This window comes from Pseudonaja textilis, chromosome 2 (genome assembly GCF_049901715.1).
Source record: "Pseudonaja textilis isolate UNSWEBS1 chromosome 2, rPseTex1.2, whole genome shotgun sequence".
In the NCBI taxonomy this organism is placed as follows: domain Eukaryota; kingdom Metazoa; phylum Chordata; class Lepidosauria; order Squamata; family Elapidae; genus Pseudonaja; species Pseudonaja textilis.
The window spans coordinates 23034030-23316279 of NC_141991.1; the positions used below are offsets into that span (position 1 = coordinate 23034030).

The following is a 282250-nucleotide window of genomic DNA, read 5'->3' on the forward strand; positions in this document are numbered from 1 at the left end:
GACATACCTTTTCCACAGTAATGTCAAACAGTTGCTATGCAGCCAGCCATTAAATGAGGTGTCAACCCTGAAGCGAGCCAGGCTGAGGCCAAATTGGAGGCTTCAGGGTTGCCACAAGGATGAAGAAGGGACGGTGGGGGGGACACTTTTACTTTTTAATTAGGTGAAAACCGCGGGAACCTTCAGAGTCGGTATTCACCAGTTGTGCCAATATGAAGTATCCAATAAATCGTTCCTTGAGGAATCTACCTGCCTCAGAGTTCTGCTTTCGTTAGGTACATTACTTGGAACGCCGACATGAGGATGACTTGAAGGAGCCGATGACAAAGAGAATCAACAGCCTAGACTCAAAGCGAAACAAAGCTCTATACTTTGTACATGGGGGCCATAGGACCAGTGCAGATTGTCCTGCTATACATTTACAGGGAGAGACCACTTATTTCTACCTGGTTTCTGGATCCATCTTGATGAGTTTGTGCTTATTCTTCTTGTAGTCCCAATGCTCATCTAAGCGATGCGATGCCACGTGAACCAGCTGAGAGGCTACACAGCTGCTGGAACCCGGCTTAGGGCTGAGCGCTAATCTATAACACTCGATCTGGGCTCGTCCCCCTGCAGAAAAAAGCATAGCGGAGATCCTTTCCCTCTCAGGCTGACTCACGCCGTTCTGGACCACAGTCAGAGCTCTTATACTGGAGATGTGGTCGCCGAGGGCAGCGAGCTGGGTCACTCTGCGAGTCTGCACATTAAAAGCGAGGATGTTCACCGTGTTGTCCTCACTTCCTGTAGCAAAAACACTGATCCTCTCTCGCTCAGAGGCTTCCAGGGTACCGATGTGACACACACATGTCACCCCTCTGCCGTGCAGAGCAGCTTTCAGGATTCGCTGCTCACTGGAGGCTCCTTTACTTTGGTACAGCCACACTTCCCCAGATTTGATATACGCAAAGGTCTCCATGGAAAGGCAGTGGGTGTAGCTCCAGGAGCGGTGGCCACCTCCACAGGGAAGGCAGAGGAGCCGCTCACTGCTGCTGGCACTCCAAATTACAAAGTGGGTAGCATGGAAGCCGAGCACCCTCAGGCTCCCATCGGGGCCGAAGCGTAGCTCTTCCAGCCACTCTAGGTCTTTGCACGGCTTTTGCTTCCTCAGCACTTGGAGCTGCCGATCCTTCACTTGCAGCTGGTGGTAGCGGCCATCCCTTCCCGTGCTGTAAATAAAGCCCCCGTGGCAGGTTACAGAGGTCACCCCCTGTTTTCCATGAAGCCCAAAGAGCAGAGAAACGGGCCTCTCAGCATGGGGCTCTCTGCTTCCAACAGGGAAGGAAAATCCAGGCAAGGCACAGGCAGCCCCTGAAGTCAAACTGCCGGGTTCCCTTCCCGCTTGTGCTTTTTCCACTCCCGGGCTTGGCTTGCAGGCAAACATCATAAGAGAGCCCCTGCGGTCGCCACAAAGCAGAAATTCTCCCTGGGGCAAACAAAAAGCAACGCAGGTGTGCCATCGCTGCTTGCAGACTGGCAGGAGAAAAGATTGCTTTAGCACCACTGTTGCTCCCCCAAGTGGGCGCCAAGAGACTTCTAGCCACAGCAAAGCCCCCGCTGGGCCAGAAGCAAAGAGGCTGCAGGTACCGGTCTCCCGGTTTGGATCCGTGGCCCAAGTCAAAGTGTGCACTTTCCCTTCAAAGAGGTTTAACGCCTTGCTTTGTGCGGGACTGCTGAGCGGAAATACTTTCACTTGCCCTGACAAGTTGCCCATGGCACAGAGAAAGTCTCCACTGGCAAGCTGGGATACGTCTAAGAGACCGTAAGACTGATAAGCAGCATCCTCCAGGAGCAACGCCCAAGCTTTGGAAGCCAAGTCACAGGAATAAACAGCCCCGGCATCAGTCATCACCAGCAGGTGGTTTTCATCCACCAGTTTTACAGCCCTGGGGGATCCTTTTCTGCAAGCAGAAGGAAAATCCAGCTGCCAGAGCCTGTTTCCAGTGGTGCTTCTTCCCTTGAGGCACCAGTGTCTGATGCCCGAATCGGCTCCCCCCGTAAATACCCAGCCTCGCTCCTCATCCACAGCCACAGCCCGGAGTCCTTGGCCCTTGTGTCCTTTGAAGCTGTAGACAATCGTGCCCTGATAGTTCCACACAAGACAGGCTGAATCCTCGCCAATGCTGATGATGTAGTCCCTCAGCAGTCTTACTGACCAGACTCTGGACTGGTGCCCGTAGCACACCAGCAAGCACGGGACCAGAGCAGAAGGTGTTCTGAGGTCACCGATGCTCCAGAGCCGAACACTCCTGTCATCAGAGGCGGAGGCCAGGATGCCCTTGCTCTCCAAGAAGCAAATGCTGAAGATGACACCGCTGTGCCCCCTGATCCTGCTGCGGGGCTGCACTCTTCCGGTGTCATCTGTCTGGTCAGCCACGCCCCAGACCACCAACTGATGAAAGACGGTGCCAGCCACCAGAACCAACGTCTCCCAGCAGCTCCCCACCAAGTGGGCAGAATAGAGGATGCACTTCTCTTGGCAGTGCACTTCTTGGAGAACCCTTTGGCCAATGCAGTCATATAGTGCCACTGAATTGTGTCCAAAGGCCACAGCCACACAGCTGGGCATCTCAGTCCTGCTTTCCATCCACTGCAGGTCCCAGATCCAGTCGTGCAGCTCGCAGAAAGGAAAGACTTCACGGAGTTCCGCTGAGCTGTTCTGGAAGCTGAGCTCTACAACCACAAAGCTTTTACCTCCAAAGACAGCCAGGGTTGAGGACTGGTTATCTCTAGGACTCAAACTCTGCTGCTCTTTAATACCATGGACGGTATAGTTCTGAAGAACCTGCTTGGAGCATCTTGCTGACAGGCGGGCATTAGGCTCCAAACTATATAGGCCTATATAGGGTCCTTCTCCTAAAGGAAGAGGAACATCGGAATGCAAGTCAGCGTATTTCATATGCTATCAAAATAAGTACCAGTCTCTTTCCCCAGAATTGCCCATCCACATATATTTCATTGCCAAATTCCTATGAACTCCATTCACGTATTTCATAGATTATTGATCCTAAGCAGGATTCCTATTTGCTGCCCCTTTTCTTCTAGGCATTCATCACAGGCCATTATATTCTGCCAGCTTCTGCTTAGTGTAGGGAGTGATCTTGGTTTAGCTTGGCAGAAAACTGACTTTAAAACTAACCTATAGCAAAACCATTACTAACCTTGAACTGGCAAGCTTCGTATCTGGCCCGTGTGACAATGCCCCCTATCCGCAGGAAATGGGGAAAAAAAACAGGGATTCTGGTCTCCCACTGTAGAAGAAGGAAGATATTCACCTGCTATAAGATGATCTCCCACCATCTCCAGAGCTGTTATAGGAGCCAACAGTAGTTCTGTTTCCATGACTTTTCAAGGATGGGAGGTGAAAGCCCCTCCTGATTTTCTCTCCCTTTTATATATGGATATGCAGACCCTGAAGAAAGAAGGAAAATGATCAGATTAGAATGATTAAACTATAGATCTGCATCTGCTCAAATAGGAAAATATGGAAACAGGCTACCTTTTGATGTACAACAGAGGAATCATGAAGAGCTAAGGAAGATGCTTCCAAGCAGAATCAACATACCTGGTTATGAAAGACAGCTGCCAAGTTAAGTTTTGGATAACCAGATAAATCTTTTCATTTTAAATGGAAAATATTTTTTGAATGGGGTCTCAGAAAATTAAGTCTGTAGAGGAGCATTAGGCAATTAACATGTAGGGAACTAAAAATAAAATATCATCAGATAGCCCTGATATGCAAAAACTAGACTTTGTGACACTTAATTAATGTAAACACAGTTTTTACAAAGCAAGGTCTATTTTGACTTAGTTGTTGTCTTAAGTCTGTTTGCTAAAAAGAGGACCCACTTATGCCCTTGGGGAGTTAGAAAAGCCTATTTCGAAGAATCAATGCAGAATTTTCTCTTGAAGTAACAAATAATCATGTTCAAACTAGTGTACTTTAGTGTGTGGGGACTCAGCTCTCTGGAAGAGCCCTTAACACATGGAATAAGGGAACAGAATAACAGAGTGGGAAGGGACCTTAGGAGGTCTTCTAGTCCAACCCCCTGGTTCAGGCAGGAAACCCTACTACACCATTTCAGACAACTGGTTGTCCATTCTCTTCTTAAAAACTTCCAGTGTTGGGAGCATTCACAACTTCTGGAGGCAAGGTCGTTCCACTGATTAAAGTTGGAAGGTAATCACCAGCAACAAGGCGAAATCCACCCCTGGGAGACCTAAAAGCCGAAGAAGGATCGTCTGGACCTTTCGGGATCACGGAGAACTGAGAACGACTCCATAGGGGACTGAATGAAGAATGCAAGACAGGCAGACATTCTGATGCAAAATCTTCCTAGAATCAGGTTTATCCCCAGGTTCTGGCTCTGCTGACTAAGGAGGATGGAATCCGAATTCATTTCTGCTGTAAAATGTTGCAAATACCACTTGAGCTTTATTTTGAAGAGCCGAGCACATTTCTCCACGTTGCGGGGATCTACAGAGCAGGAAGCCTAAAGAGGCGCCTCTATAACCAGGAAGTAGGCAGGCCAGGCTGAGGCCATCAAATACAACATCGGAAGGTGCGGAACTCTTCTGCTTCTCCCGGGCAAGAGAAGAGCAGGGCAGGCGGAAAAAGGTAGAAAACAGCGGAGGAGGAAAGGACGTAAACGCGGTGGAACCTTCGCGCAAGCATCTCGCGAGTTAAGAAGTCTTTAGAATTCTTACCTCTCCTACACGCGTCGTCACCGATTGGATAAGGCTCGGGAGGCTCGTTCCCGCTTCCCTTGCGCCGAGGGACGCCATTGGCCAGCAGTTGCTAAGGGGGGGTTCTCTTTTTCTGGGAGAGAGTCGATTCGGGACGGAACGTTTTCTTAAAGGCGCAGCGATCCGAATAGTTGCCCATCGAAACGTGGGTTTGCAGGCCTTAGGAATGTAATTCCGGAACGGAACGAAACAGCCGGACCGCGAGATCGGAGCGAGCGTGGCTGAAAAGGGACGCGCGGGAGCAACTTTACAAGCAACGTCATAGCAGGGACTTGGGGGAGGAGGACCACTTGGGGGAGGAGGACCAATCTGGGTCCTCATTTTACCCACCTTGGAAGGATGGAAGGCGGAGTCCACCTTGAGCCTGGTGGGATTTGAACTGCCAAAATTGCAAGCAGCTGGCAGAAGCGGCCTGCACCACCAATGCTGCAATATCAATCTTTTGGCCATAATTAGGGTATGGAGATTTAAAAAAAAACTTTACAAGCAATTACTTGTCCAGTTCTCTAATTCCATGCATTAAGCATGTTATTCAAGAGAATATTATCCTCTGAAAATGTTAGCTTTTGTCAAACAGTTATATTTATACAATCCACTACTGTCTTTAAAATTTATTAGACTTTATTTGGTCAAATATAATGAAATACTGTATGGAACTCATTTGTGCAGAATACATAAGGTGAAAAAGAATGATAATTATGTGTGTAAGAAATATACACACACACACACAACCTTTCGGCAGAATCTCATCTGCCATCATCACTATACAGAAGCCTGATGATGGCAGATGAGATTCTGCCGAAACGTTGCTACAACTTTAAAAGCACCACTATAATGATGTGGGAAAATACCCGAACAAAGTTGAATACCATATATATATTTTATGTTTGGACTTCAGTTCCCAGAATTGCCCAGCCAGCAAAGCAAAGCTGGCTGGGAATTGAGGTCCACACACCTTAAAGTTGCCAACGTTGAGAAGCAGTGTAGTTGCATTGTTCTGGACTGCTTTGGGGCAGAGGTCTTCCCTTGGTCCCACCGTGTCTGATATAATAGGGTTATAATTATCTGAACAATCAAAATCCAGATAGCCAGTCAGTGGTGCGTTTCAAAATAGTTTACCACTGTTTTGGTGGGCATGGCTTGGTGGGGCGCTTTGTGCGTGTGCACACACTTTGCACGCTTGCGCCAAATGCACACTTTGCACACGTGCAGCGGCTTTCCAATTCATCTCCTGCAATCCTGCACTCTGTCGTTTCAGCAGCTGACGCGCGGCAATCTGCTCTGCTGCGCAACACAGCTGGGCTTCAAAAGCAGGAAATAAAGGTCAGTATGGGAACCCCGGTGGGCAGGCCAGCGGGCCCAACAGCAGAACATTGGAGAGAACCGGTTCGTTCTCCGCTGATCTTTGGCACGACCGGTACACCAGAACTGGGCCGAACCAGTAGAATAGCACCACTGCAGCAGTATAAGGCACCAATGTTTTTTTTAAAAAATGTTTGCTGCTGCCTAGGGTCCTTTGGATTTTGGCAGCCCAATTTGGTGAAATGGTCTGTGGAAAGGCAGGCAGACCACCGGCTCTGCACCCCGGAGAGAACTGCACTCATCTGCTCTGATGGTCCAGCCAACAGAAGAGGCTGTGCCGTGCCTACCACCCAGCTCTCAGCTGAGTTCCTGGCTTTGCTGGCACAATGAAGCTATCTCTTCCCTTCCCTGCTTTGTTCAGTGGCCTTTGCAATTGAGAGGCAGAGATGGGCTCCATCAGAGCTATTGCAGTACGTAACATAAGCAACCTATTGACCTGGGCCTTCCCATTAAGCTAAGCTCCAAGCAGTTAGGTTCTCCATTTGGTTCCCTCCAGATCTGTTTGATTATAGCTCTCGTGTTCTCCAGCCAGAAGAGCCAGGACAAGGGGAGCTGTAGGCCCCAGTTCCTACTATAGCTGGAAAGCGTGACAATGTGGTATCCCAGGAAAGACTGTTATGCAGCTAGAAGAGCTGGATGCCGTGGTCTAAACTAGCATCTTGCAGAGAGGGCAAAAGAGTAAGATGCTGACACCTCCGCTAATTCCTTTCCTCCCTTCTTCCAAACATTCAGATTGTCAGAAGGTTGATTCAATTGCTTATGGGCATCTAGAAGAATTTAAAAAGTCATTTGAAATTTTTTTGAGTTTTCAGAGAGAGAGGAAAAAAAATCAAACTATTGGTTCATAAATAAAATAGGATAGACTTTTATTCCTGGGTATTTTTTTCTCTGAATATGGATCAGTTTTCAGATTCTGTGTACAGTTCCTATTTATATCTTCTGTACTTTAATAGCACTTAGATTTATATACCGCTTCCATGTGCTTTACAGCCCTCTCTAAGCAGTTTAGTCAGCATATTGTCCCCAATAATCTGGGTCCTCATTTTACCAACCTCAGAAAGAGGGAAGGCTGAATCAACCTTGACCGAATTCCTGGCAGTCAGCAGAATTACCCTCCAGTACTGCACTCTAACCACCGTACCACCAAGGCGTATTGTTAATTTTAACAATATTCATTTTATCTAGAGATTTAAAACAATTTTTTTAATGAAGGATTTTTACTGTTATGGAAACGGTCTGAAGGTTGTAAAAATACCACCATTTTCTTGACCTTAATTGTTCTATAATAAGAAGTAAATTTTAAATGCTTTTGAAACAGGAAAGTAAAGTATTTTTTATAGAATATTAAACCTTTTCATGTGTGAACAGGATACTAATGTATTTAGTTTCAAAAAGATTAATTTTACTAACAATCATTTTCCGTTTATTTTTGTTAACAGATTAATAATCTCTATGCCGTTCTGTCATTTTCCTTTTATTTTCCTCAGTGTAAGATGATCTCTACATTCATCTTAGATACTGCATTACATTGATTTTCTGCCTATAGCATTACCGGTTTGTATGTGTAAAAAAATAAAAATAAAAAATAAAAAAGCAAGTGTAACTGCTAATTTAAAGATAAATTGTGATATAAATGTTAATATTACAGGAAAACAATCATTGCACCAGATAGAAGAAATTGCTTATAAGTTGAGGAATGTCCACATTAATAGGGCTATTTTTATTGATCCTCTTTAGAGAATAAAATATTTTATATATGTGGAGACTGTTACACGTATGATTAAAAACAGAACATCCAAAGAACATGGGTTTCAAATATTTATTTGCAGGACTGACAGCCTGACATCAGTCCATGGGACACAATAAATTAAATAAATATTAAATAAGGGAAAAAAGTATCCAAAATGCAGAATTGTAGGAAACACACACAAATAAAAATAGAAGACTCAGTATTCACCAGTTACCTACAAATACGGAACTGGCAAAACCACATCACTCAAAAACTAGCTATAATTACTGAGACATTCAAGTCTTTCTATGGATACTAGACAATCCTTTGGATAATTAAAAAAAACATGATTCAATAACACAAACCAGTGTTGTAATGCCACTCACTTCACTGCATGTGGTTGAGCCCCAACAAACCCTATACATTCCTGAAAGCTAGAGAACCAGGCTATTCTCAAGCCATGCAGTTTAAAGCATTCACACATTTCTGGCAGGAGTTTTTGTTTTTGTAGGCTGTAGTCACAAAGTGCCATCATATCCAACCTTACTGATGGCTCTTAACATAACATATCTACACTTTTTTTCTGGGATAGTCTCTGCTAATTGAAAAAAGCCCCAGGCAGAGGTATGGTCCCTCTCAAAACTCTCACATATGACATTAGATCCCAAAGACCACATACAAAAATCAAATGGGGAAGCTGGTGGTGTCCATTTTGGATTCAACCTATTCACATTTCAAAAGTATGTCGTGAAAACAGGACCCATGAATGAATGCTAGGTTGATGCCATTAAAACGGGCCTTAAAAAGGAATTAAAATGTTTCAATTACTTATTAAACTATCTGTTCAGTGACATTTCTTGAATCAAGGCCACATCTAAAAACCCAAGAAGGTTCAGGGTACAAGTTACTAAGCAGCTAATTTTTTCCCAGATGAAAAATGGCAACAGCATTATAATACAGTAAAGCTGCAATCATAAACATTTTTAATGGAAATAATTTGCGCTGAAATTCATTACATTTGAAATACACTACTGAGGGTTGGAGTGAACTTTTCACTGTTTTTTAAATTGATCCTTCAGGTATCATCTGGGGAAATTCTGCAATTTGTTCACCTGATCACAAACACACTAACAGAACAGGAGAGCTACATAACTAGTTTTCCACCAAGTGACACTAAGCACCCAGGGTTTGGGTTTTGTCTGCTTGGGACTACAAAAATTGACTAGCAAGAGTGCTGTCAAAGGTATGCCAAATTACATAACATGATGGGTTGGGCTATGTTTGGCTTAGGAGACATGCTATGCAACTCTCTAAGGCAACACTGAAGAGCTCCAATAAAATTAGAGGTGGTTACTTCTAATTGCTTGGAATGAAATACACTGGAAGAAACACAAATTGATTCCCTATGCAACAATCACAATAACAGAGTCTCGCCTCAGTGAGGCTGTAGGTAGGAAGGGCAAGTCTTGAAGCATGCAAATGTCCTCCCCACTTAATGCCGTTCCTATTGCAATGGAGGCACCAGAGCAAAATAGCAATCACGACATTGAGTCTTAAAATATGTTCTTCCAGTCACCAAATAGAAGTTTTGTCAAAATGTAACAGGAGATAGGAAACACGCTTCGTTTTCTCAGCAGGCTAAAAGGCCCATTACAATATCACTTTTCTCCAGTCAAAATCAACCTTTGCTCTGTTGAACTGGACAAGAGAGAAATTTGCTCATTGTGATTTAAATGTGAACGACTAGGCCAAAGCAAAAGCATTCCTGTTCTCTGCAGCAAGCTACTAATAATGTCTATTACCAAAGCCTGCAGTTGATATCCAAGATATCCAAATTCCTCTAAGAATTCTACAAGTGGAAATCCTTTTTCAGTCTCCCCAGTGAGTAAGAGGGAAAAATGGAAATTAATTCCAGCCTTTGTACAAAAAAAAAAAAAGAAAACATTTGCCAAAACCGGTACTCCTATGGTGTAATACAGTGCAACAGAAATTCCACCTTCTCCTGGTTTAATGCCATTTCTTTTTACTATTGACACTTAAATATCAGTATAGATAATCCTCGACTTACAAACAGTTCATTTACTGGCCATTTGAAGTTACAATGGCACTGAAAAAAGTGACATGATCGTTTTTCACACAACCGTTGCAGCATCCGCATGGTCATGTGATCCAAATTCAGGTGCATGGCAACTGATTCATATTTATGACGGTTGCAGAGTCCTGGGAATGTTAGGCTCAATTGTGGTTGTAAGTCGAAGACTACCTGTACTCAAGGCAATAAATGAGGAAGTGGAGAATGGCAGCTCACGGGTTTCGACTGAGACTGCTTAGTCTTACCCCATCCTCCGCCCCAATTTATTTTACAGTTAGGAAAAGTGCATAAAAGGGCCATCAAGGGATAAGATGTGGAAAGAACCTTTGTTATGGCAAAAGGATTACAGGTAGTCCTTGTTCAGCCATCTCAACTGGACCAGCAACTTAACTGTTAGGCAAAGCGGTCACTAAGTGAAATCTCAATTGTTTGCATGGTCTTCCTTCAGCTTTCCATTGCTTCACAGACCTGCAAAGGCTGTAAATGAGAAGATTGATCATTACTTTTTCATCAAACGATTGCTAAAAGGGCCAGTTGCTAAATGAGGACTGCCTGTATTTTATTTGGGGGCTCTTTGTCAGAACAAAAAATTAGGAAGTATATTCCAGACAATGTGGCTCACTGTCCAAGGTGTTGCTTAGCAAGACAACTTATTGGACAGATTTAAAATGGAGCTAAATTCATTTTGGATTGGTCTACCAGATATTCTTACCCTTGACTGCTATATCCAGCCCCTCATTCACAGACAGTATCTCACTGACTTCAGAGGAACAGTGGGAAAGTGCTATTCGTTTCATAAGAAACAATATAATTAGGCCTAAGGTACGTGATCTGCATATACCTTAAACCTAATCCTGCAGAACACTTTTTTTTATTCATAACTGAGAACCTTGCAGGTTCCACACTGCATATCTAAATACATATTTATCTTCTAAGAGGAGTATTACTCTTACTAGGAGGAATATTATGCCACTATGCAAACTAAACAGAACAAAAGGCTTCTCGTAGGTAAACAGCTTCTCAACACACAAATAAAATGGCTGAAATAACAACTGCAAACACATACAACACACGTTCCAATTGCACATATTAACTATTCCATTACTTCCCTGATAATTATTGGTATAAATATTTCCGAATAGTAATTCAGAACTATATCCAACCCTGAGAAAAATTTCCATCATGAGCATACACCATCCCATGGAAGGCCTCTAGTACTTTTAATCCCTGCGTGTTCTTTGAACATAAACATGCCCAAGACCCCTTTGCATAAGTCTGGATTTAAGCCTGCAATCGGATACACTTTCACTTGGGAGTTTGCTTACTTCTGAATACATATACTTTGCACTGTCAAATGGTACTGGTTAGAATTATTCCCCCCACTTGTACAAAAGCCCAAGTCCAATCTCTCTTCATTTTATCCCCACAATAGCCACCCATAGAGGGAGGTTGGGCTGAGAGAAATTGATCCAAAATCACCCAATGAACTTCCAAGGCAGAGCGTGAACCTGAACTTGAGTTTCCTTAGTCTTCATCCAACCTCTTAACCTCTATACCACTTTACTGATCTGTTCCCATACAGGCTAAGAGTGACCATTTCACTCTCTACAGAGCAACCTAGAATATGCAGCAATCGTTTTGTTGATGTGGGTTTTACTGGCCTTATGTAAGATGTGTCCGTTGCCTGAAAAGACCAAGAATCTGGGACAGACGGAAAGGATGGCAGATTACAAGATTATAGTTACAAAGCCAGCTAGAGGAAAACGGCATCCAGCAGAACAATTCAGGAGGATAAGGAACCTTGAAGGTAGAGTGCATATGTCACGGGGAAGATTCACGGACAGACTCAAAATCTCCTTAAGGAAAGCCAGCCATTAAATCAAAATATGCCCTCAGCTACGGTCCCTTCCCGCCAAATAATCCCTTTTCCCTCAGACTGCATTAGGTGCCCCGCTTTTCCTTTCCCCAATCTACCTAGATAGGCAACCCTACATTCTCTGAAGAAACATAATCATTGGGAAACGTGGGAGAATAGAAGAGCTGCAAATGGCTAGTGCAAAAAAGGTGCTTTCAAGTCGACCAAGAGGCATCTCCAAACATTACAGCTCTACATGCACATTGCTGTAGGATTTGTCCACGGTCCATTCGCTTTGGTCCTCATTTTCACTGTTGATATATCGAGCCATTTCCTCCTGGAACTGGAGCTGTCGCCTCTTATTGGGATCAACATTAATCCAATTGTTGGCAATCCACTTGGTTCCTTCAGTGACCAAACAGCCTCCGTGTAAGGAGTATTCGTCAATATCACCAACCCAGCCTGCCAAGAAACAAGATTCCAGGGTTCAGCTCCACACAAATGCAGCTGTCTTTTCTACAGCTCTAAGCTTTCCAAAATAGCCAGCCAAAGATAAATAAAAGCCACTCAGTGTCACCTTGTAGGGGAGATGGGCGGGATAACAATCTAATAAATAAATAAAATTAATAAAAATACAAAGATTGCTAGCTGGTTGCCCCAGGGAGAAACTTACCTTCCCCATCAGGCAAGTAATTATACCAGAAAACAGCAGTGCCTTGCAGAGGTTTTACACGTAGATTTCCCTTATCGCAGTGCTTTCGAGTATCACGTAGATCAACGTCATTCTGGATTAGAGACTGAAGAAAGGATGTTCATTAGGGAATGTATAAAAGGATCTCTTCAATTACCATTATTCATTCTCTCCTATATAGAGTTCTCCCATTAAAACAGCTCTATATCTATGAAACCAGCAATAAACAACTCATGATATTTTAACTAAGTCCATGGTGTTGAATTAGCAACTAAATAAAAAAGGTCCTAATTTATTGGCCAGCAGCTTTTTTTCTTATTACAAGTAATATATGCTAAGCCCCTTGCTATAGAACACGCCCAAATAAAATTTAAATAGCTGACATCCATCATCCTATTTTGCATGGTTATTCAGAGTAAACACCTCCACTATCCAGTGGAGAATTCCTGGTATCTACTAGAATTGCAAATTAACGTCAGTTTAGAGTTCTATTTTTTTTTTTTTTGTTCGATTTTAGTCTGTTGTAAACTGTTCTGGGACAATACTTATGGGTAAAATGTTCCCTCTTGCTGAAGAAGCAATAGGAGGCTGAAAACCCTTTTTTAATCTGGGAAGTAATGTGAATCATTTTTTAGGAAAAGTGACTGGGAAAAAACCTCACATGTATCCGAATAATATATATTATCTACTGTATTTCAATTGTGCTTCTGGTTGGGATATGTAGTCTTGACTTGATAAAACTGCCTTGACTTGATAATTCTGGAAACTTGATGCGAGGGTATAGACCTCTCTTGAGTATTGCACCAGCTTTCAATATCACCAATCATGTTACCCTTCTGTGGGATTACAGACTGTTGACATAGTATTACAGTGGTTCTATTCCTTTCTATTAGGCCATGTTCTAAAATTGGTGCTATGGATCTCTCAACTGACCTAGGCTACCTGACTGGGTTCCATCTTGTTTCCATGCCACTTTCTATCTATATGAAGCTGCTCAATTGCATTGTCTTTGAAAGCACAAGTCTGTCCCAGGAGTGATTCCTCATCCTCAACTGATGACTGAGAGAAATGGATCTATATAATTATGGTGGTGGTCCATCTGCTACTGTTCCTTAGCCAACTGACCTGGCAGCTTTGAGCTATCTCATCTTTTGCAATATTCTCCTCAAAGGATTAACCCTTAAAAAGCATCTGCCAGTTGCATTGACTATAAAATAGTGTAGCTTGTTAGGAATATGAGTCACCTAACAGCTATTTGGGTTAGAAATATATAAACCAGGATGAACATTTTAAAACTGTAACTTTAAGAAAATGAAAAACTGTAATTGGGTGTGGTTTCTCAAACGGCCATAAGATGGAGCCAGAAACCTGGTTTGTTTAGTCTTAGTCTCAGAAGAGAGTCTGAGTGAGTATCTCTGTTTCCTTCTGTAGGAAAGTATTGCAGTTGCTCCATTTCTTCTAATTGACTGATATTACTGGATTTAATGTAAGTCTGATACTGAATTGTTTTTGACACTGGACTTTGTTACTGAAGTATCCCTGGATTGAAAAACTGACTGATTTACCTGTGAATGACTTTGGACTGCCTATTTTGGACTTTGCTTAACGTTTCTGGAAGTAAAACCCTACATTTACTGTTTCTGGAAGTAAAACCCTACATTTACTGTACAGTGTATCTGTGTACTGTGTGTGTATTATTCAAACACTCCTCTCAAATACGTCTCCCTGTATGTGCTCATTCTCCTAACGGGGAATTACCTCAACATAGCTGGTCTGCTATTTTTATACTGAAAGATGTGCAATGGCAAAGTGTCATTTATAGCTATGGCATTCACTTTTAAAGCACTAAAGTGCTTAGAACTTGATTATCTAGGGAGCACCTTTCCCATTACCAATCTGTCCGACTTCTATGTTTTACAGAAGAGGCTTTTCTGTACCTATCTGGAACAGAAAAAGAATGGCTTGGATGTTAATTAATATCATCAAGCAATTGTTTTGAGTTTTCTTTATTCTGCAAGTTGAATTTTTCTGTCATTTTTTTTCTTGGGGAACTTATATGAGATATAAGCCAAATGAATAATTAACATTTTATAGACGTAGCCAGTACATACTGCGCAGGAAGGACAAACTTACTAGCTCTTCATAAGTCCTGTTATCTGCAATAGGAAAAGTGGTTTCACCTCCTCCCGTCACGTTATTTAGGTAGAACAGTACTGTCACATAGCTGTAAGAAAGAGAACAATACTTGCTATCCTAAAAGCAACAGGTGAAAACTGTTATAAGATAGCCAAGAAATCCATTCTATCTTCAGTTTCTAGGCTTACCGGCAAGATGTCTCAAAGGGAGCACTTTCATTGGCAATCAGTTTGGTGTGACTACAGGCAGTTTCAGGAAACACTGGTCCACTATCCATATGAGCATGGTAATGCCCTCCCTGGTCATAGCGGACTACCTGCATCGGTTCGCTGTGCTCCACAATCTCTGGTGGCAGATGGGTTAAGTTAATTACCCTAAAGGCAGACAAGCAGAGAGGCATACCGATGGAAAGAAAATGTAAACAGGTTCCTACAAACATTTTCATCAAGCCACTGAGATTCCCTAACCAGTATCAGACCATCAAGGTTATTTAGAACATTTGTAAAGGGCTTTTTAAATAGTTAATTGAAAAGGGTCATACTGGTGGAGGCAGAGTTGTTTCAAAAAACACTCTGTTCACAATGCTGGCCCTGATCATCTGCATCCATTCCCATACAAAAAAATCTTGCTCAAGACACAAATGGAAGATAGAAACTCATGAAGAAATAAGGAAGCATTTAAAACTATTCAGAAAGAATCATGGGGAAAAAATAATACAGAGGGAGGTGCATTCATGTTGCAATTCTAAACACACCAGCTAAAATCTTCTCCATAAACATGCTTAACACCATCCAACCATTCCATAAGGATATTAAGACAAACAGTCTGAAACAAAGAGGATTGGCAGTAGAGCTATAGCAAGAATATTTTCTGGCAAAGTGATTTTAATTCACCACACAATTGTTATTTTTAAGTAAGAGCAAATCATGCTGAACATATGCAGGTCTTTCTAGCTTGGCATTTTAAGATTTTGTTACATTTTTTGTCGTATGATGCTGGTGGGGGAAATCAGGCACCCAAGGAGGATGTGAGTCAGTGAGTGTTAACATAAATTTGTTTTTAAATATTTTTTACATGTATCTTCAAAAGAGCAAAGTATAAACATCAGCTTGTAAGCTGTATGCCCCTGCTGAATTATTTTATGTGGCCTGTGATAAAAATTTAAGGCAATGCTGGAGCCTGTCCTGCCTCGTTGTCTTATCTTATTCAAGGACACTGCACTTTATGTGATGGCCCTGAATGGATGCAGAAGGATCAATACTGGTGATATCACCATTTGACATCACGCTAGTTGGTAACAACAGGGTGTACACAGAACAACAAAACAGTATGATAAGGGACAAGAGATGGGTTGGAGATTAGACCCACGAATATAATACATATGAGGTGAGCAGCTATACAAATCTGATAATCAATAATAAAATAATACCGATTTACAGTAGGAAACATATTTTTGCTTTTATCAACTTTTAATAAAGTCAAGTAATTTATATTATTATAAATTGTAAGTTTTATATTAATTTAGTCATGCATTTTATTAACATTAACATTTAATATTTGTTGCATTTCGTCACACTACTTTCCACACTTTACATGGCCTAATATTCATTTGGGTTTGAGACACCTGGTGTAAAGATATTAGATTTAAATGAAAATATCCAAACCATCTAAAACTCATTTAATTCAAGAGCTGTAAACTCTAATCAATCTCTTTCTCCGTTTCATCTGAATAAGTATGGATCACTCTTTCCAAAGCTTTTTTTTTAGCTCAAATATTCAAAATAAAGATAAAATAAATGTAAAAAAAAAAGAAATTTATCAAAATGCAGGAAGATGTGTATAAGTGGGTATTTGTGTGCATGTGCGTGTGTGTGTATGTATTTCACTGAATATATATGCAATGAAAAGAAATATACACATCCTTTGTAACCATATTCAACATGGTTACCCAGAAAGGCATTTTATGTAGCACAATCTATTAGGGAAAACTGTTTATAAACATAGTGACCAGATTTAATTAAAAAAATGTTCTTTTGAAATTCTACCCTCTATGCTGTAATTTCAGGTTTTTAGCAAGTACAATTTCTCATATTTTATATAACATTAACCAACAAAATGCCATTTCTAGTGCTTTATAATAATACATTTGGCATCTAATAAAAGTAGCTGCATTACGTGCACTGGTTTATACATTTTGGCCAAACTGATCAGCAAACCAACAGCAAGGCTAATTGGTAAAAACTGCTGAGTGAGATAAATTTACCTTTGTCGTATGGAGCGCATGACCTGATGTGCCCCCTCACCTTGGTACAGCCATGTATGTTGGCTGTTCCGCACCAGATCGCTCATTTTCACTTTTCGGCTACCCATGTACTTGTGGAAGTCTCGAATGTTCAATTGTTTAAATTCTTCCAAACTCAGAACACCTGAGTAAAATGAAGGAAAAGAACATACATGCCCATGTCAGGCCAGAGACTGATCAGTGTAAACATGCTGCCAGCAGGTATGCCACATCAGAACCACAGGAACCAACCATCCTCTGGTGATCCCAATAAGTTAACTGGGCAGCTCTAACATAGATGGAGGGGAAAGTCTATTAAATAGTAGGAATGTTTATCTAATGTTTGTCTTAGCAAACAAAAAGTTGCGGGGGTAGGAGAGCAGAAATTAAAAGAAGAGAATGCAAGTAAAAATCCAAAATTTGAAGTTAAAGTATCACAGAGAATGATTATTCTCTGCCTTTTAAACAGGTGTCAGTGCCTAGAACCAGAGATATCATTTGGGGCTGAACTGTTTAAAAAGTAAAGTGGTGATTGGTGATTGTCACTGTCTGATTGGCCATAAAATTAAATATAAGTTGCTTCATACTTTTTAATTGTTACAACTTTGGCTGTTTTTGTTAACCCTTGATTTGATTCTAATATTAATACTTAACTGTGATATGACTTTTTTATATTTGTTCCAATCTAATATGACAGAATAATGGGGAAGGGAACAATGCTACAGAGTACATTAAAAAGCACCATCCATTCTGTCTTACCATTGCCATCTGGGTCTGCTTTGACTGCATCATACATCTCCCGGATGCTCTCAGGTGTCATCCACCTGCCATTTCCTAGGCGGGTATGTGTCAGCACCTGCAAATGAAACACAGTGCACAGATGAGCTTACTATTACAGATGAGTTATGCATTTAATCAAGAAGCATTAGCAGAATCTACTAATTCAAAAATTGGTAAATGCTATTAGCAGATCATTGATGAAGCATCTATATTTCTGATTGCGCTCGATCCCAGCATATTTAAAGGGCCACAATTTTTGTAGACAGAAACAATTTTTTTCTAGTACCCTGTTTCCCCGAAAATACGACCTACCCTGAAAGTAATAAATAGCAGTCAGCACGAGTTTGTTAAGAACAGATCATGCAAAACCAATCTTATTTCATTCTTCAACACAGTCACTAAATTAGTAGACCAGCAAAATAATGTAAACATAATATATTTAGATTTCAGCAAGGCATTCGACAAAGTAGACCACAACCTACTTCTTCGTAAGCTAGAAAAAAGGGGAATAGATAGCACCACCACTAGATGGACTCGCAACTGGCTGGCAAACCAAAGAGTAGTCCTTAATGGGTCTAAGTCTACATGGAGGGAAGTAAGCAGTGGGGTGCCACAAGGTTCCGTCTTAGGCCCAGTACTCTTCAATATCTTCATTAACGACTTAGATGAGGGGACAGAAGGGGAACTTACCAAATTTGCAGATGATACTAAGCTGGCAGGAATAGCTAACACCCAAGAAGATATGCTCAAGATCCAGATGGATCTTGACAGACTAGAACACTGGGCCATATCTAATAAAATGAAATTCAATGTAGAGAAAAGTAAAGTCATACACTTAGGCAAGAAAAACCAAAAGTACACGTATAGACTGGGTGAAACCAGGCTCAATAGCAGTAACTATGAGAGGGATCTTGGAGTCTTAGTGGACAACCAGCTAAATATGAGCCAGCAGTGTGCAGCAGCAGCCAAAAAAGCTAATGCAATCCTAAGTTGCATTAACAGAGGGATACAATCAAGATCAAGTGAGGTACTAATACCACTCTATAAAACCTTAGTAAGACTACACCTAGAGTACTGCATCCAGTTTTGGTCACCACATTATAAAAAAGATGTTGAGACTCTAGAAAAAGTACAGAAAAGAGCAACCAGGATGATTAGGGGACTGGAGACTAAAACATGTGAAGAATGGTTACAGGAACTGGGCTTGGCTAGTCTAGTAAAGAAAAGGACCAGGGGAGACATGATAGCAGTGTTCCAATATTTGAGGGGCTGCCACAGAGAAGAAGGGGTCAAGCTATTTTCTAAAGTGCCTGTAGGCCAGACAAGGAATAATGGATGGAAACTGAACAAGGAAAGATTTAACCTGGAAGTAAGAAGAAACTTTCTGACAGTGAGAACAATCAACCAATGGAACAGCTTTGCCCTTGGAAGTTGTGGGAGCGCCATCACTTGAGACCTTCAAGAAGAGAATGGACTGCCATTTGTCAGAAAGGGTGTAGGGTCTCCTGCTTGGGTGGGGGGTTGGACTTGATGACCTATAAGGTCCCTTCCAACTCTGATTATCTGTTATCCGTTAAGTCCTAGCTTGATTTTTACACACTTCCAATATAAGCCCTACCCCCAAAATAAGCCCTAATTAAGATCCTGCCTAGTCCAGAGTGCATGGTAAAAATTAAGCTGGGGTGGGGATGGGGGGCTGGAGCTGCTCTACTACTTACGTTTGGACAGTTGTAACCAGGGCTCGCACACCCCAACACCTGCCTTGCCGGCCCATTTCTTCTGCAGTCGGCAAGGCTGCTAAGGCTTTCCTGAAGGCCTCTGTAGCTGATAACAAAGCTCCGGATCAATCTGGAGCTCTGTTATCGGCTGCAGAAAATCCCTTGCCAGCTGCAGAAGAAGTCCCTGAAGGCCTCTGACAGCAAAAAGGAGGCTGGGGGTGATGCGCACAAAGTGAGATTAGTCAGTGGATGACCTCCCCTGAAAATATGACCCTGGTGCCCTTTTTGGTGGCAAAAAAAATTATAAGACAGGGGCTTATTTTTGGGAAAACATGGTATTTGTTTTATTTGGAGATTTGTCCTCATATATTTGTCAATGACACGACATGAAGAATTGTACCAGGATGTTAAAACACCATTAAAGATAGTTAAGGCTTCATACTTCAAAATGCTCAATATTCACACAGTATGACTTCATTCAGATACAATACTAACTCACAAATGCAAGCCCCAGGATCTTGTACCCAGGTTTATACCTGAGTGAGGTTGATATTTCCCACTTAATAGCCAATCATTCCATTCTGAGTACCTCCTTAAGTTGCAGCTGTCCATCCTGGTTGTGATCTAGCAGATTGAAGATATCCATCTGGCTGATATCTATCATTTCCATAGCTTCTTCATAATCTTCTGTGGGCAAAATCTGGCTTTTCTGTAGTCCTTTCAGCTGAGCCAAATGTACAATTAATTTACATTCATCTTCACTCAGGAAATTTGGGATTTCTAACATGGAAGAAAGGCAGAAGAAAATGATTTTCCCATCCAAAGGTGAACATTCAAAAACCCAAAGTTCCTCAAATGCCAATATTGATGTTTAAGATGATTTATAAAGGCAGGAAATAGTTGAGTCCAAATGTTCCAGTTATGAGTCAAGGAACTAATATCTCAGTATACCTCCCAAAGTTTTCAATCCTAAAAAAAGGTACTTTGCCTAAATATCTGTGAACAAATCAGGAAAACAGATCACACTAAACCATAAACTATGATTTATGATACAAGTTTAGGCTCAGCTTTTCCTTTGAGCCAGCAGAGGTCAGAAACTGTTACCTACTCCGTAAGAAATAAAAATAGCAAAGAGTACAGTTGAAGAAAGCAACTTCTCTTAGAGGAGCATTGTCCTTAACTTTCCTGCCATCTATTGATTAAATAAATTGTAATGAGGAAAACAATCGTTTTAAGAGGCTTTCACTGAACTGCAGAGAGAGGGCAATGTTTTCAATAAAGACCAGGGATAAAATTCACAGAAATTAATTTCATACCAAAATAAGATATATACCACTATCCACAATTACTTTTCTGCTTCATACTTAAAATAGAAATCTTGCAAATTCCATCCTGTAAGCAAATAAAACTTCCCGAGTTTACACCCAAACTCTGCTAACTAGTTCACAAAGGTCTGGCAATCAAAACTCCAACACTTCTTTAACAATTGATCCAGCTAACAAATGTCTCTAAATTAATATTGTTTTTCCCCTAAACAAAGAGAGAGGAAAACAGTTTTTAAAAAATGATTAATCTCTAAGCAGGCAGACAACACAAGGACTCAACCAGTAAGGTATTCAGGTGGGCATCATTCAAGATAATTTGATAGGCCTCATTTCAATACTTGTTAAGTCTAGCCTACCTATGAAGCAAGATTGCCAATAATCTCCATCAGGAAATGGTCTAGAATTATCTAAGGCAGGAGTGTCAAACTTGGGGATGTGTCACACTGGCCACGGCCATCCATTTTAGCGAAGGGAGGAAAGTCATGATGTCATGTGACAATGTGATGCTGCATGTTTGGCACCCCTGATCTAAGGGAAACAGAATTTAATTCACTTTCACTGAGGAGGGCATTCAAGGAATCAATGAAAACGACGTATCTCCAATATCTGAGAAAATGCCAGCAAGTTTGATCTCAACTGGCAGGGTCTAGGAATAGGGCCTTCTTTGCTGTAGCCCCTGCATTGTGATTCACCCTGCCCTCAGAGGTGAGAAAGTCCCCAATCTCTTGTCCTTCCACAAAGGGATCAAAACTTGGCTCTGCAGCCAGCATGGGGGGTTACAGAGGCTCACACAACCATAGGGCTGGCTGGCTCCATGAGAACTGCCCCCCCCCCCCCAATTAACAACTGCTTACATTCCAACTTGGAATGTTTTACCTTTTGTTATTTTATAATGTTGCTTTTATAATTTTAAAACTTTTTAATATTAAATTAATTCTGATTTTAAAGATAATTTTATTGATCATATTGTACACCGCTCAGAATCCTTCTCTGAGAGAGATATTAAGAGTTATTGTTAAGAAATATAAAATATACATAAATATTCATGGGTTATTTGCACATTTGGGACACTCTCAGTGGTTTTCCTCACTACTGAATTTCTTCCAGATTCCTAAACTGCTCAGTCATGAAATCAGAACTGAAATCTACAAACGGTTGTTTGGTAACGGAAACATGACAAACGTTGGGCCTAAATTACTTAGTAGGAACCACTTAATGAATCTCTTTTTCCTTGGCATCATCTACTTCTCAAACTTCTACCTTTAGAAAACAATTAATTTTGTTTTGCTCGAATATTATTTTATAGTTACATGAAGAGACTCATGTTCATATACACAAAAGGAAATCTTTCTGGAATTCATAAATTACAAATATTATGCATTTAGAATCCAATGCCAACAGTGTGCATGTGCTTTAAAAAAATTATTTTAAAATAAACAAGACTGCTTAGTTCCTCTTTATATTTTCCATTTTAATAAACCTGGGGGAATGAATTTAGCAATATGTAGAGATGTTAAAATAAGCTGAAAAAACAAATAAAGGCAATGCCATCAGTCACTTATTCAAAAAAGATGTGGCTGATGCTTTCTGGAAAAAAAAACCTGCAGATTTTCAAGGTAGCATAAAACTGTAGTGATGGGACACTTTAATTATTCAGCTGAAATTGGACAAACTTGTAGTTGATTACCTAAATAGACCCTTTCCTGCACAGTAATGAGAGCTTTTGGGTATTAAAAGACTCTGTAATTCACTTTTGAGGAAATCAAGACAGGATTAATCCTTAGACAGGATTAAGGAAATCATGTTTTAGAAATCTTTGGAGAAGAATTTTAAAAAAATAAGACTTTAATCTGTTTTTAACTGTGCATGCGAGTCTAGATACAAGATTGCACAGGACAATTTTTAATTTTTATTAAACTTTATGGAAGTCTGAGGAGAAAGACATACCAATTATACTGTTTCTTCACAATATCTTGGCCCTATGTGTATGAGAGAAAGTAGAAAGGAATGTGTCAAGCAAGCCATTATGGCAGCTCACAATCTAGACAGCAAGTTTCTCAAAAGATTCAGAGTACATATTGCAAGAAGCAAGGGGCTATGTTGGAGAATCTTGGAAACTGGCTGTATAGTATTATCTTATGGTTATTACTGTTACTCCTGTTATTAATGAGCATGTTGAAGCAACACCTCTCTGTTGCTTTTAAACTTTTTTTTCTTATGGAATCTTTAACAGTAAGGATGCTTATTACAAAATACCAGTTTTTGCAATAATTTCCAAAGTATTAGCAGGATCAATGAATTCTACCATAGGATATAAATGATGGCAAAATTAAATTTGTTCATTAGAAAGAGAAAAGTAATCTAACTGCATTCAAAGGTTATTTTAGTATATTGGCCACTAGCTCCTATTTGCCACCAGCTCCATCTAGATTATATTGCTTCCAGTTCTTTTACTGAAACCATTGTTGAGGTATTGTTTTAATTCAATAAAACAATGATCTACAATTGATGTAACTGGATCAGAGTTCAAGAAAAGTGGATCTTTTTTTCCCTTTCTTTTCTTTCTTATTGATAGGGATTAAGTAATGAAAAAGAACAATATTCCAGTATGTAAAAGAAGGTCAGCAATTGCTCCTAACCTTCTTACACATAAAGAAGTTAAAATGTTACAGAAAACAGAGTCTTTGTCTTTGCTTCAGAATTTCAAAAACCTGGCAGGCGACATTTAAAACACAAGCTGGAAGTTGCTGCAGTACAAAGAGGCTGGGAAATATAAACATATATACATATTTTTTAAAAAAGCGATTATCAGCTATAGTCACTTTGAAGACCTCAGTTGATTCTATGACCAAGAGAAACAAAAGATAACCATGTGCTGGTTTTACCAAGATAACACTATTTATAAATATGCCAGACCGAAAAATGGATTGCTCCTGGAACTTAGAATAGGATTTTAAACATCTTCTATTTCTTACCAAAAAGAAGTGGTTTCAAGCTGAGAGTTTTCATAACATGGATTTTGTTAGGAACCAGTTGCAACTTCTGTTTATGGCCCACCTTTAAAAGACAGTAAAGTAATGAATTAACTGATTTAAATCTTTATATAGAATTATGTCACACACATGTTAAAAGAGTTATGGTTGTGATTTGGTCAAAAACTTTCACGTCATCAGAAAACTTTAAGCTTTTCAGACAGGACACAATTGAGCATTAGCATGTTTAATTAAACTATAAAAAAGATACACAAACACCAGCATGCCTAAAAATAAGCATAAATTTAAACTCTTTTCACTGGATATGAACAATGTATGAATTTGATAAAATATTCCTGATGTAAAAGTTTGTTAAGTACTGCCGGGAATGAAGATGGAAATGAAATAAACAATACTGATAGTTTGTTTATGCACACAACATACTTTCCGTGCTGATTAAGACCCCATGTTGAAACATTTGCAAAGAATCTTTGGAGAATGCCAGAATAGTGGAGCTGTTCGTGGCAGCTTATAACACAAACGATGCTTCTTTTAGCCAGTAGGAAAACAAGTTTAGAACCGTTGTAAGTCGAGGACTCCCTGCACTATGATCACAATGTGAGATAGCAAATGGATGACTATAGGAAATATGCTAGGAGGCTTTCTCCAAACAGACACCTTTCAAATGCTATAGTTTTAAGACTGCCTCTCTCACTGGGGTGACTGGGGAACATGATAGCCCAGGATGGAGGGGATACAGACTTCAAAAGACAAGCGGCCACAGTCACCTGACGGAGGAAAGCTTGGACTCAGTCCTGCTCCTCTGAGGTGAGGGACTGGCTTCTCCCCACTTAAAAAAACCTTTACTTTGAGCAAAAACTGACAAAAGGTGGCGCAGCGGTTACAGTGCAGTACTGCAGGTTACTTCTGCTGATTTCCCGCTGCCTGCAATTTGGCAGTTCAAATCTCACCAGGCTCAAGGTTGACTCAGCCTTCCATCCTTCCAAGTTCGGTAAAATGAGGACCCAGAGCGTTGGGGGAAATAGGCTGACTCTGTAAACCGCTTAGAGGGGGGCTGTAAAAAGCACTGTGAAGCGGTATGTAAGCGATTATAAGGTAACAGGTATAAGTATAAACATAGTTATGAATACATGAAATGGATACATATAAGGAAAAAAAAAAGAGTAGAACAGGGACGGTAGGCACGTTGGTGCGCTTATGTACTATTGCTATTGCTAAAAAGAGTCCCTGCAAAAGCAGCCACGACCCCCACTCCCTTCCTCGCCTCCCCTCCCCTCCCGAAACCCAGCGGAAAAGCGCTTGCCTTAATGCCCTGCAGGCGAGGCAGAGCCTGAGGGTCCAAGTTGCCCGCAGAAACGGGTAGGACGGGGGGCGCATCCTGGACGGGGCCAGGCTGAGCCTCTTTCCTCGGCTCCGGCTCCCCACCATCGTCGGAGCTGATATGCACGAAGAGCAGCAAGCCCAGCACGTTGATCACGTAGAGATGCGCGAACACCATCAGCACGACGAAGTAGGGTCGGGAGCAGACGGCCCGTCGTCCCACGGGAGGGCCTGGCAAGAGAGGCCCGTCGTCCGGCTCGGCCGTCGCCGCCGCCACCGCTGCCCCCGCCGCCGCAGCCATCCTAGGCCGAGGCTCGATGAAGCGTTACCACGGCAACCACGCGCGAGCGCGGCTGGGAAACTCTTCTCCGAACATCACGCTACGGCGTGAAGTCACCACGCACAGGAAGCGAGAGTGGCTGCGGCTCTCCGGTCCAACCGGCCGAGATTGAAGGAGATGTGGTCCGACCCGCGGTGCGAGACGAACTCGGACAGGAAGAGGCTGCCGTGCCTTGAAGGCTGAGATTTTATCCGCCTAGAAACAGCCATTTTAGCGCCAATAACTCGACAGTCGATCTCGTTCCTTCATTACCCGTAGCATAGCAAGCCATTTTTGAATAGGGTGTCCTCGGTTTCATGCTCAGAATCGGGAACCATTTTTAGTAAGGGCAAAAGGCCTCCGGCGTTATCTTTCAATCTCTAAAGCAAACTTCTGGCAAAAACGGCAAAAACTTAAACTAATCTCTAGTGTGCTTTTGAAGAGTTTGTTCATCATAAAATGTCAAAATGGTAATTTTTAAGACTCAGTCTGTGCTTACAATATCTGGGCTGGCAGAATCTTTTTAAGTTACTGCTGTTTACATTGCATCTGATTTCTTCTTGCTAACTAGTACCGTGTCACTGACTGCAATATTTATTAGATTTTTATCCTGCCTATATAAGTAACACTAGGAATTAATAATACAGGTAGTCCTCGACTTACAACCACAATTGAGCCCAGAATTTGTGATACTGAGAGTTTTGCCCCATTTCACTATCTTTCTTGCCACAGTTGTTAAGTTAGCATTGCAGTTAAGTTAGTAACATGATTGTTTAATGAATCTGGTTGTCCCAATTACTTTGTCAGGTTGCAAAAGGTGAAAATGTGACCATGGGACACTCATAAATTCATGCCAGTTGCCAAGCATCCAAATTTTGATCATATGACCAGGCTGCAATAGTCATACGTGTGGAAAATAGAAATTATATTTTATAGTGAATTATTTTTTATAGTGTCCCTACATGAATGGTTGCAAGTTGAAGACAACCTGTATTCCTTCTCATTTTCCCCAGAACCATCCCCTCTATGGCAACTTGGCCTGTGAGTGAGTGACTGGTCAAAAGGCACACAACTGGTTTTCATGCGTAATTTCACATTTAAACCCCGCTTATACACTGCTCAAAAAAATAAAGTGAACACTTAAACAACACAATGTAACTCCAAGTCAATCACACTTCTGTGAAATCAAACTGTCCACTTAGGTAGCAACACTGACTGACAATCCATTTCACATGCTGTTGTGCAAATGGAATAGACAACAGGTGGAAAGCACAGGCAGTTAGCAAGAGATCCCCAATAAAGGAGTGGTTCTGCAGGTGGTGACCACAGACCACTTCTCAGTTCCTATGCTTTCTGGCTGATGGCTTGGTCACTTTTGAATGCTGGCGGTACTTTCACTCTAGTGGTAGCATGAGACGGAGTCTACAACCCACACAAGTGGCTCAGGTAGTGCAGCTCATCCAGGATGGCACATCAATGCAAGCTGTGGCAAGGTTTGCTGTGTCTGTCAGCATAGTGTCCAGAGCATGAAGGCACTACCAGGAGACAGGCCAGTATATCAGGAGACGTGGAGGAGGCCATAGGAGGGCAACAACCCAGCATCAGGACCGCTACCTCCGCCTTTGTGCAAGGAGGGGCAGGAGGAGCACTGCCAGAGCCCTGCAAAATGACCTCCAGCGGGCCACAAATGTGCATGTGGCTGCTCAAACGGTCAGAAACAGACTCCATGAGGGTGGTATGAGGGCCCAACGTCCACAGGTGGGGGTTGTGCCTACAGCCCAACACCATGCAGGACATTTGGCATTTACCAGAGAACACCAAGATTGGCAAATTCGCCACTGGCGCCCTGTGCTTTTCACAGATGAAAGCAGGTTCACACTGAGCACATGTGCGTGACAGGGACTGGAGACACCGTGGAGAACATTCTGCTGCCTGCAACATCCTCCAGCATGACCGGTTTGGCAGTGGGTCAGTAATGGTGTGGGGTGGCATTTCTTTAGGGGGCCGCACAGCCTTCCACGTGCTCGCCAGAGATAGCTTGACTGCCATTAGGTACCGAGATGAGATCCTCAGACCCCTTGTGAGACCATATGCTGATGCAGTTGGCCCTGGGTTCCTCCTAATGCAAGACAATGCTAGACCTCATGTGGCTGGAGTGTGTCAGCAGTTCCTGCAAGATGAAGGCATTGATGCTATGGACTGGCCCACCCGTTCTCCAGACCTGAATCCAACTGAGCACATCTGGAACATCATGTCTCGCTCCATCCACCAACCCCACATTGCACCAGACTGTCCAGGAGTTGGGGGATGCTTTAGTCCAAGTGTGGGAGGAGATCCCTCAGGAGACCACCTACCACCTCATCAGGAGCATGCCCAGGCATTGTAGGGAGGTCATACAGGCACGTGGAGGCCACACACCCTACTGAACCTCATTTTGACTTGTTTTAAGGACATTACATCAAAGTTGGATCAGCCTGTAGTGCTTTTTTCCACTTTAATTTTGAGTGTAACTCCAAATCCAGACCTCCGTGGGTTGCTAAATTTAATTTCCATTGATAATTTTGTGTGATTTTGTTGTTAGCACATTCAACTATGTAATGAACAAAGTATTTAATAAGAATATTTCATTCATTTTTGCTGATTAGATAGGATTGCTGTTATAGAAATGGCTAGCATATATTATATAAAAGTAAAAAGTTGAGGTTCTATGTATATTACCTTAGCTACTGTGCTAAAAGGAGTCAGAAATCAATGCTTCTGTTTCTTTTCCCCTCTACCCTCTTCTCTTTTTCCTCCATTTTCATTTTCTTTTATTTCTGTATTTTATATTTTGATAAACTAATACAAATACTTGACTGAAAAATAATAATTTTCTTTCCACCTAAGGAATCTCAAACTTTTTAGCCTGTTCTCATAGGGAAAATATTCAAGCTACTTGAACATTTTTTAATTGCCCGATTCTTTTTCCTGCTCTATTAATGTCATTTTGTTTCAAACATGGAGATCACATAAATATGAAAACATAACCAGAGTAAACACCACAGAACACTTAATTAAAATTAGAAATTCACAATTTATTTCAAATAAAACAATTTCAGGAGGGGAACATTTAAAGGGCTCTTTCTCCTCTGCCCTTTTCCCCTCCTAATGCCGGAAAAGTGTTGGCAGTTTCTTGAGATTGCTTTCCCCCAAATCTCAGTGAGGGACAGAGCAAAGGCAGCCATGATAATGTAGCACTCTGCGTAATAAAAAAAAAGCTTCCATAGCAGAAGCTACTACCTGAAAATTTGGAACAGTCCAGACTTGAGCGAGCACATAAGAAGTTTGTTTTTTTTACAAAAAGTTACTAAAGTGTGAAGTTGAATTTTGAAAAACAGAAACACAAGTTTAAATGGATCAAGACAGTACAATAACAAAAAGTCTTCAGTTCTTTCTGTAACACTAGCATGGCATTAGGTGTTAAAAGAAAATTTGTAATTTTACTGCTACAGAATGAATGCTAGAAGAGTACAAGCATAAAACTGGTTACAGAATCTCTCCTTTATCTGCACAGCCTCTACCACTGTCTGTATTGAAAGCTTTTGACCTGTACAGAATTCTACTGGACAGGAGAATTGATACTACCTGTGTACTTCAATGTTTTACTATCAGGTGGTGGTTATTTGCCTTAGCTTTCTGTACCTCTCTTTTAGAAAGGAGGAAGGCAGGTTGTGAGAGGGAATTTTAAAAAGTAAACCAAACTAAGTGAAATAAACATTGTGATCAAGGGTAAGCCAAGCCAACAATCTCAACATGCAGAGTGAAGGATGAAAATAGCTGCCAGGTTGGCTTAGGCTAAGCCTGATAGAACAAGAGGAAGACGAAAACTCCTAGTATAGGATGTGAACCTGCCGTGAGGGAAATGTAGTGCCTTCCCTTTGGCTTAGATGCCCTTTAGTTACAGTCCGTTCCAACACCAAGTGAAATTTTCTAACAAGTTTTTTTTTTTTATTGTAGGCTCACTTTGAAAAATGCTACAGAGTGAAGAGAATACATTTCTAGAGGAAGGACTGTTTTCTACCAATGATAAAAACTTTTAGATAGCACCCAATCATTGTGCTGTTCTAGAACAGGGAAGATAAGAAAAAGAGGTAGGGAATCCACTGATCTTTAAACTCTGGGATGAATCTAGTGATTCCAAACTTAGGAGCAGCTATGTGGTAACAACTAATTGTATTTGTCACCCATCAGCTGAGTAGATTCCTCCTCTCTGTGCAGCCATCTCTCCCGAAACCCTGGAGGGCACAGAGGGCTGACAGAGACCAAAAGGCGAGAGTATTCTCCTAAGCGAGCAGAAGCCTGTCTTCAATATGTTGCATTATGTAATGTGACAATTGTATATACTACATCTTAGTACACCATGTGAGATTGGAGCTAAGCATCTGAATAATATAATATGCACAGAAAATTTTGCCATTGCAAGTCGTGATAGTGCTACTGTAAATTCAACCTATCGCAGGTATTTGCCAGCTACAGCAAGTAACACCACTCTTTTGCATTGGAGAATTCTGAACAAGAAACATGTATGCTTTATCTTAGTTAATTTCATGAGCAGAACAGCTCAGTCTGAACTTTAAAGTTCCAAGAGAAAAAGATGCTCACCTCCCTCAAAATCTGAACTTTGTGTAAGCAAGCAAGCAAGATAAGGACAGCATTACTGAGGAAGTTAGGAAGCCAGCAGTTTTCCCTATCAAGATGCCAATAGTTTTGTGCTAACACTGAACAGAATTAACACAAACAAATATCGTAGTAAGCAGTGCCTGACACACACACTGAACATTTTGCATTTGATAAAAGGTTTTGCTTGCTTCTAAGTTTCAAAAGCCCAGCAGTGGTTTTCATGCAGAGAAATTAAAACATTTAAGCCAGAAAAACAAGCATGATCTCTGTTTTTGACAAAGATATGGATTAAAAGAGCAAACCTGCTGAGGTCATCATACCACATATGCTACCAGGGTTCAGTGGAATGGGCAAAGAGAAAGAGCAGGGTGAATCTGGGTAAATTTAACTTTCTCTCTACGTACCCAACAAGCTTTTTACTTCTTCCACCCACTGGCTTAATCTGAAGTTAACTGGGAATGGAGAAGTCATATTAGGACTTAGGGTCTAGGAAACAAACTTATCGTTTTTCTTGGAGTGCCTGAGGTAGTAGTGGCAGCAGTAGCAGCTGAATGGAAGATGATGGCTTGGTTGATGACCTCCAAAAGCTAGGACAAAATCTAAAATGCTAATAAAATAACTTTCACCAAAAGGCTAGGAAAACGGGTGTCATAAGCAGAAAATGATTCTTGTAAAGCTTTCTAATCCCAATCCCAATGGTCACAAGCAATGCACACAGAAAATCTCAGTGCAACATGCTCTTGTAAACATGGATGCAAGGAAATTCTTGTTTCAAGACATCGATTGGAGCAGCTTCAGGAAATGGCAGCTCCATCTTCCATTTCTAGACAGATCTATCAGCAGAACCAAATTATGTGTTTTATACAGCTACTTTTATACATTTTAAAAGCTGGCCTCTAAATGGGAACTGTTGACATTAAACACATTTCAAGAGTTAACAAACCTCTGCCAGTAAGCAGCCACCTATGAACCTTAATAGTAATTATGGACTATTCCCAATGTTTTTTTGCTGGTTACTTTTCAGCTAGCAGCAGAACAGTTTTGAAAACAGTGGTGGCTGTTTAGCAGATTCTGACGTATGCTGGTGTGTCTTCTTTTTTTTCTTTTAGTAATGAATTTAACTTTTCCTTGGTATAGTAGGAAAGTCTGATTTTGTTAGGGTAGCAGAGATCAACTCTGATGAATCACCTTATAGCCACCTGAAGAATCAGACTGCGCAGGACTGAGCTGCAGAGAGATATGCAAGTTATGGCCCAAACATGGCTGGGTCTACTGCCCTAAACAAAACTAATGTTCACTCTTATGCTGCCAAGAAGCAAGGTTATGCTCCCTGAACGCCTCTAAGTATTTTAAATCTGGCAGTAGGTAGCAGTCCAGGGAAACAAAACAAAGCAATAAATCCATGCAGGAGATCAACTTCGTGTTGATAGACTAGAACTGTCCCATGCTGCCTTGAGCTTTGCCCTATTGCTCCAGCCCGGTCAAAGGAGAAGAACCTTTAAACAATTATGCTGTCCTTTGGCAACTGCTGATTCGGCTTGGCCCAGGCCCTGTTCATTTCATGCACTCCCAGGACAAGCGAGAAAGTGCCCAGAAAGGGGGGAAACAACTATTTCATAACCTTCATAACCTAAAGTGAGTTTGGGGATGTGGAAAGAGAAGTAAGCCATTAAGTTTACAAACTGCTTATTGAAAGAAAAAAAAAAAGGAAACACTCTCCAGTCCCAATTTATTTTTAAAAAGGGGTCTGTGTTATTCTAGAGTTCACTTTGTATCAACCACTGTTGTATCACTGTACAACTGTCGAAAAATTACAGAAGTTTATAATGATCTAATACTATTAACAGCCATTCAGGAGGGGGCAGGGGAAATAAAACTCCCCTCTAAAACAATTCAAGAACTGGGGAATAACATGTCCCAGGAAAAAAAATCCCAACTGAATTTCAACCTCTACCTGCCAAAAATGAAAAAGCAGAAAACAGAAGAAAAATAGAAGACCAAGCGGTGGTGCTAGCTCATGTCTGGTTTGCAAGGGGAAGGTGCAGTGATGTCCTCAGCCCTGTTTTATGGAAAGGCGGTGGCCAGTTCCTCTGATCGCTTCCCTCGTTGCTTGCACCGCCATCTTGCTACTTTGCTCTCAGCTCTGTGCCCTGGTAGCTCCCGCGGCCTTATGTGTCATGGAAATCTTTCAGCAGAGTCCGCCTCCTCTGCTCAGCAATGTGCATCTGATTCTCCAAATCCTGAGTGGGAATAAAAGGAATAAAAAGGGGGTCATTTCTGTAAACTCTGACTCTGTAAACCGCTTAGAGAAGGGCTGTAAAGCACTCTGAAGCAGTATATAAGTCTAAGGGCTCTTGCTATTGTTTCTATTGGCTGGCAGAAAATTGGTCAACACTAAAGAGGAATTCTAGAAAGAGGAAACAAAAACATACTCTTTTATTGAAACAGGAGGTGACTCCCAGCAATTTTCACCATAACGTGAAAATCATCAAACAATAGCTAGCAGTCGCTATCCAAAGAACTTCCAAAACGGCTATGTCTGGAGTTTAATTTCATTAATTTTCAGTATGCCAAAAAAAAAAAAAAAGAGGGTATGATCAACTGCATAGAGGGAAGCTATTTTGTAATATGGGGGTTGCTACCAAAAACATCTCTATGGGCTACAGATCACTTCACTTCCCTGAAATGGTCATTAAAAGATATTGCTTACAAACCCATACTTCATGGGCTGGCATCATATTCCTCTTACAAATATACAAACAGATACTCCTTGGCTTACAACATTTTGTTTAACAACAGTTCAAAATTACAGTGTCTTCAGAAAAAGTGACTTACTCCCTGGACTCACACTTAACGAATGTTGCACTATCCCTGTAGCCATGTGATCACAACTCAGGTATCTGGCAATTGCAATTTGCAAGCTTTCCTGCCAATTTCTGGCAAAACCCCCCACTCTATTGGGGAAGATGTACTTATTTAAAATAACCGCATAAAATGTAAAATAGCCCAAATAATAACATTGCCGTGCACAACCTTCTGGATCCTAAATGCTCAAAGAAAACATTTTGAATTGGACCTAGTTGCCATCAGCAATCAGTGCAATGCCTCAACAACAAGAATAATACTGTCTTAGTGACAATCACTCACCAAAACCTTGGTTACCAGAGTTTACCATTTCTTTGCACTAGATCTGGAAAATGATGTTTGAAGGATTTTGCTCTAGGAATAAGATTTCCACTTCTGGTAATATTTAATTTCTTTTTTAATTATGAAAACATTTAGGTTTTGTTTTAATGATAATGGGTTATATGAAATTATTTCCTGTATTCTAAATGTATTTGATTAACTTCAAAATGGTTATGTTACTAATTCTTCATTTAGTTTCTTAGTGACTTTTTTTGATTGATGAGATTTGGGGATTTAAGAAGAGTTAAACAGATATAAATGTAAAGGAAGGAAACTGAGCGAGTTTATTAGATTAAGTTTATAACAAATATATAGTTATTTCTGGTAACTCTTAACAGACTTGCTGATTAGGATGGAAGATGACATTTTATAGATATGTTTAGAGAATGAGGTGACATGTGGGGTGAATAATTTATTTGTTGTATTTTAAGGGATGGTGATAAATTATGGAAGGTGTATGAATGCTGGAAATTGTATTTTTTCCACTTTTTTTACATTTTATTTTTTGTAGTCTATCAGTTTTATCTGTATACTCTTAATTTCTAATAAAAATATTTTTTTAAAAAAACAAAAGGCACAGTAGTAGTTTCGATCCATTATTGATACCAATTTCTCTTGAGATTTCTGAGTAAAAAATGAGCTCACAACTGGTTCTACTTAGTTTATTACTCACTCCTCTGTCGTAACTATCTGCTCTTTCCACCTTCCATGAGAGATTTTCAATCTCTGCTTCAAGTTGAGCCTGTTGGTATTCAAACTGAAAATCAAACAAAACATTATGGAAAAAAACCCAGGATTAATATAGGAAAAGCCAAATTTGCTGCACAGATGAATAATACATTGGTACCACTATTTGCATCTATAGCAGAAGCATTTCAAAGTAAGGAAACATGGCAGCCAATTCAATGACTGCAAGCAGTCATAACAACTTGAGCAACATAAAAGAATATGAAATTTAAGGATGGATAAATCCTTGTTTGTAACTAATTAGACTTGGACATGTTTGTTCTTTATTATCCTAGACCATATTTCTAGTACTAATATTCATTAAGGCTTGTAAGAATTTTCAATTTTTGAAAATGGTTAAAAACTAGAAGAGTTACGATGTACTAGTGACAAATATTTAATGTTTTCTTCAATACTCATCATAGTTATGAAAGGTCATTTGCCCATTAACATGCTATTTAAGGCATACACATAGATATGCCAAGACCCAAAACAAAATCCCTTTATTTATTAGAACTGTATTCTTTCTTCCCCTTTAAAGCTTGCAATATTTTATCTGTGGCTTCCAAGGGCCTACCCTCCCATCACCTCCAAAGAATCAAAAGGCTCAACTTCAGTAAATGGAAGCTACCATGTGGTTTTAGGCAATTCTTAGATATGGATTTGTATAAGTTCCAACTTAGGAGGGTTTTTTTTTTTGCCATTCTTTAACAATTTTAGTTATCATTCAATATGCAGATTGTCTTACCAATTTCTTCCTGGGACCAGATTCCATGTAGTAGGCATATGGATAGGTGTACTGTAGTGTATAACGACACTGCAATTTTTTAAAAAAGAAGTAAGATTAGCAGGTTGTATTCATGAGTTAGGCCAGTTGAGCTATCTGCTGTTTTTCTCCAAATTTATTATGTATTATGATATGAAAAAGCAGCCCCTATTAGCAGTTGCATCTATTTACACAGGACACAATAGGAACTTGCAGTAATAGCAATAGCATTTAGATATATATGCTGCTTCACAGTGCTTTACAGCTCTAAGAGGTTTACAGAGCCCCCAACAATCTGGGTCCTCATTTTACCAACCTCGGAAGGTTGGAAAGCTGAGTCAATCTTGAGCCAGTTAGAATCAAACAGCCAAACTGCAGTCAGCCAGCAGTCAGCAGAAGTAGCCTGCAATACTGCATTCTAACCACTGCGCCACCATAGCTCATAAGTAAACTGTGTTCATGAAAGCAGGAGACAGCAGAGCTCCTCTTTTCCTAGGTTTGTGGTAGTAATAATAGCAGCAGCAGCATCAAGAACTCCAAAACTATAGAATGTACTCTTACATCTCAACCAATCCCAAGTAAACTTAGTCTAGTTTTCAGCTGTAGGTTCAGTTCAGAATACTGAACAACACACAGCAACTCTTTTGATAATATACACTGCACCTAGTTGTTGTTTAAAATCTGAGTTAGTGTTCCATAGCTATATAACCCACCAACCAGTGGTGATATTCGACTGGTTTGGCCCGGTTCTGGCAAGCTGGTAGGAACGATGAGCAGCGGAGACCAAACCAGTTCTCTCCGCCACTCTGCTGTTGGGCCCACCCACCTGCCCGGGCTCCCATACTCACCTTTATCCTCTGAATTTGAAGCGCAACTGTTTTGCGCGGCACAGAATAGTGCTGCGTGGCAGCTGCTGAAGCGACCAGGATCGTGCAGGCTTGCAGGAGGCAAGTTAGAATGCCTCTATGCCTGCGCCAACGCCTCTGCACCTGAGCAAAGTGCGTGTTTGGCATGCGCATGCCCGCAAAGTGTGTGCATGCGTGCAAAATGCACCCACCAAGCAACACCCACAAAACCAGTGGCCACAATATTTGAATCCCACCACTGCCACGAACACAGAAATATAGCTAACCTACCCCCCAACCCCACCCCAGGTATTTGGCAAAGCTGAGTTACAGATTGAATTACCTTGGCTAGGAGTTTTGCTGCATTCTGTAAATACTGCCAGTCTATCCATGTTCCCAAGTTGTTCATGACTCTTTCTTGGATTTTTTCTTGAATTCTCTGGTATGTCTGTGCCTCCAACTGTAAACTCTTGTTGTGGTTTTCCCACTTCACATGGAGAAAAGGAATAAAAATGAACTTGTTTATTGGAAAAGCAAGCAAAAAACCCCAAGCTGGGATCCAGCAGAAAGGGATAGCTTTCCATATTAAGCACTTCCTAGTATCAAAAAGATGTGTTATGATAGGAGGGGAAAAGCCTACCTATCATCTTTTAAAGCAAGCTGCTTTTTGTCAGTGGGCTCTAAAAAAAGGCAAGGCAATTCCTTTATCCTAGCATTCCCACTTGGTATGTGGTATAATTGGCTAGTTCAATTACAGAGCTGGAAAGTAAAGGTCAGCCCAGACAGGAAGCACACAGCTATAAATGGCAGCTCTCCTCCAATATTCCAGTTCCTTCTTTCACTGCTCCAGATCCTCTTATATGACACTCATCTTCCCATCCACACCTGCAAACCTCAAGCTACATACCTGTTATGGTGTAATTATTGCATATACCTATAGCTGAGGAATGTGGAAGACCTCAGATTGACAAGAGTAGCTCCCTTTCTCCTAAACTTCTGGAAAGCTCTTAAAAACCCGGCTTTGGTCCTGGGCCTGAGATTGATATATTAATGTACAACTGTATTTGGGTAGCGGAGGGGGCTGTTCTGTGTTGTTTGTAAGATTTAGTCTAGACTGTTTGGTTTAATGTTTTATCTGTTTTATGGATTTTCCAGTTATATATGCTGCCCACAGATAGCTAGCAAATTTGAATAAAATAAATAGTTGTGCAATGTATTGAATACTATTTTGTAAGAGCACTGTCATCTTTAAAAGATTATCTCAAATATTGTTTAACTATATCTGGAATATCTGGTTAGCTACGTAATTGTCCTTGGTGCCCTCTGAGTTTGGTTGTTTGCTTGACCCAACTAGGTAATATCATCAGTGAATGTGGGTTTTGCTCCTTGTTTACATACACTATATTGCTCTGCCAGTTTTGGTAAGGGTGTGGTTCTCTCCTTGGTAGTTCCTTGAGTAGGGTATCGCTTAACTGTTTGATATTAATCCCTGCTTATCTGTGTGGAGTGCTGAAAAGGATATGCTTTAATCATTAGGGAATTCCTGGATGCCTGGCATTCAGACAAATCAGCCATTAATGGACACATAGGGATAAACTACATTTACACTGCATTCAAAAGAAACTGTAAGAAAAAGCTAAGAAGGAAACAAAAGGAACAGACTGATTTTGGGGGGTGGGGGTGGGGATACCGATAAGGTTATTTCTATTGACAGAACAAAGTGAGAAATTATCCAATTGGCTCTTGAAGTTTATCTCTGTCCTCAGAAGTGCCTTCAGAGAGGTTGCCCCCCCCACCCACCCCCACAATTTTGGGGAGTAATTGGAAGGCATCCACAAGTAATAAAAAATAGTAACAATCAGCTCACATAGCACCTGCTACATTTCATCCATATATCTTATTTCTAAGAGCAGAAACTAGAAATTCACCTTTTTAAAATTGGTTACACACAGAAAATGGTTTAAGCATATCTGGGGCAAGGAATACAAATATAATGTAAGACAGGCAAATGTACTTTTATGAGAGGCAACATTTGAAAAGAAGCAGTCCAAATACAAAAGTGTAGCACTATTTCTGCTGGATCCCATAAAGAAAGAGTCTTGTTACAAGAATTATCTAGGAAGACATTTATGCCTTGAAAAATAAACTTAATGATTCACTTAATGATTTTGTTTTGTGGTCATCCCGTTATCACAGAATGTAATGTTTATCACATAGACCCGTTAACATTAATCCTTGTGCCTCTGCCCAAGGCAGGAGGCCCTGAAAAGTTTATAGTTAGCTTTGGCTAAGTAGACACTTCCTACCCTCTCAAAATAGAACAAGTACTTCTTGAGGGCCTCCCGGGCCTGTGCTTGCTGACTCTGATTTACAATATCAGGATTCTCTTTGTACCGACTGCATTCATAGTATTCGCTGCCATGAGTCTTCCAGTCGCCTAGACACATCCAGCAAAAGTCTGCAAGAGATAAGAAGGCAAAAGCAAGTTAATAGAAAAACATCCATGTTATGGAAACCCACAGCAATCTAAGGGCTGTGCTGAGCAGGCTGTTGAACGAGCCCTTACAATAGTAACCAAAGGGCCACAAATGCTTTAATGGATCAGCAGGATAATATTTAAAGCAAAGAACGGGAAAATATTTTCCCAGTTGTTACCCACTTACCATGCTTGCATTTGGAACATTGCTGGAGGAAACAGAGATAAAAAAAGAAGTTGTTAACAGCAAAGCATGAAGTTTTAATCTAAAATCATCTAAAAATTTAAGGTGATTCTTAATTATTTAGAAACTGCTCACCATGTGATTGCAGCCACCATTCTTTTCAATACAGATATTGCACTTGGGACACTGAGAAGAAAATAAGAGAATAACATGAATTATAACAAAAGTTTCTCCCATGTTCATATGCCTTCCAAGTTTCCCCTACATTTGGCCTCCATTTGCTTTCTGTAATTGTAGAGTTTTCATTCTGCTTTTCATAGGAACACAGAAATTTGCTTTGTAAAGCAAACCACTAATCTATCAAGTTATATGAAACAGAAGCCTTTCCTAGCACCACCTGGAAGTTCCAACACTGAATGTGGGCCTTCTTCCATACAGAAAATTTGCTCTGTGATTAAGGGCCTCCTTTTCATTTCTTTCGATTATATCTCCTTAATGCAATATATATATAATTTTAGGGCCATATTTTAATAAAGAATGGAAACTTTTCACTTGGAAGCTACAGGGTTTTGAACCGGCCATTTTAACAGATGAGGACAAAACAAAACAAAACAAAAAGTCTTGTGTTTCTCTTCATGCTTCATGCCTATCCTAACCAATCTAATACTATTGCAATGTTCCTCTTTCGGTTGACTTATACTGTCTTTATTAATATTACCATCCAAATCCTTTTAGGTTTTTTTTTAATGTAATGTCCACTCTTTCTCTCCATAAAATGTTGGTAAGCTATTTGTAGGCTTTTTAAAAATTTTCCTCAAGAAAATGAATTTAGCCTGTCACAAAATTTCTCATTCTTTCAGTTTGCATCTTAGATCAGGGTGTCAAACTGGCGGCCTGGGGACCAAGTGCATCATGCACAGGCCACACCCACCCCAGCTCCGCAAAGGCAAAAAACTTCATGATACGTCATGTAACGTCACATGACGCAATCAGGTTTGACACCCGTATTTTAGATGATTCCTCTAATCTTATATTCTGCTCAGAATAACAATTCTCTTATTACCTTGGGAAGGGAGAAACATATGATCTAATCTTTTCTTTTGGGAGATGCAATACATTTGAGTAAATGTATAATCAAGCAACTTGATTATATGCCATCATGTCAGTGTTGACTATTAGCAACAACACAAATTTTCTACAAGAGCATTTGTTCCTAAGCTGGTCTTCCAATGTGTAGTTGTAACTGTTGTAACTGAGTCCATTCATATTACTTCTGGTTGGAACTCACAGTATCGTTTCTTCTCTTCAACCTCTTTCCATTTTGGCTTTTGTTTATTTGGGAGATAGGTGGCAAATGGCAAGATAAGCGGGGAAAGAGGGGATGCAAAGAAGAAAGACTTAAGATATAGGACGTATAATTCAATGACCAACCCCTCCATTGATAACCAGAGATTTTTTTGAAACTACGAATATAAAAAGCCTCCCCTCCCCAATACACTTACATCTTTAGTGTGAGCACTGATGTAGTTAGCTGTTTCAGAGTCATCTGCACACTTAGTGAGCCATTTCCGGATAGTAGCACAATCTGTAGGAGCGTGGTACATCTGCCGACATTTGAAACTTAAGCAAAAACAAATGTATGTCCAGTTTAAAGAAAATCTATTACTTGTAAGCAAATACTATTTGCAAATGACAATGGCACCCATATGCAAAGCTTGCATTCCTAATATTTCTGCATAAAAACTGAGTGGAGTTATATGTATCTGACTCAATAGCGGAATTTGACAGTAGAAAGTAGAGTACAGTATCCTGAGGAATATTATCACAGTATAAACACAAATAAATCCAGTGCAGGCTGGCAGCCTCTTCGCTGAAGGTTATGGACTGTTATCTATCACACTGCCCTAGAGTGGGTTTGGTAGATAAGGTATTTTTGGATTTCCCCATCTAGGATGGAGAGTGAGTGAGAATGCTTGGCTGAAAGTCACCTGGCTAGCTCCTATGTCTAAGGAAGGACTAGAGACTCCTAGTCCAGCATCTTAAATCCCACACCACACTGATAATTCCCTATTCCATTTTTTATTTCACTTGGAAAAAAGCCAAAATAGCACAAACCCTCTACAGATGCTGGTGTTTAAATTAGCATGGGACAGTTTCCATTTTTTTTGTGCAGACCATATATACCACTAGATTTTAGAAACAGCAGTGAAATAGTGGGATCATCTAAAGAAGGGTATACAATCCATAGGCTATATATCATATTTACAACTAGCAAATGCTACTTTTACTACCCTTATCCCATCACATTCAATCTCCTTTATTTTAGAAGCTGGCATTTGCAGAATGGAGTTGATTTGCATAACTGCTGCTCATTCCTTGTAAATTACTCAGAGGTTGATTAATTCTTGTTGTCCACTTGTTCTCACAACTCAATAATACAGCAATTCACCTATTCACAGGTTAATCTTCAAAACAGTTAATCTTCTGCCTGCTTCTTCAAGCTACACCAGACTCTCAAACCTATCTATACCCAAGCAGCTGGATGGCACTCCATCCATTCAACAGTCACTTCTGTCATTGCTGCATTTGTTTAGGCGGTTGCTATTTTCCATTCTTCCCATCTCTACGCCCATCAAATGCACAATGTCACTTCCTTACCAAAAAACTTCATTACAGCGATTGCACTGCACTCGGCGGGCTTTGGGCTCCTGTACTTGTATGACCATAGGACAGTCAGCGCCAGGACAGAGCTGCAGCTGGAAATGGCTCTGTGGGACAAACATTGTAAGTCCACTTTAGAAATTCTTTTAGAGAACTCAATCAAAACGAATCTGTATATGGTTTTAAGTGAAGCGGGTTTTATTTTTGGAGGACCAATTGTTTTTTTCCGTTGGAAAACCTTTAAGGAAGCCTTCCCAGAAAAAGTTATTTTTGAAATAAATGTAAGGAAAGCATGGGAGTAGGCTACTCTGCTACCAAAACGAAGGGCTTCCTGAGCACAACTTCCCCAAAGCGGGGAATCAGGAACTGTTTTATCTGGAAGGAGCTAACAGCTAGAGCTAATTCTGATTATAGCAAGCAGTTTTACGGCTAAAAACTACAAACAGTCCTTGACTTACAACAGTTCATTTAGAGTCACAACAGCGCTGAAAAAAGTGACTGATGAGCATTTTTCACACTTACGACCCTTGCAGCATCCTCATGGTCACATAATCAGAATTCAGACGCTTGGCAACTGGTTCATATTTATGACCGTTGCTGGGCCCTGGGATCATGTGATCCCTTTCTGTCGAGCAAAATCAATGGGGAAGCCAGATTCACTTAACAACCATGTTACTAACCTAACAAATGCAATGATTCGCTTAACAACTGTGGCAAGAGAAGTCATAAAACGGGGCAAACTCACTTAACAAACGTTTCACTCAGCAAAATAAATTTTGGGGTCAATTGTGATCGTAACTTGACTTACCTGCACAGAGTTTTAAAGTCACTGGCATATCTCCAGAAGTCAACTGGTGGCCATGGCAAAGGCCTGATGATAGGTGTAACATGCTCCCAGCCATCAGGCGACAGTCAACATATATGGCCTATGTATTCTGGAACTTATTGTAGCTTTGAGCAGCCTTTAAAGGCAGCCCCATGTAGAATGCATTGCAGTATTTTACAATGGGACTGACACCGAATTTCAGAATTGGGGGTGTATTTTGGTTTGCGAGGATAACTGACACAGAAAACAAGGCAGCTGAGGTTTTATGCCTTTTTTAAAAACTATAAGTGAAGTTATTTACAATCGGTAGATACAACACAATCCTGATGATAGGTGTAACATGCTCCCAGCCATCAGGAATCCCAGGGTCGGGTTTCCTCCTAAGTCTCTCTCCCAAAGACTACTCACTCCCACTTAACTCTTCTGCTAACTGCTTTATTTCCTCTTCATTTTTGGTCTTATCAAGAGAATGTAAACAAAGGAACGGGCTGGATTTTCCGCTAGTATATGCTCCACCACAACTGGGGCCAGAATTTGAGTCGCTAAGCAATGCAATTGTCAAATACGTCGCCACATGACTGGACCTGATTTTTATGACCATTGTTACTGGTGTCATAGGTGAATTATTTGGCCATTGTGAATCACATGGTTAAGCAAATCCCGTTTTCACAATTCCCTTGGCCTGTTAGAAGCCAGCCAGGAAGGTTTCAAATCACAATCGTCTGACAGCAAGACACTGCAACCCTTATAAAAGTGAGCCTGTTGCCAAACACCTAATTTACAATCACTGTGACCATGGGAGTGGTGCAACAGTGATAACTTTAAGGAAGGGTCATAAATCACTTTTTCTGAGGACACTTTTAACTTGGAACCACCGTTAAACAAATGGCTATCAATTGAGGATTACCTGTATCAGATAATCACTCCCAGCAAGTACATGAAGGATAGGGAAAAAGGACCAACTCCTGAAACACTCCACGTGACAGGGGCCACCAAGAGGACCTGTATTCCCCCTCCACCTCCCTGACTTGATCCACTTGTGGAGGGAAAAGCAAAGCTATCGCAAAGCAGGCTTCCAATTCCCAATGCTAGAATTACAGCCCTTCAAACAGAACAGAACTTTCTAAAAGCAAATAAAACTTTTGAAGGAATTGCATGATGCAGTCTTAAGCTTACAGGTAACAACTTACAGACACATTCACAGAAACTGATCTGGGGTTATTTCTTTAATGCATAGATAGAACAGAGAGCGTTGAACACAAAATTACAAATGATACCTCAATATAGTCCCTGAAGAGGTAGCGTCTGTATTTATCTTTCAGCTCCTCACTAGGTAGCAGTGGAAACACAAAATCTTCTGGGGTCCGAAGCAAACAATCCTGAGCCATGCAGGAGACACCTGGGGGAGGGAGGAGCCAAAAGGCTATTGTCAAAAACAGAGGCTTGAATGACATCAGAGGGCATTATTCGTTTTAAAAAAGATCTTCAAATACTATCCAATTTCCCAGAATTTCTGGAAAGTTGGCTCTGAAACGACTATTGTCAGAAGTATTCAACAATGGAAAACATAATCCCTCTTGATCAGAGGCAGCTGAAAAAGAATTCAGTGGGAACAGTCCATTCTGAAAGGATGTAGGTTATAAATCTCTGGGAGACAACCCAAAGGGGCCATGAGACATTTATTGACAATCCCACACCCCAAGGTAAGATCTGCTGCTATCAAAAGAAGACTTAAAAAGAATGCAAGGCGTTCCCCTTGAACTGCTCCATTTCTGAGATTATGAGAAGATTTACCAGCAGCAGAAAGCAGTATGTAGAGATATCAGTGTACCCCCAAAAGAGCCAAATGACCCACTGCTTTGCACTTACCAACTCCCACTCCATCTTTGACAAGTACAGTACAATGCTGCTCCCAACAGCTGCGGCAAAACTGATGCTGACAGGCTAGAGATAATAGGTTTTCCTTTCGAACCAACTGCATGCAAACTGCACAGTGCTGGGAGGAATGTACCATGGCCTGTTTGAGAGAGAGAGAGAGAGAGAGACAGAGACAGAGAGACATTGAAATTATTGGTAAACAAGTCGAATTAAAATGGCCTGTTTAAATAAAGTAAATGCCTTTAAATGTCAACAGATTGGTTAAAAAACCTGTGACCTATTGCGATATTTCAAATTCAGTTCTGTTTTATGTTCAGGAATAAGCAGTTCCTTCCTTGTGTTACATGCATACCACAACAGCTACACAAAGGACATTAAAGTGCCTACTCCCCTCATCCGCTTAATTTCAAACTGGGCAACTCCCACTGAAGAAGAAACTGCAACATATAGAGACCAGGAAGGCAGCTCCACAACTTTACCAAATCGAGATAAAGTTAATGACACTTCCATTAACTTTACAAAGATTACCTGTAAATATATATCGCTCACATGTAACAAAGCATAGTACATAAAGCTGTATTATGCTAAACCAGTTTTACAAAACAAGAGAAACAATGTTTGGGGTTGGGGGCTTCCAACTTTCCAAAGAACAGCATGAGGCCCTCCAATTGGTAACATCACATGCAAGGGATGGCATTCTTTTTTCCCCAAGAGGTCTTTTTCAGAGCTGAAATTATGGGGATGGGAACAGATGACCTATAAACCAGTTCGATTTATACCCTTAAAACATCCTCAAATTCTAAGAACAACCCAAAATTTCATTATTTAGTTAGTTAGTTTGGGGATGGTGGGTGGGTAAGAATAGAAATAAAGTCTCACTTCTAGAAACTCATGTTCTTTTGCATCCCAATCTTAGTTTTGAATATTAAACAAATAAAACATCACCAAAGCTTGGCCATTTTGCCACTAAATTCTAACAGTCAACTCAGGGTGCTGAGTGGGAGGGCACATGCCACCTGAAGGCTGCCTATCCTTCTTCTAGGAACTGTGTTAATCAAAGCAGTGGTGGGTTTCAAAATAGTTTACCACCAGTTTGGTGGGTGTGGCTTGGTGGGCGTGCTTTGCACATGCGCGCAAATACTTTGTGCGCATACGCCAAATGTGCACTTTGCACAGTTGCAGAGGCTTTCTGACTCCACTCCTGCAATCCTGCACTCTCTCTATCGCTTCAGCAGCTGATGTGTTGCAATCTGCTCTGCCGTGCAAAGCAGCTGCGCTCCAAAAGCAGGACATAAAGGTCAGTATGGGAGCCCGGGCAGGCGGGTGGGCCCAACAGCAGCTCCTCAAAGAGAATCGGCTCGGTCTCCACTGGACTTTGGTGCTACCGGTACGCCACAACAGGGCCGAACTGGTAGAATACCATCACTGAATCAAACCCTAGAAAATTACTATATTCAATGAGAGGTGCGGTTATAGTTCATGTTACGTATCGCATATAAACATATTTATAAGTTACAGGTAGTCCTTGGGATTGCTGTCACCAAGTGCCATGGTTGTAAAACACAACATCAGGTGATCATGCCACTTAATGATGGAGGTTCAGGCAGTCCTAGTTGTTAAGCAAGAACCTCAAATGACTGCAGTGTCTGACTTCCTGCCAATTTCCCCATTGACTTTGCTTGTGGGAGGCAGGGAATATATGAAATTGAGATCACATGACCATGGCTTGCTGCTAGATTGTAATCACAAGCTGAGGATGCTGTGATAAAGAATTTCAATCCACTGTTCATTCTGCATCATTGTACGTTTGAATGAGTGATCATTAAACATGGATGACCTATATACAATATATAATAGATACAATGGTGAGGAGCTAATTTACAATCAGTAGTGACACCTACACACATTCAAAGCTCTATTAAAAATAATAATTCCAGCCATAACAAGCAAAATCATTTTATGAGATGAAACACTATTACTTTGTAATACTGGCATATTATTATAACTATGGCAATTATTTTGTCCTATTTCAAAAACTTCGAAAATAGTCTTTCAAGTTGCACAATTCTATTTAGAATACAACAGAAATACAAAGATGCTTTGAGCAGAAACTATCCTAGCACTATAACCAATCTTATTTGGAATAAAGAATAATGCTTAGCATGTTTGAATTACATGTATTCAAAATATTTATTTATTTAATAAATGTACATGCTACCTACCTCACTAACCAGAATGACTCTTGGCAGCTTATAAATATTGTTTTTAATACCAAGCACTTTAGAAAATCTATTTACTCACATGTTTGAATGAGGCAGGCTGAACCCTTGCTTCCACTAGTAATTGAACTGAATTAGATGTGTGCCTGAGAGCCAGAAAAAAATTAAACTTTAGACAGACATAGGACCACTCCTGAGAAATTAATGAATTCATTAGGTCATAATCTTAAATCATAATCTTAAATAATCAACTTTTTGTGACAAAACCAGCCCATGGATGTTAACAAAAATATTACTAATAATAAAATCTAATGCAAAATAACCAATATCATAAAGCAATTTATACTAGTAAATTTTAAAAAAACACATAAAAACATAGACATTGGCATAAAATGCTGTTGATAAACATTACAAAAACTAAAATGGAGGAAATTTTCAGCTGAACAACTACATTTCTGGGTTACTGTTACATTTAGTCAGAGAAGCAGGTTGAGAAAGAAATTCCCAAATTCCAAATTGTAGCTTTTGGAATATACCATATAAGGGACAATTATTCATTTAAATGAGTCTCAACTATATGGAGATGTATGCCTTGAATCTAACTTGGAAACCTATGGAAAACTAATGCAAGTAAGAGCAGGACAGTGTCACTTGCTTTCATCTGAAGCACGGGACAAAAAATTGTGGTCTCTGCATTCTATAACCAACTGCAATTTCTGGGTTTCCCTCTAATGTGCTGCTAACCAGCAAATATATCAATTCTTAAAAATCCATTTAATCCATGGATTGGACATTTGTAAAAATGAGATCAATTGAAGAATCAAATGAAACTGGAAATAATCTGAAACACAAGTTCAACCGTAAAAGCATTTTAAGAGGTAGTGAAGAATTATCAAGCGAAAAGCTGTGCAACAAAGGCAGTAATAATCTTTTCAGCTGAGATCATATTCAATGTTGTATGGCTAACATTCCAAAAATGGGTACAGAAGTACAAAAAGATAGGGACATAGCAAAAACAATAGTTCTGTTACAGGAGAGTTGTGAGTCAGGGAGAGAGAGAGAGATACACAAGCACATTTTTTGAGTTTATGCCATTCTAAATATTTTTCAACGCTAAGTATTTTCCAATTCCAATCTTACCAGTACTATTCCCAAACCCAACTTGCTACAAAATGCAGCTGTGTGATTTGCTACCCAATTCTGATGGCTGATAAAGAGAGAGCTTCCCATCAAAAGCTCAGAATGGTGGAATGTGTAGCCAGAGATATCACATTCCCCTTCCATATAGGGTCAGATGACTTTAATGCCCTTTAGCTATTATGTCTCTTTATAGTAAGTAGCCAGAGTCCTTGCTTGCTGACCACCATTCAGTAACCGTTCAAAGTTGCAACAGTGCTGAAACAGGTAGTTTACCACGGGTCCTCAAAGTTGTAGTTGTTGCGGTATCCCTGCAATCACCTGATTACAATTTGGAAGTCTGGCAACTCGCATGCATTAGAATAGAATAGAATTACAGAGTTGGAAAGCACCTTGGAGGTCTTCTAATCCAACCCCGTACTTAGGCAGGAAACCCTAGTCCAGACCATTTCAGACAAATGGTTATCCATCGCATTTACAATGGTCACAGTGTCTTGCAGTCACACGATCGTCATTTGCGACTTTCACAGCCAGCTTCCAACAAGCAAGATCAAGGGGGAAATTGGCAGGAAGTTGCAATTAGCAGACAAGTAAAGTTGTACCTGTGATGATTCACATCACGACCACAGCTGGAACTGACGCCGTATAAGTTGGCATGGTCACATTTCACTTGATGACCATATCACTTAGCGACAAAATTCCCAGTCTCAATTATGGTCAGTGAGGATACATTAACTGTATTAATTTTTCAAAATCTTAAACACAAGGCAATAAAATAAGTCCTTGTCATTTTTTCCTCACTCATTTCATTTCTGGGAATAACCCACATTATAGATTACACTACGTCAACCTTACAAGCAAATCCATAAAGTGAGGAGAACAGAGAGAGGTATTTTATCATGTTCTGACCCAAACATACAGTGGGGTTTTTTTAAAATATTTTTTTACAAGAGTCTAATACAAGGAGCAATATTTTGTGTCTGCTTTCATAGTAAAGCATCAAAGGCAATTTGCACATATCTACCGATTGATCATATGCTTACCTTTCCAAAATTTCTGAGATTTGCCAATGAAAGCTAACTAATACAAGTTTAGCTACTGCATGAGATACCTAAGGGAAGAAAGAAAACAAATGAATTGATGAATAGCAGAATTACAAAACACGCAAGCCCTGCAACTACAATTATGTTTCAAAATTTGAACAATATTTTGAGGAAAGTTGAGAGTCCCTTTCCGTTTATTGTTTTTCTACTATGCACTATGCCAGGGGTCCCCAAACTTGGCAACTTTAAGACTTGTGGACTTCAACTCCCAGAATTCTCCAGCCAGCATAGTTAAAATTCAAACACTCAGCACTAAAAGAAAGTCCAAAGTCTGCATTCTGCAAAGTTATAGAGCATATGAATATTGTTCTTTTGTTTTTCCTATTTAGGATTTTCCTATTTAGAGATAAGCAGCAGGTGACTCACCATAATCAGTATATTTGGACTTCAGTTCTTTTTAGACCTGCCCAGCTGGAATAACAATAAAGAAGGATGGAAGTTCCACTGAATAACATTTGTGCTGTCCTATGCTTTGAACCTTTTATCTATTAATAACTGGGAGAGAAGATTCACCAGGCTTTCCTATCTCAGTCAAACTGCAACGCAGTCCAGCTGTTCATGGATAGCATTAACAGTAAGCAATATAACAGAATAGCAGAACAGAATAACAAGAGTTGGAAGGGACCTTGAAGGTCTTCTAGTCCAACCCCCTGCTCAGGCAAGAAACCCTATACCTTTTCAGACAAATGGTTGTCCAATGTCTTCTTTAAAAACTTTAAGTATTGGAGCATTTACAACTTCTGGAGGCAAGTTGTTCCACTGATTAAGGGCAAGTTGTCCCAAAGGTGCTTTTTCAAGAACCATGACGTAGATGACTGAGAATCTCCTATCATATCATAGACATTAAGGGCAAGTTGTTCCTCTGATTAAAGGCAAGTTGTTCCACTGATTAAGAAAATGTAGCTTTGCTTGGCTTAACGAAGTATGGAATCCTGTCACTGTGCTTTGTAAATCATGGTTTATGGCTCAGTGAATATCAAACTGGAAATCATGGATTTTGTATGGTTAAGCAACTCCAATCTGTTCCCAATCAAAGCAAATATATCTAGCACATATGCCATCTTAGCTCCTCCACAAATGGCCAATATCCAGCACAATGTCATTTTTTTCATTGTTCTTCACTATGTTGTCTCTTTGACTTTAATTGTATTCTGAGTACTTATTATTGTAGAATAGAGTTAATGCAAAAAAATCTATGGCAGATACAAAATGCAAAATAGCCATCCATAAAATGCAAAATTTGCAAAAATGACATGACTCAATGCCATGACTTAAGATAGAATAAACTACTGTGTTTCCCGGAAAATAAGACCCTGCCTTATATATATTTTTTGCCACCAAAAAAGGCACCAAGTCTTATTTTCAGGAGAAGTCACCCACTGACTAACCTCACTTGCATGTGTCGCCTCCAGCCTCCTTTTCACTGTCAAGAGGCCCTCAGGAATTTCTGTGGCCGGCAAGGCTTTCCTGAAGGCCTCTGCGTCAATCCAGAGTTTTGTTATCAGCTCCAGAGGCCTTCAGGAAAGCCTTGCCAGCCTTGTGGGCTACAAAAGAAATGGGCCGGCAAGGCAGTTGTCAGGGTGTGCGAGGCCTCGCTACAACTGTCCCCAGGTAAGTGGTAGGGCAGCTTCACGCCCCCCCATTCCCACCCTAGCTTAATTTTACCCATGCACTCTGGATGGGCAGGATCTTAATTAGGGCTTATTTTGGAGGGTAGGGCTTATATTGGAAGCACATGTAAAAAAATCAAGCTAGGGCTTACTTTCACGGTAGGTTGTATTTTCAGGGAAACAGAAGAATTAGAAGAACAGGGTAAAGAACTGAGTACAGAATCACTGCACCAGATCACTAGAAGCAACTATTAGTTATCTAGTAACCTGGCCACCTTTAAGGGAAGTGCTAACAATTTGTATTTCTCAAAAGCTAGGGAAATTGTACTTAAACAGTTGAATAAAGGGGAAAATAACAGAAATTATGTTTTATGATTAATATCAGAGTTCAAAAAAATATTTACACTATCATATTGTATCTATATGAAATTGAAAACGTGTTTAGTATATATAAGATCTGAAACACATAGATTATGAAAGAACAGCATCTGACACTCTAAAAATCACTTTCCAACAAGCATTTTGTCCTCTGAGCTGCAATGGAAAGTTTAATGAGTACCAAGCAGTCCTGTAACTCTTTAGGGATTACCACAGAGGTTTCTCCTTTATCCCCCACTATTCTGAATTTTTAAAAAAGCTTCAAAAAAAGCTTCAAAAAAATTATGCATGCAAAAGAATACAAACTGAAGCAAGTCATGTATTTCATATTATCCCCAGAAATTAAGGCTGCCCCTGTTAAGCAACTATCCAAATAGATAATGTGACTTATTAAAACAAATGACTGACAGGCAAATATGCATTTATTATAAAATAAGTCATTTATCATCTGAAAATACAGATAGGCCTTAACTTATTATTACAATTGGAACAGGAATATCCATGAGGCTGTTAAATGAGTTGTGCTTGATGTTATGACCTTTTTTGCTGCAGTTGTTAAGCTAATCATATGGTTGTTAAGTGAATCCGGCTTCCTTCATTGACTCTGCTTGTCAGAGGAACACTAGGAAGATTTCAAATGGCAAACACATGACCCAGGGATGAGGCAAGTATAATCAATACTTATTAATTATCAAGTGCCTGAATTTTGATCATGGGGGTGCTGTAATGGTTGTAAGTGCAAGGACTGGTCATTTTTCCAGTGCCATCATAACTCAGAGCAGTAGTTAAACAAAAAGTTGTAAGTGGAGGATGATCTGTACAACTGAATCCATACAAAATGATTTGTATCACAGAATACCTACAGATGGCATGGGTAGTCCAGATCACCTATCTTCTGGCAGATGATAGCCAAACTGATTAACAAAAAACACTTAAGAACTGATATCATCTTGATTTACAGCCAGATGGCAATAAATGATGATTGGATGATTACCTTTATCTCCAAACCTAATATTTCCATTTTTATTTTTTATTTTTTTGCCTCACAGGCCTGATGTCCATAATAAACGCAGTAAGGGTCCACTAAGCTTAATTGCAAAATAGAGAATCTATGCTGCTCTTTTTCTAGCCATTTAACTACGTATTTATGTATTGCTTTTTGTGCTCAATTCCAAAGCTGTTTTTAAAGATTACAGTAATTACAGCGCATCATAAAAGAAGCCATTTAAACTTGTAGTTATCTGAAAATTTTCAATGAAATGAACATCTAATATATATAGAGGAGAAACTAAACAAAGAGAAAAATATTAAGATGGTTTTAAAAGAGTTTAAAAGGGTGACGTCCTAAATAACTAAAAGATCACAGTAATAGAAGCTTTGTAGTAATAAATACCACAGATCAGGAAAGGTGATACTGAGGATAGGAAGTCCTAAGTAAAAAGGAAGCCAATATAGATGTTCTCAAGAGATTGGAAACATTGCCTAATACACAAAAACTACAACAATAAAGGCCTGCCTTTAAAGAAATATTTGGAAATAACAATTTCAAAATGCTAAAAAATGATATGCAATTAGACAATCACTAACATGAATTTAAAAACAGACAAATAGGAAAATAAGAACAAATTTGTTGGATGACAGTGACTTTAAAAGCTCCAAAGCTGAAAAAGACTGCAAAAAAACCAGAATTGTTTCTGTTTTCCCGACAATAGATATAAAGAAGATGTTGGTGAGTTTCCTTGCATGAACTGCAGGCTTCAGGTCTGTGCACATTTCTGAAGGATTAATAAGATCAGGATGTTGACTTGGTCATTAATGTAAAACACTAATTTTCTTCTGTTTTAATCACCATTTCACTGTACAACTTCTGTGTTTTGTGTCATTGTCTTGATGTATAACCTACTTTCTCTCTTGAGCTTTTCTCTGATGCTCTGTAAAAAGTGTGCCGCTTGTTCTTAAAATTGGCCATTTGTTTTTCCTAAAAACTAATTGTATTTCCACCGTAGACTAATTCAGGGACCATTTAACCATGTTTGCTGAAGAAGCTAGAAATGATTTTGCAAATGAGCAAAATAATTATGACTTATCTAGTCAATTCCTGGTTTGCAATTGTTTAAAGAGTTCAACATAGAGGTAAAACAAGGAAAAAACTAGAACTGATGTATCCCAGAATGCACATCATATTAGATCATCATTAAGCCATAAAAGTTTCAAGATGACATCAATGCTGAATTATTAGGGTTTAGGTGCCTATTTTTTCTTTTATTTCAGATCTAGAACCCTCTGAGGAAAGAGGGAATTAAGTGTACTTGGTTATGAATAGGCAAAGATTAAGTTGCTATAACAAACATGATGAAGCAGGGATAGAGAAAGGACAAGGAAAGACGTACTAGCGAAGCTCTTGCTCTTTTTCAATAAAAGTATATACGTCACATCTAATATCCAGGAAACACTGGAAGATCACATTCCTGCAGACGTTAATGATGGGTAGCAATATCTGGCCACAAATGTAAATTAGATCTAGAACTCTGCTGTGGCCCAACTGATCGAAAGAGTGATCTGTTGAGTGACCACTGGCTGAGTGAGAATAATCAATGAGAAGGATCCCAGATTGTAAAAAAGAGTTAGAAAGGCACGCATAGAAATGTCCTTGTAATAATGGTGGGATTTTACTTATCTTGGTGCAGACTGGGCCTATCTATGCACAATAAATATCTAAATTACTGATTTCACAAAACACCAGGACAGTCTTGGAATCAGCCAGAGAGAGAGCAGGCAACCAAAGAGATGACCATAATTTAGACTGAAATGTAAGCATTGTAAAATAGGAAAGTACCTGTAATATTGTAACATTTAAAATAGATGCAAATCAGAAGCTTCCAGATGGAACCCACGTGTTTAAATTTATTTACCTTAGGAAAAACACCTAAAAATTAGGAGACTGATTAAACAGAAAACAAGAAATCCACATCTTTTTATAGTGCCTAGAGATTATCTAAAGCGATAATTGCATTTAGAATTTATCACATAATGTAAAAGGATCAATCTAGTTCAGGAAAAGGTCAGAATGTCTTTCTAGTAGCATCCATGAAGTTGCACAATTTAAGATGATTCCTTCAAGCAATGGAATACAATGAAACAATGAAAAGAACTAAAAGAAACACAAACCTTAATACCTTAATAGAAAAAGTATGTGGTCAATCATAATTTTGAGTGCATGATGAAAACATCAATGGAAACTATAAGAACTCTTTAATAAAAATTTCAAATAGCAAATCTACTAAAAATACATTAGGTGTGTAAATAAAACAGAAGTTAAAGGGATGTTCAAGGAAGATATGGAATACTTGTTTTAATCTCCTGTCCTCTTTCAATCAGAAATTTACACATTTAACTAATCCTTCAGTAATTCCTGTGGGGGTTTTAAAATCTAAAATTGGGTAAAGATAATTGCATTCTTCCAATTGCCAATCACAAATGCAATTTCATATCCATACAATTTTAATTGGTACATTTCCCATCCCAAGATTATGGGTGATTTACATGACATCTATTTAAAATTCTCCTTAAGGATTTATGGTAAGACTAATAGGCTTATTTTATGAAAATTGGGACTTGATGAAGGGATTGGAATAGAGTGATTCCCCACAATTTCAAGAGAGCACAACTATTTTTCTGAAAGACATATTCTTTTCAAGAATAGACATAATTTGGATTTCAAAATAAAACTTGGTACTGAAGTTTCCTTGGTAGAGATATTACCAAGAAAAGATTTTGGATTCTAATCCTGTGAATTCCATTTATGAAAGAAAATCTAGTTCTTGTAGATGGAGATTAAATGAAAAAGCCACCTTTGATCTTCTTCTTATTGGTTGTAAGCATCTGGCTGTTACTGTAAATAGCAATAGCAATATCACTTAGACTTATATACAGCTTCACAGTGCTTTATAGCTCTCTGTAAGTAGTTTACAGAGTCGGCATATTGCCCCCAATAATCTGGGTCCACAAAGTAGCCTGCAGTACTGCACTCTAACCACTGTGCCACCACCGCTCTATAAATACGAACTATTAGGATTTGATTTAATACAGAAAAGTTCTTTCCTTCCTATTTTTTTAAATTAAACCTTTTTGTTAATTTTTCAATAATTCTGATTTTCATTTGGAGGCTACATCTATGTTGTACAGTATTTACAAAGTTTACTCCATCCGTATGGCAATATGCCTACCAACTTTAAAACTACTGCCCTGAAGATATAAATATAAATATAAGCAAACCACAATAAATACATGTATTGTAATGCAATACCTTAATACATAACTGTGATGTGAATTCTGGCATTAAACCTCTGAGACTGAAAATGAAATCTAACAGAAGCAGAATAAGGGAATTGTTTTAATACATTAAAATCCAATATTGGCCCTTTACTCTTTTGATAGTTTTTACTCGCCTTAAATGCTTAAACACAGACTTTTAACCATTTGCTAAGATGCTTTTAAGAATAGCTGACAGACTACCACAATCTTCTTGCAGAAATATTGACAAGTTATTCAAATAATTCTCTTCTTCATGCACTACTAACATCAACAGCTGCAAAATGAGTTTTCAGCAAAGCCTAAAAGCAGAACCTTGAAGGGATCTATAAATTAGAGCAAAAACAAAGAAAATAACATTTTGTGCATGGCTGATTTCCTCATTCCAGTGAAGAAATTGCACCACATTTGAATGGATTTTCCTTCAAATCTGTGAGAGTTTGTATATGGCTGACCAATGAAAGAGCTTAGGTCCTTCTGGTGGAATTATACCAACACCTGTCAACAAACCAACCTAGACATCCCAATGCTTTACTATTTAACTTTATTTTATGAAAGGTGACACAGCATATCACATAGCAAGCTTGAGACTTATAAATATAAAAAATGCTTTGAAAGTCAGTGGAATAGTTGTCTAGCTTAGGCCTTATACAAGATCTTGTCTTGAAACTAGACTATCTGATCTATGGGGACTCCCAAAGCTGAATCAGTGAATTCCAGGGTTTCTAGTAGGCTGCTTAGAAGAGATTATCTCAAAAACAATTTAACAGAAGTAGATTATTATTGACTTTGAAAACATCTTTTCCAGATAATAGAAATAGCAAACAGCATGCTAAAATAATTCTCTAATTGCTTAAACTTCCTCAGACTGAATTTCTTTTAGTTTTCACAAGACATTTATCATCCTAGTTCCTGCTGAGGTGAGCATATTAATAACTCAATGATGGACAAGAACAACTTTGAAACTGTCTTGTACAGAATATCAACTGTTCCAAAACAGCAGGGAGAACTGGTAAACAGAGACACAACTGCTGATAGGCAAATAAACTAAGAGTAGCAACATGAATCTTGAGAGGAAAATTATCACCGCAGTTAAGCCAACATCAGAGTACATTCACAAACCTACCCTTTCCAGAAAGTGACACACATGTGCACTTAGGGAACCACACATATTATTTCTTGATTAATTTTTCAGCATTTGGTGAAGCAGAATTGCATTTAGTCCATTTAATTTAATGATATTTTAAGTTCAGATTTATTTAATAATAATTAGAGATGTAACAAAACTATTTTCTACAATACAAAACTGAAAGATAAGAAATTCAGCTATTGGTGTCTTTAAATGTTGATGGCAATCATCACAATGTGTTAAGATGCCAGATTTATCAGCAGTACTGCTAAACAGAGGCAGCAATTTATAAATGTAATAATTTTGATGCTTGCTGAAACAGACATAATTTATTCATTAATCAAGTTCTTACATATTCATAAATACTTATAGACTATGGCTATTTTCAGTTTAGTTTGCCAAAATTATCTTTTTTCTTAGAGAACAATTAGTCATCAGCAGGAGACAGCTGTGACTATCTCTAAGCAATCCATTTATGAGAGTAATTATAAGGTTATGTAGTCAGTTTGCTTTGTTTAAAAAATACCATTATTACTTCTTAAAACAAATAATAAAATATCTTATTGAGAGATTGGAGCTCCTAATGTTTATGCATTTTATTTCCCCATATGATCCATGTGACTCTGGATCCATTTTACCTTGATAAAATTTGCATAGCATTTTGAATTTCTTTTTATATAATTTTCTATAATTTCTAGAGATCAAGATGGAGATAGGTGTTATTAAGCATCTTAACTAAGACTTACAATAGTGCTAGTTACATAAAGGCCTCTTTGGTAATGCAAAACACAAATCAAAAGGATGAATTCCTATTTATACAAGTTGGAATGGAATATTTATTTCTTAATCCCTTTCCCTTCTAGCACTGATGATGTTACCTAGTTGGGTAATGAAACATCTGTAAGAAAACAACCAATCTCAGAGAACATCAAGGACTTTTCCATTGGTGTATCTTTCTTATTCTACATTTAAATTCTGGATTCAGCATAAAGAATAAATCTATGTAACCAGTATTCAAACCTAAAAAACTAACTGTCCTTTGTCAATTTTCCCAATGTCCCTATTAATTAATCATAATCTTATTACATACAGCATGATAAACATGACAGCCTGATTCAAAATAATTTCATAGGAGGCAAGACAGAAAAAGGAATACTTCCCTTTATTCTTTCAAGCAGCTTCCTCTTTTGTTATTTTAGAGATCCCAATCAATTAAGAAGGGAAGAGAATGTTACCAGTTTACCAGATTTTTGCTAGTTGCAAAGGACAATTGTAACATTTTAATAAGCAAACCAATGGAAGGAAGCAATAGAAAAAGAGGATATTTATTTGTTGCTGATTTTTTTAAGAAAAAGAAAAGATCAGAGTACGACAAGGAAGAGAAAATCATAATTACATTTGAACATAAGCCTTCAGCAAACAACCCTGTAAAATGACAAGGCATTTCTGATGTTACTTCAAAAGCAGCCTTTCTACTTGCAAAGTTAAATTTTCTTTTCTTTAATCTTAAAATCTGTCTTAAATGAGCCTCAATCTTGTAGAACAATTTGGGGGGGATAGATGAATCACACACTCCTTTCTCTATAACAAAGCTTCCCAGTCAACAAAAGAACTGGACACAGCCCATGCACTTTTATCTGGAACAATAAAGGACGACAATTATAATTTAATAATTCTATGCAGGAAGATTAAGTAAACAGATGAACAATAAATTCACCTACATATACATACATACATACACCTATATACAGGTACGTATATTGCATAGGTATATATATTGCAGAGATACAACAGATATATAGATATGTAACATTGTTGCTCTGTAAGTGTAAATCTGATCTACAATTAAAGAGCAGCAATACTTGAAATCAGTGGAATGCAAAACTTTCATCCTGAACCACTTTTAAGCAGAAAGTGAAGCAAAACATCCTGCTGTTCAAGTAAGAAACTGCTGCTTTATGCGTGAAAACCCAAATAAAACTTTATTAAAAAAACAAACAAAACTGCTGCTTTAAACCTCTTGGAAGTGTCCTAAGCTCAGAGTATCAGCCCTGTATACAAGACAGGACATACTGCGACATTTCTCACTTGAAATAGTTAGAGATGAATTGTATGCACATCCCTGTTGGTAAAAACAGCGATTCTAAGTCTACGACAATGTTGGTTAATTATCATAAACCAGCTAAGTGATTCACATGCAGCTTGCCTGTTCTGAGGCTTTAAAAGAGCCCCTTTCATCCAAATATTGCAGAGCGCCTTACCTTTAACGCAGAAGCCAAGCGGACCATGTGCTCATTCAGGGTACTCTCCGACTCCTTGTAAGTCAGACAGGTAAACTGATATTCCTCCGGATCAAAGGAATCGGCTCCTTGCTGCTCCACGTCATTTGCAACCCCTTCGTAGTAACCCTCAATGTCCCCGGGATCTTCATCTTCTTCCTCATCACAGTTTGGATCATAGTCCTCCTCATTGCTGTCAGAACCTTGGCTGTTCATGTCCACAGACATCTTAATGCTCTGCCAAACCACCAGGCAAGTCACCTATGACAGTTTCTGGCTTTACAATACTGTACTATCGTTCTTTGGACTTCATCTGACTCTTCTGCCACCTAAATTGAACATACCAGGAAGAAGGGAGTGGGAACAAATGTTTGCAAGTTTTATTAATAAAGAATCTAACAATTCTTATGGGGAATTCAATTTAAAAGAATCAGTATTTACATCTGACATATATCATCATTTATCTTTAAAAAAAACTAGCTGCACCTATATTATTTCTGCATCCAAAAAAGGATCCTTAATCAAGGTCCTGTTCATTTACTAATCACCCTTTTAACAGTGGTAATTTATTTTGCCTTTTGTTATTTTTTTTTGTCCTTCATTAAATCCATTACTGAGTTACTGAAAATGTTGGGGGAACAGTACTTACAGTACTGAAATAAAATGCATACTGTTGTGTGATGCAGTGACTCAGTTCCTCATTCTCTGAATAATTTAGGCTGCTTTCTAATTATTAGGTAAGTATCCTGCTTCCTAGTAAAACCATAAAAACCATCAGGTCAAAAAGCATACATACACCATAAAATTCCTTAACTGAAACTATCAACATACACAGTATGTTTATAATGTTGTCACCTATACAAGCCAGTACCAGTTACACGTGTAACAAGAAAAAGCTTTCTAAGCAGTTTCCACAACTTTTTAAGAAACATTTTTATGGCTTGCCAGAAGGAAGGCAGTCTCTACTGAGAAGCCATCTTGGATGTCACATAACAGAATCTGATAGAAGCAATGCCCTTAAAGTCTACTTGGATAAGCTTAAAGGTAGAAAATATTAAAGAAAGCATTCCTTCTAACATGTACTGTAAAGCTAAAGGATTAAGGTTGTCACTTCAAAAACAGTTTCAAGTATTTCTTTATGCAAGGATCTGTACTACATTCATCTTTGCTATATCTCCTGAGTTTGACCATTCGAAGCCAGAGAACTGTACTTTCCAAATTAAAGGAAAGCCCAACGAACTATATCCTCAGTAATGTAAAATAGAAGCGATATAAACTACAACTTTCTATAGGATACAGAAGTGGGTATATTGGCAATTTTGAACAGGGCTATAAATATATTTCTGCCACAAGATTACCAAATAATAATCCAGAAGCACCATGAGGCTGCAAAACACTCTCCCTCAAAGTAGACACCATGTCCAAATGAAAGTATGATTTACCAAGAATTGACCTTGTCGTAGACAGAACTGCTTGTATCATTCTAAGTAGCATGGTCTACCCACCAAGACAGGCAATATGTACAGTTAATTAATTCTGGATATACCATTATCCTCATTGGTAGTATCAATATTTTTCAAGATATCCCTCATAAATGCTTATTCATACATTAATCCTAAAGTTGTTGCATCTAGTCACAATTATAGATTACGGGGGGTGGGGGGGACGACACACGACGACACGAATATGCAGTGAATAGATAACTGAAACCTATGTCATCTATTCATTGTGTCGTTTGCCTTTTTCCCCAACTCGGTGTTATAAAAGGATTAGAATATAGCACATTTACTTTTTAATTTTATTTAATACATTTAAATGTGTATTAAACACATGTATGACTTTTAGTGGCCAATAAGAAACCAGGCAAAATTCAGACATAAAATGAAAAAATAGTGAGAACAGCTGACATCCCGAATTAACGTAACCATTAAAAAAAACACAGGCCCACCCATACTATGCTATTCTGAGGGGAAATTGTAATATGCTATACAAGTTGATCCCTCAGAGATGTTGATTTTACATTTCCATATATATAACTGTATGTGTGATGAAATGTAGGGTAAGAAAATCTCAGCATATCATTATACTCCTTCATTAAGTAACTGAAGACTGTCATACAAAATACTTTATACCAACCACACTGAAAGTATTCAAGGCTTAAAAACCTGTCAAACTCTACATTTTCACTCTTACAGGTTATCTCTTGTCTTCACATATACAGAAGCTGAAGGAACTTACACTGGGCCTGGCAATGGAGATTAAGCAATAACCCCAAGTAGAAGGGACAACAGCATAACATTCACTTGTAACTTCTAAAACATAGGATTCTGTTGCAAAAACATAATTTAAGAAAAGGTGATATTTTACATATTACATTAACTGTGAACATTACTTTCTCTCCTGACAGTGTGTATTCCTCTGAAACTATAAGCAATTAATAAATTTTAATTTTGTTAATTATCACTGATTATGTATGATGGGCCCAGAGTTCTCAACACATCTAGGGATCTAGCATGCACACAGGTTATCTTCTAAACGATATTTCCTAAACTATATTTTACTAAGTTAAATTAAAAAGTTGAAAAAAGCACTAACTTCATTCCATAGTATTCAACAAAACCTGAATGCCTAAAATTATAGTTAAATACAATCTATAAATCTAAAATAGGCTTGAAACAATATAATAGGATAATAAAATGTTTTGCAGTTTTCAATAATGGTAAAAAGAGTATGTATAAATCACTGCAATTCAGTTTTTGAATAACAGATTAAACCTAGACCATTATTCAGTTTTGCATCTCTGCTAAGGAATAAATAGTTCAAAGATTGAGATTGAACAAATTTCATTAAAGCAATTTTTACCGTCCGGTATGCTCCTTTCAACAATGATCTATGAAAAAATCAGGGCCCATGCAATTATAAATTACATTGTTTGAATTGCTGGCATTTTCTTCAAAATATTCCCTTACTCATTTAATGCATGACCTTTGAACATTCCTATCTATATACAGGGTACAGTCCATATAATCACTTTTACTACAACCCAAGCATAATATTCAAAGCCCTTCAAATCTGGGAATATAATTTAATAATATATTAACATATTCAAATTTTTACTTCCTCCTACCACTTGGATAGTAATAATATTGAGCCTGAAACAACTACCCTACTGGTGGACACAACTAGGTTACATGCACTAATGCATGATGGGTGAAAGTCTGTGTGTTTTTAAGTATATGGCATGATACACTATAATCAGTGTACACGTTGAAAATAAAGTTCAGGCAGGTTTTTGGGGAAAAAATGAGAAACAAGCAATATTGTTTATGCAAACTCTGAGTAAGAAAAAATAGTAAAAAAGATAAAAAAAACAAAACCCAAGTTCAACATTTTCTTCATTAATTGCAGTTGTTGGCAGTTACTATCCGCCCATTGGCATCCTGTAACTTACCAATTTGAGATTGGCATCTCCATCAGATCTTTTGAAAGTCCTTTTTTGTTTTTCCCCATGTCTATTTCCACCGTCTACTACATTACAGATATTCTGTCTTAATATACATGTACAACTGAAATATTTTAAAATTCTTTTGCTGAAATCTTTAATCTCTTGGCTTTGACTTCTCAAAATTTCTCATTTTTATTTTCTGACTTTTTCTGTTGTTTCTTTGTTTTTGGCAATCGCTTTTTTAATAGTCATCCCTAATGATTTTTTTGACTTCATTCCATAGTTCCTTATCAATGAGGTACAGGACTTCAAAGCGATTCCTGATGTTCTCATTGAAAATTGTGGCGATATACTCAAAATCATATTGTAACAAGTGCCTGGCTTTCTTTTTCCACTATAATTTGATGTGGAATTCGCACAATTTTTTGTATGATTGTCAGCTTCTGTCCACGCCTTTGTTATTACAATTGTACCCTTCTACTTTTTTCTACCAATAATATAGTCAATACAAAGTGCATCTACTCCATCTGGTGATATCCACATCTATTGGATTGTTTCACTTGCTTGAAGACTTTTCAAAATAACTACCAGTATTGTATGTATCTCATAATTTGATGGTGGTAGTTTACTTCACGTTGTCATTGCACCTCATACAACAAAATCAAACACCATCTTCAGTGCACATCATGACCATGAAAATAACCACAAACATCCTTTACACTCCACACATTGAATTGAAAACCCCCAACACCATACCAACACTGCACTATACAGTAGAATGCATCAGAGCTACTGCCTTGGGATAGAAGCTGTTTTTCAGCCTATTTGTCCTTGTTTTTATTATTCTGTACCGTCTGCCAGATGGTAATAGTTCAAAAAAAGGGTTCCCAGGATGAGATGGATCTTTGAGAATGTTTTGAACTTTTTTAAGGCAGTGGGAGCAATAAAGCTCTTCCAAAGAGGGGAGAGGGCAACCAATGATCTTCTGGGCAATGGCGTTAACCCTCTGGAGTGCTTTCCTATCTGCCCCTGTGCAATTGGCAAACCATACAGAGGTGCAGTGTGTTAAAATGCTCTTTATGGTACAGCAGTAGAAGGTCACCAGCAGTTTTTCATTCAGTTGTTGTTTTCTGAGAAGTCTCAGGTAGTATAATCTCTGCTGGGCCCTTTTGACCAGGGCTGCAATGTGAGCACCCCAGGTCAGGTCCTCTTTTAGGGTAACACCCAGAAACTTAAAACTGGCCACTTGCTCCACTCGGTCTCCATTGACAAGCAAGGGCTGGATGTCTGATCTGTTCCTTCTATAGACCACTATGAGCTCCTTGGTCTTATTGGTGTTAAGGACCAAGTTATGTCCCCACACCACAAAAGCAACCGGTCCACTTCATCTTGATAGGCAGACTGACCCCCCCCGCCGGAGATGAGTCCCACCATTGTTGTATCATCTGCAAATTTAGTATTAGTATTACTAGCATGAGTGGGAATGCAGTCACGCTCATAAAGAGTATAGAGTAAGGGACTCAACACGCAACCTTGTGGTGTACCAGTGTTAAGAATAAGGGCTGAACGGGTATGATTACCTAATCTGACCCTCTGTGAGTGGCTAGATAGGCAATCCATAATCCAAAGGCAGACTGAATAAGAAAGTCCAAGGTCCAGAAGTTTAGACACTAGTCTATGTGGAAGAATTGTGTTAAATGCAGAACTAAAATCTACAAAAAGCATCTTCACTGATCAGCACAGTCTTTAAGCACTCAGCCAGAGATACCGTCAGGACCAGCAGCCTTTCTAGGGTCCACAGCCCTCAGAATGCTCCTCACCTCCTGTTCCTCCACAATGAGGTGGGGGCTACAATTGGCTGGTGGTTGTATTTTATCTGTCTCTGATGTCTCCACTTCAAAGCGAGCAAAGAAATGATTCAGTTCCTCTGCCAATGAAGCATCCCCCTCAGCAGGGAGGACATAGGGGCTCTTTTGAAGGATTCCTTATGCATGGATAACAAAACAGAAGTCCTTACGTTTTGTTTGTACTTATGCCTACCTCATGTAACCCAGGGGCCTTTCTAGATCTCATTTGTTTCAGTAATGTCTAAAATGTATTGCAATGATGGTATATTTACCATCCACTGAACAGGGACTCTGTAGATGTATTGCACTTTTCAAAAAAATCTTCTGCTCCCTGCCCACTTCTACAGCCACACAATACCAAAATGCCATAAATTGAGAATTTCATTGTAAATTACTGTGAAGTATTCTCAAATAATCTCACTTGTCAAATCTCAAACAAGGAGGCAATAGTTTATCATGTTTATTTTCCTGTTTCTACTGCATCTGTTCGATCAAACTTTGAATTCCAAAGAAGTTTAAAGAAATTCTTCCATCTTGAAACATGCCATATAGGGCTGATAAAAAGTTTAATCCTACTTATTGGGATTTAATTGTATCTATATAGTCCCAGATAAAATTCTCAGTTGTTTCCATGAAGAACATTCCAGTGCTGGCAGCTAGTCTTTTTTCGCCTTAAAATATTATTCCAATCAAAATTAAATTAAAATCTCCAGGTAGACTTTTCTAGGCTACTTGTAAACTCAAAAGATTTACAGAATCTAAAATAATCCTCAATTCATGTTTAGTTGAACCACAAAAATGCATTTCAGCCATTTAACAGTCCCCATTACTAACTACTTATAGAATACCCATTGGTATTCAAAATATCTTCTTTAAACACATAGCTGGAAGATTTCCCTCTACTATTGTCCTTGCAGTTTTTGAATGTCTATTAGTATCTGCCAGTTTTTTTTCCAACTTTATACTCAAACTATATTGTTAATCTATAAAATAAGGGAGCATGCTGCAAAGTACTCCTCTTCATCATCATTCCTTCCCCCAGATATATTTAAGCTGCCTTTGAACCCAGGAAGTACCATGAAAGTTTTTGAAATATTAAATTTGTTCATTTCAAGCATCACAAGATTCTTGCTTTTGCTGAGTGTTACAGTAACACTGAACTTTCCTTGGAAGGATGGATATACTTTCTGGTAAAAGCAAATGCTAAAAGCAAATTAAATGCACCATAGTGCATTTAATCAGCATTTGCTTTTACTTTAAAATATCTTGCAGAAAAAGAAAAGTGTAATTTTGTGTGCTCACAAATATTTACACAATGAAATCCCGTAGCCCTAGCCTTTTTTGTCCGAAGAACAACAGGAAATGCTGTTAATAATTAAATTTCTTTGGCTAGCACCAATTTGGATCAACTTCATTTAAAACTATAGTTGTGTTACCAAAAATTCCTATAATAGATAATGTAGTATTAATCAAAAAATGTTGTCCAGAAACATTAAATTTTGAAATAACTTGCTTTTAAACGCATAAAGCCAAGGCTAATTTTAAAATGCTCAGATTGAAATTTTTCAACAAACTTAACTAATAGCCTGCTGCATTCAAATTAAATCAAGAACTTTTCTATTGTAGCAGTTCTAACTATAGACAATCATATTTTTATTCATTCAATGTTTTTCTACCAGCACATTCTTTAAAGACAATTATAAAAGTAACACCATTTAGCTGCAACAAGAAAGCTCACAAAAGCAATCTTGGCACAAAATTTGGAGCATTCTGAACTAGGTTTTTTGCCAAGTCAAAGTTCACCTGGAAGAAGAAAAATTCTTATTAGAAGCCTCCATTGTCCCCCCACAATTGTGCTAGTGCAGAAAAATGGTGGATAAAAGTTAAGAACACTCTTGCTATTATACATGTTCAAATTAATTTAACTTTTCCCCATTGCATTTATTGTCTAGCCTGCACTTTAAGCAGCAGTTGCATTTGCACTTCATTTTTAAAGCAAGTTACATTGATATATCCCAGGAACTGTACTTTGTAGTAGTAGACAAAGCAGTTAAAAAATGATAGGGTCATTTTTTAACTCTTATTTAGTTTACATTGTTAAATGTCACTCGGACAACAATAGAAGTGATGGAATCTTTCCTGGGTAAAGAGAATAACCGCATGATTATTAAAAACAACAACAACACCCTGCTATATCCTACACCTGTTTTCCACCACCACCATCGCCCCCTCCCCAATATCCTTTTTTTAAAAAGTCGAAAAGCTCCCTGAAAAGTCTGTTTAATTTGGATACGTTGACAATCAACGACTCGTCCCAGCCTCCCCCCACTCCACCCCACAACCCGAATTGCTACCCGGCTTTTCCCCAACTCCTTTTCTTCGGCCTCCAAGTCCGGGGAACCGAGGCAGGGAGGAATTAGGGCCGCCCTCAGCACGGCAATCAGCCCGCCTGCCCTTCCACGAGAGCCGCCGCCGCCGCCCCAGGAAAGGCAGAGCTTCCCTCTCCATCCCCCCTCCCTCCAAGTAAACAAGGCCCGACTCCCCTTCTCTACGCTCACCCAAAGCGGGGAGAAGGCCCGGCGGAACTGGACGTCGCTCCCCAGAGAGATTAGAGAGAGAGAGAGAGAGAGAGAGAGACTCGGCCGCTGCAACGGCAGACTCGGCGAGTGTAACCCAGAGCGAGGGGAAAAGGAGAGAGGGAGAGAGAGAGAGAGAGACAGACAGACAGACAAGGGGAAAAAAAAAATCACCTTCCCCCAAGCTTCTCCATCTCTAGCCGGCCCACTATGGCTTGAGCACCGGAAGCTCCAGTCCCTGGCGGAGCGTCGCTTCCGCCGCTAGAAATGGCAGGAGGAGAAAGAGGCAAAGAAGTCCCAGAGCGTCAAAGAAGCCCTCCCGCGGTGGGGTGAGGGGGTGCGCTCAAGTGTTTAGAAGGATTGGAAAGGCAACACTGGCCGGAGCGAAGAAGGGTGTTGGGTTGAACCGCTGGCAATCAACCTGCTATTTTTCATCAGCTTCAAAGCGATCGGCTTGAAAAAAGAAACTTATGGTGCCGCGCATGAATAAAACGAAATGGGACAGGGGCTATTAACAAGAGCCCGGCCCTTAAGGGGTGTTTTCCTAAACTGTTTGGAAACTGTTCAGGTCCTTAATGGGGTGTTTTACTAAACTCCCCAAAAATCACAGGAATGGAAAAGTCTCAATAGGAGACTAAAGTCACGTGTTCGCATTGGAAGAGTGTTTAAGCTTTGCTTTCAACCTAGATTTGGCAGAGATTCTTCCTTGCTCGTGCACGCTTAAGCTGGCTGTTGAATAGTTTGCACAACACACTGAACTTTTCACCGAATGGGCTAGGTTTGCAAAACACTGCTAAGCCAGAGGAAACATAACCAAGGATCGTTAACTTAGCTACTAAGCATAGTGGGTGAACTAAAACCTTGATTCCCCCACCCTCATCTTCCATATGTATTGGACTATGGGTACACTTCCCAAAGTCTTAGCCGTCATATCCAAAGATACTCGTGTAGGTGCTGTTTCAGAGTGGCAGATTTTGGGAACACCAATTAACCAAATAAAAAGTGGTTTTAACTACACTTATTTGCATGATAACTTGAGCTATAAACTAGCTAAACACGATTCAGCGTAGCATCTGATGCAATTTCAGCCAATGCAATCAGTTTATGGTGATCAGTCAATCAACTAGGTCATGCAAATCCAGAAAATGAGAATAATGGTTACATGAACTGTTGTAGAGCGGCGGAATAACCTGAGGCGAACACGGAGCAAACTTCAGCTTTACTTTATTGTAACAATAAAGGGTTGCTGCGGCTGCCGCGCTAACAAGGCAGCCAGCTGGCGGACAACAGCTGATGCCGTTTGACAGCTCCATTTTATAGCCAGCTGTCAAACGGCATCAGCCAATAAACACTGGCGACGAGGGCGGGATACATATAAGAGGCAATTGGGCAAAGAATCGCTAAGCGAAGTCACTACAAAAAAGAGCCGAAGTCACTACCGAGCTGAATGTCACTTTAAGAGCTTACTGTCAGTATTCGCAAGCGCGATTTTCAACTTTCCTCAGAAAATCTGGCACCGATGAGTCGACATGACTTTGAACCCTGCATTCCCGCCTTTCAGACCAACAGCAGAAACAGGGGAATCCTACAGAAACCGATTTGACTGTTTCCTAGATGCCATAGACCTCACTGACATTTTCGACCATAGGGAAAGTCTTACTTTTTAAGTTTTTGCGGAGCCACAGTGTTTGACACTGCTACGGCGTTATTGGCTCCATGTTCAATTAAGACTGTTCCATGGGAAGAATTGCAGGAAATTCTTTCCAACCACTATTCCCCTAAGCCATCCCGAATTGCCAGGCGTCATGCTTTTAGGAGACGGATTCAGGCTGAGGGAGAAACTATTAGTGGATACATGGCTGCCCTACAAACAGCTGCCTTGCATTGTGGGTTTAGAGACTATCTGGAAGACATGTTATTAGACCAACTAGTTTGTGGAGTCAGGGATTTAAGGCTACAAAGGCGTCTATTGGCTAAAGGGGATTTAACCCTTAAATTAGCAATTGAAGAGTCTCAAGCTGCTGAACTATCAGCACTTTCAGCAGCAGAAATTCAGGGAAATCCAATTAGCCAGAGCAGCTCAGCCATCCATTACGATGAAGCCTCCACAGAAGGCTATGAAGAGGCTAATGATGTAAATCGCCTCAGGCAGCAAAAAAAACAATCAAAGGGAGAGCAGGCCAAACCCCAATTTAGCCTCAGCCCATTTGTCTAAGCTGTGGGGGAAACCACCTCAGGGCATCCTGCAAGTTCAGGAATGCCATTTGTCTAAAATGCCAGAGGAAGGGTCATTTAGCCAGGATCTGTTCAAGCAGGAAATACTTTTGCCCAAAAGCCTCAGACAACCCAACATTTCCAAAAACAAGTTGAAGACTGTTTTACCTGCTATCAAGCCAAGCTGACTAACAAAGGCTCTAACAAAATCAGTGTTTTTGTTTCTATAGAAGGGAAACCTTGCAGGATGGAGGTTGACACAGGCTCAGCACTGTCCATCATCTCATGGAACACCTTGAAACAACTACTTCCCAGAATGGCTAAGAAGAAGCTTCACGGCTGCCAGTTCTACCAAGGCAGAACCATCCCAGTCATCAGAAAGGCAATTTTTGTTCAATTTCAAAATTTTAAAAGTCATTTGCCTGTAGTGGTAGTGGATGGTGCCCTCCCTAGCCTGTTGGGGTTAGACTGGTTCCCTGCCCTTGGCCTCCATATAAGAGGAATCCACTCTATTACAAATGCTGGACACCTTGTTTAATGACTATGCTGATATGTTCAGCAAGGGGCTGGGTTGTTATTCAGGAACCCCAATATCTTTCAACTTGGACCCTCAGGCAGTACCAATACATTTAAAGCCTCGAAGGGTACCTTTTGCAATCCGCCCCAAATTAGACATGGAGCTTGACAAATTAATTAAACAGGGTGTATTAGAGCCTGTGGACTTCGCAAAATGGGAAACCCCAATAGTGACACCCCTGAAGAAAGATGGTAGCGTAAGAATCTGCGCAGATTACAAGACATCATTGAACAAATATTTACAAATCAGCGCTTATCCAGTCCCTGTTATCCAGCACCTACTACATTCTTTTGAGCCAGGAACCATTTTCGCAAAATTAGACCTGTCACAGGCCTATCAACAGTTCCCTGTTGATGACACAGCGGCTGAACTACAAACTATTGTAACGCACAGGAGTGCTTTTAAATGTAGGCGCCTCCAATTTGGCATAAGTATGGCCCCAGGGATTTTCCAATCTTTAATGGAAAGACTTCTTCAAGGATTACCAGGTGTAATTCCGTATTTTGATGACATTTTAATATCTGCCCCTGACAAGTCTCAATTACTGCAAAGAGTCAGAGGCGTCCTCGATCGTTTCAGGAAGCATGGTCTTAAGCTAAAAAAAGAGAAGTGCACTATTGCCATCCCACAGGTAGAATTTTTGGGATACAGAATTGACGCCTCTGGTATTCACCCAATCGAATCCAAAGTAAGAGCTATTCACGAGGCACCCACGCCAACTAACAAAACTGAGCTCCAGGCCTTTTTAGGACTTCTTAACTTTTACGCTTCATTTTTGCCACATAAAGCTTCCGTTGCAGAGCCTCTGCACAGACTCTTGGATAAGCAATCCCCCTGGCACTGGGGACCTAAGGAAGCCCATGCTTTCCGTGCAGTCAAATCATTGCTCACATCCGATGCTGTTCTGATCCAATTTAATGAGAATTTACCCTTTAGTTTTCATAGCAGATGCTTCTCCTTTTGGTATAGGTGCCATTTTAAGTCATAGACTGCCTAACGGTTCTGAGGCACCCATTGCCTTTTCCTCCAGAACTTTTTCCCCAACTGAGCGCAACTACAGCCAAATTGACAAGGAGGCTTTGGCTGCAGTTGCTTCTGTCAAAAAATTCCATGAGTTTCTATATGGACACTATTTCGAGTTGGTCACGGATCACAAGCCTCTGTTAGGGCTTCTGTCTGGCGAAAGACAAACTCCTCAAGGTGGACTTCTTTTCTGGCTGCCTATTCCTATACACTGGTTCATCGAGCTGGCAAGAGTCTCTGCCACGCTGATGCTCTTAGTCGCTGCCCCCTGCCTGTTCTTGTGGAGAATCCTGCACCAACTAATGCTGTGTTCCTGATCAACAATCTCAAACTTCCCATCACTGCCCTTGATATCGCTGCCCACTCTGCCAGGGATGAGGTAATCACCCAAGTCCTTGACTGGGTGGGAAGGGGGTGGCCTGCAATTCCTTATGCCCCCGAATTTGTGCCTTTCAAAACTCGCCAGCAAGAACTGTCTTCTTTGCAAGGCTGTTTACTTTGGGGAACTAGGGTAGTTATTCCTTCCAAGTTGCAAGCCTCAGTTTTAAAGGTCCTGCATGAAGAGCATCCCGGCATTGTCAGAATGAAAGCCCTAGCTCACAGTTATGTATGGTGGCCGGGCATGGATGCTCAGATTACAAGTTGGGTGAATGCTTGTCAGCCATGCCAAGTTACCAGACCTGCTCCACCCACATCCACTGCAGGCAGGTGGGAAGATTCTGTGGCCCCTTGGTCCTGGGTGCATATTGATCTGGCTGGCCCCTTTCATGGGCGTACATTCCTGGTGATGGTTGATTCTTTTTCTAAATGGGTAGAACTGACCTTGATGACCACCACAACTTCAGAAGCAGTCACTAAGGCTCTATCAAGGATATTTGCTACGCATGGGCTCCCTGACACTATCGTGTCTGATAACAGCCCCCAGTTTACTTCCTGTGAGTTTGAGGTCTTCCTAGCTAACCTGGGAATCAGGCACGCACTTACAGCTCCTTTTCATCCTGCCAGTAATGGCCTGGCTGAAAGAGCAATCAGATCTGCTAAGGAGGTCCTGGAAAGGCTTGGCCCCATAGATTGGCACTCTAGGCTTGCTAAGTATCTTCTAACCCAGCACATGACTCCCTGTGCCACCACTAATAGGTCCCCAGCTGAACTTCTCATGGGTAGATGTCTGAGGACTACTTTAGACAGACTCCATCCATATTATGCCCCAGTCATGCCCCTAGGATCAAATAGCCAGGCAAGGGAGTTCGCTGAAAATGACCAGGTCTATGCCCGGAATTATGTGGGACACCCTTTGTGGATGCCTGGGAAGATTGTGGTGGTAACCGGTCCTAAGTCTTACAGGGTCCAACTGCAAGACGGGCGCATCTGGCGCCGCCATATTGATCAACTTAGAAGGCGTTGGAGTTCATCTGCAGATGGCCCTCAAGACGTTCCTGCAACAGAGAAACCGCCGGTGCCTGAACAAACTTCCCACAAATCTGACAGGAACGCAAGCCTACCTGAGCAGCCATCTGTCCCTCGCCCAGAGACGCCTGAACCCGAGATGCCAGCTTCGTTGGCACCAGAAGTTGCCCAACAAGCAGAAAAGTTCCTTCGAGCAGCAGCTTTGTCACAACCTAGAAGATCTGGCCGCCTGCGCAAGCGCCCAAGTTATCTGAAGGACTACGCATGCTCCGTTCTGGGGGAAAGGAGTGTGGCGTTCAGCAAAGACTAAGCTGAAGTCTTCACTCCGATCCCTGTTTCCAGCAGGAACACGGACCAGAGTGAAGACTTCAGCTCAGTCTTTTCCGAACGCCACATGAACTGTCAGTACACTACGTGAACTCGCCAACTGTGTTCTGTGATCTCAGCCAATGTGATTTCTAAGGTATGGCTTATGTTGAATGTATTCCATAAACTCAGTCATGTTTATTCAATAATTTTGAGGGACACAATTGGGGCCATTCAAATGTTTAAATTTGAAGTCTTAAATTCCAGTTGCTGGCACAGTGGCACTCCAAGGCAAGAAGAACACAGCTGCCTCCCTAGTTAGGATAAGCAGAAGTCAGAGCATCGCTTAGATGAAGGACATTCCTTCAAAGACATTTCTTGAAATAGTTCCAGGACAGGGAGCAGTAAATAACTTCTACATTTTTATTTAGAAGCCTGTGTAAATTCTGCCCAATTTACACATACCAGAGCTGTGAAAAACATTTGAATGAGAATCTTGTCCTTGAGCAAGAGTGAAGGCCCCCTCTTCAAAGCACGGGGACAACTATCTCCTTCATACGCCCAAGCATGGCTATTTTGAGAGCCTTCTAGGACAATGTTGCATGCATGCACTTACATGGCCATTTTTTCCCCTTCAGTTCCCAAGGGAGACTTGGGACTACACATGTACACATATAAATGGCCTGGGGAGGTCTGTGAAGTGTCCGGTTTTGGTCACCACAATACAGAAAAAGATGTTGACACTAGACAGGATGCATAAAAAGAGCAATATCAATTGAAATGGATATTTAACCTATAGTGATGCAAAGTAGTTGCTCTTGTCACAATCTCCCCCCACCCCTTTTTTTCCCAATCCAACTCTCAACCACAGTGAAACAGGGAAGCAAGATAGTGAAAGGAGGCTGTTTTTCTCCATCCTATCCATGGAGTTTCCACAAACTTTGGATGTTCACTTTGTGGTGTTATCCAATATGGAATTGGTGGACAAGTTGGTTACTCACACAGTAAATGTATTTATGATAACCCAGGCATGGTGCAAAGGCAACACAGAAAGATAATAAGTAAGAGGCCCTTTATTAGCTCCAACTTTGCCTCCAATGTCCTGGTTACCTTCTGGCTGGAGAAAAACTCTCCCAGGAACAGCCTTTGACTGCAGAGAATCAAGTCCAAAAGGTAGTCAACAAAAACTGTAACTATAAGTCCAATCAAGGCAAAATGAGGTAATTAATCTGACAGGACAGGAGCAAGAATTCCAGACATGAAGGCACGGCAATAACTCAACATGGTTGGGAAGATGCCAGAAACACAGATAAGCAGGATAAAGTCACGTTTGCTCCCAGCAGCTGCCGCACTCAGCATGCATTTCTTTTACTCTTCCCAGGTGTGGCTAATGAAGGGAATTGGGGCCCTTTCGTTCCCCTAAGCCACACAACCCATGTTGCTCTCTTCTCCATTCCTCCCTGTATGCCCTAGGATGAAGAAGGGGTGGGCCTGGGTCTTCCCCTGAACTCCCTCTCCCTTGTTATACCTCTCCCCTGCCTTGCCCTGCCGGAATTTCCCCTTCCCCGGTTTCCTCCACAGCCAATGGAGCAGGGGTGGGATTCAAATTTTTTAACAATCAGTTCTGTGGGCGTGACTAGGTGGGCATGGCCATGTGACTGGCAGGCGTATGTTCTTTTTACAGCAAATCCCCCCCTTTTGGGGCCTTCTGGACCTCAAGGAAGCCTCCTGGGGAGGGGCATTTTTACTCTCATTTTACCCTGTGACTCAGGAAGCCAAAAAAATGGACCCGGAGGGGTGCTATGCCCCCCTCCATTTTTTGCCTTCCTGGGTGTCAGGGAAGCCTCCTGGGCGAAGCAGTAAGTAAGCGAGGGGAATACTGGCCCAGCTGATCATAGGAACAGCTGATCGTCGGGAGGGGGGGAAAAAAGAAATACCTTAAGGAGTGACTGGGCAGGAAAGAAAGCAGTCAGCAATGTCAGGCGTGCATGCGATGTTGCGCATGCGCGATAAGGACTGACTGGGAGGGGAGGGACAGGTCGAGAGGGGCGGGGCCAGCCAGGGGCACAATTTGCTGGTTCTTCGAACTGCGCAGAATCATAACAACCGGTTCTATAGAACTGGTCCAAACTGGTAGAATCCCACCCCTGCAATGGAGCTACAGTCCCACTCCCTGTCAGCTGTTAATCTTCCTCCTCGGATTCACACTCTGACAAGGACATGACAGTATTTATGGTACCAAATTGGCTATCTCAACTTCATTCATTCATGTCCTGCCATCTCCATTTGTATATCTCTATACTATGTTAGCTCTCAATTGTAATCCTTAGTCCAGTATTTCTCAACCTTAGCAAACACTGGCTAGGGAATTTTGGTAATTGAAGTCCAGATATCCTAAAGTTGTCAAGATTGAGAAAACACTGCCTTTGATTGTTGGCTACTAAGGATTTGGTCTGACTGCTCTTCGGGGAGCAATGCAGCCATCTGTTATTGAATATGACAGGTGTGCTGCTTTGGACAAATAATTTGCAGCTGCAAAACCTGACATCATTAGCACAGAAAATGCAAATTTCTTCTATCTTCAATTCGCCTGTTAAACAACCTACTTATAAAGCTTGCCATTAGGTGGCAAAAGAGTTCTCGCTTTATCATTCTTTCCAAGGGGAACAAATGCCATGTGCTATTCTAGATTTAATCCTTAAAGCAGATTGGACATAGTCAGCAGCTGTTGTTTTATTTGAAAAGCAGAGCCAATTCATGTCAGCACAACTACTTCATATATTGTATTTCTAACTCCCTGGCACGGATACTAACATACTTAGAATGCCATCTAAGAGAGTATAGTGTTCATATTGTTTAACATTACCAGATTCCTTGCAGATACCATTCGAATATCACTTCGAAAATAATAACATCCGTAACATACAAACTTGGCTTATTTTGTGTGTACCAATAAAGCATATTTGTAGCTCAGTGTAGAAATGAAGGGTCCTTGGGTGCTCTCTGAGCTTGATGCTGATGATATTACCTAGTTTGTGCAATGAAACATCTGCAAGTAAACAACTAAGCTCAAAGAACACCAACGACCTCCCCCCCATGTGTATAATTTAGCTTGAAATACATTATGAAATTGAGCAATATATGAATTCTACATGTATGTCTCTCTGTCCCTTGCTCCCCTGATGCTTCCCCCTTTTTTTTTCCTTGTGACAAGGAAAGGCTGCATGGGTACAACATTTATTAGAGGGATAACAAAAAGAAATTTTGAGGGAAGTTTTTCACCGATATGCTTGCATGCATAACTAGCCATCAGCTTATTCATTTTTATGGTAAATAATGTTTTTTAGTGTGGAGAAAAAAATAGCAAACCAAGCAAATTGTAAGCATGGACATATTATGTCAATACCATTCACTAGTATGCATTGGTACATCTTTCTAGCCTTCCAAATTATATTTGCCTCGTCCATACGCAACTTCATACATTGCCTGTGGTTCTTTAAACTTCGCACCTGCTTTCGGTTTGCCCTTTTTCTTGGTCCATTCACTCTTCACATATTTTAGTTTGTGATTTGATCCTCATTTGTTTTCACTATGACTAAGCCCCTCCATCTAGACAAAAAGAAGTCCTACACAATGTACAAAATGAATCATCAGCTGTAAGCATCTCTGTTCAGTGCTTGGAAGGAAACCATTGTCTGTCTGAAGGGATACCCCTCCAGATTGTGTAATGAAACAATATCTGCTGCTTGGAGCAACAGTTGCCGGAATCTACCCAAAGCAGAGGAAGCAGATGGGTCTTGCCCATGCTCAAATTTCTTTGTTACAGGCATCGTTGCAACAGGGATTTTAAAAAAAGGTATATGATTAACACTTCTAGGATAGATTTGGCTTTGGAAGCACAGACGGAAGTGTCTTTAATCTTCTGACATTTCTCAACCAGGAAGGGTAGCACAAAAAGACTATGAGTATACACAAACCAAATTTCCTTTGCTACTAGTCACTGCAGGTTTCTATCATTAGAGTACACTACAGAGATTCCAGTTCTAATTTGTGCATTGTATAGGCAGTTACCATATTCAGGCTGCAAATGTCAGGATGCCCACTAGTTAGCAGCAAAGAGACCTAAGAGATCTAATGTTGGCATGTGTTTTAAGTGAACAAGCCCTCAAATAGGCCTTGACTACTGGTGCACATCTGTGCAGTTATCTTTGCAACATCTGATGTTTTCTGATGTTTTCTGGACCTCCCAATCTAGCCTTCCACCTAGGAATCCCCAACTCACAACATTTTGCTCCAACAGTAATTCCAGAACATGGCTTTACATTGGCCTTGTTTGCATAACGTCCTTGCTACCAGTGGCCTTGTTTGCATAACATCCTTGCCTAATACATGGGGTGCAAGCTAGCATCCAGCCTATTGTTCCCATAGAAGTTAGATTTAACCACAGTTTTGGAGGTTAACACAATCCCTGTAATGGTTGTATCATGAAAACTGCTGTCCTGAGGATTAACCGATATTTATTTATATTGAGACTAAAAGGACATGCTATAAAGGCACTGCAAAAAGTGAACTTTTTGTGAATCTTTTCCCCCGCTGTGATTCCAAATTCTCCCTCTTTATGGCTATACGTCAGCCTTGAAAGTCAAGAAAAGAGAAGGGGTGTGCTCCGTCCCACATTTGGGCAGACAGGTTGCCCTGATAGACCGGTCTCACCAGAAAAACACTCAAGACTAGAGGAAGCATGCCCAGCAGAACTAGCTCCACTTTTTTGTAGGGATACATCAACAGAATCTTGCAAGACAAGTGTGAAAGTATATCTGTCCCCCCTCACCTTTGCAGCCCAAGACATTAGACTATACACAGCGAGGCCATGAAAAATGGGGAATATCTTTCTGCGAGGCCTACCCATAGTGGTGCTGGACTCAGCTGCTCCAACCCTAATCCCATCATTATGTTTGCTCTTTTTAATTTGGTCTCTGATTAAATCGATATATGGGGTGTGAGAAAAATGTGGGTTCCTCTCTCTCTGTTCTGACTAGGAGGAATGTAAAAATGGCCAGGTCATAAAATCCAATTCTTACATGTTATGTAAGAAAGCTGAATCAACCGATGAAGGCTTTGTCATTTGTACTGTAGAGAGAACCAGTATATTACAAATTTTGCCCTTTCAGCCTCTGCAGATTTCCAATATTCCCAGTATTTGCCTTTAGGAAAAAAAGGGCAGGTCAGAACTTTGATCAAGGAGGAAAAAAGTGGATTATCAGATAAATTGCACGTAGTGATTGTGTGCAAATACAGTAGCATCCTAAACATTAATCACAGAGAAGGGACTAGTCAAGAAACTTCTTAGCATTGGCTTTATCCTCCTATCCAGTCAATGTTATGAACCCCAGCCATCTAGTACTTCCTGGGTTTTTGCTATTATTACTTGTCTGTGTCATCAGGGTCACCTGAATAGTGCAAATGGTTGTAGAGCCTTCTTGGAACTGTTGAATAAACTGTGTCGTAGACTGGAGATACATAATATCATATCCCTCCCCAGAGGTCTTCTCTGTCCAAAATGTGGACTTTGCTGTCTTCAAAACAGTGGGCTTTGTCTTTTAAATGCAGATGGACTGTTGAATTTTTCTCCTATGTTGTGCTATGTGTTTATGAAGTTGTTGTTTTGTTTCCCCAATATATAGATCTGCATAGGTCTCACTGCATTGTATTGCGTATACCACATCGCTCAGTTTGTGTCTGGGTGTTTTACTTTGCGGTGGATAAGTTTCTGCCCAATTGTATTCTTGGGTTTGAAATGTGCATGTGAGTTGTATTGGCTGAAGACCCTCCTGAGTTTTTCCCATGTTCCTGCAATGTATAGAATAATAATGTTGCTTCCTGTTTGTACTGTTATAAGAGTTTCCAGATTCTTCAGTTGATTCAAAATGCAGGAGCCTGCGTAGTTTTGCACAGGTCTAAGTTTGCGTGTGTGGGATTATGGTTATTTGAAGGACTAACTATCCCCTGTTATATCTACCCAGTCCAAAGGATCAGGAAGACAAGATAGAGGAGAAGACAAGCAGAGCCAGTTTTAGGAAGTAGAAGTCCTTGAGTTATGACCACAATTGAGGCCTAAATTTCTGTTGCTGAGTGAGACATTTGTTAAGTGAATTTTGCCCCATTTCACAACCTTTCTTGTCACAGTTGTTAAGTTAGTAGCATTATAGTTAAGTGAATATAGCTTCCCCATTGACTTTGCTTGTCAGAAGGTTGCAAAAGGTGAGCACATGACCCCTGGACCCAGCAATCATCATAAACATGAACCAGTTGCCAAACATACGAATTTTGATCATATGACCATGGGGATGTTGCAACAGTTGTAAGTGTGAAAAATGATCATAAATCACTTTTTTAGTGCCATTGTAACTTTGGCCACTAAATAAGCTGTTGTAACTCAAGGACTACCTGTAGTCAAGGCACCAGGCTATAAACCAGGAGACTGTGAGTTCTAGTCCTATCTTAGGCATGAAAACTGACTGGGTGATCTTGGGCCATTAACTCTCTCTCTCTGTTAAATCCACATCAAAGGATTGTTGTTGTGAGGAAAATAGGAGGAATGAGTGCTGTTTGTATGTGTCACCATATCTCTAGTTATTATTATAAAATTAAAAGTTGGCTATAAATAAGTATGTTGTGGGTGCCATACATTAGAGAAGTACCTCTAATGGGATTGAGAAGAAATGGCCTTCTCTGTGGTGGCTCCCTCTCTATGGAATAACTTTCCCCAGAGATAAGATTATCCTCCACCTTGGTACATTTCTAGATAGTGCTGAAGATGTGGTTCTGTTGGCCTGGGGGTCCTAGGATGATACAGAGCTGATCAAGTGATTGGTGTGATAGTGTTTGTTGTTGCCAAAGGAGGTGGATGCTATGGGTTATTGTAATGTGAATGTTTAATTTTGCAAGCTGCTTAAGTCATCACGTGCATGAGTTAGGTAATCATGCAAATTTGTTTAATAAATAAATAGTAATTGTAATATTCTGTAATACAAGCACAGCTGGCTTCCCTGTGACAGAAATGAGAAAGCAAAATACTCCCTGGAGATAATTTATGCAATCAGCTCTACAGAGGAACAAGCTATAGAATCTTGGAAGAAGAAGAACATACTTTCTGGTGTTTAGAATGTGCTAAATGAGGCATTTGAGCCCCTGAGGAAGAATGCGCTACTAATCTCTTTTGCCTCTTGTCAACAACATTTCTTGTTGTTCCTACTACCTATTTTTTGTTTCTTCTAAGTAAGGGAACTGTTAAAGGAGCAGAAGAATGGCTTATTTTCAAATTGGTAATAGAATTAAGAAGCTGACCAACTCAAGGATGTTACCCTACAATAATTCATTCATTCAATTCAGAATTCTTTGCTGATCTTATATTGATTGGCGCAGTTAGTGTCAATCTCCAGGAAACAAACCCTGGTTCAGGATTCTGGGAAATGTAAACCAACTTTGTTGGCAAAGCTCTGCAAGGGGGCGGAGGAATTCCAAAAAATCAAGATATTGCCTGTAACTGGGTGATCAAAGATAAAAAAAATCTGGGCTTTCTTTTAATGTGTTGCATGAATGGTGCAGATCAAAAAAGAGGCAGAGCTTCACTTGTGTAGTTGCAGCCACTATCTTGACTTGAATCCTCTCATGGGTGCAAGCAGTTGACTTAAACTGAATGGCAGTGTCCCTCCAGCCTTTCTAATGGAGAACATTCCCAACTCTAGGGAAAACTGTTGGACCTTAAAAATTAGACATTTCACATTAAAAGTATGAGTCAAGTGTGTAGCTTTCCAAAGATAGTTCTGCTGGTACAGAAAAGGGTAACTACGTAATGTGGAAACATATATTCTGGTAATTATTTAAAAGTTTAGTATTATTTAGAATTCAGATACATATGTGGAGAGAGACATATATGAGCTAGAGTTATTTTTCATTAAAAAAAATCACACATTCAAAGCTCCCATTATATGACAGTAGAGACACATTTTAATGAAACAAAAACAAAATTTGGAGAGAAGGTTCATGCAGAGATTAGTCTTCTAATATTCTGGCCAAAGTGGTCACAATAGAGTGGGGGACAGGGCAGAGATTCATATATTTATCTGCAATGGTTTCTAAGGATCAATAATGGCAAGGACAAAACACCATGTTTAATTGACACCAACTGCTTAAATACGAAGGGGTGAATGGCTGGCTATCTTTACTGAAAATTTCAACTTTAAACCATGCTTTGATGAAACCAATATACTTATCAGCTATACACAATATAAGCCCATATCCCATAATGTGTTTTTTGTATGTAAGAAAAATACATATATTTAACAGGGAACAATAGAAACTGCAAAAACACCAGCAACTTCTTCTGAAATAACTTGCGCTAATACAATAACTCTCTCCAGGGTAGGTATAGATCGCGGGTTGGCGGAAGCAGGAACAATAGCAGCCTCTCTAGGCATCTCGGAGGTCCTCCCTTTTTTCCGCCTGGTTGGGAAAGGAAAAGCAGGGTAAAGGTTGCTTCGAGAGGCGAAGCACAAAACTGGGAGAGTTGTGTTGAGCGATCTCGCTTCCGAAGCAGCCATGGCGGAACAACCTAAGTCCCCTCAGGCACCTATTAGCCCCGTAAAAAACTTTTTCGCGGGTGGCTTCGGAGGCGTCTGCTTGGTCTTCGTGGGACACCCTCTGGATACTATCAAGGTGAGCGGGGGAGGAAAGACTACAGCCCCCGATAGACACTGCGCGAGTGGGGAGGAGAGGCAATACTTTAAAACAAGGGCCAACGAACTACCATTCCCAGAATGCACTTTGTGGCAGGAGCCTCAGAATTATTTTTCTCATGGAAAAAGAATTAGCGCGTTATTCCTGCGCAGGGACAGACTTGACATCAGTTTGAATGTGTGAAAGAGCAGAGTTTTTTTTTAAAATGTTTATTTACATGTCAGATTTATAACACACCTTTCCTACAAGATCTCAAGATATATGTATACAGTGGTATTTCGTTCTCCAATTTTTTTTTATCTACAGCAGCAACAGTTGATGGAAGGGTGTATGTTTGGGTGATGGTCCCAAGGTACTCTGATCTTCTGTAGCTGAAAATATATTTTCCAATATAAGTTTCAACTTTACTACTTTATTAATTGATCACACTGGCTCTGGACCCTTGGATCATACTCTTCTTCGTAATCCTATGTACATGCAACAAACCTATGGAACAGTGAGCTATAATTTGTTGAACAAGCTTAATTGCTCGGATTGGACCAATGCGACGAATTGAAACTAAACTACGCTGGCTGTGATCACAAACACACTGTGCTTTGTTGTAGTTGTGAAGTCATGCCCGACCCAGGCCTTCCTGTCTTCTACTATCTTCTGGAGTCCATTTAAGCTCACACCTACTGCTTCAGTGACTCCATCCAGCCACCTCATTTTGAGCTACAAAGTAGCTAACCCATTTTAGTCTCATGATAGGCATGCCAATTCAATTGTTGGGATAATGCATGCAACAGAGTCTCTAGGTCAGGAACAATGGCTGGGCACAGTGGTTTACAGGGCATAATTGGAGATGTTGCAGTTGACTTTTAAAGCCTCAAACTGTTGTGGGTCCTGCTATCTAAGAGACCACCTTTGTCCTTAGAGGCCTGCTGAGCTGACAAGATCTGCAGGAGACACCCTTTTGCCTTCTGACATGTAAGAGATTGTCTTCTGTTGATTATTAATCTTTTAATATTGCAATCCTCCTTGAGAGAGCCAGTTTGATTAAAGCATCAACTAGAAACCAGGAGACTTGTGAGTTTTAATCTCACTTTGGGCATGAAGCCAGTGGAATGGCCTTGGGCCAGTCACTTTCTCTCAGCCCTCAGAAGCAGGCAGTGGCAAACCACTTCTAAAAACCTTGCCAAGAAAACTGCAGGGACTTGTTGAGGCAGGCTCTGAGAATTAAACAGAATTAAACACAAAAGGGGGGGGGGGAATTACCCCTGAGCATTTGCCAGAATAGAAAAATGAGGCATGAACTAAATAAAAAGGTGAAAGGTGATTTTGTTTTGTTTTTTAAAAGCAGAAATAAAAGCAGAGAAATCTGGCATTCTTAGATGCTCTGCTATTCCAAATTAACACAGATCAACTGATTCTTTTCTGTATGTAAATCACAGTTACCAACCCCTGTATCGGACCGTTGCCTGTTAGGATTCTAAAATGATACAACCGTTCAATAAACAATATTCATTTATATGTCAAATTTAAATCAATAAAAGTCAGGAGATAAGTACACTCTGACCACACTGAAGTTTTCGCATGCATCTTTGCAAAGATTTGTCAGTCAGTCTTCAGGTACCTTCCAGATATGCCATAATGTTCTCTTTATTGTCTTATACATATTAGCAAATGGGTGAGATAAAAGATACTTGACAATATAATCTCTAAATACCAAGGCAAAGATTTATAGCTGGAAGTTGCAATTTTGCTGTGGGATAGGTAATGAGTTTGTGGGTACCTTCTTTGGCATCAAGCAGCACTTCTGAATATGTTGCTAAGAAAACTTCAGGGACATTGTTGATTTATTGATCAAAAATCAAGACTGATTTCCAAGCACCAAAACAACAGCAACAACAACAAAAACTAGGTTGTCCCAAAGGTACTTTTTTTTTCTATAGGCAACTAGAGTTTCTGGTTTTCCTTCTCATCCAAGAAGCTTCTTCAGCTCTTACTGGATGGTGGGGAGTCAGAGCTGAAGAAGCTTCTTGGATGAGAAGCGAAACGTCTTCAAAGAAAAATGAAAAAGTCCAGTTGCCTCTAGGAAAAAAAAAACACTTTTGGGACAACCATGACCTGGATGACTGAGAATCTCCATAGACAACAGAAACTAGGGTTGATAGAGGGTGAGAATTTAGAGAATGTTATTATTTGGTAATAGGTTATGCCCCCAGGGCAATAATTCATTTAATTCAATTTATTCAACCTATGGCGGAACTGCTTGACTCCAATCTGATTCTGGGTAGAGTATATAAAACCAAACAAAAAAGAAAATGTAATAAAATTATGAAAGAAAACAAGAACTTACAGTGTGTCCAGATAAAAACACATACACCCCCTCCAAAAAAATCCAACAGATTGAACAGGGATCCAAGTGCTCAAGCCCCAGGCTGGAATGTCAAGCTCATAACTGTCCATGCCTCTTCATCTAGAAGCAAAGCTACTGGCATTCTCTATTTTCTATTTCTTCTGCATTTTAGGAGATGCCATAAAGATAGTCCTCAATTTACAATCACAATTAAGCCCAAAATTTCTGTGGTTAAGTGAGTTTTGCCCGACATTGTTAAATGAGTTTTGCCCCATTTTACTATTTTTCTTGCCACAGTTGTTAAGTGGATCAGAATAGAGCTGGAAGGGACCTTGGAGGTCTTCTAGTTGAGCCCCCCTGCCCCAAGCAGGAGACGCGATACCATTTCGGACAAGTGACTGTCCAGGCTCTTCTTAAAGACTTCCAGTGATGAAGCCCCTACAACTTCTGATGGCAAGCTGTAAGGTGTGGCCTCACTAAGGCTTTATAAGGCGGTATTAATACTTCACGATTTTGATTCTATGCCTCTGTTTATATCACTACAGACGTTAAGTTAGTAATAAGGTGGTTAAGTGAATCTAGCTTCCTCATTGAGTTTGCTTGTCAGAAGGTGACAAAAAGACACTGTGACCAGAGGTGGTATTCAGCAGGTTCTGATCACTTCTGGAGAACCGGTGGCAGAAATTTTGAGTAGTTCAGAGAACCAGCAAATACCACCTCTTGACTGTCCCCGCCCCAATCTATGCTCTGCCTCCCGAGTCCCAGCTGATTGGCTGGGTCTTCTTTTGTTGCCCTGCATAGGAGAACGGATCTGGAAAGCAGGTTAGTGGGATGGGGAGAGAATGGGGATTTTACAGTAACCTTCTCCCAGGAGTGGGAAGGGAATGGAGATTTTGCAGTATCCTTCTCCTGCCACACCTACCAAGCCATGCCCACCAAGCACAAAACTGGTAATAAGATTTTTTGAATCCCACCACTGACTGTGACCATCATAAATATGAGTCAGTTGCCAAGAGTCTGAATTTTGATCATGTGAAGATGGAGATGCCGCAATGATCTTGTGAAAAACAGTCATAAGTCACTTTTTTCAGTGCCGATATAACTTTGAACGGTCACTAAAATGAACTGTTGTAAACTGAGGACTACTGTATTTAGGCTTTGTACTTTGTGTTAACCCTAGTAGAAAAAAACAAACACTTGTTTACTTCTTAGATCTCGAGATCTTCTCATTGACCTGAATGCCTATTGATAACAACTGTTTCCCGGATGAACTGTGTCTTCCTCCCTTCCTCTTCCCATCCTCCTTTCATTAAAAAGTAAAAAGAATTGGGAATGGGAAAACTGTCAATGGTAGAGTATATTTCAAAAGTCTTGGGTTCGACTATATAAGGTGGAAAACACACACACAGCCTACTTACCCAAGCTTTTTGAAGCTGCTGCTGACCATTGTTGGATATGCTGAGATGGACAGGCTAATAGTCTGTCTTTTTACAAGGTGGATGGATATTTTCACTAAGTAACACAAGGATCTCTTTTTTAAAAAAAAGAAATTTATTTATTCAACATTTTGACAATTAAAAACAAATTTCCACACTTTACACTATTACTACAGCAGTGTTTACATTTGTAAGTACCTCCTATTAACATGTTATACATCTCTGTATTTGCTTCTTCATCATTCTAGGCATTTTATACATATATACATTTGTATTTACATTTATTTACACGTAAATCTTATTGTTTTATGGGATTACATTATCATTTGATGCCTTTGCATCTTTTTCTTATCCATTCGTACAAGACATCCCATATTTTATAATATTCTCTTTCTTCCTTATCCTTTAATAACTTCGTCAGTCTATCGATCTCTGCGCATTCGTATACCTTATTAATTATTGTGGCTTCTGGTGGGGCGTCATAGCCTGTTTCCAATTTTGGGCAAAGGAGATTCTGGCAGCTGTTATGATATGTAGCATTAAATATTGGTGTTTTCTATTCATGTTAGGCTTTAACATGCCTAATAAAAAGGTTTCTGGTTTAAATTTCATTCTCTGTTTTGTTATTTCCTCTAACCATTATTTGATTATTTGCCAGTGTCTCAGTGCATGGGGGCAAGTCCACCACATGTGGAAGTATGTCCCCTGGTTATGGTTACATCTCCAACATTTAACTATCATATTTGGGAACATTTTGGCTATTCTTGCTGGGGTAACACAAGCACCTCTTTTCTATTCCTTCCATGTTCCTTATATTTTGTAGGTCAGACTACAAACTCAGCCCAAGCCTTTGCCAGGACAGGCTCTTCTTTATGCTGGGACCTTTGACTGTTTCAGAAAGACTCTTGTGAAAGAGGTATTTTGCCAGCCCACTTGCAGTGCCCGCCAGAGATGTCATATTCTTATGTACATTATTGCAATGAATTTGTGTGGGAATGATACTTGAGACTATAGTAGATTCTTGGGAGTACAGGCTTGATCTTTTTTCAATGAGAAAAACTAACTAATGGTGAGACGGAAGGAAGCTGTCCAGTTTTTAGGGATAAGTATTTAAAAAGTAAGAATTCTTTGTTCTTAATCAATCACCATTTATTCTGATGTGGCCAAGCCAGAGTTTGCCTTGGGTTCATGCGTCTTGATCTTTTAAACCACCACAGTCATGGCTGTCAATGGTTTATAAAAACACCTGTCATAAAATAAAATAGTAATAATAAAAATAGTAATAAAAATTTAAAGACAGGGAGTCCTTAACTTACGGAGCCCAAAATTTATGTTGCTAAGTGAAACATTTAAGTGAGTTGATAAGTGAACCACTACAGTTGTTAAGTTATGAAGTGTTATGAAGTGAACCTGGTGTCCCCATTGGCTTTGCTTGTCAGGAGGTTGCAAAAGGTGATCATGTGACCCTGCAACCGTCATAAATGTGAGTCAATTGCCAAGCATCCCAATTTTGATCATGTGTCCATGGAAATGCTACAATGATCGTGTGAAAAACAGTCATAAGTCACTTTTTTCAGTGCCGATATAACTTCGAACAGTCACTAAAATGAACTGTTGTAAGTCAACGACTACCTGTATTTCAGCTGGGACATCTGGACAATTCCTAACCTGCAATCTTCACTAGCTAAAACAATCCTCCCAAAGAGGATTTTGTTTCTCCAGATCCTGAAAGGACTGAACTGAGCTGCACTAGTGAGTCTCGGAGGCTGTGATAGAGAAGCGTCTCTCCTTCTCACCTTGGTCCTTCTAATCACTAAGTAAAGGGAGAAGAGTAAAAATTGTTATTTTATTTAGAAAATTTATATTGCCGCCTACTCGCACATGGCAACTCAAAGCGGCTCATAGGATATAAAAACAAAAGAAATAATATAACAATATAAAAGAAATAATAATAATAAAATAATAACCCCCTCACCTTGACGGCAACACACATCCATACCAGGCATTTAATGGGCTCCATCCCTCTCTGGTTCCCCCAGGCCCCCTGGCAGAACCACGTCTTCAGGACTTTCCGAAAGCATGTTGGAATGGGGGCCCCAGTCTAATTTCTGGAGGGATGATATTCCAGAGGAAGGGAGCCACCATAGGGAAGGTCCTTCTTCTAGGTCCCACCAGATATATCTCCTTAGGGAACGGGACCCGCAACATTCTTTGCCTCGCCGCTTTAGTGGGTCAGGTAGATGTGTCCAGCAAGAGATGGTCCCTCAGATAACTTGGTCCCAAGCCATGAAGGGCTTTAAATGTTGTTGGTATCAGATGGGTGGGTTTGGGTTGAAGAAGGCAGCCTTGGAGATACCTGGCATCCAGCTATATAAAGATCTGTAAGTGAAAAACAGAACTTTAAACTGCATCCACCTTGGCAACTAAGGCAGGTTCTGCAGCATAGGAGTAATATGTTTATGGCATCTAATGCCAGTGGAGGAGGACGCTGCATTTCATACCAGCTGCAGTTTCCAAATGCCTTTAGAGGCGATCCCATGTATTGCTGTAGCTAAACTGGATTACCCTAAACAGCCACCCTCTGTAAGTGGGATTTTGGAAAAAGGTGATTGAAGAATTGAGATCCCTTTGAACTGGGCAGAAACTTGAAGTAATCCTTGACGTTGTGTAGGTTGGTTGCTCGGCTGCTATTTACAGTATATGATTCATACAGTAATTCTGTTTTATTGCTTGTGCTTGAGATGAGCAACCAACTAAATTTAACAAGTAAAGAATCCACCGACCTACTATTTCTTACAGGGCTTCCGGGGCTTGTATAAGGGGATGGCAGCCCCCATTGTGGGAGTGACTCCCATGTTTGCTGTGTGCTTCTTTGGATTTGGCTTGGGCAAAAAGCTGCAACAGAAGACCCCAGACGAAATCTTGACGTGAGTCATGAAATTGTTCAGACTAATTCGGGGATGCGTTCTTGAAGTTTTCCAATCTGCTCTTATTTTTCAAAAATTACGCATTCCATCATTGCAGCCAAAAATGAAGTTTTATTTTTCTCGGTTATAAATAGAGGGTTTTTTTAAAAAATTTAAAAAAATTAAATCTGGCAAATTTTAAAGTTCCTAAAAACGTGGGACTGATTACACTAGCTATAAACAGACATCATGGGGTTGTTTTTGTGTAATTCTCTTCCCAGGCAAAACAGATGTCTGTTTAGGAGGTTTTTATTTCAGTATGGCGTGTGACATCCTAAAAGGCTTGTAACACTTTCTCTTAATTGTGATTCAGAGAACGTTTAGTCTTCATGTAACAACGGTAATTGGAGTTGGAATTTCTGTCGCTAAGCAACATGGTCATAAATGTAATGTCACATAACTATGCTGATTAGCAATGGAAATTCTGGGACTTCCAGTTGCTGTCATTAAGCAAATCGTTGTGGGTCATTAAGTAAGGATATCATGGGGTCACATGCCAGTTTCTTTATTAAATTTGCTTGTAGGAAGTACAAAGAAGGTTGCAAATGGTGATCACATGACTGTGAGGAATGCTGTGACCATCATAATGTGATGACTCGGGGTGTGGCCCAAAAGCAACACAGTCAGATAATAAGAGTCCCTTTATTAGTTCCAACTCTGCTCCCAATGTTCAGGTTACCCTCTGGCTGGAGAAAAAAACTCCCAGGAACAGCCTTTGACTGCAGAGAATTAAGTCTAAAACATGGTCAACACAAACTGTAACTATAAATTCAATCAAGCCAAACTGAGGTAATTAGTTTGGCAGGGCAGGAGCAAGAATTCCAGACGTGAAGGCACGACAAAACTCACACAGTTGGGAAGATGCCAGGAACACAGATATGCAAAGACAACACAGGATAAAGACACGTTTGCTACCAGCAGGTGCTGCAGTCAGCATTCAGTTCTTTTAAACTTTCATTCCCAGGTGTGGCTAATGAAGGGAATCAGGGCCCTTTCCTCCCACATAAGCCATGCAACCCACGTTGCTCTCTTCTCCATTCCTCCTTGCATGCCCTAGGATGAAGATGGGGTGGGCCTGAGTCTTCCTCTGAACTCCCTCTCCCTTGTTCTATCTCTCCCCTGCTCTGCCCAGCCGGACTTTGCCTTCTCCACAGCCAACAGAGGCACATGCCCACTCCCTGTCAGCTGTTCGTTTTCCTTCTCAAATTCAGACTCTGACAGGGGCATGACAATAAGTATGAGGCCACTCATTCAGCACAGAATGGGACAACTCTCTCTGGCCAACTCGCTATGGGATAACTTGCTGCGGGACAACTTGCTGCAGGGCATTTCAACAAATAAAAAAGTTAACTTAATTTCAATTGAACCGTGGCCAATAATAATAAAGAAACTCAATCCAGTTGGTTTACAAATTATTTTGCGCATCCATTTCGTAGTCTTCAATTACAGTTACATTACATAAAAGCTCATATCATCAATCAAAAATTAAATACCCTAGTATCATTATTAATCAATCATTTGACTATAGTTTTATTCATTCTTTTTTTACGAGATAACCATAATTTACTTAATTTACTTTATAACCATTCATATTATCCTCCCAAATCTATCCTAAATACATTTTGTAGATATAATAAAAAAAAGAAGTACATCTTTATATATTTATTATTTTCTAAAAATCTACATATTTCATTACTGTATTTTATTATCTAACCATTGATAGAAAAGGTCCCAAATTTTATAAAACTGTTTATCCTCTTGTTCTCTAATTTCAAATGTCAATCTACTCATTTCAGCACATTCCACTATTTTCTTAATGATTTCCTCCTGCGATGGTATTTTTCTCAACATCCAAGTCATAAGGAATTACCAGATTTTGCAAAAACTCATTCTGCTTTGTCTACACTTCCTTGCATATTTACTTGAATGTTAAGATTTTTTTAAAAAGAGATACTGTACTACCACACAAACATGTAGAGTCCTGGTTACCTGGCTGTAGTTTTTAGACAATTGAAAAGGCCTTGTAAAATGAGCAGGACTTAATTCTGAATGAACATGGTTGTAGAAACCACACTGTTATCTGTGAAAATGGCATTATTGTATAGCTGAAGTTTGATTAAGAAAGTTTATAAAAGTTTATAAAGTTTATAAAAACGAAGAGATAAAAGTTATCTCCCATCTAGATTTAAGAACTCTAGTTGAGGAGAAGCAAGATACTGTCCCGAGGCATCAAGGCATTATATTTCTCATAATATTGGGATGCTTTAGCTTACTACAAAGCATCGATTACTACCATCTTATTTATTTGCAGCAATATTTTTCAATACTGTAAAATTGCAATAGGAAACATAGGCAGCAGTCTGGAGGGCTAACTCATCCTCCAGTCAACACAATACCACATATTTCTTAATAACTTACCAGGCACTTCATGGTAGACATTTGAATGCACTCCCCATGTTATCTACAGAGGTGCCTTTAGCTAAAATAGATTGCCAACAGAGGCTTTAGAAAATAAAACACACTCATATTTGTATTACTTTCTGGAACAACATTTGCAGTATGCAGCATATGGTGTTTCAGTTTTCATAGTCATGTATTCATCAGCATATTCAAGAAGCATGTAAAACATTGAGATTACAATGAAGCTTTCAGACACTGTTACATGTATTTAGCCAGATTCACTGCCTAAACCCCACAGATTAGGATTTGCAACACTGTCTAAATTCTTTTTTTCATTTGTATTTGACATACAAGTTCTGATTGTGACCAAATTTCTGTTGTTTAAAAATAAACTGAATCTTGTTGGAGATCTCTATAGGTTCTATCTGTCTTGCTAATCCTGTTCTGAGTGGGAAACTCAAAGGAAAGCACGGTGATTCGATTAACAGTTAAAGAAAAAAGCAACGTGACTTTTATTAAGTAGCTTTAAATAATTTTATAAATAGCTTCGTTTGACTCCCCAGGGTATCTATAGTAAGTCAGTACTTACCTACTCTGGCAGTAAATACGTTCTTAGTCCTAGGTACCTGTCAGATAAGATTTTAGATTTTCACACCTGCTCTTCCACCTTCATTCCTCAAATCCTTCCACTGCTTTCATCATTCTAGAATATAAATCTGAATGAGGGGCCTTGTATTGCCATGCTTAAGATAGACTTCTCATATCCAATCGCCAATGTATTATAGTACCATATACAGGTAGTTCCTCTATTTAGGGCCAGTTGCTTAGCAACTGAGGTTATGACAGACCTCTCTGGGGGGGATACTTATAACTCAGATTCGAAATTCTTTTGCTCTCCACCCCATTGCATAGCTGTACTTTTGGTGCTTGGCTACTGGACCACATTTATAACTGTCTGCAGCATCCTGCAGCCACATGACCGCATTTTACAATGGTTTTGCTGAAAACCAGCATTTACTTCTAGTTTTCAGCAGTATGTGACTCATAGCAAACCATTGGTTGACTTAATGACAGTGGCATTCTCATAATGACTGCCCCAAAAAAGATAATAAAAGTATTATATAGTAGCAACCTACACAATTAGAAAATATGTCAGTGGGAGTGAACACCAATACTGAAATGCTGCAATGAGTGGAAGTGTGTTTTTATGATGAAAATATGATTAATAAAATGTATTTTTAAAACAAAAAATATATATAATAAAATTGGGTTGGTCACAGGGATGACCCAATTTATGATTGTCACAAGTTATGACTGTGATGGACTTATGGTTGTAATTCAAGGACTATTTTTAATGACATATCCCATTTACTTCTTTCTCTCCAACCACTTAATATATCTATATCTTTCTCCCTTTCTAGTCTAATAGCCATAAATGAGATAGATAGATAGATAGATAGATAGATAGATAGATAGATAGATAGATAGATAGATAGATAGAACAATAGCAACACTTAGACTTATATACTGTACTACTTCATAGTGCTTTACAGCCCTCTCTAAGCAGTTTACAAAGTCAACATATTGCCCCCAACAATCTGAGTCTTCATTTGATTGACTTTGGAAGGATGGAAAGCTTAGTAAATCTTGAGCCAGTCACAGTCGAACTTCTGGCAGTGGGCAGAGTCAGCCTACAATACTGCATTCTAATCACTGTGCCACCATGGCTTCTAGATAGGTAGGCGGTGTTTGATGCTGGATTGAATCATAATGCCAAGCCACTATTTCTAAAATAAACAATACTTGACAGTTCATAGATTACATAAATGAATTTTTAAGTCATTGTGGCTTGAGTCACACAACGTATGAATGCATATATATTCAGCGGTATGAATTAACTTGGAACATGAATTATTTTCTTCTTTTTTTCCTCAGTTTTATAAACTAGAGTGCAATGTATAAACAATAATATCATTCTCTTTAATTAAAGATCCATCACTAATGGATGGACCTTTCCAGTCTTTACTTTTATTTAGAAAACAGTTTTTTTAAAAATAATTGTTTTTATATCAAACATTAGATTTATTTTGCAAATGATTCTACCTTGTTGGCTGCATTTGCCTGGATATGTCATATTGATACTTGAGGCAAAAATCTTGAGCCATAATATTTATTTGACCCCATGTCTGTTTTGGCTGAATTTGACCAGCTGGAGGAAATTAGAGCTCCGAATACCTCTCCTTGGCTCTTTCTAAGGCATCTGTTGGGATATATATGGAAAAAATATGGCATAATTAAACATTGTTGAGAACATTGGTTTTCATGGCACGTAATTGGCATTTTCGACTGTCTTTATATTCAATTATTAGATAACTGTCAGTTGGGTTTTTTTATTGCTAGAAAACCAAATCTTTGGAAGGAGAAATTATTCTTAAACTGTATCTAATGTAGCCTAGTGCCTTTCTTATTTTTATTTTATATCCCACAATGTAATGTTTACTCTGCATAGATATCCTCAGCTGTTTGCAGCAGGAATGTTATCAGGGGTGTTTACCACTGCAATTATGGCACCAGGAGAAAGGATCAAGTGCCTACTACAGGTAAGAAATGAAGCTTTCCATGCTCCATCCCACAACTGAACAACATCTTGCTATTCACATTATTTATCTTTCTTTAGGATAAGTTAGCATATTTATAATCTTGTTGACAACATGATTTTCTAAATATGCTCATGTCAGTATCTGCATGTATGACGAACAGAGAGAGGGGGAAGGGAGACAGGGAGGGAGGGAGAATGTATGCAAACATTTAGATAATGTACAGCATTATATGTCTAGGAGACAAAAATGCTCATATTTCGGAACACGTCTTGTCTCCTGTAACTATCAGCATTCCAATTTCCTTAGCATTGTTTCATTGTGATATTAGATTTCTCTGATGGCTAAAACTAGAGCACAGAAATAATTAGAAAAGCAAGATAGGCAAAGTTGGAAATCTTGTTGTCTGGTTAGAGATTTAATCAATTCTGTCCTGAGCAACATAATCCCATTAATATTGAAAATCCTGGCATATCTATCCACATTGTATCACCCCTCAATTCTGATGATTTCACGGAGAAGCGCAAACCAATGCAGTTTTTCTGGAAATAATGTAAATGTGATTGATCGCTCCCTTCTTCTGGTAGGTCTCTCAGGGGTCCAGTCTAACTTGTCCTGATATTACTGGGAAGTGTCTCATGCAAGTACAAACCAGCCCTGACCTTAGCTTTTCAGTTTAGGGAGCTACACCCAAGCATGCTGCTTGCTGGGACGTATATATAACAGTTGGATGAATATTATGGCTGGGTTCATACTATGTCAAAAAATAGATAGTCCTGATGTTATGACTGTAATTGAACCTCACAATTATCTCCATGATGGTCATAAAGTGACTTATCACCAGGTGACCAGACCCAATTTTTTGTAATTGTAATTAAGCAAACATCTTGGTTGTAAAGTGACCAGGACAGCTGTAAAGCAAATTCATTTCTTTCTTTCTTTCTTTCTTTCTTCCTTATTTATTAACTTACTTATTTATATCCCACCTTTATTTTCATAAATAACTCAAGGCAGCGAACATATCCAACACATTTTCCTCCTTCTATTTTCCCCACAACCATCAACCTGGGAAGTGAATTGGGCTGAAAGAGAGCAACTGGCACAAAGTCACCCACCTGGCTTTCATGGCTAAAGCAGGACATGAACTCACAGTCTCTTGTTTTCTAACCTGGTGCCTTAACTATTAGACCCAACTGGCTCTCAGTTCACAGCAGTCGCTAAGCGAACCCACTGTTTGCGATGAAGTTTTTCCCCACCAGAAACCAGACGAAATACTACTTTCTGGAAAAAGTCACGTGACTGCAGGGCACTGCAAACAGCCATAAGTGCAAACTCAAAGTACTGAGTGCCCAAAATGTGTTCACATGACCATGGAGTAGCCCGGCTGTTGCAACCGGGTCATAAGTAGCCTTTGGGAAAAGAATGTTGTAACTTTGAGCAGTCACTAAACAACTGCTCATAAGAAAAAGTCTACCAGTAAATTTTTTAAAATATTCATTTATTATTTTGTGGGAATCCAGCCAACTGCACTTTATTCAGCAATTTAAGGTTAAGCAAACTATGGCTTAGCAAGACATATGAACCCAAGTTAACATACCAGTGAAACATGTCCCATTTTATATCTAGCTGTAATGTTGTCTTTGGGTTTTTAAAACTGGTCTGTTCCTTACAGTCAAGGCAGGGTTGATTCAATAGACCAGAAGAATCTCTTCTCTTGTTCCCTTCCTTCAAAACCTTTTCTGTGGGAATAAAAAAAGAAACTTCTCCACCATGAAGAAAAATAAGTAGCTCGGACTACAGTTGTTCCATTTCATTTAAAAGTTCTTCTCTAAAGCAGCCCAAACTTCTGTTATCTTAGAGCAAGGGTCCTCAAACTTGTGGATTTCAACTCCCAGAATTCCTGTGCTAACATGACTGGAAGAGGAATTCTGGGAGTTGAAGTCCACAAGTCTTAAAACTGTCCAATTTGAAGACCCCTGTCTTAGAGTTTTGTCTGTCACAACTCCTTGTTATTCTGCTCCTTGTCCTTTTAACATCTTATCTCTTTATTTTCAGATATATTTTGAAAGTTTTTAAAGACGAAGTCCCAGTTACAATTATGGATAATATTCTTCACAGAAGTTTCTATTGAGGCTTCTTGAATGGGTAGAGCTATTAGAAGCCTGCTCTGGATGCTTAAACAGCTAGAAAAACTTTCTGACAGAGATGGCAGCTATGGGTTTATTTATTTTTATTTTTCATTTTTTACCATTTTGGTGTATAATCCATGCATCCCTGATTGAATCTCATCTCATGGGCGATTTCTTAAGAAAGGTTTAGACGCGCAGACTCATTTCAACAGTAGCTTAGATTTAGGGAGACTGAATTATTTAAAGAATAGTAGGTTATAATTGACAAGGCCATTAATTTTTTTTTAACCATTTAGATCCAAGCAGCCTCTGGTGAAAAAAAATATGCAGGCCCCGTGGACTGCGCCAAACAACTGTATCGTGAAGCTGGCATTCGAGGCGTGTACAAAGGAACAGTGCTCACACTCATGAGAGGTAGTTGTGGAGAATTGTTCTTAAAATAATTGAACCAGAAAAGCCCCCAATGTTTTTTCTAAACCCTATTTACGTAGCACACTTGACTAGATAATTATAGAGCGGTGGTTAGCCTATCATGCAAGTCTAATCTGGGAAGAGTTAGCTGGCTGAATTAAATCAGATTTTGAACCAAAGATCTGAACTCATTCATTCTGACAGTGAACTCTGTAGCGATTTGATTTAGCCCCAAATACACCCAATGCCATGTTCTATACCAGTGGCCCCCAACCTTTTTTGTGCCGCGGCCCGGTACCGGCATCACAAAATGATCTGCGGCCCGGTACTGGCATCAGCACGCATGACAAGGCGAGGTGAGCCGAGCGACCGGCCAGCCGGTCGTCCCTCGCTTCTCCCCGCCACCATCAACTCCTCCTTTGTACCTTTGTCGATGGGCTTCGCTTCGGGACAGCTTCAGGACGGTCGCTTGGCTCGCCTTGCCTTGGGTGCTGAAAGAATCCTTGCGCCTTAGTTTCGTTTGAAGCCCCCCCCTTCGATGAAACTAAGGCGCGAGGGTTCCTTCAGGACCCAAACACCGCTTTGCAACCGGAAAAGCTCACCCGGAAGCACTTTCTCGTCAAACAAGATGGCGGCGCCCAGCAAACCGGCGGCCCGATAGGAAATGTTCCACGGACCGGTACCGGTCTGCAGCCCGGTGGTTGGGGACCCCTGTTCTATACGATCCTTTTTCTACTGCCATTCTGACAGACTACAGACATATGGGGAGAGGGGTAAAAAGTGAACAAAAATGGGAGTTAGACAGGTAGGCCCCTTCAGACCTGTCCACGGGAGCTTGCTTGTGACCATGCCACCACAGTTGTACAGGTAGTCCTTGTTTTACAACCATTCATTTACTGACTGAAGTTACAACGGTGCTGAAAACATGACACAGGACCAGTTCCATACTTACAGCCATGGTCACATGATCTAAATTCGGGCGTTTGACAACTGGCATGTATTTATGACAATTGCACTGTCCCGGGGTCATGTGATCACCATTTGTAACCTTCCCCACTGGCTTCTGACAAGCAAAGTCAAGGGAGGAAGCCAGGTTTGCTTAATGATGTCATGATTCACTTACCAACTGCAGTCACTTGCTTAACAACTGTGGCAAAAAAAGGGTGGGGAAATGGGTCAAAGCTCACTTAACAACTGTCTTGCTTAGCAAAAGAAATGTTGGGTTCAGTTGTGGTCATAAGTAAGGATGCCCTGTATTTTCTTTCTTTAAAAAAATTGTTCAACCCCCTCCCCCCAAAAAAGACCTGTAGCATTCCTTTTCACTAGCTACAAGGATGAAGATGATAGTATGTTAAAGAGCCCAATGTGACTAATGTCATGCCCAGCCAGCTAACTGTGAGAGGAAATGACAGAAAAATTTCTGTTGTGTGAACAATGCTTCTATATCTTATCACAATGTTTATTTACAGTAATATATATATATATATGTTCATCTGTGAGTCGAACTCACAGACAAACACAATACAGAAGCCTGATAATGGCAGATGAGATTCTGCCGAAACGTTGCTACAACTTTAAAAGCACAACTATAATGACGTGGGAAAATATCCGAACAAAGCTGAATAACATTACAACATTAAAAATCCGTAGTATAAAATTCCCAAACCCTTTCTTGCTATAGTGGTAACAAACATACACCAGCCACATGATTGGGTCTATCTCAACTTGGGGTTCCCAGGCTCTGCTGTCTTCAGGGCTTCTGGAAAAGTACCCATGTTTCCCTGAAAATAAGACCCAGTCATATTTTTGGGGGGGCTCCAAAATAAGCACCAGGATTTATTTTTTGGGAAATGTCTTATTTTTTCCCCATGTACGGGATGCCCACTTCCGCTTGCTTGCAGCCACAATGGGGCAGGAGGCCACATGATGTACCAGTGCTGCAGGCAGGGTGTGTGGAGCTGGCCCACCTGCCCCGCACTGGTTTCCCTCAGGGTCCACACAGCCAGGCCATCCATGCCCCGACACCTGCCTCTTGGCCACAACAGCAATGCAGCACTGGGCCTCCTGCTCCGTTCTGGCCGCGAGCAAGCAGAAGTGGGTCATCAGCCATGTGGGCTCCTGCCAGACATGGCTGTGCGTGCTGTGAGACCTGGGTTGTGGATGGCCTGGCTGTGGGGGCCCTGAGGTAAGCCAGTGCAGGGCACTTGGGGCAGTTCCACCTCTCCAACCTGCCTTACCTCACCTCATCATCGGCACTGTGAGTAACCAGAAAGAATGGACGGGCAGCTGGCTGTTCAGGCGTTAAGTAGGGCTTATTTTGGTGATAGAGCTTATATTAGGTGCACACATAAAAATCATGCTAGGGCTTATTTTTGGGTTCTGGTTGAGATGAGGTCGATCTTATTTCCAGGGAAGATGATATTCCATAGGGAGGGGGAGCCACCACAGAGAAGACCCTTTTTCTCCCCACTTCCCTACTACTCCATCCTTCCCTAGTAGGGTAGATGTAATTGGAAAGAGTGCTTGAAATCTTGTTTTCTCTGTCAATCAAATCAAGGTCTAAAGCAGCAAGTGGAGTGTATTGTTTATGCCATTATTATAATTCTGCTTACAGAAAGCTGGCACGTTTTATCTTTTTTGTCCTTGCCAATTTGGGCTCTTGACTAGCTCTGCAGTTTGTCTCTTTTTTTTCCTAAATTGGCTCTGTTTATTGGACCAGATGTTCCAGCCAGTGGGATGTACTTCATGACCTATGAATGGCTGAAATGTATTTTGACGCCTCAGGGGCAGAGGTAAGGAGAATCTTGGATTTCTCACAAGAACAGCTAAGAAATGCTTTTTACTTTGAAGTAAGAGCTTCATGATAATAGTTTGATGAGATAAACAAAGGATTATTTCTTTGAGTTGCTTGACATTGATATAAATTTAAGAGAGAGATAAATTGTAAATAATATAATTTGGCATTTATAAAATATATTTTTAGGGATCAGGCCAGTGCATTTTATAAGGAAGGCTAATGGATTCATTGGCATAATCTACCATGGCACAAAGGCAGAATTACTAGATTTCTATATTGTGATAAGCTATGGTTTGATTAAATATAATTTGTTGAATAAACCACTATTAGCTATGTTTCAATATTTTCATGCCAAACATTAGGCTTTAACTCGGGATTATATGACTCTACATATAGTTAGAAGCTTTTATTCTAACAATAAAGGACATTTTCTTCTTTCAGCACAGTACTGTTTGAAGAATATCAGCCTGACTTCTGAATCTGTAGTAATTTGATTTAGATTGGCTAGTTCTGACAATATAAGTCAGTTGTACTGTAAATTAAGCTTGAAGTCCCAGTGGTTCTAGAAATAACTTTTTCTACAGCGATCATGAGAAAGAAGTAGTCTTCTGCTGGGCAAATACAGGTACTCCTCTACTTACGACAAAATTTCTCTTGCTAAGCAAGACAGTTGTTACGTGAGTTTTGCCCCATTTTATGACTTTTCTTGGCATTGTTGTTAAGTGAATCACTGCAGTTGTTAAATTAGTAACACGGTTGCTAAGTGAACCTGGCTTCCCCATTGACTTTGTTTGTCAGAAGGTCACAAAAGGTCTTCCTATCACCCCGGGACATTGCAACATCATAAATACATGCCAGTTGCCAAGCATCTGAATTTTGATCATGTGACCGTGGGGCTACCATAACGATCATAAGTGTGAAAAATCGTCAGTCACTTTTTTCAGTGCCATGGTTACTTTGAACAGTCCCTAAACAAACTGTTGTAATTCGAGGACTACCTGTACAGCCCATTTTGAAGTAAATCTCCTGACTTCACCTGAAGGAGGTGCTTACTGTATGACCTTTGCCCATCCTACCCCCTTGTGAGTCTGAATGAGATGTGCCCGATCTTTCTTTTCTTCTGTTTCACGGGTGTAAAACTCGTGCCGTCATGTGACCTTTCATGATGGTTTTCCAATTCGCGGAACTGGGGTGGGCACAGCCTGTGTATGAAGCATCCGGCCCACAGGCCGCCAGTTTGACACACCTCTATTCTATTTCTTTTTAGCAGCCATTTTAATGAATTCATGCTTGCCCTTTTTCTGCCCTGCTTTCCACAGTGTCAGTGACCTCAGTGTACCCAGAATCCTCTTTGCTGGAGGCATGGCAGGGATCTTCAACTGGGCTGTGGGAATCCCTCCTGATGTGCTGAAATCACGATTCCAGACAGGTGAGTTCACTGAGGCTCTCCTAAAGATTTTAGAAGGAGGATTTAAAAGTAGGCTTTGTGGAGAAAAGTTTTCAGTAGGTTTTTATACAAGTAGTTCTCATTTACCAAACGCCTTGTTTAAGCAACCATTCTCAGTTACCATAGTGATAAAAAAAACAATTTAGTGACCAATCCTTGCATTTATAACCTTTGCACGTCTTTGAAGGTTCTGTCTTGGGGCCAGTATTCTTCAAAATCTTCATTAATAACTTAGATGAGGGAATTGAAGGGGAACTCATCAAATTTGCAGATGATACTAAACTGGCAGGAATAACCAACACCCCAGAAGACAAACTCAGGATCCAAAAAGATTTTGACAAATTTGAACAATGGGCCCTATCTAACAAAATGAATTTCTAATATGGAGAAAAGCAAAGTTTTACAGCTAGGCAGGAAAACTCAAAGATATAAAGTACAGATTAGGTGAGACCTGGCTCAAAAACAGTACCTGTGAGAGGGACCTTGGAATCCTAGCGATCACTTGAATATGAGCCAGCAGGGTACAGCAGCAGCCAAAAAAGCTAATACAATCCTGGGTTGTATAAACAGAGGCATAGAATCAAAATCACCTGAAATATCAGTGCCGCTTTATAAAACCCTAATAAGACCACACCAGGAATACTGCAACCAGTTTTGATCACCATACTAGAAAAAAGATGTTGAGACTTTGGAAAAAAAGTTCAAAGAGCAACTAAATGATTAAAGGCCTGGAGACTAAACCATATGAAGTACCGCTGCAGGTTTTGGGTTTGACTAGTCTAAAGAAAAGAATTATGAGTAACATGATAGCAGTATTCCAGTATTTGAGGGGCTGCCACAAAGAAGGGGGGGGTGTCAAATTATTATCCAGAGCACCAGAGAGCAGGATAAGAAGCAATAGTTGGAACCTAATCAAAGAGAAAAGCAACCTAGAATTAAGGAGAAAATTCCTAAGAGCGAGGACAATTAACCAATGGAACAGCTTGCCTTCAGAAATCATGAGTGCTCCATCACTTGAGGTTTTTAAGACAAGACTAGATAAGGGGCGTCAAACTCTATATCATTGAGGGCCACATCAGGGTTGTGTTTGACCTCGGGTGGCCGGGGTGGGTGTGGCCAGGTTGATGTCACTCGTGTTGAGGGTGTCTGTGTTGGGCCTAGCACTCTTGCCAGCAAAAACGGGCTCCTGAGTTCCGTTTTTGGCTGGGACACCCTCCTGAGTGAAAACAGAGCTCCATTTTTGCTGGCAGAGACACTGCGGGCTGGTCCTTTACTTTTTCCAGGGTGGCCTTTCCCAGAGGATTGAGGAAAGCCTCTGCAGCCCGAAAAATAGGCCCGTTTTGTCACTTCCTGTATTTCCGGAAATACCGGAAGTGATGAAACGGGCCTATTTTTTGGGCTGTCTCAAATGGGCTGAAAATCAGCTGGGAGGTGCAGTGCAGGTAAGGAGATGAGGGGGGAATTGCACATGCATGCACAGGGGGCTGGGGGATGCATTGCCTTCTGGGTGCTGGCATGCATGCACAATTTTTGGCACAGGAGTCCAAAAAGGTTAACCACCACTGGTATGGTGGTCCTGCCTGAGCAGGGGGCTGGACTAAAAGACCTCCTAGGTCCCTTCCAGCTCTGTTCTCTTCTCTTGTTGTCAAAGGTGTTCAGAACGGGTCTTACTCCAAGTATTTAATCCTTTCCCATTAAATCAGGCAAAACAACTGAAAAAGAACAATGTTGTTCAAATGTCTTCTTTGTCTGCTATTTTATATATTTAGAGGGGTCCTTTATGCTGTCTGCTAACACTGATGATGTTTAGCTAGGGTAATGAAACATTTGCAAGAAAACAAGTTCAACGAGCATCAAGGACCCCTTATTTCAACCCTGAACTACAAATATTCTTTATATTTAGAGGTACATGGAGGGTTAATGTCAACAACTCTCCTTCTTCCCTCTCCATTCTCTGAACTGCGTTGTCATCCGATTGTATTCCCACGAGAATGCACAGTTGAAGATTAGATCTTTGAGCACACATTTGCTCATAATATTTCCTGGAACTCTTTTGAAAATCATTCCTGGGCAACAGTCCATGACAGTCTCTGGTTTGATCTGGTGTTAGATGAGGTATTTGCATTTTCTGAGGTGTGTGGCTCAGAAGGCTAAGGCTAATAGCGCAGAACACGTTCTCATTGTTCTGCTCCATTCCCGCCTCTCTTCTAATTGCTAGCTTTAATGGGTATAATTCTGATCACCATGGAAATTGGAGTAGAAGGAAAGTACAGTATAATCCTTGTTAAGGATAGCCTCAGCATCCGTCTGCGATTACAGTAGTGATGAAAATAAGTTTATGACCAGTCTTTGCATTTAGGACATTTACAGATCTGTAAAGCAAAGAAAAGCTGAAGTAAAATCATGAGCACAGTTGTGGTTTCACTTAGTGATTGTTTCACTTAGCAGCTGTGGTCCCAGTTGTGGTTGCTAAAGGAGGACTATCTCTAAAACCATCTTTCATCATACATTAATCATTTTCCAAAGCAAATATGAAGCTGGTTCTTGTAGCTGGATTAAAGATTGAAAAATCACTCTTTGCTCAGCTATTGTGAATATAGTTGCCTCCAGGCAAAGAATTTGAAAGTTCTATAAACTAGTATGAACATTTCTTTTTTTCAGATCATTGCCCTAGTCCTAGTGTCACATAGCTGAATAGTTAGTGAAAACAAAATTGAGGTAAACTTTTCAGGATTCTTTTGAAGATTAGTGACATAAATGTGCTTTGAAATTGGCAGCTCTTTGGGATAAATTTAGAAAGATTTTCTTTGTCTACCCTTTCCTTGTGTGTGTACTAGCTACAATATATAATCAGTTATAGTCGTTGGCAAACTTGGCAGCTTGAAGTTGTGTGGACTTCAACTCCCAGAATTCCCTAGCCAGCCTGCAGGGAATTCTAGAAGTTGAAGTCCATACAATAGAGTAGATCTTCAAGCTGCTGAAGTTGAGAAACACTGAGTTAAGGTATTTGCCTTGACTGAACAGGCAAGTGGCTAATTACAAGATAATTACAGATGCGCCTCAACTTAAGACTGGTTGTTTAGTGACTATATGAAGTTACCCATGGACCCTTCAAAAGGTACTTATGGCCCAGTTTCATAGTCCCGATGGTCGGCCCCGCCTCCCTTGGTCACATGACCACATTTTGGATGCTTGGCAAGAGGCTGGCATTTATAGCTGTTTGCAGGGTCCCCACAGTCATGTGAACACAATTTACAATATTTTTGCCCAAAAGCTTTCCAATTTTTGGCAAAAACTCTCAATAGTGAACTGTGGATTCACTTAACAACTGCTGCCCAAAAGGACATAAAATCAGGTTGTTCACTTGATGACCCATCACGACTTACCGCTATACTTGTCAGGCTCCTTTATGGTCGTAGGTCAAGGACTACCTGCATTTGTGTCCGAAGTTCTTCATGTGAGAAATAGTGCTTCATAGGATGGGCCTAGGTGAAAACTTTCTTGCCTTTCCTTTTCTTGTTTCTTTCGTTTTTACATTTATATTCTTTTGCCAGTTTTTATTCTCTTCCTCTTTTACATTTGCAATATACATAATTGGCTATTAAAATGTTTGCTACAAAGGGTGTGTCATACATTTCTTTTTTCACTGATGGAGACGAGAAATTCCATGCTTCACAGCCTGCCTGGAATACAAGTTTCTAATCCCTTGTGCATTAACAAAAAAATAAATTTCTGCCAAATCGATTGGAGAAGAGGAGTGAAGCAACTTGTCATTCTGCCAGCCTCTTGGCTTCCACAGTTTTGCACAGGAAGGAGTTTTCTTTTTTCTTTTTCCATCAGCAATTACCGAAACCAAACAGACCATTGAAGAGGAAAGAGTTTTCAAATGTTCTCAGTTAACCCTCTCACTTGCGTCCTAGAAATTCAGGCAGGTTGATAAATGTAAGATTGTAAGCAGTAGGGGCCTTGCTGTGGTACTGCAGAAGTGTGAAAATCTTCCCTCATCTTCCCATTTATTTATATTTACTTATAAAATTTATTGGCCGCTCAACCTACCAAACAGTAACTCTGGGCAGCTTACAGTCATAAAAATGAGTTTAATTTATAAATGTGTTTAATTCATAAAAATTAAAACTTGAATAAGTTATAACCATGGAGAGGGCAGGGGCAGAACGGGGGGAAGGTGGGATCTGTTGTTACTTGATTAACCGTGTCCATTGTGCTGTTCCTCCATTGGGGCCCCAGGCCAACTGGCAGAGCCAGGCCTTTATGGAAGGATAGGAGGGTTGGGGCCAATCTCACGTCAGGGAGCAAGATGTTCCAGAGGTCAGGAGCAACAGCGGAGAAGGCCCAGTTAGAATAATCAAGTTGATGGAACCCAGAGTATGCCACCTATATTGGCATGAATGGGACGGGCCAATCCCAGGGGGGTGAAATGGTCCCTCAGGTAACCTGGACCCAAGCCACGAAGGGCTTTAAAGGTGATCCCCAACACCTTGAATTGCACCCGGAAGCAGACTGGCAACCAATGGAGCAGTGGTGTTACAGGAGACATTCTTGCCCCCCCACCCCTAAAATAGTCCACACCGCTACACTCTGTGCCAGTTTCAGCTTCCGAATAATCTCCAAGGGTGGCCCCATGTCAAGCCCATTATAACCGTCCAACTGTGAGATGATTAGGGACTGAACCATTGAGCGCAGCGAATCATTTAATCGTTGTTAATTGAGGGGCGTTATGGCAAGAGATAGAAATAAGAAAAGGATTGGGAAAGAAAGAAAGAAAGGAGTTTGATCAAAGCCTCTGTGGGGGGATGAGGTTCATGAAATGTATTCTGCGTTTTTCTACAGCTCCTCCAGGGAAGTATCCCAATGGCTTCAGAGATGTCCTGCGAGAGCTTGTTCGAGAGGAAGGAGTGTTCTCCCTGTACAAGGGATTCACTGCCGTGATGATCAGAGCCTTTCCTGCCAATGCAGTAAGCGAATGCTACCTTTGAGTTCCGGTTCATTTATTTATTTATTTATTAAATTTATTGACAGCCCATCTTACCCCGAGGTAACTCTGGGCAGTGTACAAGGCAGGTGGTCCTCGTCTTACAGCAGTTCATTTAGTTACTGTTCAATGTTCCGACGGCACTGAAAAAAAGTGACTCATGGCCATTTTTCACACTTATGACCATTGCGGTGGTCAGGTGATGAATTCGGAGGCTTGGCAACCGACTCATATCTATGACGTTTGCAGTGTCTTCGGGGTCGTGTAATCCCCTTTTGTGATCTTCTGACAAGCAAAGTCAATGGGGAAGCCAGATTCACTTTACTAGCCGTGTTACTAACTTAACCACTGACTGATTCACTTAACAACTGTGGCAAGAAAGGTCGTAAAATGGGCAAAATTCACTTAACAATATTTCACTTAAGCGACAGAAATTTGGGCTCAACTGTAGTTGTAAGTTGAGGATTACCTGCAGTGGTGGTATTCAAATTTTTTTACTACCGGTTCTGTGGGCATGGCTTGGTGGGCGTGGCATGGCAAGGATACTGTAAAATCCCCATTCCCTCCCCTCCCCACTGACCTGCTTTCCAGCTCTGTTTCTCCTGTGCAGGGCAACAAAAGAAGACCCAGCCAATCAGCTGGGATTCAGGAGGCAGAGAATAGGTGGGGGAGGGGCCAGTCAGAGGTGGTACTTGTTGGTTCTCTGAACTACTCAAAATTTCTGCTACCGGTTCTCCAGAACTGGTCAGAACCTGCTGAATACCACCTCTGATTACCTGTATTAAAGATAAAATTTTACAAAACCTATACACAATAGGAACTAAATAAATAAATAAAAAATAAATAAATACACAACCCGAACTAAAAGATCGGAAGGGGGGGTAGGATGAGCAAGGGGGGGGGAGGAAGGATCCGTTATTAGTCTGTCAACCAGGCCCAGTGTGAAGGCCTCGCATTGGAGCCCCAAGCCAGCTGACAGAACCAGGCCTTTAAACTCTTGCAGGCGGTTAGGAGGATTGAAGCTGACTTCGATCTGGAGGTAATCTGTTCCAAAGGGCTGGAGCAATGGCAGAGGTGGCTCTTCTCTCGTAAAGAGTTAGGACAGAAATGTAAGAAGCAAAGCCTCCCAACAGAATCTTTTGGAAAACACTTTATTTTTTTTATACATCTGGCCAGTTTTACACCAAAAGTAGACTTCTGTATAGGTTTATTCAGTTCCACTAGTTGAATTCAGAAGCCATTTCAATCATCCAAGCAACGGTAGCTATTGTGCAGCAATACAGGTAGTCCTCGACATGAAATGAACCTTATAACAGTTCATTTAAGTGACAGCTCAAAGTTACAACGGTGCTGAAAAAAGTGACTTATAACTGTGAAAAACAGTTATAGCATCTCGCGATCGTGTGATCAAAATTCAGATTCTAGGTAACTGGTTCCTATTTATGACCGTTGCAGTGTCCCAGAGTCATGAGATTCCCTATTTACGTCCTTCTGACAAGCAAAGTCAGTGGGGAAGCTGGATTCAGATATCAGTCGGGTTACTAATTTATCAACTGCAGGGATTCACTAAATAACGGAGGCAAGAAAGGTCGTACAAATGGGGCAAAATTCACTTAATAAATGTCTCCGCTTACAACAGAAATTTTGGGCTCAGTTGTGGTCGTAAGTCGAGGGCTACCTGCACTAAACCAGTAAAAGAAATAGAAAACAGTAGTAAATCAACAGCGTGCTTATTACAGGTAGTCCTCATTTAGTGACTATAATTTGGACCAGCAGCCTGGTCATTAAGCAAAGTGGCTGTTGAAAAAACATATGATCCAATGGAAAATCCTTGCAGAGCCCTGGAAAAGCTGCTATTGTTAATTTTTCTACATAGAATTCAACATCACGGTGCATACTAGTCTGGATGATTCCCCAGTCTTCTTCCAAAGCAGCTTTTGAAGCATCAGAAGGCCAAACGGATATTTTGCTTTCCTTCCTTCGTCTCTAGCCAGGCTCCTTTGAACAATGTTCCACTTGACTGAATGCCCAGCTATTCTACATGCTCATGCGGTATATTTGTTGGAGACATTGCAAAGGTTCATGTTGAAACAGCCCCGTTTTTATGGGCATTGTATTGATTAAAATGTGAACAATGTGAATTTATACATATACTTATAAGTATATTTTTTTCAGGCATGCTTCCTTGGCTTTGAAGTTGCCATGAAGTTTCTTAACTGGATTGTACCGGGTTTTTGATGACCAAGAAGGAACCCGAGGGCAAGGAAAAGAACTGCATTGGTAATTGCATTGGAGGAGAAAAAAATCAGAATTATGAAATAAGCTACAAAGTGACTCGTTTACTATTAATCTTTTTGCCTTAACGCTTTCTGCGTGGTGCCCTTTTACCGGTCAGAATCTTGAGCCAAATCTCCTTCTGTGGAGAAATTCAAGAGGAGTTCACAATCACATCCTTGCCTTCTCAATTCAAAAGTACCAAAGGGGTTATGCTGTTGATAGAAGACCTTGCTGCTATTAACAAGTATCAATGTTTAATTCCCCTCCCTCCCCTCCTCCCTCATTTTCCTGTGGTGAATAAAGGAAAATGATTTTAATTTCCCTTTTTATATTAATAAAAAATGCATTGCTGGTTATGGTACCAAGGACATTCCAAGAAGCCATGGGATGTTTGGAATTGGCCATAATGAACTTAATTCTCAGGACAGAATTTAAGTAATAGATAATATAAAATACATTTGATTGCACTTACAGGTATTTGGTGCTGTTTGCCATGATTTCTTGTTAGTTCCTGTGGAATAAATGGGAACATCTGAACAGTTTTGTATTTCTGTTGAAGCCTTATTCACTCTAATAGTCCCTACATATACAACACAGTTGTATGTTTTGACCATATGAGCCTCATTTTACTGCTTTGTGGCCTCTCACCCAAGATTCATGGCATGCATTTGCTTCTTTGACATAATTAATATAAAAAGAAAGCCAGCTAGGAGAACAATGCAAAAATTAAAGAGCTTAAAGTCACCAAATATAGATAAGTATTAAATCAGTGAAGATCTGCTATGTGTTTGTGTATGATAGAAAAACCTCAAATAAGTGAACAGCAGAAACTGGGGGGTAAACCCCAATCTCTTTGGTGGAATGGGCAGTCAGTATAAAAAGGCCTTTCTCTAAACTCAGCTTTGGTCCTTTCTGGATAACTAATGATATCTTGGGAGGCAGGTTTACAAGAGGTGGACTATCTTCTTCTACATAGCATGCCAGATTATGTATTTTGGTATTCCTGGTACTTGGGAATGTACTGCAATGGTTCCAAAGCAATTTGCGTTTTACCCCAGCAAGCTTCTAAAGTTGGAGAAGCCTGCAATAAGATAACTAACTGCAATGCCATTTTGTTTTAATGTGATCCTCTCTCGCACTCATATATGGGTTTTTAAGTACATCCCATGTACAAAGAGAATAAACAGTGTTTACAAAATGTTTCACTGGAACATGCTTAGGACTCAATAAAAGTTGTACATTGGTTTTCTTGTTTGTTTGGCATCTTGAAATAGCTATATCAGTACTGGAAACATATCTCTTTTTCATAGCATCCTGGCAGTTTGAAGAAAAGAGCCTTTATCAATGGGAAGGGGCTGAGATACTGGTATTTGTTAAATTGTATGTGTGAGTCCAGCAACAAAAAGTTGCAGAGTGGAGTGTTCATAAAAAGTTTCATACTTTTTTATCCATTTTAGAAGGATATTCAATGTATTTCCATCTTAAATGGACACTGGAGAATTACCTCAGTTTTCCAAACAATATCTGTTTGAGCTTTTGCAATTGCAATCTATATGCAATTGTTTTGCTATGTAAAAGCAATCAGATTCTCCAAATATTTAAAAGAGAGTCATTGAATGCAATGAAGTTTGGTTCTACATTCAACGAAGTATGGTTTGGTTAAGTTTGGTTCTACCATACATTATAATAGGATAACTTAGTGAAGGGAGAAGTCACTTGTCCTCAGTCCAAATTCCATTCTTTTGTAGCCCTCCCTTCAGACAGAAAGAAGGATAATTGGATGTCAGGAAAAAGAAACATGAAGTCTGGTGGATCAGGTCTTTTAAGGTGGTACGTTTTGTGTCAACTACTGCACTTTATGAGAGAAAACTCTGGAGTTTGGATTCTTTTTACAAGGAGCATTTTGAAAGGACGGGTGCAAGGTTTATGAATGGGCCTTTATATGTTGTCCCAAAGGTGCTTTTTCAAAGGGCTACTGGACTTTCTTTGTTTTTTCTTTGAAAAGCATCTTTGGGACAACCATGATCCGGATTACTGAGAATCTCCATAGACATGCCTCTGTGGGTTCCCTTCTGCATTCATATCACTCCATTCTTGATTCTCTTGAAAATACAGAAAGAGAATAGTCTTCTCTTGGCTGTTGTATTTATTGCTGTCTGAGTCATTTGTTTTGCCTGAGATAGAATGGCTGTGTTGATATTGTTTGGGTTATCTTTCATCTACAGTCACTTATTAATTCACCAGCATTGCTGTTAACTTCTTCTTGTTTTTTTTATACTCAAGATAATCTAAAATCAGTTTTCTCAAAAACACGCCATCTACTGTGTCAGATAAGGAGAATGAAGTCTGTACTTCTGAATTTATGAAATACCAATAGCTGGCTTTAAAATGCTATTCCTATCTGTAGTTTTTAAGTGGGGGGAAGAGCTCTTAAAAAAATGAATAAGTTACCTCATGATGCCCAATAGCATAAGAAGATGGTAGTTAGTCATTGTTTCAATTACGTAAGATGAATTACTGAATTGTCTTTCTCTGCAGCATACTGCATCATTCAATGCTTAGATCATCCAGAAAGATGAGTAATTCCTTCCTTCCCACTTTAAGAACAGCAAATAGGAAGTTCCTGGGGGTAGGCTGAAATCCAGCTCAAGTCTTAGAATATATCTTGAGTGTCTTATTTTTAGTTAGAAATCTTTGTGATACAGGATTTCATTAGTTTAATCTGGATTTATTGACCCTGAATAAAATATTGCTGGGGGGCGGTCTGTCCATTGGAAGAGTTTCTTGAATGATAGCAGTGCTCAAAGTCCATATTCTATGCAGTGGAACCAAGTTGCCTTTTACATTGGCTGCCATACCTTTGACATAAAGCCATAAAGTACAAAGCCATTTGTGGGATGTATTTGGTTTTTGGACTAACATGTTAACTCTGACCCTTGTGGTTTGTTCAATAACTATGGTTAAATAAAGCTTAAAATGCTGTGTGGACTCAAGTCATTTAATCCAGCAGGAGCTCCAAAGCAAATAAATTATCTGTCTCTTTTTAGCTTAGCAAGGTTTGGATTCAGCACAGCTCAATTAATCTTGGTGCAACTGAACTAGTCTGTAATTCTTCACTCAGCCATAACTTTCATATAAATCAATAACAACTCATATATTAACCCATTTAATCTACATGCTGTATGTAAATTGTATGCTCTATGGATGCATTACATGCTCTATGGATGCATTTAAATTACATGCTCTATGGATGCCTGGTGGAAGGGAGGACAAGAAATATAACAATGGTTATAATTTCATACAGTTAGGTTGCATTTGTTATGAAATTCTTACATATATATGCACACTAGAACAATCTTTAATATTTACTCCATATGAACATATACTGGTACATTGCTAAGCAAAGAGAATCAAATGGTCTTGTCAAACATAAAACACAGGTTACAATTTCTTGAGTTATCCTTTTTTTCTTTTAGTTTTATTAAAACAAATCCTTTCCTGTCCAGCTCTGTGCAATTCAAAATATTATGTAAAAAAATTGGAAAAATTCTGTAACTCTTGTTGATGTTTAACAACAGTTATAGTTTTGCTAAATTAAAAACTTTCAATAGTGAAAACAATTTTCATCTTGTAAGATATGGAATAAGATTAAAGTAACATTCAGGACTTCCGATTTGAAGGGCTTCGGCGACAGACAGGAATCCGCGATCGTGCGTGGTTTCTGCCTGGGCTCACCGCTGGAGCGTCCCGAGCTGGCTGGTTTCGGGGCTAAACCACCCCGTAGAGGTGGTGAAGAAGGGGGACACTGCCAGCAGGGTCGAGGAGAGCCGCATCTCTCCTCCTCAGCTGGTCAAACTCCCTTTCCCGAAGGTGGTAGGAGCGGTGGTCAGAAATGGCCACCTCAAAGAAGTACTCAACCGGAAAAGAACGTGCAGGAGGAAGATAAAAAGTGAAAGTTTTGGCTGATCAGGCTAAGTTGAAAAAGCAATAACTAAGGTACCCTGGACTTTAAATTTTACAAGAAATAACATCGCTCCTAAAGAAGAGTCGGAAGCAGTGAAAGAAAGTGAAAAGGGAAAGGTTTGGCTTTTTTTTCCTTCTCTCTCCTTCTTTATATTGACAATTAAGAATAAGAAACTGGAAAAATCCGCTTTGGCATCAACAGGCAATTAAGCTGAAAATGTAACTAAATGCCAAAGGGACAATAAAGATTTCTGGACATTAAAAACTTTTTTTTCTATAAGCAGGAAGGGAGAGAAAAAGAATAAGGGCAGGATCTGGAAGAGGGAGGAGACTGCCTGGACTTTAAAAGAATCTAAAGTAAAATTTCAATAAGACTTCTAAAAGATACATTTTAACTGAAACTTTGCAACTAAATAATAACCCAAGGTAGAGAAAGTGGAAAAAAGAAAGAGCAAAAAGGAACAGTTTGTGTGTATTTGGATTACTTGGTGACTTTTGGATTTTTGGCTATTATATTTGAATGACTAAAATCAATCGGGTGGTTGTTTAAAATTTTTTACAATGGCATCACTTTTTGATGAATTGAAAATGGAACTTAAAAAGTACAAAGAAGAGGGCTTCGCTTTTCAATTTTTAGAAATGGAGATTTGGAACTATGAGAAATAACAAGAAAAGACTGCAAAACAAGAAGACTTGGACAAAGAAGAAGCCATCTTTAATGAACAAGTAACTCTATGTGGCGAAGAAAAAGGAAAGGGGGGAAAGAGGATGGAGAACTTAAGACTTAAAAAAACAACCAAAGAAAAGAAAAATAATTCAAAAAATAAGTGTAATACTGGAAAACAACAGAAAAGGGGAATACAGAAGAGGGAAGTAGAGGTAGAGAGACAAAGGGGTAAAAAGGGGAGGGAGAAGAAGAGAGGGAAGAAGGAAAGGAAAAGAAGTCACAAAGGTCCGAAGCAAGATATAAAGAAACAGGACCTATTTAGAGATAATGGGTAAAAATTTAACTGAAAGGGGGATTCTGTAAAGGTACATGAGATTGTGTTGTTATATTTGAAATAGAAATAACCTTAGAAAATTGGAAACAACATATGACTAGAACATATGATTAGAATGGTTAGTGTAACTTAGTGAAATGTTTGTGAATAAAGTAAATGAAATAAAATAAATGAGAAAATTGAATTAGGAAGGAATGGGAACACGTTAATTAGTCAATGTTTTATAAAATATAAGTGAAGAGGGGGGGAATTGATTATGGAAAGCTAATAATTGTTCCCATAGAGGTATGATATTTAATTGAAAAGTAACGTGAAAAACCTTAAGACTTTAATGAATTTTAATATTTATAATAGAATTGAATTGGAATGGAATGTTTTAATTATATACATTTATAATTTTTTCTTTTTTATAAGAATATTGTGTGTAGTTTAAGAATGTACCAAACAGAATCCGAATGGAAGCTATGTATTAGATTGAGTGTTATAACTTTAGGGGAAAGATATAAAGGCGTCATACTCCAATCAGTAACTACAGGAGAAATTTTGTTTAATGAGAAAAGATAATAGACAATTGAAACAGGATAGACAAAAAATATAAATATAATGATTTGAATTGAGATGAAATAAATATAATAAAATTGAGGAAATTAAAAGAGGGGAGAAGCTATGTAGAAAATGTAAAATTGTAATAAGATATGGAATAGAATATAAAAATGAGCATGAACCTGAAATTGTGTCTGCACGAAAAAATGTAATCCAGGATTATGCTGCTTTCAAAAAAAATGTTTTAATTGTGTTTCTTTTCTTTTTGTGAAAACTCAAGTAAAATGTACAAAAAAAAATATTAAAGTAACATTCAGGCTGCTTTTTAATCTTAATCCTGGGAAATCTAATGTTTAGTAGGGGAAAAAAATGAAGTAAACCTGTATCTGCCTAATTTCTGCCTATTCTGCAGTTGTCAAAAGATATTGAACTCTGCTGAGGTGAATGATGTACATTCGTGTTTCCCTACAAAAAGGCAGACTTATTTGTCTAGTCCAGCGGTGTCAAACTACCCTGTTTCTCCAACAATACGGCCTCCCCCAATAGGAAGTCCCAGCATGTTTTATAGGCATGAAATGAAATTAAGCCCCTCCCCCAAATTAAGGCCTATATTAAAACATGCAAAATGGAGGGAATGGTGGTGGTGGGGGTTGCCATTAGGAGTACTTTTGTTGGACACCCGGATATGGTGCTGCCTGCGTTGACCCCAATACAAAGTGCCTCACCAACTCCGAGGTCAACATCCAAGCCATCGCCGCCCGCCCGCCTGAAGATGCAAGGGGTTGGAAATTAAGTCACCCCCGAAAAGATGGCCTAGCCATTTTGGGGGGGCTCAAAAAAAAAAGAGACCCGGCCTTATTATATGAGAAACATGGTAGTTACCTTTGAGGGCCAGATCACAGCATTGCAGTTTTCCTCTGTTGGCCGCTGTAGGCGGGGGGGGGGCACAGGCGGGACAGATGCCTCCTGCAGTACCCTGCTGGCTGGAAACTGGCCACATGGCCTGTTTGGGGGCATTTTTAAACCCGTTTGGGCCCATTTTTCAGCCATCAGAGTGCTGCAGGAGGCCATGAAGGATGAGAATGCACATGGGGGCCACTCACAGCCCGATTTAGCCGCCAGAGACACTGTGGGCCAATCCCTTGATATTTCCACGCTGGCCCCATAGGCTGGATTTAAGCACCCTGCAGGGCGGATCTGGCCTGAGTGCCTTGAGTTTGATATCCCTGGTCTAGTCTGAAGAACTGAATTATAGTGCTGTCTATTAAGACTATGGTGCTTTGGCCGGCATGGGGATATGTAAATGTAGTGGTAGCTGGAGTCAACAGTTCATTCCTTTTTTCTGGAATTAAACAGCTGTCAACCCTGAAGCTGTCCTGACCCAAGCCATTTTGTCTACTTCAGTGTTGCCACACTGGATCTGAGGGTTAGGGAGGGGGTGATTTGAGATAGAGGGATTTCTGTAGCCAAAACAAAATACTTTCTTTTGGGAACCAAGGACATTCTCACACCTGGTTGGAAGAAGGTGGAGGGATGTCCCCTGGTTGTTGGACTGCATGATGATTGGACCATGTGACTGATTGTTTTGAGAAACTAGAAAATCTTTTACTTTTAATAAGGTGAAAACTGTGGGAGTTTGTATAGTTGGTTTTCACCAGATATGTGCCAATATGATATTTCCAATAAAAGTAATCTCTGAGGAATTCAATTACCTCAGAGTCTTGCTTGCAATGGATTTATTATTTGGAACCCTGACAACAGTTATGTTTCTAGGAAAAGGAGTGGTTCCTTTAAGAAACTGCAAATGAGTGCCACATTTGTACCCTTGCACCCTTATGTTTTCACATCCAAAGCCCTGTCTGCAACCACACGAAATTAACAAGATAAACTGATAGGGATTGAAGAACACAATTTTACCAAGTGCTGGAAAGTTGCTGTTCCATTCCGCATGTCATTTATAGGCTCTTAATTGTAAGACTGAGCTAGGAAAACCAGTAAAATAGCCTTAAGCAGGACTATCATAAAATCATGCCAATTGTCTGAAGTCTTGATGAGCAAATTGATTTGAGGCACAGTTGCTGAAAAGCAGTTGTTTGAATGTGGAGAAAAGACCTGAAAGGTAACTTAACATGGCCCCCTAGCCATTGGTGCAGTTAATTAGAAAGTTATCTATACCATCAGGTATAGATATAGAACCAAGTATGTTCTTATGTGTGTAACATTCAGCTTATTTCATCCTAGGACACTAAGAGTGGTATCAACACTTTGAATGCAACTAGGTCAATAAAATATGGAATGGTTGACAAAAGTCTTCTATTTCCACATACTGCCATGTATACCATCTCTGGGCAAAATAAGTTCTAGTTAAGGATGATAAGTCCAAACCTTGCAAAGGATCCAATATGAAAAAGTGGCTGTCCATCAAATACTGCTCAGACATTAGGGCAGGGGTGGGATTCAAAATTTTTAACAACTGCTTCTGTGGGCGTGGCTTAGATGGTAGGCATGGCTTGGTGGTCATGTGATTCAGTGGACATGGCTTGGTGGCCATGTTATTGGCTGGGTGTGGCTCAATATCACATCGAGGCACGCATCTCCTCGCCTGGCCTCTCATGACTGTGGGGATGCTGCAACAGTCGTAAGTGTGAAAAATGGTCATGTCACTTTTTTCAGCCATTGTAACTTTGAATGGTCACTCCACACAAGCAAAGTACCAGCGATGGAGGGCAAAAAACTCCAGATACATTCCTGAGACAAGAAGTCTAGTCCTGCCAAGAATGTAATAAGGGTTAACGGAGAGGCAGTTTCTGTAAGCAACACCAGAATGTTTCCTGCCTGCCTTCCTTACAGGTTTAGGCCAGTAATTTCTTCTAACAACCAGTTCCCCGAACTGCTTAGAATGTCAACAACCAGTTCTAGCGAATAGGTGCGAACTGGTATAATCCCACCCCTGCATTAGGGAGATAAGTACCTGTTATTGTGAGCTATCTTCTCATTCCTGGAGCACTCGTTGATGGAAGGACCAAATCTGTCTTTACTGTTTAAGGAAGACAGACAAAATTTGGTATGATGTGCATGCTCACCCTGTTGTCTCCATAGTAACCAAAAAAATCCACAAAGAAGCTGAGAGTCATTGCTTAGCAACATGAGGCTGTTGACTCTTAACTGCTACTTCAGTTATTGAATAAGAATCTGCTGGGATCTTTGGACTCCGCACTGGAATGTAGGATATAAACAGTGAAGTCTAAGAAGACTACACATAGTGGAGAAGTTTGCATTATAAGTATGTCATGATTGAAAAATCCACCACAATTAAAAACTGTCCCATCGGTTTCTGGTTTTGTCGTTTTAATCAATGTTGAATAGGTATTTGTATATCCACTGCAATTTTTTTTTTTAAGAAAAGGGGGTCAATTATTTTCTAAAGCATCAGAAAGTAAGACAAGAAGCAATGGATTGGAAATTAATCAAGGAGAGAAACAACCTAGAACTAAGGAGAAATTTCTTAGTTGAGAACAATTAACCAATGGAACAACTTGTCTTCAGAAATTTTGGGTGCTCCATCACTTCATCAGGTTTTTAAGAATAAATATTTTGTACTGTATTAAGAGACCGTCTGTAGAATGACAGAGCATAGTGTTAAGTGAACTCAGCACTCTTTCCTGAGTTCAGTTTCTTGCCTATGCTTGTCAGAAAGATCATGAAAATTCTGCTAGGCAGAAAATTAAATGTAGATAGGTCAATAGTATGAGTTTAAGTCAAGTTAATTTGGGCTGATTTGGTAGGAGAAAGGATAGCTCCTGAAGCAAGAGTGTTCAAGATCCCTAAAGAATTAAGAATCTTGTCTAAATTCTGTCAACTGAGTTAGAAGGACTAACTGATTTGGCAATACTCTTGAATTGGATCATGCTTGTGCAGATTGTCAGTGTATGTGGATCCTGGAACCTCCCCTAGTTTTTAGAAGAACTGTGTGAAACGAAACTCTACAATTGATGCTTAAAGTGCTTCTGAAGGAAGACAGAGAAAAAATTCAACCCAACCTTCCTTTTCTTGGGAAGTTTATTGAGAGGGTGGTTCGCTTCCCTGAAAGATTATTTGGGCCATTTTTCCCCCAGTCTGATTTCAGGTTGGGTTACAGTATAGGTCATGCTTGCGGATAATCTCTGGAGGGCTTTGGATGAGGGTGGGCACCCCTTTTTGCCCTTTTGGGTCTCCATACCATCATAGTTTCCTTCTGGAATAGCTTAGCAGGGGTGTCAAACTGGCAGCCCGCGAGCCGGATGCATCACACACAGGCCACACCCACTCCAACTCTGCAAAGGGGAAAAAAACATTGTGATACGTTATGTGATGGCAACGTGACGTGGCAAGTTTGACACCCATGGTTTAGTGGGTTAGGAAGAGAGGAGGAAGAATGGTTCTTCTTCTGGTGCCAGGTAATGTTAGTGGGCGTTGAGCGATCTAAGCCCAAAGGCCCCAGAGTTTGGCACTCCCCCTGCTCCTATTTAACATATACGTGAAACTGCTGAGTGAGGTAACCTGTCAGGGTGAGGAAGTGTCTAGACAGGCCAGCTCCTTTAGAAGGCCACTCATGATGTCATCTCTATTTCAGGAGATGAAAGAAGCAGTTAAACTCCAGAAACACTTTTACCCCTGTTTGGATGGCACTCCAGTCAAGCAGGGAAGGCAGACATTTTGCCTGAAATGTCTTTATGGCTGTTTCAGACTCAAACTGCCTCTTACCTCCCTGATGCCTTTCAGGATTAGTTGATTGTATTGAAGTATTGGCACAGGATTTATTTTTCATTAAATAAACTCTGAAGCTCTGAAAAGGGAAGAGTTTCATCAGAAATATATTATTTTGATATTGGTGCATTATAGGACAGGGCAATAGACATAACACAGATCGTCCTCGACTTCCAACAGTTCATCCAGTGACCACTTGACATTACCACAGCACTGAAAAAAGTGACATGACCATTTTTCACCTTACAACCATAGCAGCATCCCCACGCTCACGTGATCAAAATTCGGGTGCTTGGCAGCTGACTCATATTTATGACGGTTGCAATGTCCCAGGGTCATGTCATCTCCTTTTGCAACCTTCTGACAAGCAAAATCAATGAGGAAGCCAGTTTCACTTAACAACCATGTTACTAACTAAACAACTGCAAGGACTCACTTAACAATGGTGGCAGGAAAGTTCGTAAAATGGTCGCAAAAGTCATTTAACAAATGTCTCACTTAACAACATAAACTTGGGGTTCAATTCTGATCGTAAGTTGAGGACAACCTGTATTAAAGATGCTGTGGATTTAAAACATACGTTACTGAGCAAAAAACAAAACAACTTTGGGGTTTAACTTGTTGATTTGTTTCCAGACTCAATTCAGAGGGCTCGTTTAACTCTCTGTGATTCTGAAGATCCAGAAGAAAAACCACAACCTGTAGGTAAAATTAAACTGACATTGTTGAACAATCATACTAAGTACCTGATGAAAGAAGCAATGAGTGGTGTCGTCCTGGGCTCCATTCCAAGAGTTGGGCTTAACATATGATTATCAAATTTGTGAGGAACACAGAGATATCCTGCAGAGGATAACAAACACTTTAGAGGTCAAGATCCAATTCAGGAAGAGATTGCCAAACTGAAACTTTGGGCAAAACCCAGCAACTTAGTCTCAACAGAGATAATAGAATAATAGAGTTGGAAGGGACCTTGGAGGTCTTCTAGACAAACCCCCTGTTCAAGCAGGAGACCCTCTACCATTTCAGACAAATCTCTTCTTAAAAATCTTCTTAAAAACCTGTGAAGGAGGCAAGGTCCTACCGTTAATAAGAAAAAGACATGAGTCTTGGCTGAGGAGGCCTGCGGGCCTTGGTGAATCACAAATTGAACTGAGCCAATTGTATACAGGAAGTCCTCAACTTACAACCATTTGTTTGAGAAGATTATAGGAAGCTCGCTTTCTGTTATTCAGGACACTGCTTATAAGCACTATGTGCTTAGAGCTCAAAGCATTGTTAGAGACCCCCCACACCCACTTTACAGTCTGTTTCTGTTGCTCCCCTCGGGGAGGAGAAGTATTTCTACCAAGACTTCCAGATTCTGTAAACAGCTTTGTTCCCTATGCCATCTGAACTAGACTGTGTTGTATCTCCGTGTCATATATGTAGGTGTATGCATATTTATTTATTTATTCAGTCATGTTTATGTAGTGTATATTGGAGGTGGAGACCTTTTTGAGAGCTATATGCAACGAAATTTCATTTAATGTATGCCAATTAGTGTACATTCAAAATGCAATAAAGTTTATTCTATTCTATTCTATTCTATTTTATTCTATTCTATTCGCCATTGAAACTTATAATGACACTGAAAAATGTGACTTAGGACCACACTTAACAACCGTCACAGCATCCCCATGCTCACATGATCAACATTTGGGCACTTGGCAATGGACATATGTTTACAATGGTATAGCAATGGTATATGTTTACAATGGTATTGTATCCTGGGCCCACCTAATCACCACTTGCAACCTTCCCATCCGGCTTCTGACAAGCAAAGTTAAAGGAAGAAGAGCCTCTCTCACTGCCTGCAATGATTTGCTTAACAAGCATGGTGAAAGATTATAAAATCAGGCCTGATTCTGTTAAAAACCATCTTGCTTAGAACATAAATTCTGGTCCTGATTGAGGGCTACCTGTAATGCAGCCACTCCCCAAAACCTTAATTGCCTTAACAGAAGAATTATGTCAAGAGAAGATGGTTTCTATCAGTCTACTGGCGAGTCTATAATTAAAATACTTTGTTACACTCTATAGCATTTTAGTAAGGGCACTGAAGCATTTGCAGAAGAGATGCACCAAGATAATAAGAGGCTGAGAAAGAAATATTTAAAAAGAACAATTAGAGGCAGTGGGTAGGTTTAGATTGCAGGGAACCATGAGAGGTCTCTTCAGATGTTGGAAGGGCTGTTATGTAGAAAATGGAGCAGAGTTGTCCCAACTTATTAAGACCAGAAGCAGTAAATTTAAACTAAAAGATAAAGGTTTCCCTGTCAATCATGTCCAACTCTAGAGCATGGTGCTTATCTCTGTTTCTTGCCCAAGGGAGACAGTGCTGTCTGAAGACAATATCCATCATCATGTGGCCAGTGTGGCTCTACTCCAAAGGCGCACAGAACACTGTTAGTTTCTCACCGAAGTGGTACCTATTGATCTACTTGCATTTGCATGCTTTCAAACTGCTAGGTGGGCAGGAGCTGGGGCAAGTACAGGTAGTCCTCGCCTTACAACAGTTCACTTACTGACCAAAGTTATAACAGCACTGAAAAAAAATAACATTTTTCACGCTTGTGACCATTGCAGCATCCCCATGGTCATGTGATTTATATTCGAATGCTTTAAAACTGACTCACCTTTATGATGGTTGCAGTGTTCTGGAGTCATGTGATCGCCTTTTGCAACCTTTTGACAAGCAAAGCCAATGGGGAAACCGGGTAACAAATGTGACTGTTACTAATTTAAGTAGTTTTTACTAATTTTAACAATTGCGGCGATTCAGTTAACAAATGTGACAAGAAAAGTCCAAAAATGGGGCAAAACTCAATAAATTTCTCGGCCCACATAAATGTTGGGCTTAATGGTGGTCATAAGTTGAGGAATGGGAGCTCACCCTGTTGCATGGAGGTCAGGTCTTGAACCCAGGTTGTTAGCTTTCCAGCTGACAAACTCAGCATCTTTAACCTCTGAGCCATTGTGTCCCCTGTATACATGTATTTCATGTTATACAAAATTGGGCCCATTTCCATCATCGTACGACGAAGAGCCGCTAAAAACGTGCTCAACGCCAAGGCGTACCCGTACGAATCGAGCAGTCAGCACAGGCCGCTGATGGCGAAGATCAGGATCAGCAAGCCCAAGACCAGGATTGACAAAAGAAATGCAGACCAGCCACGAATCAAGTGGTGGAACCAGAAGAAGATGGCGGGACCCCTCATCAAACCGGAGCAGTTCCCGCAGATGGTCGACGGGCCACAGGAAGCGTGGTCCATGCTGAAGAGCACTGTTCACACTGCCGGCTGCCAACAGCTTGGTTGCACCAAGCCAGGACGGAGACGCATCGAACGAGATACATGGCTCTGGACACCGGAAGTACAAGATGCCGTACACCTGAAGAAACGGCTCTACAAGGCCTTTCTTCAGGACAAGACCAGCGAGAAGCTCTGCGAATACAAGGCGGCCAAAAAGGCAGCCAAGAAAGCAGTAGCGACAGCCAGAAGCTCCCACTACGATGACATCTACGAGAAGCTGAACACGCGAGAAGGCGAGAATGAGATCTACCGCCTAGCCAAAAGCAGACACAGGAAGACCCTGGACATTGACCAGTTTCATGGGATCAACGACGAAAGGGGAAATTTGATCGTCAACCCCAGAGACGCGCTGGAGAGGTGGCGGCAATACTTGAGAAGATCTCCACCGAGGAGTTCCCACACCCACGAACCCCGCGAGGTGACCCAGTTGAAGGCCCAGTCTCAGGCATTTATGCCAGCGAGGTCGCCGACGCCATCAAGGCCATGAAAACGGTAAGGCAACAGGACCAGACGACATCCCTGCCGACTTCTGGAAAAAGGCACTACCGGGCTCGGCATTGTGGCTGTGCGAGCTGTTCAACAACATCGTCTCCACGGGAAAAGTGCCACACGACTGGTACCGCAGCACCACTGTTCCGATCTGGAAGGGAAAGGGCAGCCCAGCGGACTGCTCCAACTACAGACCGGTCAGGTTACTGTCACACACTATGAAGATCTTTGAACGCGTCCTTGATAAGCGCATTCGGGACACCGTCGACATCAGCGTCAACCAGGCTGGATTCATCAAGAACTGCGGCACCACCGACGCCATCTTCGGTGTGCGGATGCTGATGGAGGCTCACAGAGAGAAGAAAATCCCGCTCCACACCGCCTTCCTAGACTTGGAAAAGGCCTTCGACCGAGTCCCGCACGATCTCATCTGGTACGCACTGCGAGACCACGGCGTGCCTGAGCTGCTCGTACAATGGGTCCAACTCCTATACAGATGTCACAAAAGCCATGTAAAAGCGGCAGCTGGGATATCAGAGGAGTTTAATATTACCGTCGGCGTACACCAGGGCTCTGCTCTCTCACCACTGCTGTTCATTCTGGTGATGGACACAATTACACACGACCTGTACACGCCCGCCCCATGGACGCTGCTCTACGCCGATGATGTGTTCCTGGCCAACCTGTGCAAGGCTGAACTAGAGCACCGAGTCCAACAGTGGCACGACCGCTCGAGCAGTTCGGGCCCGGCTGAACCTAAAGAAGTCCGAATACCTGACCACTGACAATGAAATGACAGGCTCCATCCACGTGAACGGGCAGGAGCTACCGCGCCTCCACCTTCAAGTACCTGGGAACTACTCTTGGGGAAGAAGGCCTACTACAAACTGAGGTGGCAGCCAGGATCAATGCAGCGTGGGGCAAATGGAAGTCCGTCACGGGCGTCCTCTGTGACAAGATGCCGATGCGCCTGAAGGCGAAAATCTATAACTCTGTGGTGCGCCCCGTGGCCATATACGGCGCAGAGTGCTGGCCGACGACCAAAGAAGTCGAAAGCAGACTCCAGATAATGGAGATGCGAATGCTCCGATGGTCGGTAGGCCTCACCCTACTCGATCGCGTCAGGAACGAAGAAGTGCGTAGACGGTTCAACGTCGTGCCCATCCCCACGGTCATGAGGCAGTCCCGGCTACGATGGTTCGGCCACGTGAGCCGCGCCAAGGAAGAATCCATCATCAAATCTGTAATGAAGGTGACTGTCGGAGGAGCGAGACCGCGTGGTAGACCTAAACAACGCTGGATGGACACGATCAAGGCCGATCTAGAGATCGCGAAGGCAGACCCGACACACGTGGCAGACAGAGAGGTGTGGAAGCAGTACTCAAGGACATTAGCGGACCTCGCCCGAGCGCGAGACAAACGCTGAAGAAAAAGAAGAAGAAGAAGAAGGGCCCATTTATTTAGCAACATTTGTAAAATACTCTAATCCAGGGGTAGTCAACCTTTTTATACCTACCGCCCACTTTTGTATCTCTGTTGGTAGTAAAGTTTTCTCTAACCACCCACTGGTTCCAGTAATGGTGATTTATAAAGTAGGGGACAAAAACCCCCCACCGCCCACCATGAAAGCTGGAACGCCCACTAGTGGGCAGTAGGGACCAGGTTGACTACCACTGCTCTAAACTAAAAGAGGTAAACCTTCCTTGGGTTCCAACTCATCTTGGTGCCTCCCACCATTACTTCATTAAAGAAAGAGAAAAGAGGAAGTGTTTGAACTCTTCCATTTCATTGAGTTTTGCCAGGATACAAAATAAAACAGGAAACGCTGGCTAATTAGTGAAGAAGGAGGGAGGCATCGGGCTGCATATGAGAGAGGTCACCTTTTCCCCCTAGATCGGATAGCATTATGTGTTGTTTAGTGTAACAACAATGTGAATGAAAACCAATTGAGTTTATCCTTATCCCAACAGAAGGGATTGTGTAGGTGGAATATTTATTTATTGTAGTTATTTTTATCCCTCTATTGTTTTTATGAATAACTCAAGGTGGCAAACATACCTAATCCTTCTTCCTCCTCCTCTTCTATTTTCCTCACCACAACCTCACCAGATGGGTATGGCCGAGACAGAGAGTGACTAACCCAAAGTCACCCAGCCAGGTTTTGTGCCTAAGATTGGACTAGAACTCACAATCTTCTGGTTTCTGGCCTTGGGCCTTAACCATTAGAACAGGGTTGTCAAGCTTGATATCACTGAGGGCCACATTAGGGGCTGTGTTTGACCTCGGGGTAGTGGGGGGGCATGGCCAGGATAGGTGTGGACAGCTCAACATCACTTGTGTGATCAAATGCCACTTTGTTTTACTAGCACTCTGCCAGGGAAAACAAGCTCAGGAAGGCCTCGCACAGCACTTTCAAACTGTTTTATCTGGCAGAGGCACCATGGACTGAGTCTTCGCTGTTTCCTGGGCTGCCCCATGGGCCAGATCTAAGCACCCCATGGGCCAGATCCAACCTATGGGCATTGAGTTTGATACCCCTGCTTTAGACCAAACTGGCTGGCAGTTAAATCTCTGATTTATTTTTTAAAAAGATCATGCAACAATTGGGGGAATCTAGCATGGGAAAGTCATAACATTTGCAGTTTCCTTTTGAACAAAAGGCTATGCAGTAAATATAAAGGGTAGGTGGGCAGGGCAATGCTTTAGTAAAGTCAGCAGAAGGAAATATGAGGACCAAGGTAGGACTAATAGCAATATACTTTAACAAAGTTCTTTCAGTATGGACACTTGGGTGCCAACAGAGTAGTGACTATACCATTAAAAGCACAAGGAAGGGGAAAATGCATGGATTTATTTGTACATGTCTCTGCAGTACATAACGTACTTGCTTGACAAATCTGGAGATCCAAGTCCCTTATTAAACCTAAGTAGTGACCCCATCTAGGCATCATTAAGAGAACAAAAGCTTCCTATTCTAAAGGAACTTCCAAAGGTCATAACTGGTGTGCCAGTTGCAACTCTTTCTAGAAGGGAAGGCTTTGTTTACAGTCATTCATACCTCTCAATTGGACTATTGCAATGGACTGTGTACATCAGTTGCCCCCTGAAGAGCATTTGGAAGCTGCAGCTGATCCAGAATGCAGCTGCCTGATTAGTTATGGATACGTTTTGCCCCCCTCATATAACACAGCTATTGTTGGAGCTTTACTGATAACCTGTCGACTTCAGGGTGCACTGAATTCAAGGCACTGGTTATGAAACGTAAGCCCTTTATGGTTCCAGATATTTATGGGACTGTCTTCTCCCAATCACATCTTCCCATCTAATTGCGTCGTGGAGAGTTATTCTGTCTTTCCATCCGCTAGCAGCTGGCTCAAGGAACGCCATTTGCAAGGGCTGCAGAATTATGTCTTCTTTATTGCTACCATCTTCTTGGAGAACAACATTCCGCTACTAGATATTCAAATAGCTCCTTTCAAATTTAGGATATTCTGACCTAGCTATTTAGAGAGCCCCATGATTGAAATGATTGTGCTTTCTCTCTTGAGCTATCAAAGCTGCTAACAGAGATTTGTATTTTATTCTTGGGTCATATAGAAGCCATTTTACCGCTCAAGTTAGGTGATGATAGATTTTTTTTTTTGTATGTTCAGGGTGTAAGGTGCACTTTGCATTTTGGTGTGTGCAGGGTGTGCATATTATGTATGTATGTATGTGAAGAACTAATGTGGTTTAGGGGATTTTGAACCAAGTGTTATGGACTCAAGTTTCAAATCCATATTCAGACACAGAATATAATGACTTTGGATGAATGTTGTATTTTTCAGTGCAACCAGCCTTATAGAACTGATATTATAGAAGTATCATTAAAAGTATTTTACTGTTATATTTACTGAAAAAGAGGACCTCAACCTAGGATGATTTTCCACAACCATAAAATAGGAAAATTCCTCTCTTGTTGACTTGCCAATTCTAGCTGAAACCACCCTTCAGGTTTCCTAATACATGTGCATATGATACATGCATGTGTACCTATATGTATTTTGTGCATATTTCCATCAGTAGGGGGAGGATTGGAACAAAAACAATAACAACTGTAATAAAAATTGTCGCTATATCTCTCAGAAATATATATAAAAATGCATTGTAAGATGGTTGGAAGTTAGTTTTTTATATTTCCAATGTTTATTACATTTGCAATGCTACTACAATTTCATCCTTCATCTCCTGGTAATCCCAAAGTAGGCCATAGCTGTTGTCTTATCTGAAACTAGAACTGTGGGCAGAAAAGCAATTAAAGTGTCCAGCATCTTAATGAATAAGGAAAATATTGGATTGCTTTCGCACAAATGTTGTAAACAAGAAAGAATTGCAGAGAGCTGGTGTAATACAGCACTTAAGGTGCTGTAATAGGAGCAGAGAAACCCAGGCCAGAGAGGATTCAAGCCCCCTCCCAACTCTCTTTCAATCTAACCTGCACAAAAGAATTATTACTTTGGGAAAAAAAATGGGAGAGGGAGTGCTACATATGTTGACCTGAATTTATAGAGGCCAGGCGAAATATAAACCCAACCAATTCTTATAAATTAAGGTGGCCAATGGGACTGCAGTATTTGTGTATGAGCTTTTCCAGTTTGTGGTTTGGTTCTGTTGTTTTTGTTTTAAATTTGGGGATGTAAATAAAGATATTACAGTCAAGCACTATTGTTCCACCTTAAGTAAAGGTTGCAACAATAAACATATTTTACACTCATTTTCCTTGTTGAAAAGATTGGCTCCTGAAGTGGCAAGAAGATTTCCGTAATAGAGGTCTGAGTAGGAGGTTTGACAGTTGATGAAGTTGTGGGGAAACATTGGCTTGATCTCACAATTGTGTTCTTGACTGCATTCCGTTTACGGTGATCTTTAGGAGGAACATTTACTTTGTTGGCTCATGGAAAGAAATATTATTATTACCCATAAATTTGTAGCTGCTTTAATAACCATGAAGGGATACAAGGTCATGGCTTGATTGCATAAGGCACCTATATGAGTCAGCTTTCAATCTGGCAGGACAGAAATCAACTGGAGATTGGTAGAAGTTTGAGAATACAGTCAATGAAGCATTAGATATGGAAGATATGGATATATAGATAATGAAGTATAAGTTATGGAAGGTAAGTCACAGAAGATTGGTTACTGGACCTTTTGCTTGCTCTCTTGATGCCTTGTACAGGTAAGCCTTGACTTACAACAGTTCACTTAGTGACTGTTCAAAGTTACAATGGCACCGAAAAAGTGACTTATGACCATTTTTTACACTTATGACTGTTGCAGCATGCCTGTGGTCAAAATATGAATACTTGACAAGGGACTTTATGACAGGTGCAGTGTCCTGGAATTGTGACCTTTTGACAAACAAAGTCAATGGGGAAGCCAGATTCACTTAACAATGGTTTCACTAACTTAACAACTGCAGCAATTCACTTAACAAATGTGGCAAGAAAGGTTGTAAAATGGGGCAAAAGTCACTTAAATATTTCACTTAACAACAGACATTTTGGGCTCTATTATGGTCGTACGTCGAGGACCATCTGTGGTGGCTTGCCTAAGATCTTTGGATTGTCTCATAACTATGCACCAAAGTTTATACCTACTTCATATCAGCCATCAAAAATGGAGAACCTATGGCTGGCTAGAGGGGAGATACTAACTGTGTTTCAGAAATAGTTGAGCCATGAAAGATTTCAAAATTCTGATTGAAACAACATTCTGTAGTTAGAAATGGTTTTATTTAGGTATTGCATATGGAACACCTCTCCGACCAACATTAAAATAACCAAATGATCAATCCACTAACACAGAGATCAATCTGATGGAAATAACAAGGACACTAGACAATGGCCGTGTTTGCACAACATGCTGAATCACAGATTTTGCTTGGCTAATGCTTCCAAATAGAAAAATACTTAAGACAATCTAAAAACAATTATAAAAGTTCCAGTTATTTCAATATCTTCCATCAAGTTACTGTTGCTTTAAAGCTTTGAATGACCATTTATAGATTTAATAGGACTGTGTACACTTTGAAAATAATTGGGAAATACTTCTGCATGAGTCTCAAAAAAGAGTTAGGCTGTTTTGATAAAGAGCAGAGAGGCAATGTGTTTCACCAAACTTAAAGCATTCCTTCTGAATCATTTCTTTGCATAGTCCTAATAAGGAGGACCTGCTGCTCATGAAGATCCACCTTCAAATTCCATTCATAAATTCATTTCTAAGGTCTATCAAACTGGTGACTGCAAGATCTTTTTCTGCAGTAGGCTCATTGCTCTGGTAATAAATACATTATAACATCTTGTCTGCTTTTCACAATTAACATGATTGTAAATAGGAACATAAAACACAGGATGCAAATAAAATTATTTTTTTTAAGATTTCAAAACTGGATTGATCACTTTTATTTTAAACTGCTCATACTGAAGCACATGTGTATTCAGTGTGGGGGGGGAGAGTTTTTAAAAAAGTCAGTTTGAGTTTGCATTATTGAATTGTCTTTAATTTGTTGAATTGTAGATGGGTTTTTTCCCCTCTTTGTTTTATTATTTCCTCCATGTTTGAGGGGATTAGATTATTTAAAAGATAAGGTGATCATGGTAAATCTTTTTGTGGAGCCAGAGATATAAATAAATTAATCAGTTTTCCAGGTAATCATGGTCAACTGGCTGTACTGCTTCCTCTATTATACATTTTAATTAGGTTTTAAACTCATATAATTGAACAATTAGTTTTGGGGACTCGAGTTTAATTCAGAAAACCAGAAGCTCCACATCCCATTTTGATTCTGTACAGCTATTTATTTACCTATAAATGCTCTTAATTCCTGATTATTCTAAAACCACAGCAGGTGATGGCTATTGGAAACATAGCCCTAGGGGCACACTTGCTAATATTCTGAGAAAAATGTTTATAATGATACCCAATTTGCTTCTTAAATTATTTGTAAATTGAGCACCATGCTGTGCTACAAGCTTAATTAAAAAAGTACTAACAAATATAATGGAGAGCTTGTGAAGATTTTTAAAAGTGCATTGCAAAAGTTAGGGCATTTGGTGCATGAATTTCAGCTTACAAAAGCTGTTTTAAACAAACACACATTAATTTTACAGAAATTAATCTTTAAGCTAAATAATGCTAAACAGCTTGAAGTAAATGAACACATTAAAAGGCACTTCCGGGGGCTTGCCACAAAATAACTTTAGCTTACATAAGAAAACTTTCTTCGTTAATATGGGAACTAGAAGAATGTTATATTGAGTCTTGTTGTGTAGTCAACCATAGCGTAATGGAAAGTTGGTTTCGTCTCATTTGTTTCTGGCTCCCCCTTTTTGCATTTCCCAAATTCAAGTATTATAAAGAAACAGATTGCATTCACACACTGCTCTAAGCACAGCATAAATGAGTCAGCTATAGTTTATTTAGTAAATAGAGGTTAAGCAAACTGTGGCTTAGTTGATAGCATAATTGCAATTGCAGATAGGGAATGGAAAGCTGGTCCATCCCTACTATTGGATCTTCCAAGCAGATGCTACTGTGATGAATTCCTTAGACATTCCTAATGTTACACATGCCATAGGAGCCAGTGGTTGTTTAATCAGATCACTGACCTAGACCAACCTCCTTTAAAGAGCCTCAGAAATTTACTGAGAGGGGGGAGAAAAATGACTTATCATCTATGGATTATAACACTTTCTATATTGCTATTAGTCTCTTACATTCAGTTGTAATATTTATTTATTAAATTTATATGCTGCCCAATTCCCAACAAGTCTGTGAAAGACATCCTTTTCCAAACTAAACTTCATAATTATACCAGAAACTAAATGACTATAAGATTAGAAAAAAATGAAGGATCTAGAAGCAATGGGAAGAAGTTGGTTCTTCTACAAAATTATACTTCTGGAAAGTTGTATCTCACTATTTTTATTGGTGTCTAGTTGAGTTTCTATTTTCCAAACTGACACATCCAAATGAAATATTAACAAAACAGTTGTCTGCAGCAGCCCTTTGGTTTTGAGGAAGCAAAATTCCCTTTCTGGATTCGGGCACTGTCTTTCATCCTGCACAGAGTGAAAAAGGGTAAATTCCATTAAAGACAATGTAGCCAGTGGCTGCATTGATATGATTAATGTAACTGTAACAATTGAAATCATTGCCATAATTGAGGACAAGCCAGTGTGCATGACAAGCCAGTGTGTTCCAGGACTCACAGACCCATAGATTAACAACTGTATAATATATTAAGCTAAAATATGATTAATTCATGGTTTTATACTTCATACGAACAAGGTAAAAAACTGCTGTCTTCAGACTTCACTTCCTTAATTTAGAACATTTATATAGCTGTCCAACTCAAACAATATGACTCTTGTTGCCATTCAGTTCACTAAATGTATAAAGGAACAATACTAAATATCACTAAAGTAAAGGAAAAGAAACAATGACAAGGATTACAATATATCTCACTAACTGGGAACTCTACTCATTTTGAGCCAAATGCTTGGGGAAAAAGCTAGGTCTCAACTGCCTTTCTGAAGGCCCCCAATAGCCATATATTGGGGATTGTTGTATCCCCAATATATTGTTTGGGAAATTTTCCAAAGCATTGAATGATGTATTAGATTGCCCACAGACAGCAATAGATGTCTTGATGGGTCCCTCTCCCAAAAGGGCAGGAACTGAATTTTGTGGAATAATTATAATTTCCCCAATAACCAAGTGATGCCTTCTTGACCGGAGGTAAAAGATACACTGAGAACGTACCTGGTTGTACACATTAGTATTATGAGAATTTGAGATCAGGTCTTCTGGTTTTATTGACAAGTTTCCTGTCAATAAAAGCCATGAAATTAGGCCTCAGCAGGAACGTTGATGTTCTACACTCTTGCTTTCTCAACAATTCCATGAATACCACCTCAGCCAGGGAAGATATTGGGAAGTAGCATGGATAGTATTTTAATAGCGTATCCAGTTTAATATTCTAACAATATGTCCACTGCCAGGTGTCAGCTTCTAGCAAGCATATAAAAAGACAGAAAGCCAAATTAATGTCTTTGGCAGTCTTTCTATAAGGCTACAGCAGGTGTACCATTCACTTTCCAACCTGGCTCCTTTATATCCAGAAAACTTGTAAAAAACTCTTCCTACATATAAGATCTTTTATGATATGCAAATGAAACCTAGGGTATGCATAGATTATTTATATAGACTTATAAATATTTATATATTTTGTTTTTGCGTGTGCATGGACTTTGTGGGAGAGGTTGTTGTTACCAACTTAGGGCCTCTGGGAATGGTTAAGTAAGTACAGAAAACCACTAAAGATATTCAGAGCATGATCTGTTTGGAAATCCAGCTAAATGGGGTTTATTCAGTATACTACATTTAAACTATGGATTTCCAGGGTGGGAGAGGGGCAAAACAGTGATTGGGGAAGGAGAGGGGCTATGCTGCATACCATGTGGCCCACCCCATCTTATAGAAAACTGCCATTTAAGGTCAGTGAAAAACATTGCTCTATCAGCAATGTTAGAGTCAGCTGTAGGCAGGTTCTGTTCCTTCGGACTTGGCAATAAAATTCTTGGAGCCAGTCTGCCCATAAGTTGCCTGGGAACTGAGCATTAAGCTGCTTTGAGTTCACTGTAAAAAGGCGGGTAAAAGAAACATTTTGGAATATGTGGGTTTTGCTTTCCACTTAAGTAACCTTCAAAGATATTAGTGGAATGTTTCTTGTTACACTTTGCTGTTTTACTGCTTATTATAGTTCCCTATATATGGGCATACCAACATCAAAACCCAACCCATTGAAATTCTTTGCAACTTTGTCAAATTGCATTAGCAACCCATCTTCCCCCCCATGTGAATAACTGGAAGTGTATACAAAATACAAATAAACTGATATGCCCAACTGGAGGCAGAATGGATTAGTGCCAAAGCAGAGGATGGCCCCTTGGCAAGCTGCTCACTAACAGCCTTGGAAAGATAAATTATCTTTTTTTCTTTTCTAGTCCCCCTCCTCTAAATACTGCTTCAAGCACGTTCAGTTTTTAAACTTTCAAGCAGGCAGAATTAATATATTGAGCAGGTTTGGCAAATGCTAATCTGAAATCAGTGAGAAACATAAATATGAACAATATGTCAATAAAATACCTTTTCACTAATTCTTTTTGCCTTGATTTTTTTTGCTTTGTTCATTTATCAGGCTAAACAGACTTAGCTATCTGGTTCATGTTTTATCATAGTGTTCAATAGGGTGATAGCACACAGGTCTTAAACATTTGCAGCTGTACTTACAAAACAATTGCCCCAAACTATGCACTTTCCTTTAAAAGTAAAACATCAAATTTCACTGCCTTTGAATAAAACCTGTACTTGACAAGTTGTTATGGTTACTTCTGCACAGTCATGGTTTATAGAATAAATCACTATTAGCATTCAGATAGTTGGCACAATTGGCATTCAGACCAATCAGCCATCAGCAGACACACAGAGTTAAATTGCATTTACACACTGTTCAAAAGAGACCACAAAAAAAGCTAAAAGACACATCCTCTCCAGCAGCCAAACCCAGTTAAACAGGAATTAACACCAAGCAAATAAGCAGAGAAAACCATCTGAATCAAAGAACTACTAAGGAGAAAAACAACCCCTCCCAAATACTGGCAAGACAAGCTACTGTATATAAAAAAGGAACAAACCCCACACTCACTAGCACTGATGATATCTAGTTGGGTAATGAAATGTCTGCAAGCAAATAACCAATCTCAGAGCGCCCCAAGGTTTTCACAAATAGAGTTAGCTTTAATTCAACATAGTTTACAAACTACACTTGCTGGATTTACTTCATATGCTGGAGCAATATTCAGACATGATGTCAATTGGGAGTAAAATTCTGCAAATAGGTGGTGACATCAAAGAAAAGGGTGTTTACCTACACAGAACAGCAATTTAGGTAGAAGACTATGTCTATATAGAGGTGAATATACATTGGAAGGCTTGGAATCGGGTGAAAGCTAGGATACCTATCACCTAACAAAGGTTTCTACATGCCAGATATTTGCACTGGATGCACAGATGTGTGCCATTTAGCTGATGTCACATGCCTGACTTATGAGGAAGTGCCAAAGGTAAAATTATTTACTGCTGCTGCTTATACTGTTTTAGTACTTTTCACAATATTGGGATATAGCTATTCTGAATTGCTTGGTAATCAACTTCTTTGCCCAATATTAGACTACTACTGCAAGAACATTGGAGGTGGCACCTTTTTGTCCCACAGTATAAAATTTCCATTCTGAGAGCTGGAAGAAGCCCCGTGGTGAAAACAGACCTTGTTAGGATTATTATTCATCTGCATTTCCCAGCAACTAATGCTTTTTGCTCTAGCTGTGCTCAGGAAAAAAAATTATCCCTCAAACATTGGAGATTAAAATGAACCAGGGTGCATTGCAGCAGTGAGAACAGCAGTTATAAGAACATGTATAAGGATTCCCATTAAAAAAACATCATTCTTGCTGCTTCTTGATTGATGTGTAAGATAGATAGATGGGGAATAACAAGCAATCATAAAAAGAGGTAATTATTTGTATGCCACATTTCTAAATTTTGCTGGCCATGTGTTAAAAGTCAAGATCTGGAGTTTTAGGGATTTTTCTCCATTTTCTTTGCTTGAAAAGAAGAAAATATAAACACTAATTTAAGAAAGAGAAACTATTTTATACAACCGTGCTTAAATGTTTTGTCCATTGCTGAGTTAAATGCTTACCTATCTCTACTAACCCAGTCTCTCTTCCAGCTCTTCTTCTCATTGACAGCTGAATTGACACGTCCTGATTTTGGACGTGTAGCTAGCAATAAGCAAAATGATTGGTTGATTCTTCTGGCTTTTCTTTCTCTCCTATTTTGCAGGACAGACAGGACAGGACAGGAAAACACTCAGCAATTGCAGAACTGTGGCAGGAATAAAGTGGACTTTCCCATTCTGTTTTTTATTTTGTTTGCTTCCCAGAGTTTCACTAGATAAATGGGTAGCCATATAAATGCGCTCAATAAATGAATAAATCATATCTAAACTTTCTGCTATGCCTCTCCTACCCATAGCTTGAACTGAATGAAGTTAAAAAAAACAAACAGCAAGTTGGAATCACAGAGAGCTGAGTTGCAAGCAGCACATTCATTTAGGAATTTGTTCCCTTCCTTTCTGTTTGGTAGACATATATAAATGTCAGCCTCCAGATTCCTCTGTGCTCAGTTTGGGTGGAGGTCAGTCCCATTGTTCCTGTTTCTATTTCAGCCTTGTGTGGAACTAATAAGAACCACAGATTTAAAACATATATGGGACTGTTGGCCGAGGGGCTTTAGCACTATTGCACTGTTCTCATAAATGATCACAGTACTGCATTGTTTAGACAGATGTGCTCATATCAATCTGAAATAACTAATAAAACCCATCCGCTCAACATGCAGCTTTGCCCTCCAACATCATGGATACCAAAATGGAAGATTTCGTATACTTTGCAGCTGGATCTTGTTAGATGAAGGTGAAAAACACTATTTTAACAGTGATACAACTGAGGATTATTTAAGGCTCTCTCAGTCATGGTCTAGGGATAAGGTGAAAATTAAATAATGGGGGGTGGCAAAAAAAGAAGATACTATTAGATACAAATAGGGAAAAGTTCTAAGTTGCAAAAACGTTGGTTGGTAAACAGTAGATTCTAGTTAGCAGTTGACTCATGAAATTCCACCCAACAAACAAAATTTAGCTGCTGTTAATCTGATGTAACTGACAAAAAATGTTTACCTAAACCAGATGTGTCAAACTGGCGGCCTGCAGGCTGGATGCGTCACGCACAGGCCATGCTTGCGTCAGCTCCACAAAGGGGGGGAAAATGTCATGATATGTCACGTGATGACACCTGTGCCTTAAACTCTTTGGATGTTTTATTGTGAATCAAAAATCCAGATCCTGCTCACTTTCTCTGAGAGATTGTCATTAGGCTTGCTTTGATAAGAACTGTGGACCAAGTAATAACTTGAGGGTTTACTATTCCTCAGAAAGCAAATTTATTCCCTTGGGATATTACATTGACCCCTGCATCCCTGTTCTACCCCCATTATTATTTATAAATGTTCCATGAGATCACAAGAGCAAAGTCATTTTAAAAGAATTAGAAAATACACATTACAGAGTTACTAATGTTCTAGTGTAAGAGAACATAATGTCGTAGGCAGTGACACCACTCCTGAAACAAAATATTTGCCTAAAAGTTATTTGTCAAATTTTCCTCAAATAATTTAAAATAGAAGAGTCATCTTCATTTTGCTAAAAGCATGATACACAATGTGATTTTTCCCCCCTTTCTTTTTTAAGGAAGATGTACAGGGTTTTCTCCCTTTGAAGTAAATTCAGTTCAGACTTAATCAGATTTATGTGCTGGGGGCATGATCTGATGTTCAGTTAACTCTGTGTTAAACAGTTAAGAAATATTTATTTCCAGAAAATGAGAAGGATTTGGGAATATTGATGGGACTTCTTGATAAGGGAATAATAAATATGCTGTAACTGACAAGCTCAGCCAAGGTCATAGTTTTGAGTAGAACTTAACAGCTCAAATAACCAATGCTGCTTTCTTCCTCCTCTTTAGTCCAAGAGCAACACAGACATATTTATACCGACAACATAAAATGGCGTCATCAAATCAATAGCCTGTATGTTACTGATGCTTCTGGGTTTCAAGGACACACAAGTGTCAAGTTCTTGTCTATCTGCCAAGTTCTGTGTTCTTATTTAAAAGTACTAAACTTTATTTTTTGTGTGGGTTGCCAGCTACACCTTGTACTTCAAAAGGGGCCCAAAGTCAAAGCACAGATTTTGCAGACATATAGCTGTTTCTCTAATCAGCGAACAAAGTTTCACATGTAGGGAAAATGTACTGCATTCACAACATAATTGCAACATTCATTTTCAAAGATACTGAGTAAACAACTGAAAGACTTTTTGTGCATGAGGAAAATATAGTGAGCATTTCTTATAATACTCTTCAACAAACGTAACTTTCATTTTTGTTTGTTCCTGCACATGCTGCACCTTTGTTTCATAATTTAAATTCTCACATTAACTGTATTTTTTAGAAATTGCATCAATTAGAGGCAGGAGACAAACGGAAGAATATTGTACATGAGAATGACTTGAAAGTCAGAAGGAAGAGCTGCAGACTAGAGAACCATTATGCAAAAGGTGCCTTCTAGCACTGATGTTATCTAGTTGGGTAATACAATGTTTGCAAAAAAACAACCAAGCTCAGGGAGCACCAAGGACTTCACAAAGGCAGCCTACAGAAGCAAAAGAGCATGGGAAGTATCTTAGAAGGGACACTCCCTAATTTTCTGGAAAGTAAAAGTGCTTTTAGACTTGCAAGATTTTATCACTTTCATCTGACAATAAAGATAGGATTGATACTCATGGTTTGTATTTCCTGCCTGGACTACTTCAAAGGGCTGACAAGAATGGATAACCTAGAACTATAGAGCTGGTGTTAGGAAAATGAAAGCTTAGATGGAGCTTAAAGTAGCAAGAGATCCAAAAATCAACAGATATTTTTTAGTTATGTTCAAAAGAGAGCAAGCATACCAGCTAACAGGTAATAAAGGTAAATGCTAACAGGCAATAAAAAAAGCCAGAGCTATCTAACTCTTATTCTGTCTAAAAAAAAACAACGCTTTTACTAGGAAAGCAGGATGAAGGGATAGAATTTAAGTTTGAAGTTAATAAAATTCTGGTCAGGGATTACCTCCTTCGAGTTCAAATTTACAGGATCTGATAAACTGTATACTTGGAAACTAGCTGAAGGATAGTTTCTGGCAAACCACTTATATATAATCCTTCAGAAATCTTCCAGTGAAGTACCAAGTGACCAAAAAGGTTACTTCTGACCTTCCAAAAAGGGAAAAAATCCAAGAAATCAGAAAGTCTGACACTGATCCTGAGAAGATTCCAGAGCACATCATAAAGAGATTAGTCTATAAACAACGTGAAACAAATGCTATAATTATCCAGCCATGTACAAATCCTGCTAGACCAAACTTATTTTTTTGGTCACATATTAGGAATTGTAGAGATACAATATCCCTTTACTTCAGCAAACATTTGACAAACCAAGTGTAAATTGAATGGCCTGACAGCCAAATGGATATATAGGTTGATGAGCATATTTTGCTTTAGTGCTCCATCTATGACTTGAGAGTCTTTCTCTCATGCAGCACGTGAGGCTCAGCTGGCTTGCTGAACAGCATACCAGAGGAATACATTTATTGTTTTATTATTTTAAAGAGTTTTAGGCCAGCAAGATTTCTTAAATGACTTACTGATAATTCATGAAAGCATCATTTTTTTTGCATGGAGACTCTCAATCTGAAAAACATGACACAAAAGGAATAAAAGGAACAGAGAGAGAAAAATCTCACTACTGATACAATTAAATATTTTACATGTAACACATGTACAAATCAGAGGGAGTTAAGGGATGATACAATACCTTTCTGAGAAGTTTAACATTGCTATACAATAGGGAGGATATATAAGATAATGTTGCATATGTAATATTCAGGTGTAAATCACATTGAGATTGAGGACATATTTTTAGACAAACATGTAAAAGTGTAGCAGAAGGGAAGATGGATGAAAAAGTTAGTCATTTAATACAATGATTAAAAAGTCCTATCACAGAAAGAAAAACTATCACCAGATTAAGGAAAATATAAACATTTTTTTCTTTTTTTCTAGTTGGGAAGCATGTGATTTCATGAGGTTTTTGTGATATCACTCAACCCAATATTGTTACATCACCAAGGATAACCTCTTGAAATTGAGTTTTAGGCTCTTGCTAAATCTATGGTCAGCCCAAGTAGTCATGTACAGCTCATTGTTCAATATATCACAAATGAAGGAGGTATGCATGATCAAGTGATTAAATATAAATGCTTGTTAGCCCATAAGACTCACGACCCTACAGTTCAAATCCTAGTGGCTACAGTATTTAAGTGATTCAGGCAAATTCCATACTAAGTACAAAAATCCAGATTAAAGCATCCTGCCAGATATGGTAGTTGTGAAGCCTTGACTTGTATACACCCAATGGAGTCTCCCACTTCTTTGGATATTTGGTGTCACTTCCACAATTTGGTGCTTGCTTCCCTTCTGTTTAAGAAAAAAAGTTGAAGGCATCTAATCCATATTCAGAGCAGCATCAGTACCTTTTATAAGAAGCAGCGTGGTAAGGATTTAATTTAATTTTTTTTGTCCACCAGGAAGCACCTTTTAGGGAACTCTTGGATTAGTAAAACAGGAGGGCTTGATGGGGACAATAATTTTTGTTTACAGAGTGATAACTAAAAACATAAAACTACCAATTATCCCACTATTTGAGCGAACACTGATGAAATAGCCAGATAAATAACCTTTCCTTCTTTTACTAAATATATGCTTCTCTCCCGTACATCAAAAATGGTTAATAATACATACATACATACATACATACATACATACATACATACATACATACATATATATATATATATATATATATATATATATATATATCTCCAGAAGTTTACCCCACTCTCATGTGAAAATCAGGAAAGAAAACTAAAAAGAGATCCGCTCTGGAAAATGTTGACAAGCTTTGTTCACCTTTTTTTTCTTCAAACGGCTACCTTAAAAGCAGGTGGATAGTTTATGGTTCAGTGTCGAGCCAACCCAGATGCCGAGTGACAATTTCTGAACAGTTCTTTGGGGGTAATTTACGGATTGGGGAAGTTAACTAAAGAAGAGTCGTCGCGTATTTTGCAATAATCATCGCGAAGACCACGAAGCGATGCCAACCCGAAGCACCCCACCCCGCTTTTTCCCCCCCTTAAACACAGCAACTCAACCCTTTCCTTTCCCACAGCCGGCTAGAACCCGCGAAAGAACTACACAGTACCAAACGCGGGTCGCCCACCTGAAAAAACCCGGCCTTCCTCTGCGCACGCGCGACATCACATCTCCCACCCTTCCATATTACAGTTACTCCTTTAAACCCGTTTCATTCGCGCGCCCCTTCTTCGGTATTGTGACGCAAACGATTCCACCCACTTTTTTTTTTTTTCTAATTCACGCCTCCTCGGCCGCCGCCGCCGCCGCCGCCGCCCCCTTTTCCTCCCACCCACCCACCCCGCCTCCGCTCGCTCTCTCGCTCGCGCTGTTGGCCGTTTCCTGCTTGGAGCGCGTACAGCGTTGTGCTCTTCCGTCCCAGTCCTCCCTCCCTCCTCCCCCCCGCCCCCTCACCCTCAGTCCCTTTCTTTCTCGCGTGTCAGGCGGCGGCGCGAGCGCGGCTCCCTTGGCGCTGAGGGCGAGAGAGAGAGAGAGTGGGGGGGCTCGAGAAGGGGAGTGAGCCGCGGTGGGAGGCCCCGGCGCCGGGCCCCGTTTCGAAAGCTCAGGGCGGGGGACGGCGTCGGGAGTCGGCGGCGGTTGGCAGTTAGCCGACTTCGGTGTGTCCGTCCCCTGACTTGAATTCGTTCGGCTCGACCGCGACGCCAAGATGAGTATCGAGATCCCGGCCGGTTTGTCGGAGCTGCTGCAGGGCTACACCGTGGAGGTGTTGCGGCGTCGGCCGCCGGATCTCCTGGATTTCGCCGCCGAATACTTCGGTCGCCTGAGGGATTCCCGCGACCAGCAGCTGCGCGAGGAGGCGGCCGCCAGGGGCAAAGGAGTCAACTTCGATGGGGAGCCTATGCAGACCGAGTCAAACGGGGAAGAGTCGCGGAGAGAAGCGGACGCGGAGGACTCCGACTCCGACTTCGAGCGTGAGTTGCAGCCGGGAGGGAGGCCGGGGGGCGGTGTGTGTGTGTGTGTGTGGCGGGTGTCACTCGCAACCTTTCCCCTTCCTCCTCCCTTAGCGATGGTGGGGGGGAGAGGATTCGAAGATCCTCACGTGCGGCGGACTTTTCTTTTTTCTTTTTTCTTTTTGCACGCGGGTTTTGCATGCATGCGGGCGGCTGTATAGGTTAGGGATGGGGGAGCCCCCGGGCGGGTTATCAGCCGCCGGTTTTACGGTGCTTCCAACATGTCGTGCGAACGGTGGGAGAGCGGAGAAGAGCGAGCGAGCGAGCGAGCGCCCCGCTGTGCGAAATCCTGCCGTCAAAGCAACACTGGGGGAGGCAGGGTATAAATGTACCAGGTTAATGTAGCAATGGTGATTAATGCCCAGAACATTGTTTGCGGGTATTGGGGTGTGTGCGTGTGTGGTGGTGGTGAGGAGAGGTTGTCCTTTGAATGCGGAAAAGTAGGTGTGACCTTGTGTAGGAAAATAAAGAGATCCTTGTTAGTGTGTTTTGCTTCTTTGCCTCCCCTCGTTCGTTTTGACGTGGAGATATGGCCTTCGGGCGGGAGGGGAAGAAAACGGTAGCTGGATCATTTCAAATTTCACTTACTCTCCTGCCTCACTTCACTATGTCTGAGAGACTACTGCTCCAGATACTGGAAGACTTTTTGAATGAAAGTCTTTCCTCCATTTTTTTTTTAAAGAGGGCCACTTGGGGAAAAAAAAGATTCTAAGGAATTCCTTGTTTCTTGATTAAAGAGAAGGCATTGAATATACTGTTCCTTGGCAGCCTTTTCAGTGTCCGGGTTTTTGGGGTGTGTGTGTGTGTGTGTGTGTGTGTGTGTGTGTGAGAGAGAGAGAGAGAGAGAGAGAGAGATCAGCTGTATTGAGAAGAGAATGTTTCCTGTGTTCTCATTTTATTTACAACATATTTTACACTTAATGGTAAGCAATGAAAAATATTTGTAAAACTCATTTCTAAACTCCATAGCTATTTGCATATTCTTGGTTCAAAATTGGATTAGCTCATTTCAAAATTGTCCAAAGCAGCTTCCAAAGTGTGGATTAATTATCTCATAATTGGAACATGGTGTAAGTAGTTAATCCACAAAGCAAGTGTTTAAAAATATTCTGAGTACAGGGACCAGAGATTTGAGGGGAATGTACCATAATGTATCAGGATTCCATTATTCAGTTCAGCACTCATTGGGGAACATTTAGGAAATCTTAGAATTAGGTGATATCAATGTTGTCAGACACAACATTCTAATTTTGTAAGTGTCAAAAGTGAAGGTGCTGTTTAAAAATCTTAGAATAGTTACTGTCTAACTTTTGTACATGTTAATTGAGAGGTAAGGCCCACTAAGTTCAGTTGATGCTTCAGCTTTCTGATCTCTTTTCCCTGGTTGGTAAGTTATGTGCTATGTACTGTTATAAATGAGTTAACACGTTTCTAAGTTTAGCATATGATAACAATCAGGGAAGAGGAAGTTTTCAGAGAAATAGATATTCTGAATTGTATCTTTGTAGCTGAAATGGTTATGATGCTAATGAGATACTTTTCCTGAGATGGGAAGCAGGAAAGACCCAGTTAAAAAGCTGTTTTTGTATAGTGTATGTGAGGCTGTTGCCAGGGAGAGCAAAAGTGAACAAAAATGGAATGCTGTGCATTATGGGGACATATTTTCACTTTCTAACTGATAGGGCTTTTTGTAGATTTTTGTAGATTTTTTTTCATTTCTGAACACCTGAAATCAATGCAACATGTATGTAATACATAATGTGATTTACACAGATTTTTAAAAATGCAGATTAATGTCAAGTCTTACTAGGCATGGCAAATATTAAACAAAATATTAAATTAAATCTTTCGATTAAATTTGGAAAAATCATGATACTCTTTTTCAAATGTGGATCTATTTAGTGGGTCTGGATTGTACTTTTACTGCCAAACCAGACATAATAAAATTAATGAATTAATATTCTGAATTCAGAAATAGTTACCTATTTATCATTATGAATGAGAGTGACTGAAATAATTAAGAGATACAGAAAAAGTTAGCTCAGTTATTAACAATAAATATGTAGAACCTTAGTACTTAAGTAGCTTCAAATTCCATTGAGATGATGGAGGATGTTTTTCTTGATACTTTGTGAAGTATTTATGTATGGTAAAATAAAACTTTGCTGCGAGCCGTTATATCCATTAAATTAAACATTGTTAGAAAAGCAAATGCATTTATAGAGCACGCCTTAGTTTTAATTTGCTAAAGAAAGATCAGTTTGGAAAAGAAAGGAAAAATACAGAGTTTCCTAGTAACTGTTAAAATAACAACATAGAGTGGTTAGAGTAAAATGGTAAACCTGATAGTGTAAACAGCAGTTGGTGTACAGTAATTAAAAATTTCTGTCTGTTAACCATGTTAAGGCAGTGATTCAGAACATACTTGTTGGGAAGGAAGATTCATTGAAATAGAACAACTTTGATTAAAAAATTGTTGGAATAAGCTGCTGAAACAATGGTGATTATGCAGATTCTCCTTTAGCGTTAAGCATTTTAACATAATTCAGCATTTTATTTTAATCTGACATAGATTTTTGTGAAAGCTCATTAAAATAGCTAGAAAACCCATGTTGTTGCTATATTAAATGTCATAGTACAAGAGTAAAATGAGTAAAATATACCTTACTATGTTTGCTATATTGTTATAAAGGTAAGTTCTTTATTGAATTGAGCATAAGTCTTAGTAATTACATGGATAATTGAAAAGAGGATTAAAATATGGGAAAAGAGTGGTAACTGGCCAGACTGGATTATAATTCCTTTATGATAAGAAGCTGAGTCAAGTGGGATTGCAGATATTGATGAATACAGTAATCTTTAACCATTTTTATGCTGGAAAGTGGAGATAAGCAACATTTAGAGGGGCACAAATGTGCATTAGGGAAAAAAGATATAATTCTGAAGGACAATTGATTGGAAAGCATAATTTATTTTGGTAGTACTTCAGTCCTTGTGTTCAAAGGATAAAATAATATAATCTTGTTTATCCTTGGCACATGATAAATTCTGAGCAGTGTTTAGTCTGTTTTTACTTTCTTTGGAATTTGGTATATTTTGTCAAGCGTGATGGGAGATAGTCCAAAAGCCAGAGAGCATCACTTTTTAAAAAGCTTCTTGGAAATCTTTCTAAAATCTCTTGGTGGATGCTGTCCTTCAGAATTTTTAAAGCAACCATTATACTGAGGGCAAAACATGGCTGCCTCCATAAGACTTCACAGTTGAAAAAAAAAAAGTTTGCCACATTCTACTGTTTCGTTGAGTATGGAGTATGTATAATTGAATTTTGAAGTACAGCATTGTCACTCTATGGTTCTATGATATAAGAGCCATAAACCTACTTTTAAAAATATATCTATTTTAGTCAAAAGCAGTAATATAGATGTGTTGTTCTCTGTGTGCTTTTCTTTTTCACCTGTGTTCCTTTTATGCCTCTATATCCTTCAAGTGATAGCATTCTAAACAGATGCATTTTAAATTTTTTCATTAGTCATAAATCATTTCTAAAGTGGCAATCATATTTATTCTCCCCAAATCCCAGAAGTGGGATGAAACGTTATTGACTTTGCTGGAGCTCTCTACCATAATTATGTTATGATTTATCCTTGTTATTGTACATTAAAAGTAAATGTTTGTGTCATGTAGTTGTAACGATTGAACATTGTAATTGAACTCTCAGCAGCATATTTTATAGCTGATTAATTTATTTTGACATAGTAAATGTTTATTTGGGTACTCATTTTATTACAAAGTTGATGCTTTGAGTATTTTTTGTTCCTTAGTTTATCCATCTATTCCTATGCTAAATGTGTCAAAAATTTAAACTGCTTTGGAAAATCGGATGATGGATAAATTTCTTGTATCAATAGTAAGATAATATATTTGATATCTGCTTTTTAAAATATATTAGATAAGATAACCAGTTGACAGTTGAGTGAAATTGTGCTACATCTAGATATGTTTAATACCTGCAAACTTCCAAGATTTCCTGAGGAAGTAGAAAATCATCTTTGCTCATTCTTTGTCTAAAATTCAAGTGAAGTTATACACTACAGTACTAAAATGTAGCAGTACATGTAGGCATATAGTAAAGGTTTCAAATGCTGTGTGCATAATACAGTGGCAGGCATACAGGCAGGCAGGAAGAAAATCTTCCCCTTGTTTACAGTGATAGTGGGTTGCCAGTCACATAAACCCAAGACTTCAATTAATGTTGTCAAATTTGGTGTTACTAGTTTATCAGATACCAGTGTTCCTTAGATAATACGCTAAATTACAAGGATATCCAGAGTATCTCTTATATTGGGTTTAAAATATTTCCAATTAAATTCCTCAGTTATGGTACTGTAATTGTTTCCTTGTTTTTTGATATATTAAGATATTCAAGAAACATTAAAATTCTAGAATGCAGTGAAATTTATCCTCATGATGAAATAGGATTTGCTTTCCCCTTCTAATGGGAACATTGAATACAATACTAAAGAAAGCAGTTAGAGAGAGGTAGAAATGCATCCCTACTTTTCCCTATCTATATGCAGTTGCTGGATGTGGTCATGTATTGCCATGACCATTGTACCTGGAAGTTGTTATGGCTTGGAGGGGAGAGACAAATTTACAGAAAATCTTAGCATAACTGGCTGTGACTATAAACATGCCATGACTCAAGATAAATACAGTATTTGTTTCTGGGCAGGGTCACACCCCTTTCTACACAAGTGGCTTACAACTTGGGATGGTGGGGTTCTCCTGGACTTGCAGCTTCTGTTTGAATTGCATATGGAAGCTGTGGCAAGGACTTAGCTTTTTTGCATGAGGAGGTTTTGGAAATCTCAAGAGGTCATGATTGGACTGCTATACTGCAGTTCATCCTCCTTCAAGGTTAAACAGGTTCAACATGCACTAATCCAAGTGCTGGTGGGCTCTTCAAGATATGTCTCTATAATACAGCTTTGGAAGCCACACTGCTGGTCAGTTTCTGGATGCAATTAATGTTGTTGGTTTTTACCTTGGCAGGTCTGCATACCTAAGGATCTAACTGTGAACAATGTCACCTGTCTCAAAGTGAATCTCTGGCCATCTTGTAAGCTCTGGGAGATAGGGATTCTATTTACAGGGACACCATAGCATGAAATAGAAATATTAGCTGTAATAATTCATCTCTTCCTCTTCCTGATGCTTTATCTTATCTTAGAGGTGTCAAACTCATGTTGTCACAGTGTCATCACATGATGTATTGTGACTCCCCCCTTTGCTAAACCAGGCATGGGCATGGCCAGTGCCTGACAGATTCAGGCCGTGGGCCGCAAATTGACAGACCTGGCTTATCTGGTTTGAACTGCAGATTCTGCAGACCTGCAGAATAACAAACAATTCTTTCGTTTGAGAGATGTTTTTTAAATATTCAATTCCTTTGTAACTCAGTGTGATAGTTTGAGGAGATTTTAGTTTAGGGGAATGTGGTTCTATACTCTTGCTTATGGATTATAGTTTAGTTGAACATGGGAAATTAGTACAGTGATCTATTTGATGGACAACAACCTAGTATAGTGTGATAAGCTGGCCTATATAATTACACTTTTTAATTACAGTCTTTGACCAGTATTAAAAAATTATCTGTTTGACTGTCCTATTTGGAAATAATTGGGGAAAGCAAACATCAGCGTATAATATAAGAGACATCGGCCTTCATAGTTAGGGCAAAGTTAAACTTTAGTTAAGGGAAAAGTTTCTAAGGATAAGGAGTCTTATGAAATCTAACCACTGACCATTCAAAAGGAAGAGCACTAAAATGGGGAGTGGAAAAAGCCCATCTATATTTATCTTGAATAAATATAGATGGGCTTTTTCCATAGTCCATTTTGATCTATCCTGATTGTATAAATATCCAGTAATAGAGGATTTGCAGCAGTTAATATTTGGTGATGAAATTCAGGAACGCTGGTGAGATAACTCCAACTCCCATGTCTCTGTTTTGTTCCTTTTCCATTGATTTAACTTCCACAAGTTTTGGCTTTTTTCCAAACCAAATAGAACTATGGTAATATTCATCCCCATGTCTTTGCGTCTTCTATGGGTCTTCTTTGTTTCCTTGATCCTATTAAATTTTCATTTGCTAGCATGTTTTCTTAACTAGACTTTACTTGTAATGTCTTAGACCTAGTCTAAATACATTCATTTTTTTAATATATTTGTTTTGTGATTTGCTTCTAATTTATGTTCACATCTGGGAAATGATCAAATTGTTTCAATCCTTCATGATATTCCACTTTTATTAATCAATCATTCTTATCTCACTCCGTTTCACTACAAAATGCACACTTAAGTACTTCATCACTTTTACATTTAACAGTTTTGTGTTTCTTCTGACATATCCAATTTAATTGACAAATCCAACGTAATATAGTGGATAAAGCCCGCTTTTCTATACAGCTGTTTTTGCTTTTTTAAGCCAGGACATTTTTATTTTCAGGAAAGTTTGGCAGTTTCAGGGTCACATAATGGTTTATTGCCTAAGGTTGTTCCCAACATTCTAGTGAAAATATTTTTTCTTCATGCATCAAAGATCTAGCTTATTTGACTATACTTTATAGGCTGAATTTTCTTTCAACAAATGTTTACTCCTCACAACAGATCTCATACTCTTCATCACTTTTTGGTCAACTTTTGCACATTTTAAAATTTCTTCATCTCCTTTTCCACCTTTGATAAGCATTATATCCAGGTATTTAAATTCATGTGCTTGCCTTCCATTTTTCCTCTCAAAGACAACTACAGTAAACCCTTAGATTAGCAGACCTTGCCTTAGCAGATTCAATGGATAAAATCCATTTGCCATTTTGAACATGCATTATCCATTATGGATTTTATGCATTTTCCAAATGTATAAAATCAGTATGCAACTCAAACACATTTGTAAAATCTATAACGTACAATATGCAAAATCTATTCCATCCATTGTTTTATGAAGGTATAACATCCCCCTTGGGTTTAATGGACCTATTTCCCTACATTAGTTAAACTGGTGTTTCAACTTTGATCCATTGATTTCATACCCATACTTTTCATTATTTTACTTTTAACATTTGCTACAAAATGTTTGGGTTCTCAGCCAGCACAGTATCATTTACATACAGAGGAACACATGCATTCACATCTCCATATATAACAGAAGTTTATCATCACCACAAGCATTCCTTATACGTTTATCTATAAATACATTAAGCAACAAAGGGAACATTACATGCTTTCTTTATTTCCTATGGTTTAAGGACTTAAGCAAATCTTCCCTGCCATATCTCATTAGAATGGCAGAGAAGGCAGTCCTAAAGATATCCAGGTCTATTCCATAAAGAGATTCAGACGTGTTGAATTGTACCCAGGACCCTACTGACAATCATTGCAGCTCCTGAAGTAATGATATTGCATAGGAGAGACAAGTTATACCATTATTCTCAGACTATTGCATTCTGGACCAGCAGAAACTTCCAAATCATCTTTGAAGGCAGCCCCATAAAGAACAAATTGCAATACTAGTCCTCCACTTATAACCATTCTGCCAGCCTCAAGATCTCTTCGGGTACCCTAACTGCTATCTATCTCATTTATTTCTCCCATATCTTCTCTACTGCTAGGCTTAATTCTTTCGGCTGTCATTAGCAACGGGGGGGGGGGGATAATTGTGGGGGGAGGGAAGAGAGCTGGAGGTGTTTTGCATTCCTTTACTGTGGGCAGCAAAAGGAGGGGGTGTATGATTTCTTCTTTTCAACTTTCCATTTCCTTACTAGCCTCTATCCCTTTTTGTGCAGCTGCGAAGTCTTATCAAAATATGTCAAGGTCAACGGACAGAGGCCTCATCACCACCTGAAGATGCCCACATGATCATATTCAGAACTTTTAATTGGAAGAGACTTCTGGATTTCGGGGGGTGGGAACAATTCCATTTCTTTGTATGTGTGATCTGCGCGCCAAATTCTCAGTTTCGGAATTCCATCTGTAGCTTCCTTTTCATTTTCCAGTAAAAGAATAACTTTGCTCTAATCCATGGAGTCTGGGTATTTCTTTCTTGGATTTTGAAAGGAGCACACACTGATACATTCATTTAATGACCATTTGAAGTTACAACTGCACTGAAAAAAAGTGACTTCTGACTGTTTTTCACAAGACCGTTGCAGCATTCTTATGGTCATGATCAAAATTCGGATTCCGAGTCTCTGGGGAAGCTGGCAGGAAAGATTGCAAATGGCGATCATCTGATTATGGAGTGGTGCAACTGTGGTTGTAAGTGTGAATTGGTTGCAAACTGCCCAGCTCATAGACATACAATCATGAGGGTACTGGGACAGTTGGAACTCTGAGGATCAATCATAAAGGCCATTCAGGGCCATTATAACTTTGGATGATCACTAAACAAATAGTTTGTAAGTTAAGGACTACCTGTAATATCTGGCTAATAAATAAAGTGACTAATAAATATCTATCTAATACCAGCAATATCTGGCCTCAGATTTCTTTGATTTTTGTTGAGTTGTCTGGAGTCAGGTGGCACATAAGTTTATAAAATATGATTACACATACAAATTATGTGCCAAGACATGCTTTTGTTCAACTGATCAACTGATCCAAGTACCAGTAATGATGTTGATAAATGAGAGAAATAAGTGTATGGAAAAGCTGGAAGGGGGGACTGCAAGTATTCTTACATATACTGGGTATTCATGATCATATGATGACCAAAACCATTTCTAAATACTGCAGCCATAGAAGAGATGGACTTGGAACCAATTAGACAGGAAACAACTTTAAAGTTAATTCTAAGTGAGGTTCATGATCCAGTGCAAGATGTTGTAATGTTACTGATAGGGAACAGCAACCACAATGCTTTGTCATTATACGTGCAAGTGGAAATTGAGAACAGACTATAATATAGTCAAATTTGAATACTAAAGGGTTAGAAAATTCTAAAAAATGGACTAGGGATAAAGAGGCTTGACACTTGGATCTCTTGAAATACCAGAAAACTATCAGGGAAATAATATAACACAATTAAAAAAAAAGGAACTAAGGATTTGAGAAATTATAGTTTGGAGAATGCCCATGTGTTTCTTTGAAGGAAGTTACCTTACATGGAGATTCTGTTAAGCAAAAAGATGCAGTCAAATAATATTGCTTTCATAATCCATTTTTCCCGATTCACAGGATCTGTTTTTGTTGCTTGTGTTTTATTCCTCTTAATTTCATTTTTAGCTGAATGGATTTTCTATTGAAATAGGTGCTATTTCTGTTGACATATAGTTACTATTTGTTAGCCTGGTTGCTGTTGTGATATCAGCTTTGGATTATTTTTTAAACATATAGTTGATTGTATAAGGCAGTCATAAGTCTGTTTAGATCAGGGTCTCTAAATTTGGTAACTTTAAGACTTGTGGACTCCAGTTCCCAGAATTCCCCAGATAGCAATGTTAAACTTGCTGAGGTTGCACACCCCTGATTTATCTTTAACTGAGACAAAGGAAAATGATTAGGTTTGATGTTACATTAAGGTGCATAACATGGATTAGACTTTAAATTAATAGAAATTGTTTCATACTGATTGATGATGTTTCACAGCTTTAAAGATAATGTCAGAATATTTGATAGTAGCAGTATCCATTAGTATGAGCAACTCAAAAATGTAAATTAGTAAGTCATTGCAGACCTTTAAAAAATTGTATCTCACCCTCCACCCTCACTTAAAGAAGCTAAAAGTGTTTCCTCATTTTATTGGTAATACAAGATACCAGTGATGAAATAGATCAATCCACATATAAAATTCATCTTCATGACCCAGTTACTTATATATAGCTAAATGTATTGCCTGTCCGATTGCTATTCCTTGACCAGATTTAGATTCTCGTAGATGTTTTCAAAAGAGAAATTACTACACTCAAAATGATTTCTAGAAAGCAATTTTACAGCAAGATTGATTATGGCAGATAGCATAAAAGTGAAAAGATTCTTTCAGTAAGAAGTTTAATCTAGAACTACATGTAATCCTTGAGTTACAACCATAATGGAGTCTGCTCATTACAGTAACTATTTGCAACAGTCATTAAGAAAATTACTGCAATTTTTCAGCAAACCAATTGTTCACTGTAGGTGCAGTTTTACTGAAAAAAAAGATTACTAAAGAAGTAAAGGACAGTTTTTGGCATAACTGCAGGCGAGGGACAGACTACTGTCAGAAGTTCGAATCTGGGTCATAAGTATCCCACAGGTAGAACATCTAAGCAACCATTTGTAAGTTGAGGACTACTTATACTTAACTTTTTACTGTGTACTGTAACAGTTAAGTGTGAGCTTCTGTTCCATTAAAATTAAATCCTATGAAATACTGTAAAAGCACAGCAAATTGCTTTGGGCAGTTCTTGCCTACAAAGAAAGACCTTTGTCTAACAAATTACTAAACTTTGTATTTTATTGTATTTTAGATATATTGGCCAATCTGACATTTAAGCAGCAATTTACTTTAGTCAGCCTAGAATTTCATACTTGTTCATAGACTGCATATAATACATGTTATATTTCTCCTCTGTGTTTATGAGAGAGTTGAAGAAAAAAAAAGGTGTTATAAATATGCAGCTAAAATAAAGCTTTGGAAGTTTAATGAAAATCAGTAATAATAAAAAAAAGCCAACAAGTTAATAACAAGTTGATAAATCTGTTATTAGATAATTATGATCCTCTTTAATAATTTTTTCAATGTTATTTCCTAACTTACCGGACTTCTTTGTTTCTGTTGTAGCTCCTGTTATTAACAAGTATAACAGAAGAGTATCAGGTCAGTATTCTTTTATCATATACTCTAATTTAAACAGTTTTTTCAGTGATTGCCTTAGTGTGTGTGTATTTTTCCAGTGTTGCCAAATAGTAAAGAAAGGATTTGCAAAAATTAATTGTGTAGCTGGAAGTGTTGAAAAAAAACCAAGTATTGAATTCAGAAAAAATTAGGGAAAAAAGTTGCAGCCCTAGATTGTTTTAGTATGGGCGTGGTTTGCTTTTAGTAATATAAAGGTTAAAATTAAGTTTATGGGATAAAAAGTGGAAAAGTCATAATAGCAATAGCACTTAGACTTATATACCACTTTATAGTGCTTTACAGCCCTCTCTAAGCAGTTTACAGAGTCAAGCTATTTTCCCCAACAATTTGGGTCCTCATTTTACCCACCTTGGAAGGATGGAAGGCTGAGTCAACCTTGAGTCTGGTGAGATTCGGTCTGCCAAATTGCTGGCTTTTAGCAGAAGTAGCCTGCAGTACTGGCATTCTAACCACTGCGCCACTGAGGCTCTATAATATTGATATTCAGGCCTTTCCTTGAACAAACAAACATGTGAGAGGATAGAACTTTTAAAAATTTTCTTCACAGTAAACATGACAGACTGCCTTATTTTGTTCCAAAATTCTGATTTTATTTATTTTTATTGTATTTACCAAGGGTTATATACTTCTTCAATTAAAACAATGATTGAGTATCTTATATTCATCAGAACAATAAATTACATCAGAGAACTACAAATAGCACAGTAATAAAATCATAATACTGTTATATTGAATGATATTATAGATTTGTAGTAATACAATAAACTTCACAAACATGAAAGTTGAACCGAAAAACATTTGCACTTCATAAGCTTGTACCTTTCTGAAACTCTAATAATGTTATGCAAAAATTTTATTCAAAGCTTTGTGTAAAAGTGAATCTGTTGAATCACCTCATCAAATTTTGTAACTTCTTAGTATGCTATTTCATTAAGAACTAATTGAAATAACCTTAAATTGTTACTTATATGGGTCTAAGTACAATATAAATTTATATTGAAATTTAGTCCAATTTTAATATGGATTTATTCTTAATATGACAGAATTAAAGCAATTTATTGCTCATGCTTTTACTATTTATATATTGAATTTTAATCATTTAAGTTTTAAATAATAAACTTGAAATATGTTAAACTCTCCTTTGAACTGAATTTGATGCCTGGTGATTGCATGAAGCTGTCAACAATATGGAAATAGTTTGACACTGCCTTCTTCTGGGATGGGTTTGGGATTTTTTTACATCCCAGTCTAATCTTTAGCCCTATGACTTGGATCCAAGCCTATTTATGACTTTATTCAATATTATCTAATGAAATTAATGCTATAAAATTATTACTTTTTATCAGATTTTAATGCAAATTCCTCAAATCTTATTATTATGCATTGTAATGTCAGTGTTTTCTAATCCCCAGGAAAGCAATATTTTGAAGAAAAGGATACTTATTTTTGTGCATCACTATAACTGGGGCCCTTAAAACTATCTTAGTTAAGTACCCAAGTATATTGAAACTGGAGGAGAAGAAACGTAGAATAGAGAACATAGGGAATCGCTTTGAAAGATAGAAGGAAGAGCTACCACAAAGCATTGGTCAGATAAACATTTGAGTCTATGGCAGACATGTCCCCCCTGCAATTCACAAGAAGAAGCAATGAGGGAGAGGGAAGCCCATTCATATTTATAAGAGTATAATATTTATGCTTTTATTATAGCAGTAATATTTATACTTTTACTATAGCGGTTACAATAAAAGTAGTCCTGGACTGTATTGCATTGGTCTAGCTCAGGGGTCGCCAACCTTTTGGACCTCAGGGACCACCAAGCTCATAATTTTAAATCCCAGGGACCACTAACTGGTTCTTTGGGCGTGGCCTAATTTGTGAGTGTGGCTTGGTGGTCATGTGACTGGATGGGCATGGCTTGTATGTAAATATTATAAATATTTATATAAATATTGATTTTTTATTAAAAAAAGCAACTTTTACCCAAAATCAGGCAAAGCAGGCACACACATTGAGTTGCTCACAGAATCATTCATCTTTCTGCCATCGGCTAGCTCAGTCTGTTACATAAATTTTGCTTGCAAGCAAATTCATTAAATTTGCTAGCAAGCAAACTCACAAAATTAACTCACAACTCACCAAGTATGTAAATATTGAATTTTTTATTTTTTTAAAAAAGAGCAATTTTTACCCAAAATCAGGCAAAGCGGGCAGGCAGATTTAGTTGCTCACAGAATCATTCAGTGATCTATTTATCTGCTACCAGCTACCTCAGTCTGTCACATAAGATTTGCTTGCTGTGAATCTAATAGAACCTTCAGTCCTAAGGGAGGTTTGGTTGTGCTTCGGTTGAGCCAAAGATCTAAAGACCAGCTAGAAAGCAAGAAATCCAACGATTTCCTGCTTCCTAGCTAATCTTGGCACAGCAGAACAGGTGATGGTCGGTAAAAGGAAAAATAGCAATTTAGCAGGCAAGTTTGCCGGGTAAGGAGTGGGTGGGCGGGGAGGGTTCCCATAGGCCATGTGGGTGGCACAGCCTTGTGTTTCTGCGCAGCCTGGATTATTTACTTTGGGGGGTGCTCTGGGGGTGAGATTTCTCTGCGGGCCACCCAAATTTTCTCATGGCCCACCAGTGGGCCGCAGCCCACCTGCTGGCAACCACTGGTCTAGCTTGTTGGGGTAGCATGTAATTATTGAAAGGGTAGCTTTAGTAGAATTCCATATGTTGCTAGAATTATTCCATTAGCCAGAGGCACACAAACTATTAAGTAATTACGTGAGGGGGGAGTGCAAGCAAATCAGGGTTAGCAGTGGGCTTGCGCAAAGGATAGATGGCAGAAACTGCTAAAGGAAGTGTACTTGAGGAGCCTGCACTAGGCAAGTTCCAAGCACAGCAGTATGTTGCAAGTTAAGAAGAGCAAAAGAAGTCAAACCATCTACCATGTTTCTCCAACAATACACGCCCCGCATAGGAAGGCCCAGCATGTTTTCCAGGCGTGAGGTGAAATTAAGTCCCTTCTCCCAAATTTGGGCCTATTTAAAACATGTGAAATGGGGGGGAAGGAGGGAGAAACTTGCCATTAGGAGCAGCCCGCGGACAGCCATGCCTCACCACCAGCCGTTCCTAACAACTGATTATGGTGGAGCGTGGAGAACTTCCTATCCCCGCCCAGTGCCTTTGCTGCAGAACCGGGTATGGTGCTGGCTGCAGGCTGGGTCAGTGGGTGGGCGGTGGCAGCGTGGATGTTGGCCTCAGCGGTGGTGGGCACTTTGCATCATAGGACCTTCATTGGCCACCGTTGCTGCTGCTTCCGCCGCCGCTTTCCCTTCTGCCCTCACTGTGGCTTATGCCGCGTTCAGAGTGCTGCCATTGGGGAAGACATAGAGGCCGGAGTCCTTGCTGGACATGGCAGTAGTGGAGAAGTATCCCTTGCAGCGGGTGAAGGAATGGTTTGAGTGCATTCCTCCGCCGGCAGCGTTTCAGCTGCTTCTCAGGCAGGGGAGTCACCTCCATAGCTTCCATAGTTCCCGCTGGTGATGTGCATCTCTTGCCAGCGCCGTCTCTAACAACAGCGGCAGCAGTGGTGGGACAGACCCCGCTGCCAAGAGAACCACCTGCCCTCCCACAGGGGCATCGCTTTGTTTGATGGCATCTGCATCAACAACGTTCTGCAAGTCAGTGAGTAATTTGGGCTTCGGTGGGTGGAAGCGGTGGAAGGAAGGTGATGCCATTGTTTCTCTCATCCGCATGCCTCGCTTTACTTCCCGCCCCAGAACTTCGGGTCATGGTCTCATCACTTGCACGGTCAGGCGCTCTCATCTTGCTCCTACAGCCCATTAGCACCCCCTTAAATGCACTCCCCATGTTCATCTCCTTGAAGGATAGAAAAAGGATGGAAATCCAGCTCCTGGATTTCTCCTGGCAAATCCCAAAGACACTCTTCCCACTCTCCCTCCCTCCTTCCCTCCTTCTTTCCCTGCCAAGTTTCCCAGAGGATTCTCCTGCTCATTCATTCTTTCATTCATTCATTCATACTTCTAAAGGGGTGCTAAGGGTCTGTAGGATGATTCCCTTTCTCTTATGTTTGGATTGGAAAGTTTGCCTCTGCTTGAAGGGCAAAATGGATGGATGGTTCCCTTTTTAAAACTACCGAGGTGGGGGGAACCTGTCTGACCAGTCTGTATTCTTAGGGAAGTAAGGAGGGAATGAGAATAAAGAAAACTTAAAGAGTGGGGAAAGGTCCACAGGGGGGTTTCAGGCGGCTGGAGCAAGAGGAGAGCACCCGACCATACAGATGACGAGACCGTGACACGAAGCTCTAGGGCGGGAAGCAAAGCAAGGCGGGGGGCGGGGGGGCGAGAAATGATGGCATCACCCTCCTGCCGCCGCTTCCACTCACCAAAGCCCAAATGACTCACTGACTTGCAGGACGTTGTTGACGCAGCCGCCGTCAAGCAATGCCCCTGCGGGAAGGCAGGAGGTTGTCGTTGGCAGCAGGGTCTGTCCCACTGCTGCAGCCGCTGTTGTTGGAGACGGTGCTGGCAAGAGGCGCCACTGCTGGTGGGAACCGTGGAAGCTATGGAGGCAGCTCCCCCACTGAAACACTGCCGGTGGAGGAATGTAGCAAAGGTGCTTGGCGGTGATAGGGAGCTCTCCACCCTCTGCCATGATCGGCCATTAGGAGCAGCTGGTGGCGAGGCGTGGCTGCCCGTGGGGCACTCTAGGCGAGGTTGCATGGGGGAGGGAAATTAAGTCACTCCAGAAAAGACGGCCTAGCCGCTTGTTCGCGAGTCAAAAGAAAATACAGTGCTTGACTGGAAGAAGCACGATTCAGCCAATTATATAAAAGGGATGACTTGTGCTATTGACTTTTTTCCTATCTATGACTCTGTCTACACAAGTAGTCCTTGACTTACGACCACAATTGAGCCCAAAATTTATGTTGCGAAGTGAGAAATTTGTTAAGCGAGTTCTGCTCCATTTTATGACTTTTCTTGCCACATTTGTTAAGTGAATCACTGCAGTTGTTAAATTAGTAACACATTAAGTGAATCTGGCTTTCCTATTGACTTTGCTTGCCAAAAGGTCACAAAAGTGAATGATTTGATCTCAAGATACTGCAGCCATCATAAATATGAACCAATTGTCAAGCATCTGAATGTAAATCACTTGACCAGGGGGATTCCGTAGTGGCCGTAAGTCTGAAAAATGGTCATAAGTCACTTTTTTTAGTGCCATTGTAACTTTGAATGGTCACTAAATGAACTCTTGTAAGTTGAGGACTGCTTGTTTACAGTTGTTAAATTACCTGAAACCTTACACTGGAAAGACTGTTCTTAGAGCTTTTTAAAAAAAATAATTAAAGTTTTATTGAAAATTAGGTTTTAAATACATTGAATGTGGTGATCTTTTCTGACATATACCTCAGTCTTTACATTGCTATATGGGCAAATTATCATCAAGGCAGTATAGACTTTTATTAAGTGAATTTATATACATATGCATATATACAGCAATATATATTTACATTGTAATCAATTTCTATCTTAAACATTATGTTACGATATAATCTCTTAAATTCTATTTCACATTTTTTAGACTTCCTTTCATATCCCTCCATTTATAACAATTTTCTCATATTGCGTAGAATTCTAAAGTATCTCGCTGCTTCGGTTAGATCATACTATCTAACCCAGTGCACTGATTTTTTTAAAAAATTTTGCTTCATCATTCGGTACTTCTTTTAACTTCCATGTTAAGCTATGTGGGCTATTAGTAATCTTGCAGCTGTACTAACATGAATGATTAGATATATATTGGCTTTTTTGAAATTCTCATTTATTATTCCCAATAAAAACATTTCTGGTATATAATTTATTTTTAGGTCCAACATTTCTTCTAACCATTGCCCTATTTTGTGCCAAAATTCTTGTATCTTCTTACACTCCCACCACATATGATAATAGGTGTCCCGTTCTTTCAAGCATTTCCAGCATATAGGTGATTGAGAACTATACATTTTGGCTAACCGGGTAGGCGGGAGATGCCATCTGTAAAACATCTTAAACAGGTTTTCTTTGTTGGATGTGGCTAATGTAATCTTTTTATTCCGATCCCAAATTTGCTGCCATTGATCCAAATTTATGTTATAGCTGAAATTTCTGGCCCAAGTTAACATTGGTTCTTTCACCTGCTTTCTTGGAGCTTCTTGAACATGATATTTGTCTCTCTGGACACTTTTGTGAAAGTTCGCTTTCGTGCTATTTGCTATGCAGAAAGCCTTGAGTTTGTGGCATGTTGTGAGTTATTGTGAATTAATATTTGAATTCTCTATCAGAGGAATTTGTGGCATTTAACTGGTAATGCAAAACAACATGATTGGAGGAGCTCCAGGCATGCAAGTGTCCTGAAAAGAGTTGGGTGCTTTCTGTGGTGCTGTGTGAAGAGCATGACCTAATCTATCACTGCTACCATGATCTATCTCCACTCTAGTGGCAAGAAAGAGAGGCTAAGCACAAGCAGTTCTTTTTAGGGAGACTCAACGTTGAATCAATCAATATTAAAGGATAAGGAATTTATACAAACTATGGAAAAAGAATTTGTCTTTAAAAAAAAAAGAATAGGAAAGAAGAAACTTAATTGCAAAATGTATAGGATACTGCCAAGGCATATATACGGGGTTTGTCATAACTTATATTGGAAAGAAAAACAAGAAAAAGAAACAAAACAAAAAAATATTAGAAGAAGAACACAAAAGACTAGAATTAGAACTACAGCAAGAACCACAAACAAGAATGTAAAAAATCAAATGGAAGTAATAAAACATAAACTGAATCTACTTGATAAAGAAGACTTGGCACAAAAAATTAAAAGTGTTAAACAGAATTTCTTTGAAAATGCAAATAAACCAGGAAGATGGTTGGCAAATGAGCTGAAAAAAAGAGAAGAAACTGATACATGGATTGCCAGGTGAGAGTTCTCCACTACCAAAACAAATCACACACACACACACACACACACACACACACACACACACATTTTAGGCAGACTCAAGGCAAGTGGTGGCAATTTTGAACCTGGTATACTTCTCTTAATTAATTGATTTGGGAACTTCAAAGTGAGGGTGTAGTTAGGAGCATTTTGGTCCTCATTTCTGTATTATTTATAGCCTAGGATAGATGTTCAGTTACCCTTTTCCTTCTGCTCTGTCTGGACAAGCCAGCTATCTGAGAGAAACCTGTTTAGAAGAAGAACAGGTTTTGACAAAGCCCTGAAGATCTGGATCCCTACTAAATTGCATTCTGGGCTCCACTTTACTTAGGCAAGTCTACACATTCTGTTTTGTGCGTGCAAGTCATCAGCTCATCCTAATCCATTCACAGAGTCTGAAGTATACACTCTTAAAAAGTGCTAGACTGCCCTGTTTCACAGTTTCTGCTGTTATTTACTAATTAACCTAAAAAAATTGGTCAAGGAAATCGCTTTTACATTTTTAAAAGTATGTTTTAAAGGATTGCCTAGCAAATTAGAAAAGCAGCAGCATGTGTTTTCCGCAGTTCTGAACAGAACTGAATTGAACTTATTGAGGAAAGTGCAATGTAGATTCATTTCAACACAGGTCGTGATTAAGAACAAAATATTTTTCTGACAATTATTTTTAGGCTTTCTAAGGTTTGTGCAGAGTACATACTTTTTGCATTTGGCAATGCATCTGCAAAAGATATTCAGAAATATGAGAATAGAAATAGTCTATTAGCACACATTGTTGCACCTGGCAACCTCAAGGCTAAACAGCATAGCACCCCTATCAGCAATGGTTGTACACTTTATAAGATTTTAAAAAATCTTGTTATGAACCTGTTCTTGGATGTCTATTGCCTTCTGCATTGTTTTCAGGCATTGCAAATTCTGTGTTTGGAAAATATATAAAAGACTCAAGAATTAATTGGGTATTGATCAAAGTACTGAGTTAATTTTAATGTCTTTTTATTTTTTAGCTCTTTTTTAATATATATATATAAATATATATATATTTAATATATATATATTTAAACATACATACATACATACATGTGTATGTGTGTTTTCTTAAGTTTTCACGGGTACTTACATGTATGGTATTCAGCTTTGTTCGGGTATTTTCCCACATCATTGTAGTTGTGCTTTTAAAGTTGTAGCAACGTTTAGGCAGAATCTCATCTGCCATCATCAGGCGTCTGTATAGTGTTCATCTGTGAGTCAGACTTTTATAGTGGTTTCAGATTAAAAGCACAACTACAATGATGTGGGAAAATACCCGAACAAAGCTGAATACCATACGTGTAAGTACCTGCGAAAACTTAAGAAAACAAATACATATAGATATAGATATATAGATATATGTATATGTATATGTATGTATGTATATATGTGTATATATACATATACATACACACACACACACACACACACACACACACACACACACAGACAGACATATATATACATACATACACACATATATATATATATACATACACGTGTGTGTGCATAAGAAGAAGCATAAATGGGATTAATTCCTCAGGGTGATATCATCATATTCCACCACATGAACTACTGTCCCTAGATTATTAATGTGGCAAGTTAAAAGTATATAGGATTACTGTTTGTGGGGAAAAGAAAGGGAGAGCAGGAAACTTTTCCATGAATGAATCTCTCTCTCTTGGAGCTCCAGTGTCTCAATTTATGATCTCCAGCTGCCACAAAGCAGCAGTCCAATATGACACTTAATCTCTGAATGTGAACAGATTCTGTCACCCACATACTTCCTCATTCTTTAACTCCTAGTCAGTAGCAGCAGGGATTGAATGTGTGTGCTCACTGTTTTGTTGGCTGATGCCTTCTCAAAGTATGGTTTGGAGAAATGACAAAAATAAATAAGCCAACTGAGAAACATAGAAACACTTTGAATAATATATTCCAGGCTACAGATAAAATTCTGTAGCATGCGATTTAAACTAAATACTTGAAATGCATCCATTCTTTTATCCTGTAATAAAAAAACTTCATATCTGTGGGACAGTTAATGCTGTATGGATAGAAATTAAATTGTTCACCAGAGTTTAATTAATTCTATTTCTATCTTGGTAACAATGGAAAGCATTGTCTTATATTGTAGCAACGGTGGTAGAGTTCTGCGGAGGCAGGTTAAATGTCTTTGATGGCAAGTAGGGAAAGATAAGTTTTTAAAATTTGCATATTCAAAATATATCCATGTAAAGATAATACTCTATGTATTATGGGTAAGCTAGACATGTATATCTAATATAGTGTTTTAAAAATGCAAACAGCGAATGTACTTTATATATGGTTGCATTTAATAGGGTCATTCCCCAATTGCAAGATGATTATTTTGTGCAACTTCACTCTGCTCTGGGTAAACCAGACCTAATTAGCATTTAAATTGAGGAAAGCTAAGCTTGCTTTCTGCAAGAGGAGAAATTGACTTTCTAGATATAAGGCATGAAGCATGTGTATATAGCCCTGTTCTTGGAGTGGATATGCACACATATGTGTGACTGGTTATGTCTTTTGCAAGGATTTCCAAATGGAGTTTGGATACCTGAAAAAAATAGCAGCTTGATCAGACAGATCAGGATCATCACAAGCTTTTCATGCTCCAGGCAGCCTTTCATCCTTTAAAATGCTTGTTGATGGGTGATTTGTTGTGCAGAGAAGACTGATTTATTACTGTTTTTATATGTGATTGTCAACAGCAAGGGTTGGCAAATTTAAACTTGGCAAGTTTAAGACTTGTGGATTTCAACTCCCAGAATTCCTGAGCTAACATGACTAGAGGAGGAATTCTGGGAGTTGATGTCCACAAGTCTTAAAGCTGTCAGGTTTGAAGACTCCTGGTCAACAGAATTGTTTTTGCTTTATAATGAATTTTTGCATCAGTGTGAGCTTGTATCTTGATCTGCTTGACAAGCAAACTTTACATGTCTTGTTCAAAACACTGTCAGATAATTTTTTAGGATAAGGCTAGTGTCATGACAAGTAAGAATAATGCAGTATTATTTCTTCTTTCTGCTATACTTTGAAATTTTCAGGAATTTGTCCTCCGTCTCTCTACTTTCTTCCTGCTATGTAACAAGACTTCAGTTGTCAAGCAAATGATTTTCAATAATTTAAATATTGTTTGACTTATAGTTGATAGATTTTGGTTTTTATGATTACTTCCTAAAGATATTAAGATTAAAAAGGTGTCTTTTTCATCTGAGCTTTTTAAAATGTGAATGTATTTTTCAGTGATAGTTTAAAAAGCCATAATACAAAGCAGCTAAAATATTTTTTCCTGATTGTAACATTGCCTTGCTTTTAAGAAAATATTTCTCTTTCATCCATTTTGTTCGAATACATTTATTGCCTTTGTTATGTCGGGTATATGTAATTTATATAAGCAAGTTACCATTTAATTCTATTTTTTTTTACAGGAAACTTTGTGTGTGTGAGAGAGAACTTGTGGAGGATTTCAGCTTGTGTACAGTGCATGTTTATATACCCCAAGGCGCCCCCTCCCCCCCATATATAAGGATAATAGCTATATTTTAGCACTCTGCCTGTAAAGTCAGGCTTATGTAAATCAGGACTTACATAACGCAGGAAATGCCTATTAAAAAACAGAGAACTGCAAAGTGACATTTTCTAGAAAACAACTTCAGATATTTACATAAGAAAACTTTGTTAGCTTGGGTAAATCTTTGTTTTCAAGGAATGAGTGGGAAAAGTAGTCAGCTAATTGCTGAATGTCAAGGGTCAAACCTGGATTAAGAAACTTTCTTACTTTCTCCTTGTATCAAGATACTCTTTTTTCTGGTAGAATGCTCCATTAAAAAATACGTTCATTAGTCATTTTTAAAGGAAACATAAATAAGCAAAAAAATGGAACAATAAGAAAGAAAAATACAAATGTGTAAGTAAGGGATTTACAAACATCACAGAAGTTGTAATTTTTCAGGATATAATTATTTAATTGTGAATTAGTTAATATATTAAATTGATATAACTGCCCATCTCATTTAAAGCAACTCTGGCTGGTGTATAATAATAAAAAATAAAATAGCCAATATAAATATTCTCTTTCAGGCCTAGGAAGTAGCCAATGGCAAACATTTCCAAAAGTCCTTTCCAGATTGAAATGAACAGAATAACAGAGTTTGAAGGGTCTTCTAGTCCACCCCCATTTAATTTGACAAAAATAGTCAAAAATTGATGCAAAAGCAAAAATATTCACCACTTTCTAAGATATTCTGGTTATTCTGAATAAGAATTAGAAACATGAACAAATGAAATGACTATACATTGACACCTTTGGCATCAGTGACTTGAGATAGACTGGATTTGAACACTTTTAGTTAGTAGATCACATTGTTTGCTACTTGGGACATGCTGTGGCTGGTAAAAGAACACAAACAGATGGTATATAGTAATTTCCATTGCAACAAATCCCAACAGCTCCTAACTCCATTTCTGGGAGGGACAGACAAATTTTATGAGGAGTTTTTACTAGCAGTTAAGGACCAAAGGTAACTCTTGCAAATTGAAAGTTTGTTTTTGCTGCTTGTAAAATTTGTATATTGCTGGTACCAAAATAGTGCAAGCATGATTGCATATTTTTCTTATGTATATCTTACTTTATTTTATTGTGTATGTCCTATTTTAACCTCTACATCGTAGATATCATTTAGTAAATTTTACTTAGTCTGGGTCATTGACTTGTAGTAAAGAATTTAAGCAAATATTTGAACTTGTGACATAAAAATGAATAGGATTGCTTTTAGGAAGAGTATAGCAAGAACAATGTTTGGCTGCAATCCAATCAATTGCCAAATAATTCCAGTTAGACCTTGTAGATAACACTTTAATATGGCAGTTATCCAAGTTTCTGCTTCAGTCACTTGATACAAAAGAAGTTGATGAGTTTTATGATCAAGTTCAATTTGTAATTGACAGAATATGAAGCAAAACCTGGAATATTCAAATTGGGAATATTGAAGAAAATGTAGTTGCATCATATGACTTAGGAAACAAAATGAAGGAGACCAACCTGTTGATTTCTGCCAATCAAATGATTCCTTCATTGCGAACACTGTATTCAGACAATCACCATAGTGGTTGCATTACTAGATAGACGACACAGAAATAGAACTGACTACATTATTTCTTAAAGAAGTGGGGAACCTTAATTACAACATTCAAACACATAGGTACATCATGTGAAACAGATCATGAACTATTCATATGCAAGTTCCAAGGTAATATTTTTTTAAAAAGCCAATCACTTTTCACAACATGTTTTTGAGCATATTCTCACCATTTTCAAGAAAAACATTGGGAATCACTTTGAATGAGGTCCTGAACCTCGTAGATAAGAGAACCAGAGGAACTGTACAATAAACTTAAATAACAATTTAAGGATGAATTTGAAGAGTCTGCCAAAAATGAAAAAAAAAAGATGAATACAGTATGGATTTCAGAACAAAAAAACAGTGGAAATTGTCAATGAGAGAAATCAAACCCAAGAAACATTTTAAAAATCTCGGGAGTTAAATGAAGAATTTCAGAGAGCTGTTCAGAAAGACAAGAGGCAGTATTATAATATCTGTAAAGTCATCGAAGGTGAAAACAGATGTAGAAAAACAAGGAAAGTCTTCTAAAAGATCTCTCTTGACTCCAACTTTGAACTGTCTGCTGAAGGATACCAATGAACAGATACTAAGCAATTCAAAGAAAATCAAACAGGTGGTAGAAGTATACTAAAACATTGTACAGCAGAGTTGTCAACAGCCAAGATATTTAGAATATATTTCCTAGTTTCAAGGACCTGTACTATTAAAATATGAAGTTAGATCAGCACCCAGGGAAAGTACAGAAATTGATGGACTACCCACAGAAATATAGTAAGCGCAGAAGAAGAATCACTAAAGGTCCTAACCAAACTGTGGTAGCAAATCCACAGTGGGCAACACATTGGAAGAGGTCATTCTATATAATAACAGTGCCAAATATAGAAAAATTAACTAGAGTGTGCAAAGGATCACATAATATCTTAAATTCACACATTAGCAAAATAAGGCCTAGAATTATCCAACATTGGAGCCCTGCATGGAAAAAGAGATGCCAGAACTTTAAATGAGGCCACAGAACATGAAGTGTTACTGTTGATGCACACTGGATAATTGAGGAAGCCAATGAATGCCAAGAAGAAGCCAGCATGGTCTTCATTAATGGTAGAAAGAGTATTGATTGTGTCCGTCACCACAAACTGTAGAATGTACTTAAAATGGGAATCCCAGAACATACTAATGTCCTCATGTGAAGCCTACACTAAGGTCAGGAAACCATAGTATGGTCAGAACATGACAAAACAGACTGGCTTAAGTTTGGCAAAGAAGTGAGACAGATAGTGTAGGTATCATATATACATTCAGGAAACTGGCTTGGAAAAAGATAAGTATAGTTTTAAAACTGGAGGAAGAAGCAATAATCTGCGCTATACCGGCAACACTACTCTTGACAGCCAAACATTGCAAAGGGTTTGCAAGCTCTTGTAATAAGCTCCATTATCAGAAGTCAAGGAGCACAGTGAAAAATTGAGACTTAAATAAGATCAGACTAATAACAGGTACAGCAAGCAGCTCTGAAAACAGTTTGGGTTTAGTTTCTCTTTCCTGATGTCATAAAATAAAGAGAATGGAGAATACGGGGAAAAAATCCCTAACTTCCTTCCTAGCTTCTTTAGCAAACCAACACCCAAATCTTGCTTCTCAGCTCCATTGTAGCTCCCAGGCTGTCTTCCCAATGCGATTCTTTCCCTCCGTGCCATTCACTTCCTTTACAAGCCAAGTCACACTCACAAATCATTTGTTCTCTTGAGAGCTGTTCCGAGCATCCAGGCATGGGAAGTGCTTCTGTCTGTCGTTCGATAGGCTGAGTTGATTTCGCTGTTTTTTTCAGGCTTGCACTGAGGTCTAAACTGACTGCCTGTTTATTTTAAGGTTTGCACCTCAGCAGCCAGCATCATTTTGAATCAGCTGTTTTTTTGTGCCGAAATTAAGAAGCTGTCAAAGTGCCTTTCTTACTGAACTAGGCTTCACCCTCAACAGCAGAGCTTTGAGGAAAAGCCTGTACTTGAGAAGCATTTTTAGATCGAGGCTTCTGAAGGCTGAAAAGGAACCTTTCTATAAAATTGCTGAATGCAATGAAGGATTTGCCTAGGCACCATCAGGGCAGTTGACAGCTAGCATCTAGGCCATTGTCAGCCTGTGCTAAGCTGTCTGCTGACAGAAAATAATTTTTCTGGAGAATTACAGGCTGAAGGCTCTAGTCATCAGCTGTGACAGGTCAGCTTCAATTCATTTCAATCCAATTCATACCTTGTTTTTTCTTGTTGAATTTTTTGGAATTTAATTTGAATTTTAAAATCAAATAATTTTAGGGGGACAATTTTTTTTAATTGACATTAATTTTGGGGGGAGATAATCTGAATCATATTAATTGGAGTCTTTCTCATACTCTGGAGCTGACTCCCAGGTATGCCAATACCCACAACCAATTTATCCCTTTATAACCCAAACACCTGTTTTTTCATGTGTACAAGGGAAGAAGAAGGCTCAATCCGCTCCATTGAGTCAGGTTCCAGAACATCTGCCAGAACAATGTCAAAGAACAGATCCAAGCATGTGGAGAGGAGCCTGAGAGAGGCAGAAAAAAATCAACAATCAATCCCTCCAGTGGTGAAAATATCATCTTCTGGGCCCATGTCAGTCCTTCCTTTGGATCTTTCAGTCACCACCAGAGGCAACCTGAGGGCCCTACCCTGATCACCAAGAGGAGCACATGAGGACTGCATTCCTCAGGCCCAGGGACAAGACGACAACTTGATTGACCTCTTGTACCCTGTCACCTTGGCGACGGGGTCAGGCTTACCAACCCAAGAGGCCCAGACCAGCGCCTGAGGCCACCTTCACACCTATTGTAGTGGGGCTTCATGAAGAGGAAGGTCCTCCACCAGAAATTCCCCCTTCCATGCGATTCTGGATGGCAGAGGCGATCAGGCAAGGCATCACCGAGGGCACGCAACAAACTTACCAGATGGCATTGCAGAAGTTGGGACGAGCCCATCATTGAGCTTAGGCTCAACTCACGCAAGTCAGGGTGAACCCACCTGACTTCCAGGTACCACCCCAACCCATGCACCCGACAGAACATTTTAATCAATTTCAACCACAAACTCAGCAAGGAACAGTTGGAAGGCCAGGACCTTTATTTTTGTCTCATCTAATGACACAGATTCCTCCCCGTCAGAGGCAGAGGGACAGTTTGACAAAGATATGTCAAGAGGATGAAGGACTGGCTCTGGAACAGCCTTCTTTCATAGGGCAGCTCCGTCCGCAGCTTTTCAAGTCCTTGTTGTTCAAGGTGGCAAACACCACACGCCTTACCAACCCACCCGTCCCATCAGAGCCCATCCTGAAGGAGGGGGAACCAGATGATTTAATTTTTTCTGAACCCATCACAAAAACAGGTTATTCTGGTCCCAAAAATGTTTGTAGATATGGTCAAGCAACAGTGGGCCTCTACAGGATCCTACCCCAATCCCACGGGATATGACAGAAAATTTTACAATCTAGCTCAGGAACTGTCTGGGCCGCTTCAGGCACCAGTAGTTGATGAATCAGTGGTGGCCCTAGCATCCTCTTCCACCGTGCCCAGTGAGGCGGAGGATGTGTTAAAACCGGAGGACAAGTAGGTGGAGCTTGCACTCCGCAAGGCACACCAGGCCATTAAAGCAACCACTGCTGCATCCTTTTTCACCCATACCTCCCTCAGGTGGCTGCGTCATCTAAAAGAAGCCATTCCAGTTACCAACATCAGAGCCCACCAGGACAAAGCTAAGATAGTAGCGGCTACTGAATTTTCCATGGATGCCACCCTTAATGCGGTCAAAAGTTTGGCCAGTGGAGGGCAATTTTGGATTTGAAACGCTTGAATCAATTTCTAATTTACAGAAGGTTCAAAAAAAGAAAAAAATGAGTTCCCTACAATCCATCCTCCTGAGCATCAGACAGGAAGACGTCTTGACCTTTATAGATTTGACAGAAGCTTACCTTCACATCCCAATAAGGTCCACCCACAGAAGGTTCTTACGGTTATTCTGGGAGTCATTATAAATATAGGGCCTTATCATTCGGTCTAGCCTCGGCCCCTCTAACCTTCACTAAGATTCTGGCAGCATTGGCGGCATACCTTAGGAGCAAGCTGGTCCGCCTACAATGTTATCTTGATGACATTTTAATCCTATCATCGTCTCATAGGCAGGCAGAATGAGATACACAAATCACATTCCAGGAACCTCAGGAACATGGGTTCTCTATCAATTGGGCCAAAAGTCACACAGTGACACAGTGATGGAAGAGATGTTCCTCTCCCCAGAGAGACATTCTAGTATCAGGGAGCTGGCCCATTGTATTAGATCTCTCAAACAGGTATCCCTGGCCCAGTTGTCCCAAGTATTGGGGAAAATGATCTCCTGCATGTCAGTTATTCCTTGAGCTCGCCTACATGCCAGAACCTTACAATGGTTTCTGCTCCCTTACCAAAGATCAGGAAAGAGCAATGCCTTAAGCAAGTTGGCGTCCCACCAAAGGTCCTTCTATCACTTCATTGGTGGACCATGGAAAATATCTCCAAAGGCTGCATGTTTAGAGAACCGCAACAGAAGATGATCATCACAGATGCAAGTCTATTCGGATAGGGTGCACATTGCCAGTCTTTGGTAGCACAGGGTCGTTGGTCCACTACAGAACAAACTTGCAGTATCAATTGGCTAGAGCTGAGGGCAGCCCATCTGGCCCTGTGCAAATTTCAACGAGAGATCCCAGGACAGCATGTCCTCCTGTTAACCGACAACATGGCCATGAAGGCCCACATAAATAGACAGGGAGGCACGCTCTCGAAGTCCCTCATGAGAGAGGCAGAGAGGCTTTGCAGCTAGGCAGAGCAGTATCTACTATCCATTAGAGCGGAACACATCTCAGGACAGTCCAACGTCCAAATAGACTTGTTGAGTAGGGCCACTATCGACCATTCCGAGACTGTTCCAAAAGATGTTGGACCAGTTTGATCAACAGATCCTGGACCTCTTTGCCTCTCACTCAACACTCAACTCCTGAGATTCTTCTCAAGATTCCCAACCCAGGGAGTGGAGGGAGTCAACACCCTGCGCTACCACTGGCCCCAAAGTCTCCTATATGCCTTCCCTCCCCTACCATTGATCCGCAGAGTGATCCGGAAACTCCTGGAGGAGAAAGCAGAACTGTTACTAGTCACATCATACTGGCCCAGACGTCCGTGGTTCAGAGACCTATCAACAACTGAATCCTGGAGAATTCCACCAGACAGAGTCTCCCTCACACAGGGTCCAATACAACACTTGGACCCACAGTGGCTCCACCTAGCCATATGGCACTTGAGCGGAGACTCCTGTAAGGTAAGAAACTCTCCAACAAGGTTATCTTGATGATCCAGGTGGCCAGATGTCCACCTACTAATCGCATATATAACGCTACTTGGACCAGTTTTTGCAGTGGTGCAGCAAGACGCAGATAGATCCCACCTCTCCATTAATAGCACACATCCTGGATTTCCTCCAGGTAGGCCTGCATAAAGACCTTTCCCCAAATACATTACGTAGACAAGTGGTGGCTCTAGCCTCAGTTATCTCCTGCGGGGACCTCCCTCACCACCCGAGGATATGTAGTTTCCTCCATGGAATTTAAGACCTCCACTGGTCCATAGATACCCCACCTGGGATCTAAACAAGGTTTTCACAGCACTCACCAAGCAAACTTTTCAACTTCTGAGCACCACAAGCTTCCACCTTCTCACCTATAAGGTGGTGTTTCTAGTAGTCGTAATATCTACAAGATGAATCTCTGAGCTGGCCACCTGTCAGTGAGACAATACTTTTTTATATTCCACTCTGACGGAGTAGTTCTTTGTCTAGACCTGACTTTTATACCCAAAATTAATTCTGCCTTCCATCGAGCACGGGAGTTGATCCTCCCCAACTTTTGTCCAAGACCGGCCCATGACCTAGAAAGACAATGACATCTACTAGATGTAAGAAGGGCCCTCTGAATTTAAATAAACAGATCAGCTTCATTTAGGAAGACGGAGGCCCTCTTTGTCTCATTCCAACCCTCCATTCTGGGCAGGAAATTCACATCCTCGACAATTGGCGAGCCACAATATTCATTTTGTTACATGTATTTATTGACAAGCATTCCACTAAGTTACGATAACTATTTTATCAAACATTTTAATCATACATTGTTTCATATTTTCTGAAATTATTTCTATTTCTAATATAACAATACTATCTTATGTACCTTTGCAGAATCCCTTTTTCAATTAGATTTTCACCCATTATCTCTAAATAGGCCCTGTTTCTCTATATTTTGTTTCTGTCCTTTATAATTTCTTTTCCTTTCTTTCTTCTCTCTCTCTTCTCCTTCCCCTTTTTATCCCCTTGTCTCTCTACTTCTAATTCTCTCTTCTGCATTTCCCTCTTCTGTTGCTTTCTAATTTTATACTTATTTTTCACTCTATTCTTTTTTTGGGTTGTTTCTCCCAATCTTAAACTTTCCATTCTCCTCCCCTCCTTTCCTTTTTTCCCCCCACCTAAGATTAAAGTTAATTAAAGATGGCTTCTTCTTTGCCCCAATCTTCTTGTTCTGCAGGCATTTCTTGTTGTTTTTCATAGTTCCAAATCTCCATTTCCAAGAACTGAAATACGAAGCCAAAAGAACGTCTCCCTTCTTGTGCATCTTCTTTGTACTTTTTAAGTTCCATTTTCAATTCTTCTAAAAGTGGAGCCATTTTAAAGACTTTTAAACAACCATCTGATTGATTTTAGTCATTCAAATGCAGTAATCAAGAATCCAGAGATCACCAAATAATCCAGATAGTCCCGAGCTGTTTCTTCTTATTTCTTTTTTCACTTTCTCTTCCTGGGGTTTTACTATTTTGTTGCAATGTTTCAGTTAAGATGTATCTTTTGGAAGTCTTGTTGAGATTTTACTGTAAGTTCTTTTTAATTCCAGGCAGTCTCCTCCCTTCCAGATCCTGCCCTTTTATTCTTTTTCTCTCCTTTCCTGTTTTCAAAAGCTCTTAATTATCCAGAAATCTTTATTATCCCTTTGACTTTTTATTTTCAGCATTAAATGCCTATTAATGTCAATGTGGATTTTTTTTTCTAATTCCTTGCTTAAGTCTTTTAGCTGTCAGTATAGGAAGAGGAGAAAATAAAACCAAATCCTTTCCCTTTTCTCTCTCCTTCGCTGCTTAGAAATCTTCCTTGGGAAGAGTGTTGTTATTTTTTTTTAATAGTTTCAATTCCAGGGTACCTTATTTGTTGCTTTTGCTGTTTGACACGGTCAACCAAATTTTTCTCCTCTTAGCTTCCTCCTGCGCATTCTTTTCCGGTTGAGTTCTTCTTTGTGGTGGCCATTTCTGACCACTGCTGCAACCGCCTTCAGGAAAGGGAGTAATGGCCAGCTGGGGAGGAGAGATGCGGCTCTCCTCAACCCTGCAGGCAGTCTTCCCCCTTCTTCACCACCTCTACGGGGTGGCTTAGCCCCGAAACCAGCCGGCTCTGGGCGCTCCAGCAGCGAGCACAGATCGAAACCACACGGAGTCGTGGTTTCGGTCTGTCGCAGAAGAAGCTCAAACCGGAAGAGGGTCTTTTAGAAAATAATTTTGAGCAGAACAGAGCACAACAGCTTTGTTTAGGGTTCATGTAATAGTTCAGCAATCCTATTATGTTTCAAATCTAAATAACTCCAAGGTAATATGCCCATTGTCCAGTGGGAAAGAACAAACCCAACACGTTCCACTGAATGAGAAACGCCAAAATGCCATGTGCAGCATGGTTGCTGTGGACATAATGAATTCAAATTACTATGTAGAAAGAGAACTTGGCATGGATGGTGAAGTCCCTAGAATACTAGTCAAATTATTTAAACTGGTTGAAACACCCTTCTGTGTATGAAGCTTTTTCTCAACCCCAAAGTCTCCTAAGTGTAACTACAATCATTTCAAACACTTTTGCTGGAGGTTGTGAAAATCATAAGCTTGCATTTACCTTTTATCAAAAGTTGAACTTTTTTATTATTGCGGAAAGCTATGTTACTGTATCCTCCATCTTTACTGCTTCTTTCCTGTCCGCTGTCTCTTTGCTGTTCCTTGCCCCTTCATCTCCCACTGCAGTTTTACTTCTATCACTTTCAGATGAAGTTTACTTTTCTGTCTTAGCAATGTGTGAGATCAATCAGTTCCTCACCTTACTAGAGATTGCTGCAGGAATGTAGTTACTAGTACAATTTAAAATGGTATATGAGCACCTTTGATGCTTCATAAGCTGTAAACTGTGACTCTTGAAGGTCCACTAGGAATAGTATAGATACGGCAACATTCACAGGCATTATCAACCTCATTATTATAGTAATCACAGTGGAAAAGGGAATATGGACAGTATTCCTAAGGATATACTTGTTGTTAGGGTACTTTCTGTTCATAGTTAGCATTTCAGATAAAGAATTGAACTTATCATGAATGTTTAATATCTCAATCGGTTTTAACTTATTTTGTTCACCTTAGGGACTGACCACATTTTATCTCATATATTTCTTTCTGCCCCCATTTTCTGTCTCAGAATGACTTTATTTCAGTAATTCATATATTCAGGTTTAAAAATAGTCAATGGGAACAGTATTTTTCAGCCAGCATGCATCTGAAAATAGATTTAATTGTGGCAGTACATGTTTAACTTCCTGGTGGTGAGAGAAACTAGTTTTGAATGGTGAATTAATAAAAAAACAGTTTCTGACAGAAAATGGAAAAGATAACTAGAGCATAGAAAAGTAATCTTTTCGTGTTTATTCAATTCAACTGGATTCATTCAAATCTGTGGTGCAATTAACATTATGAAATACTGTTTACTGTTTGGGCTTCTTTCACTGAAAATAATGCTTTGAAAATCCTGAAAAGAATAAATCAGATGAGTGGGGAAATAATTTTATGTGGAAAGATTGAATTTATAAAAAGGAGCATGAATGATTTGGCTTTATTGAAGCTTAGACAACATGGAAAATCTCCATTTTTCATGCTGGAATTAGTCATCTTATTAAACGGTGATAGATTCATTTAATGTGTGATTGATATATGGAACAGCAGTATTGCAAAGTAGAGGTACCACTATACTAAGAACCTGACTGCATTATTGTCTTTATTTGGTTACCATTTTCTGCACTAATTAAGACTCTTAATTTTGAGAGCTTGTTTCAATTCTGGGTAGTATCCTCCATTAATTTCAGAAAAGAAATTAAGGTTTAAATAGTCCCTTATCAATCATCACATTGCAAGTGGCTTCTTAAGATCTTATTGATGGATTCTGTCAGTTGTTAAAAGATACATCACAGGCTCTGTTTCATAGTAGTGCTTTGAAGCTAGACTCATTAAATCTTCCATCCCATACTGTGACAACTGCTGTTTTAAAGCAGTAGACCTTTGCACTCTTAGTCATATGTCCAAAACTGAATATGTAAGAATATTTTTTAAAAAATTCAGAGTATTTTTGTTTTAAATCAGTTTTATACAGTAGTGCTATAATCTAAATCATTTTTCATTATGAAGGCCAAGGTTATGCCTGTGAATATATTTACCACATTGTATGCAGTTCTGTAGCAATGATAAGATGACCTTCCATTTCAGAAAGGTATGTGATGAGTCAGTTGGCTTTCAATTATGTAGGACTGAACTGAGTTTATATTTTGACTAGCAATAGGTATTATTATATTAGCTTGCCAGGCTCTAAATGTCATGGTAACCTAAGGAAAGACTTTTTGTTATGGAGAAACAAACAAACATTAGTGTTATTTTATGTACTTCACAGAATTAGATCCATGGATTATTTATTTTTATTCTGAGTTTTATATCCTGCCTTTTTTCCAGGAGCTCAAAGCCGTGTATATAGTGCTCCTACCTCAAGACCTGTTTAAATATGGTGCTTAAATCTTATGATGTTCAGATTTTCAGTAGTACTCGCTTAATGACTGGTCACTTAGTGACCATTTGAAGTTACTATGGTGGGATGGTGTGGGGGAGTGGTCTGCGGGGACCTGGTATTGGAAGGAAAGCAGGCCCAAGGGCCGTGAGGATCCCCAAGGAGCGGGAAACGGAGCAGGGAATCTCAGTGGGTAGGAGAACCCTTGGGAGGCCTGGGGCATGGGGGCAGGTCTGCACTAGGCCTCCCAGAAACTTCCCCACCCTCATGGCACCCTGTGCTCCGCTTACTGACCTGCACCTTCATTTAATAACTTTATCGGAGAGCAGTGGTTTGGGGTTGTTGTGTGAGGCCATCTTGTTTAATAGCCATCACCATTTGACAGGCTCTATTATAGTTATAGCTTGCTAAATGTTTCATAGAATTCACAATTAAGTATGTCAATGAAACTTCAGAAACTCAGATATGACAATTTTATATCTACATTTCATTTTGAACATTTGATAGAACTGCAAAATCCAGGTGGAAAAGATTTGTCCAGCATTATTATATCCAGATTTTTTTTTAATGAGCCAGGGATTAGCTGTATAATTAAAGCCAGTTTGGTTTAGCAGTTAAGACACCACCAGGCTGGAAACCAAGAGATTGACATCCTAATCTCACTTTAAGCATAAAAGCCACTGGATAACTTTGGGCCAGTCTCTTGCTTTCTCTCAGCCTACAATGTCAGGGTTGGGCAACAAGCCAGTTGGTCAATTCCTGTCATAACCAGTGTATTAACACTTGGTTGATCCGGAAAAATAACCAGACCCTGCATGTGTGGGAAAACAATAGGAAGGAAAAAAAAACCTATATAATTATACAAGGCTTCATAAGAGCTCTGCTGTAAACATCTTAGAATGTTTTGATTTTTGCATTAACACCCCCCTCCCCATCTCGATCCCAAGAATGGTCATCCACTAGTGTTACCAAAGCTGTTCCTGAACCAAGGACAGCAGCCCCCCACCTTTCTGGCTCCCTGGACTGACGATAGGGTGGAGGGCATGGTTTTATGCACCTGCCACTTGCGCAGATGGAGCTTTTCATGCTCATCTGCTAATCTGTGACACACTGTAGTTGGTCCCTCATCATTGCCATTACAGTAGGAAAGTGCATAAAGGGGAGTGTTTTTGTCCCTTCTAGCATTAATTTGTTTCTTCGTATAGTTCTTATGAAGTCATTAACGTACTAATTTTAGCACAAATGCTTAAAGCATTTTTATTACGTATGCATGCTTCTGAGGGATAGTCATCTGAAGAAAAAAAATTATACATAAGCAATTACTATCCTATTATAATGGCCTTCATCAGGTTGCAGATGGGTAAACTTTGGGGTTGATATTTCATCAAAGATTGAATTAAAAATGGGGAATTTGGCTATTAATATATGAGGACAGGAAACTTTGATGTTAAATTTAATATTTTCACAAAATGTTTTCAACGTTTTCAATAGCATGATCCTAAAATACAGTAATCATATAAGATATAACAGTGATAGTCATAGGATACGAAATAAAGCAATCAGCATATTGTAAGATACAAAATGATAGTCATAAGATGTTAAAGGAATAGGTAACAGGAAAGATGAGAATAATAATAATAATAATACTGTACAGCCCTACTATGTGGTTTGACATCCTAGGGAATAAGACAGGGCTGTGTTTATCAGAGTGATGGCATGGGGGGAAAACTGTCTTTGTGTCTAGTTGTTTTGGCGTGCAATGCCCTATAATGTCATCTTGAAGAAAGTTGAAAGAAGTTTATGTCCTAAACTCTACTGTCATCCTTTAAAGGTGGAGATAATATCTCTTTTATCAGACACATAAGGTTATGTGGTGAGATTTTGGGGCTGTTAGAGACTTTTTTCAGCATCTTGCATTTTGCTTTTTGGCTGAGTTTGCTGGGATGTCCTCGTCTGGGCAGGTTGATAGTTGTTTAAAATCATCTCCCCTTGTAAATGATATTTGGAACAAGTGGAATGATTGATGACCATTTGTTTGGCAATCTTTTTAAGTCCCTTCTTAGACTCCAAGCCTCAGAGTAGTCTTTCGATATATATACTTCAGCAACAAAAAGAAAATCAAAGTAATTGTCTAAGGTTTCAGTAAGATGAGTTCACTCAAATCCTTTCTAACATTTCTAACAACGTTTTAATAATTTGCATTTGATCTGGTATACTGATTCTACTTTTAGGTGTGGAAGTCATAAATGTATTTAGTTTTTCCATATCTAACTTTACATTTAATAAACATTGTTTATTTAAATTACACAGTGGGTTACAAAATGGTGCATGGTATTTGTTATATTCACTTTATTAATGTTATTAACATGGATCAAATGTCTGTGTAGAAATATGTTGAAAAAAATCAGACATTTCAGTGAAGTATATTTATGTTTTCATATGTCTGTATCTGTAGAATAATTGCTGTTTGTTCTGACCCAGACCTTGTTCCAAGGAAACAAACACAAAACAGAGGTAACAGCAAAACCTTTTAATGATTGTTTACAAATTCCGTCCCTTCACGCTTAAAAGGCTGTTTCAAACAAATTGTCTCTGATAAGAATGAGCCTTGCCAAGGTTGTGCAAGGCTGCCAAGAATACTAGATAAAGTTACTATGAAATATTTCAAACATAAAGAGTCTCCCAACACCAACCAAGATACTCCGAATGTCCACAAGGCTTGAGTGCAAAAACTTATTTGCTTCCTCCAAAGAACTCCGGTTTCTCAGCTGGCTTTTATCTCTTAAGGGAGAGGCCATTACCTTGCAGCCTTATTCCCAAGTCGCCCGTGCTGCTGCAGCTGCTCTTTCCTTCAAGCAGCCCTGCACGCACGCACACTGGGCACAGGCTCCTCGGGGACCTCTTCATCACTGCTGCCAGCCTCCACAATCTCCAAAGGCAGCATTCTACTCCCTGATAGTCCTGGCCCCTTCCCTGCATCACATGCAGGCCCCTCATCTGAGTCCTCGCTCTTTGAGACCTCAGCTGTCTGCACATGCTGCTGGTGAACCACAACACTTAAAGTTACTATCGTAATACAAAAATCTTCCATGTGGAACATTTTCTACTGTATACGTTGATAAATTATCATGCAGCTTGATTCATTCAAACTGCTCTTGAAAAACTGGCTGAGTTTTAGAGAAGCCAGCTGCATCCTGTTAATAAAGGCATAACATGTATAGTATTTTTAAACACTAAATTTATAGTACTTTTAGCTAAAAGTGTTCAGCTCTCGGGAAAACGTGCAAAATCATGTGTTTTGAAAGTGGAATTAAACAAGAGTACAATATTTTAAATTGATCAGTACCAAAGTGTGCACTCATTTGTGGTAGAGGGCTATATTTAATATTTTAGAAATGTGCAATACTTCAGCTGTTACACATTTGCATATAGTGATGTCAATAACAGATTTTCAGATTCTAATTATAGACAAAACTTAACAGCAGATTATTTTGTGTGTTCTAATGCTATATTTTTAATACCAGTAGAATGAAATATACAGTTTTGCAAACCATGAGGTTGTATAATACAAGTGTAGTGCTATTGCAGAAGTCTATTTTGGAGAGAATCAACAGAAGACAGTATTTGTAGATCGGGGTTGAACTGTGAGGCCCTTGGTTCCCTCTGGGCTTGCAATTTTCTTGAAGACATTTCATTACCTACTTAGTTTGGTAATGAAACATTGCAAGAAAATAATCAAACTCATAGAGAACCAAGGACCCTACAGTAGTCCAGTTCTGAATAAAGTCCAGTTGCCTTTTGGAAAAAAGCACATTTGGTACATAGTATGACTAGTTACAATTTAGCTTTCCAAAAGTACACAATCATCTGTAATTGTTTCCCTTAATTCAGGGGTGTCAAACTGGATTTCTTCAAGGCCAGATCAGCATTCTGGTTCTCCTCTGCGGGCCCGATGGGGTGGGGAGGCAGGACGGATGCCTCCTGCAGCATTCTGCAGGCCAAAATGGGACACGGGTCCATGTGCGCTCCCCTTGCACCTTGTTTTTGCCCCCCATGGCCTCATGCAGCATTCTGCTGGCCGAAAACAGGCCAAGGAGCCAAATTTTGGGCATTTTTAGCTGTTTTGGGCCCGCTTTTCGGCCATCAGAGTGCTGCAGGAGGCCATGGAGGGTGAAAACAAGGTGTGCCTCGGGGCACATGTGGCATGTTTTAGCCTCCAGAGGCACCGTGGGCAGCTCCTTTGATATTTTCAGGCTGGCCCTGCAGATCGGATTTAAGCACCCTGCGGGCCAGATTCGGCCCTTGAGTTTGACACCCCTGCCTTAATTGATCATTTTCTCAAGCAATTTAGCTCGTGTATCTCTTTCTCTGGAAGTCCTTTGCCAAGCAAGGCCTGATACCTAGGATGATTTAGTTGGTATTTTATATAAACTTTTATTAACTAAGCAAAAAGTATAAACAACAAATATATATAATTAGAAGGATGAGTGATTGCAATATAATTTAAGTTTTTAGAAGCCTGATAACTCAATAGAGATAATATTTATCTTAACACACATGCTTCCTTTTTCAGCATCTACATGGATTATATATTTCTTAAGTGTCCTTGGCAATTATTAAAAATGTTTGGGTTACATCCAAGATACTACCAAACCATATCTTGGTGTTGTGTTTTTTATATTCTTGATATTTTACTATAGGTGGTAGGCAAGTATTTTGAGCCTTAGTATTATATAGCCAGCTAGGAAAGGTGCAATTATTAATAGATTCCATATTTGTGAATTTGCCTGTTCGCTAAAAGTTATTTGTAATCCCCAACTCAACATGTATGGTTCTTTCAGGGACATGCACAGAGCAATGAAAATTGTGACTCACTGAAACAACACATTTCCAGGTCAGGATTGAACAAGGTGATGCTCTGCCTTTTCTCATACTGGTGACCTTGCTAGTTAAAGTGGCCCCTAAGCACACGAGGGTTACACTATGTATGAAGTCTTATGGAAAAAATAAGATGTCTTCTTCCTCTGCTGAATAAGTTCTACCAATTTCTCCCTTGGCTTTTGTGGGGCAAGCCAAACCTGGATCCTACGAGCTGGAATTTCTTGACCAAGGGAGTCCACAGCACGCTCCTTTTGCGAGCACGAATGGGGTAGGCCAGTCCCCATTGGGGTGAGAAGATTCCTGAAGTAATCTGGACTCATGCCATGTAGGGCTTTAAAGGGAGTTGTGCAAAGGCTCCTCTTTATAAGCAGCATTCTACCCCCCACAGGCTGGGGTTAAAGGTCCTTTTTCTTTTTAGCCTGACTTCCTTTCAGATTTGCCTATACAACACCACTGGTTGTTTTTCCATTCTCTCCCCTTTGGTACTTCTCCTTTTCTATGCTCCAGCAATACTTCCCTTTTGTGGTTACTACTTCTCTCAAGCTGATTTCCTTGGGTAACTTATTAGCATCTTTTTGAGTGCCCTGATCTGTGTGCTATAATTAGCAGAGGTCAGCAAACAATTTGTTGCAAACAATTTCTGCCCGATTAACCTTCCTTAATAGCATTACAACCATAGTAGCTTAAGACAATGCTGTAAATGCTGTCTGAACCCTAGCAAAAGTAATGGAGATAGGTTACTCTGGTCAATCTGTATTTGGAATATTTAGGCACTAGTGTTCATCAAGAGTACTGACAATTTGGAGCAAGTTCAAAAAATGGCTACCGAAATTATAGTGTCTGAAAACCAGATCTATAAAAATCAGTTAAAAGATGTATGAATGTTGTACCCGAAAGAGATGACTGAGAGACAATATAATAGCGGTCTTCAAAAATCTGAAGAATTATCATCTAGAAGGGGAAGTAGCCTTGTTCTCCATTGCCTTAGAAAGAAGAACTGCAGCTAGTAGATTAAAAGTATAAAAAAAGTTTTGGGGGACACATTCAAAGGGACTTCCTGTGTGAATGAGTAGACCAGCCAGTGGAACAAGGTGGTTGGTTGGCTGAATATATATTTCTATGCTACCTATCTTCTTTCTGCACCTTACATAACCTTTCAAACTAAAGTACTACTTTCTGTTTTTACAACATTACTATCTGATTCTGTTTCTCAGATTATCAATAATCTATGTAAAGTTATATATTTGCCTATTGAATCCAGTGCAGTACTAGTCGATAAAATTAGAATATTAATGTGTTGTGTCAAAAAGCTCTCTTAACATTTACACATTTTTCTTCACTCTTGTTAAAGTGATGACACAAGCATAATTCTGATTATTTTTGAGACATGATGACATTTGGCACAGTGATGTACTAAATTTGCTCTAGTTACATGGATCTGATATTTTTAACCATTCTTTAAATAAATAAAGCAGAATTGTAGAACACATTTTCTCATGAGAGAGACAAATACCTATGTAAAAGCATGTTCAGAAATGATCCTTATGTGGAAAGCTTTAGAATAATATAAAAAAACATGGCCACTTTTCTGCTGCACTTTCTTTAATTGTACTGGAAACGGATGTTCAAAAAACTAGACTTCTTATTTTCGGCTGTTTTAACATTTTAAACTACAGAATATGTTAAATGTAAGCAGCTCAACTATATAAGAAATAAATAAATAAGCAATTTGGGGATTTGGTATAAAAATATTCTAAAGGAACAAGGGGAGAAGATAGCATGTTTCTTGATTAAAAACCATGTTTTAAAGTTATTTTCCTCAATATACAAACACAAAGAACATCTAACATAACTTCCTTACCTAAAAAGACATTGCAGCCTGTCAGAAGACTTTCCTGTCCATCCTTACCAAAAAGAAAATAGCAATCCTAAATGATGCTGTTAGATGACAACTTGCTGAGGCAATATTTGAGAAGATGAACCAACATTAACTAGGCTTAAACATGAAATTTACCCGTGCTCCATAATATTCACTTCCTCTGTTTGAGGTTTAGGACAACTCTCAGTGGCCAACTCTCAGTGACAATCTTATCATGGCAATCTTGCCACGGTCATCTCGCCATAGGACAGATCACTGCAGAATAATCCATGCAAGATAACTCTAAGCTATAAAAGTTATTTGCTACTGTTTCTTCTAAATTATTTCCATTTTTGTCAATGGAAATAATGTCAAAGAAACAGTGGTGGATAATATTTATCACGCTGAGTAATCCTGCATGGAATTGTCCTGCGACAAGTTGGCTGCAGCGTTTTGGCCACAGTGAGATGGCTGTGTTGACTTGTCCCATTCCACTCTGGCTTGTCCTCCGAACATGCCTTTTCCCATTATGTCTTATGGAGCTTGGTTGCTAAACGAAGGTGCTTGTTGTGATTGGGCAATAGAGGCTATTCAATCATATTAAGTATCTGAGTCAACTCCCACTTCCAAAGGCTCAATAAGTATTTGACTAAATTGCCTGCCAAATCATCTAGATTCTAGAAAATCCCTAAATGTCCTGTGTAATTCACCTGAATCCATAAAATGCTCTGAATAGACCATTTTAACTGAACCCCCTCCCCCTTTCTCCAAAAGTCATAAAAATGATGAATTTCATCTGGACCCAGAAATGATCTAACTGTGTGCATTAGGTTCAATTCAGCATTTTTAATATAGTGTGGTCAGCTTTTAATCATATACCACCTATTTCAGACAAAATATCCATCTCTGTTCATTGGTCCAAAGATTACCTGAATAACTCAATAAACTCCTGAGGCTTTCCAAACCAGAGCATGTAATTTAAAAACCCTCAGCATTAAATACCAGCAAGAGTCCGGGGGCTCCAAAAGAAGTCCTATGATTGATTGTACGTGAGCAGGCTCATCTGCTTTAGTCCCAGCCTGAAACTCAGAGCACCTGGTCATAGATATCAGACCTTTAAAAATCAGGCAAGGCAAATTTAAAGTTAAGGCTGCCAAGCGATCCAAAACTCAGAATATTAAATTTAAAAAAATTGCAAACTGTACTTAATCCTTTAAACCAGGGGTCCTCAAACTTGGCAACTTTAAGACTTGAGGACTTCAATTCCCAGAATTCCTCAGCTAGCCATACTGGCTGGAGAATTCTGGGAGTTGAAGTCCACAAGTCTTAAAGTTGCCAAGTTTGGAGACCTCTGCTTTAAGCTGCAGGCTCTCTTTCCAAAATTGTATTTCTGAAACTTGGTGACAATCATTAATGATTTTTCACTGAGAAACTAAATAAACGTAATATGTTATCTCTTGAATAAGCACAGGAAACTTAAAAGAAAAAACATGTCATCTCAAGGAAGAAAGGACTAAAAATTTCAATCCTTTCCAGGTCAATGACATTTTATCACTCTTCTGCTTGGTACAGCTCTGGTCATCTTCTTTAGAGTGTGGATTTATATCCTGCCTTCATTTTGTACAGTTGACATACCGGTACATAATGCTCTTGCCTCTTATTTTCTCCACAATAACTCTGGCGGGTTGGGCGGAAAGAAAATGATTGGCCCAAAATCATCAGCTTGTTTTCATGCCTAAAGAAAGATCATGTGCTTCCACTTTCTAATCCAGGCACTTTAAGCACTACATCAAAGTGGTTCTCCTTTACAGTATTTAAATACCATACTAAGGGTTTTTCTAGATGGCAAAAATAAAAGCATAAAGCTAGGTTTATTTTAGCTCTTAATCTATTTCCACTAGTGAAATTCCTTGACTTTTTTCTTTTTTTAACTAAATGATGTTGATATTTGTTTATTGTTTAAGAAAGTAATGTGTAAATGCATTTCAATAGTAGAACATTCACTTGATAAGTCTTAAATGTAGAGATGGAAATATTAATGCAGTTTTCAAAACTCTGAATACATAATATATTTATGCTATGAGTGGTAGGCTTTTTTTTACTATCTTTTAAAAATTGCTAAGTAAATTATGCTTGGTAGACTGACCAAACAAATGTACTTTCTCTAGCCATATTCCATGTAGTGCTTGAAACAAAGTTGGGCATAATAGATGGAAGCAGCGATTAACAAATGTTCACTTTATGGTTTTAGGTAGCCTTTCCAGCTCAAAAAATATGGGTAGTATTCAAAAGACTTTCAAAATTATGGAAACATCCTATTCACCAGCAGCACAGCTTCTTGCATCCCAGACATCAGTTTCAAACTCAAAATGGAGTGTTGCAAATTTAAAGTGATCTAAATTTGATACACAAATCAGTTTTCTTCTCCAAAATGTGTAAAGTATAAGGCAATAGGAAAAGACATTACTACCTTTATTTCCACACTCAGGTAAATGGTATTTCTGTTACATCTCTGACTGCATCCTTTTTTAGGCTTTTTACACGACATATTTAAACAACATTTTAGAATATGTTGCTAGAAACATGTTGATGAATCCTGTAATTTACCAATCTGCATTAATATTCAAGGTTTTTTTTACTGATTATTAGCAGTTTGTCTTCACTGGTTTTGCTTCTCAGATTTAGCGTTTTCTAGGATAGAAGGTATTGAAGGAAAAACTAACTGAAAAGGCTGAAATATATTTGTTTCATTAGGAATCTGATTTAGGTTACTAATCCAAATGATTTAAAGTGTTAATTTAATACTTTCACAGTATATTTTTGTTGCTTAAATATTTCTTTCTGATTGTGTTTGGAAAATAATAATTATACAGCCAGCAAAACATTTTGAAAGCTGGATAGGAAAACCTAAAAAAATATAACAGAGAAGTTAAAAGTAAAACACCATTAACACTTAATTAGTTCTGGCTTGAATTTAATACTCTACAGAATTCATTAAAATAATAAAATGTTCATAGACCTTGTAAGTATTTGTAATAAAACTATATGAAAGCTTGATTTCATGAAAGTATTAAAGATCTCGTGGGATTAAAAAATATATTATATGCCTTCAAATTGGTTTTGGCTCTTAGTGATATATGGGTAGAGACCTTCAGGACCTGTCCCCACCCTGGCCATCCAGGTTTTCTGATAGTACGCCCTTTGACATTGTAATTGAGTCTGTCTGGTTTACTGCTGGCCGTCCTCTTTTTCCTTTTCCAGCGTTATAGACTTCTCATAGGAATTGGATGTTCATATAATGTATTCAAAATAGGATAATTTGAGTCTGGCCATTTGTGCCTTGAAATAAACTCTAGATCGATTTTTTTCTATGTTCTATTTGTTTATTTTCTTGGCTATTCATGCTCTCTCAAGAGCCTTCTCCAGCCTCAAAAACATCAATATTCTTTCTATCCTGTTTCTTTTTTCACTTTCGTACAGGGAAGCCATTATCTGCACAATTACGTTTGTAGGTATAGACACATCCTGGCATGTGAATATCCTTTTCAAAGCCTTCATTGCTATCTTATTAAGTGCTAGTCTATGGTATATTTCTTGGGTGTTTTCTCCTTTATCAACAGGAAAGGAACAGGCATTCAAGAAATACACCACAGACTAAAAGGCACCAATCCTAATAGGCAGAACCTATTTACCACTTTAGTATCTTCATTTTCAGTTCTAAAGCGGGTTATATATTAAAATGCTGAGTAGCATTATATGTGAAAAACTTTATACAGTGTATCTTCATGTAGCTGTAATAATGAAATAAACATATGACAGGCAATAAAGCCATGACATAACATTATGACATGTCAACAGTTGTATTGAACTAGCACACTTTTGTTACATTTTATGTACTTCATAAATCAGTTTTTGAGTATTGTGTAATAAGAAACAAGAACAAAGCTAATGCTAATTTAACATGCTTCCACACTGTTTTGCTAATCAATAGAATTTTTTAAAAAGTATGAAAATGAAATTGAATTATGGAATGATTCTTAAAAGTAATCCTGTGAGGGTAAAAAGAAGAAAAAGAAGTGATGGGGCATGGAGATCTCCAGAAGTTAAATTCCTTTATAAGTCCTGCTGCAGTTTTGCCACCTACTTTACCTACTCCCTTCCTTACTAGTTCTTCTTTTTGCCAATGTTGGTCAGTTTTAGGAATGCATATTATTTATTTTATTTAAATTTATTGGGCAGCTAACTCCAGTAAAATGAATTTATAAAATTATATCAAGTAAAGTCACAATGGAGAATATTCTCTATTTTTTCTTCAAATTTGTGAAAGAAACAAGTGGGTATCAGAATAATAACACAATTTAAATTAATTTCCCCAAGTCTAGGAATTACTTTGCTGAATATTTTTTTAAGCTTATTAGTTTCAAGAACTTTGTTTATTTTTTCATAATTATTTTTTAACTTTTGAAAATTTGAATTTAAAATATGATAATGCAAATTCTGTAATAATAGAATAAAAATAATAAAGTGTTAAAGTTTAAACAGTATGTATATTTTTATTATGGATTAAATCCATCAGTTTTAATTAGGCATATATTTAGAAGATCAAAACATAGATATCTCCTATTAAAATTTAAAAAATATTTTTAAAAGCTTTATTTCAAAAAAGTTCGCAACTCTTTTAATGTACTTATTCCTCCAGTCTGTTATTAATATATAACTTTTGATTGGTGCTATGAATGTTTTTCTCAATATTCTGAAAATGTTTTTATGGTCCACTCTATTATGTATTAACATGATATCTAAAATCATGTTAAAGTGTGCTATTATAACATATCTGCCATATAGTTCCCCGCTCATCTATTTTTGTGTTTATTGAGAAGTTGCTAGCTTTTAGCATCATCGATTTTTAAAAAATAGGTTTGGGTCTACTTCGACCTTATTGGAATTTTTAAAAATAAAAATGTTCTGTGACTCCCACAGTGTTTGAAAGTATGGTTTCCTACTCAGAGAAGGCATGAAGTTTAAGCTGGAATGGAAAAATCATACTGGGAGGATTAGAGGGAACAGCCTAAAAAATGCCTACGGTGCTTTAATTGATGTGTTGAGAATTCTACTTTTCATAAAATAAAAATATACAATCTTTCTATAACAATAACTCCCCACGTCATGCCAGCTCAGATATTTTAGAAGGGGATTGTGTTTGCCTTGGCTAAATCTGGAATATAGGGAGCAGCTCATAAACATGGCTTAATATGTGGTGTTTTACACAGGAAAATGGCTTGAGCAATGCTCTTTCATTAGTAAAATATCAAAAATCTGGATAGCTTCAGTTTCAGCTAGCATCAGGTTGTCTTGGGATTATTTCAACAATACCTGCCCACTAGCTCAGAGCTGTCATTGTACATCATATTTTAAAAATAAAGATGTAAGAAAATTCACACCTGTGTGTTTTTAACACTGATTTGATTTAGCATGGTGTAATTGTTAGGAAAAAATCTAAATCCTAGTGCCACTTTTTAATAAAGGCATGTCACTTCTAATTATTTTTCTACTCTTACTCAAAGTGTAAACTTATTTATACATGAAAAAAATTACGGATGCCTTTAATTAATGTATTTTATTTTAGAATCTCTTCAAATTACTGTAAATGTTTTCTAACTTTTTCAAACTTGTTGCATAATGAAATGGCGAAAATAAAAAGGAAGAGAAATCATTTCATTACCCCAAACTGTCTCTTGTGAGTGTTGATAGAATAACAGAAAGGGTAAGACTTGTTTTCTTTGCAGAAACACCACACCAACTATTTTACAGATCAGGGATTCCAATGTTTGATTTTTGTTTTAAACAACAGGTTCTGCAATCTGAACAAAATTTAAAACTCCTGTTCTACACAATAGCCTTCAGTTATTTGAAGACCGTGTCTCCCTGCAGTCTTCTCTTCTCCAACTATTTCTCATCCATTTTTTTCCCTCATCATCTTGATTGTTCTCCTTTGGACATGCTGTACCCAGTACTCAGGCCAATTTAGAGGCATCTTACACTTTCCTCAATCAAGGATTTTTGGGCAGTATTTCGTTTATTTGTCTCCAGAACATAGGAAAAATCTACAATGAATTCTGTATAACAAAATTATAACTACAAATACAGGGTGAAGCAGGGACTGATAACTCCTGGATTTGTCCTGAAGTATTTTCTCCACAATAGACAGTATGAAGAACAGAGTGGACCTGTCCAAAGAGAAGTGGATCGTTTTTGTAGGGTGGGGAAGGGCTTGCTGAGGTCCTTTGGCTAAACCCAGACATTACTTTCCCTACTAGAATGGACCAAAAACTGGATTTTGCTTTCATACAAAATGTGGTTCTCTACCTTTGTGTAATGGTGATGCATGCCATATCAATTTGTAATAAATATTTTGATCTAGAACCTACTTATAATCAGCCATAATGGATTATTCGACTGTGTTAATATTTTAACATGGTTTCCTAATTAAATTTTGTCTTTAGTTTCTGTTTTACAAAGTTATAATCACATTTTTCTTTAAAGGTGGTTTTAAGATTTTTCTCTCTGCTTTTGTTTTTTGTTCTTTAAATTTGTGAATGATTTTAGGTTGAGTGGAAGATAACCGCATTGGTGGCTTTTGTTATGTGTTGCTACATTCATCAGATTGGGAGAAGCTGAAATCTAGGTGTTATTAGACTGTTACTCTGAAGTTTCATTAGACTGAGATCACATACAAGAGAATAAATTTTGCTGAATTCAATAAGGTTTAATTCTGCTTGAACGTATATAGATTCTATTATCTACATAAGGAAATGGAAGGTAGAATTGGATTAGGCTTTCCTAGTTTATGTAGGCTTCATCATTACATCTAGATTGTATGTGGCAAGGAGGGTTCTTTTTTCTGAAAAATTCAAACTCAAACCCAGTTTTGACCAAACAGATTTCCCGATAGAAAAGAAACAAATATTTTCATGTTCTAGGTCAGAGGTGTCAAACTGGATTTCTTTGAGGGCCGAATCAGCATTGTAGTAGTTGGCGGGTGACGGGATGGACGCCCCCTGCAACACCCTGCCAGCCCAAATGGGGCACGGGGGGCAGTGTGCGGTCCCCCCGCACCCCATTTTTGGCCTGGATGGCCTCTTGCAGCATTTCGCCAGCCAAAACGGGGTGCGGAGGGCCCGGTCCTTTGGAAAATACCCTAGGTTTTGTATCTTTCCTGGAAGCTTTTTAAAAATACAAAATGCTTACAGAAAATACAGTAATAATAACAACAGTATTAAGATTCTGGGTGATCGTGAAAAAGCTAAATAATCAGGAGACTTGAACAGGAGATCCGAGAATAAGAGATAAAACTGAGAAATTGACAAAAATACATCTTGGAAAACATACATTAACAAACCTTTCTGTGTTATCATCAAGAAAGCTTTATAGCTAGTATCTATGAATTCATCAGGAATTGAGTCAAGTCAGTGTCACATATACCATTATTAAAGGCTAGCAAAACCACTTTAAAGCCAACCATTATTGATGACACTCAGCAGAGCAACCATTTTATGAAGCTTTTCATGATATGCTTTCAAAATTCCAGATGAGCTTGCTGATCAAATTTGCAGGCTCCTATTGAGGAAGCAAATTGAATAGTTTAACATTTTCTGATCCATGTATTTCCCCTTTTTTGCATTTTTGTTATTGTAAACTGTACAGTAAATGTAAATTTTATACCCTCGTCCAAAGTTCAAGATGATATTTATTGATGTATGTAAAATATTCCTCTGCTTTTCTTTGGCAAAGTTTCAAGAGCTGATAATGGAAGCACATAATTATTAACTTGTATTTTGTTCAGATAATCTTTCAGCATAATCTTGGCATGCCTTTTTTAGTACACTGCTCAAAAAAATAAAGGGAACACTTAAACAACACAATGTAACTCCAAGTCAATCACACTTCTGTGAAATCAAACTGTCCACTTAGGTAGCAACACTGACTGACAATCCATTTCACATACTGTTGTGCAAATGGAATAGACAACAGGTGGAAAGCATAGGCAGTTAGCAAGACATCCCCAATAAAGGAGTGGTTCTGCAGGTGGTGACCACAGACCACTTCTCAGTTCCTATGCTTTCTGGTTGATGGTTTGGTCACTTTTGAATGCTGGCGGTGCTTTCACTCTAGTGGTAGTCTACAACCCATACAAGTGGCTCAGGTAGTGCAGCTCATCCAGGATGGCACATCAATGTGAGCTGTGGCAAGAAGGTTTGCTGTGGCAAGAAGGTCAGCATAGTGTCCAGAGCATGAAGGTGCAACCAGGAGACAGGCCAGTACATCAGAAAAGGTGGAGGAGGCCGTAGGAAGGCAACAACCCAGCATCAGGACCGCTACCTCTGCCTTTGTGCAAGGAGGGACAGGAGGAGCACTGCCAGAGCCCTGCAAAATGACCTCCAGCGGGCCACAAATGTGCATGTGGCTGCTCAAACAGTCAGAAACAGACTCCATGAGGGTGGTATGAGGACCTGATGTCCACAGATGGGGGTTGTGCTTACAGCCCAACACCATGCAGGACGTTTGGCATTTACCAGAGAACACCAAGATTGGCAAATTCGCCACTGGCACCCTGTGCTCTTCACAGATGAAAGCAGATTCATACTGAGCACATGTGACAGACGTGGCAGGGTCTGGAGACGCCGTGGAGAACGTTCTGCTGCCTGCAACATCCTCCAGCATGACCGGTTTGGCAGTGGGTCAGTAATGGTGCGGGGTGGCATTTCTTTAGGGGGCCTCACAGCCCTCCATGTACTCACCAGAGGTAGCCTGACTGCCATTAGGCACCGAGATGAGATCCTCAGACCCCTTGTGAGACCATATGCTGATGCAGTTGGCCCTGGGTTCTTCCTAATGCAAGACAATGCTAGACCTCATGTGGCTGGAGTGTGTCAGCAGTTCCTGCAAGACGAAGGTATTGATGCTATGGACTGGCCCACCCGTTCCCCAGACCTGAATCCAATTGAGCACATCTGGGACATCATGTCTCACTCCATCTACCAACGCCGTGTTGCACCACAGACTGTCCAGGAGTTGGGGGATGCTTTAGTCCAGGTGTGGGAGGAGATCCCTCAGGAGACCATCCTCCACCACCTCAGGAGCATGCCCAGGCGTTGTAGGGAGGTCATACAGGCACGTGGAGGCTACACACACTACTGAGCCTCATTTTGACTTGTTTTAAGGACATTACATCAAAGTTGAATCAGCCTGAAATATTTTTTTCCACTTTAATTTTGAGTGTAACTCCAAATCCAGACTTCCATGGGTTGCTAAATTTGATTTTCATTGATAGTTTTTGTGTGATTTTGTTGTCAGCACATTCAACTATGTAATGAACAAAGTATTTAATAAGAATATTTCATTCATTCAGATCTAGGATGTCTTTTTTTCGTGTTCCCTTTATTTTTTTGAACAGTGTATATATTAAGCTTCTGAAATTTTGAACATCAATGTTTGATTCCATTATAGGCTATGGGTAGTTCTCGACTTCCAACAATTCATTTAGTGACTGTTCAAAGTTACAGTGGCATTGAAAAAATGACTTATGACAATTTTTCATAAATATGACTGCTGCAGCAACCCTATGGTCACATGATCAAAATTTGGATGCTTGACAACTGGTTCATATTTATGATAGTTGCAATATCCCGACCTTTTGCAGCCTTCAGACAAGCAAAATCAATAGGGAAACCAGATTCTTAGCAACCATTTTACTAGCTTAACAATTGCAATGATTCACTTAGCAACTATGGAAAGAAGGGCTGTAAAGTGGAGCAAAACGCATTTGACAAATGTCTCACTTAGCAACAGAAATTTTGGGCTCAGTTGTGGTTGAAGAGTACTGTATACTGAACTATTTTTCTTCTCAAATAGTGACTCAAAAATGTGCAGGGAAAATTATTGATGCGGTGCTTATTTGCTTGGTGCAAACAAAGACATCCCTATTTGTTAAAAAAGAAAATTATTTTCTTAGTGTACAACTTTTATATGTGAGATGGGTTTTTGCTATTTTTCCCTTTAACACAAATAGGCAATACAAGTCTCACAAGCAATCCTGTTCCTTACGCTTTTTTTCATATCTTGATATAGTATGGTGCAACTAAGAGAACCACTGTATTGCCTTTATTTTGATTACCTCATTGGAATGAATCCTGAATAATAGTTAACCAAGTGTCTGAATCATTAAAGTGTTAAATCTTTTACACTGATTAATATATCCATGCAGACTTCTTGCCTCCCTATGCATGACAGTCCTGTTAAAAATAATAAATATTTATTTTTCAAGTCTGTGCAGAAGCTTTCAACCCAGATGAAGAGGATGAAGATACAGAGCCAAGGGTAAGCAAGATTGAACACGCTATATTGTTTGCTGATGCAAAAACCCATTTATTGTATCCTATTTCTTGCTGTGATGAAGTAACAGCACTTGTTCTTTATTATGACTTTTGAATGAATACTTAAGGATTCTCAAAAATGTTCCAGAAGGCTTTTCAACTGGGTATTATTAATTAGTAAAATAGTTGGAGTCAGATCTTTCCTTTTTTACTTCTCAGGCCTTCTTTATTGAAGGATTGTGAAAACTGTTCCCTATTACAATTAAACATTTTCAAACTGTTTTTCCTAAATATCTTCAGAATTATAACCTCAAATACATTTAGCCTAAAATGTACTGATGTCTAGATGTTTAAACCACTTTGTGGTTTTTCTTTTTTTAGGTAGTTCATCCAAAAACAGATGAGCAGAGATGCAGATTGCAGGAAGCCTGTAAAGATATTCTCATCTTCAAAAACCTAGATCAGGTAGTTTGACCTATATATATATTGTTTTAATTTGACCTTTCAACTTGAAGATTCAAAACCTAAAATATATAGGTTCAGGAGCATCTTGATTTATTACATGTGTGGCTATAGCAATGTGGATGAAATTAAGGTACTTAATTATTTCAAAATATTCCTATTTTAGAATATTTAATTGGTAACAATCAGTACAAAAAAGGAAGAGGATTTAATATTTAATATATCAGTCAGATATACATTAAACACCAGATTTGTAAAGAATTTTAACTTATTTAGAAAGGAGTTACTGATTTGACTAAACTTTCTTGTTCACAGTTGCCTAGATCCAGAAATCTGACTTGTTCCTTTTCAGCAAGCCAGATGATTTCATTTTAAGAATGTGATAAGGGGCATTTATTATCTCATTATCTAATTCTAGGGTAGGCAGCTATTTCATGGGCTTAGCCATTGTTGGGGCTAACCTCACCCAAGTGGTTGATAACTCTGTATATCTTGACTTAAAACTTTCAATATCGGAGAGGGTAGGAAATGTTTAGCTGAAGTGTTTTTTTAACCTATCTATATTGTAATATTGAGCAGTGCTTACAGCTGTTGACAGTTTTTTCTTTCACAAATTAAAGTATTAATGAGCTTTAGAATAAATAGCTTTATTACCTTATACTAAATTCCCTTCTATACAATCATTTTTAAAGGCATGGGTAATATAAGGAAAATAAATAGAATAAAAATTCAGAAATATTTAAACGAGCATCCAGTCATAAAAATGTTGCCCATCACTTTACCCCCCCCCCTTTTTTTTTTTTTTTGCAAAATCTGAAAAGGTATCTACGGGGATATTGCTAATGAAGATTATGTATTTGCCTTTGCTAAAAGATGATCGGAACATTTTTATTCTCTTCTGTTGCCATGTTCTACTATTTGACAGTAATTAGCAAATATGAATACCAATTTTTTAAAACTTTAGGTCTTCAGGTTTCTTAACAATGTCTTTGCTACAGGTTGCCTAGTTACAATTTGCATCCTTTTATTAAAGATTCAGAAGGACTGCATGAACACTGGTAAACCTACTATGATAAAACTCAGTTGATAGGATTTGAATAAGTGAGAGCTGTTTTCCCTCTGAATGTCAGCTTGCCAAATTACTATAGTCCTTAATCTTTCAAAACCTCCACCTGCTTCTCTTAAAAGATGCTGCCAAATTTATTTCATGGTTCTTAGACAGCTCTCACTTAATCCCTTCTGTTTTTAACATGTTCTGCAGCATTTTAGGTTTTAATAATTCAAAAGATAATAATGGTAAAATCTAGTAATATACAGGTCAATGTTTGTAAAGATCAGTATGAATGAAAAACGTAATCTTGGATAGACTACAAATAAAAAGTGTATCAATTTAACATGTAAAAATTTATTTAAATACCACTTGTAGCAAGAAATAATGGTAAATTGGGTAACAGAAAAGATATAGTAAGCAAGTCCAAGTCCAAAAAACAAAAACTACTTGGATTTTTTTGGAAACATCTTTGTTGCTAGTAGGTTAATATAACAGTCTTGAAAATCAAAGTACTTCTTTGCAAAAATTAAGGCAAAATTATTCTAACTCTCTTTTCTGAACTCAAGAACTCCATCACAGTTTTCTAATCCACAATATTGTAAAATGTTTGCACCACTAAATAAAAACAATCTTTTAATAAGGCTTATCCTACCTTAATTTTCTGCATCCCACATTTCCCTTTGCCATTAAGAGCTATTTCACTTGTGCTGAAATTCTATCACCAACAGTAGAGTGGAACTTCCTTGGTAGGAATGCTTATTATGGATTTAATTCCCTCTTTAGCCTTATGCTACATTTCAGAGAATAGGGAATATTTAAACATGGGAATAATACATTTTAGGTTCAGAATAAAGCTATGCTGATTTTACCTGAGGTGATATGTTAATAAAAACCACCATCCAGGTGTTGTTGGGTTTTTTTGCCCTTTTCCAGTGTATTTAAATTGGACGGAACTCTATAAAAAAGCAAGGTATGCCCTCTTTTTCAGTCCATAAGGATGTTCTAAAATTTGTGCTGGTTTACTAGTCATGATCACCCCATTGCTGTATCAACTGGCTGCCTGTAGAAAATGAAACACTGGTTTTAACGTATGTACATCCGCCCACTCACCCACCCACCCATATCTATCTATCTATCTATCTATCTATCTATCTATCTATCTATCTATCTATCTATCTATCTAATTTATTACCGTCCATCTCATATCCATTCAACAACTCTTGGTAGCAATAATCATAGAACACAGTGGATAAAATCATTAACAAATGCAAAATTTAGCTTGTAAACAATGATAGGTATTACATATTTTATATGCAAATGATGCATAATGCCTTTTTGGAATAACATTTAAAACACAAAATAAAATAATATCTGCTTTTTGTTGACAAATATTCAGTGCTTACTACCACTGTGATATTTTCCTCCTGAATTTTGAACTTATAATGTAATGACTCCTTCAAGTGTCCTCTAAGGAATTTATATGGGTATTTTTTTTTTAACAAAGGTTGAATAAATATCTGCTCATTTATCTTGTGGATTATCTAAGCAATAACCTTTTCAGTAATTCAAGCAGTAATTTTTAGTGAAAATTGACTTTCTTGAAGCAATGTTTTACGTTAAACATATTCAGTGGAGATTTATACATCCCAAACCTTAGAGATTTAAACAGTAATTTATTTTGGCGTGTTTTTTTTTTTAAATCACCCAACAACTTCAGTTAATTGAAAAAAAAAACAACTTCCCTCTTACTAAGGAAAACATTTTGTTGCAAGATAAGTATAGGGCATTGACATTTCTATAATCCTTAATATAGGGGTTGAAATTTTTCTCTTATTTTAAGGAATAGGATAAGAAGCTTTCGCTTGTCTTTTGATTCTACTAAAGTATTTTCAAAATCTTCAAAGGGAGTATCTACCAAAGAAAGTAGTTAAAAAACCCAATCATCTTGTTTTAAAACCTACATTTAGATTGATAATATCTGCTGCCATAAAATACTAATTTGCTACCCTTTAGACTGTCATCATTCTTATTTGACTTAAACCTTACGGAAAATTAAATGCATTCATATTCTTCTAAGCTGCCTGTCATATGAGTAAGCCACTCACTGAAGGATAACTCCATTTATTAAAAGGTTACAAAGGAGAACCACAGAATGTTACCTTCCTCTAAGGCTAAAGGACATATAGCCCCTAATGTTTTGGCACAAGTGGTGAAATTTTACTCTGAAGCCATAGAAAAATGTAAGTGTTTTACAGATAAAACATACCAGCAGGCAAAATTTTATGTTTCATCCATTTCTGTAACGTATGCCATAAAGTTATTTCTTTCCTCCAATTTTCTTTTAACTGATTTTTAAATGTACTAACCAAGGATTGTAAAGTATCAAATAAAGTAGATAGGTGTTATAGATCAGATTTTACAGGGTGAGTTAACTAAATTAGTTCCATAGGTTTTATGGATGGTATGTCAGTAATTTTTATGTTATTTTAAACCTAGCTGTTTGTTTATCTATATGTACATGGATATTTTGTTGTAATGATGTCTTCTTTCTTTGCATTGGTTGCTAACTGTAATAACATTTATTCTCAGAGAACTAAATGCTGATGTGCAAATTTAAAGATTTTTGTATGCTGAGTTCTTGAAATTCTGGTAAAAGTAAAAACAATCATACATTCTGTTGGTTTCTTCCAAGCTTGCTGCCACGTGCATTTCTGAGAAGTAATAGTCTTTGCAGACTTCGATGCACCAAGATATAACTGTCCCAAAGGTGCTTTTCCAAGAGGCAACTGGACTTCCTAGTTTTTTTTAAGCATCCAAGAAGTTTCTTCGGCTCTTCTTAAGTTTTACTGTTGTGATATTTGAACTGATTAGAAAGTTTTGTAGTGGAAGATTAGGAAGTTCTGCCCTCAAAAGGCAGAATCAGTGGATCACACAGGTCTTTTTCTGCTGTCAGTGTTCTATGTTTCTGTGCAGAGATCTTGTAGTGTCTCAAAAAAATAGATTTGGGGAAGATCTGAGGGAAAAAATGTACATCTTTTCTCTTGTGGAATTTGAATCATTTGGCCTGAACTTTCCCCTTTCCCTCCTTCAAGAGATGGTGCTTCCTGCCTTTTCATGGTGTAACTGCACTTTCTCAGGCAGGCACTTTTTCTTTTGTGCATAGAATGGTGCTTCCTACTCATTTTGATCAACTAGAAAACAATTTCATAGGGATGCCCCCTACAGCAATAGCACTTAGGTTTATATATCGCTTTACAGTGCTTTACAGCCCAAGTGGTTTATAAAGTTGGCCTATTGCCCCCAGCAATCTGGGTCCTCATTTTACCCACCTCGGAAGAATGGAAGGCTGAGTTAACCTTGAGCCTGGTAAGATTTGAACTGCCAAACTGCTGGCAGCCAGTGATCAGCAGAAGTAGCCCGCAGTACTGCATTCTCACCACTGCACCACCCCAGCTCTATGAATTGTCAAAACCACTAGAATAGATGACTAAATGTGATATAGTCAAAACTTAATGATCTTTTGGAGACCGTACCTCTGTTTTATCAGTTGCCTGGCACTTTAACCTGAAATATTTTCAAAATGTTTCAAAACAGCAAAGCAAATAATCTCAAAGCTGACCATGACAACTGTGACTGCACAGATAGCATTGTAGCCACTGTTTTCTTGGTCAGCTTTGAGATTCCCTGGCTTTTTTTTTCTTTTTTAATATTACAGACTTCTGTTTGTTCTTTGGAGTTAGAAGAAGCTAGAAGTAGAATGGAGTTTTCTCTGACATAGTTTTAGTTTGATTTGTATTTTTTGCATTTATGAACAAGTGAGATGGCACCCCATTCAAAAATACTCTTCTCTTCTGTAGTTAAAAAAGCTCAGGGTATAGACAACAGTATTTGGGGCATTATAATTGAATGACTTAGTCCTCATAAGAAATGTTAATTGAAATAAATATTCTTTCAGGAACAATTGTCACAAGTTTTGGATGCCATGTTTGAAAGAAAAGTGAGGCCTCAGGAACATGTAATTGACCAAGGAGATGATGGAGACAACTTTTATGTTATTGAAGAGTAAGGAGCCAAAGTATTGCTCTATGATGTGTTTTTAAATGTTTCTGACATAAATGTTAAATTAAATTTTACTAACTTGGAATGAGGAAGCTGAACTTTCTAAGTTTCAGATAAAGAGGACAGACTTTGGAGAGCATGCTATGATTGTAAGAAGGTTTACTAAAGGAACACAATTTTAACTACCATCTTATATTGCAGAAATCAGTTGAAAATTATATATGAGAAGAAACCCATATTGACATATAGAAGTTATTTATAGATGTTAATGATTAAAAAAACTTTACTCCATTTCACAGATAGCTGTTTCATCTCTGTAAAGCAATATTTCAAGCAGAAAGATTTTTGCTTTATAAGAATGTGCTTACAGTTTCAAGGGTTAAAGATAGCCCTGCTAATTCATTTCCTAATCTTGGATTCATTCAGTAGTTTCTCATTTCTTATATTGTTGAGATTGTATATATGTTTTACCCATAGAAATTTATTATGAAAGAAAATTATCAGACCCATATTTACATAGTTAGTTTGCTATTAGTTCTGATATAATATGTACTGTTTTATTTAGTTTTGTGATTTCCTACCACATAAGCTTTAAAATGTATTCATTTCTTTAGCTTTGAATCTATTTCAGTCATAATAAAATACAAATAAAATTTGCACAAAAAACACTGTTACTAGGCAGGGTTATCCAGAAGCTACTCATTTACGCTAGACCAGCTCTGGAAATTATCTAGGCATCTTATAAATAGATTATATATAAAGAAAAGTTATTTCTTGAAAGCCTCCAAAAATTATTTCCTCATTCCACTTCTAAAAGCACAAGGAAAATATTATTTCTTTATTGCGATCAGTATTAATCTTTTCTAGAAAGTGCATTTTAGAATACTATTGTCCTCGTGCTACCTTGGGAAATATAACACATATAAAATGTTCAGATTGGAAAATGTGATCTAATATATCTGTAAACGTGTACAAGCCAAGGAATCTTATGAAACCAGAGGAAAAAATAATTCCCAACAAGTGTTTGTTGAATAGTACGCCTGTCTTGACAAAACCAGAATAATGCTGTAGACTGATCCCTTTTTTCTTTTCAGATAATCAGTGCTAAGTTTCTGAATGAAGATAAGTAGTTGGACAGGTTAATCATTTGAGGAAAAAATTAAGTTTGGCAGAATCACTTATATAATAAAATATCTTTCTGCATATATTTCTGTAAAAACATAATTCTTAATTTCTAATAGTTAAAATACAAGCAGGACAGGCCTGTTGGCTTTTACAAAGGATTCTGAGATTGTAGCCTGTGAGTCATTTAGAGCAACAGGAAGAGAAGTGAAAAATATTATTTTACTAGTCTCAGATTCACCCACCCACCCACCCCAGCAATTCGATAGATTCACCCGGGGTGGGATTCTACAGGTTTGCACCTATTTGCTAGAACCAGTTGTTAACATTCTAAGCAGTTTGGGGAACCGGTTGTTATAAGAAATTACTGGCCTAATCCTGTAAGGAAGGCAGGAAGGAAACATTCCGGTGTTGCTTACAGAAACTGCCTCTCCGTTAACCCTTATTACATTCTTGGCAGGACTAGACTTCCTGTCTCTGGAACTTCTCTGGAGTTTTTTCCCCTCCTTTGCTGGTACTTTGCTCGTGTGGAGTGACCATTCAAAGTTACAATGGCACTGAAAAAAGTGACTTGTGACTATTTTTCACACTTACGACTGTTGCAACATCCCCACAATCATGAGAAGCCAGGCGAGGAGATGCGTGCCTCGGTGTGAGTGATATTGAGTTGGCCACACCCAGCCAATAACATGACCACTAAGCCCTATCCATCTAGTCACATGACCACCAAGCCATGCCTACCACCTAAGCCACGTCCATAGAACCGGTTGTTAAAAAATTTGAATCCCACCCCTGGATTCGCCCCTACTGCAAACAATGGAAGGGAATTAACCCCCACTTAGTTGTATAGAGTAGAAGTTTGCTTTGTGGTCATTTTTGCCAGCCATAGCTGATTTCTCAGCTATGTTTGCCCATAGTGATCAATAGAGTGAAAAGATGGGAGTTGTAGACGGGCAGTGTTTGGTAGCAAATAGGGATACATTCTGACAGGGCATGTTCTGTTCCAACCAGATGGAAATGTTTATTTTATTTTTAGTTTAGAGAATAAACTACTTCTATTTTTATTAAGCTGAGCTTTTATTAGCAATGCTTTACATTTGAATTAATGCCTGGGGTTTTTATTTTCCCATCTTTCTAGGGGATTATATGATATTTTTGTAGCACGAGAAAGCCAGACTCGCTGTGTTGGTCGCTATGATAATCATGGCAGTTTTGGGGAACTTGCCTTGATGTATAACACTCCTAGAGCTGCAACTATTGTTGCCACCACAGAAGGAGCCCTTTGGGGACTGGTAAGTTTTATTTGTGGGAAATCTAATATGTCTTGAATTACACAAACATAATTTCTATCAATGTTTATGTCAGTGTATTGAAGCATGCTGATTTCTTTAGTTTCTTGTCTTGTTATTACTACTGTAGCAAAGTTTTATTTGTTTTTAACCAAAGGTCATTGTTGTAGGGACATGTAAAAAGCAGAACGAAGAAAGATGAAATAAAGATTGTAAAACAGGAAAAAAAAGTTGCAGATGTGCAGATAAATCCTGATTTTCAAAAAAAAAATGGTGATATTTAAGGCTAGATTTAGTTGTATTTTGTTTTATTTTTCTTAACTCACACTTTTAACGTTTTAGTTCACTGTTTCTTACTCCATTTCTACAATTTGCATAACATTGCTTACATCAGAAGGGAACAGAGTGATGGGTATGTATGGATGTTATGAGCAGACAAAGGACAATACAATTTGCATGGATCATCTAGCAAGCACTTCCCACAGCAGTTTTGGAGGTCCAAGCCTCCCCCCCCCAAAAAACCCATATATGCTGGGATGTTGGATAAGGGGCCATTAAAATTACAGCTCACATCTTGCTATACTGCATCTTCTACGAGAACTCACAGAGTCAATTTATAAAACCTAACCTAATAAAATATCCTGGAAACAGTGATCTTTTTTACGTACAACCATTGTTATCGGATCAATATGAAGTAGTTTCTCTAAATGTGGCCAAATTCTGCTATGCTGCATGTGAAATTAGTTCTAAGAAAATAGAACCTGCATTACCTACACCTTGCTCACATCTGAATCGTTACATCATGGGAATGATAATAATCTCTCTTAACTGGTCAGAGTAGAGTAAAATATGTTTTTTTAATGTAAATGGAAGATACTAGAGAAAGCTAATGATCAGAATATTGGAATAGGTCAAACTGCCACTGGCTATGGTGCTTATGACTGTAGATGATCTTTGGCCAGTCATTTGTCTTTCAGGGTAACCTACCTAGATCAGAAGTAGTAGTTGTGAAAATATGTGTGTAGAAATTAACATATACATTCAGGGGTGGGCTGCAAACGGTTTAATAGCCAGTTCTGTGAGCGTGTGCAAAGCATTCAGTAAACACCTATTTGAACCTCTCCAGCTCATCTTCTATCCTTCCCTGGTAAGTAGAATAGCTGGGGTATGGTAATCTACTTTTCCACGCGAATCAGCTGAGCTGCAAAAGAAGGAAATGTAAGACAGGATAGCATAGGGGTGGTTGGGCAGGGCCAACTGATCGTCGTTTGTATGGGTTCGCTACAACCAGTTCGAACCTGCAGCAGCCCACCACTGTATACATTGCTGGTGGAAAGACAGAATATAAATGTAACAAAATAATGTTAAAAATACACAAAACACTTTTAGATCCAGTTTGTTCCATATTATTGACCTAGTGGCCAAAATGTAGTAGAGAATCAATCTGATAAGTTCATGAGTTTGATCTTTTTCTGTAACTATATTTCTATTTCCATGTGATTATCAATGTCATTTCCAGCATTCCAGAGATTCCTTTATCAGTGTTCTGTTTGCTTCACAATTATCTCAATTTACTTACTTTATCTTAACTGTTTATTGAAGCTCTGGGGGAACTTTTAAATGTCAAGCCTTTTCTCCCATGAGCTGTTCAGAGCATCCAGTAGTGGGAGGTGCTTCAGTCTCTTCCATGTATAGGCTGGGTTTATTTTGTGGAATGCTCCTCCTCCTCCACGGGACTCCTCCCCAGCGTCCCCCAGTTTTGGTTCAGCCTCGTTGAGGATAGGCAGTGCTTTTGTTTCTTCCTTGGCCAAAACAGGAGAATATTTTAAAATTCAGGTTTGGAGATAGCAAATTCCTTCCTTAAGGCTCCTCTAGCCTCTAGAGATCGGATGAGCTAACAACGATTGCCTTTTCCATCTGGCCGTTGGAGCTTGCTCTCATTATCAGGAAGCATTCTCACCGCCCTGGGGTGGTTGGAGGCTTCGGCTTCGAACCGTACCTCCCCCAACCACTAATTACAACCCTTGCCATAGTGATAGCCGCGCCGCTATGATCACAGCGGGTTTGCTACCAACGGCGCGGTGGTTTTCTTCTCTAATGAGTCGTATGGCCTTCCCCTTTCAGAACGCCGCTTGGGGTAGGGGGCCTTAAGCGCCCGTTTCGCCTTTCCCCACCGCTTTTGTGCAAAGGGGGAAGCCTTCAGAGACAAATCCCTCACGCGGCAGGAGATTGCTGCTGGAATTAACACGCACGCCAAAAATTAACGGCCGGGCACCATTGTGTTACTGCAGTCCACGTGGCTGCGCTGAGTGCAAATCATTACCAGGCTGTGTGAGGCAGTTGCCACGAGTAGAGGTTTCTCTTTTAGGAACCCAGGGAAATTTTGCACCCTCATTTTTTAAAAATTCAAGGCCATCTGTCGAATAAATTAGTTGGCTTAAACCTCACAGCCCTAACTATCCAGAGGAACAACAGCGAGCACCAAGGCCTGTGTCCGCCTGTGCATGGCAGCTGTTGAAGGCCAGTAATTTCATTTACATTGCTTATTCTGGACTGTTAGGTGTTCTCAATCTGGCTGATTTGGACATTCAATAATTACCTGTCCTATTGACAATACATATATAGAAAAAATATATATATATATGCAAGAGGATAATACTTAATAATAATTAATAATAATAAATAATAATCTATACTGATATTAATAATAAATTATTATTGAGATATGACTCATATTATAGAAATAATAATAATAATAAGGGGATTCTATTATCAGGGCACCCTGTCCAACCCTGGGCGTGCCAACCGCCTATACAGTATAGCATTGAATAACGGGCATACACTAAATTTTCAATCGAAATGGCAAGCGGTAGTAACTAAGGCTTCAACCTCAAAGGTCACTTTTAAATCTCAGCACAAATCTAAACAGCCCAAGGGGGAGTTCCAAGGCTGCAAAAAAAGACACCAACAGGCACCACAAGGCATTGGAGAAGCACATAAATAAATGTACAAGGGAGGCAGAAAGGACCTCACAAGTTTGTTCACCCCCTAGACCGGAACCGGCCAGTAGTCCCCACCCTCCTCCCCTAGATCTCTCCCGCTTATCCAGGTGCAGTTTGGCTCCTCAGGATCAACCTAACTATTCAACAGGAACTCCGGTCATTCAAAAGGCCCCTGAAGCCACATTCATACCAACGGCTGCCAGCCTTTGTGAGGACAAAGTTCTCCCAAATGAAGTTCCAGAGAGGATGAGAGTGCTGATGGAGCTGGCCATATGCCAGGGAATTGCAGTAGGACTGCAACACACAGTTCTGCCCAGAGAACGTCTTGCGCCCGCTGATTATGATTCGCAATCATTACAGTCAGAGCAGCATTCTACCCAGGTACAACCTCAGGGGCACTTTCCTATGATTCAAGACATTACTCTCCAGAGGCTACACAAGGAGGAGGAGGAGGAACAAGTTGAGCAAATGGAGCATATTGAATCAGGGTCTGTACATGACAGTGATCTGGCCCTGTCAGAGGCGGACCCCTAGAAAGGGCCATGTCAGAGGATGAGGAATTTGTTCCCGATCAACCCACATTTACAGGTTTATTCTGCCCACAGTTGTTTAAATCACTATTGTTCAAGGCCAAAAACACCGTGCGCCTGGACAAGTCAGCTCCCTCAACCACACCAACTCCTTCACAAGAGGAGTCAGAGGATTTAATTTTCACCCAACCGGTAGTCGAGGCAGACGTGATTCCAGTCTCTCACATGTTTTCGGATCTGATGCAGAAGCAGTGGACTTCTGCAGCGGTGTACCCTGCCCCCATAGGGTATGATAGAAAATATTTCAGTTTGGCTCCAGATTACTTTAATGTACTAAACACTCCAGAGGTAGATGAACTGATAGTAGGTTTAGCGTCCTCGTCTTACATTCCCAGTGAAGCGATTGAGGTGTTAAAGCCCAAGGATAAATGGGCTGAGTTGGCTCTATACGGGGCCCATCAGTCTGATGTGTGGGCCATAAGAGCGGCCACGGCCTCATCCTTTTTTACTCAATCCTCACTTAGATGGCTCCATCACCTAAGAGAACACATTCCTAACTCTAACATAAGAGCGCATCAGGACATTGCCAAACTTATCGCAGCCACAGAATTCTCTGTGGATGCAACATTCCATGCGGTTAAGTTTTCATCTAGGGCCATAGCATCCCAGATTACAGCTCGGCGCTTGCTATGGTTAAAACATTGGCAAACTGACATTAAGCATAAGAGCAAACTTGCCTCATCTCCCATTTCGGGGGACAGATTGTTTGTCTCTGCTCTTGATCAACTACTAATTGAGACCAGAAGCAAGAAGAAGATACTCTCTTCTCTTTTTTGGAAGTCAGATACCAGAAACACTCAGTCCTTTCAGAGGGGATCCTTCCGTCCCTTCTGTCAAGGACCTTATTCAGCAAGATATCAGAGACCCTCTAACTTCAGGCCAGGTCAACAGTCAGAGAGGCCCGACTTTGGGGACAGAAATAGAAGGGGTGGCCAAGCCAAGAGATCTTTTCGAGGGGTAGGAAACCAGCCATTCTGTCGCCCAAAATAGAATCATTAACTCTCCCATTGGCGGACGCCTTAAACTGTTTGTGGAACAATGGATCTCTTTAACCTCTGATGCCTGGGTCAGAGACATGATCAGATTCAGCCTAGCTCTAGAATTCCAATTCACTCCCCCAGACTTCTTCATGTTGTGCCCTCTTTCTAGAGATCTGGTTAAACGGACTTGTATGGAAACAGCTATCCAACATCTACTAGAAATAGGAACCATTCAACCAGTAGCTACTAACCAACGAGGGTGAGGTTTTTACTCACATCTTTTTGTTGTTCCGAAGAGTTCAGGGAGCCCTTGAAATAACGAATCTTCAATTTCTGATGTACAAAGTAGTTTTTCTAATACCGATAACTCCCGCTTGTCATATTTCGGAACTAGCAGCCTTGTCAATCAGGCAAGATCTTTGTGTTTTTCATTCAGACAGGGTGGTCCTTTGTCCAGACTCTGAGTTCATACCGAAAATTAACTCAGCTTTTCACAGGGCACAAGAACTGATACTTCCTAACTTTTGTCCAAAGCCAATTCAAGGATTGGAACTACAATGGCATCAGCTTGATATGAGGCGGGCATTACGAATATATATTTACTTCACAGCTCCTTTCAGAAAAATGGAGGCTCTATTCGTGTCCTTCCAGCCAAATACTCTGGGCTGCAAAGTCTCATCTTTCACAATAGGCCGATGGTTAAGGGCTGTGATAGCTAAAACGTATGAGACTCAATCATTACCGGTGCCCAGGGGCATAACAGCACATTCATCCAGGAGTGCCGCAACATCGGCAGCATGGTCCACGCAAGCGCCAATAACTGACATTTGTCGAGCGGCAACTTGGGCCTCTCCATCACCCTTCATTAGGCATTATAAAATAGACATGTTTGCCTCCTCTGAGGCTTCCTTTGGCAGAAGAGTTCTGCAGAGGGTCCATTGGGGCCAGGAGGTGATTCCAAGCCAGACAGACCCTCCCGTAGAACAGGCCAAGCTTTGGTATGTCCCACTACTGGATATTCTGAACAGCTCATGGGAGAAAGGGCATTGGTACTTACCTGAGATGCCTGTTCTCTTTGAGCATCCAGCCCCACCCAATTTCCGTCTGGTGGGGTCCTGTTCCAGCCAACAAATTGTTAGGGCATACAGGGCGAGAGGGTTCATTCCCTTGTCTTCGCCAAAACTGGGAGACGCTGGGGAGGAGTCCCGTGGAGGAGGAGGAGCGTTCCACAAAATAAACCCAGCCTATACATGAAGAGACTGAAGCACCTCCCGCTACTGGATGCTCTTCACAGCTCAAAGAGAATGAGTGTCTCAGGTAAGTACCAATGCCCTTTCTGTCATAGAGAGGTCATTACACATTACATTATGCTTTACACACTGAAGTTATTATGACCCTAACTAAATTGGCCAAGCAAGGAACTATCTTAATTTTCCATAATCCCAGTAAAGTCAATGCAAACTATTTCCTTGTTCTCAGGAGTTTAAGACTTGCCAACACTATGGCTCTAAATGCTTTGAAAATGGTTAGAAAGGTGTGCTTGAGACCTCTTACAAGCATAGCATCTCTAAAAAGCTGATGCTGCTCATTAAAACAGTATCATCTTCTTTGTGCAGAAATTAGAAAAAAAGATATAGCAACTTTAATGATTGAAAGAAAGGTGCTATGCTGACTTGATGCCCAAAATACTTTTTCCAAATCATTTTGAAACATGCACAGTGCTGATAAACACTTCCTTCCTCCAATTTCATCCTTATAAGAACAGCCCTATAATTTATGTTTTAGGAAGAGTTAGTGTTTGACCTAGATTTTCCTCAGAAAGTTGGATCTTTCTAATCGGTCCCAAATTCTAAAGTGTGAATTTTTTTAGGCTTTTTGTATCCACATAAGGTAGGAATTTATCTATGGCTTCCTATTTGATAAGTATTTCTAACTGCATATGAAACATAATATCTTAGAAACATTCCAAAGGCTGTCTTATTTACAGTTTTGATCGAACCAGGAAATATATGGATTTTTCCTTGATCAAAATGACAACCATATAAAGAGAACATTGAAAGTGAGAGAGGCTTTCATAATTATGTTTCAAATCATTACCATTTCAGTGGAGAATCACTTTTCAGTTGATATTATATTTAAATATAAGCAATCAATAAAATAAAAATATTCCAGAGTGGTGAGGGCTTTGTCCATATCTGCATCTGGAGCACATTATGGGCAGGTTTTCTTACATAGGTATAAGCTTGTATAATTGGAATCTTATTTTGGGGCCATAGGAGAATGATTATACAATTTATCTGGCTGCAATGCACATATGATATGTACATTAGTGCAAAAATAATATTGCTATGACATTTGAAATGTTACAAGTTACACAGTCAGTTGTACGCATATAAAACTTGACACTTATGCAGGATCTGAAGAATCTCAAATCAACTTGATCATCTGCTGCCATCTAATGGAAACATTCTTGCCAAAAAAACTATTGGAGTTACTATGCAAAATCAGCACTGTGTCAGTTCAGATTATTACTCCTCCTCAAGTTGTCAGAAGATTTTGATATAAACAGCATTAAATTATTTGGCTCTGCATTTTTAAAAACTGATTTCGTGAAGTGTCCTACAACTGAGTAATTGCAGAATGGGGAATGCATAATCCCCAGAAATGGCTTGATTCATCACCTGTTTATTGAATTAGTTTGGTTTGAAATGCAGCAGTCTCTGGCAGGCTACAAGCTCCCCTTCTCCAGGTTAATACTGTCTGTAGTAGTCATTGTCAAGTTTAATATGCACTTAACTGAGCAAGATTTCCTTGATGGTTTAGGGCAAATGGTCAAGTGAGGCAAATGACACATGTTGATATGATTATGCAAATACCTTGACTTAGTTATTGCAATCAAATATCCTAGTGCAAGTACATAATTGTGGCATTTGCATAATTACATCATTGCATGCCTGTCATTCTTTAAATATTGTATGAGGTACTTTGGTTTATTTTCTATAGTTAAATGATCAAATTCTATTCCTCAATCTTTGGGAGAAAAACCAGTTAAAAGATTGGTATCCTGAGAAATAATCTGTACTGATACCTAGAGTCCTATTATTTTCCTGATGCTTTTTAAAAATATTTTTTATTCCACCTTTATTATTTCTTATAAATAAGTCAAGGTGGCAAAATACATAATACTCCTTCCGCTCTATATATACACATCTCAAAGAGAAGGCAAGAAAATAAAGATTCTTAGTTGCCTAGATTTTGAACTTCTTATTTTTGACAAAGGAAACATTAGAAGATACTGACTGAAAGGTATTGAAACTTCTGCACCTTTTTCTAATTTTGAATCTTTCGACTTCATGTAAATAATAAGCATGTATTGAAATGTACAGAAAGATACTGTGTTTTAACTTCGTTCAGTGTAGAGGTTATCTCAGCTGCTGTTCGCTTGAAGATTCATTGAAATATAGAATTAAATCAGGGTGTATTAATGTAGACCTTTTAAAAAAATTATTAATATTAATACCAGTGCATGATATACTAGTAATTCAGACAAAAAAGGCCATTGTTTTTATATATTATGTTTTCTGTTTGTGTTGATGTTCTAAACTTGATTACCTCAGAAGTAACCAAAGGGAAAAAATATTTCTTTCTATTTCTTGAAGGATCGGGTAACATTCAGAAGAATTATATTGAAAAATAATGCAAGGAAAAGGAAAATGTATGAATTATTTATTGAATCAGTGCCTCTTCTTAAGTCACTGGAGGTAAAGTACTTTGTGGGAAATGAACTGGAAAGCATGTCTAATTAGATTTTCCTTAGCACTGTAAATGTTTAAGAGAAGGTTAAGGGTTAAGGAAAGCATCTATGAAAGCAATTGCTTTATAATCTTGATACTTTTTTCAGTAAGCTCTTCAGACAGATTTGGCTGGTTCTTTGTGCATCTTTTTCTCTGAGTCTGCCAAGGATATATGACTGAGACGTGCTATATGGCAGTTGGCCTCTATAATCTAAACTGATTTCTTTACATTGGGAACTTATATCAGGGTGGCTTATATGGAACATATAGCAATACTAAATTAGTTGTCAAATAGTCTAGGTTGTAATCATCCTTCTGCTAATTAATTTAGTGATGAAAACAAAGAAATGCATTAGCTTCTAGAACTAATGGTGATGGAACCGCCCCTGCTGCTTCTCTTCAGTAGACACACAGACATACACATACCTGAAAAGGACCAGAGTGATAATGTGTCCAATTTCGAGGGTTGAGATGTATGCAAAAAGTGAGGGGGACATGAGGATAGATATGGATGGAAAAAAGCAGGTATATGACACCCACAGAATATAGAAGTTCAGGGTAAAATTATGCATGATTTATTGGAATACTTGAGATGATATATATAAGTTAGCATAAAACATGTAACATCCATTGCATTGTGGAAATAGATTATGCCAAAGAAAGGGCCAGGGCATATTAAATTCATTTTTTGTTGTTGCAGCCATCTGAGCGAATGAAGATTGTTGATGTAATAGGAGAAAAGACATATCAAGATGGAGAACGCATCATTGCTCAGGTATATAAGTGCAATTCTGGCACTTTGGTAAATATATTGGATTTGGGAGATAGTTAAGACTGATATACAGAATTAGAATATAATTCTTAAAAATGGATTGCAAAGAATGTTTTTTAAATGTAAAAAAAGATTGTCTTAATTATTAATTTACATTTTGTACTTTTGTACAAATTTGCTAATTTAGATTATGTATTATTTGGATTATAGAATACAGAATACAGTAATTTTAAAAAAAAAATCTAAAAGATTGTTCAAACAATATTTGGAACGTATGCCATAATTTTCTGAAGCAGCAGTGACCTTTATATTAAGATCTCCTTTCTCCATTGAAATATTCCAATATCATTCCAATTTTTGTTTATATTTCACATCTTAGATTAGCTGGCATAGATTCTTTTCTCTGCTGCTGGGTGCTTTTCTTAGCTCAGTCTCAGAAATTACATTACTTTGTTTGAAACTGATTTTGATCAACACTTCAGAAAATCCAAAGATATCTATAATCTTGTTGTCACAGGGTGATAAGGCGGAGAGTTTTTTCATTGTAGAATCTGGTGAAGTAAAGATCATGATTAAAAGCAAGGTGAGTCCAGTTATCTTTGGTATGGTTAAAATTTAAAATCATTTCATATTTTTAAATATGTCTCATTGAATTGACAAAGTTCAGGAATCTTTCCTAAAAATTGTCCTTACTCTGTCACATTCCAATTATCTTGGAAGAAAGATGGAGGATGCCCAATGAAAAAACCATAGATCAGTCACCAATTATGGAAGCTTAAGATAGGATTTGGAAACAGAGTTTCAGTGAGATGGGAAGTTAATCCTATTAAGTGGGAAAATCAAGCTTATTCTGTAAAGCTCCTTTGTGATGTTTTAAATGCTCTCATAACATAGCCTAGAAAAGGGTGGGTGTTAATTTAGTAATGAGCTTCATCCTGCATATGTTGTTCTTTAATTTATTGTAAATCTATATATACTTTATATAATCTGGTTTGCTTGAGCTATTTTGGTACTATAATTCCTAGACTTTCCTAGCTAGTTATATATAGTGAGTGACTACATTTATTGTGAATTTTTGGGTAGTGTTCCTAACACATCTAATGGACACTAAGTTAGAAAGGTCGCTTACATTTTTCATTAATGAAATTGCCTTTGCAAATGATTTTTTACTGATAAACGTTTGACTTAAAAAGTGCACTATTAGCATCATTTCTTGGCTTGGCAAAAGAAATATTGTATGGACAGATTACATGTCAAGAAGTCAGGACTAGATCATATTAATTTACTAATATGGGGACACATTCCTGGATAACCTTATTTACAGAGAGTGCTTTGCAATAAAGGGATCATAACCCCAAAGAATTTAATTGATACAAGCTTTAATGTGACATCTGACAGATATGGAACTGAGAACAGGACAATCTCAGCTGATTTCAGGATTATGCGGAAGGTGAAATATTTGTCGTAACAATTTGCCAAGCAAATAATTCTGTTTCGTGAATTTTTGTTGTAGACCGTCACGGTAAAAGATGCAAACCAAGAGGTAGAGATTGCTCGATGTGAAAAAGGACAGTATTTTGGAGAGCTTGCACTTGTGACTAACAAACCAAGAGCAGCCTCTGCCTATGCTGTTGGAGTAGTCAAATGTTTAGGTAAGAACTCTGTTTTCCTTTGTGATAATTACTGTGAGAGCTGGACTCAGTTGGTGCTGCTTTCCATACTGTTCTGTTTGGATCCATCATTTGTGTCAAATAGCTTCTTTACTTTTGATACAAATCGGTCACAGTTTCAGGAATTCCTTGAATGTATACTGTATGGTACTTGGTTGTTAGAAAATTGGCATGAATTTTTAAGAAATCTTTTCTCCCACTATTAGCACTTTATATTTCAAAGTATATTAGCATATTATGATCTCTTGATTAATAAGGTACTGTATGGAGTTTCCATTATTACTTAAGTTTCTAGGAATGTTACAAGGAAGTGAGAAGTTGCAACTTCTCCCTTACCGAGCCAAATTTCAAAGAATCCAATGTTGTAATTAAATACCCCCAAATGACATATTCTCCCATGAGCGGTTCAGAGCATCCAGTGATGGGAAGGTGCTTCAGTCCCTTCTAGGAAGACTGGGCTTAAACTTGAGGACACTCCTCCTCCTCCGCAAGACTCCTCCTTAGCGTCCCCAGTTTTAGCTCAGCCTTTCTTCAGACAGGTTGTGTTATTGTTTTCCTGGTTGGAACAGAACACTGGCGATTTAGCTGATTTAGCTGATTTATTTCTCAGGTCAGGTAAAACCATAGTTTCTGTCACCAACTACCCCCACCACCCCTGGGAACCTCCAAAAGTCATTTCACTTAGGGTTCTTTTTTACGTTCCAGCCTCCCGAGACTAAAGCCTCATAAACACGGAGGCTTATCTAGCCAATCTTCCCTGAGGCTAAAAACCTCTCGTTTCAGAGACGCTGCCTTAAACTTCTAAACAAGGAGGCTTATCTCTCTGATCTCCCAGCTGGCTGAGTAAATGCTCTCTCCCTTCTAGGTTTGAAGCTTCAATAAAAAAGTACAGCCTTTTTTCCTTTTATCGAGGCTCAAAGCCCCAATTTAAACAGTACAGCCTTTTTTCCTTTTATTACAAGGCTTTCCCTGCACAGCACCTCAGGACAGGGAATTAGCCCCTGCACCTTCCCACTGAGTGGTTTTGCTTTCAGCAGGCCGGGCCGTGATAGCTGCTTTCGTTTTCGTTTCTGGCATGAGGTGGCCACCATTTTAAAGGTTAAATTGGTTAAATTTGCTGAGTAATTGTTACTGTCTGTGAGGCAAGTTACCCAACAAGGTTAACTTGGGGACCTGGGAAGGGGGGTCCCTAACACCAGTCCACTGGATGATAGAGAACTTGAACTGCTGGATTCCACAGGCAATAAGTGCAGCTAAACTGATCTAATTATCAGTTACAGATCTCTGTGCCCTCATATAGGTGCCGGGTCTGGAGGGGGGGTGTTCTGGTCTCCATATTTGATATTACAAGTACTTTATTCAGAAATTGACTTGATTGACTTAAATTCTACAAATCTTTAAATTATTAAAATATATGTGTATGTGTGCGTGTGTATGTATATATATGTGTGTGTGTGTAGATAGATAGATAGATAGATAGATAGATAGATAGATAGATAGATAGATAGATAGATAGATAGACAGACAGATAACAAAGCAAAACAGAACAAGGAGACAACATTTGCTAAAGGCATCAGGGAACTATTTATTCCAGGATCCCCTGCCCCTTAAGGGAGCAGGCCCCTAGGTGTTCCAGCCACCTAATTTCATAGCCTCTTTACATTACTAATCTATCAAAGGCAATACCATGGCCAGCAACTATAACTCCAGATCTAGACTAACTGCTAAAAATAGAGAGAAGTCCACGGAGCCCAAAAAGACCTCTAAGGCAGCAGAGAAAGATGCACGCAGATGCCATCAGGCAATAGAAGGGCAAGTGGAAAAATGTACACAAGCAGCTGCACAGCCCACCTCTTCACCACTCATCATACCCTCTACCTCACAGGCCCAGAACCCTCCAACTGCCCTTCTGGATTTATCCAGAAGGAGCAGCATATCGATACAACCTCCCCAGGAGGCTCTTTCTAACATTCTCTCACCAAGGAGGGCCCCAGAGGCAACATTCACGCCAACTGCAGCTGGCCTCAGACAAGAGGAGGAACTTCCAGAGGAAATACCTGCCAACATGAGGGCATGGATGGAGCTAGGTATCCAGAAGGGCATATCAGCAGGCGTCCAACAGGCTATTCAGGCAGGACGAACACCCTCAGCTTCGGTTTGCGGATCTCTTTCTGAACGATCTCTGGGCATCACGGATCCACATCTTCATCAGGTACCCCCCGCAGAATTATCATTGCCCACTGTCAGAGACCCTCTGTACACACAGGATATGGGAGATCAAGGGGATCCAATGGATCAAATGGAGGAGGGGTCGGTACACAAGGTTGACCAGGTATTGTCAGAGGTGGATCTGCTAGAAAGAGGGATGTCTGACGATGAAGGCCTCTCACCTGACCTCCCCATATTTACAGGATTATTCCACCCACAATTATTTAAATCCCTGCTGTTTAAGGCCAAGAACACCACACGGCCAGATAATACGGGTACCCCTCCCCCACCAAATACTCCAGGGGAAGCAGAGGATCTCATATTCTCTCAACCAGTCACTGAGGCAGAGGTTATCCCTGTGCCACACATGTTTTCCAATTCAGTGCAAAAACAATGGGCTACAGCAGTCTCATATCCCGCTCCCACAGGACATGATAAAAAATACTATAATTTAGGACCCAAGTTCTCTAAATTTCTAGACACTCCAGAACTAGACGAGCTTATCATTGTGCTTGCATCTTCCTCAGCCATCCCAAGTGAAGCTGAAGAGGCTCTCAAGCCTGAGGAAAAGAGCATGGAACTAGCCCTCTGCAGGGCACACGTCTCAGATGCATGGGCCATCAGAGCGGCCACAGCGACCTCCTTTTTCACCAGATCATCTCTCAGATGGCTCTGCCACCTGAGGGATACCATTCCAGCCTCAAACATTAGGGCACATCAATTAATCGCCGCTGCAGAATTTTCAGCAGACGCTACCTTCAATGTAGTTAAATTTTCCTCTAGGGCCATTGCTTCCCAAATTGCAGCTAGAAGGTTTGGTTCAGGCATTGGCAGGCAGACATCAAGCACAAGTGGTGGCTTGCCTCAGCTCCCATCTCAGAGAACAAACTATTTGGCAGTGCGCTTGAACCCCTCCTAATTGAAACCAGAACCAAAAAGAAAATTCTCCCCTCTCTTTTTCATCGATCAGAGTCCAGATCACCACAGCCCTTTCATAGGGGTTTTCCTTTCGCCCCTTCTACCAACCCTACTGTCCAAGATTTCAAAGACAGCCTGGATTCAGACAACAGACAGATAGAACTGGGGACACATATAAAAGGGGACTCCATTCTAGGAGACAATTTCAAGGAACAGGATCTAGGCCCTTCCGCACATCCAAGTAACGACCACAATGAGATTCCCATTGGCGGTCGCCTGAAAATGTTTGCCAACCAATGGGACTCCTCTACCACTGATGCATGGGTCAGGAACACAGTACGATTTGGTCTGGCACTGGAGTTCACCTCCACCCACCCGGATTTTTTTTATGAAGTCCCCAATTTCCAGGGACGCAGGAAAAAAGTTTCTCATGGACACAGCCATAGCACATCTACTAGAGATCCAGGCCATAAAACCTGTCCCTTCTAATTAAAAAGCTCTTGGTTTTTATTCACACTTCTTTGTGGTCCCTGAAAGTTCGGGGGAATGGAGGGCAATCCTGGACTTAAAATGTCTAAACCAATATTAAGTTTACCGAAAATTTAAAATGACCACTCTCCAATCCATCTTACTCGGCATCGGAAAAAACGATTACCTCCATAGACCTCACGGAAGCTTACTTACATATCCCAATTAGGCCCTCACATTTCAAATTCCTTCGTTTCTGTTATAACAACATCCATTACGAATATATTGCTCTCCCATTTGGCGTAGCTTCTGCTCCCAGAACTTTTGCAAAGGTCTTGGCTGCCTTGGCAGCATCACTCAGAGTTGGGCCACTTCAGTGCTACTTGGATGACATTCTTATTCTGGCATCTTTCATCAATCAAGCAAATTCGAACACTCAAACTACACTTGTAACCCTACAACAACATGGGTTCTCAATCAATTGGTCAAAAAGTCATTTAACACCCTCTACTAGACTCATTCACTTTGGCGCCATCATTGACATCCTGGAAGGCAAAGTTAGACCAATCAGAATGGCGTCTGGACCCCAAGATCTTTCTGGAGGCTGCTCGGAGGTTGGGCCAACTGGTACTTGACCTGTTTGCCTCCATACTCAATGCACAGCTTCCCCGATTCATTTCTCGTTACCCATTGCAGGGAGCAGAGGACGTGAACGCCCTCAGATGTCACTGGCCCACCAGGTTGTTATACGCCTTTCCTCCCCTCCCCATGATCCCCAAATTGATTCAGAAGTTGCTGGAAGAAAAAGCAGACCTGCTATTAGTGGCTCCTTATTGGCCAAGGCGAGCATGGTTCGCGGACCTGAAGGACCTCTCGATGGTACCACAGTGGAGGATCCCATCATTGGTCATATTGCTGTCTCAAGGCCCAGTGCTACACCTGGATCCCCAGTGGCTAAACTTAGCCTTATGGAAGTTGAACGGCGACGTCTGAGAGATGAACACCTTTCTACTCAAGTTATTTACACTATTCAGTTGGCTCGACGTCCTTCAATAAACCAAATCTATGAGGCCACCTGGTGTAGCTTCTGCTGTTGGTGTCAGAGGGTTCAGATCGACCCCACTTCCCCATCAGTAGCACAGTTATTGGAATTTTTACAGGAGGGCTTAAACAAAGGGTTATCACCCAATACTCTGCGGAGACAGGTGGCGGCCCTGGCTTCGGTCATATCTTGCGATGATCTTACCTCCATATCTCAACACACTCGCATTCGCTGTTTTCTGCGCGGTGCCAAGAACTTGAGCCCCCCCGTAGTGCACTATTATCCAAGTTGGGACTTAAATAAGGTACTATTGGTCCTTACTACAGGTCCCTTCGAGCCACTAAGGACCACGACGCTTCAATTTCTAACCTACAAAGTAGTTTTCCTGATAGCGATTACATCTGCCCGAAAATCTCCGAACTAGCTGCATTATCGGTGCGCAAAGATCCCTGCATTTTCTATTCAGATAGAGTGGTTCTCAGACCAGATCCCTCCTTCATTCCAAAAGTTAATTTGGCATTCCATAGAGCTCAAGAACTGGTGCTCCCAAATTTTTGCTCACGTTCATCACACAGGCTTGAACACCAATGTGTTGGACATAAGGGCCGTACGCATCTACATAGAGCGCATGATGCCCTCCAGAAAGACAGAAGCCCTCTTCGTGTCCTTTCAGTCTAACACCCTGAGGCACAAGGTTTAGATGGCTAAGGGCCACCATCGCTAAGTCATATTACTCTCACTCGATTCCAGTGCCCCAAAGCATTACCACTCACTCCACCAGGAGTGCAGCCACCACAGCAGCATGGGTGACCCAAGCTACAGTAGAGGAGATTTGCGAGCTGCAACCTGGGCTTCTCCATCTCCATTTATTAGAAATTATAAAATTGACGTGTTTGCTTCTGCTGAGGCTTCATTTGGTAGGCGAGTTTTGCAGCAAGTTATTTCAGAGACAGTTAGGTCTGCAACCCAGATGGAGTCCCTCCCTTAGGACAGTGCCAAACTTTGGTATGTCCCATCACTGGATGCTCTGAACAGCTCATAGGAGAAAGGGCGTTGGTACTTACCCCATAAGTCCGTTCTCTGTGAGCTATGAAGAGCATCCAGCCCCACGCTTTTATTCCATCTGGTAGGAGGTCTGTTCTGGCCAGGGTTATTACATAGGCTTAAGCATATAGGGTATCAATACCTCGGCTTTGCAAAACTGGGGACGCTAAGGAAGAGTCTCGTGGAGGAGGAGGAATGTCCTCAAGTTTAAGCCCAGCCTTCCTAGAAGGGACTGAAGCACCTTCCCATCACTGGATGTTCTTCACAGTTCACAGAGAACGGGCGTATCAGGTAAGTACCAACACCCTTTTTATAAGTTTGGACTTTGCAGATCTTATAATACAGGGGTATCAAACTGGATTTCTTGGAGGGCCGGATTAGCATTGTAGTTGTTCTCTGCGAGGCAGGGCAGGGAGGAGACGGACAGACACCCTCCTGTAGCAGCCGGCTGGCCAAAACAGGATGGGGTGGGGGCAGTTTGCAGGCCTTGAGTTTGACCTGTTCCAATACTATCTACTTCAAAGATAGTGAAGGCAAGCATTTAATATAATATTTGCAAGATTCTTTTGTCTCTCCTTGGGAATTCTTACTTCTGGGACTATTTTGTGATTGCTCTAATTGCAATTGGAGTTGGGGATCTTTAAATAAAATTATGTATTAATTTTCCAAGGATTCTCACCCCCCACTCCCCCCGCTTTTCTGGGTAATTTATTTCATTGCTTTTTTAAAAAGAGCTTGATTGACAGCCTCCTTGGAACTAATGTAAAAATTTCTGTTCACATTTCTCTGTATTTCTGTGCAGTTATGGATGTGCAAGCATTTGAGCGGTTACTTGGGCCATGCATGGACATTATGAAGAGGAATATAACCCATTATGAAGAGCAGCTGGTGGCTTTGTTTGGTTCAAGCATGGACCTGATCAATCCAGGCAATTAGGCGCAGCAGAGTGCCTCCATGCCTTCTCAGTTCAAGACATAGAAAAGTCTCCTATTAGTAACAGCGCAGCACCACTCAAATGAAAAAAAGGACACTACGGGACAGTGGCTGTTGGTGTCTTCTTGGGCTTTTTTTTTTTTTTCCGAAACTTACGCAGGTCTCAGCATAGCTGGAGGGTTCAGGGCTCACTCCAGGCCTCCGCTTTGCTGCTGAAATTTTGTTATTAGACCTAGCCTACTGCTGAGTCTCTTAATCCTCTTTCCACATTGCTTGGTTCAGAATGGCATGTTTCTCCCAACAATTCAAGTGCCTGATACTAAAGAAATGGAGCGTCTATTTGTTGTTCTTGTTTAAAAAAAAAAAAGGAAGAACAAACTTTGAAATCAGAGATCTGGATGGTTGGTGGCTGTTCCTACACTTGGAAACTGCCCCCTTCTTAATATTACCTTCTTCTTGACGGCTTTTTCTTGTCCTCACACGATCAAAATCTGATTTTAATAATGATACATTTGGATTTGAATGTCAAAAAGAGATGGGACATTTGTAGAAACAGCAGGTTAACCAGTTCTGAGTCTTTCTTGTTCTTTTCTGGAAATGGGAGTATGGCTGTTTAAAGCTGAAGGGTTCCAAAGGTACCTGGTTGATAAATAATGGACAGTGAGGTAAAATGTTGTATTGTGAGATGTCTTAAGCAGAGTTTCAAGGCTCCAGTGAATTTGAATCCTAGGTCATGAGGTTCAGGGGCCACAAAGGTTGCGCACTGTTTTCTAAATTAGACTGATTTTTGGCCTGCTGGGAAACAGCAGAAATTTGTTTTAAATTCCTGCTTATGGAAATTCTTGGTACTTCTAGATTTTGCATGGCATTGCCATTGGCAAAATCTGTTTTAATGCTTTTTTAAAAAGGAAAAAAGGGTTGGGGTTTTTTGTAACTTAAAAAATATTTATGTACTAATGGGGTCCATTATACTGTAATATTTTACAATGTTATATAACAATTGGGTATACACTTTCCAACTACAATACCTAGTTGCTAAGTCCCTGTTGAAAATTAACAGCATTTTACTTCAAAAATGATTTTTTTAAAGCTACAATAGAAAATAACCTCACCTCTGGGCAATTAACATTGTATTGGAGGCACTTTTTTGAATGCAGATTCATTTAGCTGCATTTCTCTAAGATCTTGCTTGAATCAGCTGTCAGTTTACATATAATTACTGAAAAGAAGTAACATCTTAAGTTTTACCCAAGAATTAACCATGTAAGAAATTACCATAAAATAATTTAAATGTAGCACCAGAAATAATTAGGGAAGAAGCTACTGATCCTGTATGAAATTGCATTAGATGCCAATTCTATTATCAGTGTTTCTAAACTTATATGTGTTTTAGGAATAAATTTTCATTCATTGTGGGTTTTCAGCTTATAGAACAAATCAAAATTTAGTAATTGTGCCATCAAAATTTATACATAATTCAGCCATTCTGAATTCCCATTGGCAATGCTATAAATCCAATTCATAGGTTGCCTTTTAGCCTGGAGCTTGTTACCCCCTTTTTACAATTTCTATTCTGTGTTATTAATTTAAGACTTAAGTGTTTTATATGTTGTTGAATCAGGAGATAGCACTTGAAAATATAATCATTGCCATTGAAAAGCCCTGAAGCCCTGGCCATCGTATTTTATTTGTTCCCCACCCCCCACCCCAATATATCAATTTAAACTTAGCCACAATATGAAAATCCAAGAAAAATGCTTTGTTTATGTAAAGATTTTACACCAAATTTTAAATGTATCTTTCTCAGTTTTGGGCAAACTATTACTTGACTCTGGATCTCATAAAAAGGATTGGTGAGAAAAGGTAAGTGGTATAGCCTTTATTCTTGTATAAGTAGCAAGTAATTTTTAAAAAATTTTCTCTCAAGGTTTGGCCAAGTCACAGCTGAACCCAACTGATATGTTCTAGAACCACCATTTTGGCTACAAAGGCATTCTCTTCCATTTCTCGCTCGAGTTCTTTCATGTCTTTTGTGATGTAATTTAACAGGTTATACAATTGGGGTATCTCTCCCGCCTAATTAATCTTCAGCAACACTTGCTGGGGTTGGGATATTTTGAAGAGGACTCTACTTTGGTAAGAAATGATCCAGGAAAAGTGAACTGAGGATATATTCAAAGCCATTTTCAAATTGAAGTGAATAGGATGAATTAGTGCTAATTTATACATGTTCTGTTTTAAACGAAAACCCTATATTATTTTGAAAGCAAACAAATTGAAGGGCTGATTTGCACAATCCTAAAGTGGGTTTATCTTTTCAATTGGTGCAAAATCTTTTTATCTATGTGTGTTTGTGACTGACCAGCTGGTCATATGAATCACTTCATTATGATAATAGGTCACTGACATTACTGTGAGTATTGTTTGAGACTTCCATCTTTAGGCCTAGTTAGAATATATACTTTTGTCGTCAGCTGATTTTACAAGTTCAACTTTTGGTCACATAGATTGTCACATTAAAGAAATTGTTTTTTAAAAGAGCCATTGGGACCTGTCAGAGTAGAAAATATTTATAATGTATAACTTAAAATGATTTGTTGTTCAGTATTTGGAATGAAAGCTAGAGCAATCATGTAAACATCTGTTCCTTCCTTTGTGGATTTCCCTTTCATTTTGCAAATCCAGCTGGATTTCAGCAAGATCATCTATGAATAATTCATTTCCATCCCTGTATCCCTCCTTTATCTTGGCTTCATTAACTTCTCATGTTGCACATCATTTCAAAATGTTGTGTAATATTCTTTCCTAAGGGCAAATCTAGCATTCATTCACGTAGGGTAATTCGTGATGTCTAGCTTTAATAAGAGAACTCAGCAGCAAAGTGGCTAACCAGAGTGGTGTCTTATGAGACTGTCTTTTTTAACTTACATATCCTTTTTGAGGTTTCTGGGAAGAGCTTATAGTGTCCTATTCTTAAGATATGTCTATTGATGTCACAGCACAGATTTTCACAATGTATTAAAATGAAAAAAAAAATCTAAAACAAATTGACAAGAAAGTGCAGCTTTGAGGAGGAAAAAAAAACCCTGACATCCATTTTGTCAACTTTTTTTCTTGAAATGTCTTTGTAAAATTAGTTGGACTTTTCTGGTCTTTTCCACTCCAGTTATTTTTTTGTTGTAAAATACTGTGTATATAAGGAGAATGTTTTCTGTTTGTTCTAAGCACATGTTTCCTTTGAAGAGGCCTTTTCTGTGGGTTCTCCTTCAGCAGGCTGCAGGGCTATGCTGGACCTTGATCTTCCAGGAAAAAGAAAACATAGTCCCTAAACTGGCAGGAGCATGACACATCTTTACTGAGCCTAGCTAAAGCTTAAAACCATGTGGATTGCTGTGGATGCTTTCCAGCCTGGTCCAAAAGGTGATTTTAATTTTGCATAAAGATGCTACCTCAAGGCTCTTAAGAGCTTTAAATGTGTCTTGCCTGTGAGAAGGACACACATTGATTCTGATAAGCTGTTCTGTTGCATTAGGTGGGAAGAATATTTTCTGTCTTTGGGGGAGTATTTTAAATCACTTTTACATCTGCCACATGATTGTTTTCAAAGTGTGAGCAGTTTTGCAGAGAGTTCTGTTCTTGCACTGTAGTGTTACCCAAGATGGGAAGAGAGTATCTTCCACATAAGACACTGGTCTCATTCTGATCTGAAGTTTGATTTTACTTTCAACTAATAAAAGCTGACATGCCATGTCCAACCTTTCTGACTGCAGTTTTGCATGTGTGAGTGTGCTTTCTTTAATCCAACGAATGCAGTCCTTTGTCATTTTTTCAAAAGAGCAGTTAAAGCCAAGCTTTGCTGATCATTTACAAGCAGCAAACACTAAAATGAAAATGCATAGTGCAAGAACTTGGAATAATTCCAACCCTTCCTCTTCAGTGTTATTCTGAGATGGAAAAAAATGCTTTTTTAAAAATGTGTTTCTCATAGACACTTTTATTAACTAAAAAACTTGCCTTCTACAGGAACTCTGTGCTTAACCTTCCTAGAGATGGCCTCCTTCCCTGGAACAACCTATCCCTAAAAAAAAAAAATACTGCATTTTCAAACACACACACACACACACACACACACACACACACACACACACACGAGACTCTTCAAGGAAGCATTAGGAGGCAGTTGAATATCTTGATGCCTGCCTGCATCATGTTACATCATGTTACATCTTTTCATGTTACTCAAGTGACATGTAAAGTGAAATAATAAGCATGACCAAGTCAAGCAGCAGCGGTTCTGCCAATACCTAGTCAGCTTCGGCTCTTTACTTTCTCTTTGCCTTGATAGGAAAGGAAGCAGGAAATAAAATTTCAGTGAACTGGGAGAAAAAGATACAAATGAGATGTGGTCCATCTAACTTGGGTGTCAAACTGAAGGCCTGTGGGCCGCATCTGGCCTGCGGGGTGCTTAAATCCAGCTGGCCTGAAAATATCAAGGGACTGGCATGTGGTGCCTCTGGCTGCTAAAATGGGCCTGGTGCAGCCCCCCTGCACCTCGTTTTCACCCATCATGGCCTCCTGCAAGACTCTACCAGTGAAAAACTGGCCCAAAACAGGCCAGAAAATGGACCAAAAACGGGCCACGTGGTGCTGCATGAGGCCATGGAGGGCGAAATGAGGCTCAATGGGGCCACACACGGATCCCCTGGTGCCCTGTTTTGGCCAGCAGGGTGCTGCAGGAGGCATCCGTCCCGCCACCCACCACCTTTCCCCACCCTGCCGACTCACAGAGGAGAACTACAATGCTGATCCAGCCCTCAAAGAAATCCAGTTTGACACCCCTGATCTAACTTAACCCGAAAGCCAGTTTGGTATGGTAGTTAAGACACAAGGTTAGAAACTGGGAGACCGTCAGTTCTAGTCTCTCCTTAGGAATGGAGCCAGCTGGGTGACCTTTGGGTATTGAGTCCTTTTCAGCCCTAGGAGGAAGGCAACAAATTTGGCAAACTACTGAAAATTTTGCAAAGAAATCTTTATGGACTAATCCAGGGTGTCAACAGGAGTACAGACTGACTTGAATGTGCCAAACAACAGCAACCCACCACTTCCAAGAAAAATAAAGTAGATCAATTAATAGTGGATGCACTGCTGAGGATCACTGATTTTCAAACCTTAATCTGATATTCTTTCTCACCATATTAGGGAAGTGGGTCTTTAACTCACACATTTGTACAAAACGTTGGCACAAAGTTCTCAGCTATATTGCAGGCTCAGCCATACCTCCAAGGGAGGAATTTTTAAAAGTATTATTCATCCTGTAAAAAGTGGAAAGATATAATTGAAATAATTAATCCAATGTCCTGCTGGGATAGATTGACAAGGTAGAGATAAAGCCCTTTACTCCCTGCTAATTTATTTTATTTTTTTGTCAGAGCAGGCTAAGGGTTTTGGTTGTTGCACACTCATAAAGTCTGCCAAGCAGCCTTGTTCTCTTGTCATCGGAATCTCTTTGATATCAGGGTTCTTAAAATAAATAGATCTCAGAGGCAACAAGTTGAAGTGTCTGACAGCTAGTTTATCTTCCTATTTGGAGCTCTGCCTCCAATATTGGAGAAAATTGAGGAATTTGCGGTTCTGGGTCACTGTGCCAGGAACCATACAACTTTACAATGCAGAAATCTGAAAAGCTCTTTTGACCATATTTGGAAATATTCTTTGCTCAAGCCTCAATTTCAACAACAATTTCAACAACAATTTCAACAATTGGCATGAAGGAGAGGTAGACCTAGCCACATGGAATAACACAGCAATACTACACACACAGAAGTGCAAGTTCCATTAGAAAGTTGGATCAATTCTTGATCGGTTTTTCTGGAATGGTGATGCAAAGCTATTTTCTCCAGGTCCTCACCTCTTCTGCTGCCTACTAAGTATCTTGAGTTGTAGCTCCCATTGTACCAGCCAGAGAAGTCAAAATGGGGTTGGTAGGTGGGGTGGCAGACTTTGCCTGTCTCCTGCCACCTCGCACTTCCTGAGCCTCAGGCCACCTTCTTCTGCTCGGCTGAGTCACAGACCGATTTGTAGAATTCCAAGAGGAGCTTTGCAGATGTCCTGGGCCTCTCGAGGGTTATGAAGTGACCACATTTTTCCAGCCAATGCACTTGGGAATTAGGAATGGCAGCCGCCAAAATTTCTGCACCTGAAGAATCAAAAACCTACACAAAAGGAAACAAAGAATGTCTTCTCATCACAACTGAAATATTTTTAAGTGTATGTTGAAAAAAATCCGACTTGGGTGTGCCACCTTACATTTGCTCTTGAAGCACTGTTCAGTACACAGCCTTTTAATAGTAACTGATGTTTTACATAGCATCTCCACTATTCTCAGATATTCAGGTTTTAATGGGTTGAGTTGTATAGCCAGGTTACATGTGAGTTCTGTTAATATATAAAGAAGGGTCCTTGGTGCTTTCTGAGCTTGGTTGTTTTCTTGCAGATATTTCATTACCCAAACATCATCAGTGCTAGTGCTACCATTTTTTTTTATTTACTGTTAATAGTTCAACCTCGACAACAAAGATTCACCAGGATATTCTCTCTGCCATTATTTCATTTCCTTTGATTGGATTTGCCTTATTGAATTTAGGATAAATGAGATGGATTGGTTGATTGATTGATGATTGATTCATTCATTCAATTTCTACTGTTGCTCAACTCAACCGAGTGACTTTGGGTGACTTCTAAGAAATGTATGAAAACTTTTATTAAAAAGTATAAGGGTGAGGGTATAGCAAAGTGGACAGAAAAATGTCCATTTCTCCCAATTCTGGATTTAAAATAGTGCTGCCTTTCATCCTGTCTGCAGGTGCTGCTAACATCCCAGAATAAGCCCTGCTCCTTTTCAAAGGGCCTCCCTCAACCTGCTGTGCAAAGTTCTCAACCTTCCTCCTCTTGAAATGTAGGCAAAAATTTCAGGCTGTTCACTGAACTGCAGGATGTCACCTTCAGAATAACAAATGAGATTTATTTTCAAGCCAAACATTTCCACAAGGAACAATGAAACTATCAGCAAATGAACAACTATAACAGTACAATTTCCATGGCAGTATTGGTTCTCTTGCCTGATTCTAAAATTATATAACTTCACAAAACCCCAGATATACATAAACCCCTTACCTTGTCCTCCTTTCCCCAAATGATCTGGGTGGGAGCTTTGATTTTCCTCATGTTGTCATGGAGGCTGTACCTCGATTCACTGCTGGTGAGGTCCAGAAAACCTTTCCCAATAAAAGGAAGCAAAATGGGGGATGTTTCATTCCATTCTTAATAAGCAAGGACACACTTCCTGGGTTTTCCCTGTGTCTGATCTGTGTTCTCATGAATAATTGGAATTTATTTATTTAGCATATGGTGATATTACATTAGCCAGGAGACTACAATGCTATGCAGTGTAGTAGTTTGGATGTCTTGTTTACTAGCTCCGTTTGGTACACCCTCATGCACTTCCCAAGGTGAGCCACAGGAGGGTGAGCTAACTCTGCACCAGAAAGAAGGGTAAGTAATTTCTCCTGCAGCAGCATCTGAGGCCCTCCCTCTCTTCCTAAGCTGCCTCAGACAAGCATCGCAACTGGGACAGGTTCAGTGCTGGCAGGATTCTAACCATCCACACAATCCATCCTTGTCTCCCCCACCAAAATGGTAACTATCTAATTACTCACATAGAATATACTTCTGAACTGTTAGGTGGGCAGAAGCTGAGGCAAGTGACAGGAGCTCACCCCAGCATGCAGTGCTAGAACTCAAACTGCTGATGCAAACACTACTGTCGCTGAGTCACCGCACTTCATAATAATGGGATGAGGAAATCTGATAAGGAACATTCAGCTGCAGGAGTAAATTTAACCCTTTGCTCCCTCATTTGCCTGATGCCAACCCTGCAGCTTCTCCAATTTGCATCTCTAAATCGGGGGTGTCAAATTCAAGGCCCAGGAGCTGGATCCGGCCCATGGGGTGCTTAGATCTGGCCCATGAGGCTGCCCTGGAAACAGAACAACCAGCCCACTATGCCTCTGCCAGTGAAAACGGAGCTCATTTTTGATGGCAGAGACCGTTGTGGCTGAAAATGGAGCTCAGGAGCCCGTTTTTGTTGGCAGAGCGCTCGGGCTACCACACGTACCCCCAACACAAGTGATGTCGATCTGGCCTGCCCCTCCCCCTAGGTCAAACACAGCACTGATGTGGCCCTCAAGGAAATCGAGTTTGACACCCCTGCTCCAAATGTAGCTGGGTAACAACCTCTGGGGGTTGAGTTGAATGGGAATTATGGGGGTTACATTCCTAACACCCTTGGAGGGCTTGTAAAATAAAAAAGGCTGTCTCATTATGGTGACGATACTGAAATGTGCGTCCACGGGCATTGGCTCAACATGTTAGTGCCTCTTCCATTGTAAGCTGCCTTCTTTTCTGTGATATGATCCAGAACCGAGCTACTATTAAACAGTGGAAAGAATTTCAGAAGCCTTGCTTAATCTGCTTGAACAATGGGCCAACAAAACAAATTTCAATATGGAAAAAAGCAAAGTTTTATATTTAGCAAGGAAAAATCAAGGTTTAAGTACAGATTAGGTGAGACCTGGCTCATGACCTAAAATGGACACCTAACATCAAAAATGTCATCAAAAAAGCACAACAAAAAATGTTCTTTCTGCGCCAACTCAGAAAGTTCAAACTGCCCAAGGAGCTGCTGATCCAGTTCTACAGAGGAATTACTGAGTCTGTCATCTGCACCTCTATAACTAACTGGTTCTGCAACCCAACAGGACAGACACAGACTTCAGAGGATAATTAGGACTGCAGAAAAAACAATTACTACCAACTTCCCTTCCATCGAGGACCTGTACACTGCACGAGTCAAAAAGAGGGCTGTGAAAATATTTACAGACCCCTCACATCCCGGACACAAACTTTCAACTCCTTCCCTCAAACGATGCTATGGAGCACTGCACACCAGAACACAAAAACAGTTTTTTTTTTTTTCTCCAAAAGCCATCATGCTGCTAAACAAATAATTCCCTCAACATTGTTCAACTATTTACAAAGTGTATACTACTATTACTGTTAATCTTCTCATCACTCCTTATCACCCATCCCCTCCCACTTGTGATTGTAGGACTTTAACTTTGTTGCTTGTATCCTTACAATTTATATTGACTGTTTCCTAGTATGATTTGATTGTTGATTGTACCCTTGACTATCATTAAGTGTTGTACATTATGATTCTTGATTCTTAACGAATGTACCTTTCCTTTATGTATACTGAGAGTATTTACACCAAGACAAATTCCTTGTGTGTCCAATCACACTTGGCCAATAAAGTATTCTATTCTACACTTGGCCAATAAAGTGTTCTGTTCTGTTCTGTTCTATTCTATTCTAAAAACAGTAACTGCAAGAAGGACCTTGGAGTCCTAGTGGATAATCACTTAAACATGAGTCAGCAGTGTGCAGCAGCTGCCAAAAAAGCTAATACAATCCTGGGTTATATAAACACAGGCATAGAATCAAGATCATGTGAAGTACTAGTATCACTTTATAAAATCCTAGTAGGACCACCCCTGGAGTACTGCCAGCAATTTTGGTCACCATATTATAAAAAAGATGTTGAGACTTTAGAAAAAGTTCAGAGTTCATAGCAGCTAAGATGATCAAAAGCCTGGAGACTAAAACATATAAAGAATGGCTGCAGAATTTGGGTTTGGCTAGTCTAAAGAAAAGAATTAAGGGTGACATGATAGCAGTATTCCATTGTTTGAGGGGCTGACACAAAGAAGAGTCAAATTATTCTCCAAAGCACTGGACAGCTGGACAAGAAGCAATGGTTGGAAACGGGAGGATTCCAAAATTTTTAACAACTGGTTCTGTGGGCCTGGCTTAGGTGTTGGGCCTGGCTTGGTGGTCATGTGACTGGGTGAACATGGATTGGTGGTCATGCTATTGGCTGGGTATGGCCAACTCAATATCACTCACATAGAGGCACGCATCTTCTCGCCTGGCTTCTCATGACTGTGGGGATGCTGCAACAGTCGTAAGTGTGAAAAATGGTCATAAGTCACTTTTTTCAGTGCCATTGTAACTCTAAATAGTCACACACAAGCAAAGTACCAGCAAAGGAGGGGAAAAAAACTCCAGAGAAGTTCCTGTGACAGGAAGTCTCGTCCTGCCAAGAATGTAATAAGGGTTAAAGGAGAGGCAGTTTCTGTAAGCAACACCAGAATGTTTCCTTCCTGCCTTCCTTACAGGATTAGGCCAGTAATTTCTTCTAACAACCGGTTCTACGAACTGCTTAGAATGTTAACAACTGGTTCTAGCAAATAGGTGCGAACTGGTAGAATCCCAGCCCGGTTGGAAATTAATCAAAGAGAGAAGCAACCTGGAATTAAGGAGAACTTCCTAACAGTGAAGACAACCAGTGGAACAGCTTGCCTCCAGAAATTGTAGGTGCTCTATCACTAGATATGTTTAAGAATAACTAGATAGTCACTTTTCTAAAGTGGTACATGTTCTCTTGCTTGAATGGTACTGAATTAGAAGACCTGGTCCCTTCTGGCTCATTCTATTCTAGTTGCTTTCCCTGCGTCACTACTTTAAAGAAATGTATAGTAAAATAGACCCACATTTTACTGATATATCAGTACTTTTCAGAATTATTTTTTCATTCTAGAAAAGAGAAATGTCCATATCTGAAACAAACCCATTGAAAATGTCCCGAATGAAGGGCTGGTTTTGGCTGTAGCTCCTTGGATGGATTTTCTTGATATTAAATGTATATTGGTCCCTCTAAAATGGGTTCCCAACCCCTGAGCCATAGCCCACTACTGGGCCATAAGCTGTTTGGACTGTGACCACAGAAGCGGCAGGAAAGCACATCACATACGCGCATATCCCCATTTGCACAAGCAGCGGGTGCGTGTTCCCACGACATGTGCAAACAGAGCTGCATGTCAGCAGGGGGATCCTACCTGTTCCACTACTGGTTCAGGCATCACGCACACCTAACACACACACGCGCGCCTTTTCCCACACCAGCTGAGGCCTGCAGCGCCAATCAGCTGAGAGGATAAAGAAGAGAAAAACACAGGGGCGGGTGGAAGGGCCAACCCTGTGCTTTTCTTTCTCCTCTCAACTGATTTTCCAGGCTTTCCTTCCTCCTCTCAGCTGATCGTTGGGAGACCTTTTTTTTTAAACCACTGGTTCAGCTGAACCAATCCAAACCGGTAGCATACCACCATTGCTGCACGTGCTTGCTGGCCATTTGTGCGGGGAATCATCCCTTCTCCCTCCCCCCTCACTGGTCCGCAAAGCAGGAAAGGTTGGAGAACTCTGCTCTAAAATGTGGGTGAGTAGCCAAGCCTGGTCCATGCCGTGTCTTGTACCTACACAATGTAAAAAACATCTTGCTTGGTTTCCGATCCTCAAGGTATCCCTTTAGGAGCTAAAAGTGAAAGGAGAAAAGTACAAATCAGCAGTAAGGCAGTGTTAAAATTTAAAATGAAATGTGCCATTTTTGTCCCCCAACAGTTTCTCTATTCTTAGATTAGGTGCATCGCTGCAGGAGGATGCTAGCGGCAATCCTCGACTTATGAGGACTTTGAGCAATGGAGTTCAACATTTCTGTTGCTAACAAGATATTTGTTAAGCGAGTTTTGCCCCATTTTAGAAGCTTTCTTGCCACGGTTGTTAAGTGAATCACTGCAACTGTTAAGTTAGTAACATGGTTGTTAAGTGAATCTGGTTTCCACACTGACTTTGCTTGTCAGAAGGTCCCAAAAGGGACCACATGCACGCCAGGATACCTTTCTTGAAAAAAAGCAGAGTGAATGAGAAAGGAGAAGGAAGGGACGGGAAGGGAGGAACCATAAATCTCTTTTGTTATTCAAGCATTTGGGAAATATTTATGCTGGTCTCCCTTTCATCTTAAATGTCAATCCTGTGCACTTCCTGACTATCTCGTAAAAGAACTTGAGGAGAAATGGGAAATGTTATTACAAGGGACACAGAGAGCAGCAATCTAGGAAAAAGTCATATCTTCACCTGCATCTTTAAAAAGCTGGGTTGGTATAAGCAAATTTTCATGAATTTTTCTATTTGCTCCTTAGTAACCGAAACAACAACACTCTCGGCAAAATCCTTTGATAAAATTAACTTTTTTAACCACAGAAAGAGTTCACTTTGTTTTGGAATCTTCAGACCTAAAAATAGGGCGAGAAAATGGAATGTGTTTTTAAAAAATTACTACCACTCTAGAACTAAACTAGCAAGAATCTTAAAAATATAGAAATAATACTAAAATGTGTTAAAGTGAAGTATTTTCATTTATCAATATCCTCAGCTGGTAAATAGCAATAGCACTTAGGCTTATATACCACTTCATGTAAATATTCAATAGCAATAGCACTTATACACCGCTTTACCACAGGGATCCCCAACTTCTGAGCCACAGCCTACTACTGGGCCGTGAACTGTTCAAAACCAGGCTGCTCAAAATGGGCGAGCACAAACATGCGCGCACATCCCCCTTGCACGCGCTGAGGGCATGCATGTCCACCACTTGTGCAAATGGAGCTGTGCGTATATGCACCTTTGCCCACTACTTGCGCAAAACCATCCCATCTCCCCCCTCCTGCACCAGTCTGCAGTCCAGAAAGGTTGGGGGAACTGTGGTTTACAGCACTCTCTAAGCAGTTTGCAGAATCAGCATATTGCTCCGAAAAATCTCATTTTATTGACCTCAGAAGGATGTAAGTGTGATTGTCTTGTGGATGTTGATGTTGTTAAGATATATTGTTTTTTTAAGGCAATATCAAACGGGAAGGGAAGCCTCTTGGTGCCATGATTCCAGCCCACTTAGTTCAGTAGTTATTATGTATTATTATGTTCATGCTGGAAGATCAGTTATTTTAAATGGGGTTTGTTGGATCTGGAAGTGAACTCCCCATAGTTCCATGCTGGCTGAAATGTCAATCATAGGTTTGATTGAATCTTTTTGAAAAGGGATTAGAACAAAATCCGTGTGGAGCAGGGGTCCCCAACCACCGGTCCCCGGACCGGTATCGGTCCGTGGAACAATTTCTACCGGGCCACCAGTTTGCTGGGCGCCGCCATCTTGTTTTGATGAAAAAGTGCTTCCGGTGAACTTTTCCGGGTAGAAAGCGGCATTTGGGTGCTGAAAGAATCCTTGCGCCTTAGTTTCATCGAGGGGGGGGGGCAAGCTTCAAACAAAACTAAGGCGCATGGATTCTTTCAGCACACATGGCAAGGCGAGCCGAGCGACCGTCCCGAAGCCGTCCCGAAGCCCATCGACACAGGTACAAAGGAGGAATTGAAGGTGGAGGGGAGAAGCGGGGGACGGCTGGCTGGCCAGTCATTTGGCTCGCCTTGCCATGCGTGCTGATGTCGGTACTGGGCCGCAGATGATTTTGTGATGCCGGTACCAGGCCGCGGCACAAAAACGGTTGGGGATCACTGGTGTGGAGGATTCTAACGTTGAATTCAAATCTAGCCACGGTGTTATAAATGCAGCTACCCAGAAATGCATGAAGCAGTTTCTTGATGAGAGAAGTCATTTCCAAACAGTCCATTAAGTTCTCATTTTATAATCTAATTTTATAAGCATTCTGGCTTTTTCCTTCACACTTCACTTACTTGATGTAAATACTTACCAGCAGGGCAGAGGAGTGCTAAAGAGGAGACGTGGGCTGGATAGAGAGCGGCATAAACCCCAGCAACCATGCCTCCCATGGACATGCCAACCAGGTGGAAGGGCTTGTGGTTCAGGCCAGCACACTGGACAAACTGAAACAAACATTTGGAACAACGAGATTGAGGTTGTTCTTTCATGAGATGCTCACCCATCCTAATCCCTTCTTTCTGGAACTAATTGCCCAATATAATGAACACTCAATTAGTTACATGGGCTGAGTTCATACTGTCAGGTAGGGTGAAAAATTGCCCGGGATTTAGTGATTCATGCAGATCACTGTTTATATGGCTGATACAGCAGCATTTAACATGACAAGTAAGAATGTCATCAAGCAGTAAGAACAAGATTGATTAAAGAAGGAACTGTGGTAATAAAATGCATTTTGTCAATACATTTGATTATACTGTCCAAGCCTATAGAACAATGTTGATGTTTCCAAAATATGGAAAATGTATCTCACGGGGATAATGAAACAAAAGTAATAATGGCAAAGTTAAGAACATCTGTTACAGCTCTTTATAAAGGTGCTCACAAGATAAGATTAATAGTAAATACTTGAAAGCTTTCCCTCTATAGGAGAATGCACAAGACTGACCGATTCTTAGACATGATAGTTGATGTCCCATTTGCAATCCCAATTCAAAACATAGCAATAGCACTTAGACTTATATGCTGCTTCACACTGCTTTACAGCCCTCTGTAAGTGGTTTACAGAGTTATATTGCTCCTAACATTCTGGGTTTTCATTTTACCCACCTCGGAAGGATGCAAGGCTGAGTCAACCTTGAGCCTGGTGAGATTTGAATTGGCAAATTGCAGTCAGCCAGCAGTCAGCAGAAGTAGCCTGCAGTACTGCATTCTAACCACTGCGCCACCACGGCTCATACATGACAATATTGCACAAATCAACAAGTGTTGGAGGAACCTTTAATCACAATGGGCCTGAGCATATGTTTCTAGGATTGTCATAACAATCACACATCAGACTGAAGTTATCCTAAGCAAACCCCAATTAATTAGGATTCATTGAGATTAGTAAGGGGATAAGGAGCATACAATTGCAATGTCTTCCATGTTGGACTTAGCTGTAGAGCCTATTTTTCCTTGAATTGTTTTGTGGTTAAAGCTGGACAATCTATGCTCAAGGAGGATTTACTGAAGAGGGATGAAAATAATACCATTTAAGTATCAAATAATGCACAGCTGCTTCACACATCTGTGAGAATTTTTGAAGGGATTGATTATAGAGCATTGGGTTTCCTTTATGTGCACTTCTAACAAAAATATTCTTGCTAGATGGCAACATCTAACCAATATTGGTTCATCTTGGAAAACTAAGCAGGGTTCAACCTGACTACCATTAGGAATATCTGATCCAGAGTGAAAAAGTAATAACCAAAAGATGGAGCCGGGGCAAAATTCTTTTTTCTCCAAGAGGTATGCTTGACTCAAAGGAGATTCTACATTTTTAATTACAAAGAATAGATGCTTTATATATTTTTCATTGCATAGTAAGTCTCACCTTGTTTTATATCCAATGTCTCATCCCTCCTCACTTTTCCCCCTTTGCTGCCACCCATCAATTCAAAGAACAATGTAACACACCACAGTTCAAGAGATACCTTACCTGGTGTATCCTTTTAGCTTGAGCAACTGCTGTGTGACTTTCTGCGAGCAAGCGAGTGGTTCCCCCGTGACCTGGCAGATCAACGCAGACCAAATGGACGTCCTTAGGAAAGATCTATGGGGAAATGGTCCTGCATGTGAAGCCAAGGAATCAAAGCAAGAATAGCTGGTTCTCCACACAGCCAAAAGCAGGTCTAGAGAAGAAATGCTACTCTTGGTCCCGGACCAAATCCAGTTCCCTTCCTCAACACCCACACCCACCCTACCCTGTCTTTTCCTTTTCTTCCATTCCTCTCATCAACTGAAGCATTTCGGAAAGCTGTGAGCATGCTCAGACTTCACTGATTTATTTGGGGAGATGGTTATCCTCCTTTAGATTTCACTCCCGCTTACTGTTCCACCAGTGACGTGTTATGGATAGCCCAAAGCTTATAAGATCAACAATTTGCACAGGATCTGAGTTTCCCCATCTGCTTTCTTGTAGTGGTAGGTGGCTGGTTCTCAGATACCCCCAAGAAGATCAAGAAGCAGAAAAATTGGGTAGAGCTTTAGATGTGGACATCAGCCGTTCTAGCCAGGAACTTTGGAGATGGTTTTCCTACTTGAAGGAAGTGGAGCAGGCTATATTTCAGAGACACCCACAGCTTTATCTTTGGTCTTCCACCCATCCCACTCTGCCCAATGGCAAGGAGGCTCACGGGCTGTAGGCAGATGGGACACGGAATAGTATGGGCACATTTCCTTTAAAAGAAAGAAGGCTTTTGGCAAGCACACAGGAAGTTTCGTCAATGACTTCTAGCACCCAAGGCCAGGCTAGCATCATCCAAGCTAGAATAAAAGGAAGACCTACTTCAATGGTATTTAACCACATGTTTTTGTTGAGTGAGAATCCATGAAGCATCAGCACAGATGGTCGGGATCCAGGCTTCCCTTGGGTGAAGTATCTGAACCGGTAGTCCTCACTGTTGAGGTACTTCACCTTCACACCCAAACTCAGACGCCTCATCCTGAAAGAGTGGAGAACACTATAGGAGGCTGATGAGGATTTTGTGCAGGTGGCATTACTGTGGAATGACTTCCAGTCCAGGCTTGGTGTCTAGTGGATGGAAGAGGCTATGAAAGCTGTTGTAGCTGTTGTAGTCTAGTTGCTTCTAAAATGGTGTGAGTTTGTGGAAAGGGAATATGGAGAGAAGGCAGTGGCAAGGTAACTTTGAACTTCAGAGCAGAACCCTAACCCTAAGCCTGATAGATAAGCAGGGAATGATTCTAGGAGGGAGTCCAACCTTTATGTCTTTCTTTCCTGCTGAGGTAAAGTGCTCTTTATCCATTCTTGAATCTTCTAAAAAAATTCTTTTTATGATCCTGTAATCCCTTTTATTGGAGTAGAGTCAGGGTAATTGAATGGAACTGAGTGTTTACTGGCTGGATGCTCTTCCTGACACCTATGTGGAGTTCGCAGCAGACATTTTCTCTTCTCACCCTGATAAAGAAACATCTGTCACTGCCTACAATTGAAGTCTCAACTTCCTGAGTGTGAGGAGAGCATCTTTACCTCTAGGCCACCACACTGTTCAACCAGCTAAAAGCAATACTAGCATGATATTTGCGATTTCTGTTGCCAACCATTATCGCATTTCTATTGCCTTTGCTTCAATTCACTGCCGGTTCCCTCACTTTCCTCTAAAGTAATGGGTGATGTAGCCTAACATATTTTACAAAATTTGAAGCTGCCTTTCGACAGTGTTCAAATAAGGGAGAACATTCCCGTACCACCAACAATGACCAAAGGCCATGTCACCCATGAGCTGAGGTTGAAGTGATTAGAGGAAGAGAGAGAGAGAACACAAGTTGGCAGAGATGTTTGTGCAAGTGAGGAGAAGGCTCTGAAAATAGGTACCAGTCCCACATGGCAAAATTCTAAGATTATTTACTAAAAGCTTCATAGTCACAGGATATAAAGAGTAAGGAAGCTGATCTTGATGGAAAGATGCAAAACCATTGCCTAGGCAAAACATTTCTTAAGGCCTGAGAAACAAGATAATATTCAGAAATACTACCTTAATTCATAAGGAGGTACATACAATCAGATTTATATGATGCTATTATTATAGGCATTCTCAATAAAAGTAGTTATAGACTTCCAGAGCAGTTGATGTCTTGATCCGGACTACCTAATGTGGCTGACACATTCTGTGTGCCTGGTATTGTTGGGAGCTGTTGTGGCTATTCAAGATCAGACTTCCTAGTCCTCAACTTTCCTTTACAAGTGTTTGGCTACTGGTAGTTCAAAGGGCCTTTCTCCACATGAGCCCAATAAATAACCATGTACCCTCGAACTCCCAACATTTCATCATGATACTGACTTGATCTTGTCTTCAGTCCATAGGGTTTTTTCCTCCCTTCCTTCCTGGACAAGACTTCAGAAAATGGGTACTGCAGATCAGTACACAACATGTGAACTATGATGTAACTGACCAAGCATGTCATGTATTTTATAAGAAATAGACTTACCAGATTATGAAATTGAATATCAGAGAAGACAGCTGGTTGCACTTTGAAATAAAGAAGTTAATTAAGATGCCCAAAGCACCATGTGTGATCATTTTGACCATGTTGCAATCCACGCCTGTAAATTAAAGTGCTTCTTTATTGTTTTTGTTGCCTAAATAAACAAGACATAAATATACATGGGTTCATGATTTTAGATCCTGTTAACCAATGACTCAGATGATAAAAGCAAGGATTTAATTATACTGGTTAGTTAATTATACCATAATTAGTGGGATTGCTAATAACATGGACAACCTCATTATAAGGTTTGCACATCCATGGAGGATAAAGCTATTTATTATTATTAATGTATACACGATCATTCATATAAGAAGAAATGTTACGGATTTGAGGGACCCTTTAAATAACAGGAATGACTTCCTTGTAGAGTGAACAAATAATCTGTGAAATTTGCATCCGCAAAATAAACAATTTAGATAGTTTTCAAAAGAAATCAGATATACCTATGGGGGATAAGACTTTTAAAAGTTGCCTGGCTATAGAAGCTATGGATTACCTAAAATCCTAGGGCAGTATAGTTCTTGATAAGCATTTCTGGAAACCAGACCAATGTCTGGTCACCTCCAAAACAGACTGTTGAACTAGATAAGTCCTTAGATAGATCCCACAAGGTTCTTCTTATGCTCTTATGACCAGAAATTATATCATCCCCAAGTTACCTGGATAGAAATGATTTTAGGAATATGAAAAAGAGGCAGGTGACACTATTCTGAAGTGAGGTCTACATTCATTGTGTGATCTTCTTCAAGCTTTTTTAAATTGGAAAGAGCACACAAACATACAGAGACACACATGAAAATGTAACACTGATGGATTAATTTATTCAGTAAGGGAGAAATATAATTATCAACCATAGTGTACAACATTAAATTGCATTCATGACTCAGAGGAGTTACACGCCACTCCCTATGCGTTCCTTAGCAATCTAGATCATCCTCTGGATGAGCAGGATGAGTCATAATGAGGGAATATATTTTGATTATTATTTGTTTATATTGGTCATTCTGGACAAATGCCCATGGAAGTGATCAGATACAAATCAAATTTCCAGATTGAAATTCTGGAAAATCTAATCCAAACAGAAATTCTCTTTAAAGTAAAGATTACAGGTTGCAATCAGAATTGTCCTTGGGATAAGAAATAAAATTCTCTCTTCCAGGGTGGTATACTTATAATTGAGTGAGGGGCAGTGGTTTGAATGCAGTATTGCAGGCTAATTCTGCTGACTTCCAGAGGTTCAATTCTTTTACAGATACTTGGAAGGGACCAGTTGGAAGGGACCTTGTAGATCATCTAGTCCAACCGCCCTCCCCAGCAGGAGACCCTACACCATTTCTGACAAATGGCAATCCAATCTCTTCTTGAAAGTCTCAAGTGATGAAGCTCTCACAACTTCTGAAGGCAAGCTGTTCCATTGGTTGATTGTTCTCACTGTCAGAAAGTTTCTCCTTATTTTTGGGTTGAATCTCTCCTTCTTCAGTTTCCATCCATTATTCCTTGTCTGGTGCCTTGGAAAATAGCTTGCCCCTTTCCTCTCTGTGGCAGCCCTTCAAATACTGGAACACTGCTATCATGTCTCCCCTGGTCCTTCTCTTCACTAGACTAGCCATGCCCAGTTCCTGTAACCATTCTTCATGTTTTAGTCTCCAATCCCCTAATCATCTTGGTTGCTCTTCTCTGTACTTTTTCTAGAATCTCTAGATCCTCATCAGCTCAAGATGGACTCAGCCTTCCATCCTTCCGAGGTTGGTAAAATGGGGACCCAGATTGTTGGGGGCAATAGGCTGACTCTGCAAACCACTTAGAGAGGGCTGTAAAGCACTGTAAAGCGATATATAAGTCTAAGTGCTATTGCTAGATGCTAAGGAGAAGGAGTTTTGCAACTGTGGAATTGATCAGGAGAAGCTTTGCAATCAAGACTTTCTCAGATCTTCAGTCCTATCCCCCACCTCCATCTCTGTCTCTGAGTCTGAGGAAGTTGGCAAATGACTCTATGTACTGGCCTCCAATAATTCACTCTATGATTTGTAACTGGGTGGGTTTTTTTTTTTTAAAGTAGCATTTAAAGGTGAGGAACAGAAGCAAGCCTTTCTCACCCTTCCTTCCATCCTGTCCTGGATTTCTTACAACCTCTGAAAATCAGATGACTCCAAAGACAGTGTCTATTTAACTGTTTACAGTTTTTCTTGCAAAAATTCTTTCTTTTTTGAACTAATATTCAAATACATTTCAAATTCTTTCTTTTTCCTTAAAAAAGACACAAAGAAGATCAAAAGCTTGCAGATAAAGTAAACTAGTGAGGAAGAGCTGTCCATTGGGCTGATTCATGTTATTCATGCACTGTAAATAACATTTACTTTGTCTTAACAGGTTGTTTAGCCTTTCCTTTTTTTGTTCACAAATTTGAATTATGACAATATATAGAAACCCTGTCAGCTTTCTTGGTACTTCCTTCCAACAATATTTGTATAGGATTGTGAACAATAGACAGAAACAGACCTTTGGAAACTAACTGGAAAATGCTGTTTTCCCCCTTCCATAAAGCCTTACCTGAGATGGGTAAGTGTGATGAGTGTCCATCCACTCCTTGTGCTTGTGCGCGATTGTTGGATGATCTGCATTTTGAAGTGAGATAGAAGAGGCTTTAAAAGCTGCCTGGCTCATGTGGAGGTGTTAGGACAAACCAATTCTTCCTCCCACATCTGGAGTCTTTGGAAACTGACTTAGTTAGTTCTCCTTTTCATCACTCTGGTACCTTGAAAAAAAAATATCAGAAGTTTTTTTAAAACATAATTTGATTAAAAGTTTTGAAGATAACAATAAAAGACAGTACAAATGAAAAAAGAGAAATAATGCAAGAAAGAAAAAAAATACTTATAATTTATATAAGTTATACTTATAACTTATGACCAGTTTTCATACTTACCACCATCACAGCATCTCCACGGTCACATGATCAAAAATTGGGCCCTTGACAAACTGGTATGTATTTATAGCAATGGCACTATAGCAAAAGCAATTAGACTTATAGCACTGAAGTTCCAATGGCCGCCAACTCCTATGGTTACATGATTGTAATTTCAGGCACTCAGCAACTAGCCAGCGTATACAACGGTTTGCAGCATCCCGCAATGATATGATTGTGATTTACAATGTTTTTGTGGAAAAACAAGGTTTACTTTTGGTTTTCAGCAAAAATGCCCCATAGCAAAAAATGGGCTTATTCAATGACCATGGTGCTTGCTTTCATATCTATGGATTCGCTTAACTGACCATGGTGATTTTGCTTAATATCTGCTGCCAAAAAAGGTTGTAAAATCATATTGGTCCTGTGATTACTTGCTTTGCAGTGGTCATACCTTGCGACTGTAATGAGCAGGCTGCTTTATGATCATAAGTCAGGGACTTACTTGTCCTCTGGAAAAAAATATTTCCCCCTGGGCTTTCAGGACTTAATGATGTATTGTGAAACCACAAATGAAAATGTTTTGCTCCCTTTCCAGTTGCTCTTTCTTTTTAACGTCCTTGTTAGCAGAATTTGTTGTACCCTTGGCCCTACTGCTCTTCTGGTAACATGGAATAGGGAGCAAGGGCAGGAATTTAAAGAAAGTTGATATCATGTCTCTGGAATTTTATTTTATTTTATTTACAGATACATAAAAGCACAACCTAGAAAAAAGAGGGGAAATGAAAAAGAGGGACAATGAAATTTTTGCGGCCGATTTCCCCTTCTGCACCATTTTTTTTGTAAGTGCCAAATTTCCAAAATTAGATTCAGATCACGACCAAATTGGGTTGTGACCAAAGTTATGGAACGAATTATGGTCTTGACCAGAGGTTCTGCTGTATTCTGAATTCTGTGCTGTAAACTTTTGAAATCTGAATATTCCATCTTGGTTTATTAAATCTTGATGGAATATGCTACTTGTTGAAACCAGTGAGATGTTTCTGATATTGCAGGGACAAAGTTTTGAGAAGAGCTTATCTTTATTTTGTTAAAGATTAAAACTTATAACCTACAGTATATGAATGATCTTCTATTAATTATTTTTTGGGATACATTCATCTCAAGATAAAATGTTAATATTGAAGCAGGTAGCTTTATGTTCAGGTTTATTCTTCTTTTGTGTTTACTTTTAGTATGTAGTTTATAATGAAGTAATCTCTTATACACTGTACACTTCTATTATTTATATTATATTCTGGGTATCCTGTTCCTTCATCTAAAGAAGCCAGCTACTTGGTAATACACCTCAGTCCATAATCCCTGTTAAATAACAGGTTTGATATCATCACTTGAAATGTGGTATTGTCAGTCCACCTTGTTCTTTCATGTCTTGCAGAATCAATTAAGGAAAAAATAATAGTAATCTACAGTGATATGTATAGACTGTTTACAAAACTATTGAAAATAATTAGTCAGGGAACTTCCAGTTTGCAGGGCTTCGGTGGCAGGCAGGAATCCGCAATCGTGCGCGGTTTCTGCCTGGGCTCGCCGCTGGAGCGCCCCGAGCCACTTTGGCTTCAGGGCTAAGCCACCCCATAGAGGTGGTGAAGAGTGGGGAGATCCCAGTAGGGTCGAGGAAAGCCACATCTTTCCTCCCCATCTGGCTAAACTCCCTTTCCCAAAGGCGGTAAGAGCGGCAGTCAGAAATGGCCGCCTCAAAGAAGCACTCATCCGGAAAAGAAAGTGCAGGAGGAAGTTAAGAAGTGAAAGTTTTGGCTGACCGGGATAAGAAGCAACAACTAAGGTATCCTGGAATTTAAATTTTATAAAAGATACATTGCTCCCAAAGAAGATTCAGAAGCAGAGAATGAAAGTGAAAAGGGAAAAGTTTTTTTTTCACTCTCCTTCCTTATGGTGACAGCAAAGAGAGATGAATGAGAAATCGGAAAAATCCACTTTGGCACCAATAGGTAATTAAACTGGAAATATAATTAAATGCCAAGGGGACAATAAAGATTTCTGAATATTAAAAAATCCTTTTTTTGCTATAAGTGGGAAGGGAGAGGAAAAGAATAAGAGCAGGATTTGGAAGGAGGAGCCTGCCTGGAACGCAAAAGAATCTAAAGTTAAATGTAAACAAGACTTCTAAAAGATACATTTTAACTGGAACTTTGCAACTAAATAGTAACCCCAGGAAGAGAAAGTGAAAAAAGAAGAAAGTGTTAAAAGAAACAGCTTGTGTGTATTTGGATTGCTTGGTGACTTTGGGACTTCTGGAAATTATATTTGAATGACTAAAAACAATTGGGTGGTTGTTTAAAAAAACTCTACAATGGCATCACTTGTGGATGAACTGAAAATGGAATTTAAAAAATATAAAGAAGAGGAACAAGAAGGGAAGGGCTCTTTTGGCTTCGTTTTTCAATTTTTAGAAATGGCGATCTGTACCTACGAGAAACTACAAGAAAAGACTGTGCAACACGAAGATTGGGACAAAGAAGAAGCCATCTTTGATGAACAAGTAACTTTATCTGGGGAAGAAAGGGGAAAGGGGGGAAAGAGAGTAGGGAATTTAAGACCTAACAAAACAGCCAAAAAAGGGAAAAATAATGTGAAAAGTGGATATAATGTTAGAAAGCAACAGAAAAAGGGAATACAGAAGAGGGAAATGGAGGTGGAGAGACAAGGGGGTAAAAAGGGGAGACAGAAGCAAGGGAGGAAGGAAGGGAAGAGAAGTTACAAAGGTTTGAAGCAAGATGTAAAGAAACAGGACTTATTCAGAGATAATGGGTGAAAAAGCGATTCTGCAAAGGTACATAAGATTGTATATTTGTATTAGAAATAATGTTAGAAAATTGGAAACAACGTATGATTAAAAAGTGGGATAAATTAGTCAGTGTAATTTAGTGAAACTTTTGTGAACAAAACAAATGAAATGAAATAAATGAGAGAATTGAATTAGGAAGGAATGGGAACATTTTAATTATTCAATGTTTTATAAAATATAAGTGAAGTGGGGGGGAAGTAACTATGGAAAGTTTATAAGTGTTCCCATAGAAGTATGATACCTATTTGAAAAGAAATGTGTAAAATGTTTAAGAGTTAAATGAATATTAATATTAACAGTAGAATTGAATTAGTATGGATTGTTGTTTTAATTATATTATATATTTATAATTTTTTCTTTTGTAAAAATACAGTGTGTATTTTTAGAATGTACCAAGCAGAATTCAAACAGAAGTTATGTATTATATTAAGTGTTATAATTTTAGGGGAAAGATATAAAGGCGTCGTACTCCAATCAGTGATTACAGGAGAAATTTTGTTTAATGAGAAAAGAGACAGCTGAAACAGAACAGACAAAGAATATAAGTATAATGATTTAAATTGAGATGAGGAATAAAATAAAATTAAGAAAGTTAAAAGAGGGGAGAAGCTATATAGAAAATGTAGAATGGTAATGAGATATGGAATGGTATATAAAAATGAGCATGAACTTGAATTTGTGTCTGTACAAAAAGATGTAACCCGGGATCAAGCTGCTTTCAAAAAAGATGTATTATGTTTTTATGTTTTATGTTTTGTTTGCTTATGTTTGTTTTTAAAATCAATAAAAGTTTCAAAAAAAGAAGAAAAGAAAAGAAAATAATTCATCAGGTATAACTCAAAATATAGCACAGGAATTCAAGATTAGATACACAGAGTGCTGGATAATTTGGAGTATTTAAAAATCCAGCTATTTAACATTTTTAACGTTATGCCTGTAAAACCTGTTTTACAACCTATTTAATTTTTTTTCTACTACTGTATAGCAATTTTAGGCAACCTTATAATTTTTAATTTGCCAACTGAAATTGTGGCACCGATTGCTGTTTTATCCTTAATTAGCACCTACAGGAATTACCTGTTTCTCAAAGTTTCATTAGCTTCCCAATTTCCTCTCAGTTATATGTGCCATAACGTACAAAAGTGCATCTGCCCCAAATCTTGAGAATAGATTTATTTATTTATTTATTTATTTATTTATTTATTCATTCATTCAATCAATCAATCAACCAATCAGCCAGTCAAGCCAGTCAATAAATGATGTTTTACTGATCATTCTATTGGTGGGACAGTCAGGTAACTTCTGGGGAGTGTAGTTCACATCTTAGCTATTGAAGAATGATTCTTAATCTTTGTCTTCTAAGGGCATTTTGTTCTAAGTAATTGCACAATCTGATTTTTTTCAAACTGGGTTGTCCTTCTGTGGTGATCCCTGGCTTAGAAACCTTGATGATCCAGGTTGTTTGTTTGCAGATGTTTCATTACCCAACTAGTTAACATCATCAGGGCAGTAATCAATTCAATCCAGATATACAGATATTCTCTTCTGTGGAGAGCTGTGGAGACCTGGATGAGCCTGAACAGGAGCTGTCCATTGGCAATAGTGGGCAGCTACACTTTGAAACAGGAGAAGGGAGTGTATGAGTTATGGTGTAATCTTACCCATGCCTGTTAGCTGTTCTCCAAGCTGCCTTTGATATCAGCTGCTAGCCAGGCTCTCTTTCAACCCTTCAACACAGTTGGAAGGCACTTTGGAGTTCTTCTAATCCAACCCCCTGCCTAAGCAAGAGACCCTATATCATCTCTTAGAATGGAATGGAATGGAATGAATAGATGGAGCATTAAGCTGAGGAGCAGTAATCTCCAGGGTTGTAAGTAAGACCATGGAACATGTTAATCATTTTTGGAAGGTTAGTGAAGGTCTTCCAGATCAGGATTAAAAATCTTCCTAAAATGTACTGCCCAAATCTTTCCTTATCTACTTTATCTAATCAGAATAATGCTTCATTCCGAATACCTGCCTGATCTTGATGTCATTTCTCATTTGGATCATGACGTTTCCCCAACTTTCTTTCTGATCTTATTCCTCCATTAATATATATTTTGGTTTCAAGGATTCTATTTTGTAATTTGTGGGAAGAAACATCCATCTGGTTTAGTTCCAAGCTGGGAGAAAAACACTGGAAATATGGAGGCTGATTGGAAAGATGAAGGAGAACCACATGGGTTTTTGGTTCTGGGCATCTGACTACCTGGAGATAAGAATGGGAGGTGGGGTTATACCAGGGGTGGGATTCAAATTTTTTAACAACTGGTTCTGTGGGTGTGGCTTAGATGGTGGGTGTGTCTTGGTGGTCATGTGACTGGCTGGGTGTGACCAACTCAATATCACTCACATCGAGGCACACATCTCCTTGCCTGGCCTCTCATGACTGTGGGGATGCTGCAACAGTCGTAAGTGTGAAAAATGGTCATAAGTCACTTTTTTCAGTGCCATTGTAACTTTGAATGGTCACTCCACGCAAGCAAAGTACCAGCAAAGGAGGGGGAAAAAACTCCAGAGAAGTTCCAGAGACAGGAAGTCTAGCCCTGCCAAGAACGTAATAAGGGTTAACGGAGAGGCAGTTTCTGTAAGCAACACCAGAATGTTTCCTTCCTGCCTTCCTTACAGGATTAGGCCAGTAATTTCTTCTAACAACCGGTTCTCCGAACTGCTTAGAATGTTAACCGGTTCTAGCAAATAGGTGCAAACTGGTAGAATCCCACCCCTGGGTTATACCTTCCCTGGGCTTTGTATTTGAGCTTCCTGTTCCTGTGCAAGAACATGTATTATTGTCAGATGGTGCTCCATTCAAAATCCAAGAAAGAAATACTTAGACTCTTTTAATTAGAGAAAAGATATCTTTTACTGGAAATGAAGTGGTAGCATCTAGAGAATTCTGAATCTGAGGAAATAGGCGCGTAAATCACATATACAAGGTGATGGAAATGTTTCCACCACCAATAGTTCAAATGGTTCTTCCAATTAAAAGTTGTGAATATCATCATGTGGACATCTTCAGGTGGTGATGAAGTTTCTGTCCGTTGACCTTGGCATACTTTGATAAAGGTTTGCAGCTGCGCAGAGAAGAGAAAGCAAGAAATAGAAACCTAAGCAAGAATGCACTCTCCCCCCTCCTCTTTTTATACAATGCTAGTTTATACCACCTCCAGCTCGCTTCCCAACTTGTCCCCCCTCCTCCCCCTGTTACTTATGGCAGCCGAAAGATGCAAAGCAATAGTAGAAGATCTTGAAGGCTGACAATTATATTGGCTGTTGTCAGATTCCTATGGGGTCATTTAGAGGTTATGTAGGGGTCATAACTGGCTCTATAGGCAAAAGAGGAAATGCAAATCCTAGGTGTTCATCTGAGCTCCCAGGTTTGGTTGAGGTTTGGACTGCTCTGAGATGATGCAATGAAGGGGCTTGTGTTCTGAAATAGAGGTGGTATTCAGCAGGTTCTGACCAGTTCTGGAGAACCAGTAGCAGAAATTTTGAGTAGTTTGGAGAACCAGCAAATACCACCTCTGACTGGCTCTGCCCCCATCTATTCCCTGCTTCCTGAGTTCCAGCTAATCAGCTGGGTCTTCTTTTGTTACCCTAAACAGGAGAACGGAGCTGGAAAGCAGGTTAGTGGAGTGGGGAGGGAATGGAGATTTTGCAGTAACTTTCCCCCAGGTGTGTGTGCGGCAAAATGGGGATTTTGTAATATCCTTCTCCTGCCACGCCCACCAAGCCACACCTCACCCACCAAACCACGCCCCCCAAAATGGTAGTAACACCATGTTGGGCACCGTGTTGGGCAATTCCTTTTGTGTCTTAATGGCTTTCCTCCCATCTTGAGTGTGGGCTAATCCTACCATTCTTTCTTTGTTCAGACTTTGCTGCAGGGAGTTCAACATTTTCCTGTCTTGAATGGATTACCAAATCTGCATTTTTAAAAAGTTGCCTCCTCAGTATTTGCTGGGTCTATTAAGAAAGACTGAGTCTGCTTCCTGTCTCTAAAAAAACCACGTTTCTCCATTTCTGGTAATGCCAGCAGACCTTGGGACACCAGGGGAAGGGTGAACTGGTGAGGTGGCTCCATTACTATTCATGTCCCTTTGCCTATTGATTTTTTAAAAGCTATTTTTAGAGTTTGTTAATGTTTTAATCTATGTTATCAGTAATGATTTTAAATATTTACTGTTTTTGTTTTGCAATATGCCGCCCAGAGTCAGTTACTTATGAGATGGGTGGCTATATAAATTAGATAAACAAAGGGAAAAACAATACAGGTAGTCCTCACCTTATGACCACAATGGAGCCCAAAATTTATGTTACATGAGAAATTGGTTAAGTGAGTTTTGCCTCATTTATGACTATTCTTTCCACGCGTGTTAAGTGAATCAATGCAATTATTAAATTAATAACACGGTTGTTAAGTGAATCTGGTTTCCTCATTGACTTTGCTTGTCAGATGGTCTGAAAAAGGGATCCGTCATATATGTGAGTCAGTTGTCAAGCATCTGAATGTAAATCACGTGACCATGGGGATGCTGCAACGGTCATAAGTGTGGAAAATGGTCATGTCACTTTTTTTCAGTGCCATTGTAGCTTTGAACAGTCACTAAACAAACAGGTGTAAGTTGAGGACTACCTGCATATCTGACTATTTTTGACGGATTGCTATTTCCGGGTGTCACTGATTTATGATTTTACGTAGTGGTATTTGCAACTTTTAAAAGTGGGAGTATCCTCAAAGCTATAGAATTGGTTTTGCAACATTTTTCACATGTTCATGTAGCCTCAGCTGATTCTGGGTTCAAGGGTTGAACCCCAAAAGATTTTCCAAGCAGAATCACTTCCATTCCAGTATCTCAGGGGCTGCCACAAAGAAGAGGGAGTCAAGCTATTCTCCAAAGCATCTGAGGGCAGGACAAGAAGCAATGGGTGGAAACTAATCAAGGAGAGAAGCAGCCTAGAACGAAGGAGGAATTTCCTGATAGAACAATTAATCAGTGGAACAACTTGCCTCCAGAAGTTGTGAATGCTCTAACACTGGAAGTTTTTAAAAAGATATTGAATAACTATGTACTGTCCAGCCAGTGTATGGGAATTGGATAGTTAGGTAGCAATTGTGAGCTGTCCCCTTAAGGGAATGCATCATGGTGAATGTAGTTAAGGTATCCTGGGAAATGTAGTCCATATCACATGACCACATCTGTATTCCTGATTGGCCACTAAATTGACCCTCGAGGGGTTGGGGGGACACTCTTGCCTGAACACAGCCTCATGGTAGCAGCTCTATCCCCTACCTCTACGACTATGGGATAGAAAGATTAATATCATGCAGCCGCTTCAATCATCGTGGGGTTGAGGCTTTATCATCTTTTTACCTACAAGGCAGATATACAAAGGATTGGTCATTAAAGAAGAACCTCATCACAAATGTGAGTTATGAGGATACCTGATGAACTAATAAATGTACTTTGTTATGGAGGTCTTGTTGAGTTTATCTATCTGCATCTGCACAGCTTACAAATCCACTACTGTGCAGAATACAGAACAAACCATTTTGTCTGAAGTGGTATAGGGCTCCTGCCTAAGCAGGGGGTTGGACTAGAAGACCTCCAAGCTCCCTTCCAACTATTCTATTCTCTTCTCTTCTATTCTATTCTATTCTATTCTATTCTATTCTATTCTTTCTTCATGTCCCCTCCCCTTTTGTAATTATTTAAGTTGGATTTGTGCTAGGAGCCTCAAAAATATTTAAATATTCCAATTGGCAAATTGGCAAATTTCCATTTTTGAAATGCTTCATTTACAATCATTGATAAGAAAAGGGCATGATTAATAGCTAAGATTATTAAAATTGTTCTGTCAGAAAATGTCTTAGTTCTAGGTTGCTTCCCTCCTTGATTAGTTTTCATCCATTCCTTCTTGTCCTGCCTTCAGGTGCTTTGGAGAATAGCTTGACTCCCCCTTCATGGTTCTTCAACTCTCAGCTGAAGAAGCTTCTTGGATGAGAAGTGAAACGTCTTCAAAGAAAATCCAGAAAGTCCAGTTGCCTCTTTGGGTTTGCAAGGAAATGGGAAACTTGCAATCCTCAAAAAGTTAGGTTTCTATTCAGAGTGGCCTTGTGTCCTCATTCTCTCAGCAGGGTCAAAAACAAAGGGCCAGAAAGAAGATGGAATTGTTACCATAATAATACACAGATTGGAGATTGAATGGAAATTCATTGAAACATAATTTATTATTATGTTACTAAATTAAAAGGGTGGGGTTGCAATCTCACTATAGAGAATTATGCAAATTAGAATGACCGCGTGAGTGGATACATCAACCAAGGATTTGAATATTGCAGCATATTATGTACTTGGTCTGGTCAGCTGTGAGGTTCTATTAACTTCTGGTAAAAAAAAATTTTTTGCATCTTTATCAACATTCCTTGGCATTCTAAATGTTTTATAGGTGAGCTGACATGGTTTATTGTTTGTCAAATCTATGGCAAAGGTGATTTGGAGAGATGGGGTGATTTACTTGCCTTCAGCAATGCCATTTTTTCTACTACATGGCAAAACCTTCATTGCTAAGAACTTTGTAAAGGAAAAGCATGATTTGGAGGGCCTATTCTTTCTCCTTGATATTCCAGCATTCATATGAAGTGGTGCTCAGTATTCAAGCCTGTTAAAAGCTCAAGAATTGCTCCTTGCACTGAGCCAGAACAGGTAGTCCTTGACTTACCATTCCTTTAGTGACCGTTGGAAGTTACAACACTTTAAAAAAATTGGCTTGTGACTGTCACGACATCTCCACAGTCATACGATCGAAATTCAGGTGTCTGGAAACTAGCCTGCATTTACGACTTCGCAGCATGGCCAGGGTCAAGTAATCTGTGAGCTTCCCAGCCAGTTTCCAATAAGCAAAATCACTTAATGACTTTGGATTCACTTAATGACCATGTTATTCACGTAACAGCTGCACTCAACAACCATGGCAAAGAAAGGTTGCAAAATTGGGCACAACTCACAACTGTCTTGCTCGTCAACAGAAATTCTGGTCCTGCAATTGGAATACTATGAGGCACATCCCGAAAAACAAATGGCTTTGATGTTTTTAGATGCACAGAAAGCCTTCGACAATGTGAATTGGCAATTTATGTTACTATAGTTGGAGCAGATGGGCTTTTGTAAGAAATTTATTCAAGCCATAGAAGCAATATATCATAAACAAACTGCAAAGATAATGATAAATGGTGAATTGACAGATTTTAGTGATATAAGAAAAGGGACTAGACAAGGTTGTCCACTGTCACCTCTGTTGTTTGTGTTAACATTAGAAGTGTTGAACAGAAATATTAGACAGGAAAAAGATATAAAAGGAATGAAAATTAAAAAGGAAGAATACAAATTGCAAGCATTTGCAGATGATCTGGTTTTTATTTTAGAGGATCCATTAGAAACAGCACCTAAATTGATAGAAAAGATAGAGGAGTATGGAAAGGTAGCAGGCTTGAAAATAAACAAAGGTAAAATGAAGATTTTGACAAAGAATATGTTAGTAAGACAAAAGGAAGAATTGGCTGAAGTTCTGAAGATCCAGGTCACAAATAAGGTTAAGTATTTAGGGATACATTTGACAGCAAGATGTAGTACACTCAAAGAGGTTAACTACCATAAACTCAAACAACAGATTGCAACGGACTTGGTAAAATGGGAAAATTTACAATTATCACTAACAGGGAGAATATCAACCATTAAGATGAATATATTACCTAGAATTTTATACTTGTTCCAGACAATTCCAATTAGACTAGGGAAAGATTATTTTGAAGATTTAAATAAAATAATGTTGAAGTATATTTGGCAGGGAAAGAAAGCAAGAATAAAATTAAAACTGTTGCAAGATGCTAGAATAAGAGGAGAATTTGGTCGGCCTAACTGGGAATTATATTACCAGGCGACAAATTTGATGTGGGTAAAAGAATGGATAACGTTAAGAAACAATAGATTATTAACATTAGAAGGACATGATTTGCTGTTGGGATGGCATGCTTTCTTATGGTATAAGGGAACTAAAACGCAGGGGTATTTTACAAGACACTATATACGAGAGGCATTGCTATTAAATTGGGAGAAGATTAAAAAGCAATATTATTTAAAAATCCCACTTTGATTATCAACTATTGAAGCATTTTTATATCCAATAACATATAAAAAGGAACAAACAGATATGGTGAGATACTGAATGGAAAGGGTGAACTTAAATTTATGCAAGAATTAGAAGAACAAGGTATAAGGATGAATTGGTTTTCATATGTGCAAATACACTCTAGACATGACAAAGATCTTAAAACAGAAGGTTTTTATGATAAATTGACTGAATTAGATAAAATTTTGACCGGTACTGATGAAAAGATAATTAAAAAACTTTATGGACATTTACTAGAATTTAAGCTAGAAGAAGAGCAAGTTAAAGAAACGATTATTGCTTGCGGGAAAATTTTTGGATATGGGATTGATTTAGAGAAGTGGTGAAAACTGTGGTCTCAAAACTATAAAATGACAATGTCAACAGCATATAAAGAAAATTTGTATATGTTTTACAGGTGGCATTTACCCCCAACCAGAATTGTGAGAATGTTTAAGAATAAATCTGAAAAATGTTGGAAATATCATCAGATACCAGGTTCATATTACCATATGTGGTGGACGTGTGCAGAAGCAAAAAGATATTGGACTAAAATCCACACATGGGTGGAGAAAATGATAAAACAACACATAGACTTTGTCAGAGATATTTTTATTGGGGATCTTACTGGAAATATACAATAAAGAGCTGAAATATTTGATTGTAAATGGATTAACAGCGGCTAGAATTGTATTTGCTAAAAATTGGAAAAATGAGAAATTGCCAACTCAATAGGAAGTAATTAAGAAAATTATGGAATGTGCTGAAATGAGTAAATTGACATTTGAAATTAGAAAACAAGAAGATAAACAATTTTATAAGATATGGGGTTTATTTTATCAATGGTTAGACAAAAAGACACGGAAATGAAATATGTTAGAAAATTTTACAATATAAGAATGATATAGAATACAATATAAAAATGTATAACCATTGGATGAATGCATAACATAAATACATATAAAATTTAGAATATCTCAGATAAAATGATAAAACAATAGTTTAGTCAAATGAATGATCAATAACTGATAATATATAAATATATGCTAGATTGATAATATGAGAATTTATATAAATAAGTGAAGACTATGGAGAGGACGCACGAAAGATTTGTAACCAACTGACACACTATATGTATGCAACTTGAAGATGGTTTTATGTTCTATGTTTTGTTTGTGTAAGTTTGTCTAAAAAAAATTATTAAAAAAAAGAAAGAAATTCTGGTCCTTGGTTGTGGTTGTAAGACAAGCAGGACCTACCTAGCATAGTTTTGGCCTAGAATTGGCGACACCCAGATTCCAATCCTCCCTCAACCATAAAATGTCATAGGATGATTGTCAGAATGTTTGCAGCATGACTACTACTGTGAGATAACCCAGGAACAAAACACAGCACACAGACGCTTTGTCTTTTAACAATGGCTTATATACAAGACAAGCTATATACATACATATACGTGGTAGGCAAATACCTGGCAAACTATCAGTCTTCATCACTCTGCACGGAGAACTACAATGGAGATAGAACATAAGGAGAAAAGAGACACCCTCTCATGGCCGCCTTTATATAGACAGCTTCTTAAAGCATCAATAACCCTGCTGTCTCATCCTCATTGCATCAGCATTTACAGCAGCCTGACAACAGCTGGTCAGCTATTAAATCTTCAATACCTTAACTTCAATACCTTCGGGCCAGTCAAAATGTGAAGGAAGTGATGCTGGCTTGTGTTCTTCAAGGAAAGGTGGGATACAATTCTACCAAACAAACACATTGTTTACTGAGTGCATCTCTCTCAACCACCTCAGATTCAAAAGCAGGTCACAAAGACAATTAGCTACCTTGTGATATTGTTGCTCAGGAGTGTACTGTAGTGTTTCTGTAGAGTGATATTCCACTCTATCTAAACACTATAGACAAGACTGTTGTACTGTAAGCTTTGTTAGAAAAGATAGATCGATTCTCTATTAATCTTTCTGGAATGGTGGTGCAAAAATTTGTTTTCTCTAGATCCTCACCTCCTCTGCTGCCTACTAAGTATCTTGAGTTGTAGCTCCCATTGTACCAGCCAGAGAAATCAAGATGGAGCTGATAGGGGTGGCAGACCTTGCCTGTCTCCTGCCACCTGGCACTTCCTGAACCTCAGGCCACCTTCTTCTGCTTGGCTGAGCCACAGACCGATTTGTAGAATTCCAAGAGGAGCTTTGCAGATGTCCTGGGCCTCTCGAGGGTTATGAAGTGACCACATTTTTCCAGCCAATGCACTTGGGAATTAGGAATGGCAGCTGCCAGAACTGCTGCACCCGAAGAATCAAAAACCTACGCAACAAAGAAACGTTACATTTTCCTCTCCCCTTGAAAGTCTTTATAAAGTACATAGAAAGGATCTTCTGCTTTGAAAGCTAGTAATGAATTTAGCCATGTATTATGCATAGTATTGTTTCTTCAAGGACAGTCATTAAACTTGAACTTCCCTTTATTAAACCTTTTAGGTAGGTATCAGGATAATGTGGATTCTCTTGGCTTAAGTCCTGTGTAAAATCTTAGTTCTCATCTTTTCTTACAGCAAGAGTTACTTAAACTAGAAGAATTAAGATGATCATACTGATCAAGTTACTAACCAGCCATGTGAAAGTGAAGTGTTCCTGTTTGGTGAAAATTACCATTATTATTCCTCCTCCTCCTCCTCCTCCTCCTCCTCCTCCTCCTCCTCCTCCTCCTCCTCCTCCTCTTCCCCCCTCCTCCTCCTCTCTGAACTTTTATTTGTGGAGTCCTTGGTATGATCTGAACTTGTTTACTTGCAGACATATCGTTACCAAACTAGATAATATAATCAGTGAAGGAGATTCACTAGGAGGGAATGAGGTTTATTCTCATTTTACATACTCTTGGCTTCTCTATCAGTGTTAGTGGCAGTGGATGTTTTTTAAAAATATTTCTATCTCTTTTGCCTAGGCAGCTTCTACATATCTCTAACAAAGATCATCCTTCTTACTCTCTACAGTTGGTTACAGGTAATCCTCAACTTATGACCACAATTGAGGCCAAAATATGTTGTTAACTGAAACATTTCTTGAATTTTCCCCCATTTTACAACTTTTCTTGCCACATTTCTTAAGTGAATCAATGCAGTTGTTCAATTAATAACATGGTTATTCATGGGGAATCTGATTTCCCCATTGACTTTGCTTGTCAGAAGGTCACAAAAGGGGAACCGTATGATTCCAGGGCATTGCAACTGTCATAAATGTGAGTCGGTTGTCAAGCATCCAAATGTAAATCCTGCGACCATGGGGATGCTACAATGGTTGTAAGTGTGGAAAACGGCCATAACTCACTTCTTTCAGGGATGTAACTTTCAACCGTTACTAAATTAACTGTTGTAAGTCGGGGACTACCTGTATTCTATGCAGATTTTACAGGAGGAGATGGCTAGCACCTGAGCACCATGTTGTAGACATTATTGCAAAATACCTATCCCCTACTCCACAACAGTAAGGATTGTTAGGAGACCTTTGGCTCCTGGATTTTGTTAAGCCTGCCATGGAAAGGACAGACATTGTTCCAGCTTATTCCGGGCCTTAAGCAACTTATGTGAGCTGCTCCAAGTATTACAGTGAACTCAGTAGTTTCACACATTTGTTTATACGTATAAAGCTGCAGGCATAGCCAACAGCAAGACAAATAACACCTATATTGATTTTAACCTTCCCATTTAAATAAAAGTTGTTGCTATTGGCTTGTAGTTGCCTGTTGCTGCCCCTTTTGTTGAACCGTTCATTAGGAGGTAGGTTTTGTCAGATTTTAGCCACTCTTCAATTTCACCTCCTTGCAGTTTGTTAAATTGCTTGGCAACTAGAGGGTGTAGACAGGGGTGGGATACAGCTGGTTCACACCGGTTCAAGTAAACTGGTTGTTAAATTATCCACCCCACAGCTGTCAAAGTGGATCCTGGGCGCTGCACTGTGCTGCAATGGACAAATGGGCAACGGAGCAGCCGGCACAAGGGAAGGAGAAGGCTGCTTTCCCTCTTTCTTCTCCCTGCTCCTCCCCCCCCCCCAGCTGCCCACTCCATTTCCCGTTTCTCCATTGCAGCAAACTGCAGCACCCAGATGGGGTAATTTAACAACCAGTTCACCCAGGGTCAGGTTGGCCATCGCGGGAGACTCATCTTGCATGTGCAGCAGAGCTGAAAGATGGGGATGGGCCACATCTCTCATGACAGCCAACCTGACCAGGGGTGGGATTCAAATTTTTTTTATTACTGGTTCTGTGGGCATGGCTTGGTGGACGTGGCAGGGGAACGATACTGTAAAATCTCCAGTCAGAGGTGATATTTGTGGTTCTCCAAACTACTCAAAATTTCCGCTACTGGTTCTCCAGAACTGGTCAGAACCTGCTGAATACCACCTCTGACCCTGACCCTCAGTGAACTGGTTGTTAAACCATTTGAATCACACCACTGGGTGTAGACCAGTCAAAAATTTCAACCAAAAACCATGCAGTTCATTTTCACCTGGTGCTAACCAATTCTTCATCTTCCTTGCTCTTTTCTCTAACATTTCTGTTGTTATTACTAGTTCTTTCATTTCAGCTTCTTTTTTATTCTTATCCACCTCTTTTAACCAAGCTGCATCCTTGTTGTATTTCTTTGGGTTATCTCATATCTGCATCCAGAATTGCACTGTTTTTTCCTTGTCGGGTACTGGCTGATTCCCTGCAATCTCCCCATTTCTGGATTGGTAGAAATGCTTCTGATTGCATTGAAATTGAAGCTTCTGCCTATAATTTGCAATTAGAGCTTCATATGTGCTGATCTTCTTGGCTATAGCTGTTGTTTGCTGCTTTGTTATTTCTTCCTTCTTTCTAAGTGGTATTTCTTGATTAGGTATGCTTTAATTTCCTTGTTCTTCAGCTTTTTTTTCTTTCATCTGTTCTAGTTTGCTTGCATCTGATCCCTTCAAAAAGACCTCGACTATGTATCAGAATGGTCAAACAAATGGCAACTTCAAATCTCAACAAATAAAAGCTCTGTCTTACATATTGGCAAAAAAAAATCAGAAAATAAAATACACACTGAATAGTCAAGACCTTGTTGATGATCCAAACTCTGTCAAGGACCTTGGAATACTCAACTCTAATCTAAGTGCTACAGCCCACTGTAACTACATAGCCAAAAAGGCATTGAGAGTTGTTAACCTAATCCTACATAGCTTTTTCTCTGGTAATATAACACTACTAACTAGAGCATACAAAACATTTAGTAGACCAATACTTGAATCTGTATTCAAGTATTGGTCTACTAAATGTTTTGTATGCTCTAGTTCATCAATCTGGAACCCACATTACATATCTGATATTTCTACAGTTGAGAAAGTCCAGAAATATTTCACAAGAAGAGTTCTCCACTCCTCTACTCATTGCAGAATACCTTATGTCACCAGACTTGAAATTCTAGACCTAGAAAACCTAGAACTATAGGGGCCCTGCATAAGCGCACCAACGTGTCTACTGTCCCTGTCCTATTGGTTTTTTTCTTATATGTATCCATTTCATGTATTCATAACTATGTTTATACTTATACCTTATACTTATAAATAAATAAATAAAAAAATAAATTTATTTTCCAGTTTGATCTTCTATTTTGGTGGCCCGTTATTTGACTTTTAGTTTTATGTTAATTATGCTTATTATTTGTAATTTCTTCTTTGTTGATTTTGCATCCCAACTATTTAGTTACAACTGCAGCTGTGCTGTACATTACTTGATTTCTTTCTTCTTCTTTTCTTCCTTCTGGGGAAAAAATCTTTTAATCCTCATGCTAGCTGTGTCTTTGGAACAAGCTTCAATGCAGGCAGCCTTATTCTGATGATTTTGTGCTGTTCTAGATGCTCAATTATTCTTTCATTCAATTCTTCTATTTCTTTAGTCAGAGAGCCTTATTCTTTCTGAGGCAGAGAAAGGGTTTTGAAATGGAAATAATTCTATAGCTCTGCTGGAGTTCTCTACTGCCCCCTGGTCTGCCTTTATAGTCTGAGTTACTTCTGGGAAAACTTTGGTTTATTTGCCTTGGTAGACCTTTGGAGTTCTTCCAATTCTGCTTTTGTGAATACTTTATTTTGTATCATAAATCAATGTTGATCTGCTAGCCTCTGTTCTATTATTTCTGATTCTGGATGTTGTTCTTTCTATGCATTTGTTTCAAATATCATCTTGTTGAACTTGATCTGAAATAACAGATCATTATTTCTTTGTTTTCAATCACTGTATATTTGTGATAGGTAAGCACCATTTATTTCAAAAGTTCCTCAGCTGCTGGCCCTGGTTGCTCAGCCAACAGCCTTTAGTCCTGTAGCTCATTTTTCATCAGATGTTCAAGAACTCCAACATCTAGCTGTGGTGGAACAATGGTTAGAATGCACCAGGCTCAAGGTTGACTCAGTCTTCCATCCTTCCAGGTTTGGTAAAATGAAGACCCAGATTGTTGAGGGCAATAGGCTGACTCTGTAAACCACTTAGAGAGGGGCTGTAAAGCACTATATAAGTTAAAAGCACTCTATGTAAAGCACTATATAAGTTTAAGTGCTATTGGTATCTAGTGTGTCCTTGTTAAGCCAGGCAACAACTTATTTTTAATGGGAGAGACACTTTTTGTCTGATTCCTCTGATGAGACCTCTGTGGTTGAACCTGTGGCATAGCTTTCATCTTTCTCAGAGCACAAAAAGCCCCACAGCCATGTCAAGATAGTGCCTCACTAGGGGATGATGATGATGATGAAAAATCTTCCTATTTTAACTCCACCTCAGCCCAGGAGGAAGAAAGAAAACAAAGTTTTCCTTTTTCTTCTCCCTCCCTCCCTAACATGTTAACAATGATTTCCAAAATCGTGAAATCAAATCTTTGTTTTATTTTCATTTAATTTGTAAATTCAAATTACCTTCACACAACCCAGTCAGTGAGGAGAACAAGGTCTCTTTGTGTCTGAATTTTGGGGAAGGGAATAAAGGAGCAAAATAAGTACTTTAAGCCCTAATAGGCTCCTTTGACACTCAAAAGCACTGAAGTCTCCCAAATAAATCCTCATCCTGCCTCTTTTGGTGCGTAACCCTCAACAAACCATGCAAAACCCTTACACTAATGAAAATGGTTCATTTCGGCTACCAAGGAAGGTGTGCACTTCCCTTTCTTCATTGGTGGACATCACATTCCAGTATAAAAAAAGGTGGACATTGAGTCTTGAATTCAGGCCACGTAAAATTCTCTAATAATACAATAATGTCCGTTGTTGTTAGGGCTTCCTTGCCTCATTGTAATACACAGTGCGCACAAAACCCCAGACATACATAAACCCCTTACCTTGTCCTCCTTTCCCCAAATGATCTGGGTGGGAGCTTTGATTTTCCTCATGTTCTCATGGAGGCTGTACCTCGATTCACTGCTGGTGAGGTCCAGAAAACCTTGCTCAAGCAGAAAGGAAACAGAATTGGTTTGGTTCTTCCTTTCCCCTCCATTCTTCATGAGTAGTGACACCTGCCATGGGATTTGCTTGCTTCTGTTCTTCAGTTTTCTTATAAATAAGGGGATAAGTAAATTTGACTAAGGAACCCTTGGCTGGAACAGTAACTGAATCCTTTGTTATCCCATTTGACCATTAAATGCCACTCCAGAAATTTTTCCAACTTGCACCTCTCTAGCATAGCTGGACAATAACCTCTAAACTCCACACCAAATGAGGATTGAATTGACTGGGAAAGCATGGGAGCTATATACAGGTGAAACTCAAAAAATTAGAATATCGTGCAAAAGTTCGTTTATTTCAGTAATGCAACTTAAAAGGTGAAACTAATATAAGAGATAGACTCATTACATGAAAAGCAAGATAGTTCAAGCCATGATTTGTCATAATTGTGATGATTATGGCTTACAGCTCATGAAAATCCCAAATCCACAATCTCAGAAAATTAGAATATTGTGAAAAGGTTCAATATTCTAGGCTCAAAGTGTCCCACTCTAATCAGCAAATTAAGCCATAACACCTGCAAAGGGTTCCTGAGCCTTTAAATGGTCTCTCAGTCTGGTTCAGTAGGAATCACAATCATGGGAAAGACTGCTGACCTGACAGTTGTGCAGAAAACCATCATTGACACCCTCCATAAGGAGGGAAAGCCTCAAAAGGTAATTGCAAAAGAAGTTGGATGTTCCCAAAGTGCTGTATCAAAGCACATTAATAGAAAGTTATGTGGAAGGGAAAAGTGTGGAGCACTTCATGCATCCTTCCACAGACGAGCTTTATGGGGATGCTGACTTCATTTTCCAGCAGGACTTGGCACCTGCCCACACTGCCAAAAGCGCCAAAACCTAGTTCAATGACTATGGGATTACTGTACTTGATTGGCCAGCAAACTCGCCTGACCTGAACCCCATAGAGAATCTATGGGGCATTGCCAAGAGAAAGATGAGAGACATGAGACTGAACAATGCAGAGGAGCTGAAGGCTGCTATTGAAGCATCCTGGTCTTCCATAACTCCTCAGCAGTGCCACAGGCTGATAGCTTCCATTCCCCACTGCACTGAGGCAGTAATTATTGCAAAAGGGGCCCAAACCAAGTACTAAGTACATATGCATGCTTATACTTTTCAGAGGTCCGATATTGCTCTATGTACAATCCTTGTTTTGTTGATTACATGTAATATTCTAATTTTCTGAGATTGTGGATTTGGGGTTTTCATGAGCTGTAAGCCATAATCATCGCTATTATAACAAATCATGGCTTGAACTATCTTGCTTTGCATGTAATGAGTCTATCTCATATATTAGGTTCACCTTTTAAGTTGCATTACTGAAATAAATGAACTTTTGCACGATATTCTAATTTTTCGAGTTTCACCTGTATACACCAAGACAAATTCCTTGTGGGTCCAATCACACTTGGCCAATAAAATATTCTATTCTATTCATATTCCTAACACCCTTGGGAGTCTTGTGAATTGGGAAAGGCTGATCTGTGATGATTACAAAGGAGATCTGAACTGTAGGACTTCAATGTGCAGGGTGCTACAGCTATAGCGTATTGTATCAAGAGACAACTCATTCCCCAAGACTATTTAACATTTTAAAAATCAGGAATCAAGTCTCAAATCCAACCTAGAAATAAAGAGAGCTTTCCTAACATTGAGGACAATTAACCCACGGAATGGCTTGCCTTCAGAAGTTGTGGGTGCTTCATCACTGGAGGTTTTCAAGAAGACTTTGGACAGCCATTTGTCTGATATGGTATATAGGGTCTCCTGCTTGAGCAGGGGGTTGGACCAGATGACCTCAAAGGTCCCTTCTAACTCAGTTATTCTGTTCTGTCAAATATAAGATGCAAATGGAATCAACATATGCTGAGTGGGGAGTTGATGTTGGATTGATTATATTGGTGCTAAATGTAGGCTTGTCTTTCTGAAATGTGGGCTGGTCCATACTGTGCCTTGTACTTACATTTTACAAAAACTGGCTTATGTGATGTCCAATCTTCAAGATATCCCTTTAGGAGCTAAAAGTGGAGAAATCGAAGTGCAAGTCAGAAGTTATTAATTTTAATTTATTTTATTTATTAAAGTTATATGCTGCCCGCATCCCCCATAGGGCAACTCTGGGAAGCTTATAGAATAAGTTACATTGTATTGAATTATGTTTGAATTGAATTTGCAATTTCTCAAAAGTTTTTGAAAAGTGTGAGCAGCCAAGCATAAATATGCCCATTCCCAACTCTAGGGACACCAACATGAGGAAAAATCACATTTTTCTAAGGCAAATTTGCCCTTTCTTATTTGAGTCATGACATGATATGCAAGTACACGAAGAGCGGTCCTTGAGTCACTGTGTTGTACATTTTGTCATTTGCTCTGCACCAGGGCCACCTTTGTCCACATCCCTGATTAGCAGTTCATTGCATTGGAAAACCACATCCCTGATTAGCAGTTCATTGTATTGGTGAGTATACTTCTTTTCACTGAAATCCTATAAAGGTCATTTTGAAAACCTCTTGCGGAGAGATGCTCAATATTAGGCTGAATATTTTTATGAAGATAATTTACAGGGACTGGTTCAAGCCCATTCTTGACAACTTAGTCAACAATAAGTAAAGCAAGACTGAAACAGTAAATAAAGAAGAGGAAGAGAAGAGAAGAGAAGAGAAGAGAAGAGAAGAGAAGAGAAGAGAAGAGAAGAGAAGAGAAGAGGAGAGAGGAGAGGAGGAGAGGGGAAGGGAGGAAAGGAGAAGAGAGGAGGAGAGGGGAAGGGAGGAGAGGAGAGGAGAGGAGAGGAGAGGAGAAGAGAAGAGAAGAGAAGAGAAGAGAAGAGAAGAGAAGAGAAGAGAAGAGGAATGTGGTCTTGGCAAAAAATGGGTTAATTTTTAAAAAGTATCTATGGGCAGTTTCAGTCAAGCACAGCTGGGAAATATTAAATCTGGAATCGTCAGGTTGTCTGTTTAATTTCTAGCCTGGTCATAGAATCAAATCTGAAGAAGTTTCTTCAGAGGTTCTGAAGAAGCTTCTTGGATGAGAACTGAAACATCTTCAAGGAAAAACAAAATCCAGTTGCCTTTGAAAAAGCATCTTTGGCACAACCATAATCTGGATGGTTGAGAACCTCCATAGACACTTGTCATAGTATGATGACTTTTGTGGATATTGTGGAAAATCAATTATTAGCCTTTAGCTGATATTACCCCACACTGACAACTGACAACACTCTTTTGGTAGAGGAAGATGTAAGACCAAGCATTGTGGGGGATATTTTATAGCAGTGGGAAAACCCACTTCTTTCCTTCTGTGCCTTTAAATTACAAATCAGAAGACATTAATAGCTTGGTCATTTATTTCATGGTGAGCAGTTCCAGGATAGCAATAGCAATAGCACAGACTTATATACCACTTTACAGTGTTTTACAACCCTCTCTAAGCAGTTTACAGAGTCAGCATATATTGCCCCCAGCAATCTGGGTCCTCATTTTACCCACCTTGAAAGGATGGAAGGCTGAGTCAACCTTGAGCCTGGTGAGATTTGAACTGCCAAATTGCAGTCAGCCAGCAGTCAGCAGAAGTGCAGTACTGCACTCTAATGACTGCAAATGAATGAACCTGTCCACACCTCCTCTAGTCTTTTTCAAATGTTCATATTCTTTTACCTTCTGGTTTGTGTGCTCTCTCTGGACACCCCATTAAAATAAGAGAGGTAGGGAAGGAGAAAGAAGATGTTATCAGAAGAGACTGATAACAATATAGCAATCCATGAAAGGTCAGAACTTCACCTGAATCTTTAAAAAAATGGGGTGGTATAAGCACAGCTTTACGAAGTTTTCCAAGTGCTCTTCGGTAACTGGGATAATAGCATTCTCCACAGAGCCCTTAGAGAAAATCAGCTCATGTAACTGGGCAAAAAATTCACTGTCAGTTAAATACCTCACACCTGTAAGTAGGGGAAAATGCACAATTTTAAAAGCTAATATAAGACAAACACAACATTGCTACCCCATTTGAACAGGAATTGCAGACATAGATTTATTCAAAAAAAAACCCCATATATCATTTATTCTCATAATTAGATTTCAATTATTATATCTACAACTGGTACAAGTGGAATAACTGGTAGGTAAAAGATTGGATAGGAAAAATGGTGGTAACCCAGCATAAACCTTAACATTCATGGCAGGCAAACCTTGTATGAAGAGTACAACCACCACCCAAACATCCAGTTGATCATCACTTAACAGAATAATAGTTGGCAGGGTCCTTAGAGATCTTCTAGTCTAATCCCTGCTCAAGCAGGAGATCCTATACCATTATGGAGAAATGGCTGTCCAATCTCTTCCTCAAAATCTCCAGTGATGCACAAGCACAACTTCTGATGGCAAGCCATTCCACTGATTAATTGTTCTCACTGTCAGGAAATTTCTTCTTAGTTTTAGGTTGGATCTCTCTTGTCCCCCTTTTCTCCTTTCTTTCTCTTCGCTAAATTAGACATGCCAAGTTCCTGCAACCATTTATCATTTGTTTTAACAGCCAGTCCTCTAATCATCTTTGTTGCTGTTCTGTGCACTTTTTCTAGAGTCTCAATATTCTTTTTTTATATTGCAGTGACCAAAATTGGATGCAATATTCCAAATGTGGTCTTACTAACTTACTTCTACTTACTCCCCTGAAATGCATGAAGAATTATTGCATCTGATGAGAGAAACCATCTCCAAACAACCCATCAAGGTCTTATATCTAGCTCAAGGATCTTCAAATTTGGCAACTTGGGTACTTCAATTCTCAGAATTCCCCACAGCCAGCCTGAGATAGATTTTGGACCAAGCATCCTGCCTTTTCCTTCACAGTTTACTTACTTGATATACTTACCAGCTGGGCAGAAGAGGGCTAAAGAGGAGATGTGGGCTGGATAGAGAGCAGCATAAACCCCAGCAACCATGCCTCCCATGGACATGCCAACTAGGTGGAAGGGCTTATGGTTGAGGCCAGCACACTGGACAAACTGAAACAAACATTTGGAACAACGAGATTGAGGTTGTTCTTTCATGAGATGCTCACCCATCCTAATCCCTTCTTTCTGGAGCTACAGTAATTCAAATGTTTGGCTTTCCACAATATTCCAGGTGGCAACATCTAACTAATAGTGCTCCATCTTGGAAAGCTAAGCAGGGTTTGATACCTAGGAATATTTGACTGAAACTGAACTAAGAGCGAAAACATTAAAACAAAAATTTATAAAAGGAGGCAAAGTATTTTCTTTAATCTCCAAGAAATCAAATGGACACGTCCATAAAGTCATCAGAAGTCATGTTTGACTGAAAGGAGATTCTACATTTTTAATACAAAGAATAGACTGCTTTATATATTTTTCATTGCACAGTAAAGTCCCTTCTTGGTTTATATCTAGTGTCTCATCCCTCCTCACTTTTCCCATTTGTTGTCACTCACCAGCCTTCAAAGAACAATGATCACTGCTCAAGAAAAGCCCTACCTGGTGTACCCTTTTAGCTTGAGCAACTGCTGTGTAACTTTCTCCAAGCAAGCAAGTGGTTCCCCCGTGACCTGGCAAATCAAGGCAGACCAAATGGAGGTCCTTAGGAAAGACCTATTATGGAACAACAGAAATAAGGATAGCTTATTCATATAGCTATGAATATATGTATAGTACAGCTATGTATATAGGTGTAGTAGTGTAGTAACATAGGAAAACAAACAATGTATCACAATGTATTAATAACATAGATAAGGAAGAAATCAGGAATTAGACTTAAGATATCTTTGTAGTAAATGATCTTAATTAACACTAATAGAGATGTACACTGTACACATGTACATGAAAACACTGTAAAATATGAGAACATTAGAATTAGAATAACTTTATTGTCATTGTACAAGTACAACGAAACTGTGGATGCACCACAGCAACTGTTCGCAATACAATAAAATCAAAGCACTTAAAAATGAAGATAAGAAAAATAGAGTATCCACGTCTCCATTTGCAATTTGAGAGTACAATATCTATGAATATACACAAAATATACATCCAACATTGACTGTAACGCTTAGCCGAGTATAATACACAAGAGATGGATTGTACTGTAATATGTTATTATACATCTGAATGGGGTATTGAGATTTCACATCTTTTCACGTCTTAGTAAGGTAGTGACTTCGTGTTTATTTGCGGTTTGGATGGCCCAGGGAAAGAAACTATTTGTTAGTCTAGTGGTGTGGGATTTTATTGACCTAAAACGCTGTCCAGACAGCAACAGGTCAAAAAGATAATTGCCAGGGTGTGAGGGGTCTTCTATAATGGCCTTGATTCTGCTTTAGCAGTGGGACCTGGCTAAGTCTTCCAGGGAGAGCAGAGGTCAACCAATGATCTTTTGAGCTGTATTTATCACCCTCTGTACAGTTTTCCTGTCCTCAACTGTGGAGCCTGCATACCACACACCCAGACAATATGTCAGAGTGCTCTCCAAAGAGGCTTTATAGAAAGCCAGCAACAGCTTCTTATCCAGATTGTTCTTCCTGAGAACCCGCAGGAAGTGCAGCCGCTGCTGAGCCTTCTTCCCTACGGCCTTGGGATTAGGGGACCAGGAGATATCAGCTGAAATATGGATGCCAAGGAATCTGATCGTAGGGACAGTTTTCACTCATTCGCCCCATGAGTGGGGCATGGCCTGTCCATGTTTCATGATTCTCTTTTTAAAATATTTTTTCTTGAATAAAAACTATTAAAAGAAAAGAAAAGACCTATGGGGAAATGGTCCTGCATGTGAATCCACCATATTTTCCTCTTCTTCCACTGATATCACCAAATGATATGTTTGGAAAACTGAGCATGTTCACACCACACTGATTTATTTCAGAAGATGGTTATCTTTATCTCTCTCTCTCTCATCTCTCTCTCATCTCTATCTGTCATCTATCACCTCTCTCATCTCTCATCTAACTATCTCTATCTATCTATCTATCTATCTATCTATCTATCTATCTCTATCTAGCATCTCTCTCATCTCTCATCTAGCTTTATCTCTCTCTCTCTCTCTGTCTCTGTATGTATGTATGTATATATATATATATGTGGGTGTGGGTGTGGGTGTGGGTGTGGGTGTGTGGGTGTGCGTGTGGGTGTTTTCTGAGGTTCTTGCGGGTATTTGTATGTGGATCTTTGGTTATTCGGATTTTCTCCCGCGTAAAATTGGAAGTATCTAGGCAACATTTTGATGAAGTCTCATTCATCATCTTCAGGCTTGTGTCTTCAGCTTTGTGCTTCTCAGAGTAATGTGAGCTTGCAGCTGCTTTTCCTTTTAACTGCTAGTGGGGGTGTGACTTGATTGGGTGGGGGTTTGGCTGTCTTCTGATTGAGTGGGGGTGTTCTCATTGGTTGGGGGTTTGGCTGTGTTCTGATTGGTTGGGGGTTGGCTGTGTTCTGATTGGTTGGGGTGTGTTCTGTTCAGGTGGGGGCTTGGTTGTGCTCAGGTTACTCTTAGTTTCTGGGGGATTTGAGCTGGTGAGCTGTGATCCTGCTGTTTGGCTTCGTGTTCGTGATCATGCCACATCTTCATGGTGGTGTCAGTTTGCTTCATGTATGAGTCAAAGGGGTTTGAAGTGGGTAGTGATGCAGCTGCGGTATGGCTTCTGGTCCATGGTCATGTCTCATCTTCTGTGTGGGTGTGAGTCTGCTTTCTACGTGGAAGTGTGGTGGTAGCATCTTGTGTGGCCCTCATGCATGTGGGTCTGGTGTCATTCTTCATGTTAGGTACTCATTTGTTCATGAGGGCGGGTTTTCAAATGGCTGGTAGGCGGGTGGTATCATCTTGTTTATTCATGCTGTGTGGGCGTTTTTCTATCTCTATGGCTTTTCTGATTATTCTGTTGTTGAAGTGTTTGGTTTTGGCGATAGTTCTGGTATTTTTAAAGTCAATCTCATGTGCTGTGGCTTTGAGGTGTTGGACCAGGGAAGAGGTTGGTTCTTCTTTTTTGATTGAGTTCTTGTGTTCTTCAATGCATGCACTTATTCTTCTGTTAGTTTGTCCGATGTATGTGGTGGGGCAGGCGGTGCAAGGGATTTCGTATACTCCTTGGTTTTCTAACTTGATTTTGTCTTTAGGGTTTCTTATGATGGTGGATATTTATATATATATATATAATCTCTCCATCATCTCTCATTTATATCTATCTATCTATCTATCTATCTATCTATCTATCTATCTATCTATCTATCATCTATCTATCTATCTATCTATCTATCTATCTATCTCTCATCTCTCTCATCTATATCTCTGTCTGTCTGTCTGTCTTTCTGTCTATCTATCATCCATCTATCTATTTATATTTTTTACTTCTTAACTGCCTCTTTACTCAGCATTTGCATTTTGGTATTTACCCTCATGCCAACTGTTCCACCAGGACATGTTCGGATGCATGGCCTGCCTACTGACTTTTTAAAAAGGCATTAATTAATAGCCCAAAGATCAGCAAATTGCACAAGAGGGTAATTTCATAAAATTTCAGGAAAGAATGCATATGATTACATGAAATTTCCACAACTGTCTTTTCAATATTACTTTATTAGAGTGGGAAATGCACAATGGTACTCAAATATTTTATAAAATTGCTATATCCTATTGTGACCAGTCAATTTCTCATTGCAGCTGTTTGGCAAGGAATAAGTGATCCGTACCATCAGGAGGGTCAAAACCACTTTCCTAGATGGCTGGCATATAAATTAAGAAAAGAAAATCAGAAAAGAATGATATACCAATTACAGGATAAAAATGGAATAATAGAGACAGATCAGGAGAAAAAAAAGGAAATTGTAAGAGAGTACTTCAAAGATCTTTACAAACAAGAAGCAGTTGACTTAAATAAAATAGAAGAATATTTGAAAGAAGGAACTCTCTATCCAATATCAGAGGACAAAAAAGAGATGTTGAATAAAGAAATAACTTTAGACGAGCTAAAGGTGGCGATTCAAAAACAAAAAAAGAAATAAAATGCCAGGCCCAGATGGGTTACCAAATGAGCTATACAAAGAAATAGGTGATATATTAGAGATAATGTTATTAGAGGTTTGCAATGGGGTATTACTGGATGCTAAAATACCAGAATCTTGGAAGAAAGCATACATAACATTGATTCCGAAAGAGGGCACAGATGCCAATCAAACAAAGAATTACAGACCAATATCCCTTTTAAACTCGGATTACAAAATTTTTATGGCGGTAATGGCGGAAAGATTAAAGAAAATACTCAGTAATAAAATTCACCCGAATCAAAATGGATTTCTTCCCACAAGGCAGATCAGATATAACACAAGAACAATAATAGATATATAGGAATATTATGAAAAGTATCCAGGAAGCCAAATGGCTTTGGTCTTCCTGGATGCACAAAAGGCCTTTGATAACTTAAATTGGGACTTTAGGAAAAAGCAGATTAATTTGATGGATTTTGGAGATAATTTCGTAAAAGTGTTGAATGCAATCTATGCCACACAAAAGGCCAATGTATTATTAAACGGAGAAATTACCAAATCATTGGAGATAAGGAAGGGGGTCACACAGGGAGGTCCGCTTTCACCTCTGCTTTTTATAACTATTTTGGAAACTTTGCTAGATAGAATTAGATTAAATAAGGAAATTAAAGGAATTAAAATTAAAAATCAAGAATATAAATTACAAGCCCTCACAGATGATATGGTCTTTGTCATAGAAGATCCAATAGGCTCAGGACCAGCTCTACTAAATGAAATAGATAAATTCAGGAAATTAGCAGGATTAAAAATCAATAAGGAAAAAACCAAAATGTTTGGTTTAGTTTTGGTTTAGTTTTTTTTTGGTTTAGTTTTGTTTACTATTTGTTATGTTTAAAAACATAACAAATAGTAAACAAAAAAAATTGGAAGAAAAGACGGGATTACAAATTGTAAATAAAATTAAATATTTAAGAATCTGGTTAAGAGCTAGAACATTAAATCTGCAAGAGGATAATTATACTTAATTACTGAAACAGAAAAGGACTTGGAAAATTGGAATACGATGCAAATTTCATTATTAGGTAGAATAGCAACAATCAAAATGAATGTTCTTCCTAAAATATTATATTTATTTCAAACAATTCTGATATTACTGGACAAAACATTCTTTAAAGATGTAGATAAAATTCTGATGAAATTTATCTGGGCAAAGGAGAAAACAAGGATTAAAAAAAACTTATTTACAAGATAATAAAAGCAGGTGTGGATTCGGACTACCTGTCTGGGAGACATACTATTGAGCAGCGGCATTAGTGTGGATAAAAGATTGGATTGATTTAAGGAATAACAGGATTTTACAATTGGAGGAACATGATTTACAGCTAGGCTGGCATGCATTTCTATGGAACCTGAATAGTAAAAACTATTTATATTTTACTAGATATGTATTCCAAAAGTCTTTAATTAAAGTTTGGCTTAATATAAGAAAGAATCATTATACTAAAATCAACGATGGAGGCAATGTTTCATTTAAACACAATGGACCATCAATAAAAAACTGAAATACTATCAAATATTAGATAGCAAGGGAAGAATTAAAACGAAACAGGAACTAGAATCACAAGAGATAGATAGATATTGGTCATATTTTCAAATAAAATTGAGATACAATAAAGACGTAAAGAAATATGGAATTGAGGTAAAAGATACATATTTGGATAAAATACTTTTAAACCCTGAGAAAAGTTCGATTTCCAAATTATATAATTATTTATTAGAATATGAAATGGCTGAGAAAATTGTGAAAGTTCCCATGTTGGCTTGGGAAAAAAACTTTGGTTATAGTATTGATCTGGATGACTGGGAAGAAATCTGGCAGAAAAAACTGACACTAACCAAATCAGTAGCGCACAAGGAGAATTTATACAAAATGATGTACGGATGGCATCTGGCGCTCTCTAGATTGGCCAAAATATTTCTGACAGCCAATCCTTGCTGTTGGAAATATAAAGGGAAATTTACTTTCATTCATGTTGGAGTTGTCCTGAGATAAAGAAATATTGGGTAAAAATAAGAACGTGGATAAAAGAAATTATAGAGAGTGGGCTGGAGTGGAAACCGGAATTATTTTTGTTGGGAATGATCGAAGGGGACTACTCCGCTAAAGTAAAATATCTGACCATCCATTTATTAACTGCAGCACGTATCTCACTAGCACAATATTGGAAAAACCCAAATGTATCACTGATACAAGTTGTTATTCAGAAAACATATGAGGGTGCCCAACTGGAGCAGCTTACTCTTAAAATTAACGGGAAGGAGGATACAGATTATTACTGGATATGGGATAAATGGCATAAGTGGGTAGACAATAAAAGGGGAAACATGTAAATGAACCTAAGATACAAATTATCCAGCGGTTTATAATATTTTAAGTACATAAAAACAATTAAAGGTTTTAAACCTTCTTTTCTCTGTTACTACTATTATTAGTATTAGCCATTTATAATATTTTGTGTGTTTATTAATTAAAAACATGAATGTATTCATAATAGAAGAGTAGTTATAATGCCAACGTGAAAATAAATGGAGTATATTGTGAATTATTTAGTGCTTAGGATGTGATAATGTGTGAATATGTGACTAGTACTAGCCAATAATGATTTTTAGGATTTACCAAATTTGACAACAAATGTAAAAAATTATGTGTTATTATAGTTTCTGTATTTTTGAAATTGTACGTTTTTAAATTTGTAAATAAAAATTTTTAAAACTTAAAAAAAACCCACTTTCCTAAGTTAAATTTCCTATTCTGCTTTATCCATAATGGCAGATAGCTAGTTCTCATCTACTTCCAAGAAGATAAAGAATCAGAAAAAATGGACAGAACCTTAGATGTGTTAGTAAAGGCCATACAAGCCAGGAACTCTGGAGAAATTTTCTCTCTGACTTCTGGTACCCATGATAAGACCAGCATCATCCAAGCTAGAATAAAATGAAGACCTACTTCGATGGTATTTAACCACATGTCTTTGTTGAGTGAGAATCCATGAAGCATCAGCACAGATGGTCGGGATCCGGGTTCCCCTCGGGTGAAGTAGCTGAATTGGTATCCTTCATTATAGAGGTATTTCACCTTCACACCCATTTTCAGACGCTTAGTCCTGAAAATATGGAGAACAGAATGGGAGACTGATGGGGAGTTTGTGAAGGAGCCATATCGTGGAATGACTTCCATTGCAAGCTTAGTTCACAGTAGATGGAAGAGGTTGTGAAAGCTGCTGAAGGCTTCTAGAATGGTGTGAAGTTGTGGATGAGGACTGTGGAGAGGTGGCAATGACAAGACCAAGAAAGCAGTCCAACATAAGCAAGAGGAGTGGCCAGTGAGAAAGCTATTAGTGTGAGACAGGGGTGTCAAACTCAAGGCCTGTGGGCTATATCCAGCCTGCGGGGTGCTTAGATCGGGCCCACACGACTGGCCTGGAAAAAGCAAAGGACCATCCTGAAGTGCCTTTGCCAATGAAAATGGAGCTGGGGGGGTTGCATGCACCCCCCAGCTCCATTTTTGCTAGCAGAGGGTTGCAGGATGCGTCACAGCTGACAAAGGGGTGGGGTGGGGCCTGCGTGCGGCCTTCTCGGGCTCCGTTTTCTCCAGCAGAGGGCTATCAAAGCAAACTAAAAACAAAACAAAAGGAGAAATGTTTCCCCTTTTGTATTTGAGCATGCAAGAAGGGACAGGAAAGGAGAAAGGGAAAGAGGAAAAACAAAGAAAAAGAAGGAAAGATGGGAAGAAAGCAAGGAAGGAAAAATAAGGAAGGAGGGGAAGGAGATTATAATGAGAGTGCGGAAGGGTCTCAGGGAAGTCCTGCCTTAGCACTTGGCCACTATGGGTGCCTCTGACATGAGTCCTATGTTATGCCCAGGGGTGGGATGCAAATATTTTTACTACCGGTTCTGTAGGCATGGCTAGGTGGGAGTGGCTAGGTGGGATTGGCTTTTTTTGCATGCACACACCCCGAGCTCCATTTTTTTGGCCTCCTGGGCCTCGGGGAAGCCTCCTGGGGGGGACGAAGCAGTAAGACAGAGAAGGGGATCCTGGCTTCCCTGAAGGCCAGGGGGGGCAAAAAACGAGGCATGAGGGGGGGGTGCTTCCCTGGGTGGGGAGGGGAGGGGCTGGCAGAGAGGGGTGGGGCCAACCAGGGGCACGATTTGCCAGTTCTCCAAACTGTGCAAAATCATAACAACCAGTTCTATAGAACCGGTCTGAAGCGGTAGAATCACAGCCTTGGTGACGTGCACTGTGGCCATGCCCACCATGGCCATGCCCATCCAGGCCACACCCACCCGCGGCCCTCCGAGGTCAAACACAACCATGATGCGGCCCTCAATGAAATTGAATTTGACATCCCTGGTGTAAGAAAATTGGGGAAATTCTACCATTTAGTCATATTCTGATCTTATTTCCAGATCAGCCTCCAGATTAAGAAGCTTCATACAGGTGTTATACAGTTGTTTAAATAAGTAAATGGGGAAGATTGGCTATAGTAGGGAACCTTCAACCAGCGACCCTACATGATGAAACTGTTCTGAAACTTTTGAAGTATTGTTCTTTTCTCCAGATGTTCTTGGAGTTTTAAGACAAGATGCAACTACTTGTCCGAGTTTTATCTCTCCTCAAATGTTGACTTAAATAATGGGGCCAAAGCTAGAATTTATTAGCATTTGACTAAGCACCCCTGATTTTTTTTAAAAAACCCTTTCTTCTAATATCTGAATATGTATTTTCTCTTTCTCATATATTTTACAAGAAGTACACTTACCAGATCATGATCCTGAATAATAGTGAAGGTAACACACTGAACTTTGAGATGAAAAAAGATAAGAGAGCCATAGCTGTATGCATAATTGTCCTGATCATATTGTGATCCATGCTGGCCAATTAAGGAACCTTTCCTCCTGCATAAAATCAAAGGGTGAGACAATCTTAATAAATAATACCATTAAATTATGTGTGGCATTATAATTTTAATAGAACTGGTTAGTTAATGACTCAGGTAAACAACAGATTTCTTCATTATTTTGCTTAATGATGGCATGAGGGAGATTATTGCTTCATGGTTAATTATGGAAATTCATGAAGGGTTAGCAGACAATCATGATGGTGATATGCTATCTTCAAGTCAGAAGCAATATGTATCTTGATGCTGTTTGCAGAGGAGCAGTAGGAGGATTCAATTGATGATAGGTTGATAGAAGAAACAGTGATTATTATGATTTAAGAGAAAAAAATCCTAATTATAAACTTTTTCGTACTTGGTTACTGTGGACATAATGCTAGACTAGATACAAAGCTTTGGATTTGAACTATTAAATCCCCTTTGAGTAACAGGAATTACTTTCTTGCAAAGAGACAAGTAATCTGTAGAATTTGCAGCCACAAAACATACAACGGGTAACTTTGGGGGAAAAAAATCAAATATATTTATGGGAAATAGGAGTGTTAAAAACTTCTCTGGCAACAGAACTTATGGATTATTTAAAACCCTAGAGACACTGTAGCTTTTAATAAAGGCTTCTGGAAACAAGCTGGTATCTGGTTAGGTTTGAAACAGAATGTTGAATTAGATAGCCCTTCGGACAGATTCCATAAGGTTCTTCTTATGCTCTTCTGACCATAAGGTACATCATCTTCAAGTTACTTGAACAGAAATTAGTTATAAATTGTGTTAATTGAAAATATCAAAAGGTGGAAAGCAATAATATTCTCAAGGGATGCCCCATGGCTACTGTGGTATCTCCTTCAAGTCTCTCCCCTCTCTGTGTGCATATGTGTGTGACATGTTCTATACAGTTGGACAATGATAGAGTCTCTGTTTTCTTAACTTTAGTAATAAAATTACATTGTTTTAACTCTGTTCCCCCACACATGTATAATTTAATATAATGATAATAAACATATACTTAAACATCTTAAGCAATTTTAAATTACATAATTGCTTTAATAAAAGCTGACTAGATAGCAATCATCCAGATGTTTATATGGAAATAAGACCTGTTCTACATAGTGGAATAAATATTGATTGTATTATACAGTTGGAAAGAGTATTTGTGTGTGCATTCAAAACTAGATAACCTGATGTAATCAGGGGTGGGATTCAAATTTTTTAACAACCGGTTCTGTGGGCATGGCTTAGTTGGTGGGCGTGGCTTGTTGGTCATGTGACTGGGTGGATGTGGCTTGGTGGTCATGTTATTGGCTGGGTGTGGCCAACTCAATATCACTCACATCGAGGCACGCATCTCCTGGCCTGGCCTCTCATGACTGTGGGGATGCTGCAACAGTCATAAGTGTGAAAAATGGTCATAAGTCACTTTTTTCAGTGCCATTGTAACTTTGAATGGTCACTCCACACAAGCAAAGTATCAGCAAAGGAGGGGAAAAAAACTCCAGAGACATTCCTGAGACAGGAAGTCTAGTCCTGCCAAGAATGCAATAAGGGTTAATGGAGAGGCAGTTTCTGTAGGCAACACCAGAATGTTTCCTTCCTGCCTTCCTTACAGGATTAGGCCAGTAATTTCTTCTAACAACCAGTTCTACGAACTGCTTAGAATGTTAACAACCGGTTCTAGCAAATAGGTACGAACTGGTAGAATCCCACCCCTGGATGTGACTATAACTAAGCGGGCATGGGGGAGGTTGCTCAATAGTCACAACAGGAAATTGTTAGCAAGACAGGATTTGGAGCTCCATTTAAATGATGGAATCTAAGCTACTTCTATAAAGGAGAATATTTGTATTTCAGGGTTGACATGAGGGGTCCTTGGTGCCCTCTGAGCTTGGCTGTTTTCTTGTCAATGTTTCATTACCCAAACTAGATAACATTATCAGTGTTAGCCAGGACTAGCACTGATGTTGTTACCTAGTTTGGGTAATAAAACGTCTGCAAGAAAACAACCAAGTTCAGAGAGCATCAAGGACCCCTTACTTCTATTTCAATACTGTCCACGGTTTTAAAAGGTTAACATTCTATAATATGTTAATAATTGCTATTGAAGAAGGAATTTCAGCTGGCGTAAATTGCAGAAGTCTATCCAAAAAAGGCAGGTCTTTCTGCAGCAATCCCTTTGAAGCTGCCCTCATTTTCAGAGGGATGTTCTAATATAAAATAATATTTGTAGCTCAGGGTTGAACTGTGGGGTCCTCGGTGCTGTCTGAACTTGTTTGTTTTTGTGCAACTGTTTCATTACCCAACTAGGCAACATCATCAGTGTCAGGACAATGTTACCACTGATTGTCAGGTGAACTGACGGGAGCCATTTTGAAGTTTCAGTGTAGCCTCACTGGAACTGAGGCATAGGAAGGGGGGAATAGAGATAGCTGGGGTTTTGTAGCCAAAACAAAATACTTTATCCTGGGAACCAAGGACATTCTCACACATGGTCAGAGAGAGGAAGAGTGACATAACTAGGTAACTGGATGGCACCCTGATTGTACCATGTGACCAATTGTTTAGGGAAGGGGGAAAACTTTTACTTTTAATTAGGTGAAAATCGCAGGAAACTTCAGAGTTGGTTTTTACCAGAACTGTGCCAATATGATATATCCAATAAAACTATTTTTTGAGGAATCCAATGGCCTTGGAGTTTTGTTTGCTATGGGGTTATGACTTGGAACCCTGACACTGAGGATGTTACCTTGTTGGGTAACGAAATGCCTGCAAGAAAACAAACAAGCTCAGACAGAAACCAAGGACCCCAGAGTGGGAAGTTCTCTTCAAATATGCAGGATTTCACTGGGATAAAACGGAACCCAAACCAAACTGGTGGGCTGAGCTGAGCATGCTACTAGCTTTCATCTCTGTCAAAAGGCACTGTCCATTTTCTTCTCTCGTGAGAATTTGTGAATATATTTCAGGGACAATGACTCTGTCCCTGACAATGACTAGAGTAATTCCAGGAACTGCGCTTCAGAATCATAGTAAAGGAGCAAAGTAACTGTTAAGCTGGATACTGCTCACAGACAGACTCCACTGATGGCTGAAATTTCAAGAATGGTGCTTTAAAGTGGTTATCTCGAGTATATCACATTTAAAAAGGATCTCCTTAGTGATCCTCAACACTATATTCTTGGCATTCCTTTCCCTCCTGATCCTCTGAAATTCAATTTCTTAAATTGAGATTACTGCTCCTGGATGTGCTAACAAATTAAAGGAATTATTATTGACTTAGTGTTGACAATGGTCATTTTAAACGATTGGAAGGTGTTACCAGATCTTAAGTGGAAACTAAAAGAGGCAATAATATTCAGTCACACGGTTTTGGACAACTCCCAGGAAAATGTAAAATACTTTCATTGCATCACTGTGTGCCAATGTTGTAACCCAACCTGCTTGAAGGAGGCTTTTCGGAAACAACTATTTATTTCATAATTGCCTATGATATAATATGCTTGTAAGGCTATGACCCTGTAATTACTTTCCTGAGAATAAGCCTTATTGAACATCATAGGACTTGCTTATCATGAGAATTTACAGGACTGTACTATATAGATCCATGACCTTTCCCTTTCCAATGACATGTTAAGTTTTATTCTTGAAGAGGTTGTATTCTTTAAATTTTATCAGTCATTGGTGAAACCTTTACATCCACTGAAAACAGAACACACAGTATATAAGCTTCACCCCTTTGGTCCAGAGGTGCTATTCAGCAGGTTCCTTCCCCTGCCACACCAACCAAGCCACGCCCACCAAGCCACACCACACCCACAGAACCAGTAAAAAAAATTTTAATCCCACCACTTCTTTGGTCCTTGGGACAGGATCCAGGTACCACAGACCGATTTAGATACTGTCTTCCAAATTTGCAAGTCCTCCAAAATTGGAGGTAAAAATTCAGTATAGCTTGTCCTTGACTTATAACCATTCATTTAGTGACCATTTGAGTTACAATGGCCCTGAGAAAAGTGATTTATGACCGTTTTTCACACTTATGACCATTGCAGCATCCCATGGCCAAATGATCAAAATTCAGAGAGTTAGCAACTGGCATGTATTTCTGACAGTTGCAGTGTGACGTGATCACCATCTGACAAGAAAAGTCCATGGGGAAGCCAGATTCACTTGACAACCATGTTATTAACTTAACAACTGTAGTGATTCTTATATAACAGATAATCAGATTTGGAAGAGACCTTGTAGGTCATCTAGTCCAACCCCTTCCCCAAGCAGGAGACCCTACACTATTTGTGACAAATGGCAGTCCAATCTCTTCTTGAAAGTCTCAAGTGATGGCGCTCCCACAACTTCCGAGGGCAAGCTGTTCTGTTGGTTGATTGCTTCTCACTGTCAGAAAGTTTCTCCTTATTTCCAGGTTAAATCTCTCCTTGTTCAGTTTCCATCCATTATTCCTTGTCTGGCCTACAGGTGCTTTGACCCCCTCCTCCCTGTGGCAGCCCCTAAAATACTGGAAGACTGCTACCAGGTCTTCCCTGGTCCTTCTCTTTACTAGACTAGCCAAGCCCAGTTCCTGTAACCGTTCAATTAACAACCATAGAAAGAAAGGTAGTAAAATGTGCAAAACTCACTTAACAACTGTCTTGCTTAGCAATGGAAATTTTGGGCTCAATTGGGGTCATAAGTTGAAGACTACCTGTAGTTCTTTGGGCCTTATCTTGGTGGAAACATCAACGCTATGCTTCCTTCTCTTGGGTTTACTTCTCGAGTTGAAGTAGAAAATGGGAAGTTCGGACATTATGAAGCAAATTGTAGAAAACTTTGGATCCAAATATTTCCAAGATCTCCACCTTAACCCCCCAGCTAGAGAGAAAGTAGCCCATAGATTAGTTTCTAACATTTCATTATACCATTTGAAATAGGGAGGATTAAAACATATAAAAGGGGAGGGAGAGATGCAAATTTAGTCTTTCTAATTTTCAGCGTTTTGCATTACATTTTTTTTTACTTTTTATTATTCTGTAAACCACCTAGACTGGCTGCAACAGTGAGATAGGTGGCCAAATTTAATAAATAAAATAAAATTCTCTCCACCCTAGTTTCCATGAGACAGACACATTCATGAACTAGTTGAAAAAAATTCAGTCTTACCTGAGAAAAAAAATATCATCAAGACTCTTCTCTTCCTTTTTATTTCTCCTGCGGTTGTAGATTCTCCTGCGGTTGTGGACTATTTTGAAGCAGGGTTGAGGTGTCTTTAAAAACCCAGTTGGGATATGTGGAGGAGTAAGAGTAATTAATTCTTCCTCCCACTCCTAAAAGTCTTTAGAAACTGAAGTGTTCCAGAGCCTGCTTGGCCTCATATTCCTGTATCTTCCACCAAAAGATGAAAGATTCTCTGATGTAATCATAAGGGCCAAAAACTATTGCATCCTTCCATCCATTCCTTGTGTGTCTAAATCAAATAAGCATCATGTTTCATTTCACTGAACACCTCCCATGTCTTGAAAGTACATGGGTCTTCAATGAATTGAGTGTCAATCTTCTGCTACTTCAAAGTGAAGACAATCCAAAGAAAGATCTAAGGATACAGCAATGAGAAACAATCTCCACCCTAAATGCAAAAAGTAATTTATTCGAAGAGCACCAACCCAACCAGTTAACTGGAATGTCTTCAGAGATAGCAATATTTTGATTAGAGGTTAGTATGAGATGAGCCACTGAAGAGCAAGATCAACTAATTTGGGTTATGATGTTAAATCTGCCATGAAATGAAACATCATGGGACCTGATACTAGTAAGGATATGCAAGTGAAATATGCAAGTGCTTTGAAGAAACAGGATAGAAAGAATGCTGATGCTTTTTAATTTTGTTGAAGAAGACTCCCGAGGATACCATGGACAAGCAAGAAAGCAAACAAATGGATCATTGAACAAATCAACTAGGAGTTCTCATTCCAAACACAATGATCAGGTTCAAATTATCATACTTTGGACACATTATATGAAAACCTTGCTCTCTACAGAAGTTCGAAAGTTGGGAAAAGTGGAAGAACAGAGAAGAGGACACTCAACAACCAGGTGGATGGGCCCAGTTACAATGCTGAAAGATGCACTATTGGAAGATCTGAAATCTTAGGTTGGAGACAAATCATCTAGAGAAAATCTCTATGCGTATCAGGTGTCGGGAACCAGAAGGACTCCGTGACCAGGTCAAAGTAGCTGCTTTATTGTTATTCTCCTTTATAAGAATCTCATCAGACTAACTAGGGGTGACATGATAGCAGTGTTCCAATATTTAAGGGGCTTCCAAAAAGAAAAGGGGAGTCAACCTATTTTCCAAAGCATCAGAAAGCAAGTCAAGAAACAATGGATGGAAATTAATCAAGGAGAGAAGCAACCTAGAATTAAGGAGAAATTTTCTAACAGTGAGAATAATTAACTAGTGGAACCGCTTGCCTTCAGAAGTTATGGGTGCTCCATCACTAGAGGCTTTTAAGAAGAGACTGGACGTCCACTTGTCTAAAATGCATAGGGTGTCCTGTTTGAGCAGAGGGTTGGACTATAAGACCTCCAAGGTCCCTTTCTAAGTCTGTTATTCTGTTAAAAAAACCTTTTTACTTTCCTCTCGACTCCACTCTAGATTCCATCACAGTGTGGATGCTAATGACTTGGCAGCACATATTCAATCCCTCTAGTAAGAGGATCCCAAGGAAATTGTAAGAAACTTACTGGCTGAGATCCAAGACTCAGAATTCTGCAGGTTATTGTCCTGGAAGGCATACGATATTTCTTCTGACTTCACCATTTACATTTCTTTCTCCTTGCTTTGGGATACGGTAAATACCTTCCCAACATTTGCTTTTGTCTGCAACCAAATAAGTTGGAATATTATCCATGAAACTTGTAGCACAATAATTAAAAAAAAAATTCAGATGGCACAAGATACATTTGTGCCAATGTGAGACAGATGTAGGATGCTTCCAATTTTTTTTTTAATTATGCTTATTCTGGAATTCAGATCGTATTTTGGATTGGAGGCACATTTTACAAACATTCCCACACCTTTATCTCACCTCATCTGTGGTAATTTACAGGGTAGGATCTATGAGTAATATGAAGTATTGCAGTATGAGATAGTTGATTTCTTAGAGCAAACATGTCAATTGGTAGAAACTTGTCTGGTTTTTTATCTACAATTGAATGGCACAATTCTGGCTTAGTTTTTTTTCTTTTTCTGGAAAAGAAAAGAACAGAAAAATAAGGAAAGGAGAATGGAATTCATTCAAAGTTTACTAAGTGCCTACTTTCCCAATATGCTGACATTTTGTATAATTTCAATCCAATTTCTAAGAACTAATAACAGACCTCTTTAAAAAGTACGTCACTCTGTTTTCATTATTTGACATGAACATTTCCTTTGCAAAGTATAATTTCTCCCTATACATGCTCTTTTACCAAATATAACTATTATTCTTTGCAGACTGGTCATCCTTAGTGAAGTGTGCAAACCAGCACCTGCATTTCCTACGTCAAACTCAGATGAGGAGATCACATCGTTCTCCTTCTGTCCTGGCCACTTTTTACAGAGGCACGATTGAGAGCGTTTTAACAAACTGCATCACTGTTTGGTTCGGGGGCAACAGTGCCTCCGATAGAAAGTCCATACAGAGAGTGGTAATGACAGCCGAGAAGATTATAGAAAGCTCGCTCCCGGTTGTTCAGGATACTGCTTATAAGCGCTATGTGCTTAGAGTTCAAAGCATTGACAGAGACCCCACACACCCACTTCACGGTCTGTTTCTGTTGCTCTCCTCTGGGAGGAGGTTTTGAAGTTTTTCTAGCAGGACTACCAGATTCTGTACCGGCTTTGCCATCCATCTGGTAAACTCGCAAGATTCGTTTTTCTCGCCATGTACATGTATACATCCGAACTATGTCCTTGTTAACAAAACTCACTGGTCCTTGTCCCTTACTCCTATTCTGGGAACAAACATGGGAATCAAAAGGAGACATCACAAAGCATATTAGCATCATGTCACAGAAATATCAGTAAAAATGCTGGAGAGGAATACAAACAAAGTGACTTTCTAGGTAAACAATATTTTTCCCCCAAACATTTCTGCTGAATCCTTTCTCCTTTTACCAACAGAAAGACCTTTGAAATGATAGCTTGTTTAACTGATTTATTTCCTATATTGCTTCTCCTGTCTTTTTCTTTGATTGCTAATGATTCATAGTTTCATTTTAATAAAATATAGAACTGCAAATTTAGCTACAAAGATAGCTAATGAGAAAGATAATGCGGTTAGATCAAGGGTCAAGCTTGACAGCTTTAAGACTTGTGGACTTCAACTCCCAGAATTCCTCTTCCAGTCATGTTAGCTCAGGAATTATGGGACTTGAACTCCACAAGTCTTAAACTTGCCAAGTTTGAAGACCCTTGGATTAGATAATACAACAAGGCCTTTTTTGTTTTTTACAAAAATGCTGTTTATTTTCTATTGTTTTTCAGGTTTGTTATTTGTTGTTAGAGATGGAGCGGTATACAAGTCCAAGTGCTATTGCTATTATTGAATAGGAAATCTGAGATAAATTTAGCTTGGTTAAAGTTTGTTTAATGCCAAATTTCTATGAATTGCCTAGCATTTTTGGATTTAGCTTTGACCAAGAGATTAAACCACCCTCCTGAGCTGGTAGACTGAGGAGAGAAATGATAAAACTACTGCAAAACTTTCTATGCAGATTCTTCTCGTTCTACTATATTCCCTTTCCTCAAGCATTTGAATGGATGAAAGAGTAGTTATGAGAGATAGAAGTTTGTGTCCCAATTATCCAACATACTTATCAGACTTGCCTCAGCTTCATCTCCTAAGTCCAAATGATCCTGAAGTCCATTTGTTGAGAAAGGTATAGTTTACTAGAAGTCAAGTGAATTACAGTAGTCCAATGCCAGAACTGAAAACCATGCACCAAAATCAACCAAGCCAAACTGTGCGTTCCCTTAGGATTCTTCTTGGCCCTCATCTCCAAGGGAATTCAAAGATGATGTTTTTTTTAAATGAACATTACAAGTAGAGGTTGGTATGTGGCTTTTTTCCATTCCCAGATGTCAGACCTTGAAAGTTGTTAGAAATTTCGTTTTAAGATTGTAATACTGTTTCTTCTTTCTTCTAACAGCTCCCTGAAACTTTGTTAAGTTTTATTTATTTTATTTTTATTTATTTATTTGATTTGGCAATCGCTTACAAGATAACAGTTATAAATATATACATATTTAAGAATACATGAAATGGGTACATATAAGAAAAATAAAAGAAACAATGGGATAGGGATGGTAGGCACATTGGTGTGCTTATGCAGACCTCTTAGGAAAGGGGTGAGTGAGTTCAATAGTAGACAGTCTAAGGTTAAAGTTTTTGGGGTTTGGGGAAGAAATCACAGAGTCAGGTAGAGTATTCCAGACACTGACCACTCTGTTGCTGAAGTCGTATTTCCTGCAATCAAGTTTGGTGCGGTTAACCTTGAGTTTGTATCTATTGTGTGCTCTTGTGTTGTTATGGTTCAAACTGAGAACTTTCAACTTAAAACTTGATAAAGAACTTACTTCAAAGTATACCTGCTCATACAAATTGAGAGTACCATTTTGCATTGCTTGCCTGTGGCATGCATATGTATGTGTGTGATTTATTAGGCCATCATAATCAAAAACTACTGGAGGGGTGGAATTAGAGTGCTTGATTTGTGGACTCTTAGGGTTTGGAAATGTTGGCAAATAAACTTTCAGAGGAAGAAGGATTTAGATTAATGACTCATTGCTGTTGACTGTTTCTTGAGAGCAGCTGATTGCTCATTGTGTCTGAGTGCATAGGAGTTTGGTAGGGAGAATGTTCAGCTGCAAACAACATGGGAAGCAAAGTCCCAAAGGTGTTTTTTTCAAGAGGCAACTGGACTTTCTGGTTCTTGTCTCTTGAAAAAAGCATCTTTGGGACAATCATGACCTGGATGATTGAGAATCTCCATAGACATGGGGAAGAAGGCATGTGTTTGCTCTCCTGCCTAAAATAACCCTCAACTACATCTGCTGGAAGCACAAGTTTGTATGCATATTGGAGGTGAAGGTAAAAGTATCTTAGGAAAAAGTTTTTATCCTGCAATACACCAGGGAAGAAGCTATTCAAAAAAAAAATCAAATTCCCAAAAAGATGCAGAGAAGAGAGATGAATGACAGCAAACATGTGTCAGAAGGATCAAAACTCCTTCTTTTCCTGCGGTTCATGCCAAGCAAGGAGTCCCATAAAACACACCAGATGATCGGTGGAGAGGCAAAATAGGTTTCTTCTTCACCAGTCAAGTTGTTTTGAGCGGGCGGCCTAATCCTAACTCAGTCATACGTTGAGGGCTAAACTATACTGCAGCCAGTGATCCTGTGGAGGTGCTTCCATCTGGGGAATGAAAAATATTTGTCTGGCTAAATGGAAGGATGGACACAAACAAGGGTGACCGCTTTACATACGTGTGAAGATCAAAATGGCAGGTGTAGCTGTTCAATCACATTTCGATTTTGATGAGCATTGCTGTGAGGGACTTCTTTTGAGAAATGGTTCAGACCACCAAGAAAGAAAGATGCTTTACCTCAGGAGTGTCAAACTGGCGGCGCGTGGGCCAGATATGTCATCTGCAGGCCACACACAGGCCAGCTCTGTGAATGGGAAAAACATCGTGAAACATCATGTGATGGCAACGTGACGCAGCAAGTTTGACACTCCTGCTTTACCTGCTGTTGACTGGCTGTGGTATCTCTGCTGGAGTGGTGTAGCTGCTGGGCTATGTTTCTCCTTTCCGTTAGTCTGCTGGTGGTTTGGTGAAGTCCAAGCCTGCTTCTGCTTCACCATCAGTTGTGTCTTCTTCAAAACACGTTTAAACACCCACTCTCTGGCTTTCCCCCCAATATTTTTTTTTTATCATTGGAAACCAAGTCTAGTCTACTGCTCTTCAGGCTACCTTAAATTCCAGGGAAGACCACAAAAAGAAGGAAAAACCCACACTCCAAGGCTTTCCTCCCATAATTGCACACATGTAAAAATAAATGGAACTTCAATGATGCCTTCACAAGCACCTGTTCAACTTTTTAAAATCTCTCCCTATTGAATTCCTTGCCCCCAAAAAAAAAAAATAGGAAAAAAATTAAGGTGCATTTAGCATTAAAAACCCTCAGAATTTTAGGGAAATATATTGGAGAGAAACAGTAACAACTAGAAGGAAACACATTTAACATAAGCACAAGGGATATTTCTGAGCCTTTAAAATAGCTCTCCATTTCAAAATAAGTTTTGGAATAATTGAGCATCTCGAGCAATGTGGCAAAAGGCAAAGTTTAAATGTAGAAATAACTGGTCCCTATGTCTTTTACGTTAAAATTACCAGTTGTGAGGGTCAAACTAAAAGAGAAATTTATTTTCCTCATTCAGTTTATGTAAATAGAAAATGCATAGACTTAACCAACTAGACTTAGAATTTAAATGGCTTCGCACCCAAATAGATGTTACGGGAAATTGGGTCATGGCTCCTTCTGAAGCTTTCCAGAATCTGTATGTTTATATGGTTTCTCTTTTGTGTGGATCCTTTCATGCCAAGTAAAGGAACCACTATGACTGAGGTTCTTTTCACACTCCATACATTTATATGGCTTCTCTGCTGTGTGCATTTTACTAATTTATAACATAACTAAGGAGAAAGAAAATTTAATACGTTTGAAAAGTAACCACACCATTGATATTTAATTTTTATTTAAATCCGATTTAAATTTTTCTTAACTCTTGTCACACCATAGAAAGGCAAAATATAAATGCTCAAAAAAAGTTTTTTTACGTGCATTTTGGGAGCTTCCTGTCATCCTGGCTCCTTTCGTAAGAAGAATTTCACATCCTTTCAGCTCCTTTCACACACCATACATGGATAGGTATGTGATGGTTCTCTCCCATAATGAGACCTTTGACTGAATAACTTTCCATATTTCATCATTTGTATCAGTTAACTCAGGTCTCCGTAGATGAGTCCAATTATTTTTTTAGTAGTAGTATATGCTTATTGGCAACACTGACTTTAGCATAATTCTATAAAATTACAACAATCCATATCAGTTCAATACATCCCCTCTAATTTTAACAGCACTCTTTGTCAACATGCACTTTTGTATCATGCATTGTTATTGTTTTATTACATGTTCATCTATATCAGTCAATAGTAAAAAAAGATTCTTCTAAACTAGACTGATTCACTTGGACAGGCATAATTGATCTAGTTCTAGGTTCCTGATGCAATTTGCAATGCAATAATGGATCAAATTTTCCACCTTTATTACAAGTTACTACTCCTTTTTCAAGTTAATACTATCAACATGAGTACAATGTTGTCTGCATGTAATAAAAGGACTTTTCTACTTTCAGTTGATAAGGCATAAAAAGGATTAACATTGTTAATTATAAACATTGTTGCTTATATAAAAATTAAAGAGGAGGGGAGCCAGTATACAGCCGTGATGGACACCTTTTGTAGTTTTAATGTTTTGTTAGGGAGACATTTTGGTTTATCCGTATTTGCATGTAAGTATTTTCATCCATTTATATATAGGTAATCTAGATCAGTAGCTATCTCCCATCGTTTTCCTGTATTTATTGTATCAAAAGCAAATGAAAAGTCAATAAATGTTATATAGCGGCATTTTAAGGAACCATTCATTGACCTGTGAATCAGAGTTGTAAACACTGATTTATAACATATATCATTTTCAGAAGCCTGCCTTCTGTTATGCTACAATCTGCCCAACTTCTATCCAATCAGTCTGTTTAAAATGTTTTTGCTGTTGTTGTTCTGTTGTTAAATTGTGTCCAGCTCTTTACCGCCCCATGGACCACAGCACGCCAGTCTCCCATTTTCAACTTACGCTTTTTTATGGTTTTGGTGATTTTCCTTGGCTTTCCCAGGCAACTTATCAGCTCATTTCTGATTTTGTCAACCCAGCTTATACATAACAGCCGCCTGTAAATTCACATTTCAAATGCTTCTAGTCTCTCTTCAAGTGGCTTTCTGTAGAGCAGGATAGAAAACATGTAATATCTGAAAAGCCTGATTTTCAATCTCTGGCCTACGTCATGACTGCAGAAAACCTTTTTCATTTTGAAGAATACTGTTCGAGCTTTGTCTATCCTTGTTTTTACTTCAGTGGTCATGTTCCATCTTTCATGTAAATTAGAACCAACTTTTTCTAGTGGTATTCCTTTTGAAGTTCTTGGTGGCAAATTACTGGGTTATTTGCTGATGACCATGATCTTGGTTTTTGAGTTGTTAAGCTTCAAGCTGTATTTTTCAGATATTTCTGTGATTCTGTTGAGTAACTGAAGGTCTTCATGCTTACTGGCAAACAGAACTGTATCATCAGCATATATCTTTCACATCTACAGACACTATACACTGATAATATTTAATGATTCTCTCATATTCAGGTAGTCCTCAACTTACAACAGTTCGCTTAGTGACTGTTTGAAGTTACAACAGCACTGAAAAAAGTGACATGGCCATTTTTCACACTTATGACCATTGCAGCATCCCCATCATTGCAGTGATTCACTTAACAACTGTTAAGAAAGAAAGGTCGTACAATGGGCAAAACTCTCTTAACAAATTTCTCCACAACATAAATTGTGGCTTCGATTGTGGTTGTAACTTGAGGACTACCTGTAATGAGATCTTTGACTGAAAAAGATTCCAGACTTCTTGCATTCCTGCTGATGGATTCTACACTGTAGATGTGAGCCTGGTCACACTGGACAATTTTTTTCAAAACTTTTGCTTCCTGAAAAACCTTTTGGTTATCATGACAGATCCCTTCAAACTGAACAGAGATTTCAAGGTAACTTCATAGTCTTGTATGCTGTAACACATTCATCAGCTGAATGTAGTTTGGTGCTCAGAAGTTGCCAAGAAAATTCTCAAGGACATCTCTGAATGATTTCCAGGTGATTTTCTCTGGCCCCACTGATCTTCAAATGTCATTGATGATATATATGATTTGTGGACCAAAAAAAATACTTTCCTTAATCTTGACATCAATTATTCTTGGATATATCTGCCTCAAATAACAAAAACTTTCACCTTCCTTGTTCATTGCTTTGACAAAACATTTAATCACTCTGAGGTTTATGTGAAGCAGAAGCAAAAATTTATTCATTGGGTCAACAAGTGGTTCATGTCCATGATTTCCTGGTCTGGAACCAAATTCTTTCAGAGTGACCAATTCTCTTTAATGTAATGCAACTCTCTTGCATGGCTTTTCCATCTGCATATGTAATAACAGTACTTGATACATCTGAGCTGCATTCCAAGTCACTACTTTTAAATCTCCACAGATATCCTAGATAGTTGCTTGATGTACTGCATGTGCTTCAACAACAGTTCCATGTTTTCATGGTTTTCATGTGTGCAATACAGGCAATAGATACTGTAGGGTGTACACTGCTATTGTGTAAAAAAAAGCAGATTTCTATAAAGCAGTACACGGCATGTTAAATTGCAGGCTATTTTTGTGATTAGCAGCCAGAAATCTGTAAGGTACTTCAGAGGTATTACAGGATGCAAAATCTTTGTTGCCTAGTATTATTTTCTGGTATTTTCACAACTCACAGGCAGTTCCCCCTTCTCATTTTTCTGTGTGTATGGTCAGGAGGAACAAGTGGTTTTTCACAATTTCACATTATTTTCTTTTGGTCCCCACTGGTTTTCAAAGATCTCTCTTCTTGCTTGATAGTTTGCAATGTCAACACACTGCAGTCACTTTCATCCTCATTCTCCTGAATACCTTTAGGTACAAAAAGAAAGAGAAAGTCATGAAAAATTCAAAGTGCAATTTCACTTATTTGTAATTTTTAATACCTATTATTTAATAGAGCAATTCAATATCACATTCCATTTCATTCTGAAATAGGAAAGGCATAAATTTAACCAACTAAATCTAGAATTAACAAAGATTCTCACCTTAATGTATCTCTTTTAGGTCATTGTTCCTCTTCCTCTTTCCACATGCCCGAGATTAATATGGCTTCTCCCCTGTGTGAATCCTTTGATGGGCAGTAAGATAACTACTATAAGTAAGGGTCTTTCCGCACTCCAAGCATTTATATGGTTTCTCCCGTGTGGATTCTTTTATGGAAAGTAAGACTACTATGTTGGCTGAAGCCCTTTCCACATTCCAAGCATTTATATGGTCTCTCCCCTGTGTAAAGCCCTTTCTACACACCATACATTTATATGGCTTCTCTCTCCTGTGGATCCTTTTATGAAATGTAAGAATCCCATTTTCTCGAGAAAGAGTAAATGTCCCATTGTAATGTTTTCCATTGTCTCTGCATATATAATCTTCTCCTTTGGATGGAGTTGGATAATGTTCATTTACATTAGACGTGTCTTTGAACAGTCTTACACTTTTCCCACTATGTTTTTTCTTGTGTTTTCCTTGTTGGCTATGAAAGTCTTGAATCTGTACATCAATGGAAGATGAGCTTTCTTTATTGCAGTTATATGACTGGTTTCTACCACAATTTTCTAGTTCCATTTGAACTGCATGTTTCTCAATTCCTTTTCCA

General features: G+C 39.3%; 7 protein-coding genes and 2 long non-coding RNA genes across 15 annotated transcripts in view; 2 read left to right on the plus strand and 7 right to left on the minus strand.

Moving 5' to 3' along the window:
- Positions 1 to 3479, minus strand: part of WDR6 (WD repeat domain 6) — a 9462-nt gene extending 5983 nt beyond the window's left edge. The window contains exons 1-2 of the mRNA XM_026717959.2: positions 3315 to 3479; positions 447 to 2895 (exon numbers count right to left, since the gene is read on the minus strand). Coding sequence (XP_026573744.2) covers positions 447 to 2895; positions 3315 to 3381 — 2516 coding nt within the window. The 5' untranslated portion in view covers positions 3382 to 3479. The remainder of the gene's footprint in view (positions 1 to 446; positions 2896 to 3314) is intronic.
- A 4473-nt stretch (positions 3480 to 7952) lies between these two features.
- Positions 7953 to 25449, minus strand: P4HTM (prolyl 4-hydroxylase, transmembrane). Its single transcript, XM_087923524.1, has 9 exons — positions 25051 to 25449; positions 23730 to 23811; positions 20019 to 20209; positions 17691 to 17787; positions 16914 to 17076; positions 14839 to 15024; positions 14648 to 14738; positions 12497 to 12620; positions 7953 to 12285 (listed from the first exon to the last, which is right to left on the minus strand). Exons 1-9 carry the CDS (start codon positions 25366 to 25368, stop codon positions 12068 to 12070), a joined length of 1470 nt encoding a protein of 489 aa, XP_087779650.1. The 5' UTR covers positions 25369 to 25449; the 3' UTR covers positions 7953 to 12067.
- A 2990-nt stretch (positions 25450 to 28439) lies between these two features.
- ARIH2 (ariadne RBR E3 ubiquitin protein ligase 2) lies at positions 28440 to 65885 on the minus strand. Of its 3 annotated transcripts, XM_087923538.1 has the most exons (16): positions 65802 to 65852; positions 59998 to 60086; positions 57742 to 58088; positions 47993 to 48060; positions 45895 to 45958; positions 43585 to 43732; positions 42993 to 43114; positions 40887 to 40996; positions 39731 to 39848; positions 38364 to 38414; positions 38232 to 38253; positions 37875 to 38026; positions 35912 to 36055; positions 34706 to 34774; positions 33905 to 33988; positions 28440 to 32285 (listed from the first exon to the last, which is right to left on the minus strand). In XM_087923538.1, the coding sequence occupies exons 3-16, from the start codon at positions 57985 to 57987 to the stop codon at positions 32214 to 32216; spliced, it is 1470 nt and encodes a 489-aa protein (XP_087779664.1). In that variant the 5' UTR covers positions 57988 to 58088; positions 59998 to 60086; positions 65802 to 65852; the 3' UTR covers positions 28440 to 32213. The 3 variants fall into 3 exon arrangements, with proteins under 3 accessions (XP_087779664.1, XP_026573694.1, XP_026573695.1); XM_026717909.2 differs by lacking the exon at positions 59998 to 60086 and having other exon boundaries at positions 65802 to 65885; XM_026717910.2 differs by lacking the exon at positions 59998 to 60086 and having other exon boundaries at positions 65610 to 65861.
- Positions 65886 to 79654: 13769 nt separating this feature from the next.
- Positions 79655 to 106931, plus strand: SLC25A20 (solute carrier family 25 member 20). The gene is made up of 9 exons (XM_026717941.2): positions 79655 to 79872; positions 84494 to 84586; positions 86470 to 86597; positions 91546 to 91636; positions 94059 to 94176; positions 96893 to 96965; positions 98290 to 98399; positions 103266 to 103390; positions 105583 to 106931. The coding sequence occupies exons 1-9, from the start codon at positions 79756 to 79758 to the stop codon at positions 105643 to 105645; spliced, it is 918 nt and encodes a 305-aa protein (XP_026573726.1). The 5' UTR covers positions 79655 to 79755; the 3' UTR covers positions 105646 to 106931.
- On the minus strand, positions 105685 to 136866 carry LOC148126809 (uncharacterized). Of its 4 annotated transcripts, XR_015741586.1 has the most exons (5): positions 135185 to 135239; positions 116684 to 116780; positions 115411 to 115504; positions 106157 to 106195; positions 105685 to 105823 (listed from the first exon to the last, which is right to left on the minus strand). It is a non-coding gene; the product is annotated as an uncharacterized LOC148126809 (long non-coding RNA). The 4 variants fall into 4 exon arrangements; XR_015741588.1 differs by lacking the exons at positions 105685 to 105823; positions 106157 to 106195 and adding an exon at positions 136819 to 136866 and having other exon boundaries at positions 115233 to 115504; positions 135185 to 135230; XR_015741587.1 differs by lacking the exons at positions 105685 to 105823; positions 106157 to 106195 and adding an exon at positions 136509 to 136866 and having other exon boundaries at positions 115233 to 115504; positions 135185 to 135230.
- A 138-nt stretch (positions 136867 to 137004) lies between these two features.
- On the plus strand, positions 137005 to 216989 carry PRKAR2A (protein kinase cAMP-dependent type II regulatory subunit alpha). Its single transcript, XM_026717981.2, has 11 exons — positions 137005 to 137662; positions 148521 to 148556; positions 187768 to 187820; positions 188198 to 188281; positions 193285 to 193391; positions 195649 to 195802; positions 204031 to 204132; positions 204866 to 204940; positions 205455 to 205520; positions 206451 to 206589; positions 213090 to 216989. The coding sequence occupies exons 1-11, from the start codon at positions 137398 to 137400 to the stop codon at positions 213221 to 213223; spliced, it is 1215 nt and encodes a 404-aa protein (XP_026573766.1). The 5' UTR covers positions 137005 to 137397; the 3' UTR covers positions 213224 to 216989.
- A 1242-nt stretch (positions 216990 to 218231) lies between these two features.
- Positions 218232 to 231220, minus strand: LOC113447653 (monoacylglycerol lipase ABHD6-like). 2 transcript variants are annotated; one of them, XM_087923540.1, is made up of 8 exons: positions 231114 to 231220; positions 229453 to 229609; positions 228604 to 228717; positions 226936 to 227068; positions 225308 to 225465; positions 224675 to 224708; positions 220394 to 220494; positions 218232 to 219432 (listed from the first exon to the last, which is right to left on the minus strand). In XM_087923540.1, the coding sequence occupies exons 1-8, from the start codon at positions 231212 to 231214 to the stop codon at positions 219256 to 219258; spliced, it is 975 nt and encodes a 324-aa protein (XP_087779666.1). In that variant the 5' UTR covers positions 231215 to 231220; the 3' UTR covers positions 218232 to 219255. The 2 variants fall into 2 exon arrangements, with proteins under 2 accessions (XP_087779666.1, XP_087779665.1); XM_087923539.1 differs by having other exon boundaries at positions 224654 to 224708.
- A 15484-nt stretch (positions 231221 to 246704) lies between these two features.
- Positions 246705 to 271831, minus strand: LOC113447654 (monoacylglycerol lipase ABHD6-like). The gene is made up of 9 exons (XM_087923541.1): positions 271761 to 271831; positions 266478 to 266613; positions 264665 to 264821; positions 258166 to 258279; positions 257544 to 257676; positions 256454 to 256611; positions 254641 to 254695; positions 252513 to 252613; positions 246705 to 247474 (listed from the first exon to the last, which is right to left on the minus strand). Exons 2-9 carry the CDS (start codon positions 266585 to 266587, stop codon positions 247298 to 247300), a joined length of 1005 nt encoding a protein of 334 aa, XP_087779667.1. The 5' UTR covers positions 266588 to 266613; positions 271761 to 271831; the 3' UTR covers positions 246705 to 247297.
- A 7641-nt stretch (positions 271832 to 279472) lies between these two features.
- Positions 279473 to 281884, minus strand: LOC148126810 (uncharacterized). Its single transcript, XR_015741589.1, has 2 exons — positions 281643 to 281884; positions 279473 to 281466 (listed from the first exon to the last, which is right to left on the minus strand). It is a non-coding gene; the product is annotated as an uncharacterized LOC148126810 (long non-coding RNA).
- Positions 281885 to 282250: the final 366 nt, after the last annotated feature.

Bases quoted from the DNA above. Each gene is read 5' to 3' on its own strand.
- SLC25A20 (XM_026717941.2), top strand. From the start codon at position 79,756: ATGGCGGAACAACCTAAGTCCCCTCAGGCACCTATTAGCCCCGTAAAA. The intron at 79,873-84,493 runs GTGAGCGGGGGA...TATATTTTGTAG, and splicing joins ACCCTCTGGATACTATCAAG to GTCAGACTACAAACTCAGCC. The intron at 86,598-91,545 runs GTGAGTCATGAA...TACTCTGCATAG, and splicing joins ACCCCAGACGAAATCTTGAC to ATATCCTCAGCTGTTTGCAG.
- P4HTM (XM_087923524.1), bottom strand. From the start codon at position 25,368: ATGGCTGCGGCGGCGGGGGCAGCGGTGGCGGCGGCGACGGCCGAGCCG. The intron at 20,210-23,729 runs GTAAGAAATAGA...CTTCCATGTTAG, and splicing joins CTTGAAACCACTTCTTTTTG to AAATCCCAAATTTCCTGAGT. The intron at 15,025-16,913 runs GTAAATTTATCT...GTCTGCCTTTAG, and splicing joins ATGCGCTCCATACGACAAAG to GGTAATTAACTTAACCCATC.
- LOC113447654 (XM_087923541.1), bottom strand. From the start codon at position 266,587: ATGGATCACAATATGATCAGGACAATTATGCATACAGCTATGGCTCTC. The intron at 252,614-254,640 runs GTAAGTACAAGG...TGCTTGAGCAAG, and splicing joins TAAGCCAGTTTTTGTAAAAT to GTTTTCTGGACCTCACCAGC. The intron at 247,475-252,512 runs GTAAGGGGTTTA...TTTGTTGCGTAG, and splicing joins TTTGGGGAAAGGAGGACAAG to GTTTTTGATTCTTCGGGTGC.
- PRKAR2A (XM_026717981.2), top strand. From the start codon at position 137,398: ATGAGTATCGAGATCCCGGCCGGTTTGTCGGAGCTGCTGCAGGGCTAC. The intron at 193,392-195,648 runs GTAAGGAGCCAA...CCATCTTTCTAG, and splicing joins AACTTTTATGTTATTGAAGA to GGGATTATATGATATTTTTG. The intron at 205,521-206,450 runs GTGAGTCCAGTT...TTTTTGTTGTAG, and splicing joins AGATCATGATTAAAAGCAAG to ACCGTCACGGTAAAAGATGC.
- ARIH2 (XM_026717909.2), bottom strand. From the start codon at position 57,987: ATGTCTGTGGACATGAACAGCCAAGGTTCTGACAGCAATGAGGAGGAC. The intron at 38,254-38,363 runs GTGAGCAGTTTC...TGTTTCCTCCAG, and splicing joins ATGGTGGCTGCAATCACATG to CAATGTTCCAAATGCAAGCA. The intron at 34,775-35,911 runs GTAATTCAATCT...AAAAAATTGCAG, and splicing joins CAGCAAAACTCCTAGCCAAG to TGTCGTTATACACTACAGTA.
- LOC113447653 (XM_087923539.1), bottom strand. From the start codon at position 231,214: ATGGTCAAAATGATCACACATGGTGCTTTGGGCATCTTAATTAACTTC. The intron at 224,709-225,307 runs GTGAAGATATGA...TTTCACTTTTAG, and splicing joins CCAGCTTTTTAAAGATGCAG to CTCCTAAAGGGATACCTTGA. The intron at 219,433-220,393 runs GTAAGGGGTTTA...CCTTTTGTGTAG, and splicing joins TTTGGGGAAAGGAGGACAAG to GTTTTTGATTCTTCAGGTGC.